Below are 282666 nucleotides of genomic sequence, written 5' to 3'. Positions count from 1 at the left end.
TACATCTCAGAGGTGATGGTAGACACTTTTATTCATCACTTAAGGTCATAATTTAAAAGGCCTCCTTCTTCAGTACAGTGAAGCTGACATAAAGCACTAAAGACAGCTTGAAAACTACACTTTATGTGATCATCTGAAGGAGAGGATTTTATATCAACTCAAGTAAAACTCCACAGAACACCTAGTTTTTATATTCTCTAATTCTCATCTATATCAGATCTCCATTAAAACTGCATAACATTAATTTATCAGGAAAGCTTAATAGTCTTCTATTGGAAGTTTTGTCCATTAAGTTGATATTAATGTCACTTTGTGCAAGGCCTGAACAGATGTCCTTTTTTTCCTACAAGGGCTATTATTTAAAGATATGCTCACAGAGGGAATTTCTTACAATAAAAATGCCTGGAAATAAATGTTCCCTGAGATACAGCATCACATCTTTTTATCTTCTGACTGGCGAAACAATGGCAAAACTGTATTGTTCATTTTAAAGGACATTTAAGGACTCATTCATGAAAGACATTATAGTGGTAGAGATATATCAAGGAAGAGCAGTGAGTCAGACTCTCAGCAGCTACATCAGCTGGAAGAAGCCACTGAGAACCAGACTCCACAAGAACTCCCTCTACAATTCTACTCTGCCTATTTTTAGCACTGAAAAATACTTTTACTCTCTTGGGTGAAATGCAGATGGCAAGATTCAAAGGGACTTAAACTAAACTGTCTTGGGATTACAGCAATAGGCAGCAAAACCTTTACTAGGGGTGCCCTCCAAATGGGTTGAAGAAAAGGATGAGCTGAGCTAGAGAACAAAAGTGGAATTAATCCACTAATCAGCCAGCATCCTGCAAGCAGGGACTGGGCATGAAAACAACTCCACTGCCAGAATTAAATGGGGAATGGATATTTATTCTCACTGTCCCCTTCATCTGTCACTGCCTCTCAACCTGGGCACTGGAGAATGGCACCTTCTCCTTGTCAGTTCAATGTCAGCTCAGTTCAATGAGGGCTTTTCCTGAGCAGCGGTGAAAATACTGAGTTCCTTAAAGTGCTCCGTGTAGGGCTTTTTACTACATTCACTGCCACAGGGCACAGGGATAAGACATAGAGGGGTCCCTTGTGGCTTGGATGGACAGTGCTACTGCTGCATCCTCAGTTTTTCTTTAGGATCCCCTGTTCTCTGGGTAAAACCTAACCCTCTCTCTTCTTAGTCTGTGCTGGTGCTGGAGACCATGCAGGAAAAGCTGCACAGAGGGTAAATCCCACTATACTTAAGTCATCAGTAAAGCAAATACTCTGTAATGTAAGGCTGCCATGATCAGCAAGGCATTGTAAAAACTTGGATTGTGACAATCTGGTTCCCCGAGGCTTGTGGGCTAAACAACGAGTTAGAGAAAGGGAGCTGCACAGCAAACAGGGAAAAGCATCTGACAAAAGCCTCATTAGCCTTCCCTTTCCTTCATCCACAGCATATGTTTGCTTTGCCTGTTAGCAGCACTTCTGCAGGTCTGTATGCTCAGTACTTATCCTAAGTATCCAGCAGTGAGAAAAAAAGGCTGCATAGTCCTCTCTGTTATTGTGTTAAAACTTGGCTTTTCTAATCACTATGATGTGAAAATTCAGGTGCCTGAGAAAAAGACATCTAGACTAGAGCAGAGATGACTAAGAAAAAGAGTCCTACCACTTAATTGCATTTGTACCAAAATATTACCTCTTGATGTGTAAACATCAAATTAGCAATATTCTCAGGGCAAGCAGTAATACAGCAATCAAGCAACTCCTTCCAGCTACATGGCAACAACTGTGTGCTTTCCTGTCCTACCACATTTTCCTCAATATTTGTCACACTGTGCATTGAATATACTTAAAACTACCCCTGTGCTGTAGACTATTAAATTCCAGTTATTCTATCCCTTTGTACTAACATCAGAACTTTGAAGCTTATCAGAATTTCTGTTTCCATTTTGTAGAGAGAACCCTTTGCCAGGGCTGGCAGCAACATGAGGAGCCAGCAAGCCAAAATGATACTTCAAGCCCTGCATTTATACACTGATGGCTCTCCCATATTCCACTGGAATCTGCAATTGAAATTCAGCATTATCCAAACCAAATTCAAAATAATCCCGGTATTTCTTAGCATTAAAAAAGTAACTTTTAAATAAAACAATTTTGGTTTTGTACCCATACTTCTACTTTAATCAGATCTGTTTCTGCAATATTACTGTCCTGTTGCTACTTGGCACATTATTCTTCACATTCTTCAGCAGTTTAGACATTGTCTAGGGATCTTAATCCCCAGTGCAAAGAGGAAACTCCTGACACTTTAGAACTGTGAGCATGGCACAAGTCCATTCAGTAAATTGTCTTGGGTTACTCTATGACTCCAATATGCCTCTGATGCTGAAAAGGCAAGTGATGGAAGTGACAATGAGAGCAGTTTCCAGTCTCATCCCATAGCTCTGTCCTGAGGTGTCCTGAGGTGTTCCAGCTATTGCACTTCAAAATTAGGGTTAGGGAGTACCGTGAGGGAAGATCATTCCTAAGGATCAGTTCTTGCAGGATGAATGAAGTTTTTTCTCCCTCCAGCCTTTGCAATCCTCTGACATTACCCACCATGGATTACATTCTCCACCACTCCTGGCATTCTCCTCATGCCACATTTCAGACCATAAAACATGTGATACAATCTCCTCATGTGCAGTGTTCTCTCAGGAAAACACAATCTTTTTGGAACTTCCCATTTAGACCATCTCGTTTTCAATTCAAAACAAGCTTGCAATATTATCCACAGCTCATTTCCTACTTCCCCCAGAACAACAGATCTATACATTTATCCACTTTCTATGGTGTATAAATTTATCTCACTGTGCAAATATGCAGAGCAGTGCTTGAATGCATATTTAGAAAGAAAATATTGCTTCAGGGAGCACGAGGGATGTGTTATTCCCTGTTCTCTGAGTTCAGTCAGCAAAATCTCCTTGATGGATGTCAACAGTCAGTCACAATTTTCATCTGTAAAAATAGGAGAAGGATCTGACAGCCATAAAAATTACATCTGTTCCACTGCAACCATCTGTAATTCAATCTGCAAAATATTAATCAAGTTTATTTGACATGATTTTTCCTCTATCATCAGCTCATGATGCTTATTGCTTCTTGGTCTGTTACAATTATACACAAGACTTTTACTGTCCTTAATATTTATTCCTTTACTTTCAGAGAGATTGGACAATGCTTTTTAAGATCAATACCACATTCATTACCTTCTTTTAATCATTCTATACATATCATGTCTTTGCTATATGACTCTCCATGGTCTGGCCTTTCTTTGCACTGCTAACCTAGCATGGTATGTTTAGGTTTCACGGGACATTTCAATGTTATAACTCCCTAAACACTCAGAGATTAGCAGGTCAAACACCTTCTTGCATTTTATGAAAATTTCTTAGTTTCATTTTACTATCCTGAGTTCTCAGACCTTGCTCTGATGTCAGGATACATTTCATTTTTCCCAACAATGACAAGGGAAGAGTACTTCCCTCACCTCCCTCCTTTAAGCTAAACACACATTCACAAATCAGGTCAAATTCCAGTATCCTAGAAGTCAGGCTTAGAGTTAAATATTTTCTTAGTTTGTAGAAAGATCTAAACACTAGAGTGAAACTCAGTGGGGGAAACTGGGCAACAAGGAACACACTTAAACACAAACAAATCCACTGCATAAAAACATGGACAACAACTTGCTCTGCAAATGTTCTACTGGAGAACACTTGGAAATTATTGTAGATCACAAGATGAAAATAATGGATCCCCAGCACTTTAGAAAGGAAAGAACAGACTGTACAGAGATGCACAAACAAAATCCTGAAGGAATTCCCCTCAGACCATGAGAGATTCACAAGGCTGCAGGTAAATACAGCTCCCTGATGTTCCACATCTGAGGAGGGAAGGAGGCAATACACAGTTCCAGCTCCTCACCCCAGCCAAACAACACTCTGCCAGTACAGGTTTTTTTATTAAAATGCGACATCTGAATACTTTTTTTCACAAAGATGGAAGAGATTCTGACTCAGAATCTGAGTCTTCATATAAAGCAAAGCACCTCTCAAAGATCCCCACTATGTCTTATGATTCTTTGTTTAAACTTAAAATTTCATTTTTAGATTTTATAAACTTGTCAGTTTCAGGAAAAAAAATTAAACATGGGCTAAATGTTAAACATGAATATTAATCTTAAACACGGCTGTTAAAATCTGAATGTTTGTGATAAATAAAGCAGTCTCTCTATCAGGTGCTTATTCTTTTTGTCATTCTCCAAATGAGATTTCAAATTAGAAAGGTTTGACCTACTCATCCCCTGATACAGTTACCAAGGAAGTCATAACAGACAAGAAGAGAGCTGTTTCTACCTAGCATTTCCAAGCAAAAGTCAAGAATCATAAATTAAACTTACCTCAAAGTATCCAAAGCACTATCAGTGTAAATGCTGGATTCTAATAAAATCTCTGTAAATGTTTTCTACCTCTGGTACTGCAGCTCAAGAGGACATAAATTGCTGTTTCATTCACAGAGGGACATTTAGCCTTCTTTTTAAATGAATTCTAAAACCTTGTGAAATCTGCACATTTAGCCACTGGTCTGCAAATATTAGGAGTGCCTAAATTCTAAAATATTTTTAAGCATGTCAATTTAACATACAGCCAGATGTAAATTGTCTACTTTCAGCCTGATTCTTTGGCCCAGCTTTTTGCTAATTAAATCTAAATAATGTCAGGTAATGTTAGGGAAACTGAACTAATTTCAATAGCAGGAAGTTGTATAAAAATACATTTCCTAAAAAAAGGACACATTTACAAGGTTTTGTTTTATCTGATACATTGTCTAAAATCCTAGCTGGAACCCGTTGCTTTCTGCAAAAGCTTGAGTTTGACCCTTAGACAATATTGCTACTTTCAGATACAAAAAAATCCTAATGACAAAACTGATTTAAAAATTCTATTTTGAAAACATTAAAATTGAATTCCAATTTTACTCATCTACTCTAAAGTTTAGTCCATCCCATTTCCCAAATTAACAGAGTTATCACAAGATCTAGAGACATGTAGGAAGTAGGAAATATGCTGAAATTCATTCCTCCCTTCCTCCCTGCCTGGCTGCCAAGTATTGCATGACTGGCAATCCTAACAATCAGAATTAAAAAGACAGAGTGCTCAAATCCATGATTTAGCTAAGCTGTTGCTCCTTCCCTTTCCCCTTGTTTATAACAGCATTTATTCCCTCATATTGAGTAGCAAGGATGAAGAAATTAGGTAATTTCTTCAGGTCTGCATGGCCTCTTGCTGACCTGCCTGCTGCTCAGTACAGGAGGCATCTGAAGCCCATTTTGACACAACATGAGCTCCTACTTTGGCTTTTTTGATGGAAAGAAGAGAAGACACTTTAAAATTGCACTGAGGAGGGATAATTACAGAAGGCACTCTCTCTAGCTGCTGCCAGCTTTGCAGAATTGGCTTAGTAAAAGAAAGACAAGTGCCTGAAACATTTCATCATTTAGCCATCCTGCCTTTTTCTTATCAGTAATTAGCATGAGTAGCAGAATGTGTGCACTTCCTCAATGGAAGTAATTACTGTGTAGAACTCCAGAAGTTTTCAAACCAAAGCTTAAAAGATATGTAAATGACATACACCTTCTGCAGGATTTCTAGAGGGACATTTTTTCCTCTCTGTCCTTCAAAAAAAAAAAAAAGAGAAAATAAACTATATTTTTCTTACCACAGAGATAAAAATATAGCTTACTAGTGACTAGGCATGCTTCAAGGCTGGATAAATTTTTTCCTGTACTATCATGATGAGCAATCAGAGAAACAACAGATATCTAGTGCTGTTGCCCTGATCTTAAAGCAATATTTCTGCCATTGATGAGTTAGGCTTTCCAAGTCAACTTTACTCCTATTTTTCATAAATTAGCTTTTGTTTTCAACCAGAAAACACTGCAGTCTCTGGTAGGAAAAAAATAAGAGATTTGTAATGAGGAAAGGAATTGAAAACACCTCTAAATTTAGGTAAAACTCTCCCATTTCTGTCATCTACACCCTGCCTCTTCCCAATTAAATACAATAACTCTGTGTTCTCTCAGCAGACCTGCTTCTTCAAGACAGACACACACACACACTCTTCAGTCTGAGGCAGAAGAGATCACTGAGGCCATTGGGAGGCAAGGGTTGCCTTTCAGGGGACTGTAGAACACAATGAAGTGCACCAAACAGTCCTGTTTGTCACTTATTTGTGAGAGGAGACCAGAAATGTTTTCAGTGGAAACAGTTCATGACATTCAAGGTTGGGCAGAAGGAAAACAAAAGCACAGAGTGAAAATAATGTGTGAAGGAGGGAACTGAAAAAGGTAAAAGTGATGAAGGTAGAGGGACAAAAAATGCACTGCAGAAAATTACATCTACATAAAAAGAGGTTTTACTCTTGGTTCCTACAGGACTGGTCTGCAAGTATAGGCTGAAAGGCATAACATTGAAGAGAGCAATTATTACTGGTAAATATGGGAGAATGTCATACTGCCATAACTATGAATAGATGTTCCCTCCTCAGGAACTGGAAAAGTGCAGCTAGATGTTTAAGAGAGATGCAAGTTTCCAAGCCCCAGACAGCAGCGTGGGAGGCCCCAGTGCCATCCCAGCAGGTAAGTGTCAGTGCTATTCTGGAAACCATCTTCAGCATGTACCCAAATTAACAGCACCATGGAGAACACATTTCCTGTACAGGCTTCTAGGGAAGTTTCAGAGACAGATGACAACATGATAGCAAAATGAAGCCAAAAGTATCTTATTTTTAAAAAAGATAGACTGTCTTAAAATAGTTGAAGACTAAAGAGTCTCCTTAAAGCCATAGAAATAGTTGTTCAACAGCATGTGCCAGAGAAACATGCTAATAAATTCAGAATTTCACCTGTGACTCAGGATCACAGATTTGGTTGTTGGAAAACTTTGTTTTTGATAATGTGTTTTGTATTCAGCAAGGAATGTTAAAGCAAGAGAGCTTGAGACTCAGCCTTGAAGGCACTGGGATGTGTTCTGTCCCTGGAGTATGAGTGCTACATGGTGAAGAGAGCCTCAGATACAAGGTCTATCAATATTGTCACTGCACAAAACTCACTGATTTCATCTTGCTGGTGGTCTCTATCACAATAAAAAAATTAAAAGCATTTTTGAAAAGGGTCAGAAAAAGCTAGGCACTTTATTTCCATGAGGTCTTTGGGGAAAGTATCTAAGTATTACTGAAAAAAAAAGATCATATTAAGATCATATTAAAATGAATGAGAATTTTCCTGTATTTGTAAGTGGGAGTAGCTTTTAGAGTAAAACATTATTGAACAATCTGGCAGGTTTGTGGGTCTGGCTCTTCTGTCTTCAGAATGCAGTTAATTTATAAATATAATTTGAGACATAGGCCAGTTGCAAAAATTACTCATCTACCTCCTCTTGGATGACCAGGCAATTATGGTTTTACTTTATTCTCTGTAATTAAATTGGTTAACTGAAAACTGAGTGACTCATACTTTCTACAGAAAATTTTATCATATTTTTTGCTGCTAATATTTCCCCCCCATTCCCCTTCAAAGGGTTTGACATGGCTGGACTTGGTGGATCCTTTGCCTTTTAGTTCAGTTCACAGAAAAATAGTACAGGGATCAGATCTCCTGTTCAATCACCCAACACATTCTATTGGTATTTCCCAGGTAACATCAACAGTTCCATGAATTCTTAGCCTTTCTGTACCTCTGTGCAATGCCAAACTGAGCACAAACTGGAAATGGCTCCTTGCCTCCATTCATCCTCTGGAAGGGGCTTATTCCATTAATCACACAGACAAATGGGCTCACATTTTGTACTATTATCCTACCTGACACTGCTTTCTTTGGCTTTCATAGCAAGACATTTGTTATTGCTAATGTTCAGGGCATAGCTGGACTTGTGTAGCATCCAAGTGTCTGCTTGAAAAATAGCAGGGTCCTGAAAGAATCTCTGTCTGCTCTACAAGTGCCTTCCCTGAGATCCTTCCAGCCTTTTTCTTCCTGCTTATGTCTGGAAAGAAATTAAATTAAGGTTGTGAGTATCTTACCACATCATTTCTGAAAATGATTCTGCCTGAAGGAGCTGCGTGTTTGCAGCACTTATTAGCATGTACTGCATAAATGTGGGTATAGCCTCAACCCTGTGTCTCAATCAACCCAAGTTTTGCTGCCTCAGAAAATGACATTTAACTTCCACTGGAGAATCTGGGGACTCCAAAGGTGTAATATGCAAGTACAATTTAGGGCAGGTCTGACAGAGATCTGACAGAAGCTTAATTAACTATGAAGTCTAGGATAGCATATTTCTCTGCTCCCCAGCTCTCATCCAAGTTTTTGTAGAGACCCAAACTATGTACTGTTGTTCAAAAATGGTTGTTTTAAGATTGTTTAAAGAACTCTCATATCATAATGTGGCCTGGTCGGGAGTGGGGAGGGGGATGAACCCGCATACTCTTTCAAAAAATAAAAATAAATAAAAGAAGTGAGAAAAAGCAATTACTTCATTGTTAGGAAAGCCAGGTATCTACCCCTGGGAGGAATTAATTCAGTAATTCATTTGCTAACTGTCATGTTTGTGAGGACTCAAACAGTAAATAACATGAGCATATGGAGAGATGTCTCTTGGTGGAGCCTCTAGGAGTGGCACACCCAGTATGAGCTTAGCTCAGAAGCGAGGAGCTGCAAACAAACATACACTGTTAACTTTTAATTGAAATGAATGTTTTTTAAGTCAAAGTTGCTTCATAGCCAGCCCTTTCAATTTTAAATATTAATACTTTTACCACCACACTCCTTCCACTCCCAGAATCATAGACTACAAATTGTCTCAGTTTGTGGGGGTATATTTGTAGGTGGTGGAAGTTTCCAAGATTCCAAGCACACAGAAGCTGTTCCTTCAGCAAGACCTTATCAAAGAGCTTTACCTTGCCATATGACATGCTGCAGGAGATTGCCTATACTGCTTTTTAAAGACACACTGTCCTTCCTGAATGGGCAAAGAGTTCCCTCCTAAGAGAGCAAAACCAGCTGAGAGGAAATAAGATTACTCTACAAATAAGATTGCCAAACTTGCAAAAGACTGGTTGCAAAGACACAGAGATATCAGGAAAATCCAGGGACCGACCTTGAGAATAGAATTTTTAAAGTCCTATTCAGACTCACCTTTTAAAATCCTTCAGACTCACCTATGATGCATGAGTTTTACAGTATCCCATAAAAAATGTTCTTCCTTTCAATGAGAAGTTTATAGGAAAAGAGCATATCTTTTATTAGAGCAATGCAGATAAACTCTGCATACTCTTGAAAATCTCAACTCAAGGTAGTGACTTCCTGTCTTCAGACTAAATATAGGGTCCTTCTCTCAGTTCCTTCTGTCCCCATTCTCTTTGCTTAGTGGTGCACACAAACTCCCATGTGTGCCAGGCACAGCTCCTGCCTGGTGTCCCTGCTGTAAGCTGTGACCCAGAATTATTCTGTTGGGAACCACAGTGGGGGCCATGGTGGCATTCCATTGCTCCTAATGGCACATCAGAGCAGAGCACACCATAACTGATCCCCTTGCAAGAGAACACAGAGGCAAGCTTTCCTGTCAGAGGAAACCCCAGCTAGCTGATCACAGGAGGGCAGCAGCCTGTGACATCCTTCACAGCACTGATATCACACAAATGACAGAGAGCAGCATCCTCAGCGCCATCTGTTTTGACTGACTGTTCCACTCTTGTGTGCTGAATTACAGAAGCAGACAGAGCCCAAGGGAACTAATTAGTTCCCTCCAGAAGAGAGCTGGGAAGTGAATTAACATATCCACAAGCATGTGCAAGCAGAGAACTAACAGCCAGGTCAGGAAGCTGTGTTATATGACAGCAGTTAGACCCTTTGTCATCTCTTTTTGCAATGATATCCACAGTCCTGTAAGGAAACAGAAACTTACACCGTTAGTAACATCAAGGTGACACCACTTGCTTAAAAGAACAGATACTATGCTATAATCTCTTTTTCTTATCTACCCCTCCTACCTGAATAAAAGAGATATAAAAATTTAGTCAGATCTCTGATTGCTAAGAGTGGAATAAAAAGGCACAAGCAATAAGACATGGGGATATGACCTCAAATTGTGCCAGGGAAGGTTTATGTTGGTTATTATGAGAAATTTCTTCTCTGTAAGAATTGACAACACTAGAACTGGCTACCCAGGGAAGTGGTTGAGACAGCATCTGTGGGGGTATTTAAAAGCTAGCTAGTTGAGGAACTTGGAGACATCCTTTAGTGCTGAAGTTGGCAGCATTGGGTTAATTGTTGGACTCAATCTTTTCAAATCTAAATGATTCCATGATTCTAAGTGATAAGCAGTGAAGGATGAGCAAAGCATTAAAGGTGTGGGATTTCTTAGGAAAAAATGTTACAAGTAGGAAAAACAGTTTTACTTAGCTCCTTCCATGAGAAGAGCATTTAAACTCTGCTGTTGACTGATTTTGTAAGTTGGAAGCAAAATACACAGTAAAAATGGTGAGCCCAAACATGGTGGGAGCTGAAGAATAAGAAACCATCAGGAAAGTTCCATGAGTTCTCATTGTGTTGCAACTGGAAATCTGGTGAGCAAGCCTGTGAAGAAAAAATTACTAATCCCATATTGAATTCACCTTTTTTCATTTAATCTGGTAAAATACCAGTGTATAATCAAAACAGCATTTTTGAGCATTTTTGATACCTGTCCATCTGATGTACAGGTCCAAGAAGAGAGGTCAAAAAACACCTTCCCTACAAGCTTTTTCTGCCCTGGATCTTCAGAGAATCAGGTTTACAATGGTCCTCTGTCTCTGTCTTACAACTAGTGTTATAAGAAAAAAATAGAGTTGTGTATTAACATTTTTACTATGCAAGAGTGCTGTATTGACCCAGATTAACTTTTTCTGCATTTTCACTACTGATTAAAAGGTTTAAAAACTTTATACCCATGTGGTTGCTGCTTTCACCACTATACCAAAGTTTATTTTACAACACACAGAGAAATATAATTTATAGAGAGTTAGCATCAGAAAGTAGTTTCTTATATTTTTACAATTGAGAGTTGGTGAGAGCACTCCTTCTCTAGAAAAACACTGTATCTGTCTCCCCCAAGTCTCATTTTGTTCATGAAGGACATTTATCACACCCTTACATTTTTTATATACTTAGCTTTCTAGAAAGAGATGTCTGTAATCCACAAGCTGTAAAAGCTTGTTATGAACATAAAGACTTTTGGGAGATAAATTACAATAATGAATAGCCCTCAGTATAAACACATACATCCCCCCCCCCCCGCACCTCCTCGAATAATAACTGTAAATTATATTGAAGTATGAACTGAATTAGTTAAATATAATTATCAAATATACGACAGGCAGGGACAGTCTTGTCATGTATTCTTAGAAAAGAGAGAAAATTTCTACCCCTTAGGCCAAAGAGGAAACTGGCTTCTGAATATGATGTGTTTCCAAGTAAAAGGGATTTATTTTTTCCCCTACCAGGCATTGAAAGTCTTTTTTAGATGTAGCCCTACTTCTTGATGAAATCCCATCTCACAAACACAAAATAAGCCTTCTGAGAGGAAAGTTAACTAAACAATTAGATACTTGGAAGTCTCTGTTTGATAGATACTTCAAGTTATTTTATAATCCTGAATTATTTAATGAAATATGGGGAGAAGCAAAGGAATCATTTTGTTGACACAGAATGGCAGGCATTCTTATGAACTATTTACACCAAATTTTGAGCAAAATTAGTGGGAGTTAAAGACTCCCTTCAGCTCCCAGAAAAGCTCAGGATCTTGCAGTAAACCATAAATGAGCAAGAGGATAAAATATCTTCATTATACTGTATTTCAGTGCTTTTAGAACAGTTAAATATAGGCATATTGGCTAGATAGAATAAGAAATGCATGTTACCTCTGCCAGTGGAATGAAGACTGTCAGTTTGGCAGCTTCCAAGGGTATAATTTTGTACATGAACTTTTATCAAGAAAGTTTCCTATCCTAGATCAAAAGTGGAAACAGTACACAGAAATACATCCAGCATCTCTGTACTTTCTTATCTGTGTGACTCATCTCTTAAAATAGAAGATATTTTATGCCTCTGAGATCCTTGGGCTTTCTACTCTGAATTTTCAGTTTGGATGTCAAATACAATTAATGTCAAACATATGATGGCTGTTTCTGAGACCATGAAGGTCCAGTCAACTGATCACTAACTTTTAGCCATTTTTTTTCATTGGAGTTGGTGGGCCTTTTACATCTTTCCTGAGCAGATAAAGCTGTTGTCAGTTTGTGCAACAGAAGGGTGGTCAGGACCCTCAAAGAGGTAACATAATTTATAGGGTACCTCTATAGAAATAGATGTGAAGGCATGACTGTAGCAACCAACAATTTCCAAATCTAGGACCCTAATTTTCCTCTCTATCTTTGCATGAGGCATAGCTCCTCCCTCTGGAGCTGACAATTTATTTGTTCCTGTAAGGTACTACATGTAATACACACTAGTATATGAAAATGGCAATCATAGAGGAAAAAAATGTTTGTAAGAAATGTAAGAAAATGCATTGATTTTCTATCCATTTCCTTATTGTCATGGTTTAACACCAATCAGCAATTAAGCACCACTCAGTTGCTTGCTCACTTCCCCCTGGTGAAATGGGGAAGAGATTTGGAAAGGTGAGCAAGTTACAGGTTGAGATAAAGACAATTTAATAGGTAAAAGAAATAACGACAGTTTAATAGGTAGAGCAAAAGCCCCATATGCAAGCAAAGCAAAATGAGGAATGAATTCACCACTTCCCCCGGGCAGGCAGCTGCTCAGCCATCTCCAGGAAATCAGGGCTCCATCAGTACAGTGGTTACTTGGGAAGCCAAAATGCCACCACCCTGAACATCTCCCTTTCCTTCTGCTTCCCCCAGCTTTATATGCCGAGCACGATGTCTCATGGAATGTCCCCTGGGTCAGCTGGGGACAGCTGTGCTGGTGTGTCCCCTCCCAGCTCCTCGGTGATGGGGCGAGGAGCAGAACAGGCCTTGGCTCTGTGAGCAATGGAAACATCCCTGTGGTATCGACACTGTCTTTGGCACGAATCCAAAACACTCCATACTGGCTACTGTGAGCAAAACTAACTCTATCCCCATCAAACCCAGCAGAAATACATTTAAATTATCATAAATATCCACCCATTATTATGTGTCTGCAGCTCCTCAGACAAATCATGGTGGGAAGGTTGGTTTCCAAGTGGTCAAATTCTTAGGATTTTTTTAATACACAATTAACCCTCAAACTACAATTTCATTTTAAAACCCTGCAAGTATTGAACTGTTTATTTTTCTTTTCTGTTAATTAAAGTATGATCTCATTTTTTACCCTGCCTCTTTCATACTCTTAATAAACTCATGCCCTGTGGTGCTAGTGACTTTTACAAATCAGCTTCTCAACTATCCATCAATCTTTACACAGAGAATTAATGTTTTATTGTTCTTGTTCTGCTAGTAATGATTTTTCACTTCCTCTGCTGATTTTTTTTTATCAAAAGTAATTTACAGCACTCTTCATCAAGATGAGCCTTTGCCAATTCTACATACAACATATGTGTGTTCTCTGCCACTTGGCCAATTCAGAAATTTTACTTATATGCTTTGCTGGTTTTCAATCAAGCCATATTAGGTAATAAATTTAAACTGCCCTGTAGGAATTTCCTTAAGCATTTTTATATAATGAAAAATATTATTTAGGCCCCTTAAAATTCTGGAGGGTTTTCTGTAAAATGTTTTTGTAGGTGATTTTTTTTAAGTACAACTGCATGAAAGCATCTTATAAAATATCTTATAATTCTATGATCTGAAGTGTTTAAATTTAAAAAACAACCAAAAGGGTTTATTAATGCATCCATATGATTTGTCACTATAAAACAGTCACTTTGAAATTACTAAGCTCATTATGAATAGCTAAAAAGCTGTTCAGAATCAGTATGGATCAATACAAACACTTACCTGTCTTTTCATTTATTATCTATTCTACAAGAAGCAAGAAGAGGTCTCTGAAACCTCACTTAACAGGTGATCAGCTTTGCCAAACATTTACCAAATTACTGGCATAGACATCACTTTCAATTCCTTGCTGTGCAATAGAGGTGAGACTGTTTCCTTTCTAACACATTAGTTTGTGTCTAATAAGATCCTTGGATAGCTTTTTATATAGGTATTGTATTTTGTTTTTTGATTAGGAATGATAGTAAAATTAAAAGAAAAATAAATATTAGCTCTTTCCAGAAGCAATTTATAACTATTTTCTACATGCTCAGAGAGTAATTTATGTGGTTTTTTTTTTTATATTACAGCACCCAAAATGTCATCTGGTTACACCCATCTGTGAATCTGAATGTTCTTTATAACATTTTTAATGCTTAAACATGCAATCAAGTATTCGTTAACTTTTCTAAACTTAATATTTAAATTTGAATGTAGTTGAAATATTGTGTATTTTGGAAGTTTTTCAGAGCTAAAAGCTCTCATCTCTTGGCAGAGACATTGTAAAAATGCCTTGTTCTGTCCATCTCCCTGCTGTTTGAGAAATAGGCTGAGGAGATCACAGTCAGTGATTCTTCCTTCAGACCCTCTTGCCAAAAAGCTTCAGTCTACAGAAGAGAGTTTCTTCTGGCAGTGTCTAATCCTTGAATTTTGAACAAGCTTGACATTTATACTATATCATTAGGAGTAGCAGCTATGTTGCTATGCTGCTTTCCCATATGCTCCAAAAATCCAGCATCAGAGACTGAAAGTTCATGACACCACGATACATTCAATATTCCACCTTCTCTGAAATACAATATTCCCTTCTCCTTTGTGCTAGACAATTATCCATTTTTATTGCAGGGAACGCTGCCAGATGGAGCAATGCTGGAGTGCAAAGGTGTGTGGGAGAGGAGCTGGTGCAGGGGTGTTATCAGCTCCCAAGGTGCAGCATGAGGACACAGATTGGGCACACCACCAAAAACTATGTTTGAAAAAGAAAAAACGAAGCCATTTGACAGAGAACAAACAAACAAACAAACAAAAGCTTGCCTACACTGTAGCTGTGCACTCTTTCTCTGAACCTTGGGCCTCTTAAAGTGTTTTATTTGACAGAAATGGAAAGCAAAGCTGCAGCTTCGACCTACAAAGACCTACAGAAATATATGCCGCTTCAAGCAGCAGTTGAAACCAAACCAGTTTCAATCAGAAATCAGAAGAAAAGGAAATAAAGCTCCCATATCATTAAAAATAACCCTAAAAAACATTTGAAAGAATCTGCATGAAACCACACAACTTATCCACTAGCTTACTCTGTTGTTCATCAGAATGTATTTCTTGAATTCAAAACTGCACAGATTTGTTATGAGAATGGTTATACATAATACAAATATGCAAATCTCCACTACTTCATCCAAACATGCTAAACCTTACACTGTGAAGACAATGTTGGATATCTATTAAGCAAAAGTTTCATGGGGTATAAATCCTAGGGGAAGAGATAGGAATGAAAATTATCTTGTTCAAAAAGAGTCTCAATTATTCTTTAAAAAAGAATAAATTAAGTCCATGGCCAGTTCTGTTAAAAAAAATTGCTGCTCTCAAAGTATTACACAAAGGTCACAATTCAGATAACCTCAGCTTTCTAATACTCCCTGAATGCAAAATACATCATTCAGGCATAACCTTGATGTGCAGAAAATGCATTTCTCATGAGCCCTTTTGCCTGCATACAATCCACTTATCAAAAATATGATAAAAAAAACTAAAACATTTTTCACCAGAAAATAGAGAGTTCAGGGTATATTTGTAAAATTCAGATTATTTCACTTTTACTACTTACAACAGTATTTTTATACTACTTTTATAAAGTGAGTAAACACAATTTTTATTAAAAGTGAGATTACTCACTTTTACCACTACAATAGTATTTTTTCATTTTATAGCACTGAAGAAGCTCAGCTCCTTTAGAATGGCATTAACTGGAATTTGATTTGAAGGACCTAAAGGTTTTTCACATATTCAGGACTTGAAGTGAAAAAAAAAAAGTAATTTAAAAGCTGAGATAGATGGATTTTATTAACTTCAGCTGCCCTTTTTTATGGCATGCAAGGGAAAAGAGTAGGACTATGTTAAAGGCAAAATAATTAATCTAGCTTCCTTTAATAGTCCCAAAGCACTAACAGGATCTTCAATGATATAAAATGTTAGGGGAAATATATGTTTTAGAGCCTGACTGTGTATAAAAAAATTGCTTTATTCACACCTCTGAGTATTGATGCAATCACAGCTCTATTGTAGACTAATTACAAGATGAGAAGCAAATTGAATTATACCAGTGCAATTTCATTCAAATAACGTTTCACCGGGAATAACTGAGTTAGAGGAGAAGCTTTAAAAATCATACCCAGGAAAACCTTTTGTGCCAGGAGAAAAACTGTGTGCAGACCAAACCTTCAGTACATGGGACTAAGAAAGTCTCATTAGTGTTTATTACACCTTTTTTTCTTTTAGAAGAATTCATAGGAGTAAACGCACATGAATGGAGATTTTAGTCCTGGAATTCACCCTCATCCTTGAGAAAGCCATCTTCAGGTCTCACTGCTGTATGAAGATACTATTAAAGGAGGATAATTATTTTTATTAAGTCATATTATGTCATGTGCTGCCAGTATCAGGACGGTTACAAGACTGTTACAAATACTGTGCATCTCTCAGTATTTGGCAGCTTCATGCTGAAGCACATCCTCAGAGTCTGCTGATATCCCTAGGGACAAGGTAGCACAGCTAAATACATAAATAAATAATTAAGGACACTGAAATGGTGGTGCTGAGCTTTCTGAGGCTGATGCAGGGGTAACTAAAAAGTGACTGGTACCTGATAAGTGATGAGAATGCAGACTTGGGGACACCCTAGAGTTTTCTATAATATACAGGGCCAGGAATGTCACACAGATCCAGATCCTTCAGAGATCCTCAGGAAGCCTTTGTGCAGAGGAAAAAAAAAAATGCAGGCCTCAGTAGGATGCAAAACCCTGTGGCCAAGTGCTGGCAAAGTTCTTGAGCCCTAAGGACCACTCTGTTTTCTGAGAATTCCAGATACCTGCCTATGCCTCACTTTTGTTTCTCCCTCCCCCAAAAAGGGGGAAAAGGGAATATTACACTTTGTCTAGTGGCAATTGTGTGATACTCTGGTAGGAAAGAGCCCTTAAAAAGAAAACACCTGTCAAATCTTTTACACTGGTTAATGCTCAAAGTCTCACAGGGCAGAAGAAATTGAGAAGTCTGCATCAGTCAACATCTAACTTACAAAGGGGAGCTGGGAAAATGGATGGAATTATGGGTGGAATGAATAGCAATCAGTGAGCCAGCAGTTAGAAAAGCACATTACACTGCTCTCACCACAGTGGTCTGAGGAGGGACTGACCACAGAAGTGCTGAAATGATCAGAAGGGGTCCAGTCCCTTCACCAACAAGGTAAATGAGAAAGAAAACACACAATTGTTTCTCTCTGAGCACCTGAAGAAAACAAAGTACAGTGGAGCAGCAGGGAAAAATAAAAAGCTGCAGAATTGCCTTTGAAAGCCGTGATGATCTCACAGAAATCTCTGCTTAGTCTCAGAGAGCAGCTGCTGTGTGAATTGCTTGGGCTTTTATTAAAACTTTAATTAATGTAAACAGTTGTAATAATGGAACAAAAACGGAAAAATCGTTCTATACAGCCAATTCACAGTCCAATAATCCTGTTTCTTTTCTCAAGCAAAAACCTAATATAAACAACAGTCTGCTTGGAAAGGAGGGACTGAGGGTGTAGCAAAGTGAAATAGGATGTGCAGGTGGTCAATCTCTGCATTTGGAGGTTGTGAGAGGCTCCAGCAGCCTCCAAACCCATGTACAGTCTTAAATCATACACGTGGCCAAAAAGCCACCTCTCCCTCTGAGGCAATTTGCTGTTGAAATGCAGCTGAACACAGCTGTGTGTCCTATGCTCCTGTGGTATCTCACTGCCACAAGAGCATATTATATATATATAATATATATATATTCTATATTCGGTGCATTTTGGCACCAGGTACAGATGTCCCAAACTGCAGCAAAGGCCCAACCTCTTCTGGCAGGTCTTAAACAGAAAAGGCAGGCAATGCCTCTCCACATTCATTCACATCCCTGAATTTCTCTCCTTCTCTAGAGATATTCAGCTGAGAAAGTTCTTCCTGCAATAAGCTCTTCCTTTGTGGTCTCCTGCAAATAAAGCTTTGAAACAGGACATCAGAGGAGGCGTAAATGTCAGAGGAAACTGTGTCACAGGCTAAAGAACTTGGGATGAAAAACCCTCCAATCCCTAAAGCTCTAAGGAAAACATAAGCTACTCTCTGCCATCTCCATAAAATACATGCAAACAAATTATTTGAGACCTAACCTAAGTTTACTCATCAGCGCAGGAGGACAAAACCCAGCTAACCAGCTAGACACATCAGACATTTAGCATATTGTGTTGTCCAGCAGAAGAAGGTGATCAAAAGAAAAATCTGCAAAAATTTCAAGCAATCCATAACATGTTTGGGGTTTTTTGTTAAGTTTTTTTCCCAAAAATATAAATATTAGGTGTTGGTTGCAAAGCCTAGTTATCAGAAAAACCTTTATCTTTCCAATTCATCAACTGAACAAATTAATTCAAGGCAGGGAAGTAATTAAAATGCAAAATTAAAACAGAAACAATATTCTTTGTGTTCACACTCCCCAGTGTGGTTTGGAGTTAAGTTCACATGGGCCTATGCTGGCATGATCAAAAGAAAAAAAAAATGTAATTAAAAGCGTGTATCAAATCATAAAGCTCACACAACTGGGAACAGCACTACTCAATTTGTATGTTGCTCCAAATAAAATATTCAATAGAAAACATGATCAGAATTCAGCCACACCATAAAAGTGGAAGATATAAGTGTTATTTTTACATCTCACTGTGGCTTCTGCCCCAATTCATTAGGTCCTGTAATTAAGAACAAAACCAAACAAAAACAAACAAACAAAACCAGTTTCAGTATCTTTCATAACCACATAATGAAATTGGAGCATAAATTCATTTTTTCCATTTAGCAGACAAGCAGACTCATGAAGCTGTCTCCCCAGTACCTCCACTGGCAATCCTGCGGGCAGTTTTTGGAGAAATTCAGGATGAACTTCATGCTGCTTGGCAGTGGCAGCCTTTCCAGAGCCCAGGAAGGCAGGACAGCTTCCTCAGGGCCTTGCTGCAGACCAAGGGTGCTGCTTCTTGCTTCAGAGGGTTCTCAGAATAGGGAAGAAAAGGTCATCTCTCTGTCTTCCCCCACATCCAGGCATATACTGAGATGAAGAAAAGAAAACATAAGAGCCCAAACCCACTGGATTATCATGTGCATTCTATGATATTTATATTTTTACTGTTTAATCCCTGTATGTGTTACAACTTTGCAACACATGTTAAAACTTAAGAAAAGCCACTTAGATCAGTGTCACCCCATCTCTCTCTCACAGCCAAACACATTTCAACTAAGAAGACAATTTGACATTCAAGAACTTTCACTGGGATTTATGTGCCCAAAATTAATCATATTGATGGTGACACATGGGCCATTTTGTAACTTCCTGTGTTGATTACAAAATTAGCTGGTTTTTAAATGGCTTAACACTTGCTCTTCCCAACACTCCAGGATAATATATTTCTTCACCACTCCTTCTAAGTCAGCAATATTGGAAGAAGAAAAAATATTAAGAATATCTTAGGGCAACAATGCTACTAAATACTCTGAGTGTCACCCCATAAATGTATTTCAATATTTCATAAATGCACGTATGCACGCTTCTGCAATGACTGACTAAAACCATTAAGGATTTAATTTTGTGTCTAAACTTTTCCCAAGATGAATTTTAGATGGTTAAGGAGTAAATATAAATATCAGCTGAGTCCAATTCTGAAGTTTCTGTTGCATTTTTACATCCAGGACCTTGGCTTGTCAATCATACATTTCAGTTGGATTGTAAATGTGCCTAATCTAGCCTGATGTTAAACAAAGAAAGATGTGAGTAAATTGGAGAAAGGTTTTTTTTAAAATATCTTTAAGAAATCTTATGTAAGCTGTAACGTTCCTGCATGAATGGAATTTACAAAGTGCTATGGTAATTATTGCTGTACCGAAAATATAAGGAGACAAAAACCAGTTCAAAGAAAGTCAGAACTGGTGCAGGTGAAACCATCCTGTTAAACTTCATAAACCTTTACAGGATGATCCAAAGCTGGATGATGAGCAAACATCTTCTGCAACAGCTCTGAAATTTGCCATGAAAGACAAATGCTGCTCTACATTTTGGACCTGGATTATGCTAAGAAACCATCCAGTCTAATCCTTCTGTTGATGTTTTGTCAAATAGAATGCTGTTAGCTCCAACTTACTGCAATTTCCTTTTGCTGAATCTCAAAAATGTCTCACGAATTAAATCCATATAGGAACACTGAGCTCCAGCTGGGCCCTGCACAACAAAGATCACAGACTACTCCCCATAGTGAAGAAATCTCTGGATTCTCAGAAATCAGAAATCTCTGACCCTTGCCTTTCACAGCTGTTAAACTACAAAGCTGGAGGTTCCAAACCTACAAAACCATAGAAAAGTCCTATAAAGGTGAAGTCATAATTTTCTTACTCCCTTCTTCATAACAGAGGTCTTAATTCACATTATATGACAAAAATCAACCTGCCAATTTTTTTTTTTTTTAATTTCCAAGTCATCTGTTTCTATTCAAGAATTTCTTCTGGCTTTCCAACAGCTGCGATATATAATCATGAAAAAAAGAGCTCTTCACATCACAGATGAAATTAAGAGAAATACTGTGATAAGTTCTTTGAAAATGAAGAATGCTTTTTCTTATCTTTTCTGCAATTGTAGAAAAAAAGGATATTCCAGGAGACAACATACTTGAAATTAATGTACAAGAACACATTATTTTACAAGGGACAGACATCCCTGTAAGACTCAATTCTCCTAGGCAGCTTCAGCTTCCTTAGGAAGCTAGACTGCCTCTAGAACTTAAGGTCATGCCCCCTGCCCATAGTTACATTGAACCACTTGGAGATAAGAACATATCCATGCAAAAGGTGCCTGCTACTGTGAGAAACAAAGAATAAAGTGAGCAGTTCAGAAAGGTTCCCAGGGAAGCAAATACTTAAATAGGGAAACAAAATAAGTTTAATCAGCAAAAATTTTAAAATACATTGCAACACTAAATATTTTGTCTCAAGGAATGGCCTGGTACACCTTGTGAGAGAGTGCAAGGAGTCTTTCTCTCTTACCTGGCTTCTTAGCTACAGAGCTCCTCCCTCTGATGCAGCTGGTGGTGCTACTTGTAGAAAGAACAGGAACAGAAACCTGTGAGGTTTAGTGTACTCCAAAGCAAGCCATATGACTAAATGCTTTGCCAAATGGCTCTCCTGGACTCTCAAATGACTATCCTCTACTCATTGACAACAAACATTGAGCTATAAATGTAGTACCTCAAATAAAGAGAACCACTTGATGTTGGGCCAGTTCTCACTGGATGAGGCTGAATGAAAATAAGAGCAAGATTCATTGTTTTATTGCACCTGTGTTTTTGTTAGAGACCTAAAAACAGTACAGCCAGGTTTCACATTCTATGGCAATGCTTTATTGAACTAATTAATCATTAGTTTCTTCTCTTAACAGTTTAAGGAGGTCTGTCATACTTAGTGTGATTTGTAATTTGCATGCAAACATGTCACATCTTGAAACTTCACTGCACTTCCTCTACAGCTCACTTCACAGACTCTTGGCTAGAAAACAGCTGAATTTACCAATTGATTGGGACCAAAAACAAGGACAATGATGATGAATCCAGGAAAATCTCCAGTATGGCAGCAACAATTGAATAGACAAGTGGATGTTACAGAGTTTTGATAATTCTTGACCTTGTGCTTGGCAGTGGGACTGCTTTGCACATCTCTTGTGCTTTTATAGGAACAGCTAGAGATCAAACACCATACACCTCTTCAACAGAATTGCTGCTGATTTCTTACTCTGTCTGTCATTTCATGTGCAGCACAACCAGGAAAGAGAACTTTGGATTTCCAAATAACTTCTCTGTAGTTTTAATCAGTTCCCATTGCCTCTGAACAGAACCGGGCGTTTCACTTTTCCTGCTGTCATCACATTACATTGGTTATTTATAGTGGTTCATCTGCACCAGCAATTGAATGAAGTATCAATACTCTGAACCTTCATGTCACTGCCACAAAAGTTTTTCATTATGATAAATCTTGTCAAAATTACATACCTAGCCAATAAGATGATGTATGGCATAAAACTTTGTTCTGGGGTTCTTTCCTGCTTTTAAAATGATGTTTTCTTTGGTATTTTCTGCATCACCTTCAAACTGAAGCTGCTTTCTGAAAGGAACACAATCCAAAGAAATATAAAGTACTAACAGGCATTTTCTTTGTTCATTATTACACACATTGCCTGCTTCTTCTTTTCATTCTGACTAGCACTGGAGGAAGCATTACAAATACTTGGTATTGCAATCTTTTCTTCCATGCTTCAAGTACCTTTACATACCTAAATAATGTGCCTGAACATTATGAATTACTTTTAAAGGGTTCATAAATGGACAAAAAAAAAAAAAAAAAGGAAAATAAAGCTACACCTATTTAGAGAATCACCTGTAAAAGAAGAAAATGTGGGTTCAGCAAGAAATGTAAAACAAAGACTGCAGTCTCTCAAAGTATTAATACTATGACAGTAGAACCATTTCAGAAATGTGCTTGCATCCTTGATGCAAAAATTATTCCTAAATTTTAATTTACTAAATTAAAAAGGTGTTTTGGGGTTTTGGATACAATACAGCAGCATGGATACATATGTCATTTGTGTACAATACAGCATCATGGCCCAGCTGTTCAGAAAAAAAGGAGGATGAGGGAATCCTTGCTTAGCACTTATAGTCCTTTCCCAGCAGATGAAACATTGTGCAGGTGATGTCAGAATGCTGAATTGGCTCCATTTAATTTTATATGTGTTCAGCTAATGCTTTGCTTGATTTTCTTTGACGTTAATGTCTCAGATAAAACCTAAGTTGCCCAGACTTGGAGTCTAGTCAGCACAAACAACGCTGTGGTCACTAAAGAGAGTCAGCAGCACATCCAGAGGGTGGTAGATACCGTGGAGAAGTGGACCTGTCTCCTCAGACTGCTTCTCTCCACCTAATCATTGCAGAGGAGGTCTAGCATGACTCAATTCCTGACACAGAGACCTCAGCTAAATTGCTGATGGTAGGTAGGGTGAACAGGAGTGTAAATGTCATTGCCTCTGAATCTCAATCTCAGAGGGAGTCAGGTTTCATTTAACAGGAGTGGGAAAATCTTTTTAGAAGAGTGAAGCACTAGAAAAAAATAAAAATCTGGTCAGTGCACCACTATAAGTACAGGAAGTCCATCCAATTGTCTCTGTCCCAAACAACTATTTAATCTTTCTTTGACAAATCCAGATGCAGAAAACTAGCAGGAAACTAAATCTGTCTCTCAGAAAGCCAATAGAAATGTTGCAATTATCATCAATTAATTCAGAATTTCATTTAGGAAAAAAAAAATATGAGATGAAAACCAAGGTATCATTAATAGGTTTTGAGCAGCACTTTCAATAAAGATGCAGTGTTGAACAGGGCTTTAAGCAACCTGGTCTAGTGGAAGGTGCCCCTGCCCATGGCAGAGAGTTGGAACTGGATGGTCTTTGAGATCCCTGCAAACCAAACCATTCTATGGTTCTGTGCTTGACAAACAAAATGAAAGGGTGGTTGAAGCAGAGAACATGTATTAAAAGATGCAATGAGTTATGAAGCAGAAGACAGAATGATAAAGCACAAGCATATGTGAACAGATGAGCACTGGCAGAAAAAAGAGGAGGAGTGGTTTGAAGTCAAGGGATCACTCCAGGCTGACACTCAAATACCAAAATCAGAAACTGTCTTCTTATTTTGCCTTGGTAACCATAAAAGCAAAAGAAAATCAGGTTTCTACAACTTGATTATCACAACCCAGAATCAAGTCAAGCTTCTTAATCCAAATACACCACACTTTAGTGTAGAATGAGCAGTGCACAAACTCTTTGTTGAATAACAGATTGTGAGAAGTGAGGCCTGAGTCCATTGCTTCCATTATTACCTAATCTCTAGAAAACAGCTAAATAGCAAGACCAGTTTCTCTAAGTAAGTATATATCACACTGTGTGTTCTTATCTTTGAATCATGCAGAAAAAATGTGGGAGTACATGTTTATTGGTATCACTAGGAGATCTAGCTCAGGTTTCACAGGATTTTCCTAGAGCAGAATTTCAGTTCCATTAGCATTGATTAACCTGGTATTAACTCAGTATTTACCTGTCATGAAATGAAAATTCTCATATGCTTCATTTAAAGATCACATCATCTAAATTTTTCGTATGGCTGAACTCTTTTTGCCTTCTTAAAGATTAGATATCATGTGTCATCCCTTGCTTTAGTGACAGTCAACATTGCAAATTCAATGGAGCAATGTAATATTGTATCAGTATATTATATATTATGTCATGTTATATCAGTATATATATTTATATATTATGTATTATATATATTATATATTATATATTATATGTTATATCAGTATATATATTTGGCCAATGTTAAGAGTAATTTAAAATTTCTAAGCTGTCATAGAGCAGGCAATAATTGTGCAGCTCAAAGCACTACCACAAAACCCACCAACAATAGGGGAAAAATAATTAACTTCACCTGCTTGTTCTCAATCTAAATAAATGTACTTAATGGCTGGGAATGGTAAGAAAAGCTTCAAATTTCAATATATTCTTCAAACAGTCATGGAAAAATAATTTAACTCCGCTTTTTTATTTCTTTTTTCTTTTTTAAATAAGGATTTCTGCCTCAAGGGGCTGCTGTAAAATTAGTACCTTGATAGACTTCAAAAAGTGGTAGCAGATCACCATTAATTGTTATTAGAGAGTCTTACTGTGGATATATTCAGAATTATCATACAGCTCCAATTTTAGTTTAAGAATTCCAGAAGGAAAGGATATGTCATATTGCTACAAAAGGCTAATCTGGTCTTCTTTTCACTGAATAAAATCTGTGTTAGGCTGGTATCAAAGTCAAACCCAATGCCTTAAAGGGAGAATCTTTTTAAATATCATAATTAAAGCACCTTAGGGTTTTATGGCAAATTTCATTCCCTGCACTTGTTCAGAGCCATACCTGAGCTCCTTATGTGGAATGGGCCCCTTCCTTTCTGTATAAAGCAATGTAATATGAAATTCCCTCTCATGGCATTTTTGGTAGCCAGACACTGGACAGAGAGAATCAAGCACTGCTTATATTTGCTGTTATTTTCTGTGCTACAGAGATGCATGAAGTTAACCAAAGAACAACAGATGACATGAAATCCCCTGATATTTCAGATGTTTTAAACAATTAAGAGGGACCAGAATTTGCAGCAAAGGCAAACCTCCAGAGAGAAACAGCCTCAGCATCTGAGATGATAGATTTAGAGCCAAATAGCATTTTCCAGCTCCTGAGCCTGACTGCATGTGAGCCGGTGGCATCTGGACTCCTTGTCATCCCGAGATTCAGATGTATATTTGAGTTGTAGGGAAAAGGAACACCAGGCAATGTGACAGTGCTAAGCTCAACTTATTGAGGGAACCAAGCAAGGGATGAGCTTTGGCTGAAAAAGCCCTTCAGCCATGCACACACAAACCAAGACTCACCCCAGTTACCACCTAAGCAGGTTGGCTCAGTCTTGCCTGGAGGCAGCAGAACACCCCACTGCATCCAGACCCAGGGTCAGGCTCTGTCTGGGGGCTCAGAACCGAGCTTCACTCTGTGTCCTCCTCCTCCTCATCTACTCCTCATCCAGTGCTGGATGTCTGCATAGCAATGCTTCCCTTGATCTCACCCGAGGGTTTTATAGCCACTATTTGGCACAGGCTGCCAGTCAGTACCAAGCAATATCCCTGTCCAACTTCCCAGCAGTTTCAAATAATGCACTTGTATAAAATGTTGATCCATGACCTGTGCCAAGGCTCAATACACTCTGTTCCCGTTTGCACTTTCTTGTCAGCTATTACTTGTTATACTCAGCTGTGAAACTGAACACGGTCATGAAGGCACAGCAGCAACCAGCTTTGCCCCTTTTTCCTCTTGATCTTCCCTTTAACAGTTCCTCTTCTGCATGGCAGAATCATTCATAGAAGCAAACCAGAAAATCAGAACAAAGATGTTCCTGCAACAGGCTCCAGACACAAGTCAATTTATCTTGTCCAGATATAACCTTAAACATCCAGGCTCAGAATGCCTGTGCAAACAATCAAAAAGCAGATGCTCTACCTATTCTAAAGCAAGCTCCTGTGTGAACCCCACCAGACAATGTCCCAAGAAAGTTTTCTAATTTGTCCTTGCTTTGTGTGTGGATTTGACCAGATGTCCTCCAGAGGGCCTTTCTATTTTATAAGGTCCTTTCCAAACTGTTTTGCTATGATCCTCTGACATGATCTCTCTTCTACACAAGCTGTTTGGTGATTATATTCTTTCAATAGCAAAACCCTGAAGCAGGCCCAAGGCAAATTGCATGTACCAAGACAGACAAATCCACAGCTGGAACAGTCATCAGAAGAGTTTGCAGCATCTCTTCAAAGTACATGGTAAGAAACAATCTTTTGGAAAATATGTTTTCAGGGCACCTATTTATTGTAATAATTGAAGGTGTCACTGATAATGAATTATTGTTCTTGCTACTGGCCTAACAACCCTTTTTATCTTTGGGGTTGCATTCAGCAGCTGTAACATGTTGATTCAATGCTGCAACATACTGAAAATAAAAGCAGTGTTGATGCAATGCAAAAGCAATCTATTCATCATCCTGACACCCAACAAATAACTTTTCCTCTTTAATCTGGAAATTGTGCTGTTGCATGTGTTGCTAAATCATGGTATTGCTATTCTGCAGAGGGTCCTTACTGTTCAACTTTAAGTTTTAGAGTTTTTTCTTTTCCACTGCTACATATTCCAACTTTCTCCTTTCATGTGCTATGGTAACATGTCCTTTACAGGGGAACATGAGCCACAAGAGCTACTTACTCTGTGTAGCTCACACATTTATTAGTATCTACAGTTCTCATGAACTGCACCCGACAGAAAAAAAAAAAGATTGTTCTCCTCAAATACTAGCCAGGATAAAACCAGCATGACATCAAGTCAGAGCTGGAAATCCTGCTGGGATAAGAAACCAGTACCTAATGATTTCAACAGACTGTCTTTCATCTGACTGCTGGTACTCCTCATCAATACCAGTGAGATGTTACATTGATTGAAGCACTTAACAATTTTCCCTTCATGCAAATGATCTATGTGCAGATTCTCGATTAACTACTAACTTGCTGCTTTTGTGAGATATGAAGAAAAGACTTCTAGGAACATAAATCAGACCAGAGATTCCTTGCTAAGTATTTGTCATATCATTTCACTAAGCATTCATTGTTTATGCTTATTGCAGCTGTGAAGCTTCCACAGGATCTAATTCACATACCTTGCTCAGCAAAGCCCAAACATTTTCCATAGGGCATTCAGTTTGGTGAGCAAAACCACAGCACCTTTCCATCTCTCATTACTAGGTTTCTTTCACCTATGGAAGAAAGGACCAAGGAAAATGCTCAGCATACTCATCTGAAGCTGAAGTTCATGTTCACAACAATTCAGTCATTAAATGCAATTTCCAAGCCCATTGGAACTGGAATGACCATAGGCTACTTACCATTAGAAAAATAAATATTTGCCAAGAGTTGCCAATGCAACAGTGTGAGAACATTATCACCAAAGATATTCAATTAGCTTCTAACTAGAAATATGATTTGTTTTACCACCCTTTTTTTTTTGTTTCCTTTTTAAAACATCCATATGTTTGACATTTTGTTAATAAGAGTATGAACAGAAATGAACAGAAATTAATTCTGGGTCCGTGGCTTAGATACATAAGGAGATACATTTTTTTTTTGTTGTTGTTTCAAGTGTAAGACATTTTAAAAGCTTCATTTGTCAAGTAAAAATCAGTAATGTACATTCATAATATAGCCTGCCACACAGCTTCATTTTTAGTAACTAATGCTAAATATCTGACTAAAGAAACTGGTAGAAAATACTTTTGCCAGAAAAATTCTATAAAATTTTTTAAAAAGTGAAAAATTACTGCAGAACAAAATATTCCACTTCAGAAACATTGCCAAATGGGAGACCAAGAGGAAGTATACTTCTAATATTTCTTATTACTAATCTCCCTTGCAGATTTATCTTTTAGATTGCACATTGTGTCACTGTTGCAACATAATCTTTAGCATCATGGAGAAGCCAGGTATATCATTGAATTCTCTGGTCAGAACACATCAAGAGCAATTCATTGGAGCTTGAAATCTCAGTAATATCATCTAAGAAAAGACAACCATGATTCCCATTATGCACTGTAGCAGAACTTTTTAATTAAATGTCTTATTATCAGTCAGATACTGGCCTATTCAACCATTTCTATTTTTGAAGGAAAATAAAATAATTAATCCAAGTGAGATACTTGTGAAAACAATTTTTGTCAAAACCCAAATTTTTTTCTACAAAATAACAATATTGACTATAAAAAAACCCCATACTCAGACTATTTGGAGCAAATGGAAGGAAATACAAATAGCCACATTGGTTAGGGAAATTATCTACATATTTAACTTTTCCTTTGAGGTCCTCAACTATTCTATTTCTCTTGTCAAGGCTGGATTTCATGGCAGCATATTGTCCCAGCAGCACAGTGGCAGAAAAAGTTGGGCTACAGCCTTTGACACTGTGCAGGCAGAATGAGCGACACAAACAGTGAATTTTAAAGTAAATATTGTTTAGAAGCCTTTGAAATATAGAACCAAGATGAAGCAGGGAACTTTATTAAATGGAATTTACCTTCTTGAGAAATACCTTTTAGTCTCACATTTCTGCAAACAATTTCATTGATTTCTGTGGGATTAACTGCGTACATCTGGTTTGCAAGAACCTCTGGCAGACAACCTATGAGTTGAAAAAGAAAAAAATAGCTGGCTGATCTGCATTTGAAGCAAGTTATGTCTCTGCTTGCCATCTGCTATAATTATTATTGTTTCTTCTAAATGTTCATTGTATTTAAAATGTGTCTGAACAGCTTTGTTCTTACTAGTTATAAAATGATCCTAATAATGAGTTTACCAAATTATTGACTCAAAGCTTTTTCATAAGTCAGCCACAGAAAAAAACGTGTTCCATAAATAATGCATTTTGCAGAGTAGTAGGGAGGAAAATTAACTAGAAAAAAATTAGTTTTCCTTTCTTCCTTTATGTGACTTCCTCACCTCATTTCTCTTAACTGTTGATTCAAAACTATGACATTCCAATGCAAGAAGAATATATCTGCTTACTGTCAATTCTCATATCTTGAGTACTACAGTGACTGAATTTTTGATGCCCAAGTTCCCAGAGTCCTGAGATTATATTAAAAATTTAACAAACTTTTTGAGATAAATGGAGAGAGTGGAGAGGCTTGAGAATAAGCCTTGCACATTTCCTCATGTTTCAGAGAGCTGAAATTCTTTTTGAAAAAGAATTAATGATTTTTACTGACCCTGGAGGGCTTTTTAGAAGTGTAAGTCCATTCTGACAGCTTTTTTTATTACAGGAGTTTGATTAGCAGTTCTTCACAAAAAAGCAGTCAGCTATTTAGAGTGGGTCTCTAATGCAGTTCAGAACCCAGCTCTCATGGCATTATGTCCTGGAAAGGCACTTTTTCCATTCCAGACAAAGGAATGAAATTCTCTGCATTACAGAACATTCTGCTGAAGCAACAACCTCTCCTTGACTGCTTTGTAATGGACTTAGGAGGGTGATTTGTCATGGGCCAGGATGCAGGGCAGGCATAAAGTGCTGCCCACTTCCATTAGCAGCCCACTGGGTCTGTGAGAGCTACCTTGGGCAGCAACAGCCAGGACAAAACTCTCCCAGTGATGGAAAGTGCATCAGCTTTTCAAAGGTTTTAGGAAGCAGGAGGCCAGGAAGGGCTACCTGGGTGTTGAGACTCCCACTGTAAATAACATCACTGCAGTGCACCCAGGAGTCACCCATCCCTCTGCAGCTCTGGGCGTTGCTGCAGCCTTGGTTCCCCTGCTTCTCCCTGGGCAACGTTAGAGCCAGCAGCCATCCTGAGTGACCCACCTGAGCCCTGCTCCTCCACAGCAGCTCCCCTGGAGCCTGCTCAGGGCTCCCTGCTCTCACAGCTACTCCCAGCTGGAAGCCAGGGCCTGGCAGAGTGCTGAGAATCCGCATTTCCTGCTTCCATCCCTTTCCGTTTTGGTGAGCTGGCACACCCAGCATGTTCCAGCAGACATGGCAGCCTGGACCCAGGTTGTTGCCCTGGTTCTTAAGATTTTCTAAAGCCTTCTGAGTTTACATTCTTGTAGAGAACTTTCTCACACAACTTTCTGTAAACAATCTATTGTTTTGCATTCCTTCATAGAGGCGGAGAAACTTGATGTACTGGTAGTTTGTCCAATGTCATTGGAGAGGTGGCACCTTCACCCTCCAATCTGCTGTCACCTTTGGAAAAGTATAAATGCTAGAGTCAGAAAATAAACTTCCTCTTTTTCACCTTTGCAATAGCAGCAGCTCACGTCATGTTTTCACGTGTCCTCTAGTGACGCTCAGGTTATCAGCTCTGAGTGCTCCCAGGTTCCTCAGCACGTGAAGAATTCAGTAAGGCCCAGCTCTTACCAAACCCTGCATCTCTTCCAGCAATAGATGCTTTCATGATCAATACCTTTAGATTGCTCACCTGAAGCTGTGGTTGGTTATTTCAGGGTACAGGAATTGATTTGCATAAATATCTGCAGATCATAAAAACACTGAATTATTTGGATTGGAAGGGTCCCTAAAGATCATCTAATTCCAGCCCTTCCTTCCCTGGGCAGGACACCTTTCACTGGACCAGGTTATTCAAGCCTCAAGGCTACATCCAGGAGCCAGGGCAGCATATTCTTCTGAAAATCAACAGCATTTCACCAATAAGGCAGCTGTAAGTATTCTCACAACAAAGTAGACTTCGAGTGGAAGGGAGCTTTATTCTACTTTTATATATATGACTTTGAATAATTTAAAATTTTAGAGCTATCACAGGATAATTCAGGTTGAAAAGTGCTTCAGACAAAACTATAACGACCTGCTCAGGGATTTGAATTTTATTTTGCAACTGTAGTGAATATAAAAAAAAAGTTCTATTTTTCCGAGTCTGTGTCTCTAAAATTTTTGTTTACTTGAAATAAAGTAGGAGACATATGTAGAAGCTTAAAAAAAGTAATGCACCACACTGGGAGAGAAGCCTGTGGGTGCAAGCCAGCACTTTGCTAGAACAAGCCATTCCTCACTTGGCAAATTAACTCTGTTGAAGAAAAGGTGTCTTTAAATAAGACTCCTGGAATTTAGCAAAGAGATTTTGCTATGCTATCCATTGTCTACAGACATGGCAAACACAAGGCATTAATTTTCAAAGGGGGAAATAGTCCAACTGTGGCAGAACCATTCCCATGCCTTCACTGTCACTACATGAAATAATTGATTTGGACAGATATAAACACATGGTGTGGGGTCAGAAGACCTCTAGCACAGAAGAGAGTTGCCTCAGAGTAGCAGCAGTTACACAGGACAGACCTGCAGCAGAGCAGCAGAACATGCTATAGATAAGCAAGACTAAACAACCTTGAAAACCAGCACAAGTGAATTATAACTTCTTCTTTGGCAACGGGGCAGAAAGACAGAGACTTTCTACAATCTTGGAATCATCAATATCACAGATTCTGACATACCTTATTGGTGGAAAACTGTTTCCAGTGGTTAAAATGGAAATATTTATTGGTACTTACATTAATAATAAACATTATCAGCATGGCTTCAAATATTTTACCTTCAAGGTAATTAATGAATATTTGTTTTCAGTGACTTAAAGTGTTTTTTAAAAGTGCTTAACAATTTTACTGAAACAAATAATAGAGGAAACAAAGAGTTTGTTACCCTAGTGCAAAGATATTCACATAGTTGTTACTTAATAAAAATTCTGCAAGAAAATGGGTGGATTGTTGTTGTTATATGCATTTAATACTACCATGGGTCTTTAAAGAAGGCTTTAAAAAGCCATTTTTGCAAAAAAAGCTTTGCCTCAAGGACTTTGTAGTCTTAATCAACCAACTTAATTATATTCCTTTTATATCTAAAGATGGGAATTAGATATTCAAGTATGAGAATCTAAGCGTATGAAATGAGGCGCTTCCATCCACTTTGAGATGTGCGGCATTTTCACGGACTAAGTTTATGACCAAATAAGATCATTGGATTAAAACTTTAGGAATGCAGAAAATTTTACAGAACTATTTAATTTAATATTTTTCACTCATTAGTTTTTGTCTGTTTTCATGTTTTGAGGCAAAATAGCAATAAGAGATTATGAGATTCTGCATATTGTGATGAGTATATTTCTAAGGAATTTCTTGAGATCAAGCTTGTCATCTCCTGCAAAAAATTTACTGTCATAAAAATATCTAAAGTTATACTTTAACCAACAGAATCTTAGTGTTTGGTGCAAGTTACTCACATTGAAAACATTTTTAATTTGAATTTTAAAACAAGATTTTTGCCATTTCCCAAAATTTCAGTCAATTCCTTTCTTTCCTCCCTGTGACTGGGCTTTGTTTTGGAAGCTGATTCTTTCATATTTGTGACACAAAAGTCTTCTGAAATCAAGAAATAATTGGGGTTGGTTGCACATAACAGGGAAAATGGCTGAACACCTCTAGGAAAGCTTAGCCTAATCCTGACTCTTTCCTTCTAATTTTCCCTTCCAAGGTGAAGGAAATGGAGAAGGAGATGCCAAGCAGCTTGACAATCACCATGTGTTGTATCCTTGAAGTTACATAAGGATAGTTTCTTGCTGAAGGTGATTTCCAGAGAGCCTAGTAATTAATTAATTTCTGTACTACCTCAGGTGCTGACAAGGAAAGAGTTTTTAATTTTTTTTTTCTGATGTGGGTTGTACACTGCCTATTAACATCTTTGTTTCTTTCTTCTTAGACTTCTGTTGTATTATTTTCTAAAAAAAATAAACTCCAAATTTAATTTTAAAATAGCAATCCAAATCACTTGCAGCAAATTCAATGGCAGTGACAAATGTAGCACACAGTCTTGAGCATAATTATCCAACTTTTTGTGCTCACCCTAATGTCTTTTTTTGCTCCTGAGATGTCATAGAAAAAATGTCCATTTAAACATTACATTTTATGATTAATATAATAAATATATATAAACCTAAGACACAAAGTTAAACAGTGTCATGTCTGCTATGGTCTGGAGGTGACAGAAAAAAAAAACAAAACCCAGAGAGGTGTCAACAGGCAATAATTCTGAAGGCAGGACATTTTATAATGGAGATTCCACTTTTTTTTTTTTTATCATTTAAAAATCTGATTTTTTAAAAATTCAATAAGCTACTTCAAAGTAACTTGCTAGAATAGGAATGCAATAAAATGCAGCTCTAATAAAGCAAATAACCCAGAGCAAAAGTTAAACCCAGGAGAAAACTGCCATCACTATAATTAACTAGAAATACAGATCACAATCCAGATGGGAAAGTCTGTTAATAAATCCTTGATCTGATCATCAGCTGATGAATAGGAAACAACATTGAAATGAAAAAAAGATGTATTGATTTACAGCTGCTGAGAGTCAGCTGTGGATCTGACATGATAGACAAGTCTGATGGTGTAAAATTGAGTCAGAGCTCAGTGGTGACAAATCTACAGAGACAGGAGTTGTTTTAAGTAGCAAAACCCAGGCTGATTGTACCTAGCTCATGACAAAAGACCTAAGGATTGGATCATTTAAAACTGGACCAGGACATTATCTACTGAAACATGGTAGCCATTTAGTCCTGCCTGTTTTTTTTTTTTTAACTTTTGTTTATAGAAGCATTCTTTTAAGGAGACATATTCTTCGTAGAATATCATGAGTATGGATACCTTACTGTAGATTCTAGAGAAACCCCATTCTTAAGAAATAGCCCAGAGTGAATCACAAAATCAGAGAATATATTAAGTTGGAAGGGCTCCATCAGGATCATCAAATCCAGCTCCTGGCCCTGCACAGCACCATCCCTAAGAGTCACATCAGGGAAGTACTTTCAATCTACTTGTCATTGACAAGTACCTTATAGAGACAAGGAAACACATGTTCCTGTTCCCCACTGTAATCTCTGGGAGTTTTGCCTGGATCAGGGGTTACGAGCGGTGTAGGCTGGAGACATGAATTAAATGACCCTGCAAACTCCAAAGACAAGCAGACCAAGGCAGGTGACTGTGTGGGAGTGTTCTTGCATGTCTTTCTCTGCCAGCTGATTATCTCCAGCAACTCTCTTCTCTTTTTTGCATCCAGACCAGAAACCACCCTTAATGCCTGAGGCATGCTATTTTATGAGTTCCATTGAATTAATAGATAAAGGATCACATGAGGAAAACGTGCCCTGGCATAAGGACAATTCCTAGTTTCCCTGCTGCCAAGTGAAGTAATGCAAAGTTCAAGCAAAACAGTCACTGCATCACAGTAGCTTCTGCTGAAGGAACAACTCAACTGTTGATGCAGCAGATGCTGAATCACCACTTTTAGTCCAAAATATTTAGGAGAATGGGTACTACAGTCAAATTATTTTCATATGCTGGGTTTTAAATTGTGGTGGTTCAGCAGAAGTATTCAGACAGTAAACATGCTCTCTGAAGCAAACTACTTAGGCCATCCCAGGCTACAGTTGTGTCTGATAAAGGAGAAGGATCTTAAAGCATACACTGAAGATCTCTAGATAAGGCTGCACTAGTCTGAAATGTCCTGAGAAGCCTGCTGGCAGGGAAGTTGCTATAAGGCACAATTCCACTGAGTTACAGAATAGCTGATGGCAAAGCCTCTAAAAAAGAAAAATGAGCAATACATATATTTAAAGATTTCTATTTTCTGTTACCTCACTGATATGTAAGGTCATTACCATGGGAATAACACATAAAGACCAATAAATTGTATAGGTCACATAAAAGTCCAGACCCAAAGAGGGATATGATTAACAACATCTAATCCAATTGCTCCTGAAAGCACAATATACAATAGACCTCTATGGAAAAAAATAGCAGTTAAAATTTTTCATAAAGGATGCTCTTCAACATAAACACAAGCAAATATTAGTCTATTTCTCATTTGGTCCTAATTTTCCTGTTCAGAGTAATTTTATAAACTCTGTCTGTTAAACTAGGCTATTCTCCTAAAACTGGCTGTTTCATTTTTATAAGATCAACAAGATTTTAAGTATTCCTAGGAGCTGTTTTCAGGAGTTAGTTATAGGGTGAGAAAATGGGAACATGCAGGTGTGTGGCCTTCACACCTGGACAAAAAGTATTCACTTGTGAGCAAAAATAAACACTCAAAGATTTGAGATCCCTGGATTTGCAAAGAAAATTATAAATAAAGCAAAACACCACCCAAAAGTGCAGGTAATCCCCTTGCTCAGTCAGACATTCCATCTTCCTTCACCAGATGTCAACAAATAATGACCATCTGGTAAGATGGGAATTCAGTGAGCTCATCTTACTCATTACCTTCACAAGTGGTGTTCCACTAGCACATTGACAGGTGACTGGGTCAGGGAATAGGACCAGTTGCTACTTTTTTCAGAGAATGAAATGACAGGAAAACAGCAACTTTTTGAAAGAATTATACTGTACCTGTCAGGATACCTCTTCCAAAGCTTTTTCAGTTTTCATAGGAACTTGGTGTGCTGGTGTTCAGACTTCACTGGCACCAGACCAGCAGCTCTCCTCTTCATTCATGTCTTAAAATATGAACAGCTAATTCTTCAACATCAAGCCTGTGACAAACACAGCCCCTCTTGAACTGTGAGCTCTGTCATATTAACTCTAGCTGGCCTCAGACTGCAATTCTGGCTCCTCAGATGCCCCTTTCTCATCCCATGTGCTATGACTGTCCAAGCTGCTTCACTATCCATTAGATTGCATTTTTTAAAGCAATTCCTGGAGGGAATGAAGCTCAAAGCAGATTTGTAGCAAACTTATCAGCCTTCAAGTATTACAAAACTACTGTTGAAGAAGAAAGGCCTTAAGTCAAATTCAAAGTGGTTTAAAAACACTGTTGTTCTAGAAAGAAAGAATAGACATCTCTGCTTGCAAATACTCCATTGAACAATCCTATCCAAAACTACAATTTTGATGAAAAGGCAAAATGGCAAACCTCTTAAACTATGTTTAAATGATAAAGCCAAATCCTCTGTGAGATAGTGAAATCCTGCATGGACAGTAAAGCACAAACAGGAAGCAGTTCTTTTCCATGCTAAAAGCTTTGCCAGCTGGCTGTGCAAGGAACATTAAAACACCTAAACTAAACTTTCCAGAAATTACACAAAGAAATGGAGAACCACTGAAGCAGAGCTTTCTAAGAGACAGCACCACCAAATTCTCTGTGTTGTGTGGTTCAGGCGAGCAAACCTATTCCAGTAGTGCTAGAACCACATGCTTAATTCTTAGCTTGGTGTGATTTTTCTATGCTGCATACCAGAGAGCAACAACTCCACCTGAACTTTGATAAGATTGGAATGGGAATCATGCCTTAGTGATAGAGGAGACTGCAAGTCTTTTGATTTGTTGCGGGGCAGGAGGGGGAGGAAGGTTGAAGACTTATACTTTCACAGTCCTTATAAATCACTTTGCTGCTTCTCTCTTCAACACTGTTCCACTTAAGGGAAAATAAGCAGTTCCTGTCCCTTTTCAAGAGCCTGACAAACACATTTGTGTGTGCCTTTGTAATCAGTTTAAAAATTCAGATCAGACACAACATCTGGTTTGTGGCAAGATTTCCCTTTCCAAAAGAAAAACAGAATTAGTCTATTATGAATCATTCAACAATATTGATATTACAATTTGAGCAGAAATAAATGTCATAAAACTACCCGACAGCAAACATTAATAACAGTAGGGGATCTAACTTCAAAATAATTTTATCATTATTTTCATGAATGTTTGGCATTCTCAGTTTTCTGCCATATCTTTTGAACATACACTGAGGCACTCCTTTCTTTCTATCCTAGTCTATTTTCCATTTGGCATTTCACTCTTGGAATGCAACAAATGGCTAGAAAGGGAAAACTCCCTCTGCATTTAGAGGCTGCCCAAAACTGCAGAGTCTTAGCATAATCCAAAGAAAAATTGTTCTGGGTGGAGAAGGTAATCCCACCAGAAGATCCCCCTAAAACCAGAGTTTACTAATGTGTTCCCTAGATCATAGGGCTCACGAGTCTCTCACATACACAAGGTGATGAGCAGTTTTCAACCCCGGTCTGCAATGGGGTGACTTACCACAATGCAGCTGCTATCACTTAGTATATGAACAATTCATTTTGAGAATTCATTTGATATGTGGCTTTTGTGAAAATCTGCAGTTTGTGTTGCACTAGAGACCCTGTGCCTAGGTCACAAGTCAGCAAATGATAGGTCAAGTTCAAATGTTTCATCCATTTAAAAATTTCATCATTTAGTTTCATCATAAAGTTTCATCATTTGAAAATTACAGCTATTGATCTGAATTATTTCAGAACTGAAATTGAACTGAATTATTTCAGTTTAGAGCCAGGCCTCATAGAAATGTTATAGGAGCAAGGAGCTCTTAAGTTTGCCAGAGCACAACTGGCCAGGGATGTCTATTCCCAGAGACTTGTTTCAACTGAGAAAGAGAAATGCCTCAAATGAGTTTAGTCCCTTGTCTTAGTATTAACAAGAAAACTTGATTCTCTGGGTATAGTTCTACCAGTTTTGGTTTTCATTTCTGGGATTAAAACAATACTAGTTTTTATGCCTAAGCAGTCTTCCCCCAACCCCCCCCCCCCCCAAAAAAAAATAATGGCAGCAAAAAATCAGTAGATGCTCAAGCTGAAAGTTTTAAAAATCTTGGTAATGTTCCCTTCCTTTACCTCCCACTTCCCAAAAAATCTCTAATTTGATGCACAAATCATAAGATTTTTAAGAAAAATCTAATGGTAGGTATTGATCTCCTCTGATTTTAAAACTACTCAGAAGCACTCACGGGAGCCAGAGATCCTTCCCTTATCACAGGAACTCCTGCAGCAAGGGGCAGAGCTGTGACTGCTGATGGAGCAATGACTGATGGGTGAGTAACGCTCCTCCAGCAGCAGCTCTTAATCTTGTTATATGGGGGAATGTGAGGTGATTAGAAAAAGAGCAGAGTTACTGTCAGAGGGACTTTCCACTATAGGTGCAAAGCAAATGTATTGCAAAGAGCAGTGTGAACTTAGCAAAGGCAGTGACAAGCTGGGCTGCCCCCAGAACACACCAGGGGCACAGGCTGCACCAAGCAGTGCTAGCAGGAAAAATTAAAGCACACTGAACTTTTCATAAATGCACTCACTCTGATGCAGGCATGCAGGAAAGTCTCATCTCTGATTCAGACATTCAAAGCCTGATAGATCTAGAGAATATCTGCCAAGATCTATTTAGCTGAAAGCCAAGGGTTTGGTGGAGCAGACAGTATCAGCTTTCAGCAGCGTGCAGGACTCTGCATTTATATTTGCATGACTATACAAATATGTGTTTGCATTTAGAAAAAAATAAAACAAACCAGTTGTCTGGGTTTTTTTTTAATCTGCTTGCCAATAAATAAACTTATTTTTGTGCATTTCATTTCTTGCATTTATTTTAAGTGCAAGCAAGTGTTTAAGTGAAGCACAAATTAAATGGAGGAGTGGGCTCCCAAGAATGTCACTTGAAGCTTGATTTACTGAAAGTTAGCAGGATGTAAGCTCTGATGTGCTTTTTTTTCCTTTTGACATTGAAAATATGCCACCACTTCCACTCCGAAGTGCCATAATGATCTGGCCTTGAATTTACTTTTTAGATTATTTTTATCATGCACACTAGATGGTGCTCAAGTTAAAAAATGAATGGCAACTTCAATAAATTTTTCATGAGATTAGTAAAATACATTAACATACTTATATCTAGAAATCAGGGAAAACTGACTACTCACCTGAGCCTCTTCCTGACTGCTGATCATTTTACTAAAACTGTCCTTTTGCTGACTCTGTTCACAATCACTCCTGATTTTTAGTTGCATATTTATGAAACTTTTGCTGAGATTTATAGCATCCTGCATTAGTGAAACTGGAACAAATTACCTGAATATGTGTACACATCTCCAAACTCCATGGAAATACACTTCACCAGCCATCAGAAATTCAGTATCTGTGTTCATGACAATACTGAGTTTGTGGAAACATTTGAAAACAGAATTATTTCTTTCTCAGTGATCATATTGGATTAACCTATTAGCTTGTGGAAAAGTTATCATATTTCTTGACATTTCAAGTAAACTGTACCAAGTATACCAAGTCACTGACCTTTATCCTAACTGCAGTCTGAGTTTTGAGAAAATCAGGCTCTTTTCAAGTAGTGATGACAGAAAGGACTCAGCAATTCAGAGTCTGACACTTCAATAGGTGTTCAGCCTCCTGAACCAGCAAGGATGGAACAAAAGTGATCACAGACACAGGTGAGGACACAAAGCTGGTGAGCAGCAGACTGACAGCAATGCTGAACCTGTCCCAGGCATGCAGAAAACAAATTAGTCAGAAATATACAGATGCTTGAATCTGGCTAATGATATTGCATTGATTAATTTGAGATATTTTCTACTTTTTCAATACCTTAATAGCTCTTCATGGAATGTTGTTTATTTGTGCAGGGTTGATAACTTGGACAAACCCAGAGGCTGACTTGGGCTGCAGACAGATGGCCACTTGCAGATCTGGCTGTGCAGCTGCAAATGCTTCTGACCTAAGCTATTTTTCTTTCATGGCCATCAGAGATTCTTCCCTACTCCCTTCTCTCATTGGTAGTTGATTTACTTTAATCCTCCTTCTCTCACTTCAGAACCACAGAGTTAAGCCTGATTTTCAATCTAACTTTGAAGCAAACAGCAGTCCATCTATTCTCTCTGCTGAGAGAGGGCAGAAACTTTCAGCAGTGATCTCGTAGCAAGCAGCTGTGTCAGGGTGACATCTTCAGCCAGCATGGCAGTTTGCAAAGTGAACACCAAGCCCAGCAACACCAACTGGGCTAAAAGGCTTAGCCCAGACCAGATGCCAGCTCTACTTTTAGAAAAATCATGACAAATTATTCCAAAATTGCAAATCAATGGTCCAGGAGAAGTGACATAGGAAGCAAAACTAATTGAATTTTACAGTACTTTTCAAATCCCCCTAAATATTTGATCACAAAACCTAAAAGTGATCTTGATTCCTTTTATCCAACACCTGCCGTGCTGTCACAGATCAACATTAAAAAACAAATGACTCCAATCTGCTGGAAATAACAAAAGGTAAAAGAGTGTCAAGTGCTGTTTGCACAAAGAGGACTATGCAATAAAGAAGTTCATAAAATCATGAGCAAAGTTCACCTTTATCCTCTACAAATAACATTTCAACTTCCCTGTGTGTATATAATGAAAAAAGCAATGTTTCATCACATACAACCACCCTGTATTTACAGTGTATTATCCCATCTTTTTTTTTTGCCATGAAACCAAAAGCATTTAACAAATTGTGAACAGAAATCACCATGGATTTAAATGTGGAGAGACCATTTGGAACCCTCACCCAGCCCTTTATTCAGAGGAAAAAAATACATCTTTTTCTTCTTCACATCAGATAACAGCACACATACTCTGTAGAAACAGACTCTGTATATACTACCAGCTCCTCAATAGTCTTTTGTTTTTTCACCTCAGACATTGCCATGAGGCTATAAATCTAAAAAGCATTTTTAAATAATTACAGGAGGATAGTAGCCTGTACCTAAAGAGCTTACAGCTTAGCCTACAATCCTTCTTCAGGATTCTTTACTGCTGTCCAAGGGATTTGCACAGATGCAGCAGTTTGACCAGAAGGCCATTCCTAGAAGTCCACATGACTTCAGAGAGATTAATTCTGCAGTTCCTATGGTGAATGTGGGATTGCACCAGAGCATCCCCAGGCAGAATAAACTCATCTGCTCAGGAAACCATTTCTGTGACCAGGCAACTCCACAGTTTGAGGTACTATTGCAACATCTGAACACACAGAGAACTGAGTGGATAAGGAGGAGATTTTTCTATAATCACTCTGATTCTCTTTCAGGCAAACAGAATTAATTGCAAAGTAAAGCCCCTTCTCTCACTGAGGATTTCAGCAATAAGAAAACAGAGATTTGGAGTACACTTTTGCAGACAGTGCTTTCCTGGGTTGTTAGGCAAGGTGTCTGACTTTGGTCATGTGCACCAGTGAGTTTAGGCACTGGATTTTGAACAGTACATGTAGGTTGGCCCAGATGGGCAGGAGGCTGAAATCAAATCAGCAAAATGAAAAGAGCTAGTGAATCAGATTTTCTCAAATTAACTGCTATTTAAAAATAATAAGCAACTGCAATTGATTCTCGTTAGTGCATCAAGGGAAGATGGAGAAAATCCAGAGCTAGGCAGTCACTTCATTTATATTCTTCTATTGAAATCTTGCACATTTAATTCATATGAGCAGTAAACAGAAGAAAGCTACTCAGCATTTAAGCAGTCAGTCTAATTACAGGCTGCCAAGGAATGTGCAATAGGTGCAGTTGAGCCAAACCCTAGAGCAGAACTCCTCTAAAAAAAAAAAAGAAAATCAGACATCTTGAGATTTCAAGTCTGAAGCAAGCCCCCATTTTTGGAAGGGGAAGATAAAAAACCACTAGATCCAATTAGGCAAGAAACTAAGCAGATTTTACATATTTATCTGGATTTGAGTTCTGACAACTTGGCCAGTACACTGCCTAGGCTTATTGAGCTATAAACCTCCATCAGATGCTTGCTGTCCTCACTCCAATAGGCAAAAATATTTTAATTTGAAGACTATATAATTTCAAATAAGGTCTGATGATTTTTTATCAGTAAATGAAAGACCAAGGGAAAGAAAGGTGAAAAGGAAGGCATAATGGAAAAAAAAAATAGCCTTAAATTGAAAAATGAAGGGGTGAGGGAGCAAAAATTTCTAGATGTTTATAGCATCTTCATTATAACCTTCTTTCACATCATCTGAAATGTGAGTTAAAATCCACAGTGATTAGGGTTCAACAAAGCAAAGAAGACATAATATGGCATGCTTAGGGTGTCTGAGCATCGATGAAGCAACTTCATGGGGAGTAGAGGGGGAGCAACTTCAGGGGAGTGGATCCAAATATACCATTGGGATCTAAATATACAATTAAATAAGAGGGCTGGCAGTGTATTCCAGTTATGCAGCAGTGGAATGGGAGCATCTCCAGAGGGCTCAGCCACTCTGAACCATTTGTTATATGCTCCAAAGAGCAGCAGTGCCATGGAGCTTTCTTTAGCCACAGAGTAAGACACTCTCCTCCTATATGTGACAGCAGCACCAGCCTGCCAGGCTGTCCCCACACTTAGAGCTCCAGAGGAAGGAGAATCAGAGTGGTCTGTAGTGCCCAGGACAGACTGTGCAAAGAGACACCCAACAGTGATCCAAACTTTCCTTCTCCCAGGCACTCAGCAGCAACTGAGCCAAACCCACACACCCTGGGAAGGGGAGCATCAAAAAGCTTTCCTTTCTTCTGAACATGTACAAGAAACAGGAAAGCAAGCAGAGACCATAAAAAAGGAGAAAATACTTAACCATGCCTGAACTGTGCATACAAATGGCAGGATGGAGCCTGGTCTGCTTGGAAAAGCTAATCAATACTGGACTTACTATCACTAATACAGAAAATAAACAATGAAATAGGATTATCCAACAGCTGGGATTGAGTCAGGCTCCTGCAAGCAGACTGTGCAACATAACTATCTTACTATAGAATAAATGCATATCCTAAGGATCACAGGCATTCACTGTAACTTTTCTTAGATTCACCGCCTGATAAAAAGATTAAAATTCCAATGGAAATCAAACTGAAGGAAAGTAAACAAATATAGAGCAATTAATCAATATTATAGTCTTTAAATTTTCATTGCATCTGCCCCAGTAACTTATGTTACTGAAAAGTTAAAGTATGAGAAGTTAATTTTGCCAGAGTGATGACTGGGCAGAACAGACAGCACAATAGAGGAGTTTGATGAATACAGGAAAAGCAAATGCAGTGTGCACAGAACAGTAACAAAAAGGACACTTTGAAAGGATGATCCTTCAGTCATGAACAGTTGTATCCATGTAACAAAAGAAAATCACATTCAGTGTCCTACTCTGCTATATCCTGCTAGTTTAACGTTATATAATCTATACCTAATTCTTAGTTTCCCACAAATACCTGTGAAAATGTATATTTTTTTGTTATTATTAAACAAAATGGATTTTTATGTGCCTAAGCAACTAGGGAAAGAGCCACTTTTAACCCAAAGGTCATATGAACTGCCTCCTCCACATTAATAAAACTATTGATCCAGATTACTGAGGAGAAAAACTCCTAAGTAATAATATAGCTAGCCAGGAGGGGAAAAATCCATACAAATAAATTATAGAGTTGCCATGTTCCTCCAGACTCACTGGGACTTAGTTTTGGTGAGGAAATTCTGTAGTCATGAACTGACAACTTGGTAAGGAAGAGAATCAGCATCAAAACCTGGCTCTAAACCTTTTCCTCCTATTATATTACCCAAAGCAGTACAGATCAAGATTTATTTCCTGAAGATCCTTCTCTTCTTTAAAAAACTCCATTAAGCCATTTAAAAAAAATGTTCTTTGAACATCAGGAACAATTTTAATGCTTAAGGAGCATCCCAGCTATACAAAGTGGACTTTGATTTGAGTGTGAATTCTAAATATTATTGGCCACCGACAGTTCTTTGGCCTGGCATCTAGGTTTCATCATCATTTAAATAAGTAATAATGAGTTTTAATTTCCAAAAAGATCTCTCAGTTTATAAGGCGCACACTTCAGTGTGTACACAAATAATGTATATTTGAAGAACCTTTGGTCTTGCCACAGTGTTAATGAGTGGCTGTAATGTAACAGGGCTCTAAAGCTCATGTAGGATTTTTATGCTACTTAAGTAACACTCATGCATCAACTACTTACCTGTTTTATAAAGCAACCATCATGCATCTGACTTCATGGAAAAGTGTCACAATGGCAGACCAGCCCCACAGAAAAGCTTTCTGTATTTACAGTGGTTTATGAAAGTTCTTCATATACCACAGACCAAAACAAAACTCAGCAAAATGTCCTCTCCAGTAATTTCTGCTTTCAAGTAGACAGCAGAGCCATGGAATTTTTGTTTCATTGGCTGTTGGTTTTTGGGTTTGGTTTGTTTGGTTGTTTTTGCTTGGTTGTTTTTTATTGTGGGGGTATTTTTTAATATATATTTTTTTCTTTTATTCTGACTGCTAGTGCAAAGGAAAGAAGAAATGTTTTATGTCCTTTCATTGCTGAGGCCTTGCATGTGTGATCAATACTTTACAATGAACCAAAAACTGAGAGACTGAAGTTATCCCTTAGGTACCTATTTCAGCTAGACATGGGAAAGGCTTTACAGTCATACTTTCAAAGCAATGAGTCCCTTTTTTTACTGTGATTCCTTGTAAGCCTGTCCAAGCCTAGATGAAGAGATTCCCACCTCCTCAGTTCTGCCAGCAAAGGACTGCTTCCAGAGATTTTCCCCTCCATGATACCCTTGCTTCACACACAGAAGGACTAGTAAATACAATTCATCTTGCCAATTAAATCCAAACACCACAGAAGAACTCAAGCTCTTCTACTTGGATCTACACAGGTGTCTTTGGGGGAGGAGATGGAGGGAAGGGAAGGAGAAAAATATAATCCATTCTAAAACAAACATTTGAAACAATATTTAGCCTGTGGACCAAGCATCCTGCATTCCCCAAGACAGACTGGGGAATTAGGGAATGGAAATAGTTGCTTTGAACAAACCTGTGAGGCAGCAGTCCTTACTTCTGTTCAGAAGACCTTTATATGATTCTCCTCTGAAAAAAAATCCAATTAATTTGCAGAAATTAGCTTAGATATCATTTAAGAAGAGTATTCAGATAATGTTCTATATTTACATAGAAGCCACCAGTTCCAGGTGCTACCAAACGAAGAAACAAAGTTTTTGATACTAATACCAACCTGAGAAGTTTAGATGGGCCAGTTCACTGGAAACTGCAATCCACTGTAGCTTCTAGTATTGATTTTGTGGATTATGAGTCCTCTTGCCTATATTTCAATTCAATCCTAAGCAATTCTGGTGTTCCAGTGCAAGGACCAATAATTCATGTCTCCCCAACTTCTGAGTCTTCTTATCCCCTTGTTACCTACTTGTATTTAAACTTTCCTGTAGTTCACTAATCTTCAGTCTTTTGACTATTCAATAGCCTACTGTAAAATAGGATGACAGTACCAATGTCAGAGATTTAGTTTCCTGCACAAAGGGCCAAGAGTCACAGAGTTTGTACACAAAGACACTTTAATGCAAATCAAATAGTACTCTTTCATTCTAAGGTGCTCCACATTCTCAAACATCCAACACTGAGCTTCCCAGTTTTACCATCCCATTGAGAAATTTACTGTTATTCTAAACAGCAGAAATTGTAAAAGACAACTCTTTAATGTTTGGGGTTTTTTTATTTAATCAATACAGTATTTCAATACCAACTGTTAAATCATCATGAGCAACAGGAGCATATTCTGCAAATTTGTTGATCACTATATAGTACATCCTCAAAACTCTTATCCAAAACCCATGTATTCCAAAATTAAGGTTCCTCCCTCAACATGCAACATTTGAATAAAAAAAGTCCTGAACTTACTCCAAAAAAATCCACTATGCAGTTATATAAACTCAGTTCTTTTGACAATCCCTCTGGCTTATGAAGACACAGGTTTATATAAAGAAGCTTCAAAAGAAAATGAAAAATTAATATTATTTTGCTGCAATTTCCAAAGGATTCTAACAATTCCATTACCATAGCAGTACATATACATGAAGACACTGTGTCCAGTAGTATAGTATTTCTGAAGGACTATAATTGTTCTCTGCAAAAGGCTGTGACATGTTACACTGTGACTATATCAGAAACTACTGTGCAGCCGTTCCATTTTATTTAAGCCTTCTTAATTAGGAAAGTATCTCTGTTGAAATTATATTTATTAATAAAAATAAATCTTACTTTAGATTACTAAAAAGTGCACATTCTGTAAGTGCAGGCTCCATTTCACCATTTCTACTCCTTGTTGGTTCTACATTTCAGTTCCAATTCCCAGTTTTTCATAATATGCTGTAAGATTTGGACTGCAGAAACAAAGGCTATATTTGCCTTTAATCAAAACACTGTTTTTAAAGATGTTTTCGTATGACCAACACATTTCAGGCAATCTCAAGTATTTCAAAACATTCTTTACCATCCTACAGAATCAAAACCTCCACCACTAAGTTGGGGCCTTTAAAAAATAATCTGAAAACAGTATGCACAATATTTAAAGAGAGCAGAGCAGCTATATAGTTGAAAATGGCAATGCAGACATTTTAAACATTAAAACAATCTTTCTACTTTCTGCATGAGGCCTCTGGACACAAAGAGGTTGTGCATTTTGCATGGTTTTTAAGCCTCATATTTGTAAGTGGAGAGGCAAATTTTCAGAAGGATTTCTTATTTAGCTAACAAAAAATAAATCACATTGCAAATGCAGTGCTGTTGCTGCCTTGATTCTCTCACATCATGGTAAGTACCAAACTTCTTGTCCTTGCTTACAAGGTTCATGTTTATACTCAGTGTCATTGTTGATGACTGATATATGTTGGCTGGTTTTAAAGTAAGTAACTTGGGAAGATCAATAAAAAAGTACAGAACTCTGATTTGTTGTGGACATACTGTTTCAGTTTACAGAGGAATGTGTCATCTTTGCTCACAGCCAGTGAAAAATACTTTGACTCAACAGAAAGTGTGGAATTATGTGATATTGCGATGAGGAGTTTCACAATTCCTACAAAAATTTAAATCATCATGCCCAAACCCAGCAGGAGGGACACAACTTGAGCAAATCTTCCATCCACGCTCTCAGTCGAAATTCACAGATAAATCCTGCATCCATCTCTGGAGAACATCTTGAGGAACAAATGAAGATGAAGAGAGAGCAGGGAAAAACTAAGGTGCAACGCATGGTGTGCAGTTTGTCTGTGCACTGTGTGCAGTGTAGGAGAGAGGATGTCTCCCTGCAGCTGCGTGCAGGACAGTCGAAGGACTTCACATCGGACTATTACTATAATAATACTTTTGGCAAAAGCAGGAACACACAGAGATTTTACAAAATACTGTCTAGATACTGGAGCACACTGACTAAAAGAAATCATTTGAGTACAAGCTTAATAAGGTAGGGTAAAAAAAAATCTACCACCTTACAGCTAACAACACTTTGAAAATGAGTCTGCTGTGTGTGATTTCACTGATGTCTGAGGGAGACAAAGCTCATTATGTTCATGTTTTTCATACTTTCAGTCAAACAGATTGCTGAATAATCATGTTTTCTTTATTTTAATGGGTGAAGAAGCTATTATACAGAAGGTGTTTCCATATGTTGAAGTTAATAAAGGCAATTCTTAATAATAAGAGTAGGTTGTCTCCACTCAGCTATCTGATAAAAAACCCTCCTGTTTAGAGGAAAATGCAGATCCGGTGCCCAGAAGACTCCTAGGGCTGCACATTTCACTGGCTACTGGAAAGTACTGTAGGTAGATGAATTCCAGGTCTTCTCCAACTGAGTGTGAATCAATGACATTCGCTAAAATGTTCAGGGCACTAGGAGCAAGCACTTCATGTCATCAACCTCTCTTCGTATCCACCCTTTTCTTGCTGGTGAAGGACAGTGGACAAAACCTGGATTCATCATTATGGAAATCATCAGCAAGTCCCTTCAAGAGGTCAGAGTGCTTTCTTCTTTAAAGAAGCATCTAGGTCACTGTCTTAGGAGCTCAGAATTCTATGTGGGGAGTATGGCTAGTTTTAGGCCGAGATCACAGATGCTCTTTCAGACTGAAACAATAAAATGCACAGGGGGAAATCATTTTGGAGGGATCACCCAGAAGTATGAGATGTTACTTAGATCCCTGTCTTTCTAACCACAACTGGATGAAAACCTCACATCTGTGCCATGCTGTTAGAGCTACCTAGTAAAGGGAGACAAAAAAAGGTCTTGAAGCTCATCTCAGACATGTTCAGTGTCTGACTATATCTTTAAAAGCCATATGGAATCCAAACCTATTGAAGGACAACTTGCCTCAGATGATTGATTTATTCCAACTAGGTTAACACAGCAGTGCTCCACACTGGATTTCTCTGGATTTCAAAGTTGGGCAGAGATTGTTCACCTGTAAGTACCTGAGTAGAAAAAAAGACCTGCCTCTGTTGCCATTCCCACCTTCAGGGAGACTGACAGTTTCCTACAAGTAGTTTCAAAAGGCACATCATCTCTCCAGGGTAAGTATCCATCTGTAGCCTTACATTTATGAATTCAAAGCATTCTGCAAGACTTCTTTATCCAGACATATAAAAATGTAGAAATTATTTTGTGGAGAGACATTACTAATAGGAAATAATCTGTTTCTTCATGTATTCTGGGAATGGTGTTATGCTGGTTTTCACTGTTCAGAATAGGCTTCAAGAGAGGTAAAAAATACCCAAAGAAACAGAAAGATGCTTTCAAATACAGACAATGAGACCAGCTCCTACACATGCAACTAGTCCAGCTGGATATTTACTATCACACACAATTCTCTCCAGGATTTTAAACAGAGCTAATATGACAAACATTTTCAAAATTGGACACTAATTATGGGCATTTCCTAATTCAGTCTAAGTTTCAGAACTGCTGAACAATACCTTGTCCTTGTGGACATTCAGTATAGAAAATCAAATCCAAGGTGATACTCAAGCCAATACTGAAAAATATGAACACTCCAAGTTTGCAGGTCTGTTTGAAAATGCAACACCTCAAGGCTAAATCCCATTTTAATGACACTGCAATAGTTTTGAAAGCTGCATATTTTTGTTGAGCCACTAGAAGGCATAGACAAATGTGATGGGTGGACTCTGCATCAATTCAGTGGACCAGTGCAAACAGCCCCTCCCTGACCAGCCAACACTGTTGTCTGGGAACAGAGGGAATCTGGGATAGGCCTGTGCAATGAACCAGAAGTAGCCCTTGCAAAGATCAGGGAAAACAAGGGCTGCTGTTGGAACCTGCCCAGAACACAGAACCCGGCCACAATATGCCCACAAAACATTTCTGTCTCACAGATGTGGGAAGTCCCGTTATGTCCGCATTCACAATTAAACATGATTTTGACATTATTATGGTGCTGATGGTGTTATATCTTCAGTGTATGATGGATCCTGGCTCTGTTCGGGCCTGCCTATTGTTCATGAGAGACTTTGTCTTTGCAATGATCGGAGAACAAGGTGTTCTGGAAGCTCTTTTCAGCTGTGACCTGGTGAACTTCTTACGGATTTTTCTGTAAGGAGGGAAGGAGGAAAGGAGGGAAAGAGAGAGACAACAGAAGAGATAAATCTCAGTCTCTAACAGAACACTGCACAAGAGCCAATAACAAACATAACAAATACTCTTACCAGAGCAGGAAGGCTAGTTCATGGAAAAGAGACTTGCAGTCAACAAGAGTCAGCCCTTCAGCCCTGTCCATCAATTGATGATTCAGAGTTGTCTGATAATGGTTCATCGAAAAGTGAATTTGTGTTAGATAATACTTAAATAATAATATTTAATCACATGAAATCTTGGGCCAGAAGACCCAGGTAGTGAATCCTCACATGTGATATCAATACTGAAATGAAGCATCACAGAAGAAAGGACTGTGTTAGCACCCAACGAATATGCTACCTCTGTGAAAGTGGAAGTAATTGTTGTTACTTACACTGTGTCTCTTCTGCAGATAACACATGACCCAGAGCTCAGGGCATTTTTACTGGGGCCATTCAGGTGCAGTAAATTCATTTTCATTTTTGACTTTCAGCTGATAAATGAAACAATAATATTAACTCCAGATGGCCATATTGTTTGTATTGTAATCCTAAATATCCAAGGATAGTTAATTTTGAAGCATAAATACTTGCTATGCTTCAACTGCTCTGTCTCTTTACTATTATAAATCAATAACCACAATGCTGAGGGTACCCAGGGAATGGTATCAGAAAACACAGAAAAGGTAGAGGCAGAGTATGCCAAGAACCATATTCATTAGCAGAGACCTGAACATTAGATGCTGCTGGAAAATGACCTATTTTCTGAATTTACTCAAGAATCCCAGCCTTCTTTTAGGAAGTTTTATAAATTATAGGGATTTTGAGCTTATGGAAATGAATTAAAGCAAATTGGGGCCTCTAATACTTAATGAGACCAGACTTTCTAATTCAGACTTTTTGACTTGAAAATGTGACCTACAAACTGCAGGGTGATGAGGTGCCTACCTGCATCAAGGTTCTGAGATGGTAACTCAAGGAGTGGTTTTTCCCTTTCATCTAAGGGGGCTGTTACCTCTGAAACTGAAAAATGGTGGCACATGACGTTGAACATACATGATCAGCTGTAAATAAATTCTATTGAATTCTAAAATATCAACTTGCATATTAAATTTCAAACACTAGTTTGTTACTAGTTAGTTACAGATTGAGTGCTCCCCAGGGATGTAAACTTCCACGTTAACTAACTGGGCCACAGAAGAGTACATAAGGGAAAAAAAAACACCAAACATGCAAAAAGTAGAAGAATATACTCTACTATTAGAAATTAAAGGGAGCCTGAAAAATACATTTATTTTGGTTAATATATTTTAAAGGTTCAGAGATATATTCCCTTTTGAAAGAAGGATGTCTTCATGTCATGGAATACCAAATTAGGGTTTAGCACCATTCAGAAATAAGCACAACAAAAGAAAAGGAATCACCAGAAAGTTTGGTTTCAGCTTTTCACACAATCCCACTAAGAAAAATAAAAACTTACTGCTTGAGTATTCACTTTATATGGCCGTCTTATATTAGGCCAAAAAAAAATATTAAATTTATTCAAAGATATTGCATACCTTCCAGAATGGTAAAAGCATAGAAATGTAATCTCAGACTGGCAGAAATATGTGTATCTTAAATACTGGGACAGTCAGGCTTTATAAATTCATGTGAATAGACAATAGCTATTACCCACACCAATGAGGATCATGTCCACAGAACCTTACAGAACTGGATCCTTTTTGTTGTCTTTGTTTGCAAAACATTCTATTTAGTTACAGGAGGAACGTGGTCATTAATCATTTGACAAGCCCAAGGTTCAAATAATATCAAATCATTGTTTACACTTCTGAATTTTTAATAAGGCAACTTTATAAACTGCCTAGAGGTTCCTGCTTATGAAAGCAATTTTCAGCTGACACCACATTTAAGGACAGTAAAAGGATTTGAGATTATAATTTGTCATTATTTTGTATGGATGGTAAAGTAAAAGATAGTTATTCCCATTAAACATTGGTTCAAAACCAAGACAAAGACAGGCAGAACAAAAAGGTCATCACATTATTATATCAAGCAAGCCACAGAGTCCACTCCTCACTGAGTATAAACGAAACTAGCTCTATATACTCTGTCAGAAAAAAAATAATCTGGTAGGCACTCTTAAAAGGCAATCCAGCACTTCTGCTTAAAGAGGATTGTGAAAATGCTTCCAGAAATTAGCTTTCTGGGATACAGCCTTTCAGAATTAAAACTGGAAGAATGGAAATTTCCACTGACTACATTACATGTTATATTTAAACAATCATTTCTCTAAAAGCCCAAACTGTTCTTTTTACTGCAAAAATTATAGAAGGTGGAGGGACTGGCTTCTTTACACTGAAGGCTTTAGCATCTAAATACAGTCTAGCTTTTTGAGAGGCATTCATCAGGTTTCATAATTCTTCAAAGCCTTTTTAACACTTAAAACATGCAGGTTGCAATAATAGCTGACAAAAGACAGGATATTCAAAGATAAGATTGTTGTCACCCTTTCACTCATACCACTTTGCCCTTCCCAAAGATACACTGAACTAAGGGCAGAGTCAATTTTAATGCTCAATTTCCTGTCTGTCTTTCAGTTAATACCAGCCATATGTTTTAATTACATAAAGCTTTTATCTGGCAATGGCAATAAATGGCTTTAATATCTGTATCGTTGGTAACATCCTTTGCAGTTGTTAGGACAGATTAATTGCCATTTTCCCTGTTTTTTTTTCCTTTGACTTTTGTACTCCTTCTTGGAGCATGATGCATTACAGGCTTGAAGTGAAAATTCAAAAGTATTTTAAAGCCTCTGCATTGAATTTCCAGCCTTCTTAAGACCAAGACATAAGAATGAACTAAATATTTAATAGAGCATCTGTATATAAAGCCCACTGTGCTCATTTTTAAGTTAAATGTGATGCACTGGTAATGTAGGAATAATACACATTCTTTATGTCTGCATGACTCTTCAATTAGTAAGTGCAGATAAAGGTACACAAGACCCTTGGCACATAGTCAGGGAAATATGGAAACGTACATAAGTCTTACTAAAGGTCCAGATGAAGACCTAATGTCTCTGTTCAAGTTTCATACACAGACTGGAACCTTGGGTAGAAATAATAGGCTGTACAGGGCATTTAGGTCATGCTTAAATTTAATCAGGCGAATCATTATAATTAACCAACCTTTTCTCAGGATCCAAGAGTATTCCATGTAACTCACCATCTGCTGAAGTTAAGCACAATCCTATATAATCTATTCTGTCCAGATTTCTCAGGAATAGGATAACTGGGAGCGAAATTTCACATATGCAAAAGCTGACTCAAAGTTCCCTTCTCTAATTCTGCCATACACTAAAACAGCATAAATTTTTAAACTTGAATAGAATAAAGAGAGGCCTCCAACTGGTGTTATTCAAGAATGTGTTTCCAAGCCTTTTCTAGTAGGACTGGAAAGGCATTGCCTGCTTTAAGTTTGTTGATATAGTGTTACTGTGCTATATATAAACTGCTGTGCATCCATGTTGCCTCCTCTGCATTGGACTCGGAGTTGTGATGACTACACTTACTGTGGTCTTATCAGCTGTACCAACAGTACTTAAGAAGCTATATTAAAGAAATACAAGTTATGCAAAAAGATTTTGCAGTGAAAGAAATTAATTGCATGCAAAATCCTGCTGATATTTCGGCAGATGACAAACCTTGTTTTGAAAGAAACCTTTTCCTAGGAAGAGGAATCGCCTTCAACATACATGCACTTGTGAGATGCCCATAACTCTTCCTAAATACCAAGGTCCAGAATTGCTTTTGGTGCTCTGTTTCCACTAAAAAAATGCTAATGATCTAATACAAACCTGGCTGCAGAGTTTGAAGCTCAAGGACACAGTTTTGTTTTCCTCACTCTCCCTAAATTATAGTTTGATATTTTTGCCTGAGCCTTTCTTAGACTGATACTATTTGAACATCCTCATATGTAAGAGCTGGTGCTGTGAAAATGCATTGTTATCCAATTGCTGGTAGCACAAGGAACACTCCCAGGTCAGCAGCAGGCATAAGAAAGCTGATTTCCTGCACAATCATTGAAATTCCTATAATCTCTCCATTGGGGTGAAGCATTCTGCTATGACTTTCCAAGTGTAAACAGCAACATAAATGTGCTAGATGCATAAATACTGCCAGCACTGGCAGAATTTTGTGTTCTGGCACAAGTTATGTGTGAAACTTGCAATCAATCTAACCACAGAGCCATTCAGAAAGAAAACAAGGCTAAAAAATAAGAAAAAAATGTATTCTAGAGAAATGTTTGTTAAGCTGCTACAGCTCCAGGGCAATAAATTTTGTGCAATGTAAATTTTCAGTGCAGATCAAGGCCAGTTAGAAAAAACAACAATTTAAAGTATAACCATAATTCCTTGGTGTTTATTAGATTAAATAATCACTTATTTCTCTGAGGGCTTCTTTTATCCAGAGCTATATTTTAATGGTTCAGTGGATTAAATTACTGGAGGGGGTACTATCTTAGAAAGCTGGTAGGCTTTTTATTAATTTCAACAGGTTTCAAACAGAGTGAAAGGCCAAAATGTGTGCAGTGCTGCTTGCTGAAAGAGAATTTAAATGGGATGAAGCTGTAGGCACAGATCCTTTGAAAGCTGATATGTTACTGACTGAAGGACTCACAGCACTTCCCGCATTTCTACCTGTGTGCAAATGAGAAGTATTTTATTTAACTATTTGGCTTTCTGATTTAGACTTTTTTTCCCCCCTCATACTTCTCAGGCTTAAGCTTTCCCATATTGCATTAAAATTTTAATCTAACCTCAACATGACAGAAACTAGTTAAAAATAGTTTTGGAAGGCAGGAGTGGGTTGACACTGATACACCTTTTAAAAATACAGGCCTTAGGAAATGTTAATTTATAAAAACAAAATGGAAGACTTTAATAAGCATGGGATTATTGGAAAGCTGTTTCCATGAGCCACATAGCTGCATTATAAAACCCATGCAGATGGCAGATAGAGTGATATAACCTTTATGAGATTAAAGAGGTGCTGCTGTAGGCACGCCAACATTATTTAAATGTTTTAAGAGCTTATCTTATTTTTCTCCTCCTAGCAAGGAAATGTTTTCCTTTGCTAGTGTTGATCTTCCAATATTTTATCAATATTTATGGAGCAAGACTGTTCTCTATGAACAATAACTTTTAGACACATCAGTTACCAATTACAGCATCAGATCTTCCTAAGCAGCTTAAGATAATGTATTTTTTCAAGTACTGCATTACCTTGAGGGCTTCTCTGATGTTTTGTGTTTCAAAGAAACAGTTTGTAGCTACTATGCATATATACAAGGACATTAATAATAGTGTTAAAACAGTTTCCTTATTGGAAGGAAAAATCCCAGGTTAAAGGTTTAAAGCACAGACTTCTATGACTGTGTCATGCCTGACCTATTGTATGGCAAAAGCCCCTTCTGTCTCTTTCTGCCTGCTGCTGATTGAAATTAAAATCACCTTGGAGCAGAAACCATCTCTTTATGTGCATTTCTAGTGTGCCTAGAACAACAGGTTGATCTAATATTGAAATATCTACTACTGAAATTATTTCTATACAGTTTAACAGCAAACAACTGCCATGGTTTTTTGAATAATCAACTAGTTCGATAGATTTTTCCATATTTTCATTTCCCCTGAAAATATTTCATTAATATTCTAAAGTGGTTTAGTAGAGAAGGAATTAAAGAAACACAAAGTCCTATTCTCAGCACCACTACTCATTTTTCAGTTGAATGTTGGAACTGAAAAAACTTCTAAAAAACGTAATAAAGAGATGCTGCCATACACTGGTTATCACATGATGAATAAATCTAAATCCCAACAATCAGCAGTGAGATTGACCTCACAGCTCTTCTGTGAGCTTGGTATTTAGCACCAAGAGCCTAAGGTTACCTACTGCTGAGACAACAAATGACACATCAGTCTGGGTGCAAGGCTGACTTCTCACAAAAGCCAGAAGCAAAGAGGCACTACCAGAGGTAGAAGGAGTTAGAAAACTCAAGAAAGGGAGAAAAGCCTGTCTTTGAATTCATGGCATTTTACCAGTATCCAACTTTGTAGAGTGGAATAGAACTACTAAGTCCTAACAAAGAAAGCTTGATGAAATGGGTACAAAAGTAAATTATTCATACTCCTTCAAATAAAACAATGGCTCAGGCTTCAACAGACTTGTAATCTGAGCTACAGGACAGCTACTCTGCACTTGATCTGAAATTCATTAGCCTCCCCTTAGTTACCTTACCCTGCAGAGGCTGCAAGGCAGGAAGCCTGCTTTATCCAGTAAAGGGCTGCTTAACCTCTCCTCCCTGGGAAGGGACACACAAGATCACTGCATATGTGTCAATACACCAGCACTATGGGAATCCAGGGAGCCAGAAATCCTTCCAACAGCTCACAGGCACAAACATCAGCAGATTTCAAAGCAACTCCTTTATTCTTCCTAACTATATCAGCAGGGTGAAGGTGAATTCCCAGTCTACCAAGAGGAATTTCCAAAACCATCTATTTATTCTGCAGCAGGATGGCCATTCTGTATATTGATTAAACATCACCTGCTATGAGATTCAAAAATTACCCACATGGAAGCATATAATTTTTCTTGAGACAAGCAAGAAACTAAAGAGAAGGTGCATCAGAACGAACTGGAACACAATGTTGTTTACAACTACTCCCCAAACACCTTGCATATTAATTCACAATTCCAGCATTATCCCAGATCTAAGGTGACAAAAAGGTACAGAGCATACAACTTCTGTTTCTGGCCTTGAGCTATAAACATTAAGTGCCATTTCTCCAGCAACATTAAATACTGCATTGAAAATTTTCAAAAATGTTGTGTCAATTAAAAATGCTTATTTGAGTTCAAGATAATAGAAAACTCCCTATTATATTTTGCATAGGGAAAAAAGAGATACTATACTTCAACAATATTATTAGTATTTTTCTGTCTTTCTTTTCTTAACTTGCTTATTTCATTCAGTTTTTTGGCCTGAACACTGTGCTTTACAATATAACAACTTATAATATTACCTGAGGCTCAAAAAGATTGACAATATGCTTCCATTTTATCAATTATGCATATACTTTTCCTGGAATAACATATGTATCAATAGGGTATATTTGGAGGAGGTTCTTGGCATCCTGGATACTTGCTATTAAGCAAGGGCTGAAAAAAAAAGTTATTCAGTCTTACCAGAAACAGTTGGAAAGCCAAAGTTCCCTCACAAGCACATCCCCTGGGGCATTGCTTCACACCATCAATCTCTTGTATAATCAGCATTTCTCTACATACAGAAGCTCCAGTGCAGAATATGGACTAGAATGATTTGATGTTAATTTCTAAGGTCATTTTCATGTCAAAGGTTGAAGATTTTTTCAATTTTCTAAAAATATTATGTGACCAAAGGTTTATTCAAGTTCATTTTCTGCCACTGATCCTGCTCTCCACATTTATGGCCAGCACTTTTCACATCAGCATCTCATAGTTCTTGTTGGACTGGCTAATTAAAAACTGCACAGCATCCTGAAGAGTAGGTGTACACCAATATGACTCAAGCTTACAGACAAAACGGTGGAATTAGAGAAAGGCTGAATTAAATTACTTGTCTGGTGTCTCACATCAAACAAGAGGCAACCTCAGAATTTTTAAGTTTGGATCTGTATTTTCTTCACAAGAAAAACACTTGAATAGTATTTTGTCAAGTAAATGCTTTAGCCTCTACTCATAGCACAAGTTACAAAAACAGCCAGTCAAGTCTCCTTAGATGTTTGACAAGAGCTGTTAGTTATCTCTGTGATTGACTTTCACAGTCACAGTCAATATGTTCTCCATGGTATTTTATATTTAAAATGCCTGTGTAGTTACTTATGCAAGCTTTTTTCACAAAAAGAGACTCACTAACACTTGTTTTTCCACAGCCTTACCTACATTTATGCCAGAGGGTCATGAGTTTAAAAAACACCCAAATTATCAGGGAAAGTATTGAGAATGAACGATTAAATACATGCAATGAAATGTGGAGTAATTCAGAATTAAATCCTCTATCTGTAATTTGAAATGAAGAGTCTGATAGAGGACAACTAGAAATTAAATTTAGTGGGCAATACTATGTGAATTTTAAGACTGTGAGGATCACTGACACCATATTTTTGAACATATTCACCACAGTACAATTTTTTTTTTTTTGCTATTTAGCAACAATGTTTTCACCACAAGACTTACATAGTTTCCCTGCCTACATGTACATTATTGCTGTGTATTTCTCTGCCTTCAGATGAAATAATTCTTAACTCCATGTCCAGCTTCCATGAGTTATTACTCACATAGCACAGAAATCATAAAAAGTGAAAAATATCTCTGAACAGTGATATTAAACAGTATTTGAGGATTAAAATCATCAATATCTAAGATCTAATGTGAGAAACTACCATGGTTTATGCATAGAAATGGTGAGAGAGGACTAATTTTAGCCCTAAGCTGATATTACCCTAGCCTCACTATAGGTAACAGTTGTATAATTAATGTTTCTCTTTGATTTTAAATATGTTGGTCTGACAAGTTTGCATTTTTATTTTGCTTTGATTGTTTCCAGGGTTTTGACAGAGAAATTGGCTTCCCATACAAAGATGCTTATTTATAGAAAAATTTATTCCTTGTTCAAAACCAAATTGTTTTTAACTCCCACAATAGAAGATGGCCAAATATTACAAGATGACACATTCCCACTGGGTATGTGGATTTAAGAAAAAGCTAAGCAGCAAGCTAACAAAAAGCTAAGCCCTAAGACTTTCAGTTAAAACATTTGATAAGGAGGATTGGGTTCAGCAACATCAAATCCTCTGTGTAAACACAAAAAATAGCTTCTGAAAAAACAAACTTTTGCAATGGCCAACCATACTGCAGAAAACTCTAAATTTGTCAAGAACCATAAGAAAACAGGTTAAAAGAGCTACATGGCATCCCAATCTAACCTCAGACATATAGGGTGTACTGGAGACTATGTGAAGTACTCTAGCAATTGGACTGAGCTCAGGAATGGATTTAAGGGCTTTGCTGAATTGGGTCTGGAAGGTCCAGCAAAGAAAACAAGGTTTTTGGAAAAGTCAAGTGCTCATCTAGGAGCTTCTCCACCAACATCTGTGTTTAAGACAATGCATTTATCATCCCCGTATTTCATATAAGTTGTTGAGGTTTTCTTTCCCTCCCAAGTTTCCCCAAGACAGCAAAATTTTACAAAACGGCTCATTTTGGAATTTGTATTTCCCTTCCCAAATATAAAATTTTCTGGCTATTTCTGCACCTACTGTCTGAATGTGAGAGAACAGTTGTCAACAGCAGTGGAGAAGATTGCAAGTGGCTGAGTGACCCTTGTAAACGTGCCTTTGTTTTTTAGCTGAGCCATCTGAATTAACCACATTCAAGCTCTGACCTAAAATGCAATTACAAAGCAAACTTTGGTATCTAAGTCCCCCTGGAGAGGCAGCATATTTGAATTTCTGCTCACAACAGGGCAGGATCATTTCACAAGAGCCAAAGGTGTGACTTTTCAGGCTGCAGTAACTAGGTCATTTACAGCCATCTGTTCCTAGTCTCAGCCTCCCTGCAGTCATCTCCAAAGCTGTGTGCTAATTAATTTTCACCTGCTAATCAGTGGAGACAGTTCTGAAACTAACAAATCATCCAGTTTCAGTCAATAGCTTCTGGACTCTTGTAGGTAGCATTTCCATGAGACTTTATGACCAATAAAGGTAAAGAGTTTTCTATGAAAGATCCCCTCTAAGGCTTCTGACCTGCTCCTGGTGGAGCAGAGCTCTGGAAGAATGAGAAGGCTTTGTCTGATTCTTCAGGCCTCCAAATCTTCAAGCAAGCATTTAGGCACCTTCTTAGTTTTGTGTCTGAGGAGTTAGGTATATAAATGCTTGAAGATATAGGAGTTAAAAGACCTGCTTGACATGTCATGGGAGATCTGGGAGGAAGCAGGGAACTGGATCGTGGTTTTCCCGGTCCTTGGCAAGCACTCCAAACTCTGCAACACCCTTCTACTGCCATGTGGCTTTAAACAGGAAAGTAGCTAGCTGCAGTGCCACTGAAACTCCATTTTAAACTGTGAGAAGATTAATCCATAGTTCCAAACCAGCATGATTGTATTCCATTTGCTCTGAAGACTGATAAAGCAAACCCCATAACAGTATGTGTTTTTCAAACCTCCCAGCTCTATCCAATGGCAGTTTACACTGAGCTCTGAAGGGTTTTGTTTTTTCTTTTTTAATGTTTTCCTTGTATATAGCTATGATTCCCTAAGTTAAAAAAAAATATTCACATTCTTCAAATGAGTTGTTTTAGTTCCATGGAATGAGCCTGCTTTTAAAAACAAACATGTGCATTATCACAATAGTGCTACTTTGATTTAGTAGGTACTTTAAAGCATCCAACAGGAGAAAATCATGTAAGCAAATACTGAAAGAAAAAAATGTCTTTAGGCCCATGAAAGCTGCTCAATGAGACATGAATGGTAAGAGATTATGATCTAGTTTCTATACTGCTGCTTGTGATTCTATATCACAGTACCTCAGCTAGGGCTCAGAAAAGTATGGTTTATAAGATGCGTGCAGCATTCGTGAGTAGACCACATGAAATAAGGTCAAAACAACATCTCACAGAAACTATTATGCTCTCTCATGAGCATATAACAGCATTGAATGGAAGTTAACCAAGTAGGATGACTCCTAAACTGTAGCACAGACAATTCCTCCCCGAATTCTTCACACACAGTATTGTCATGGTGACTGGAGAGAGCTGTCAGTTTACCTGGACTCAGACATGGCCAATCAATAAGATATTTGCAATCCTATCAGTAGGGATTAAACAGATTTCTAAGGGATATATTCTGTAATCCCTGCTTTTCAAGATGTATGACAACTGTATAATACAACAGAAGTAAAGGAGCTGGAAAATTACATTCTTAAAGGCTGATGTGTTTTTTTGTTAGAGAGGTGGTGCATCACATAGTCAGGCTTGCAGCTGATGCTCCAAGAGTGCAGCCAGGCAACTTCTTGCAGCTGGTTACAGGACTGGGGTCTAAAGGCCATGGTGCCATGCAAGTAAGAAATGAAAATACACTATTCCCAGGATCCAAGTGTGGTGTAGTTCAAAACCAGGATCCCAATTCCAATCAAAATGGCTCACCTTTACAAAAAGCAGAGGTCAAAAATACCTTTTTTTATTTTGGCACACAACTTTTTTTTGCGCAGTTGGGGCCAACTGGAAAACAAAGAGTAAACATAGCCATGGACATTTGCATGATGGGAATTGCACGTGTGAAGAGGAAGAAGGAGCAGAGCAGTTAGCACTGGAACTGTGGCTTGGACATAGACCAGCCACTCTGCACTGTGAATCAGACCCCAGGCACCAAAGCCTTACTCCTCCAGTGTTCCCTTTTCTCCTGGCAGCGTGCTGCAGCTCAGGCACTGCGCATGACCTTGCCTCAGCCTCGATTAAAACAGGGAGAGAGAAGGGACAGAGGCAGGTCACCCACACCTCTTAACTCAGGCTTTGGTTCTGCAGGTTTTCACTTTGTGTTTCGAGGTACAGGTTGGGCTTTCCATGGACAAAGCTGCACTGCAGAGAGGGTCAGCAGCATGTGCAGGAGCACGAAGGGTGATGGGCACTAGCACGGCTCTCCCCCACTTCTGCGTGAGAAGCAGACCACTGACAGCACAGCAAGACTCAACATTCTGCAGAAGCTGGTTGTCAGCCTCACATTCTCTTCTTTCTCAACATGCAACTTTGGATTTTAAGCTTTTTTTGTATGTGCTATGAGACATGCATAAATAAAAATGAGTGGTACCAGGTAATTATCACAGCAATTGTGATATCCTTATGTAGCACCTCAACAAATCAAGGGAAGATTTTGCCTTTTGGAGACAGAAAATGAAGTGAGGGATAAGAAAATTGCCTATATAATGCTGGCACAGGGATGCCTCTCAAATCATTTTATCAGCAAAAAAGGAAGCCATGTCTGCTGGTAGCAGCTAAAGATCACGTTCTAATTTTAGCAGTTGCAGTTAACTCATTCCCAATGGAGTTGCACTTACCGTGAGAAGGTTTCTAACTGCTTCAGCACTGAAAGGAAACAAGCATTGAGTCATTCAACTGCAGATCTATATGCAAATATGCTTTTTGGCCCATGAAGGGAAAGCACTTAGAATCCACTGCTATAGTGCAGTCAGCCAAACATTTCCACACATTTCTTATAATGCAAATGCTGGAAAAAAAAAATTCATTTACCAACCAGTGTTTTAGCTGTCCCTACACAAGTCTGATCATTGGCATGCACATGCACTCTGTTAGGGACAGAGCGTGTGTATAGGAAATAGAGGCACACTGCATACCTAAAATTAGTGAGAAAAGTTTTTATCAACAGATATATTCCCCTTGACAGCAAATGGTTCAACAGTAATATTATTCATTTTACTCAAAGGTTATGTTTATATCTTCTATAACTCAAGATATATTAAGCCAATATATTACATTTTATTAAAGTTCTGAAGACCATAATGAACTGTTCAATTTTTTTTCAATTATTAACTCCCAGAACAGAAATTCTTTATAAAGAATTTAGTTCCTTATATGGTAATTTTCTCTGTTGACCTCTATTGGGCCTACAATAGAATTCACATGACCCAAAAAAATTCCTTATAGCAAAGCTGATTTAGTACAAAGAAATTAATAAAATGCTTTTATAATTAGGAGACTTCTGGCTTATCCTAAAGCATGCATGCAGTGCTAGGAAAATCCCAGCAACTAATATATAAGGGTATTAAAAAAAGGTAACGACACTCTTCTGGTGAGCGGTGATAACCCTGAGGTTCTTTAAAGAGCGAATTTTTTTTTTCAATTAATTGTGTAAACAGATTTGCACTTCAGAATAAAATCTTGAGCAAGTTATTTCACAGTAGGGAATGAGAATTTCTTTTTCATTTGAAGAGGATACAAATAAAGAAAAATACAAAAACATTAAATCCAGTAAAGGTCAATAAAATTACAATGTAATGCCAAAAGATAAGTGTTCTTGAACTGCCATGTGGTTTTCTACCTAGATTAATCCCTGTTGTTTGCCTGTGACTGATCAGAGGCAGGGAAATTCCATGAGAGCTGCTCAGGCATCAGGGAGAGTTTGGAATGAAGGGTGCAGATTGTCACTAGAGATGAAACAGCAGAACTGGGGACCTCTCTATTCAATGGCAAAATTCACTGAGCATGCTGACAGTATTCAGCAGGACATCCACATCCATCCACACATACCAAAATTCCTGAGGGTGATCCCTTCAAGGCACTGACATGCAGACAGATGGAAAAAACTCTGTCTCTTCCCCAAGAAGAGACTGTGGGCTGCAATGAATGGGGCTCGGCACCATGTTAATGTGCAGCCAGCTCTGCAGAGGCAATCAGGCTGGGAAAAAGGGAAACTAATGGGAGTTCTGCTGCCATTTTCCCCCAGATGTGCAGATACTGATAAACGGCAGGGGAGGAAATGGTTTTCAAATAGCTACAGCTTAAAACAAAGGCAAACCTGAAATGTAGGAGGATGTGCATTACAACTGATATAAAATACATTCCTGTTCTACTCAGAAGGGCAGATTAGAACCTAAAAATGCTTTCAACTTCAGATGTAAACTCCAGTCCTTGTGTTTCCATGATACACAAGCTCACACTAATTTTTAAGAATATCTGCAGGCATTGTTGAACTGTGGCTTGAGGGTAGAGAGGAAAGCACTGCCCTAAAATTCTAGGGTAACTCCAAGGGTTACCATGGAATAGCTCAGATGATATATGTCCCATAGTAATTTTCACTGCTCTTAATATTTTGCATCCATGGCTACAAATATCTCAAATATGTGAGCAATTAGATACAGAAGAGTGAACTTTACAGAAATAATACTGCTGCTTAAATTCAGAGAGGAAAGGGTGATTATTAAAAATTAATATTACTAAAATTTCTTCTAAAAATTAGTAGTAAATACATATATTCACCTTATTTATTGATGAATAATAACATTGAGAATGCTCATGTGCATTTTGGGTTTGATTAGCATGACATGTACTGGTACCTCTTTTATTCTGGGAGCAATATTATTACTCTTTTTTTTTCTCCACAAATATCAACTATCTATTACAGTATAGGATTTTAAAGCTAAATTTCTGTGAAAATTTATCCTCTAGACTCCCTACTTGATGTTTTATAGAAATATGCATCTTAAGCATTAATTCACTAGACAAAAAAATATGTTTTAGGACAGAGAAATGAAAATTGTTGTGGGCTGTTGCAAATGATACTGAAAAATATTTCCTTTCTTTCAAGCTTCAATTACACTGAAAAATATTTTTCCTTTTGCTATAATTAGCATGTGTCTCTCTCATATGTATTTTTAATGAACAAATTCACATGATAAAACAGATTGATCCTGATGGAGCACAAAAAAGTTGCCTAAAGAACCAGCTGAGACCTTAGATGGGGTGATTATTTCTGAGCTGAGTGTTCAGAACATGTTCAGAACCTAATGGCTGCTCCCCAGCATCTCATTCTTATTTGTTGCTTTTTTTTTTCATTCTGTGTCAGGACTGGGTAAATTGTGTGCTGCTTTTTCAAACATTTCCTCCCTAGTCATCTCTTCCCATTGGAATTTTATTGCATTCAACTTGGTTTTTCAGCTTTGTGCTGGCAGTGCTAAGCTGTGTGATCTCCTGTCACAGCCAGGCTGCCTGTCAGGGGCTGCTGTCTGTCTCCAGCTGCACTCAAAGAACAGAGCATTGAATTGTTGTCTTGGACATTAGGGCATTCCTGCAGCAGAACCAGGCAGTGCTTTCCACTTGGAGTTCCAAAGGCTGGAGACTTTCAGAACCCAGAGGAGAACAAGCTACCACAGCTCTAAATAATCTCAGAGTAAAGGTGAAAGGAATCAAAGGAAAAAATTAAAAAGGAGACAGCACATGTGAAGGAAGGAGTCAAAGGGGAAGGTATGAAGACAGGAAAGTACCAAAAAAAAAAGAAAAAAAATGGGAAATCTCTGTGAAAGACAAAGAATAGATATCATGTGAAATAGAATTTCAAAGGATAAAAAGCATTCCCTGCTGTGCTGCTCCAGCACCTGCCAGAGTGATGCAACAGCACATGTTCAGGCACCTCCTTGTTTGAGGAGTGTCAGTGAGGTCCAACTTCCCTGTGTTCCCCATATCAGGAGGTTTCTAATGTTACCTTAAACTGTTCATTATTTGGAGAGAAGGAGCAGACACAGACTCCTGAGCACTAAGACCCTTGCTTGTTCCCCACCCTGGCTGCAGAAAACAGAAACAGCTCTGCTTTCTCCCTGGTCTGGGTATGGGATCTGCAGCCATGGGAGTGGGGAGGGGGATTTCCAAGGATGAGAACAAGCAGAGCTGTCACAGATGAGTGATTTGCAAAGCCATTTAAATATCTAGTCCATGTAAGTTGTCTGGGCTGCCTCCCAGATCAGTGGAGAGGTCACTGCCCATGTAAGACTCTTCTCATCCTTTGATAGGCACTTCTCTATAACATTGGGAAAAATTAATTTGAAAATTTAAAATATAGAAAAGTAATCAGTCTCACTTTCAGGATCAATTGCTAGGGATTAGTCTGATATGACTAAAGTCTTTGTATCAAACAACTCTCAAAATGCCAGCAATCTGGGCTGGAATCAGAAACCTAAGAGCTCATCAGCTCAGTAGCCTCTTACCACTCTCTCTGACTTGTTGCATTCCTCATTAAAAAAAAAACAAAAAAAAAAAAACAAGAAGTACCATAATAAATTACATCAAAACAACCACCAGATTATCATGTGCTAGTATGTTAACCTTCCTAGCTGAATCTGCCATTAATGGGATTAAATGTCCACATTTTCCCATTTTCCATGCTTATCTCTATATTGCATATGTTCTTTCTCTTCCCTCTTTTTCTTATTTACATTTTTCTTCAACTACCAGATTTTCTAGGCTTGTGAAATAATCACAGAAGTGAGGAACAATCTGATGTTACTTGCTGTAATTAAGCAAGATATTAAAGGGTTTTTAGAAACAGACTCTAAAAAAAAAACAACAGACTGTAACTTCTTATCTTAGTCTGAATTAAATCAAGGAAGGGCCAGACAGGGGAAGACAAGAACAGAATAGAGGAACCTCCAGAAAAATAATGACTTTTCCATGATATCAAGCACTTCTGGGGAAAGCAAAAGCTCGTTAAACTTTACCAAATAATCTGTATATGAAAGGTTGAAGGAGATTATAATCTCAGTTGCTTTTAAAGGAAATCAACTTCTAGCCTGGAAAAGATGCCATCAGCTCTATATTTCTCTGCTGTACACTATTTTTCAAGTTCTGAAAATTTTAGAGGATAACCTACACTGTAGACACATTTATATTTTGCTGGATGATCAGAGGTGCCCTAAACCTCATTGTATACAAACCAAAATAAGTGAAATTTAAAAGTTCTTATCTTTGCCACACAGAAGCAGCACTTAGTCTTATTAATGAAATGCTGATAATATTAGTAGATAGAAGATGCAAGGTTTGGCATATGCCAAACATGGCTCTTTGCTGTAATGCAACCTCAGATAATAATGTCAAAAACTGTTATTGAGATAGTGGATCAGTAACATGTATGCAGTAAGCCTCATTCCCTGCTAAGATTTCATTTTTTTCTTACCTGGTCTCTTCTGTAGCTATAAAGAAACCATCATCTGAAGCATCAAGCCAATTTTGCCTCTGTCTCTTGATGACTGGAATGGTGCTTGTCTTAATGGCACTTGCACTGGCTTGCAAGGCCCTACCATTAGTCATATGGATGTGGGGAGCAGCATGCTGAAATCATAATAAAAGGGAAAGGTGTTTGTCTGAGAATAACCATAATTCCATTAACGAATTCTGCTGTAAAGGGCAGCCTACACACAGTCTCAAAACCCTGCTCATCTGCCTCAATCAGCACCTGGGGGTAAGATAACAACCAATCTGTGCCCATTGACATGTTTTATGCATAGGTTTTAAAGCTCTTTAAAAACTAAATTAACTATTGCTAATGCCATTTTATACAAAAAGCTATTGAGGCATGAGTCAATGCTATGAACTAAGCAATTCAGAAACAGAAACCCATTGATTTTAGGAGAGAATTAACATTTTCTGAGCAAAAAAACGAACATTCCAAGAGCTATTTTTTTTCATCCAAGTATGGCACTAAACTAATTTCAAAAGATGCATACTTCTCACTTTGCCGATTCTTACTCTGCCTGTGTTAGTTTTTTAATAGAAGTCACTGAATAAAACAAGCAGTTTGGTCCTGCTGCTAACCTGAACTGAAGGAGAAAAAAAAAAAAAACCAAAGGTTTATATCATGCTGTTGTCATGTTCATGTTGTCATGTTTTAACCATGCCAGTGCCATGATTCTTAGGTTTACTCACAGGTCTTTACCTAGTTACAGCTACCTGGAATACATCTGAATTCATTTCAGAGCTGATAACATCAAACTGAAAATGATGTATCGATTTTCCACTACACCTTTACCTGGAGTAACTGTGCAATGAGAGTAAGTACTCAGATTGAACAAGAGAAGCTGCCTTCTTACACATGAGGAGAGAGTGAAAATGTTTTCTGTATCATCTATACGTAATGTTTTGGAAGAAAACACCATGACAGAAATATTAATCTTGGAAATCTTAATCTTGTTTCCCACATAATCAATTAGCAGCAGGACTAACTAACACCAATTGGGTAAATCCAGTTACAATAGAAGACATTATACAAACACTAAAATCTGCTTACTTTATCTCACATGGATTCAACATTATTTTTCCTTAGGAAAAAGTACTATTTTCTTGGTGATATAATATCAGTATTCCACATTACTGATAGCATTTTTGTAACATTCCTAAAAAGCATCCAGTGCTGCACATTCATGGGAGTAGCCCCTAATTAGGGGATGAACATCACAGTCTCTGAGTAAGGAAGGGGATTGTACCACCCAAAAAACCAGCAGAACAGAGCACAGAACCAGTCTCTTAAATCTTGTCATAAAAACATAAAAGCCAGAAGAGATAAACAAGAGCATAGTTTTTTCTGAACAATTCTTACACTCACATTCAAAGCATTATATTCAAGTCATAACAAAACTTTCACCACACCCCAATCCACACCATTTACTCTCTCCAGTAGGACAAATTTTATGCATTGGCTGGAATATTTCCATCTATTCATTATGCTACTGTGAACAACCAAGCCATCTCCTGTGTGATTCCTTAGATCTCATATAACAAAACCAAACAAGGAGAGGAGAAACAAAACATCATATTTGAGTGAGTCACATATAAATATTTTTCTTAGAGTTAAACTATTTTCCTTTGTCTTAAAAACAAAGAAGATTTAGAGTGAATTTAATCATTGTTGCACATAGGGTAATTAATCTATCTTTGTAGCCCTTTGAAATATTTACTTAATTTTTTTTCCATTTTTTTTTCAATCAGTGTCTAGACTACAGTTTGGCTTTCACATATTTTTTCATATTGGCTTTGGTGGGGAAAAAGTCCTCAAAGGCATGCAACTAGAAGTAATTCAGCTCTTATTCAGAATAAATTCAGGATCATGTACATAGGTGCTGTGAAATTAGAAATTCATTAATGTTTTTAACTGCTGATCTCTTCTTGTACATAGTGGGTGGTGCTCAAAAAGAGAGTAAGGAGTCATGCATGGAAAACATTGCCACACATCAGATTTCCCATTCAATATTTGTATCTGGCAATTTCCTGTTTCATACACTACAGAGGAACATTCAAGGGCTCCAATGGTATATTTTTATTGTGTTTCCCTATTCAATAATGGGTTTAAGGTATCTCATGTAATGATTCAGATCTTTCCCAGGCTACTTTCTAATGCACCACTGAATGTTTCCTTTAGTCAAGATAACAAGTGCAGGTAAAAAATGTTCAGAAAATGTACAAGGTACAAAAAGTGTCTTTCCTGTGGCATAAACTCTGAAAAACAATGAAGCCTGATGGAAAAAGTACTTGTCTTTTCATGACATTTTTTGGCCTGGCAGAGCCAGATACTGCAACTAATTCTGAACTTCTGTTTTTTCTACTTTTATTAGCCCCTAATCCTCATTCCAGGCCAGAGATAACATTATAGAAAATGACACAAGCCTTACAATATAATCTCATTTCTTTTGCATCAAATTGGTTAGAATTTTCTCTTTTATTTCCCTTCTACCCCAGCCCTTTCAAGCTATTTGAAAAAATTAATTACATTTCACAGAAGGACAAGAGAAAATACGACCATTGTTCTCCAGTCTGTGCTAGGGACCACATTAATTTCAAGTTAATAAAAACAATTGAAGCTATTGACCAGGAAATCAGTTCATTAGTTCCTCTCAAAAAATATATTCACCAATGCATATGCAAATGAACATTCAATGCCACACTAATATCAACATCAAGAGCAAAATGAACTTTCATACAAAGTACTCGTTAAATGCTTTTCATTTATGATGATGATGAACTCAAATTTTCCCTCCTAGCACACAGTTATGCCAGAAAGGTTATGAAAGCCTCAAGAATACTCTCCCTGTGCTACCACAGAAGTCCTTTTCATTTAAAACTCTGCTTGCAAAAGCTTCAGCAATTTCCTCCCAACACCACTGTGTGCAATCAGCTGCTGCTGCTTTGATTTGAACTGTGTACATCACTAATAAGCTGTGCTCTGAGTCTGCAACAGAGCCACTGGTGTTAAGGGTCTGCATGCCAGGGGCACATCAGAGCAGCACCTGAGCATCAGGAGTTTGCTTTTTGGCCAAATCTTCCTCCTTTCTCCCAAGTTCTTCATCTCAATCTGAGCACATTCACTGAGATCTCTTGTTCCTCTTGGACAAAACTGTTCCAGCCTCAAAAGACATCAGGAGAAAAAACTTTGAGTGCACTTGAAAGAAAAATTTCTCTAGACAAAGGGAGTTCTGATTCAGGCAACGTTACATCCCTTAAAGAACACAAAAATTTAAGTCATCATGGGGTTATCTCTGGGAAGAATCTCACCTGTCAAACAGGTGGTGTCCAAGCTGCAGAGTGAATGCACCCTCAGAGACCAAAGGCAATCTTTTCACGGTCTTCAGCAAGGAGGACTTTACATAAAGACTGTGCAGCTTCACCTGCCCCCTGCTGATCCATTTCTCTGCTGCTTGCAAGTGCTGCTCATCAAAACTCACCTGGCAGGGGCATGAATTTCCCATCTGCATTCATTTCACAGTGGGCAACTGAGACTCTTCCAACTTCCAAGGAACACTTGTGATCCCTTCACAAAGAAGCTACATCTCTTTGTCCCTGTCAAATCTTCTGGGAGCAGCAGCACTGACTTACAACTGTAAATCAGGTCTTTCAACACAAAATGCAGCTGGTGTAAGGCTTTGCTGTGGCAAGGAAACCAATGAAATGACTGTACAGGATCACTATACACGTGATATCTGCTCTAGTGGTGGCTATGAGTCCAATGAAGGCTGGATACCATCCCAAAAACACCTTAAAGTGGCAACTTAATATAGTTGCCATTTTATTATTAAGAGTACATCTCCTGTTCTCACTGGCTCCCAGAGAAGCACAAGCACACTGAGATGCATGATGGTAAGACAAGAGAGGAATCCTGCACAAATTCAGAAATGGGACCCAGATCCTAAATTCCAGCCAAGGTTACTGCCTATAAGTTGCCTAGTTTGTAGTGCCATATAAGTGGTCGAACATTTATTCATTGAGATCCACTAAAAACTCTAAAAAGACACTCAGGTCTGAAGATATTCAGCTTTGAAATAAAATACGTAACACTCACAGTAATTCAAAGTACAAAAATTAACAGTGAACATTTGTACTATGGCTGAAGGAATGTTTAACTGGACTACCATACATTCCTAAGCAGATTTAAATTTATGATTTCTTATGTTTTCCCCCATTGTTTCTAAAAGGAAAACATTCCCATTGCCTTAAATTAACAGTTTAAATGTTTTTTGTTGCATCTTTAAACAAACAAACAAACAAAAAAAAAAAACAATTGAAAGCAAGCAGAGCAAAAGAATCCCTCTACAAGGAGAAAAACATCACTAGAAGAAATCAGCTATGCTCACATGACTGGCAATAACCCATATTAATTGGTTCCATATATTTTGCATCGACCTAATTATACAATACATCATTTAAAAGGAGTTTAGAATTACCTTCAGTTTAAATCAAGTATTGATTCTCTTTTGCCACACCTGAAGTATTCCTATTTCCAAAGGCATTATACCTTTAATAAGCATCAAGGCTTTGGGCCTGGCTTACTTGCTCATACAAATGTGAGATGAATGCAAAAATTAATACTCAAAATCTCTACACAGCAGGAAGTTGCAAATGTTGATAATAGTATGCAGGCACACAATCACTTTGGGTATAGAATTTCATTTAAAAACCCAAAGGCTATTAAAACATAATTATTTTCAAACAACAGATCATATATAAAAAATAAGCAAGTTTCAACACAAGTGTAACTTTGGAACCTCTGGATTTACTACCAAACCTTTCACAACACCTACAATAGTTGTAATGCTGGAAATCTAAGTCCATCACTTTTCTGTGCAAGAGAAACAAACCCACCAAAACACCCCAAAAATAAATTACCCTCCTAAAAGATGACAGCTGTCTTGCCAAAGCATCTGGGATAAAATAGTGTAATGTTTATAGTCCCTGTTTGTCATATATTGCAAACAAGCCATATTACCTCTAAATAAATAATGTCTTACAAGGTATCATTTTGATGTAAATAGTTGTTTATGGAAATCAGTAAATTAGCAATGAAAGATTAAGCTAGGCAACTATGCACAGAATAAAAAGAAATTTATTTTATAGTCAAAACAGAGCAGGCTCTCCATCTCCCCCTATCACACGGATACTTAAAATATTTCCGGGGTTTTTATTTTTATGAACAAGAATCTAAACCAAAAAAGGGCAGCTATCATCGCATTTGAATACAGAATAAAAATCCTTGTAATTTTCACAGAAAAACTGGACTTTGACTTTTTAGCAGAACATTCAATACCTTGCTGGCTTTGACTTCAGCATAAATCTGAATCTTCAGAGACAAGACCAGATTTAATGCCTTACATTATTTCAACACCTATAAATGCAAATTTAAAGAAGTTCAAAAACTTCATCTTGGTAAGACAAAATTCTTTTACATCAAAGCAGCCAAGGCGGTAAGACAAATTTGCTCTCACATTCTGATAACTACAGGTCATGCTTTAACATTTTATGTTACAATATAACCATAATCAGTCAGAAAAAGGGGACTTAATTTCAAAGTATTTATTGCAGTAGCATTTTACATTGGCTCTCAGCAGCATTGCTTTACTACATCTGTATTGAATGTATCATCTCATATTGTTTCTATGCAAGGAATATCATATTTCCTGGTTTTACTGACAGCTTCTACTTACTGGGGAGTAAGAAATTTTTCTTTGCACATTCAGTTTTGCTTTAGTTGTAGAGTAGAGCAGACATTTCTATAACAATTTCTCACTAAGCAGAATACTTACTTTAATTTCTACCTTTATTTACATAAGTTCAATGAATAATTACTGCACACACTGCAGGATATTCATTTGAGGTCTGAGCCATCTGAGCTGTCAGCAGAGAGGTCTGGAGAGGTTCAAAAGACAGGGACCTCAAGAACTCAAGCTATTTAAAAACTTCTTCCTTCTCTCTTTAAAAGTTAGGATATGTTTTGGTGTGAGAAAAAAAAATATGGGAAAAATTCTCACTCTTTTGGCTCAGTTTTTAGAACTGTTCTGATACATTAATGGAAAAGAGTGACTGAGTATCTTCAGAGTACAATTAATAGGACAAAAAAGAGTAAAGGTAAAGCACAATGAAGGGTTCACCAGCTTCAACACAATTGCCCTGCTGTTTTCCCAAAACCAATGTAGCATGGAAAAAACATTGAAAAGTTTTTCAATCCCTTCGAAAATTTTATAACAGAGGAATACACCTGAATAATTAGACATCATCTTTTGAAATGGATGTATTTAAAACAAGTTCACGACCAAGAAGGAATACATCATATCCAGTAGGAAACAGAAACATCACTTTTCCAGACATCTCTACTATTTTGAATTGTTGTGATTCCTTACCTATTTAAAATTCATTTGCACTGGTTTATTAATGGCTATTGATGATAAAGGCAATAAACTACTTTAACCCTTTATCCCCTGCAGAATGAAGAGATCCATGGGGGAATTTACATGTCCCATAAATGCCATACATAAAGAAGAGATAAATAAACTTTGAAGATGCACCCTAAAAACTGTAGGAATGGCAATAAACAAGCTCATGCCATGATTTGCTGGGCCTTACTCTAAAATTTTGACACTCGCCTCAAAAACTGGTATTTTCCAAAAGCAGAAAGCACTCTCCTCAAACACCCACAGGACAGGCATCAATCATTTCCTGCCAGTGAAAGGTTTTCTCTATGTGAATTGCTGTTCAGCCCTTGCCTAACTTTATTGTGAGTTTGAAAAAGAAAGAAACCAACATTTCTCACCCTATAAAAATGCAAGATAGACATTGTGTGTGACTTTTTTTACATAAACTTTCTAATCTCATTTTTGAAAGTATATCTATCCACTTAAACTTTTCCCTATTTCTGGAACCCAAATTATCAAACTCAAGGTAAAGACAGAAACTGGCCTCTGAGGAATGTTATGCAAAAAATTACTCAGCTATTTTTCTGAAATTTAAATGTGCTCTGCCCCATGTGATATAGATAGAATGCAAGAAATTTTATCAACATGAATTTGACATAATCAAAAATCACTTAAACATAGAACATAGAATTGTAGTTTAATTTTTCAGCTATTCAAAATGAGAGCACTGTTACCTGTTAAGCTCTTTAATCTCTGACTTTTTTTCCCTATGATTTCTCATTAAATAAAGACTGACTCATTTTATGCCTAGAATGATATTGGACTTTGTAAAAAAAAAAAGCCAATGGTTTAGGATACTACTATATCTACTTCGTTTTAGAGGAAAAAATCATAGCTATAGGCAGATCAATACCTACAATCTCCTCTATACTTACCATGATTGTTCTTGTTGTATGGCTGGGTGATTCTGGAAAATAAAAGAACCACAGCATATTAGAATGTTTTCCTTACCCACAAAACCCCTATGTTCTGATGCTCACCCTGAAGGCTAAGATGCCACTGCTCAGCTACAACAATGAATACATCAAAAATGCAGAGACTGGAAAGATTCTTCATGAAATGAGCATGAGACTATCATTGGTCCTGAATTTACATGTCATGCTATAATATGCTGCTAACTGCACTCGTTCTCTTTCCGTAATTATCCTCTTCTGCAAGAAAATATAAAAACTGAACTAATTCATAATTCATGTTTGAAGAAGTGAGGGTTTTTTCATTTTGCTTTCAACATATGGCATCATGAAGTGCTCTCTCTGCAGACAAAAATACAGATAGTATCAACATAATTCCATTACTCTTCCCATTTCAAAAAAAAAAGTGTTATAAAACTAGACAACCCTTTTTCAGATAATTTTGAGGTGGATGCTCAGTTTGAAATTGACAAAGCTTATTGAGAAATGCAACATGCACAAAACTATTCTTCCATATGATAAATCAGGAGTCAATCAGCTGAGCTCATAGTTATATTTATATAAATTGCAGAGCAATCACTACTAGGCCAATAATTAACATAGATTTCACCTTGCTGTTTAACTCAGATTGCATTTGCATTTTACTTTCCCCAAGAATAGAAATCACACTCTCTTTGGCTTTAAAATGTTACAGTTCACATATCAGAGACCTTGTTCTTTTTCAAAGCAGTGCAACTTCAGCAACAAAACATAAAGAGTTAAAAAACCTGCAAGGAACCTCACTGCTGGTCTCTAAGATGCAAGATGATATTCAGCAGTCTCACAGACTTGCTCAAAAATCTGGATAGGACACCTTGTTGTCTATAGAGAGTTCTTAAGGAAGGGACTTTTATCAAAACTATATGTTTTTATAAAATGTACACAATTCTGAATGAATTGAATCAACAGAGTTCTGCAAGCAAGATAAATGCTAAATAATTACTTTCTTTTTTTTTTTTTGTCTTTGTTCCAAATTGCAACTTACAGGGTTTCCAATTAGTATCACTTACACAAAGAATTCATGAGGGATTTTATTATTGTTAAAAATTGTATTAAAGAGATTAAAGGGTCATGAGAACAGCTGCATATTTCTCTCTCTCAAAAAACAAAAAGTAATTACACTCTTAAAGTGGCATTTCCCTTTCATTTTGAGGAGTCACCTTAAGCAGTCTGAAGGTATAGTTCAATGACCGATAGAAAAAAGGTAAGCCATTTTAAACATCTCAAACTATTTTTCAACTCCAACATTCAACAGAAATTCCAATATCTAGTTTACATTTATATTTGTACAAGTCTTCATCCTTAATAAGTTTTAAGTAAGAAATATTTATATCCCTAAGGTCACATTGACAGAGGTACTATAATGTGAATATCTGCCTAAAGCCAGCAGTATCTTAGTTGTGAGCTCCTCTACCAGCCCTCTTTTCCTCTCTTTTTTCATGTAAAAGTTATCATATATAAATATATATTTAGGTCACCAGTCCTCCAGGCAATTTTTAAACTCTTAGTATAAGAACTAAATATTGTGACAGTCTACTGCTTCCAGATACTTGAACATAGCTGGCATTCTTATAGAGTAAGAGAAGATCACAGTAGAGTGAAAAACTCTGTAATCTGTTAAATTTTTATCTTCACAGTAATTTTTGTTATTAGAACTTTTTCTTTTTTGACACCCCAGTAAAATAACATTTCAGGAACTGAATATTCCTGGGAAAACACAAAGACTGCATTAATGAAATAATAAGTAATTGAGCCAAAGATTCATTCCTTTTATAAATATCCAGAAAAAAACCCAACCACCTTATCTCCAAGAGCACAATATTTTCTGAAGAATTTCGAATATAAGCAGAATTATCCACAAAGTTAAACACAAAGAATGGGGCTTCTTGTCTCTTGAAATACAGAAGGATTGATTACAGAGTGCTTTCAGTCACTTCCAAAATGATCAAAGCCCAGAAACAAAAATCCACATTTTTTATACTGAGATATTTGAAACCTTCCCTCTTACTCAGAGGTGCTGTGCTTTTGGCATAGCTCTATATGCCAAATCTATAAAAACTGTGCTTAGCCATGATTGTCCCAAAATACACAGACATGCTCTCACTCAGTTGTCTGTGAAACTGAGAAGATTTCCCTAAAATGAGCTGAGGAACAACTGAATTTTCCTGGAAATTGTTAAACAGTGTATTTTTGAAAAGAACCTGACAGACACTGTTAATGCAGTTCCAGCAGCTGTTATCTCCAGGATATTACCATATTGATAATCTAATAATAAAATCCAGACAAGAAGTGAAAAAAGATGTTATATTTGTAAATATCCCTGTTATATCATGCAATAGAATCATTCTCTTTTTTTTCCCATGCATTTTTCTTGCTGTAGATACTGAAATATCATCTAAGTTGCCAAACATCAGAGACCTGAGTATATCCATAAATACAAAGGTAGGAAAAGAACTGTTTAATAAGTAGATATAGTCAAAAGATTCTAAGATCTAGCCAAGACTACTAATTAAGGTGCCATTGTTGCACAATTTAAACTCTTACATACTCCAATACACAAGTATTCAGACTTTAAAACAGGGGAGACACTGATTTCTTCCAGAAAATAATTACACCCTGACTTGGGAGGTTCCGAGAAACACTTATGCATGGACACACCAACCAATTTTGTGGAAAACATTTGACTAAGGCAAGTAAGGTAGAAAGCCCTTGCTTAAAAAGGTAGTCACACAGCATAAGAAACCTTTACAAAGGGTCTGCACATCAATGCAAAATCCAGTGCAGCTTAAGGATATCAGATATTAGTTAGAAACCACAAAATTCTTGGTATTGAACAGAACAGAAGACAGAACTTTGGGTTTTCATTTTTATCTGCCATGTTCTACAATGCCTTAGGGAATTGATATAATCTGGCTTGAATTTTAGTGAAACTGGCACCAGTGAACACTTGGTTTATAAGTGAGTTCTCACAAAGGATTTTGTGTGAGACAGTGATCTGTACCTGCACCCCTTCAGGAGGAAGGGAACTCCAGGATGGAGACTGATTCTGCCCTTAGGGCCATTGAAGTGCCATGGAAGTGGATTGCTCCATTTTAAGCAGAAGTGACCAGACATCATCACCACTAACAAGGGTTTGTAGTGCAGTGAGGCAGGGGAGTTTCAGTAAATGCAGCTTCAGTGCTGACAAGATGTTTATAAGTTTATTATTGTGGAGAAATTGATGCACCAGCAATAGAAAATGCCTAAGATGCTCCTGTGCCCTTTCTACAACATATTTATTCAAACTCAAATAGAAATGAGAAAGCTGTAGAAGACATTTCCTCACACTAGAATGTGCTTTACCAACCACATTGATCAATCAAGCATTTCTCCCTGTTTCCAGGCAGTAGAACACCATAAAATTTCCCACTGTAAAACCATTTAAGGCTAAATCAGAAAAAGCTCACTGCTTAGGGATGGTGTCAGCTACAAAATTATTTCAATTTTTAAAAATTTTTATTACATATCAGAACACAATTATTTTTTATTACACATCAGAACTGTTTTCCAGCTGTTTGTGTATTATTTGTATATGTGATATTCTTTATTTCTGTTGCTAGAAAAGAGAGTTATGTGGTATCACTTTTTTCTGTAATGGGATCATTGACAGTACTAATGGGTGAAACATGTCCTACTTCTAAAACTTCCAGAATAAATATGATTGAAGATAATGTGATTTTGACAGGTAGAAAATAAAGTCACAGTGGTAATAGCAGAGCTATTTAATTTTAACAACATCTCAGCTTATGATGGTGCATTGCATAAGACTTTAAAGGTTAATCTCACTCAGGGTGGACCACCTTATGAAAAAATCTAAGAAAGGAAGGTTGCTTCATTATTTCTCCTCCATTTGGGTTATGAATGTTTTGAGTAACCAAACATAATTGTTTTTTTCCTCTCAGTCTGCAGCAACTGAACAAATGACATTTTTAATTCAAAAGTATTACTAAAATGATATAAATACATATGTGTGTCTGATAGTAAGAATGATTTTTGAGGAAGACCATTATTTTCCCAAGACAGAAATTTTAAACACTGTAGAAAGAATATACAGATGGGGGAAAAAAAAAAAAAACACACAAAAACGCCCCAAAACAAAAACTAAAACAAAACCAAATCCCAAAACAAAAACAGACAAAAAAAAAAACCAAACAAAAAAAAAAAAAAAAAAAAAAAAACACAAAAAACCCCAAACAAACAAACAAAAAAAAATACACCAAAAACCACACAAAATTGTCACAGACCAGACACAGGATCTTTCCAGTTCCACTGCGTAAGCACTTTGTAAAGGTACCTTCCTATTACAATTGTATTAAGTACTAAAATTGTTAGGAACTATTGCTCTGCAATCACAGCTTACAAAAAAAAAAATCAACCTACTTGATAGTAATCATACACAGAAGTACTTTGAGTATGAACTCCAGATCTTGAATCCAGAACACATAATTCAGGAGGTAATATGCTGCTAATCCTTTTATAAAACAAACAGGATTCTCTTTCTGCAACTGTAATTCTATGAAATAATACTAGGGGAAAGTAGTGATTCTAGGAATTTAGCTCTGGCTATCTGCATTGTGGCTTAAATGTTAACTTAATTACAGTGCTGTTTCCTGTTTGAAGAACTGATTCATTCTGCCAATTAGAAAAGCCAAGGTTACTGCAGTTTCATGTCTACACACTACCTGTATATTAAAACAAGAAACACTGATTCAACAGCAGAAATAGGGCACGTTTCCATGAGGTGCCCTTCCCTGGGGATCCTACCTGGGATCCCCTTTGCTTTGCTCCTTCTCATCCCTGCTGTCACCAGTGGTACCAGAGCCATCTGCTGCACTGGCGAGTTCAGGAATGCAACACACCAATTTTTCATAAGCATTCATTTCCTTGGCACAGCAAAAGCAGAGTGATCCATGGCACACTCGAAGTAGTGCTTTAAAGCATGAATGTGACTCTAGATTTTTTGCTTTTCTTGTGAATCAATTGTAGGAAAAGAAGCCTTACAAAACCAAAGACAGGTTTTTGAAAGAAACAAATAAACGCCAAAGGAATCAATAATAGTCCCTTATTCAATTTCTAATGTACTTTCACCCTGGGAAATAATTCACATTTCTCAAGATACAGTAAACCTGAGCATTTCAGTTGAATGGAAATTGTATTTCGACTTTGGCATAACAAAAGTAATCTCTGTCTGTATTTAAAAAAATACAACATGCTTAGGAACAGTTCTTTCTCAGAGGAAATCCAAGGAAACCTGGGTTTGTAGAAATGCTTTTCCTCCTCCCAAGCACTCCTGTGGCCAAATTACACTGCTTACCTTTTCTCAATGAAAAATACCCTGCAGTTTAAGCAGTCACCAGACAGAGAATGGAAGACTGTCCTTTTATTTGTAATCAAAGGAGCTCAAATACTTGGAAGATAACTGTAATGTAAATTCAATATACACATTTATCATTGTGAGATAGTAAGTAATTTTCTCCATTTTAAGAAATTATAGGGGGAAAAGATATTTCTCTTCTATTTTTTTTGACAAACGTATTTTCCTCCTACTTGGTTATTTTTCATGTTAAGTCACAATATCATTTCCATTACTGGTTTGGAGAAACGAAGCATGAAGAGGGAAGTGGGGAATCATCAACTCACTCTTTTATAACACAGAAATTGAAAAAAAAATTACTTGATACTTGCAAACATTAGATGCAGAAGCTTAGTTCTACAAATGATTGACAATGTCAGCAGTAACATCCTGGGATAATTAAGGCCCATGTCACTTTCCAGGCACTTTATTTGGGCTCTGGAAGTTGTCAGTAGTTCATCATCTTCAATATCATCATTTGTACTTCTGCAAAAACAAGTGAATTTACTAACCACAGAAATGTAAGCTTTAGAGCATTTTAGTTTCCTAATAAATATTTAAAATTATTGCTTCCAATGACTGCACAGTGAAAATAGAGAGAAATTGGCTACTCTTGTGCAAGTTGCAAAATTTAAATGTAAAAAGATTGTTAGATCAATCTCTTGAGGGTCAGAGAAGGTTTTAATGACTCTGTATAGAAAGGCAGGACTAAGCTCTTAAGTATTTCCTATAATGATATAAGCATAAAAGCAATATATTTCGGGAAGTAACTAAGAGCCATAAACACCTTTTCATATTCCTTTGCTTTCCTCAGTAAATGACAGTAACACAGAATCTTTTTTTCCCTGAGAAATCTATTTTCTGTGTTCACATTTCCATCAATATCATTGCACACATTTGGCTGAGAAATCTGTAGCTGAATATTTTAATGTTTTCTGGCTATACCAAAGACCAAAGCTAGACCACACATCCTAAACAAATTTCAGAGGGAAAACTGACTGTGGAGCAATATATAGTTTTTGTCTCTCACTTTTGGGAAGAGTGAGTATACACAATCCAGCATTAATCATACCTTGTGTTTTAGCATGGAAGACATGGCAAATTTTCACATAGCAGCTTGTTTGCCACAACTCATCTCTTTCAGTTGGGAATTTCTGGTATGTTAAATGGGGTTTATAACAACTTTGGTAGGTTTACAGTTTATTAATATGAGAAATAGAAAATTTAGGGTTTTCTTTTTAAAGTAACAGAGCACCAGATATTTTGTGATGTACAATCCATGCTGCTCCTCTGCCACCATAGCAGAGCATCTCAGCCTCTACCAAAACATAGTATTGTGATAACAATCAGACACCTTTGAGAAAAAACAACTCACTCACTGCTGAAAAATTCCATCCTAGAGTGAAACCTCCTTCCCTTTAAAGTATTGTCACATAATGTTATGTGAACTTAATTTTAATACATGCTTCATTTTAATTATATCCTCTGTTTCATGAAGATTTGGGACAGGAAAGGTTTTACTTTCCCTTCGTGTCAGTCAGGCTGCTTATGTTTTCATCTGTTTGTCATAAATTCCCCATGGAAAACTAGGAGTGAAAATTAAGGCTTTCTACCTTGCTCATCTCCTGAACACCCAACAGTATCAGTCATAAGCATAGAGAGAAGGATTGACCAAAAAAGTATTGAAGAAAGAAGGTACATCTTTTTGAGGTTTTTCTCTATTTGCCAGTTTCTCATGTCACCTTCTCATCCTGCCAGGCCAGAGATGTGTGGGTACCTAGGCAAACAGACCCAAAAATTGTTGCCTTATTCCTAGATACTCCATGCATCTGCTGCACAGTGCAGTATATTCCAGAACAGAAATTTGACTGTTGAAAGAATCCTCTTGAAGACAGCAGGACATCTCAGACTGAAATACAGCACTAAAGGTATGGCAGGGAAGAAAGGAGGATCAGAGCTGTTGATTCAAGTCTCTTCAGCTATGAAAAGCTGGTTCTTTTATTTTTGTCCACATTATGAAAATGGTATCAACCAGCACTGACAGATTTCTGTACCTCATTAGTGACGCTGATGCCTTGGACACCCTGTGGGTATTCTGGTTCTCATGCATAAAAGGTAAGGAAATGTGTGCCAGATGACAGAGATTATTCTTGTGTAAAATACCTCTACCTGATGTTTCCAAATACTATAAGCAAAATTATCATTACTCACCCTGCCAAAACAATAGGCTGACGTAAAATTTGACTACTCGGATGCACTGTTGTTCGCAGTTAAGCAGCTTGTGGGAGAAAGTAATTGCTTGGAATAATTTCAGACACTGTAATTTAAAGATCAGATTCAAAATATCTAAAGCACTTTACAGTCACACCTAAATCTTCCCATCGTCAACTCCAGTAACAAAATTGGGTACATGTAACCTTCTGCAACATCGTGATTTTCTGAAGATGGAATTTTCCCACTTGAAAGAGGCTATCTTCATGGCAGAGAACCACTTAAATATCTTATGCTGACTTTAATTTCAGCAGCAATTTAAATGCTGCATCTCAGAGCAGTTAAAAGCTCCAGCATGTATATTATACAAAAACTTCTCAAAGTACTGTGAGGTTTCCAGAACAGCAAAATGTCAGTTCACTGGCATTTCTTACAGAATGCAAGATTTGCTGTTGTTTGAAAATAAAATAAAAACCATTTTTCTAAGACCATCCAGCAAAACTCTTCCTCTTAATATGGGACACAAAAACCAACAAGATTCTCTCTCTAGCTACAATACACAGTGCTTAAGCAAAGCAATTTCACTCCTGGCCATGACTGACAATAACAAGATAAAAGGGGACAACATTCCCAAATATAAATGAGAGACCTCATTTATCAATTGCACCAAAACTTTTCTGGAGGTGCATCCATGGAAAACAAAGGGAATCTTGTGCTGCATTGGCTAAAAGCAGAACTCAAGACAATGTAAGACTTGTATAAGAAAAGCTCATCATATTCTTGTCTATTACTCTTAAAAGCATTTAACTAAATATTAATGATGTTTCTCATAATCTTCCCCCACTTCCCCAAAGAGGCATAAACATGTGGCATTTCCATAATGTACTGCTATATTCAAAGCAAGTAATTATTAATTTGCTTAAAAAGAAATTCTGCCAAAATAAGGCACTCATCTAGGGCAGTAAGATTGACTTAAATTATGCTAATCTAAATATATATTTGCACAAGCCTAAGCAACATTTATTTAAATGCTGTGAAATATTGTGTATCTTAAGTAAATTTATTTATGTGGCTTTCTCACAACAAATATCTAATACTATTGGAAAAAAAAGTAAACTTGAAAATGCAGATATTTACATATCAATAATATTAAGATTATGAAAATGGCAAATGAGATTTAATATAAATTCCCCATGCTCCTTTTTGTTTGCTCATTTCACCAAAGCATGCACTGAAAGGCAGAGTCTGTCATCATCTCCATATCAAATCTTCTGGATATTCTTAATTGATACAACACAATCAAACCTGCAATCTATAGTATTTTGGAATCAAAAAAGCTTTTTAGTGTATTTATAGTAACACAAAAACTCTGGGGGCTGGCAAAATCTTTCACTGCACAAATAGTACACTGTGGTCAGGGAAATGACATGGAAACCACCACCGCCCAAGCTGATCTGGTATTGAAGAGAAACTAGATAAAACACAAAAAAAATTACCTTTACCAATAACCTGAGGAGGAGGTGGTAAATGGTGAACACTGAAGGCAGTTTTAAGTCAGAAGAAATGTAACCTGTGCTGTTGATTATCATTACTACTGGTTTGTTATTTTTTTATTGCATTTTATTTACACTTCTCCACATTTTAATTAGAGTGTCAAGAATAATAACCAAAGTAGCCATTTTTAACACTAAGATAGTCATTTTTGCACTAAAAAGTACAGATTTCACTTATTTAGGATATATGCTTTCCAGTATGCTGTTTTCACAGGAAACAGAGAAGCAGAGATATCTCCTAAAGCAATGACTTGCAGTTCTCAATATTACTTTTTCAAATTAGATGTTATTTTGTGCAAATTGCCTTAACATAGCTGACTGTTTGATACACACTAATTGGTGTAACTAATGACTGCTTTTACACACGTTTTACTTTGAGGAGAACATCCGTACTAAGTAAAAGGAAAATTTTACAGGTTTCCAAGCATGCCTCCTTACAGAGACATAAGGAGGGGCTTAATCATAATAATTACCTTGAGCTTACTGCTACAGCCTTCTCTGCTGGAGAAATGTGCAGGTTGCAGCAAGATGGGGGTCAGTCTCTTCTCGCAGATGAGAAGTGATAGAACAAGAGGAAGCAGATTCAAGTGATTCCAGGGAAGGTTTAGGTTGGATATTAGGGAAAACCACTGAAAGCATTGGAACAGGCTGCCCAGGGAAGTGGTTGAGTCACCACCATCCCTGGAGGGATTTAACACTTGGGGCATGTTGGGTTTAGGGCTTAGCAGTGCTGAGTTAAAGGCTGGACTTGATCTTTGAGGTATTTTCCAACTGAAAGCATTCAATGATCATCTTTACATCCAAGGGAAACTAATTATCACTCAGAGCTTCCATGGAGAGTCCAGTCTAAGGACCAGCATTGGTGGAGGGGGAGGCCTTTGTTCACATTCTCATGCAGCAACTACTAAACCATCCATGCAGAATTCCACCTTCAAACGTTGCAGGGGAAAGTCAGCATTTATGGCTCTGCCTACTAATGCAGATATCATATTTTCTTCTAGCTGCAATATTTTCTCCCATGGTGTCACCTTGGTCCCCTGAAGAGCCTGTGTTGCCATGAACGTTGTTTGTCTGTGGTGTAATAGCTGCATGCTGAGCAGAAGAGCAAGCAATCCTCTCTTCTGTGTATCTCAGTAACAATTTCTTGTCAAAGGATGTCATGATTCCTATCTAGGTGTTATTAAATGTACAGTAGCTACAGTAGCTTTTATCACTGCAGTATACAAGTCGTGTTTGCAGTGACAGAAAAACACGATTATGGGGAAGATGATGGGTAATGAATCAAGTTTTTCTCCCTTTATTTGGAATACTATTTCTATGAGCTTCTTTAAAGGCAATTCCTCTCCTTTCTGCCTCAACCTATTCTGCGAAGCATGAAAGTACAGTCACCTCTTTTGTGAATGTCATCTCCTGAACAGTCTATTTGAGAGCCCAATGTCTGACAGATTTCTACCCTCAATAACCTTGTTCAATTACAGAACAAATAACCTAATGGCTTACAGAAGTTACATCTCACTGAGATATCAGGAATGAATGCATGCATTTTCTTTTAGTGTAAACATTATATTCTGCTGGATTCTCTTATTTGGACAAGGTAAAACTGTTTGCAGTTAGAGTTGAAAAAATCTTTCTGTTTGGTAAAGTGAAAAAATATCATCAATCATGTACAGTCACTTTTCAGGGTGAAGATAAAGATTATTTGAGAAAAGTTAGCCTTACCCAAAAATTTCCATTCTTTTTTTTTTGTTTGGGTTTTTTCATGCAGATTCATTTCTACTCTCAGCTTGCACCAAGGTGTAATGAAGTGGCTGAATACACCAGGCCTAAAAGTCACCTCTGGCACTGCACAGTGTACAGAAAAAGCCTCTCCTACACCTCTGTCTCACACCTTTTGCTTCCTCCTCTGCAAGGACAGTGGTTTTCTAAGGTGCAATGCAAAAGGCCAAAATAAAACATGTTGCATCTCTGCCTTCACCAAATTTGTTTTATTCTTTTCTTGTCCTTTTTTGGTAAATTAAGATCAGTAGGAAAAGTGGTAGGTAAATGGAGTTTTTGTAAGAGGTGATATTAATATATCTTTATCCAATGAATAGGCACCATTATTCATTGCACTGATGCTATAAACATGCCATCCATTTCTTACATTTTTCTAAGTCTGTGCCCTCTCATTTAATGTTACCTCAGGATCACAGAAAGTTTTTCAATTCAGAGAGTTAAAGAATATTTAATTTATATTCCTTCACATACCATCAAGCCCGTTATGATGGCTGTAGTTTCTTTTCCCCAAAATACTTAATGAAGAGTGGTTGGAGGGTGCAAGCAGTCGTTTTGCACTTGGACTTTGAAGGCTTGGTGTTGACCTGATTACACTGGGTTTCACGGCAGGATGTATCTCTGTTTGAGACAAAAGAGAGAGAGAAATTATATCTACTAGATTTTAAGATAAATAAAACAATCTATTCCACATATTAAGTTTACTTTTGATTTTCAGTGAAAAGAAAGTTCCTTCTGCACTTGTGTGTTTACAAGACCTTGAACAACACAAGTCCTACACACAGGTCCTCCAAATAAGAGGACTTAATGTCTTGCTTTTTTCTTACTTTATGTTACCCAAGTTCAATTCCACAGTGCAGATATGTAAGGATTTGAGGGTGAAGAGCTAACAAATACAAAACAGTCTGAAATGGGTGTGTTTATATTCTTACACCCTTTTGAGATTTGTATTGGAGCTACACAACCACAGGTTTTGGCATGCACATAAAAGCAACTTACTGTAGTGAAACCACCTCAGTACCTCAAGCTATTCAGTATTTCCTGTCACAATAACAAGCTTGAGGGGATCTTCCCACACACAGGTCACAAGGTGCAGGAGTCAGGGGTCCAGACACTGTAGGGCTCTGCAGCTAAAACTACCCCAAAACTGCAGTGGGAACACTTCCGTATTTTCCCTTACTGGGGAGCTTCAAACATCCCAGAGTATCTGTTTCACAGAGCAAGATGATTTTGGAGAAAGAGGAATAAAGGGGTTTAAGAGGCGGTGCAGCACATCTGACCAGCACATTTCAGGGTGGCACCTGCTGTGTCTACCAGGAGCTGACACAGATGCATGGAAATTTCTGTTATCTGCCAGATAAAAGTGGCAAAAGGAAGCCTTGGCTGAGTCTGCTGGTCCCTCAGCAGGAATTTGCTGAAGCAATTAACTAATTCCCATCACACCTTTGGGTTCAAAATGCCACCATCGTGTTCAGCCTTGGATGAACACAGACTTGTGTGCAGCTGTCCGAGGGCAGGTCCCGTCCCTCTGACACAGCTGCAGGGCAGCAGCTGCCAGCACTGTGCAGGTTATTGAGGCATCTGCAGCCCAGTTCCAGCAGCCCTCTGATGACCCCAGGCAGAAGAGGCTGAGAAGGTGAGAGCAGAAGGGCTGGGAGCCAGATCAGCAGAGTCAGCTGCCCATGGCAAGTGAGATCAGAATACAAAAATTAAGTACTTGCAGCCCAAGTTTACACCTCCTGAAAAGTGCTTCTTTCTGCTTTTCTGTTTATAAAATGGAGCACAGAAGTTGGGAAGATGCACAATCTACAGTGAGGCCATATATCCAAGGAGGAGCCTCTCCAGTCTCTGCCATCTATGGCTATCATTCAGGAGAAAGAGAAACCACTGCATAAATCAAAGCCCACTGCAATAGCATGTTTTTCCTCCTTCAGGAATGCCCAAGGTCTGATACCCAAGCTTCTGCCCTGCCTGGAACTCTTGGCCTCATGGCTTTGGCCAGGCTGTAATGGAACAGCGTGCCAGGAGGAAACAACACCAACAATTTTCACACTTAATTGTTCACTACTGCTTTGGTTGGGACTTGCCATTACACTCTCCAAGCAGGAACACACAAGAAGCTACAAGAGGGCCAGGTAAGAAACAGTAGGGCAGAGAAATACCCAGGCAAGTATTAGAACAGCAGAGAGGGAAGGCACAAATAACCAGCCACTTCAGGGCAGAGCTGTAGATTTGATGTCACCAAAGTTCCCACCACTTAATTAGATAAGAGCTCTTTACAGCCAGCCATTCACTGCAGAATTCATCTGCTTTTCATACAGAAAAGATTTCATGGCATGTCCTGTTTTTCTTGCTATGGGGAAAAAGCATCTCATATTTTGCTTTTTTACTAAAATGGGAACAGAGGCATGCTTAATATTATGAACACCACTGACTGCTAAGGCAAAACTCTAAACTGAAATAGATACGCTTGCGCCGTTTGCTGAAGGTAATTGGAATTTGCATTCTAAGATGCTCATTTAGCAATCTTTTCCAGTTTTCTGAAGGAAATGGCAGATTCCAAGGGCTAAAAACACTAAAATATTATTTGGTTTGCCAAAGAGCTCCAGTAGCTACCACAATAATCCCAGCAGCTGCACCAATATATGAGAACTCCATCTCCTTTCATCAGCAACCTATAGGAGAAGCAATTTTATATCTTCAGGGTGAGCAAACAATTGAGGAAGGAAACATTTCCTTCCTTTGACTTGTATTCAGTTCATTAATCTTCCATTAGTTTACCAAAAGGCTGTCTTTTCTCTTTCTGCAGTAGAGGAAGGTAGCAAGACCAATCTCTACATTTAAGTTCTAGAAAGGAACTCAGTTAAACAGCCAGGACCACTTCCCAATGGACTGAGTCCTTCCTGTGCAGACCTTTACACCTTACTTCACTTCTACTCTACATATAGATTTGCTTCAAATATTTTCATGCTTTAGATCAGCACTTTATAACCAGCTGACTCACCACACCCAAGCAGAGTAACGAGGTATTTCAGGAGTTTTGCCTATTATCCATTCATATAATTGTATTATGGAATAATAGTTAAAATTTTTTAATTCCTGCTGCTCTTATCCTTGTTCTATTGCATAGCACTTCACTGAAAATCTCCTAGCCAGCTGCCCCTTGTTCTAACTCAGAGAACTGACTATAGCATTCAATTTATCTCATGACCAGTAACAAATAACCAATCAGCCACATTCTGAAATAAAAATAAATAGGAGTAAGAAATAACATGTCAAAAACATATTAGTAACCCATTTTATAGGACCAGATTTCAGCCTCAAGCAAGTAAATAACAATAACAACATAAAAAACTTCTCCCTATTCCACGATGTCAGTAGGGTAAAAAATAAAAAACCCAAGATAAACAAAGATAGGCTAAAGTCTTCTACCAATCACCTCAATAAACATTCTGGATTCCAGAGGGGCTTAGGCAGCCTTTCTGTCACCTCATCTCCTCAACATGTATCCCAGCTGAGGTGTTAGCCTGGTTTCCTCTTAACTAGGAGGCAATATAGGACATTTAATTAGCCAGGGGTTCACCAGAGCAGTTTGTTTTAGGGAGCACAGTGATGGCTGATGAGATTGCAGGGGATTAGCCCCAGCTATTGAGAGGACAAGGCCTAATTTTAATGCTTGTCCTACCTCACCTGTGGAACCCACTGCCATGATGCAGAACAAGGGTAAAGGGAAGTGATGACCCAGGATGTGCAGGACACTGAAATCCTCCCTGCCTTACCAAAAAGGTTGAAAACAGTAGTGTCCTGGCACACAACATATGCCAACAAATTTCTGAGAGAATGGCACAGCATGAATTTTAAAAAGAAAACAAGTGCCTCCTATATAAGTTATGACATGATATATAATAATAATTTTTATGAGAAAAATAATGCAAGATTTATTTGCTTTACTGAAACCGCAAAAATCCCAAATAAACTACAAACACCACAAACTAAACTAAAGTAATTTCACAAAGCTACATGGCAAACAAAAAGCCATTTTTTAGCCATCCCTTATAAAGCAAATTCAGGTGAATGTAATCAACTGCACTGGGTTCACTTCATATCCCCATAACACACATTGTTTTCCTCAGCTGCAGTGAGACACCATTAATTCCCATACAGTCAAATTCTAAGCAGACTCTACAGACACCTGGCATATTTTAGCACTGTTAATATTCTACCAGACCTTCATGTAAGTTCACAAAATGCTGCCTGACACTACTTGCTCCATTTACTATTCATCTATTTACTCAGATTCCCAGAGGGGTCAAGACAACTCCTTAAAGGCTATATAACTTGGCAGTAAAAACATGTGGTGTCTTCTAAGTTTCCACATTACAATTTCCTCTTTAGGTGCAGACAGGTCAGCTGGATGAACCAGCCCCTGTTCAGCTTCCCCCCTCACAACCACAACCCCACCAAGTCAACCAAAGTAGTCCTTTCAACACACATAACACACAGAGCTGGGATGTCTTCAGGGAATTATCCCTGGCTTTTTTCTTAAACTCCAGGGCAGGAGGAATCAAAATTCAGTGAGAATGCATTAATTCCTCATTACCCACATTCTTGGAGTTAGTATTTTGACAAAACTGATGTCTTGGAAGAACAGTTGTAACTAGATTAATAGCTGATTTGTATTTCAGTAAGGCAAGTGACTTACTGTTTACTTTGATCTGGTACAAAAAAAACCTCCTGGTGACTGAAATTATGAGCAAAACATCTAAACTAAGATCTACACTTGGCTGTAGAGCTCACTTCTCTAGAACAGGATTAATACACAGTAGAATTATTCACTCCTTCTCTGATCAACACATGGATTTCTGTATTCATTTGAGGATTAACAGCCTCTTGGTTACCACAATTCTTATGTGACTGTGTAAATATTTAACATTCACTGATGGCCCATTGCAAGGAATCACTATTACTAGAATTTTTCCTCTCCCCATTTACTTATGGGTTCATTGTCCTCTTGGTTGTGAACTCAGTACACATTTCATTGCCCCTTTTAAACTTAAGTCATCAAATTACAAGGTATGTGCCTTAGTGTGGCTGAGGTCCTCTGCTTTTGAGTAAAAACAGCATTGAAAATGGATACAAAGGGCACAGTAGAGCAGCCCTGAGCATACTGAGAATCTCTCCCCTTTGAGCAGTTATTATTTTATTTAGAGAGCCAGACAATTTTTCACATTCCAAATTACATCAGGTTTCACTCTGACACTTCTGCCTATATCCTGCAAGTTAAACCATGCAGTTTTGAAACTCATAGTGGACCAGCATTATCATTAATTTATTAACTTCAGAATTTTTTCATGTTACTAAGAGCATAAATCTCTCTGTGCATACCAGATGGTGAAGGTTCAGTACATACTGAATGTTCATTTGGTTTGTTATTCTCCGGAGGCAGATACGCACCTAAATAGCCAATGATACATGACAGTGGTTTTCTGGTGCTTTTTATCTTCAGAGGATTCCCAGCAAGTTCACAATGTCGATCTGCATCTGAGAATTTTAAAGAATAAATCTCAGTTTGAATATTTTACTATTACAAACAGATTTAGGACACACCAACCAGTTTCTGACTTGCATTTTTAACACCACTTTCTTTTTTTCTTTTAGCCTACCTTTTATAGTCTCTTTTTTATCATCAATACTTCTAATAATGAATATTTAAAGGCAGGACATGTCCTCTTTCATGCAAGTGATGCTATGAGTTTTGTTTTTTTAAGTTAATGTAACTTTTAACATCAGTTAGATTGTAGTTTTTGCTCACAAAGTATTTCTGGAGATAGTCAGCCAGGCAAATGGAACACAGATTAAAATATGAATACTAAAAAAATGCAGTTTTGGCTATTAAAAGTGATTTACATTGAATTTTTTTTTTTTGTTTTCTACAAGCTTCTCTGTCTCTAAATGGGACAATACAGAGTTAAGGATTTAAAGCTGGAACTACTGATTTTCGTCATACAACTCTTCACTGTAAACTTTTCAACAAAATGGTCAGTCATAACCAAGTATTACAGAGCTCAAAGGTCTGAAAGATTGTAACTTTCTGCTAAGTACATGAAAACCAACAGCACAGCAACTGCCTTAAACTTCCTGCTGCTACTGTGAACACACAAACAGAGATTCCATCCACATGTCCAAAACACAAAGTGTTAATATAAAGAGGCTCATGCTTAGACAATGAAGTCAGTCAACTTAAGGCAAAAATTTGCAAGGCACCAGCTTTCAGTAAATAATTTCAAGACAACTGGAAATAGACCATGTCTTTTTTTTCTTTTTAATTATTGAGAATGATATATCTGTCTTATCTGTCTTCCAAGAGCACATAAAACCCCCCATAGAGAGCTTCCAGTATCCCAAGAATACAGATATTCTGTTCTCGACAAAATTGCATTCATATAGTGATAATATAGATTAGGATTTCTCTCAAATGGAATAACTTCCCACAAATACCTACCTACAAGTTTTACAGAAGGGACACGTTATAAATAGGTTATAATTGCAACTTCTCCCTGTGTTTCACCAAACTCTTCCTGTTTGCTTCATTCCAGCACATGAGACAGAGTAAACAGTAACAGGAAGAGGATAAGACACCATGTAGAGGAATTTACAATCCCTTTATTGATTCTAATCTAGATCTGTGCAAAAATCATGAAGATCATGAATGCACAGAAATGACTGGAAGTATTTCAGATGTTCAAGAAGATGTTTTCAGTGCAGCAGACAAAGCACAACTTACTTTAATAAATTAAGGAACCTACCTAAAATTCTGGAAATGCCAATGGGTTTTCAAATGTTCCAGAACCCTAATGCCAAGTACATTAAGTATTTTGTCATTTTTTCTTAATCACAAAACATACCGTGCTTAGGGGAAAAAAAAAAAAAAAAAAAACAAACACAAAAAGCACAACCCTGGTGCCTGGAATATTTTTAACATTGCAAAACACCTGAAATATTTTAAGTGGTGGAGTAGAATTATGTTACTCCACTGACTCCCTCAGTAAAATAAACAGAGGCTATACAGTATTTTATAGCTACTTCGAGAACAGCAAAGCATCACCTAAGAAATAATTAGCAAGAAAATTTTCCATCTATGTGTCTTCACTGTAAAAAAAATATCTTGAACCATGTTGTGGTATTTATATGCTGACTGGGAATACATACTGCAAGGAGAGCACAATTTTCATGCTGGAGATAGAGCACCATACTCATCAAAGGTGAGTATTCCAAAGCACACCTATCTATTGAAACAGTAAAGTATGTTTAACAGCAGCAAATTTTGATCCACAATAAGGGGCTCCCATAAAAAGTATAATAAAGTTTATGATCTTTATGCAGACTACAGAGAAAAACACAAAAGTTGTATTGTTCATCATTCTCAAGTGTAAAACTGGGGAATAAAATTTGGGTAGGAAGTTATCAAAATTCCCCAAATTAAAAGCAAGTCCTAAGATCAAATATGATCTTTTATATGAGCAATAAAAATCTTAGTAAGATCAGTGAAATAGTGGAAACTATGAAAAAAAATACATTTATAACAAGAAGGAATCTAATATTTTTTAGTACATTTTTCAAACATAGCAAAAGCAGAAAGTGTGCTGGTGTCTGTAGCAATAGATTATGAAGGTGTGAGGAAAATACACAAGAAACATAAAGGCCCAGCAGAAAAGCCAAATGCATTCCTTGTATCACTGTTCATTGCAGAAGCACTTAAAGAAGCGCACTTCCAAAATACTTTTATGAGGAATGTATGAGCTGTGTCATATTGAAGCATCCATAGGAAGTATTTCAAAACAAACTGGTTAACCAGTAGAACCAAGTTACCAGGACCAAGTGGAATTCATCCAAAGTGTTGAGCAGACATGCTGCTGGTGTTTAATGAACGCTTAAATGTTCTCGGTTCAAGAGAACAAAACCAGGGCAAATGTGGAAACATTCTCCAGTAAGTAGGTCTGCAGAGTGGCAGAAGGTTGCATTATTAATAGAGGCACATGGTTAAATTTGGAAATGTCAAGGGAGCCAACAAAGACCTTGGAAGGGAGAACAAGTTTAGTGTGTTCTCATGACTCGGTGGTGTGTCCTTGCAGCAGGAAGGACGATGGCGTGCTGGGTCTCGTGAGCGCAGGCACGGCGGCAGGGCCGGGGAGGGAGGGAGGTCACCCCTCAGCCCACAGCAAACCACCCAGAGCTCTGGCTCCCCGCCACAGGAGAGATACAGGCACACAGCAGCAGGGCCAGCTGGTGGATTGGGTGTCTGGGCACAGGACACCCTGGGTCTGGGCAGCCTTGAGACGGGAAGGACAAGGGGACACCTGGATGGCACCTGCAGCCTCCCAGCAGCAGAGCACGGGGACACTGAGCCCAGAGGAACAGTGACAGGATAACACACTGCTCCTGTCTGGCAGCAGCCCGGCTGGGGGGCAGCAGATTGTTAGAGTCAAGGATAAGATTGTTTACTCCGAGCATGATCAAACACCGGAGCAGGTGCCCAGAGAAGTCGTGCAGTCTCCATCTGTGGAGATACAAAAAGCTCACCTGGCCTAAAGGCCCATGAGCACAGGAACCTTATGCCAAGAGGTGGGATTAGAGACCTCCCGGGTCCCTTCCTACTTACATGTCCTAAAAACCAGTCAGTGCCAGTCTCACAGACCTGCAAGAACCCTCTGAGGGGACCGTGACCTGCTCACATGCAGCTGATCTGGCATCCAGTTTGGCATTTCAGAGAGCTTTTACCAAACTGCACCACCAAAGACCTCTGCTGTCCAGCTGTTACAGGGTAAAAGAGGTTTTTCAGGAATTAAAACCTCATTAAAATTTATTATCTTTGCTGTTCAACATATAAAAGGGCAGCAAAAGCGGTGATTAGGGGGTTAAAACTTCCTGATAAGAAATTTCTGAACATAATCAAAGCTAAAACTGATAGCAAAGGACAGGAGCAGCATCAAGCAATGCATGTAAATGAATTCTGAAGAGGTAAAATCACTGTAATATATAGATATAATGATAGCTCCTAAACTATCACAAAGCAGAAGAGTATTCATGATGTCAGCATCAACAGCTTTCTAAAAATATCTGGACAATACTAAAAAGAAATCAAAATCAGAATGTTAGAAATCATGATGATAGGAAAATAGAAAACATAGCTTTTTAAAATTATGGGAAATATGCATCTTGATGTGCACATAATTTGGGGCACCAGAACCCTAAAGAGGACATAGAACAACTAGAAAAATTCTAGGAAATAACATTACAAACCAGAGTGTGAAACAGATTTTTTATGAGACTTTAAAGCTGCCAAGCATGATGACTGATGAGGGCATTACAGAGGTGAATAAAATCAGTAATGCCAAGATGATGATAACAAATGAGGATGTGCTTTTAGAAATGAAAGTATTTTCTTATTATTTACTTTTTAAAAAAATTAGATTTGTAGGTCTTTTAAGCTTAGAGAGACTCTCATTAGCAAGTTATTTCTCTTTGACATTCCATCATATCTCTGTGAAAAAGCAGATCATCTAATGAATGTACTGTATTCTCTGAACTGTATTCTTAGAAACTTTGGAAAAAAATAATATGCTCTGTCAATTTTTTTGCTGGCTATTAAAATCTGGCAAAAATTGCCTTCAAAGAAAACAACTGAGAAAATATTTTCATCTTAGATAAAGCTAAAAGCTCTTCCATAGCTATCAAAATCAAGGATGCAAAACAGTTTGCGAACCAATACCCATAAATGTTATTCAATTCAGATGAATGGGTAGCTGTATGTCAGTAAAATATAAGCTTTATGGTTACAAAGACAAATCAGTAATATGTTACATATTCTACTGTTTTCACTTGTCTTTGTTTCATCAAACTAGATCACTAGCATGTACTACGTACCACATTTGTTAATAAATCTGAAGATTTAAATGTATAACAAATTTTCATCATGATCCGTACACCCATTTCCAGATAACTATACATATATTACACAGATAATATATTACCATGCACTGAAAACATTTTGACAATCATGTCTACACAGACAGCATGTGGTTATCCAGATCTAAATTACTATAATTAATATATATAGTTATAGTAATAAAGCTATATCCAAGCAATGAAAAAAAATCCCTGTGCTGAAGCAATGTTTACAGGCACATGGCTCACTGCCAGGCATTTATCGACCTGCCTGTGAGCTGCAAACAGATCCAGGCTTGTCAGTGACTGCTGAGAAGAATGCTCACTTTGCCTTTCTCTAATTAAGAGACCTTCCCCAGACAGGATGGTCTTGCTTAACTTTCTAAACACACCATGCAATATATTCAAACTAAAAAGGAGGTAGTGCATGAGATTTAGACCACGACAATTTCATCTTACCAAAGCAGTTCACCAATTCTAATTATTCCTGAAGAACCATCAGACAAGTTTATTGTCACCAACCACAGTGAGTCTATTAAGTTCAGACAGAACAAAGTTTGAGCTTTCCATGATGTGCTGTGCTCCTAGCAGGAGGTGCTGTGTCTTTTCAACCTCCTGGTGGCCATCCCAAGATTGAGCTGGGATGTAAATGCCTCCTCTCCACTACCTCATGCTGGCATCTGAGCAGGGGTCATGCTACAGGCTTCATTAGTGGGGAAAGTTTAATTCTCTGCACTGTCTGAAGGAACAAAGAACACAGAATAGGACCTTGTTTTCTGCCAGTGGATATAATGGGCTGAGTTAGAGGATGTGGGTGGACATTCAATAAGAGAAAATCTGTCAAAAACTGGTTTTCATCTGAAAGATGCTTGGGCCTTAGCTTATCATTCCCAGAAGCTTCCATCCTCCTCCAAGACATGAGAAGTACCTGCAGATGCATTCTGGTACACAGGTGGAATGCAAAAACCAATTTATTTTATGACTGAGCTGTGACACACTTGTTCAGACAGTCTTTCTCAGATCTGGGAATCAGTTTCATTTACAACCTGGCACTTCAACAAATTGCACAAGATTAGGCGGGCATAAAACCTGGTATGCAGCTGGGATAAGTGCCCCACCAACCCTTTTGTATTCAAATTTTATGGTTTCTGAGTGTTGTTATGGTGCCTAATGCAATATAGTTGGGAAATGCAGTTGTATTTTCAAGAACTGGTTTGGCACACAGAGAGTCAGGTGAGTCTGACAAAGCATCTAAGCAGCCATTAGATTCAAGTTGCAGCAAACCAATACAGAAAACAAATTCTAGATCAGTTCTTGGGCCTTGTAACCATCTCATGACATATCATGAGTGACCTTGTACTCTGGCCAGGTTATTAGCTAAGCATGAGTGTAACATTTCTAACACCAACAGAGATATTCATTCAATACTGTAATTACTCAGTGGATCCAGCATAGGAAATCATTACTGCTAATTAAAGATCTTATTTAAAAACCCAAAAATCCAAAAATTCAAGATAACCTTAGACAAAGATTCAGGACATTCACAGGAAAAGAGAGACTATTTAGTTATAACATTAAAATCTACAGAGTGCACTGAGAACAGGTCACCAGATGATAGTACAGGAATAAAACTAGAAAATATTTTTTCTTTACTTTTTTGGCTTTACTAGAGCAAGAACATGACAATGACAATGCAGGTAAGAGCAGTGTAATGATTCCACAGAAAGAGAGATTGCCAGATACAGAACATGGATTCTGGATATGTGCGTGTATACCAAGAAATGTAACTTAAATTAGTTGGAGTATAATTAGGTTTCCACTGTTAGAACATTATTATAATGCTATGTTCAAAAACCATTAACAATTATGACTTTTTTATCTTCAACCCATGTTAGATCTAATCAGGAAGCATCAGAATTCAAAGGCAAAATCACAAGGTCCAAAATTTGCTTAAGCAGAAAGAATCATGAAAGACAGACACTACAGGGGGAAAAAAAGTCTTTCTACTCCTGCTGTTAATCTGATGTAGAACTCTTTCACTCAAAGAAGCAAAGAGAATACACAGCACCGCCAGTTGAAGCAAGAATGACTATTTCCTGCTGAAAAGCTCAGCATTTGATGCCTCTCTTTAAAGGCTGAACACATGTCCTAGTATAACAATTAACAGTTGGATGAAATTTTTTTCTTCTGTTTTTTCTTCTCCTTAAACAAAAGTTTTATCTTTTGAATTTATTTTTTACTGCAGTGAGTGAGAAAAAAACGTGGATATGGATAAAAAGATATAAGTTAGTTCAAGTGAACTTCTGAATTTTCCTCCATGATTCAGCAGAAACAGTACAATACCTTTCTCTCAGAAAGTAACCTTTATTTTGGATTGAAGATTAAAAATATAATCTTAATCCATCTTTAGATATACTTCTTCCATGAAGAACAACTCATTTTATTCACACAGTTGACACATGGTTTCCTGAAATCTGAAAGTTTTTCCTGACTTGCATAGATTTAAAAGAAGAAAAAACAATTTAAAAAATTAGACAAAGACAATGAACAGAAATATTCAGCCAATTCTGGAGTACTGCAGAAGTAGGTGGAGAGTTTGCATATGCGTAATGGCTGGTCTTGAAGTACATAAAGGGAAAATAATTGCTCGAAATCAGATTTTAAGCCTCCGTGGAGTAAATTTCTTATAAACAGTGCAGACATCATCTGCATCCCAGATAAGTATGCTGGGAAAACATTCAGTGTTAATGTAATGAACATGCTTATAAACCCTACATCTAATGATCTTAAAAGTTCTCTTCAATTCTAATACAACTGACAGTACAATGAGCCAGCATGCCTCATCCTGGAATACCAAGCACCTGCTCCAAGAACTGTATCTATGGAAGACTGGGAATCATAGCCAGACAGTGTGAGCAGTACAACAATGTGCAGATACAAAAGCTGTTGAAATATTCAGTGACTTTGCAGCAGAATTTACACACATATGCAGGTGAAGAGACTTACTGTTGCTACCTACAAAACTCATAGCTTTTTGTCATACTACTAGAAATTCATCAGGTCTTTCTATTTTGACTATAAAAAAACAAGCATAATGCAGAATTTCATTTGGAATTAAAATTTAAAACTGGAACAGAAAAAACCAAAATGATGCAACTATGATGAATAAATGTGGCTATCACCACCATCTGATTGTCACAATGACAAAGGACTCTATTGCACACCACATTTAAATTATTATGAAACCCCAGCTCCTGATTCTTTCTATCTCATTGAAAAAAGTACGACATGCATAGATCTGTAGGTTCTGCTCAGCAAGGAGTAAAAAACAACAGAAAAGAACATTTCTTTCATTCTGCCTAGTAGTAAGAATGTATGTTGTGGCACTGATTTTCTCTTCCTGCTCCCCATTTTTGCTAATGTCAATTTTTAAAAGTGAATGAGGTTATAGTTATCCCCTTTTTAATTAACTTGAAATGTTCCCACAGCCTAAGATCTGTTCAAGGCAACTGGACTTTATCCAATGTGTCAATAATATGCTGGACAAATGAAAAAAAAAAATGAAAAGCAAAAGCGTATAGACAAGAAATGTTTATTGAAAAAGAAAATAAAATTAAAAGACAAAAATGGGTGGGAAGCACAGCACACAGAACTAAGAATTAAAAAAACATCTTACATTCTGCCTTAATGGCAGCACAGTTAATAGGGACAAAGGGACGTCGTGCTGCCTGCCGCAGCCGGAGGGTATTTTTGCAGACCTGACGGGCCAGTTTTGTCCAACAGGTGGTGTGCAGAAAGAAAGCCTGCCGTGTTTTCACCGCCGACTTGGGACTGCCCGTGTTACGCACCGGGGTGCCCTGCGTGGCCTGCCGGGACAGGTGGGTTCGGACATGCGACTCCTGCGGGAGGGAACACAGAGAGCCAACAAACATCTGAGCTAAAGCACCCAAACATCCCAGAGAGTATCACACACATCTGAGCCACAGCACCCAAACATCCCAGAGAGCGTCACACACATCTGAGACAAAGCACCCAAACATCCCAGAGAGCGTCACACACATCTGAGCCACAGCACCCAAACACCTGAGCCACAGCACCCAAACATCCCAGAGAGCGTCACACACATCTGAGCCACAGCACCCAAATACTTGAGCCACAGCACCCAAACATCCCAGAGAACATCACACACATCTGAGCCACAGCACCCAAACATCCCAGAGAGCGTCACACACATCTGAGCCACAGCACCCAAATACTTGAGCCACAGCACCCAAACATCCCAGAGAACATCACACACATCTGAGCCACAGCACCCAAACATCTGAGCCACAGCACCCAAACATCCCAGAGAACATCACACACATCTGAGCCACAGCACCCAAACATCCCAGAGAGCATCACACACATCTGAGCCACAGCACCCAAACATCTGAGCCACAGCACCCAAACATCCCAGAGAGCATCACACACATCTGAGCCACAGCACCCAAACATCCCAGAGAGAGTAACACACACATCTGAGCCACAGCACCCAAACACCTGAGCCACAGCACCCAAACATCCCAGAGAGCGTCACACACATCTGAGCCACAGCACCCAAACATCTGAGCCACAGCACCCAAACATCCCAGAGAGCATCACACACATCTGAGCCACAGCACCCAAACATCCCAGAGAGCGTCACACACATCTGAGCCACAGCACCCAAACATCTGAGCCACAGCACCCAAACATCCCAGAGAGTAACACACACATCTGAGACTCAGCACCCAAACATCCCAGAGAGCATCACACACACCTGAGCCACAGTACCCAAACATCCCAGAGAGCGTCACACACATCTGAGCCACAGCACCCAAACATCTGAGCCACAGCACCCAAACATCCCCAGCTGCACAAACTCACAGGAATACGTGAGTAACATGGCTAAGCACCGTACAAAAAGCAGGCCTATGCAGGAAGCCATAAGCCACAGAGCAGACAACTCTGTTGAGAATGGATATATAATTCCATCCTATATGAGATAATTTATAGTAGATTTAACATTTCAGAGATAACCCACCATTTGACAGACAAAATTACCTGTGTACACAAAAATTGCAGGAAGCACATGCTTGTTTATACAAGAAGTAGTCAAATAAAGAAATGCAAGGCCTGAGCACTGTACAGTTCTACTTAACATAGAAGAAGGATTACTAAACTGATTTTTGTAATACCAAAGTTGAATATATACATAAAAAATATCCATTAAATAATCAAATCACAGCAGTCTTTGGAAAGCACCATATTTTGTTTTAGAAAAGTTTGTCTACACAATCCTACCTCTGTAGGTTGGCTGGAAGACAGCTTATCTTCATCTGTCTGTGTGGGCATTTTCAAGCCACCATATTTCTTCCAATAAATCCAGCAAGATGCACATAACCTACATTGCATATTAGGAGGGCCCCAAGAATACCATTGGTGAGACTGCGGAGCTAAGGAGGAGAAAGCAGCACAGGTGAACTGGTGCATGCTATATTCACTACAATCAATCCAAATGCTGTAATAGATGACTATATAATGGAAATAACACATGGCAATAGCAGAGCATTGTATGGATAAATATTTAATATATCTGACACAAAGTATGAAATTGAATTGTTCGTTGCTTTTTATTTTTACAAAAGCACCAGAGAGGTGAACTCCAAATAGAAATTTTGGAAATGCTTTTATAATGAATTTCAAACCAGGGACTTTGTATTGCTGAGATTTTCTCCCAGAGGACTACCAGAAAAAAACCAACAAACCCAATGCTTCTAATCTCACCCTGGAAGACAGGCTAATTAAGTTGGATTTTATATCTGCTCTCATATAACCTCTGTTAAGGACTGCTATTTCAAGAAGTCCAACAAAAATTATCAGAAACACACAAAAATACTAGAAAAAAACTATAGTTCTCTCCATGTTCCCCAACAACAGCGGAGGGGTAAAAAACACCCCAAAGCCATGCAAAGAAAAAAAAAAAAAGTTCAAAACCCCTGCAGCCTTAAAGAAAAACCAAAAATAAATTTGAATCAGCTTTGTGAAGGTTACAAAATAATAGATCAATGACATTATATTATACTACTTAAACTTTCTGTACTCTATGAATTGTTAAAAAATAAATCATGAAGATATTTGAATATTTTAATTAATATACTGAAGGCAGCTTTACCTTGAAGATATTTCTGCCGTAAGAGCAATTGCAAATTATCCTCTGTCACATGCTAACAAAAGTATATACCTTTTTTCTAACAGCACATATTAAGGTTCACCCAAACTCTTGAGTCATTAAAAATATATATTTACTTACTATAGCAGCTTTCACAAGCCCGACCTATTACTGTGGCTTGTGCCTGGTAAGAGGCTCCCATTGCTCCGTTGACTGCAGCAGGTTTCCCATTGTTGCTGGATATTTGATTGGGATTTGGTTTATTGCTTTAAATAATTTTTTTTAAAGTTGAAAAAAAAAAAAAAAGGTGGTTTTATTAACTGGTTAGTCAACATGAAGACAAACAATCTAATTCTGGAATTCTGATGTGTGTTGACAACATCTATAAAATTTTCTCTAAACAGCAAAAGTAACTTTTCTACTCCTCTATTATTTTCAGCATTGTCAGACACTTGCTATATTGAGAGCTGCTCTGATGCTCCAATTTGTAGCTTTTAGTGTGCTCATACGGCAAGCTAATAAAAGACCAACTCTCAGGTCAAAGCATTAACAACAGTCTGACACAGCGTGGAATTTTAGAAGGTGGTTCTAGTCAATAGATAAGGTATACAAGTCGAGGATGGACTTTGGGTGAAGTATAACAAGAGGAGCAACTGCCTGTAATACTACCAGGTTGTTGATCCCAGGAAAGGGTCAAACAGCCTCCTGTCTGAAAAAGAAGTGCCCACATAGTACAAATGTCTTATATCTATGGCAAAACTCACCCATATATCAGGCTGTTCTGTCACAGTTCTCTTCTAAATTACTTCCTTTCTAAGAAGGGTAACTGTTTTTTTGATATTTATGTTTGGCTTTTAAATATTATTATTATACTATATGATTCTCGTAATTATTGTAACTTCTAATACTTCAGTGAAGTAGGACTTTACAGGTCAATTAATTCAGAGAGCATTAATATAATTCCTCACTAGATTAAGTGCAATATTTCCAGAGTTTCAACTTTATGAGTCTTAATTATTCTCAATACAATTCAAGGCTGGATACATTGATTCCTAAGATAATTATTTGTTATTTTAGGTAGCATAAAATATATTCAAGAAAAGTTGAAATGAAAATTGAAGAAACCTTTTCTGTATCAAGTCTCTCTTTCAAATGCCAACAAGTCTGTCTCCTGCCTTCTCCTTTTTCACTGCATCAGCAAGAGACAATTTTACAATTTCCACATACTCTTTATCCTGGGCTCAGGGTACAGGAGAAGAGCTTGAAAGATGATTAAGTCTTCTACATTATGATCTGTTGCTTAGTTACCTTTCAGAAATGCCATGAATTGAAAGGGACTCTCTAGAATTAAGGACAGAACCTTGCAATTACAGGAAACACCTAATGATCAAGTTCAAAAAGGTGCTCAGCTTTGAGAATCAATTCTACTCAGATTTCAAATGTAATAAATGAGTCTTGAAGCAGAGCAGTTAGCAATCCCATGCCCACCACAGATATCAAATCCATGATAAATCCTACCATCCTCCTACTGTTGACTAGGGATTTTGTCTTGAAATGGAGGCAAAAGACAGGCAGTAAGATAAAAGTGCAAAAACTCCACATTTGGAAACACATTTTGCCACCCAACACAGCTGGTCCCTACTGTGAACATACTGAAAATCCATAACTGTCCACATGGAATGAGGAAATTAAATTGAAAAAGCATAATGTAAAGACTGAGCACCTTATGGTTTTCCTAAAGCTTAACCACTCATCTGAAAAGGTTAGGGAACACTCATACTAGAGTTTTTAGCTTTTTTTTTAAACAGCGTGACTTATTAGAGATGTGAGCATCAAAACTCACAAAATTTGTTCTGAGATAAGACTAAAATAATTAATTTAACAGTCTGCTGCTTTCATTGTTACATCTGTTTAAGAGAGAAATGAAACTCTATTGTATGTAATTTATACAAAACCTCAAAAATATTTGTAAAGTACTTCCTTTGTTATTACATTCTTCTGTTATACAAACACTCACAACAGTGGGAAGTTCATATATAAGTAAACAGAATATAGCCCAGAAAGCTTAGAAAAAAGTGATTTGGAAACCTTTCTCTTGTCATAATATTGAGGAAATTATGAATATGAAGGAGGAATTTTATCTTTTTTTCTGCAAACCACGTTAACAGAAGCAGATACAGCATCCAGTTTAAATATAAAAGAAATACAGATCAAAAACCCCTCAAGAAGAAAACAAGACTGCATTAACACAACATGGTCAAAGACAGAAGATCTGGGGCTGTGCGCTACCTTTAATTTAGAACCTGAACATCTCTTGTCTTTAGATGAATTTTAATCAGTCAGATAAAACTGTAATGGGAAAGTATCTAATTTTTTTTTTTTTTTTAATGTAACTACATTATCAACTGCTTCTACTTTGAAATATTGCACTTATGCAAATATGAAGTGTTGTGCTACAGAGATTTGGAAGGCTTTATTTTGAAAAAACTGCTTTTTAAATTAATAGGCTCTTCTTGCATATGAACAGTCCACAGGCAGTACTTGATGAGCCTTTGTAAAACTTCTTATTCTACACAAAAAGGCTGCAGGTCAAAAACAAAGATCAGTAAAGTAAGAAGGTTTCACTTAAGACAAGAGTTTCTGGCGTATTCTAATTATATCTCTGCATATAATAAATCCTGTGAAAGCAACCATTAGAGAGATGACTAGGAAAATACCAGGCATGCAACTGCATGTTACTGTTTCAATTTTACCTGTATATTACTCAAAAAATGACTTTGTTGTTATACTCACTAGGTGGGGATGTATACTTGTTTCAATTTACTTTCTGCTTCAGCTGCTTTCAGACGTTTCTAGTTGAAAAATTAAAACATTAAAATATTTTATTACATTAAGGTATGATATTTCATAAAACTGTACACAATACATCCTTAAATTATTTGTATTTTATGATTTCAGAAGAGCTTCCAAAACAAGCATGGATATCTACACAATAAAAATCATGAAAAACAAGATCTAGAATTTTAGTATTAGTTTGAAATCCTAATATGCTGTCCTTCCCAGTGAAACTCACAGGCCTCACATAGGACAACAAAACTGTAAGAAGGACAATGACAGTTTACATAAATCACATTCATATAAACCTGCATGACACTGTGGCTACCCCTCAGTGGAGAATTAAGTAGAAACTAAATGAATGTAATTGTGTTCCTCATCAGTCATATAACAAAACTTCTTGCCTGCTCTGTCCAACTGAGCCTGAGCTTTTATAACCCAGTACTAGTAACAATAAAGTCCACTGAGTCTTAGAAATACCTAAACACTTACTAGCATTAAATGCCATCAAAACTGTGGCTCAGAAACATAACAGGACAGCTATACTACTGTCAAGATAGTCTGTGAATTTATTAAATCATTACTTTCTTCATACTTGCTACAAATTCACACCATTTTGCATTTCTATAATGTTGACAAGTTTTAGTTATTGCCATATATTATACAAGTAACTGAGACAACAGTTTTTTCAGCAGTGGCACAAGAAATACTAAGTTCAGGTGTCTACAGGTTTTCCAAAACATTTGTATGTAAAAGATGAAGAAAAAGCATTCTTTCCCTGTACTTTCTGTACTCAAGACATTGCTTCTGTTCACTTGAGAGAAAAAAAGAAAAAGCAAGAAAGAAAAGGATCTGAATTATGGTCTATTTCATTACAGAGGATAAAAAAGAGGAGGGGACACATTTATAGCCAGCAATAATAAATCAGTACTACCTGTCTTCATCAAGTGATTAAAATTCAGTCCTTCATTTCACCTGCAATAGCCACTTCTCCTCTCTGCTGTACTCCTATTTTTTGATATCCAACTTTTGCCCAGTTTATAATCCAGGAAAATATTTCCCACCTTGAGAAAACTATCATTAGATGACACTGCTCTGAGGGTCCCTTGCCTGAGCCATGAGGTGAGTTACAGGGTTATTCAGCTTTACTGGCCCAGCAGTCTGACTAAACCTCCTGGTGTAAGCTGCCGTTCTTCTCCATTTCATTAAGCTGCCTCTGTGTTGTCCATTTATAAAATTGCAACTTTAAGGAGTAATATGCAACAAATAGACTTCTAATCAGTCCATGCCACCATTAATTAATTCCTGTGCAATGAGAGCTCTTTTCCATTTATCTCCAAAACAGGTTTTTTTTAACCCTTACAGCTCTCTGCTGCTCACAGATGCCCAGCTGTTGGAGCTACAGAAGTGAGCCCCATTGACACTGCTGGTACAGTTGCAATCTTTCCCCAGTGCCAGGCTTGACAACACTGCTCTTCCCTCAGCAGGCCCATAGGAAAATGCAAACATGGCCTGCTCTGCCTGCTTGGGTCACTTTTTACAAGAGCAAGGAGAAAGAACAGCAGCAGCACCATGATCCAAGTCTCATAAATTGGTAGTTTTAAATCTGAGAACATTTCATAGCCCCAGCAGAGAAGCTCCCAATGGTGAACTCCCTCTGCTTAACAGCAGGACACAGGTTTTCCACAACTGTCTCTTGTTTGTTCTCATATTATTTCCAACAATACAGGACTTGTTTGCAGCCTGAAAGAAGCATGTGCTACTGCCAGGCAACGGGTTGCCACACATTCCTCAGAGCTTCCTAACAAACTGGTCCATTCTACAAAAAAGAATAAATCTTACACCTAACACAAGCGAAAGAGAAAATACAATAAAGGACCAAAAAGGATGAAAGTAGCCCTGAAGCACTGTCAGAATGTAAAGGCATGTGTAGGAAGCTGTATTAAGCCCTGATGGCAGTGTCAACAAGAAGTGACTATATACACACAGATTAAATTTTATCATACTTTTAGTACTGGCATGGGGGTTGTAAGAAATGCAATTTAACAATTGCTTTTCTCTTTTATTTACTAAAGGGAATTATATACTGCCTTCTAAAAAAAAATCATTCAATGGCATTTCTGTATAAGCTATATTTTTATACATTAAAACTATGGCTAATATTGGTCTTTAAAAGCAACAGAACATGTCACAGCTTGAATTCTCACTGACATACCAACTTCTAAGTACCAAGAGAGAGAAAAGGATGCAGAAAGAAAACTACCAATAGTTGCAGAGGTTTCTGAGATTAAGGCCCTGTCTGTTGAAATCTAGAGACAGAACTGGCAAAAGCTGAAGGTTGAAACTGAAAATATTCAGATAATAAACAAAGCAGTTTGTAACAAATCCCTGGGGCAATGTAATAAATTACTGGAGCAATGTAACAAAGAGAGTTGATGCTTTACCTGGAAAAAAAAATGTACATCTTAAACAGTATTTCGAACAGGTCTTACAGACTGCATTGCAGGGGAGGTCAGACTATATTAATCCAGATTTTCACCTGGGGTCTACTGCTTTCAATGAATTAGCATTTAAAATGAATGTTTATGGGTTTTAAGAAATTTTGTTAAGACTATCAACTCACAAATATCCCAAGAAATAACCACTGCCCTAAATTTGTACTGTTTTCAACAGTGGAAATAAATAAATGAGAGCCAAATGTAATGTATTGCTGCAGTAGAGCAATTTAGCTACCATTTAATGTGTTCACTCTTTTCCTCTTACACAGTCTCAATAAAATCTTTTCCCATTGAATCAGACATTCAAGGAGAACACCACAAATAAATTTTCATTCAGTAGAATCAATCAGTTAATCAAACCTGGCCTTCCTCAAACACCATATATAACACAGTGGTCACAAGAAGTGCCCTCTCACCAGGAATGTTTACCCAAGGCTGAATTAGTTTTGGTAGACAAGTTCAGAGAACTTTAAGATATCTTCCTTTCACTTTGACTTGAAGGGAAGATGTTGTCAAAGCAAGGTGGTAGCAGCACCTCCACTGCCATTAAATTCCCACATTTAAAACTTAGCAAGAATAACATTAGGTAACAATTATGATAAAGAAACCTTTCTTATGCCTGACACAACACATCCAATTCACAGAAAGAAATAAAGGTAATTAAGATTAATTTTTCATGTTAAAACCAATCTAGAACTCAGAGATTGCATTTTAAGATTCAAGTATGTGCACTGACCTTTTTCATTTTTCCATTCCCACCAGTCCCCCCCTGCCCCTCAACATGAGATTTAGAGAATGACTGAAATTTCCACTTTATTACTGAATACATTTTCTCCCTGAACTACATTCAATTATCATTGTTTGTTCTTTTTGGGAAAAAAACCCATACAGATATTGATTTGACTGAACTGTATCAATTTTTACCATTCCAAAAAATCTAAACAAGGGCATGATGAAGTCCTGATCCCTTCTTAGGAAGAATTATAGAAATGCTAACCAGGTTAAAGTTAGGCATTTGGCCTACATGGTTTTATTACTGGCGATCACATACGTGACCCTGAAAGAACATGTCTAAAGAATTCCATCCTGAGTGTATTGCCATGTTCTGAGCAGGACGTTGGAAGTTTATTTAGTTACAAGTAAAACACAGGCATTTATTTACCAGAGCATTCAAGCTGCAGATAACCATAAAGCCTATGTAATTTTCCTGTAACAACCCTAATCCTACAAAAGGATATTCAATGTTAACACACACACACCTTAATTTTTGTAGCAATAGAATCATAACAGAGCTCTAGAGAAATTTACAAAAGGAATCTTAGTCTTTCACCAACTACTCCTGAGCAATTATTTCAGGAAAAAGTCACATTTTATCTGATTCTTAAAGATAATATTCTGCCCAGCCATTAAGAGCTGACAAGATGCACAGCAAATCTGTTGACAGAGCCCTTCTAGGATAAAAATCAACAATGGGAAAGGGGTTAAAAGTGAAATGAATGGTGGTAAACCTAGAAAAATATGTCTTTAAATTGAGCATATTATATACCATTCGTATTATCCATAGAACTAAATGTCCTAGTGATACTCCATGACTCTACCATGCAGTTAAAGACCTTTCCCTTAATTTCCATGCCCTAACAAGATGATGTAGAAATAATTTCAAATAAATGAGAACAACCTGAAGTAACCATCCCTGATACATTTAATTTGAAACAAGTCCAAAGATCCATCTAAGAGTACAGCTGTAGTTATTACAGCATAAAAATTATTTTCAATACACTGTCCATAACATCACTATCAATTATACAGCAAATAAAGGAGCTACTAGCTTAAACATTAAATCGGAAATTAAAACGGAGCCGTTTAAAGTATTTTATGGTCCAAACCAAGGAGTAAATATATAAAGAGTACAATATATAAAAAGTATCAATACTGACATTTTGCCTAAGCCTGCTAAAAATATCCCAGTATTGGTACCCAATGTAATCTTAACATGTTTTTGTTCAACCCAAACAGTTGAAGACTCAATCAAAAGGATGAACAAACACACTGTGTGCAGAATGGTCTCAATTTTGAAATGCTGGTAATGCCAAAGTAATGCTTTGTCCAGAAGTACCAATAAAAGGTTCATCACACCAGCAGCCACTGTAACACAATGTATTTTTGTGCTTCCTTCGGTCCCATGGCAGAGCTTCACAGCCTAAAGCATTTGCTCTGCAGGCCATTTCCATCTGATCCCCTACTGAGGGAGGAACCAGGAATCCCATTGCTTCAAACCAGCATAGAATACAAATAGCTTTAAAAGCTCTTCACAGTCATGGGATGTACAGCAGGCACCAGAGGATTCACCAATGCAGCATGTAACAGCACTGGTCTATACCTGAAAATATTACCTTAGGCTTTCCATAGTATATCATTTCAAGAACACAAACAGATTTTTATGGTTTAACAACAGCACTTTCTTAAAGAATGTCTCAAACTGGTTCATTCTGAAATAGTCATTGAATTACCTGCTGCACATATCTGTCAGTGGTTTTCCACATGTAGTAATATTCAGTGATGCTAGTCAGAGACTTCCAAGGGAGCTGAAAAACATTTTTTACAAATTAAAGTGGTTCCAAGAAATTGCAATGTCAACTTCTTATAAAACACATGTTAAAATCAAGTACAGTTGAGACAAATACTAAAACCTGAATGTGTTAAATAACTGCATTAGAATCCATATGCAAACAAGCACATATTGCAATTAGTAATACACAACCTTTCCTTACAGTTAATAAGTATGCTGAATTGTGGTATCACACATCCAAATCTACATGTAATTTATTCTGTTTATGCCATATAGTTAAACAAAATGATCGAAACATAATGCAGATTTCCATTAGGAAACACAGAAGGTAATATCTCTTTTAAAAAGTGTGTCCATTGGAGAAAACATTAGGACTAAAAGAAATCAACTTGGCAAGACTGTGCTCGAGTCTCATGATAATTTTACTCTTAAAAAATACAAAGGATACCATACATCGTTCAGATTCTTCATGTCCCATAACAACTCAGCTGCTCATACATTACCACTAGTTTTGCATAAACTCCCACATGCTCTCAACTATTAACAAGAAACAAAAGGATGCGAGGGACAAATGTTACCCTGAGCAACACAAGTGATACTGACGATAAATATTTCACAAAAATCTCTGTACAAACAAGGTACCTTTGATAATGACAATTATTTTGGGTGCCCACGTTCATCAGTAAAAAAAAAAATGTGTTAACCTAAGTGTAGGGGAGAAAATTAGGCAATCACTTTTAATTATCACCAAATAATCTATTTAACTCAAGGTTTTTCTATAATTTAAATTAGGATGTCTTACCCAAAATTTATGCAATTTTTCTTCATGAGCTGGAAACATTACTTATTTGTGTGTTATATTTTCTAGAGGCATGCATTAATACAAATATTATCTGCTTTCTAGAAATGAGGATGATCTTTAGGAGGTTCCAGTACATACAGGTGTGGAAACTAATCTTTCCAGCCTTACTGACCCAACTAGGCAGATTTCTGCATGTTTTAAGCAAAAAAAAAAAAATTTCCTGCACTTTTATTTACATCCTAAAACACCAGAGGAACGCCTTCTAAAACTGCCTCTCCCTGTATGCAGGAGTTCACTAGTTTTTCAAGCTGCTTGATTGCTTGATTCAGGTTCAGAGTCAGAATAATTCAGAAGTGTGTGAATCCCTGAACACTTATATTTGATCCAAAAGTAGCAGTATTTGAAATGTTTATACTGATGTCTCAATAAGTAGTAACTAAATTCAGGTTCCTAAAATCCTTTTGTTTTCTCAGGTAAATTATGCCTTGAGATAAATCTTCCCTCAAAAAGGCCAGTGACAAGAAGATGTGTTTGATGTGAGGTGATAGATAAAATTATTCTAAGTCTTCAGGTCCACATTCCCCCTGGCATCCAGGTGAAATGCTGTCACCCCAACCACTTGCCATTGTCAATTAGTACATTTTAGCATATCCATATTCCTTTTCCTTCCTGAATATTTATTAGCACATTCACACCACAAATGCTTGCCATTTCTCCAGAAAATACTTTGATCTGCTTTAACTATGGCTGTGACACCAGTATGTTAATTTACTCACTAGGTATCTACAATTAAAGGAAGGTAATTAAGATGCTTGGACCAAATAACTGTAATCCTTTTATACTTTGATTCAAAACTTGGAAAAGCTGTTTGACAGACTGAGCACAGATAACCTGTATTCCATTTATCTATGCACTTAAAGCTCTGAACTGCCAGTGAAGCTGTGAGCAGCCATAGATTAATACATTACCAACTTCTGTTCTTGAAAGAAGTAAATATGCTCATCTGCACAACATTTTTGAAAGAGAAAATTAGCAAAAGCTATCAGCTCTACAAAAACAGACAGAGGGGAATTTTAGGTTTCTTTAGTTTCTCCAGGCTAAAAATAGACCAATCAAATCAGCACGAAAAGTTTAGGACTGTAAAGCAGCCTAAAATGAACATGGTAATTTTAAGCCATGTTTTCACAATTCTCTAAAACTGGAAAACAGTTGCTCCTGCTTTCTATAAACAGTCCCTACTCTTGATTACCGAGGTCCTTCCTGCCATATCTGAGGGGTAATAGTTATACATTTGTGAAAACTGTTGATAATGAAAAACTAAGAATTAACAAGTATAACATCTTTGTCCTACTGTTAGGAAAATAGTTACATTTGGAGAACATAAAATATCCATTCTCTTCCCATTCTACTACTCTGGGATGTGAAATGATTCAAGAACATCAAGTAAATTGAATTATCTTATAAGGTTTAGTTTGATTAGGATTCACACAGAGTCTTAAAGACAGAAGAACCTCTCCTACAAGAGTCAATGAGTCAACAATTGATGAAAATTATTATTCAAAAGCTAGATTGGTAGCGATTACAAATGAGCATCTCCTATCTATGAAAAAAAGGTAGAGACCTTTACACCATTTAATTTATAACAATCTTGTTTACTAACAGTTAGTGTTTGTAGCGTAATACTTGAACTGCACATTGAAAATCAAACAGCTGCAATTCCCAGTAACTGCTGGAAAAGTAAATGAATCTGCATTTTACACAACTGTCATGTAAGGGCTGCATAGCAGCTGTGCCTTGCAAATCTGGGCTGACACAGAAAAGGCAACTCCTCTGGGATGTAATGACCCAGGCAGGTATTGTATCACCCTTCTGCTACCAACCTCTTTCTGCCATGCAGCTTGACTTTCTTGCCTGTCCTGTGGCACCACTGCATGAATGCTGAGGTTGGAGTTTAATCTCAGTAGGATTTTATCATTACATCCTATGTGGAGATGCAAAAAAGTTCACAGGTAAACTATCAGTTCATTATCTTCTTTGCCCTTGCTCTTACAGCACATCTAAGAGTACTTAGATACTTATCAGCAGTAAACTTATCAATGGCTTGCCACTGAAGAGAGAGATGATAACAGATGAAAGTATCATCGTGGAAAATCACTGTTTACGTGCTACGCATTTATACCTACCTCACCTTGCAGAAACGTTTCCCATATCTGTGATCTATATCTCAATGGACTATTTTGGGTGATTACTTAAAAAGTAAATGTGTGTTTTCAAATCCCTGCACTTTTAGAATGCTACATAGGAAGTGAGAACACATAAATTTTACACTAGAGAAATTAAGATATCCAAAGACTACACAATGACTAACATAATTGAAAGACTTCAAATTACGTAGAATTAAATAAAGACTGTGCACTGTTTTTAGTACCATATAAATTGAGATATAAAATAGATGTTCTTCTGAGGATGTTTTTAAAATGACATTTTTCCAAAGATTAAAAAAAAAGTGACTAAGAATAGATAATATCCCTGTTCTAACTAAAATAAGCTATAATTAATTAGTGCCCCACATCCATTGTGCTGCACTCTGACTCATGGTTAAGGTGCCCTCAGTAGGCTATGCAATGCTATCACCAGATCTGTGTGTGTCTCCTGCTCTGGGAGGAGACGAGGGCAAAATAGCTGCACTTTGGGAAGGAAGATTTAGTGAAAGAGGGAGGGTACTGGGACAAAACTCTATCAGAGTATCAAGACAAAATTTTAATATTGTAAACAACTTCTAGTAAAGTAATTCAAATATCTAGCATTTGAATATTACAAATCAGAAGAAATTCTTGTGACATGTTACTATATTGCATCACTTCAATACAGTAGTAGGTAAAACAGAAATTTTACAGAAAACAAAAATACCACACAAATACCAGAGAAAAGCCTTCTGCATGCTTGCTCACAAATTGTGTTAGGACACAACTTGTAAACAGCCAATAAAAGATGTTATATGCTTAAAGCATTTTCAAAAGCCAAATATTATATATATTATATATTAGGAACCATTTAATTGGAAGACATTGCTCCTGAACTATTGTACAGTTACAAATGAGGACCATTTGTCTGTATAAGAAATAATAAAAAATGTAGTTTACCTTAAGATTTCTGTTCTAAAAGATCTATAAATATTGGTTTTCAATAATATTTTCTTGAACTTAAAAGAGCTGTTTCAGCCATGATGCAACTTTCAACTTTATGTCATCAATGTAATGAACATTTTCTCTCCTAGGAATCTCAAAATTAAGCATGCAGATATAATACACCTATTAAAATGTCAGTTCCTTAGAAAAACAATAGCCTTTGCTTCCCACCTTCATCCAATTACCTGTTCCATTTCAAATCTTTGAAAATGAAGGAAAGACAGCTCATTGCTAAGCCTCCTCCCACTGTCCTGCAGTCTATCTTGTAAGGACTTCTACATTTACCATACAGTACCTTTTCCTCCCCCCTCACAAAGACTATTAATAAATTTCTGCAAAGAAAATTTAGAAATCTGAGTTCTCAGAGTCATGCAGAATGAGATTAATGTGGAAATGTTTCAATTGACTTCAGTCTTAAATAATGGAATGCCTTTGCTTCAAATCTTAACTTTTTCGTGAAGCCCAACTTGAACATGACACAACAGAGAAAATATTTTTCCTTGAAAGAAAAAGGCTCTCCACAAAATGTGAAAAAAATTGCAGCAAATTACTAGCATTTCTAGCAATCAGTGTGAGAATCCATTTAATTTCATTGCTTTGCATTAGAATTAGTAAATTAAAAGTTTACTGCCCTATAGTCTGATACTTCAGTACAAAAATGATTGTAGTTAGATCATACTGGGAAACATTTCTTTTACTTTTCAGAACTGCCAAAACATTTACTATGTCAAAACAACTCCCTGTAGTACATTTTAAAACCTATCTGAATACCAATTTCTCTCTGCTAACCATAGTAGAAAACCCCAGCTTTCCAAAAACACCCAGGGGAGTCAGCCAAGTAGCTGCTAATGAATTTCACTGGAAATTGTGGAAATACTCTGCAAAGTTCCTGGATGTTTTTCAGATGATTTTAAGATCCTCAGCATGAGACGTCCTACCAGATATAAAACCACTAAACAGATTATCTTCTGTCACCATCTTTCCAAACAATAGCATTGAACAAGAAAGCATATTGACTTTCAGCCAGATAAAATGTATAGCTATGTTAATCACACTGGTCAGCTACACAGATTTCTCCCCTAGCTAAACCTCCCAAACCTACAGAAAACAGCCATGTTCAACAATGGCAAAACATAGCTACAGGAAAGGGCACTACTTTCATACTTACAAAGTCTTGTCGAATGTCATTGAAGTCCTTGCCATACTTTTCCAAAGCCTCTTCAAATAAACTAGCTTCTGATGCTGACCACTCCTCCATTTCATCTCTACACAAGACAGGCCCTCCCAGTGGCACCAGAACACCGATGGCACTGCTCAGATCATAGTTGTGTTTATGCAGTGTGTCCATTGCGTGAAACTGGCACGGACAAGGAGACAAAAAAGATGTGTTTAAATAGACAGCAGTCTGTCTCAGTTAATGCAAATTCAATATATTATTCTCTATAAACCAAGCAAGGAGCCTCTGTTAATGCTATGTTTAGAATCTATCTTGATATCATAGTTTTCTGCTGTGGAATATGTGGAAAATAAATAGTTTATTACTTCATCTCGGAAAGGAAATACCTTGATAAAATGTTTACCAAAAATGACAGTTTATTAGTTCCTGAAAATTACTAGCAAACATTTCTAAAGAATCTCTTGTTGGTAGAAATTAGTTCCAAGAAACCCAATAAAGACAGTGGCATATATTGACTGTGGGGCCATTTTCAACTAACAGAAACTCTAAATAAAAACTAAACAGTTGCTCAGACCTCTATGAGCTCAATACACTCATTGCTGGAGAAGGAAGACATTTATTGTTTTCATTATCATCGTACTGAAATAGTAGCAAGATTTTTGTCCCTTGCTAAACACTGTTATCACAGACCAGTAAATAAGGTTTCTTTGGTAGATTCCCTTTCTATTATAAAAAAGACAAAACAAACAAATTAGAACAATCTTCACACTGTAGGTAGCACTGAATGCTTCCATTGCTAACCAAGGATGGAGAAAATAAAAAGTAAACAAATTCGCCCATCAGGAAAACGAGCAGCACACAAGAAGCATTTCTGACTCCTCATCCCAAAAGACCCCATCAACACAATCCAAGTGGCCGTGCTGAAGGAGATATCAGAGTTATACGTGTGATAATGTCTGTGACTGTGTCACACAATTTGTCCCACCAGGTTGCTGAGCTCCAAGTGTAGCGTGCAAATTCTCACAAGGCACAAACCCAGCTATGAGAAAACCTTGCAAGGAAGGAGCATTCCTGCATTAAGTGTCAGTACAGCAATTCCAGCTGAGCTTCTGCATACAAATCTACTGCAAACAATGGATTTTTTTTTTTTTTTTTTTTTTTTTGCCATCTTCTATCAATGACTATTGTCTTTCTCCAGTGTTTACTGTAAGTCTTTGAGTGCTATCAAGCACAAGATACTGGAACTGTTTTGTCTGCAAGAAGCAATGTCACTATTATCCTGCAATGCATCATTTTACTTATGGTTCCATCATATTCACCAGCCTGGAGAAAAGCCATTGTTAAAATAAAGTATTCTAATAGGAAAGTATGCAACATATTGCCTAAAATTCATCAGCCTCATATTAGGGAATGTACATCAAAATCACTGATTTATTGTTTACTATTCAGGCAATGAGTAAACCAGGTCTAAAGACTGAACTCTTACAGTAGGTGTGCTACTGAGGTTTAAATCTTTGTTTAAATTGCAGTCCTCATAGAAAAGCAGTACACACAGAGTGTTTTCCAAGCAGCTGCTAAATCCAGATCTATTCAGTGATACCAACTTTCATAAAAATGAGAAGTGAATACATCAGAATCTTGCTCTTGCTTTATGTTCATTTTTCATCTATAATAAACACTTGACTCCACAATGGTTTTTTTTTTGATATTGCTAAAGAAAAGATTTATACTGAACTCAGCGGAACTAAGTGCTGCCTTCGCTGAGCTGTCCTGTGACGGAAGACCACTGACAAGTTATTTGATAACAACTCTGCCTTCTACAGGTTTGTCAGCCCTGACCTACATCAAATTTCCACACTGCAATGCAAATTGTGGTAGCAAAAGCATGACAAGCCTGAAGGCATTAGTAGAGGCTGAGAGTAAAAGTCCTGGAATGCCTTCTTTTGATCTGCTTTACCTGAACAATCAGGTAGAGAGATGTGGCATTGCCTCTCACAAACAGGAGCCTGAAGGACAGAAGAAGAACCAAAGAGCCCTTGCCCAGAACATGCTGTCCAGCAGAGACACAGGGGCACATCAGAGGAAAAGTGTTAGCCATGCAGCTAAGTGGCAATTTCAAGCCCAAATATGAGCAGACAGAGGAAGAAACTCTCCACCAAAAGCTAAGGAAGGGCTGCATGGAGCTGCAAGAAAGGGCATCCTGCAACCAGCCACACAACACAGCTCCCATTCCAGACTGAGCTGCCTCAAAGAAAGAACTCAAACTGGAAACTGAGCAATTCATACTTTAAATGTGTTTACCTTAGGAGCCACATATAAGGAAGTCTAATAAAAATCATTAAGACACCATCCAAAATGAAAAGGAAAAGACTGTTCATACTTTTCATTTTGAAGAGACATCCAATATCAGATTTAGGTCCTTACAATAAGGTCACATAAGCTCTTCTGAACAAACCCACCACAAGGAGCAAGTGTTGCCATCAGCCTGCTTTGCTTTACATGGCTTTCATGGTCAGTATAAGCACTATAAAGCATTTAGGAATCTGAAACAGAAGGTCTTCCAAGTGTCTTTCTCTTCTTAGAGATCAGTTTTCATTATAAAATAAAGTACTGCCTTTGAAAAGGCCAGAAATGCAAATTTTAGTTGGTTGTCTCACAAGTCTTTACCAGTGTAAGAGAAGCATATTAGCATCTAAGAAGGTAAACACACATTGTTTCATGTCTTCTTTAGGGTTTTCTAAAAGCAGGGGGTTTCCTATCTTATCTCATTACCTTCCATATGTTTTCAAAATAAAGGAGCTTGAAAGCAGCTTCTCAGTGTTATTCATCTGCAAGAAATGTGTACATCAACCCTGAATTTATCTGTGTTCATCATCTAGGCTTTTTTTTTTTTTAATATCAGTTTGTTTACCGTTATCTCTGATTAAAACTAAATAAGATTAAAACTTAATTAGGAATACTGGAAAGCCACAGGTGTGGCACACTGAAATCCTATTAATATCACCTCAGATACAAGGGCTATCTTCCTTGCATTAAGAAGATAGATGGTATAATTTTCTTAGTGTTATGCACCTACATGCAAAGTATAAAAGAAATATACCACAAGTTCTGCAAATGTCTCTACTAACTTTAACTGCTGCTGAAAATATGCTCTCAATTAGCATGGAAATGTCTGAAAAAGTAACTATTATAATGACAAATATGTCTTTTCTTTATTTAGAAGGAAGTACGTTGCCAAAAAGCTAAAAAGTAGGGTTTTAAAAAGCTGAGGGAGTAGGAAAATGAGAAGAGACAGACACAATAATTAAGGCTAGGGTGGCTCCTTTGATGCCTCATTATAAGATATGCCTTTCATTAAGTGTAATGGAACTTAATGGATCATTTGCAATGGAGAAGCATTAACGTGGCACTCAAAGTATCCCTTTATTAGCAGCATTGCACATGTACTTTCAAATGAGAAATTGCCATAAGGATAAATCCAATCTATTGAATACTGAATAGAGGATGCAAATAAAGAAGGGATATGCAATATGTGAAATTGATTAGAAATTCTTAATCCAACAAAATATTAATAAAAAGAAAAATGTTAAAGAACTCTTTTGATGAACAAAATAAAGTACTTAATGTGAACAGAATTGTGCTGGTAAAAGTCATATTAGCAACTGTGAAACAGAAAATTCATTTTGAGTATTACTGAAAACATTACATTTTGCCCCTACCCTTATGATGCTATGGTAGTCCAGACTAAATCAGTTTCCTGTTCAACAGTCTACACTGCAAAAGTGTACTTAAAAAATAAATATTTTTCTCACCATAATAAAAAACTTATTTTATCTGAAATGCAAGAATTGTCCCACTCAATCAGACCACCCTTTTAACTAAGCACTGTGTCTCTTACAGTAGCACCAAGGAATATTAGATAAAACATTCAAGTCTAATCACAGTCTAAAGTAAATTCCCATTTCATTGACCAGCATGTACAAAGTTTCAGAATAAGGACATTTGGAAGGTATACCTTTCCCTATTCTCCTCAGTAGCAATTTATGACCTATATGGTTACATAATTTTTCTAACCTTTTTTTAACCTGCTGGTACTGCTCATTCCCACAAAATTTTGTGAAACTGAATTCAAGTGGCTTTCTATTCACTTTGTAAGCAGTGCCTTATCTATTTTGAACTAATCTCTTAGTTTTATTGAGTTTCCTCTCATTTTAATACTCCAGTATCTTGTAAATAGCAGGTCTTCTTTAGCCTAAACTGTGATGGTGTTTAGGTACAAAAATACCTAAAATAATAAAACAACAGTTGATTTCTTTGGAAATCTAAGTCAAACTTGATTATCTGAAACAGTAATATTTTTGGTCTCACAGTGTTTCTGGCATACTTTATTTACTGTAGCACACCTTCTCAGCTAGTATGATTATACAGAAACAAACCTGCAATCAATATATTTTCACTTTCTCTAAAAGATGCCGGTGCTTACATTAACAGTGAACAGTACACTAAGAAAGCATTGTAGGAATATGCTAATTGAAATGTTCTTTAAAAAAATGCTTACAAAGTCAGACTGCTTATCCTTTATAAAATATGATGACATATACATCTAGTAAGTACAAAGTATTGTCCACACAATATTCAGTCATCTTTATTACCAATTACTTGAAATGACACTGCCCTGAATCAATCCCTACACAATGTGTATTATCCACTCTGCTGTGGGTTATCCACAACTAAAGCCAAGTGTTGCACTGTGTGATTACAAGGGCAGCACTGAGAATCTTAAAGGAAACACACAGGATTTTCTAACATACACACATACCCCTTGCTTGCAGGTAACTAAGGACAACAGGCGGATAATGGGGACTTTGGAGTATCAGATAGCATTGAATTAATGGATATAGAAGTGTAGGATGTTTAAGAAGCCACCTACCAGTGTGATGTCTCGGGAAGCTGCAGCTGCACTCATGTGTAAACTGGGTTGCCTGACAGAACTACTGCAGTCCAAGGCTCGAGCAAACGTGCCCACCGCGCTGCAACAGAGGAACAGGAGCAACAGTAAATACACAGAAAGATGAAATCTCAAATATCAGACTGAGCCATATTTACAAAAGTGTCCTTTTACACATGGGAGTCACATACTGTCATGTTACTGTTAAGTTTTCCGATTTTTGCTAACAAAGAACAACTTGATAAAGACAAATCTCTAAACACTGCAGCAAAAGCTTTGACCTTCCCCCAAAAGTAACAATGTACAAATAACAGCAGCAGCTCAGAAACAAAAAATACTCAGAATTCTGATGTACCAGCCTCTTAATGTATAGAATTTTCAATTAATTATGAAGTCAAAGGTTCTCCACAGTTTGACGTTTACAATCAGTACTATTATTTCTAAAATTATAATGCTATAATAGTGCTTCAAAATTATAATTCAAATTAAAATGGGGGTTCACCATGTCCCCATGAGGAAATTAAAAACATTTCATTCACTTCACTAGTATATGTCTACTACTTCCATTAGTGAGCCAAAAAAAGCATATTAGCTAAGGTACCCCCAAAATTCCTGATGCTGACACAGGTTTCAAGCAATAATGAAATAAATTGATCTCTCAACCTACTTAATTAAAGCATTATTGATTAATCTGTTATTGAAATGGACATATTTTTCCAAAGCTTTACTTTCTTTTCCACTTTTGTTGATGAATTGTAAATGGCATCTATTACACTTAGACTGTTCTAAACTGTAAATATTTCTTGGAGAATGGTAAAACATTTCTCGGAAGTACATCTACATATCATGCACAGTGAAGGAAAAGAGAATTTAACTGGGCCTAGTATATCATATAAGAAATGAGCAAAGATGCAGTGACACAAAAGATTATCAATAAACAGATCAGAAGTGTCTCCAGTACCTGGATTTGTATAATGACTCTTGAGGTGCATTCAGAAAAAAACCTGTTTATTGCAGTTATGACATAACCCCTTGTAGATGCAAAGACCCAGTTACAGCTGTAATGCAGTGCAATCCTCTGGTGTAGGGACTCAAGCAATTATATCCCACACAACTTACAAGCACAGAATTATACCAATGGTGAATGTCACTGACAAATAAACACACTTCACTGTATCCTCTAAATCTGATATTCAACAGTAAAACAGTGTGCATTAAAACTTTAACTCACTGAAGTTATAAATGATCTTGGAGAAACTGATAAACTACACTACCACAATTTTATCTTGAATCTCAAAAAATGTATTACTGAATAAATGTTTCAGTACTTGCGGCCACAGTCTTACAAGAAAAGATTTAACAGCAGTGATTCAGTATTAACAGCTTTTCTAAAGGCTGTGGAATAAATAAGTCTTATTCAAATGTTTTTCCATAACCTTTTCTCCCTCTTTGTGGAGAAGGCAAATATAAGATGAGAAAACACACACACACATTCTATTTTTTTTCCAAACCTTGGCAGTACATGAAACAGTATTTGTCCACAAATTACTCCCAAGAATAAGGCTCTGTTATGAACACATTTCCTGATAGTCTGTCAACCTCTTTCAACATGTTGGCATTGATAAGGGCTGTAGCTAAGCAGCCTTTCCTGTGATCCTTCTGTTCCTCCTGCTCAAACCAGTGAATGTGGCATGCCTGCATTTCCCTTCTGCTGCTACCTGCTAGCTTCTTATCGTCCTTTTGCATAATTAAAATTTGTTTGTTTTCACCACATTTCTAAAATAAAGTCTGAGTATGCTATGAACACTACAAAGAATGTTCTCACAGTCATTCTCTGGCAGATCAAACTTTTGAGGCTGACTTCAGAGCCCAAGAGTATTTTGTTGCTCAGAATGTAAAGTCAAAATTAAGATAAAATATAAATAATAACATAATTATTATTATATTATTAATAATAATATTAATTTTGAATAGAGAGGTAAGAACTGATGCATCAGTGGACATGGCTTCCAGTGCTGCACTGAATAGGAGAAGTTTGCAACCATCAGAAGAATGCTGTGTGGAATTTTGGAGTACATGGGTGCAAAACAAATCAATAATAAATGAAACACACAAAGACAAAATAAAATAATGAAAACGGTAGAATAAAAGATAATAATAAAGATGGCATCAAACATAATGGAACAAATATGATAATAACAATAAGAAAAAAACAAATAAATAACACATAATAAAATACAGGCAGGGTCCCATTTGGGGTGTCAATGGTGACAGGACAGGGGGTGGGGATGGTACAGGACACATACTGGGGAGTCTGGAGGTGTGAGGTGTGCTCATGTCTGTGGGCTCCCTTGAAATCAAACTAACTTCTAGTTCTCCTTTCCATAGAAACTTGTTAAAAACAGTGAATTTCCAAGTAAGTGTAGAAATTCTAGAGCATTTTGCTGTTAAACAGTAACTAGATTCAAAATTAAATAGTGATATACAGTGTTTTATATAATCTAGCTATGCAATTCACATCCAAATTCAATATTAATTTTAGAAACACTGAAATACCCTATCTTTGGTGTTTTTCAATTAAAAGTACAGATATGAGGTATATATTGATGCAAATGTCAAAATCTACCTTTGTCATTTTTCCTTGCATGATTTCTTTCTAATTCCACTATTCAATTGTTTTAGAAAAGGAACAAAATAAATAACTAACCAATGCCATTTCCAGAAGACACAGTATTGTCTTCATCTACCTAAAATAAAACTCAGTATTAAGTCAACACAAGATAAAGAGTCACTAACCACTCAGTTTTCTTAACAAACTTTCAATATCAATGTCTTGTTATGCTTGTAGAATTCAAAGAATAATTGTAAACAGATAACTGAAATTATATTTAATTCAATAATAACTATAATAAACTGACAACCCAAAAAAGTGTGCTCAGCAAGCTACTTATGAATTATTCAATGTGTAATTAAAATACTTGGACTTCAAACAGAAACAAACACTCCCCATCATTTTCCAAAATAAGCTAAAGCCAAAAGTCACACAGACAGTGAATTACACAGGTGGCAGAGAGATGGACAACAAAAACAATTGGAATTATCAGCAGGGAGAGCACTCTCTGCACTAGCAAGCAGCTATAAGAGCTTTAAGGGTTAGACCAAATGATCCAGTGTTACTTTAATTTGGTTTTCTGTTTTCTTTGGTTTAATTATCTTAAAGAGCAGAAGCAAGAAGGTTTATAACAGATTGCAGATGACAACCATACAAACAAAACAAATGCATAGAGTCCAGTGCCAGTATCTAAGATTATGGAATAAATCCACAAATTCAGCAAAACTCAACAAGGTCTATGTCCAAAAATCTGAGAGATGGCTGCACTTGCTATGTCTCTGTGCCCTATATTTAGGCAAAATTTCAGACTAGATTTTGAACACAGAAGATGCATTGCTCCAAATTACTTATAGCTCAAGTCTAAGACATTAAAGGAAATAATTATTCAAATTTTTGCGTAAGATAAAATAGTAGTAGTCAAAGAAATTAAGCAACAAACACAAGAGACTGTCCTAACAAGCTTCAAAAGGTTTGGTGGCTCATCAGTAACTAGTTCTGAAAAGGGGTATTTTTTATCAAAGAAAATCTGAAACCACTGCAATTGCACATCAGGATAAAAATAGCCTCTGTTTCTCCCAGTAACAACAGCAATCCAGCATCAAATCAGGTCCAGAAAGTTCTGGATGCAGGCAAGTAACTCTCAATTTCCTTCTACCTTGCATTGAAAATCCAGTTGAGACATACATTCTTCTATATCTGAGGATGTTTATTTCAAAACAGTTCACTTGTTTTTTAATATTGCTTGTCTGTTTCACAAGTAGTGGGTATACTCTGGACAAAGCTGTTGGAAGTGAGCCACGTCTGTGCATACACGAATCTGCAAAACCACAATTCTCCACAGACTAATCAATGAGACCTATGCCTCACCTCTGAGCTAATATTTTTGAGGAAAACAATTAAGTGATCTTTGGTGGTTTTCTATATATTAAGAAAGGAAACCTTTCTTAATATATAGGATATAGGATGCTATATATATATATAAAATATACTATATATTATATAATTTATATATATATTATATTATTGTTATTATATAGTATATATATTTTATATATATAATTTTTATATATATTATATATTATAATATATATAAATACAAGGATGCTTTGTATTCCTTGTCTTTACTCCAATGTTTCTCTTCACACTGAACTGTAAATGGTCCTAAAAAAATGACCTCTTAGACTGGTCTGAACTTAAAAACCAGCAAATTAATAACTGACTGCTCTTTAAGAGAATATAATGATATTTAAAATATTGGAAAGAAAAAAAAAGACATCTTCAGTGGAGACACAAGCAAGCAACAAAACAGTAATTTAAAACTGAAAATACAGGTGAGATTTTTACTACTCCGTTCTGAGTAGTAAAAGTCTGACTTGCAGAATATATTCAAAGTAAAAAGATTCTGTTAAAAAAGATGTTTTCTTTGCATTTCTAAGCAACTGCCTGTACAGTGCTATGCTTCATTGTATCACTTCAGATATTTACAGCACAAAGGGAGATGGCATGATAAACATGAAAAGTCACCCGCCACTATTCTTTTGCTGAAAGACGTTCAAAGTTAGAGTAAGTGTAGCATGATATATAAATGTATGATATGATCAACCTTCACTTTCATTGCTATATAAATAGAAATGAAACATATGTGAAGTCTTTCTTATTCAACAGAAATAGAATCTGAAGGTAAAAGTAGTTTAATTCACAGGATGTTATTTAATGCATCATCTCTATGCTATCCTGCCATTTCATAGTCACAGAGGAGGAGATGTACAGCCCCCTAAAAGCAGATCCATGAAAACTCTGCTAGGGAAATTTATTCTTTATACTGCCATAGATCAAGGATCATTAAAAAAAAAAAATACAAAAAGAAATTCAGCTCCAAGTCTGAATTAGTTCTTTTTAAATGAATTTAGGTCAAGAAGTACAGTAATACCAATACACAAAGGAATAAACATATACTAGCCAGGCATGACAGACAGGCAGAAACACAGTATTTTTGATATGCCTGGTAAACTTGATGCAAACATATTTTTCCTTTTCACTGCCAAACCATCTGGCTACCATTAGATGCTGTAATTCACCTTGCTAGGAAACATCCAGTTTTGTGAGCGAAGCATTGGCATTGAGATTTTTCACCATTTCTGCTGCATAATTTTATGTTGCAATTCTGCCATTAAATTTAATTACCTCTTTAATGAACTTCAATTCCTTTTACTTCTCAGCACCTCCAGAGAATCCAGAAGCACTGTAAAACTGAAGACTGCAAACCAATGTCTTTTGTGTTTGTTTTCATTTATGAGCTTTGGGAATTTTGGTCTACTGCCACTGATTACAATGAATTATTTCACAAGAACACAGCACTGCTTTTTGATCACACCTGTAAATGTTTTTACTCATGGTTCTCAGTTAATGAATGCATTATTTTCCTCTGTATAATGAAAGACACCTTGCCAGTTGAAGCTGCATTGTGTTCCCTTCCCCACTGTAAGATAAATTAATATAGCAATCATAGAACATCTCCAAATACACCAACATATTGTGAGCACTCATAACTTAGTAGTCAACAGAAAATGAATATAATCAATGTCCTGGAGCAAATGGAAAAGTGGGAACAACACAGGAAGGATCAAGCTCTAATTTAATATGGCTAACAAGTAATTTTCCATTCTTCTATGGTTTTACATCAAAAAATAAGCAGGCATTCAAATTAAGAGAAATATGTCAGATAGAGATATGTAATGCCATTTTAATATCACAGAAATCAAAGTACAAAAATTTAAGGTAGAAATGGCTATTATAATTAGATTTCAAAATTCTGGTTTAGTTGGGAATAAGCTGGGAACACAAATGTCTGTAAAATATCTTCATTTAGAAATATATTCCTTTCAGAAGGCCATGTCGATAATTTAAGTTAGCTGAAGCAGAATAAAGAACTACATTCTTAATGGTTTCACTGAATAATAAAACACAGAAATGGAACTGAAGCATACCAAAAATGTATCATTCAATGAATTGTAGACCAAATTAGCAGATTGAAAAAAAATTTTAGGAAATCAAAAAAAGTGTCATTTCTTCAGCTCTCAGCATCTGTCCAGACCAGAGCCCACACCTCCTATTGCATTTGAGACTGGGAAGGATATTTTTTTACTCTGAAATACCAAAAAAGATAGGACTATTATGTTATAGAGACAATAAGAATGCTTCTATTCCATAACACTGTGCAACTTGGGACAGAATTAGAAAAGAACGTAAGATCTGGCAATGAAATGAAGTACTCCTTGTATATTAAAAATTATAAGAGACTGATGACTGGAGAAAACAGAGTTTATTTAAATCAGTTCAAATTAGGAATGCTATCCCCAGCATTTTTACCTACTTCATTTTAACCAACAACAACAAAAAAAAGTATCTCATAGCATACAAACTGGGTTCCTGTTAGAAGCAGTTCCACACACTCACAGATATTTAGTCCACAGGACTTGATTAGAGTTATGACTAAAAAAATCTGCTCAAAACTCAGCACCAAACATTTCAATCCTACAAATCCATTTCTACTATACTGAACTATTTACTAATGTGGGCAGATCCAAGTGGCTGTTGCAGCTTCTCAAACTCCTGCCCTTTGAAGCTGGCAGACACAAAACATGGCCAATGTATAGGACAGAAGGAAAACTGGCTGGTGCAGTTGTATCTTATTTGAATGTGGTAGAAAATGCTGTTAGACTTTTCATTATCACAGCACAAACATTACCCAATAGACAACTAAAACCCAGAATACATTAGTCTGAGGCCTCAAGCTTCTCCTAACAGATGCTTTTGCTAGTTCAAGCAAGAGTCTTTACCCAAATTATGCTTCAAAGATACTTTCAGGATTTGTGTGTCAGGCAAGACTACTTGGGGAGGCCAAATTTATGGATCCTTTTTTCCAAATCTCCACCATTTTTTGGCACTGTTTCCTCTAATTTCTGCACAGGATACGCATTATTCTTCTTCCTTTCTACCCAGGAAATTATTGAATAGTAGGGCTTAGTGAGAGGTCCAGACTGATCAGGCATGTAAACCTAGGCCTCTCATTCCCAAGACAGTAAGATAGGCAAAGCTACATGTACAAGGTAAAAATATAAATATACTTGTTAATGGTTAACACAAATAAAAAGAGTATTTAAACAACTTCTGAAAAAACAACAAAGCTGTCTGTGAGATTAAAAAAAGCTTAAGCATTTAAGGACAAAAGAAACTCTTATTTCAACCAGATCAGACTGGGAAAAAAAAAAAAAGATAATAAATACTCAATTCCTTCAATACAGCATCTGAAAAGGATCACTTGAAAATTCTTTTAAAATATAAAACACAATAGCATACACATCCTCAATGAAAATCACACCCGGGAAGGTATTTAAGAAAAAGTTATTCTTGTCATATTTTCAAATTTGCAGATCTAAATATAACCAGAGAAAGATCATTCCAACTGGAAATCCAGCAGCTAACACCTAGCGAACCACAGTTAGGCTGCAGCAGAGCTGTCTGTAAGCACTGTTCACATCATAATACCAGCTCTCCACTGCTTCTCAAGCATCTTTTAATGGTCCTGTATAATGGCTGAATATAAATCCTGTAACCACACAACACACTGAATTGAAAGCTGCCACCAAATCATCACAGAACTGTTTCTCCAGAAATTCAGAAAAATCTGCCTCAGAAGCCACTTAGAGCATCCTGTGAAAACAAGTATACAGGAGTTTGGAAACTATTTCTGTCAGTTGAAAAACAACTTCTAAAGATGAATGGAGTTCTGTGCAAGAACATCCACAAAGCTGCACTGAGTAATAGCTGATTACAGATGGCCATCCAAGTACCACAAGACCTTGGATAGTAACAACTAATCAGGCATGATCCACTATAACAGAAACCATCTTTACAGGAATTTGTTGACTTTAAAATAAATGCAGTCTTAGTCAGGGCATAGCATTGCAAAGGATGTCTTAAATAACAGGAGGAGAGAAGGATATTATTTTTATGTATTTAATTATTCTCTGTTACTTCCCAGCAGGCTGCTTACTGCTACATTCCTCTGGAAACATTTTCAGCTCCACAGAATACTACTTCAGCTCCCCAGAGCTGCTGATAAACAGTGAGTACAGGAATTTAAAAGCAATGAATTAACTCTTCCAAAATTCAGTCTTCATGCAGATGTTTATTTAGGGCACACCATAATAATCTGGCCATACATTTCCAGGTATTATACTGCTGGTGAAAAAGCAGTTCAGATTCCTGGTTTCTATGGAACATCTACCAGACACTGTGACTTTCTGAACACCTGTTAACACCTAAACCCCTCTGTCTTGATTGAAAATTCATCAAAAACAGGTAAAAAAAAAGTCTTTGTACTTTATAGAAAGGATACAACATTCCAACTGGGAGAATAAGGAATAAAACCAAGTGGATCAGCATGTGAACTGTAAATTAATAAATCAGCATCCCATACCATTATACACATAAGCTGAAAAATATAGAACAACTTTTTTTTCTTTTTTCCTTCCTGAAATGTTTTTCTCAAAAGGGAGAAAGAAAAAAAAACCCAAAAACTAGAACCCATGTAAAAGGATTATTTGCCTAAAAAGATTTGAGATCACACTCTGCAAGCAGGTTACAAAAAATACAGGAGATGGATTTTTTCAGGATAAAATCCATATGTGAAGTGTGTTCTCAGCTATCATTAGAGCAGTACCTTTGTAACTATGAATTAGAGAAAAGGCAAAACCTGCTGTATCCTATGAATGTAGAATTGCCCTTCAGTAAGAAATCCACAAAATTTGAAGGGATTTTTTTAGGTAGAGAAATAATTTCTAAAATTATTTATTAATTCAAAGCACTTTGATGTCTTCATAAGTCTGCATAATCATGTTAATTTATTAAATTGAGCTGACTTGACTTTTTTCACTAATGAAACACATGTCTTCAAAACTTTATTTCAATATTCATCCAAAATAATTATTCAGCTTACATGCATACGTGGCAAGTTCTGCACCATTTAATTTGTTAATATTTTCTATATTTCTACTCCTAACCTCTATTTTACACCACGAAATTCCAAGTACTGTAAAACACAAGACTGTATTATTATTAGCACTGAAATAATTTACTCTGAGGAGAAAGCAAACAGATAACTACATTCAAAGTATCAAATTCTACTGTAACCTGAAATACAGGGAGTGTATCATTATTCCAAAACTCTCTTTTTCTGTCTCCTGTATTGGTAGCTTCAATAAATATACAAAGGGTCATGGTCTGATTTTCTCTTTTAGCTAACTGTGGGAAAGAGAAGGGCTCACAAAATGGCAAACAGGATGAATAACACAATATAGGGGAATAAATAGTAGAAAAATGAAAAGGATTTTTTATGAGAGGATTTTAATCTTACCGTGCTACAACTAAAAACTGGTCAATCTGACGGTCAGTAAGGGGGCTATCTGGATCCCATACTTTAACTTCCAGCTTTGCCTGTTCTCTGTCATCTAATTGTCCTGTCAAAAGGTAGATGGGACAAAACACTTATTACTCACAAGGTTTTCCTTTGTGTAGTTCTTGCACAACGTTTAAAAGAGACATTGTATATTTTTAAATATATACACATACACACACACATGGAGTACTTAACAATCGCCAGCAGTTATCCAGTTAAATTCCATAATGCAGCATCACCAAAATAAATACCTTCCCTTAACATCAGCATTTCAATCTAAGGAGAAATTCTTAGGAGGTGCAATACAAATGAACCGTAATAAAATGTTATTATAAAGTTGAAAACATAACTTAAGTAACCAATGACTTCTTTAAATTGCTTGTTCTACTTAATCCATACTAAAATTAATTTTACACTTAATCAACTTTAGCCACTAAACTCTAATTTGTATTCTATGCCCCAAAAAATAAATCATTATGCAAAAATGCTGTCTACTGTATTTAAGCATTTTTTACCTCTTCAGCCACTACATTATCTGTATTGTTAAAAACAAGAAAGTTACTATATACTGCATCCTCATTTCCCAAATTCATTTATGTGAACAGAACAATTTGTGTACATGCACATGGCTGAAACAGAGGAGGTGGTTTCCAAAATTTATTTTGCCCTGTATTCATTGTAACCAGAGTATGACATTTGTACTGCATGGAAGAACAGTGAAGTGTGAATTTGGTACAAGGATTCACATTCATAAGACACTCTTCACCTTGTCTTGCCTATTACACCAATAACTTTTCCTGTAAAATAAGAAATATTTCGGAGGCTGATGGAGGAAGCACCACTTTTGCTAGCAGTACAAGGAGATTTCCCTGTGGGATGTTGCCAACACATTTGTGGCCACAAGAGATGACAACAGTCAAGTCAGAATCACTGTCTTTCCCTGTTGTTTTAGAACAGGAGTGTGTTCTTCCCTCAGCCAACATGTGAAAACCCCTAATGTTTAGCTGGTTGCCAGTACTTGTCTGTGACTTTTACAATTTACTACAAGAATGAAAACCTGTTGTCACATCCAGCCACTCCACTCCCCATGAAAACATAAGCTGTGTAGATACCTCTGATCACACAGAAGATCACTTTTGCCTGTGCTATTTATCTGACTTAATGAAAACAGCCAGTCTAAACATGCTCAGTACCATCAAGACATGAAATAACCTGTACACTTAAGAGACTGGAAGCAGACTGCAAACCAAGCACTAGCTCTTCTGAAATCACATCATATATGATGACTTCTAGCAGATTGATTCTGGAAATAAATTAAAACATGGTATATATCCCTAGCAAACACACAAGTTAGAACTGCACCATGCTGTCTGGGTAATGTTTCAGGAACAAATTTCATAGTCACATTCTCAGAAAAACACAGTAAATTACTTTCTTCCAATACACAGGCAACAAAGCATTGGCTGCCTAATGGGACTTCAGCTTCTGTTCAAGCTAATTCACATCCAATACTGAAGACAAACTGTTAATTTCTGGCATCTTGGAAAGGATTTTAATCTATAAACTTATTCTATCGATTGTACACCTGTCAATACATTCATTTCTTCCATCTGTGACAGACACATTGTGGGTGATGTTCTACATTTTATAAATATTCTCTGAGCACTTCATTTCAATCTGTTAATATTTCATTTTTAAATACCTTAAATTTTAATTAACCATTTCAGGACATCATAGTCTGGGGATTAAACATTACTCAGGTAGATTATATTTCTCATAAAGAGAAAACATCATACAAACATAGCACCAGTATTAAAACAAAACGTGTCACTCTTCTGAATGAAGTTTGCAAAAAAGAATTTTAAAACTTTGCAATATTACAGATCTTCCTTCAACTAGAGGAAATTAAACAGTTGCTACTATAAAGTGTTGTAACTCTTGATAAAGAGGAATCTGAAATATTGCTAAGCAGCATTTTATAATGGCAGGAGACATAATAAGGATACAGGCAATGAAATATCTATACCACAATAATCTAAACACATGCAATAATTGCAATATTAAATATCACTATAACAACAGTAGACAGAGGTTTCCAGAAAATGGGTGGAGTCTGCCAAGCTTCACTTTAAAAAGCTACTTAATTCCCAATTTTCTGCTTACATGGCACGATATAAACAGGGAAAGTAACTTAAACAGAACAAACCATGGAGGCAGTCAAACAGTGCTGTAGAAACCCTAGAAAAGTTCATTTTGGAAATAAGTATTTTGCTAAATTCCTTTGCCTGTGCTGAAAACATCAGTATAGAAGGATCACCTAAGATAAACAGGTCTTTCAAAACAATGATTATCAACCCTCTGTGTTCTACTTGAGCTGTCAATCCTTAGCTGATCATGCCTGTACCACATCCTATAGTATTTTTAACTTAGCAAACCACTTTAAGATGCAATTTCTCTGCTAGCACATCAACATTTATCTTCTACATTGTTGAATTTGACACCAGATAAGACATTCAAATGGAACAGATGATAAAGTTGTCATAGTATTAATTTGTTATATTGCAAAACCCAGCTCACAAAGGAATGGGGGAGTTTTACTTTCACCATTTTCAGTGCATCTGAGAAGCTCAGTTTTAAAAGTACCACCTTCCCTTACCACCAGCAGCATACCAATTACAGCTTCTGAGAAGTACCAGGCAATTTTTCTGAATAACTGATATTCCATACCAGTATATCCAACTTATTCTAGTCACTGCTTATAATTTTATTACAGCCTGTCTAACCCCGATGACTAATTTTATTGGAAAACATTAGTAGATTGTCAGAAATACAACTGGTTTACTCTTCATCAATCATTCAACTCCTTATTTCTCATGGGGGTCTACTAGTAAAAAGTAAGATTTTTCTTCAAAAAAAAAAGTTTAAAAGTTTTGTATTTCAGTCAGTCATTTTAGACTAATGAAAGCATGATGTGCCCCTCTAAAAAAAAAAAGGAAGAAAAAATTTACAAAACAAATGTAAACCAAATGTATTTAAAATGAGCTACAAGAAATTAAAAATCTACTTAGTCTCTTAGATTTCATTTCCTGCAGATGAATACCCCAAAGATAACTAGTACATCAGATTCAGCATGATTCTATGTTCTTCTTGAATCCAACTAAAAGAAAATAACTTTCCATATAAACTCTAAACAGCTTCTTAGAGTGAAATTCTTTGAATTTAAACATAACAATAATGCAATATAATATATTATTAAGAAACTGAAATATGAATCTCTAAGTTATGTTTTATTTTTAAAATGGTTGTCAATGAAAAAATACAAATTTAATTTTTAATGAAAAAAAATGATGAGGTATCTGATTTTAAAGACATCTCTGATCTATAAAGTTTTATTTTTGTATTTTGCACAATTTTTCAAAAAACCTTTTTATTCTCCTTCTCAAAAAGTAATTCAGCTGTGAATTCAATTCCAACATGCAAACTACACACCTGGAATGCTCAGTTTTCTGTATAAATTCAGCTTTCAGGATATGCAAAACAGCGGTGCCAGCTGCTGAATCCCGAATTCCATGGGACAGAAAATCTGTAGCTGTGGGGTTTCAGTGATAGTAAGGCAGTAGATCTATCCATGGACAGAACTGGACACCAGACCAAGAGTTTCAACCACAGAGTTCCTCCTAGTTAGAAAATTCATTTATTCATACAACCTCCTGAAATGAGCCAGTTTTGATGTGTCAATTCCTCAGACTCACCAGACACCTAAGCAGATAAATGTGGAGGCATTTGTAAAAGCTCATGTTCTTAATGCTTAGCACATATATAAGAAGTTAACCCAATGTCTTCATCTCTGTGTTTTAGTTTTGTACTTGTGGAACAGGAATATCTCTCAGTTAACATTGCAAGGATGAGGAAGAGAGGTATTTACTTGTTCTTATCCTCCCTAGATGATTTCAGCATGCAACACAAAATTTCTTTCACTGAAATATGGATTTAGCAGATAAAGCATTTAGCAGGTTGTTGGCAGAACTCTTTGGGAGTATATTACCTGCAGGTAATCCTAAATGCTTTTTTAAACATAGTTTCATGCACTGTTTGTGCACCATTGTTGTAAAAATAGGCAAATAATCAGTGAAAATGAAGTTTCAGTTCATTAATCACATTCTCATGTTGATATTTAGACAGTATGCAAATATTTTCTCTAAGTTCCAGAGGAGAAAAACAGAATCCCATTGAATTTTCTTGTGCTGTATATGAACAAAGTTCCAGACATTAAACCTGTCTGTCTAATGTAAAATCCGAGCTTTCTCCTTGGATGAAAAGTACATTAGTTCCTCACTAAAACAGTCAGCATATTCATCCTGCATAAAATTCTTATTACTCATTTTTATTTTATTTTTTTTTTATGATTTGCAATTCTCACCAGTACAGATAAAGAAATTCAGAAGGAAAGTTCAAAAATTTACAGTAAACTCTTCAAAAAATATAATGGAGTCATGACTTCTCTGATCAAAATAACATGAAAAAGCTTAGATGAAAAGCATATGCAAAAGAAAAATTATTTGTTTACCTCTGAATTCCAAAACAATCTCCTCTCTGCCTTGCCTGACAGAGGTATATTCAAATTAGGAGTTATATGTTTACATAAACCTCATGGTAAAAATTCATGAATGAGAATATGTATAACATATTATAACATGTATACATGTATGACATGTATAAGGACTAGAAATTAAAGCCAGGCTATGTAGAAAAACTATAAATGAAATATATCATATGATAAAGGCCTGTTACTTGCCTACAAGCATTTAAACTGCTATTGGGCATTTTTAAAGCAAATAAATCATGCATAGTCCCATTGCCACTTATCCTCTAGAGCTTGAATTTATGAAAAGATTTAATCATTCTGCACTTGAAAAATCCCTTTCAAAATAGAACTGCCTCCTATGACCTTAAAATTCTCTCAGTGTTCAGCTTTACAGTACTTATAATTTAATCACTGATGATCAAAAGACAAGCACTCACAAAACACTCCAGGTTTAATTCATCATGTTCTAAATTCCTAGAAATTAACAGAAAGGATTACACTTGAGCTCAGAATAAACTGAACTGCAACCAGACATCAATGACCAACTTCTACATAAAGCAGCATCAAGGATGGCTGGTTATGGAAATGCCCAGTGCTGTAAGGAAGGAAAGAAGGAATGAAGAAATGAGGCTGCCTCCTTCTCAAAACCCTGCAGAACTGTTTTCTGTTTTGCTGAAGTTCCTGAAATAACACGAGGTAACACTTTTCAGAAAAAGCAAAGCATGGTGAAAACGATTCTGAGTGTAAATAAAAGAAAGTAGAATACTACGTATGAATATTAATTGCATTTTAAATAAGTGCTTTTGAAAAAGGGATACTACAAGGCAGAGACATTGCATTCTCAAAAAAAAAAAAAAAAAAAGCCAAAACCAAAACAAAATCCAAAACAAACTCCAAAACAAATCAAAGAAAAATACTCCATCAAAGAAAAAAAAAGCAACCAAACAAACAAAACCATGCTGAAACCAGACCCTAAGTTAAAATTAAATCTGTGGTCCTGCAATTTTGGCTTGTGTTTTTTTTTAAAAAAAAAAAAAAACTAACATTAAAAATATGCAAATTCCCTGTTACCTAAGCATTCTATAGAAAAAAACTTTTTGTGTGAATAGTTATGAACAAAACAATTTATACAAGAACTTTTTGTTTAGGATTAAATGTATTTTGACCTATTAAAGTGTAAAAAACCAACATTTTACCTGCATCTGCTATTTCTTTTTTCATCTTCTACAGAATGAACTTAGAAGAAAAATCAGACTTGCAATAAAACAGCAAAGAAACAAACATCTGAACTTACCATGAGTCCTTTTAGGTGAAGTTACTGAGGTAGAAAATACCAGCAAAATACTTGTACTCAATTAAACACTAAGACGTTGCTGCTTGAAAAGTGATCGGAGTGCTCATGGGGATAATAAGCACATACACAGCACACAATAAATAACTGCATCCTTCATAAGGCAGACTACCTGACAGAACTCATGTAGCATTTGAACAGTCTCAAATGCTCTCCAGCCATTATGAGCAACACTGACTTTCTGACACAACCCGCCACACCAGCACGCAGCGCGCGCCATTCGTGCTGCACTGCGACCACAGGGACACTTCAACCATTTCCTCCAACCTGCAGAGAAATAGGAGCTTCACAGCAAACAGAACACTAATAACAGAAGCTTAAGACTCCTCAAGGAGCTAATGACAGCTCTTTTTAAACAAAGACCAAAATTTCTACTGACCTCAAGCATAAATCAAACTTAAAAAGGCAGACCTACTTTTTGACTCAGGGCAACCAATGAACAAGAAAACAAACAATAACAGGAAAAAAACACCCCAATTATCCCTAAGCTGGACAACCCACATTACTCACCTCAACTTTTGAGCAGCTTCTGTAAAATTTAATTGATAAACAGCACAATTTCCAACTCTTCTGTCTTGCCCTCGACTGCTAACATGGAAGCTGTGAATGATCTGAGAACTGAAGCTCTGAAACTTCCATGACCACATTTGGTCTGATCAAAATTTTACACGCACTTAATACCTCAAGAAATTGGACTAGAAGGCAACAAGTATTTTCAAATAAGATCACTGAAAACACTTCACAAAACAACATGGTTTATGCAAAGCTTCAAATACCTAATTGAGCTTCTGTAGTACATGTGGCCGCAGCCCTAAACTATAGATTTTTCCTTGCAAATGCATCATTAGTCTGAAGCAAAGTCTTTCCTGAAAACAGGCATCAAGAGGCCATTTACATGTGTTTTGTTTGATTTCTAATAAAACTGATAAAATTCTATCAACGTGCTTTTAATTGTCCAGCACAAAAATCAATAACTCAGCTCCCTAGAAGTGAGATTGGCAAAAGCGATGTAAAGGATATAATAATCCTATTCAAATTTGACATTAACAACATTGTAAAGTGTATTTTACTGTTTGTGATAATCAAGCATTTGACAGTTAATTCTGCAATATTTACTGTATGAGCTTAATAACAAAAAAAATCTTCAAATCTGACAAGGGACTACCATGTTTAAATTGGCTAACCCTCAAGTAACAACTCCTACTTTTAGAAGGTATTATAGAAAAAAAAATTCATGTTAACTCAGTCAAAAGTGCAACCAACAGAAAGCCCATTTGAGAAAAAAATATATTTGAGCATATATAACAAGAAATTTTATTATTTGTTGAGGTTCATCTCATCTAAATATCTGATCTATTTTAAATATCCTTTTTCAGCTGAGATGAATCAAATCTCAGCAACAATTTTTTCTCCTATTCTGTGCATAAAGGTGAGTCTTACAGGGTTAGCACCATCACACCTGTTATGTTTGGTGTTCAATTCAAGCTTCCACAAATAGAACTCTTAAATATTCTTATATCTTTTGTTCCATGCATTCCTTCTGAAAAATGTATTGAAATAAAAAGCCATGATCTTATAGTCGAACCAAGATTCTAGCCAAAATTTCGAACTTATCATTTATTTTGCTGCTGATTTACCAGATTTTCAATCAAATATAAAAGTTCAATGCATTTCACACTGAACTTGGTGAAATCAGTTTCTACAAGATTCCTAGGCATTTAGAAGCAAACCTGAGTTAGGCAGGCATAACCATTTCCTTTTGTATTTGCCCCTAAAGGTATTTTTTTATTTCAGACTTTGAGCTTTACTTTCTGCTCTGTGGATCCCATAAAGTCATCTTCAATTGACAAGAAGCCTGGTTTTAGACACTGGCTGTGAACTCCCAATTTGCTGTATGTAGAGCAAGGGAGGTATGCAAGCAAGTAAACGCACTAGTTCCTCAAGCCCATCCAAAAATAACTTTATGGTTGACAGCTTTTTCCACAAAAACCTTTCCCTCACACTGCTGATGGAAAGCCTAAAGGTGCTGCTGTTGTCACCTTCTGTGTATGTACAAGAAAAGCAGCTCTTCCTTTGACCATACCTAAGCAAATGGGTTTACTCTAATTCTACTTATTTATTCTTGTAACAGCACTTTGTTTCTCTCACAAAGGAAACACTAACATGGACTCAAAATTATGAGGCCTCATGATTTTTTAAAGCCAGTTAAATACAAAAGGTTAGACAGATAATAATTGTGAAACACTGAACTCAGGAAAAAAGGCAATATTTTCCGAATTTTATTTTTAATAATTACTTACTGTATTAATGTGTCCCGTTAATACCCAGCAACTGTCAAAAAAGCAATCACTTAGCACAAATTACAGACCATATTTTCTGGAAATCAATAGGACACAAAGACACAATATTTGTTTCTCCTGCCAGATATTTCTCACAGACACACATTATCTGTCTCCAGAGTATCTGACTGTCCAATTTTTAACTGAAATATTTAAATACAGAAACTTCTAAAAGTATTTCATATAAATGGTTTTTTAAAAAGACTGATTATTATCTTCTCAAAACAGAATTAAATCATTGCAACTATATCAACACTAACAGAAATAAGCCAGCACACAGATTTTGACAAGAGAATCAGATGCACCATTCATATGACTGCTGCAGGTCTCTGGCTGTATGAGTGACTTTTAAACTCAGCAGTGGTTCAGATAACAAATGGGAAAATTATGTACCACAAAGTAAAAACACAGATCCCTCCTCATGAGATAATAGTTGAGCTTCACTATTCTAAGATATATTTTTCATCAAATAAATAAATAAATAAATAAATATTTATACAGAGAGCATTACTAGAACTAGACAACACAATACACCAAATATAAGCAATACTGAGCTTTCATAATATTAAAAATCCAAACAGACCATGAGTTTCTCATCTGCCTCTTTTAATCTTGTTTAAACTTAAAATTCTGAAATTGCAGTATTCCCAAACATGAAAAGGCTTGAACTCTGAGTTTTATAGTTTCCATTTGGTATGTCTGGTGTATTAAAAACAACATACTCTTACAATGGAGTTGCAGTAAAAAACACAAAAGCAGTGGAGACTTTAGAAATATAAAAATAATTTTATTCTTTTTTGAAACAGAAAAGTTTTAGAAACTTTGAATAGTTTCTCTGCTTGTCATCCAAAATTTGCAGCTTAAATTTGTCCAACTGCTCCCCTTCCTCCTATTAAGCACTCAATTAATTGAACTGCATTAATTCTAAAATGCCTTGGCTTCAAAGATTAAATCAGCTGCACAGCAAGTGCTAATTTTAGGCACTCATTCGGTATTTTCAGGTGTGCAAGAGATACTCCAGCATTTAGTTTACACTTTTATTTACTAGAAAAAAAAAAAAAAAGCCTTGAACAGAACATCTTTCCTACAGGCTGCCTCTTCCATTTCAGAGACTCTCTAATTCCTCTTCTGTACATCTTAGTAGGGGGCACTCCTCTTCCTTGCCCAGTCCACACTCTTTGTGTTGCTTTAAATGGCCAGAGAGAGCCCCATTGTGTCAGATCCCATAAAGAATTCCCTAAGGTCTCCTTTGGAGCCCAGCTGCAAGAGATAAGCAGCAGGGCAGGGAAGAGGGCAGCAGCTGGCAGGGGACCATTAGCATGGGAGTGCCAGCTCGCCCCTCCAGGCTGTTGAACAGGGGCTGGCAAGCAGCCCGCGCTGGGCACTCGGGAGCAGCAGCCAGCTCGGAGAAACCTTGGAGCAGCACCGTTCCACGTCACACTTCTTGCCAACGCCTTGCCGCTTGTCTCCTTCCACAAACCTAGCACGGAGGCTGAACGCTCATTTCCCAAATCAAGGCTAACCCATCCTGCATCCATCATCCCGTGTCCCTCTGCGCCACGGCTCCACTGTGCCCGGGGCCGCCCGGCTCTGCCTGACCTGCTGCGCACTCCAAAGGAGCTGCACTTCCAGCAGACACTTCCCTGTCTGCTAGAAATGCAGGTTTTTTTAATTTTCAACTTTCTGTATTAACAGACACTGAGCCCCAACAAAATACCACATTTAACCTGAAAGCTTCCAAAAACGGAATGATAAAACAGATTATGAGTGCGTAGTTTGAATAGAAGTGTGCAATATCACATAGTAAAAAACTTTTTTAAAGTTTTAAGATATAGTAATATATATAAAAGAAGATAGAAGCTTTAAAGCAGAAGCCAATCCTTCTTCATCCTCTTGAGAATGAGTTTAAGTAGTATTGTATAATGAAATAAAAAATCCACATTATAAGTCACAAATAGGTAGTTACCAAGTTAAAAATAATTTAAGTATCATTTCTTAATTAAATACTTTATCCCTAAAAAACCTTATAAAAAGAGAAATACAACTCCATTATATAATTTATTAATAAAATAGTACAGAACTCACAATTTCTAAGAATATAATATAAATAAAAACTAATAAACATCTAAGACCAAACACATTTAATCCCAACCTTAACAAAAAAAAAAAAAAAAAAAATCCAAAATTAGTTGTGGATTGACGTACAATTACAAAAAATATAACCAAACTCAAAATTTAAAAAAAAAATTTGTTAAATAATCTGTTTAGTTAACTAAACACTATTATAAAAAAACCTCATACTATTACAAAAAAAACTTTTAAAAATAAACACTTCCCCTGCTCAGACAATGGTGTGCACACGGCTGCTGGGGATGCTGCCCAGGGGAACACAAGACCCCACTGCTGGCTGACATCCCCTCACTGCCTGCCAGCACCACAGGGCTCTCCCACAGAGCTGCCCCTCCCAGCCCCTTCATTCCCAAATAAATTTCATATATTTATGAAAAATATGAGCAAGGGTACTTTCATACATTGTAATTTTCCCTCCAGCTAGAAAAAAAGTAGAGACATTTCACATTATAGAGGGAGAAAGCTGTCCTTGTCATTGAGGCACATTACTAGATGTGGGGTTAATTCTTTTCATGTCATTTTTCTTTTATCCTATTTGCTGCAACATTGCCTGAATTTAATGCCCTACATTTAATTTAGGGCATTAAAAGGACTAAAGTCTTCTCAGACGTTCAATAGAGTCAAAAGGTCTATAAAGTACCAAAGAGTACAAGACATTGACAATGTTATCTATTTAAAAAGGAAGCAAATAAAAGAAAATCAAATAAATTTTGGGAAGAGAAATCAGTTTTCTGCATTTGTGATGACTGGACAGAAGTGGAAAGGTTCATGTACATCACAAAAAATCAAAAACTTCACCTTAAAATAATACACCTATTGGAGAGGTTATAAAACAATTATATTGTTTTCTATGAACACTAACAAGCTACTTGAGTTTGGACAAGAATTCTCTCCAGATTTCTACAGGATCTCAGGAATACAACAGCTACTAATCAAGATACATGGGCTCAAACCAAGTTCTGTTACACCTAGGGTGTGAAGAGGGAATGTGAGCTAAAATAAAAATGTGAGCAACTAAGTATAGGCAAGGTTCACAGCTATGCTAGCCAAATTAATCAAAATTGCAACCAAGACACAGTGGTCAACAGGCTTTTTATAAAGAAAAATCCTGAAGTACTGAAAAAGGATCACAGAGGTTTATGAGAAAACTCAAGGTGACAACCTATTGGATTTCTAATAGGCCTTAAACAATTTTTAAGAAAATTAAGAGATCCCAAATGACAAGATCTCCTGCAGGGATAAACAGCTGATGGTCTGATTCACAGCAAGGTCCTTCCTACACCTGTGGGCTGGTTTTTTGAAAATCCTGATTTCAACACTTAAATATCTTAGATTGCCTAGCATCACACTGTTCTACCAAATGCTGGTACATAAAATCAAATGCAACATCAGAAAATTTGTTTTGATAAATTACTTTTAAAAACAAATGATAGAAAGCTGTTATTTTAAATTACAATAATTTTCTCAAAAATACAATTGTTTGGGATATTTTTTGCCAGAGAATTACTGCAGACAGTTTCACTAGACTTACATATCGTGGCCAGAATGCAGTTCATGACAAATTTTTATAAAGTTTGTTTAGAAAATACCCTTTGCTTTGGAAGTTTTAATAGAGATTTGACAGACAGAAGACCTTTTTTTGACTTGGTTGCAGTCTTTCCACTTGATTCACAACACCATGAATGAATGAAAGTAAGCATTACTTAAGAAATACTGATTTGGCCAATGAGATTACTGTAAACAATTGGCTTTCCTGTTTGAAATGTGACTGCACTTGTAATTGTTTAGCTAAGCTGTCACACATTTAAATTTAGTGCAAATGCATTTAAATTGCATGACAGCTGCAGTTAGGCCTATGATGGCATGCATGAAATAGAGAGAGCAGCATAGGCATGTGACAGGAAAAACAATACATTAGATGAACTCCTACAGAGCAAAAAAATTTTCCATTTCTCCCATTCTTAAGCATTATCCTACTTCATAAACTATATCCCCAATGCCATGCTATCACTTCTCTCTCACTCTCTGCTTTTTTAGCCAACCATGTAAAGCAACCTGTCACTGCATCAGTTATTCCACTGCATGAGACATTGGTTGAAATGCCAGAATTTTAAAAAACATTTGGATTTTAAAGCTGTGAGACAAGTAAGAATCAATGTTATATAAAAGTCTACCAAGAATCTAAACTAGCCTGCCTGGGTGTGATCTCCCTGTACACAAAACATAACTAAAAATCTGCTAGTTAAAGGTGACAACAATTTGATCATATTCAGAACAATTTCTAAAAGTATGCCTTGTAACCAAGTAACAATAATTATAATGATTAGCCTAAACCAACACTGTGGAGGGTTTTGTTCTTGCTTGTTAAGGGCTTTTAGCTTTGTTCATTGAAGTTAAGAGTCACAGATTTTATAAGTTATTGATCAACTACTGTAGGTGAGTGCACCACACAGCAGCTTCTGGCCATCACATTGAGAGAACCAGATACCTTGCTCCTGTATTAAGGAGTAGGGATGCTCCACAGAAACAAGATACTTCTTGCCCAAATTCATGCTCTAGATTCTCATAGATAAACCTTTTTATTCTTGCTTTGTACAGAGGAGAAGAATGTTACCCCACACTGGAAGCAGATGTGAAAACAAGCTGCCACATCCACAGAGTAAGCCACTGGAGAATGTGTTGTTAAAACAGAGAAAGGACATTCTTCCTTATCCTGCTTGCCAGAATTTGAGTCAATGCTGTACAACAATCTCCTCTCCTCCTGTATATTTAAAGCAAATAAAAAAAACCTCTAAAAATCCTCAAACTAGAGTATAGACAGACTGTAACACTTGGCACTGGGGGGGGTGAAAGATTTCACACAACCATAAGATCATTCAAATCTGACAACTTTTACTCCCAAAAATGGTGACAACAAAAGCCAGAATAGACTGTGGATTGAAATCTGCTCTGGTCTTTCTCCAAAGTTACAGTCTTCACTAAATGTGTGATCCAAGTGATTTAGCTACACCATTACAAACAAAAGTGGCATGGATTTACAAGGCTTATGTATTTTCAACCAAATATAAAATTTGTTTACATTTGTTTACAGCAACTGTGTAAAGGATTTATGTTTCAACGTATCCTAAAGTGGAAAAACAGAAAACAGTTGAATCTGGAAGACTTTACCATGCATCTTGATTGTAATAAACCCTTTAAAGTTTAAGGTTTTTGAAAGTAGATGTTCTTTTTGTTTCAAAAATTAAAGAGCAGGGAAAAGCAGGTATGCTGCATTATCCAAAGTTTGACCTAATTACCTGGGTTTGCAGTACTTTTTACTCAAGGATGCAAAAATGGCAGCATCAGTGTCAGGAAAAAAATCTATTCCTACAAAAACCACACACAGTTGCCCAATACACACACACACACCCACACACAAAATCAAAACAAAAACACCATAGTCTATTCAGATAAAGCATACATTATCAGCGTATGGAGAAAGCTCAAGGAATTTGGATTTTTAATCTACTAGAATTCATCACTATATTTACAATGAACTAATTTCACGTTTGTAGAACTTCTTTTTCTTTTCAGCCATGTTGTGACTGGCCTTCTGAAAGCTAATCTAAACTGTCTTTGGTCATTTGAATTGGATTTATATGCCAGTAACTTTGAAAATAAAACAGCTGATGTTGTGTGAATCCTTGATTTGTTTATAGTTTTGTTTGTTTGCTTTGGGATTTTCTGTAAATATAAAATATGCCTACCAGACACCTTCAAAAAGTTATTCTTCATTTAGATTACAGAACAAGTTTTATGTGTGAAATTCAGGAATGCTTTTTATTTTATCATCTAATAATTTATTTTTGTCATCTAATAATACCATTACTAGATGATATAAAATCTGATTTTTCCAAACTGACAAGATGTTGCCTAAATTCTCTCTTTTAATTTCAGGTGATGGGTCTACATTTTTAAAGTGTTACACATTAGAGCATAACAATTTGGAGAAACAGATCACTAGTCACTTTTATCATTACAGGCTGAAAAATGTACATAAAGACAAAAAAATCTTCACAGAATCCCATAGTGTCCAAATATAACTTTTCTAATCTATTGATTTTAAACATTGCTTGGATTTGTTTTTATGAAAGAAAAGGCTTGACAGGGAATGGATTAACTTCCAGGCTATCAGCTTACATAAAGACACAACTACAGCTGAATCATCTTTTGTTTTTCCTTGGAGGTCAGAGGGCTATGGAAATATTTAGGAAAAAAAAAAAGGCAGTCCAAATTACCATAATTCAGATATTTTTATCCTCCCAAACCAAACTCTTTTTTCCACCAGTGATTTGAAATAAATGCAGATTAATCCAGCCAAACCTCTCAAGTGCTCTATGTACCAACAGATCCTTGGTTTGTGGGCAGCTTGATGCTTCTCAGCTCTGATGGATTATTATTTCCTACTAAAGGCAGCAAGAAGACTGCACCACTTATTGCATTTTGGGGGTTAGTGGGGCATGAGGAAAAGAAGACAGTAACACACAGTGAATTCCAACCTTCATTATGTATGAGAGAGATTTTCTACTCATTTTAACTCAACCAAGGACTAAAAACATTAAGCTTCAGAAGAACTTCGTAACTTTAGCTTAAATTCATATGGATTTTAACTTTAGAAAAAAACAAATAAGTAAAATTTGAACAGGAAAAAATCTCCTTTATATGTGGTATTCACTATTTCATAATTAGGCTGTCTTTAGTAATTTAATAAGAAGAATTCAGTAGAATGAGACTTCCTGCCTGGCAGCCAACCCTAGCTTGTCCCAAAAACCCTAAGTTCAACCAGGTACTTGGGAATCAGATCAATACTTCCCAGTTGCCTCTCACACACACATTGAGAAAGCCATTTTCACATTAGCCCTGTGGCAAGGTTTCCTCCTGAGCATATGCACATCTACAGGTGTTTTTTCCATATGGCAGGTACATTTTACAGCAAGAATAGCAGTGGATCATGATCTATTCATAAACATGTTCTGAAACAAGCCCGTACATTTTATAAACAAACCTGAAGTGACTTTCTATAGTGGAAGTCACTTCAGGTTATTTCTGGTTATTAAAAGAAAAGTCAGAATAATAAGGCAGGTGATCTATTAAACAGCAGTCATTGTAAAATAATCTGCCACTTGCCAGAAATCAAATTATTCTTGTTTTATACATTTATTAAATAAGGTCTGTAGAAATTGGAAATAATGGGTCATTCAAGTAAAAGTATAGCAGCAAAAAAAATGTAGATCATGATTAATAGAAAATACAATATTTAAGGTTACAAATATATATATTTGGGGCATTCAGAACTTCTTGGATTTACTGCAAGTGATGTTCTTCTCACATAATCCTTTCTTTTTAATGAATAAATACCATGACTCTTGAAAACAGTATCTAAATCTAGATACTTACAAAGAAACTTTTTTTAAATTTAATTAGTAAATAGTTGTAAACATAACAAGACACAGTTACTCATGCTTCTTAAATATGATCCAAACATTAAATAATTATTTTACTTGAAATTTTGCTTAAAATAATAGTTCTATGTAGTAAAAGACTGAGGTGTAAGTAATTGTGCTAGGTTATAAATAAGTAAAATAAAATTTTAAAAATATCAGTGATTTTAAAGCTATGCCAAGGCTACAAAGAGTTTTTTCAACCTGCTACAAAACATATAAGATGCTTTAAAGAAAGACAATATTTTGAAATAAGGAGACGCAAAGACCTGAATTCTCTATGCATTTTTTGCTTTAAAACGGAAAGAAGAAATATCTTTTTCACTCATTTTACTACAGTGCTGATATTTTGCAAATGGGTTGGTCTTTATCATCTTTTCTCAATGAAGCGTATATTAAAATAACTAAGCAGACCATATAATTAAATAAACAAATAGCAAATGCCTATGTACAGACTGGAAATGAACATATTTTCAACCGTTATTCAAGTACCCTTTCTTTTTCCATTATTTCTACTGGTGTTCATAAATTTTCTCAGACCTACCATCTTACTTTATATGCCTCTATATATATATATATATATATATATATATATATATATATATATATATATATATACATCAGAAAGTCAGCATGAGCAATAATGCAATACAAGGACTTTTTTTTCACTAATCAAAGATCAAGTATTTACCTTCCACAAGCATGTCTGGCACATCTGCTTGATATCTAGGACCCACTCTGATTTCTCCCTTGTCTGCTAGAAGTGTTTTCAATGATGGATCATACACCAATGAATAAAAAAAAGTATCCTAAAAAAAAGAGACATATTTGCAACAGCATAATAATAATTTTTAAAATTAGGTTTGCAAACTTGTAACATGTTCCATTTGGAAATTTGCATACTTTACAGAACACAGATTTGGTACATAAATATTTATTTTACATAATACAGATGTTTCATGAGTGCATTTAAAGGGCTAATTAAGACCTCTCTCATTGTTAGAACTTACTTCAGAACAGAGTAATAATTAAAAGATTTGCACACACAAATATATCAATGGATTTGAAGAGAATTAATGTTAACTGCTTACTGAATTTAACAAGTTTGCACTCATAAGCATCTCAACCATACTGACTTTTCATTATAAATTAATCTCAAAAAAAAAAAAAAAAAATTACCACTGTCTGTGTAAAAACTTCTCGGGCACTAAAACAGTATTGGCAAATGTGGTAGATTCACATAAGTATAGGCCAAGTCCTGTTTTCAAAAAGCTTTTTACTGATTATCAGTGGTTTGGTGTAGAAATTTAAAAATAAAGACATGCTAATTTCAGTTAGAAAACACGGCCTTCCTGATGTTATATTAAGACATTCCAAAGAAAAATATGTTTATTTTAAAGGCATTTTACAATCTTTCAAATTCTTGGGAAATTCTCTTCTTCTCTGGTAAAGTTAAGCATCCAAAGTATCTTCCAGAGGAAGATTAGAAGATACTTTCCACACAATAAATGAAGAAAGAGGAAAAAATAAGGACGAAAAAAAAGCATAATGAGAATTCTCCCTTCACTATCTGCTACAGGAAACATCTCTATATTTTCATCTGTAAGATGCCATATTAATTACTTATAATTAATTCCTTTCTAAATACAGATTCATAATAAACCTATCATTTAAGCGTGTCAATTAAATTTTTATCCAATAATATTGCTCAAATCAGTGTTGTGAACAACGTAAGTTTTCTAACCTATCATCCAAGATATGATTTTCAGAATATTGTTTACCCATTTGTTAAAATTACAGAAAGAAAAATAAACCTTTCCCAATATTTACTTGAATAGAAGTCACAATTACCTCTTTCTCCAGATATGACAGCACAGATTCTGTCTCATTCAGAAGTGCAACGCTGCATTTTCCCCTACACAAACATAGGCAAGAATAGTTACTTTGCAAAAAATTCAAAATTCAAGAGTTACTTGCAAGAGAACAATCTAGATATACTTTAAACTTCTACACTAAAAGTATAAAAGCATTAAAATATATAAAAATCAACATTGCTATACTTTATTAATACCAAACTTAACATAAAAGCAACAAAACAAATGGCTGTACAGATCCGAGCATTCAAATCCATTGGAGTTCCATCAAACTGGGAAATAATTTCAGTAATGGAAAGATAAAACAAGAGAAGAGGTACAATGGCAAACAATAAATATGCACACAATTAATAAAAAGGCCTGGATTAAAGAAGCATCACCTCCAAGTGACTTATCTGCAGCAAGTTCAGTGTATAATTTGAAAACAACCTAAACTGGAAAGAATATAAAGCTTTACTTTTAAGGCTGTAAAAACAAAGCATTTTTCTCTTTTGAATGGAAGTATTTTTAATAATGAATCATGGATCTATTCGTTTCTTCTATGCCCACATTAAAATGCTAATGACCACATTTCCATGGAGGTTCTTGTTGCCCAGTAGTGGTACAGACCTGCCCATGTGAAACATAAGTAGTCAATGCAATGGGACTTGGATCCCACCACCCTCCTCCCCTTCTCATCCCATCTCCCCCAGCATTGCCTTGCCTAAATGTCTCCATCTCCTCTGCAAATAACCTGTAGAATTATTTTTAACAAATGGTATTTTAAAGAAACACTCATGGATGTGGATTAAAAATGTTAAGTGTGCTGAATCACCTTGCTAGCAACTTAGGTTTTTATGTTATAATTTACAACTTAACTACCATTTTCTATATTTATGTTTGTATATATATATGAAGATATATTTATTACCCCTTACATACAGCACCTTGTATTTCATGCACCAAAGTTGTACTCAGTTTAGCTGGCATTTGCCAGGAGGTTCCTGTGGCCTTATACATCCAACTCCAGGAAATATGCCCTGAACACCCATCTCTATCTTCCCTCATGGCATAGACCAGAACACAAATAGAGAAAGAACACGTTTGCAGAGACCTTCTTGATTTTAAGATAAATGGGTGTTGTAAAAATATCCATTTTGTCAGGCCGTGCTGACTCTAAGCTTAACCAGAGGCATTAGAAGCCAGTTGCTAATGGCTGATCATACCCAGCTGATGTGCTATTCATACCTGTCAGGAGAGCCACACTACCAAAGAAAAACAGGAAGAGGGGGAAGGAAAATCTGACCCCAATACACAACCGCAGCAGAAAATCCTCCTGCAGCAGAGAAGTAGGAAGCCTTCTAGATACATACCCCATCATGCCTTTCTTTGAAGGTTTTCTTTAAGCTTTTGGCCTTGATAATTCCAGAGCATTCACTTCTAAAAATTAATTGTGTTGTAGCATGAAGTCAGTTTTCCAACTTTATTTTTGTTTTACTGTTTTGGGGGTTTTTTTAGTGTAAAAGGCTAACCAGGAGTTTATCTTTCCAGTCTGGTTCTATTCCTATAATTCAAGTGTGCCCACTCTCTCCACTACAGCCTACCCTTATTTAACTTCAATTACCACAGAGGAATTCATTGCTCCACTGCCATCATGATTGCAAAAGTATTTTATAGATCAACCTCATCTTTTATTGCTGGTCCGCTAAAAAATTCATTTTATTTCATTAAGATACAAGATTAGTCCCTGCAGCATGTCTTCTAAGTGAGTGAGTTTCTATTTGATGCTAGATATCTTTGTACAGCACTTTAACCATCTAATGGCTGGAGTCACACAGAGGTAACATTTTGTATGTATATATGACCTCTTGTCATTGTGTCTTAATGGAGACAGCAGTAGACCTAAAGTAGACATTAAGATAAAAATAAAAAAAACAACAAAACTCAACAAACAAAACTTTGAAAACAGGTAAATTACAGAAGTCTTTCTACTTTTGATTCTCTATACTACAGTTTTTGTAATCTAGAAACCTACAATACTTAATAAAAGTGATTTAGAACCTTTAACTCCTCCTCTCTTTCTTTCCCATCAGAGGAAAAGCTTCTCTGTATAGTTGCAAATGTTCTGCTGGACTGAGCCAGGCATCTAGTTCACTGTAGCATGAACACTGAGCACCCCTCAATCATGGATGCAAAGGTAATAACTTGAGTGAATATCAATTTGCAGTAACATGCCTCTTAATATTCTCCAACAGCCACTGTACTTTTCACCCGTTCTTCAATACTAATAATCAAAAGCCCTAGAGAAAAAGTGAATGTAATTTAAATCACATTACAATGTGACTTGGAAGTTTGTTTTTTAAGGGATGTATCTGAGAACCCATAGCTTCTCTGGATTTAAAAATAATATTTTCCTCCTTACAATGTTCTGGAGCTTTATTCCTTAATGCTTTAAAATTATTTAAGATGATTGGGAAAGATAGAGCTATATCAACTAAAAAATCAATACAACAGCATAAAGTCTAATTGCTCCAAAGAGAAAAAAGAAAGGGGGAGCTAGCTACCTACAAAAAAAAAAAAAAAATAAGAGTATGCTGCATTTAGCAGAGTATAAAATCAGTTACATACCAAAATAAAATTATACTCTCTTCTTTCAGAAATCCTACTGTATTTACATTTAGAGTATTATTTAGATTAGTGGCATACAATGCCACAGGTTCATTGTTCCGTTGGAGTCTCCTGCCTGAAATGCATCATTAAATTGAACTCAGGAAAAAATTACAAATAATTGCCCAGTTTTAAAAAAATTACATAAATAAATAAAAAATAAAAATAAATGAATTGTTGTCTATTTTTCTATATATGAAAACTTCTTCCTCTTATGTAGTAACTCTGATTCTCTGATTCAAGCTGTATTCCTCCAACAAGCAGCATTCTTGACTTAACTGGCATCATCAAGGTGAATTATTAGTTAATAGCATCAGAAAGTCTCAATGTTAAGATGACACATCTGATTTTGACCTTTTTCTCAAATTAAAAATATTCAGAAACTTCCTTTTTTTTCTTCCTACATAATTAGGCAAAATTTATCTTGTAGTAATGTTGAGGGAAAGTTTAAGCAACCTCAACAGTGCAGAAATAACAGTAACCAAAAAGTAAGTCAGCTTTTATGTCTTCATTACAACCTAATTTTGATGAGATTAAGTTGTGCTTTCAGAATCCTTTCTGCTCCTAGATGTACTTCATATTTAAACTGGTCACAAATAAAGAGTTGTTCCATTGAGCTGACAACAGTGTCAACAAAACTTATTATATAATTAAATCAGACAGCAACAAAAAGTAATTTAGAGGTCTTGCAGTAAAAGGAGACAACAAAACTCGCCTATAAATATTTGCTCATGGTATTGCCAGCTTCTATCATATAAACCTCTTAGGATTCAATTTCTTCTCCTGTCATAGTAATCAGAGCCACAACTCATAACATTTTTCTTTAAAGCATTAACATGTGAAAGCTCTTTTCACATGCTACACCTTCCTTCACTCTCATTTGTTAGAAGCTTTTGTCTGCTTGTATATTTATTTTGTATGTTCCAGGTGACTTCACCAGTGAGTTGACAATTCCTGATCATTTACACCCAATCAGCTAAGGGATGCCTGACAAGCCATTTTTCCACGCCTTCAGCCTACTTCCATACCTCAGGCAAGCCCTTCTGTTACAATACAAAAATGAGACTCGCACTCTTTCCAGAAAAAAACCCAAAACTTTAGTTCTAAATTGCCTTAATGGTTTTGTAGGAAAGGATTTCTTCAACAGCCCTAGCAGAAACCTAGGACCATAAAGTCCCAAAACCAAAACTCTAACCATCTACAGCCAAAACCTCAAACCACAGAGACAATAATGAGGATTAAAAGAAAATGGTAAGAAACACTAGTTATCAAGGTAGATAGATGCCTCACTGCAGGGAACATAAGGATTTGCTCCCCATCCCATCCTAGTTATCAAGGTAGATAGATGCCTCACTGCAGGGAACATAAGGATTTGCTCCCCATCCCATCCCCCCCACCCTTGTTTTACAGAACTATTTTTCCTGGGATGGGTGGGAGGCTGTTTACTGTGGAGTAAAGAAAAAGAGAATTAAATTCTAAAAAATAGGTGACAGCTTTGTGAGACTCATAGGTCAGACTATCTTGGACAACTCCATAGGGAGCTCATGAAAATCAACACTCAACATGAGATGCCAGTTACCACCCAGTCCTGAAGGACAGATTTCACAGAGAGCAAGCTGAGCTAAAACCTAAAAGATCTTGGAAACTAAGATAAAAATGTGCCATGTTTCAGTGAGACCCAACAGAGGAATGAAAAACGTGGGAACTTACTTCAGACAAGAATGTGACAACAATCAGTATCTAGATGAGGCAAGGACAAGACTGCCCTTACTAATCTGTTACAATGAAGGCAAAAGATGATGATAACCACCAGCTCAAGAGTTTAAGTAGCATGAAAAAAAATTGTACCAAGGTTATTATACCAGACAATGTTATCAAAATATTTCAATAATCTGGTTAAACAACCTAGACTAAAACACCAAATTGCCCAGAAGACAGCATGAAATGCCTTCTTGTTTGCACTCTCTAGGCAATTGCACTTTAACGAGCTTTTTCTTAAAGTAATCAAAACTATAGATTAAAATCATTATGAAAATTTTAAAAAGCTGATGCAAACACTTATATTTTAAAGCTGTCAAAATTAATCAAAATCAACACAGCTGCCTCATATTTTACAGTGCCTGCTCATTTCAGCCCTAACTTTTGTACCACTGGAAGTCTCTATGATTCTGGTTCTGCTGTTCTTGCAGGCTATTTCTTCACATTCTCACCAGATGAGTAAGACAGCCCATGAGATACAATTTTTTTTAAATAAGGATTTCTTGGAAAAGGAGGTATGAAGAAAAAAAAATACAGAAAGAAATTACAAGAAATAAAATGTCTGCTGCCTTTTAACTAGTATGAATTATAAGATTGCAAAAAGCACCTTCATTGGTTCAGTACCACATGAACAAAATCTCCTATTGGAAAACAGATGTAGCCTGGGTGAGAATGATGCAGTGCAAGAACCCTCAGAACTCATTGCTCTGGATTCCCACCAAGTCAATGAACCTTTATATGTACTGATAATTCAGATACAAGCTGAAGAAAGAAAAATACATGTGCAGGCATGACCCCAGAGACTTGGAAATAACAATTATCAATTGCCCTTCTGAAAACAACAGAATTGCATTGGATAATTTTGTACAGATATATACCAATTGTATCTTGATGATCTGCATCAAGAAATGTTAGTGTCTTAGCACACATTTGGAACACAGAAGCATGAGTCACTAGCTAGACAGTCTGAGAATAAAATAACAGGAAAGAATATTAGGAAATATTATGCTTGTGAGAAAAATCTGATTTGATTTTAACATATGCTGTTACTTCAATGACAGAGATTAAACTCAAATAAAAGTCCATAATGAAGAGGGATAAAAAGGAGCAGGTGCAGGAGTAGAACTCCAGAGCAATCTTTCACACATCCAGTATAAAGGGAGAAAAGTAGGGGGAAAAGATACAGATATTGAGTAAAAGGAAGAGAGAGCTACCTGAAATAACACCACCTTTGTCCCTGACCTTAAATGAAAAAGTGTTTTGAAGATTTCTAACCAAACACCCACTTTGAGCCAAGTCTTGATCCCTTACAAGCAGCCTACACTGCAGTGATGACCACCAAACCACAGAGTGGGAACTTCAGATTTCAAAGAGCTTCTACTAATTATATGAAATGGATTCCCAGTCACAGCAAGCCAGTACTAAAAGTACTTGTGTATTTTACTTTGAAGCACAATTTAAGGGGCACAGAATGATGCTGACAAACACATACCAATGTCTTTATAGCAAATTTCAAGTTCTCAATACTGCAAAGTGATTAACTGGGGAATTATTGCATAACACTAAAAAAAAAAGAAACCAAAAAAATCATCATAGTGATTTAAACCTATAATAGATCCATAACTACAATCTGCCTTTTAAAATATTCACTCAATATCAAGAATTGACCCAAAAAAATCTGCATTGTATTGATTCATAATTAATTGGCTCAAGTTTGTCTCTGTTTATTTACAGAACCATCTCAAACATGAGGAAGAAAAACCCAAGCAACAAACAAAAAATATTTGATAGGTGACTACTACTAGGATCTGTGCCTCTGACAAAATAATAACAACCTTCTAAAGAGTACAAGATTGTGTATCTGTGGCCAAAAGATAAATCAATAAACTTGGTATTATCTGATAGCACACACTTGATCAAATAAAATCAAACACAGAATGCACAGCAAACTAATTTCTGCACATCTAAACGAACTAGTAAATGTGTGGCATCTAAACATGTACATAGACCATATATTCATATATGATGGATATATTCTGGGATGGCCCAGAATTTTGATACTGCTCTTAGTCAAAAACTTCAGAGTTTTAATTTTAATTAGAGCTGGAGTGCTAATTTTTTCTACTCTAAATTGGTTAGATTTACAAACAGTCTCCTGAAGCAATTGTGCCTGACATGTATTTAAAAATAATTAAAAAGTAAATGTTTTCTCAATGTGGCCACAATAAAACTATATATATATTGATATCTCAAAACAAGCATAACTGTAGATGTATTTTCTGTAAACTGGAAACTGCATTGTTGCAAACTCAAATCACTGATATTTTTTTCTCTAGGGATTAATTCAAGCTAAAATGTAAATGAATTGCTGCCTTGTAGCACAGCAGCAGTGATGCACATGAACTGAACAAAACCACAGGAAGCTGGTTATGAATGATTTTCCATGCATTCATTAAACCATTTAGGTTGCAAAACACCTTTAAGATCATCAAGTCTATTACAAGCTGCCCAGCTCAGAAGCAACACACATCACGCTAACCAAAACTAAAAGTTTTGTACCCTATGAAAGTCTCCTACTTTGTAATTATGTCACTACAGGGAAATGTGTACTGATTTTCAGATATTTAAGTGACAGTTTTCCACTGATAAATACACCTTTTCTAACACTGTTACAAGTACTGGCTATTGACCACACACAAAAGTAAGATTCTGTCCTGAATTGAATTTCCATTTTAATTCAAGTAAGAAAAACTTGAATTCTATTGGAAAAGGAAAAAAAAAAAAAGTTAGACACGCTTCAAAAATTCCTTTGCTCCAAATAAACTCGGTCCAGAAGGGAAGAAGACCTTGCTTAGCAATCGAGATGATTAAGTAAGCACATGCCTATGCAAAAAAAATTCACTCCTTATCCAGTCTGATTTACACCAGAAAATAATAAGGCTTATAAGGATCATAGTAAGCTTTAAAAAAGTAGCTAAAATTTGTACACATACTCACATACTTTGTATGCAGAAACTTCTAGTTTGCCAGAAATGCCAAAACTGGAAATCCCGAGGTAATGTCACTAAATTCTAAAGATTGAGAAATCTTGAGAAGTAAAACATAAAATGACCTGCTGTATCTGCCTTGAGCTTCAGACCATTCATTGTTTTGAGTGAAGGAATCCCACATTCAGAAAAAAATTCTCTCCACCTTAGCTTTATCACACAACTTTTTTGCTGTTCTTCCTTCTTCATGATCTCATCAGGACTCACTAATATAGTTCAAACAACTGAGTCATTTATAACACATCTAAAGAGCACCACACAGTTACAGTTTGTAAGCATGACATGCTCCTGCAAACTGAACATTCTTAAGATACTTTTTCTTCTGTCGACAAAGTGGTACCAAAGTTTCTTTAGTCTACCTAAAACCAAGGGTACCATTTAAAAACTAAAATTACAACCACCAAAAAAACACCATCATCAAAAACAATTAAAAATGAACAAAACACCAAACAGAAAAAAAAATGCTGTCTTCTGAATTCCATTAATGATCAGAATAAAGTCAAAAGAGAATGAGATCCTTATAGGCTGATACTTTAAAAGTTTAAATACACCTTTTTATACATTTATATGTTAAAATATGCAGAGGATACAAATTGCTTAATAAAAACTGAAGAACTCTTCTCATTATCTGACTCTTTGGATGCTTTTTAACGTCACATATGCACAGGCATTCTGCAAAATTACTCACATTCTCCCCAGTCATATTAATCAGCTTTTAATAAAACTATCTCATGAAATCACAATTTTTAAAAGGCTTGTGAAGTCCTTTGTGTGCTGGAACAGAAGTAATAAAGTAAGCCATTATGACCTTAAGATAGTTTTGAGGGTTCTTTTCTTGGTTTTGCCTTTTGTTTGTCAGTTTTTAAAATAAAGGGTATGTGTAAGAATATTTCAGAATCAATGCTCAAAGTTTTTCTTCCATAGGTGCATAGAAAACCTGAATTTGCTGTTTATGTCAAGCAACAAATAGAATCCTCTAAAAAACATAACTTAGTTTATCCAACTGCAGATTGAATAAACACTCTGCATTAAAGATTAGGGTGCAAATTTACTACAGTTATTTAAACAAACTGCATCATGACAAATATCTGTATAACATACAGATATCCTACATATGTAAAATGAAATTCAAGAAAAGGAATATCATTTTCCTTTTTTTTTTCCCTGAAGGGGGTGGAAGTTTTTATTGCTGTATAAAGCAGCCCAAAAGATTCACACCTGCTTTTATTACGATATCTGCGAATGCTCAGCTTATGTATACTTTCCAAACACTTAAAACATAATCATCATCATCATCTTACATAAAACCCCCCCAACCTCAAGACTGGAACACCAAATAAGCAAACAAGAAATAAGCAAAGATATTGAAATGGTAAAATTAACCTTGATATATAAATAAATTCTTCTACACAATTTGTAAGAAACATTTAACTTTAGAGCAATTACAAATGAACTTAGACACTAATGCATCTTTTACATCAATCTAAGTATGTTTAATACCTATTAACACTTGAGAGCTTAAGAATGAAAAATAAAGCTAAAGCCCAAATCAGAAGTTAAATAACCCAATGCATCTACAACAAGATAACCATTTGCAGATTTTTATACAAGAACCCACTTTTACCACATGCTAAGTTTTATGGTGAATTTTGCAACACTGGCAGATAATTTCAACCTTCTGACACCTTCCACCATTCTTCCCCCCGCAACATTTCATGCCTTTCCAAAATGCTGCATTTGGTAATGCTCAAACCTCTGAGTGCCCAAGTAAGCAGCACTGGCTCAACTCAGCCCCTCTCTGGGGTGACACCACTCACAGGAGCCTGCACCAACCCTGGGTGACATTAATGAAGGAGAGTGGCTCAGGGAGCCCAGCGGGCAGGACAACTGTGACAAGGACATGTGGGATTACAGAGCCTGGCAAAATGCATCTGCATCATGCTGGGATTAGGAAGGAAGGAGATAATCCACTGGAGGGGTTTTACTGACTGCACACATTTGAGCAGACAGGGGAGGCAACAATTTTATTTGTAACTTGGCAAGTAGGTAGGAAGGTAACAAGCCTTGTCTTTGATCCCCAGACCAATACATGAGCTTGTTCTGTGCCACACATCAGGACTCCAGCACAAGCTAGGTAATTCCACCTTCTGAAACACATCCCACTGCAAGAACTCTGTCCACAAGGCACCATTGCCACATTTAATTACTACACTACCCACTGGTAATTATTTTCTAAATCTGGCTCTCCAGATTTTTATGGTTTTTATGCCAAAACTGTTGCTGCTCCCTAAAACTACTGAAACGGCATAGTGACATCTAATTTAAAGGGTAGACAAGATGAAGTCTAAAAAAATCCCAGCATTTCAAACAAAACAAGTTACATATCGAAACAGTTACATATAATGCATATATAAAAAACCAAAATTATCAGAATGAGGAATGAAACTGTATTTCAGTAATACAAGAGCAAACAGATTACATCAGAATTATTCAAAACCTAGAGTTGCAGACCAAAAAGCTCCAGAATTAGACATGCACATTAAAGAAATCTAACCTACTAAAATTACTGCGTGGTATTACTCTGGAGCTTCAACTAAGAAGTAACAGCAACAGTGTATAAATGAGACATCATTGTATTTGGAATTGTCAACTAGAACAAAAGTAACCTTAGTGATAGGGGTCTTTTGGAGGGAAAGAGGTGTAATTTCCTCTACCATTCAGTTTGAAAAACTTAAAAAGGGTAAAATTAAAAAAAATAAGAAAGATAAAACAAAAGCAGTAAAACGTTATAAGCAAAACCTAATAAAACCATGCTAGGCAAATTTTTTTTACTCCTTCAATTTCAACAAAAAAGGCAGTTAGATACTTTTCTTGGCTGAGGACGTCAGGAAAAGGTCAAGATCTGTAGTTGTCAAAAACCTCCTCCATCCTCTTAAAATCAACTTGAACTTTCTCCTCTTCCTTCCAGAGGAGTTGAGTTTTTGTTCTTACTCTGGAGAGAGCTGATTTCCAACCTCCAGTCTCCACTCTATACCATTGTACCATTTACTCCTGTAAATCCAGTTTTTCCTAAGGGCTAAAACTGCAGGTGCTTAGAGCAAAGGTCCACATCATAGAGCTACCCTGGCTTTTATTGCACAAATATCCCCTACCTTTCTATATGGAGGCAACTGATTTGGCAGACCAGTGACAGCAGAGAACATCATTGAACCTGACTTCAGCAAGGCCTGAAGTGCTCCAGTGTCCTTCAAGCAGATTGGAAACATACAGACACAGACCAGACAAGTAGACAATGAGCTTGGAAAAAAACCACCAGACTGGAAAGGCTGTGGTGAGTGACACAAAGTCCAGCAGGCAGCTGGTTACTGGGGGTATCCCCCAATTACTGACACAGGCAAAAAATACACTTCCAATATGTCTTCAGATGATATTAAACTGGATTTGTTCACTTTTAAGGTATGACAACTAAAGGGAGAAATTCTACTGCTTTGTTCAATTAGCTAATGAAAAGATAGATAGCTAAGATGGCACCAGGCTCCTTGCAGTGATAGGGCACAAGGTAGTAGACAAAGTTCCAATAAGTAAAATCCCAAATAGATGACAGGGGAAAAAAAAATCACCACAACAGACATCAAACACCAAAACAGACACCCAGAGAAGCTGTGATATCTGCATCCTTGAGTATTCTGGAGTACTAATGGAAGAAAGCTAGAGGACTGCCACCTTCTCAAAATTTCTATCCTCTTTAGAGGACAAGCTAATTAATAAAACTTAAGAAAACTACTGAAAATCACAGAATGTGAATACTAGTAAGTTAAAGACCTAAGTTAAGAATACCTTATAGTGTATTTGCCTTCTTGTTTCTTTTTAAAACAGAGTTTTAAAATGTTGAAACATCAAGCTTGTTCCAGAATTTGTCTGCTAAAGGTCTTAGTAACACATGACAGCACAGTCCTACAACATTCATCTGTTCTGAAAAGTAGATGCAAGTCATCACTCTGCTTTTGCCTGCTGTGCTGTGTGGCATGTACTATGAATTCACGTGTTTTTCTGCCTTCTTTGTGAACTATGTATTGGAGAACCTCTATTGTATTTGCTGAGGTGAGAATTGTGAGGTGAGAAGACATTTACAATACTTCTTCTATGTAATCTTCCCTCTGCAAGGAGAATACCTTATTTCAATATCTAAATGTCAAAGTAAAAGAAACTGCACAGGATTATTATCTCCATGCTATAGTTGGAGCAGCAGAAAATTGACAGTTAAATGACTTTCTCAAAGTCAGAACAAGTAGCTGAATAAAACACAAGAAATTAATACAATATTTCCAATTTCCAGTTTTTCTGTTGTCAGCAAGAGAGATAAGTAACCTCTCGTCTTCATGGTGCTCAGTGACAGAACACAAAGGAATGGCCTGAATTGTGGCAAGAGAGGTTTAAATTGGATATTAGACAAAGGTTTTTTACCCAGAAGGTGGCTGGGAACTGAGACAGGCTCCCCAGGGAAGTGCTCACAGCACCAAGCCTGACAGAGTTCAAGAAGTGTTTGGAAAATGCTCTTGGGCACATGGTGTGATTCTTGGAGAAGGTGCTGTGCAGGGCCAGGAGCTGGACTCAGTGATGTTTGTGGGGTCCCTTCCAACACAGAATATTCCAAGATTGTCATTGGCCAATAAGAGAGAAAATAAATATACACATACAATGTGCTTCTCCTTTTATTTGGCAGCTTCTAGACACTTATGGTCTGAAATAGCTGGGGACAGCTAGATACAATAAGAAAATGAAAGCTGCTTAAGAATGCAATGTAAGAATGCATTGTTTCACACTAAATTAGACTTTCCCCCATCACTGTGCTACTTCTTTTCCATTTCTAGATTCATCGTCCCGTCATTCCAACACAAAAAAAAGTTTTCCTGATTGCTAAGTAGAAGATGACATGAGCACCTACGTCACTTACAGAAAGAAGTCAACAAACACTTTTTGAGCTTTATCAAGTTTCTTCCTACATTAGCATTAAAGGCAATTTAAAACAATATTTGAAATGCTTATGGAACATTTAGCCAAACTCAGTCATGAATTCCTCACATTTAGTGAAGTTGGGGTAATTTTAATTTTACATGCATGCAGCCCTAAACTGCAGATCTGACCAATGAGTCACGGCCTCCTTTCCAAACCCATCTGCTGTTTTGCAGGCCAGACAAAGTGGTCAAGCTTCCTTTGGCCAGCAGAATAACTAAGAAAAAATGAGCTCTTCCAAAGTGGTAACAGACTGACTTTCCACCAAATTATCAACTGATAATCAATTGGCTATCAATTGGCAAGCAAGAGCTCTGAGACTCTTGTCCCTTCTAAAGTTCAAACACCAAGTAACAGAAGGAAAAAACCAAAGGTGCTTCCAAAGCAGTTCATGGGACATCCTGGCCCAGCTCAGCTAAGATCAGTGACACCCTTTTGCAAGGCTGAAGCAGTCCAATAGCTGGGCTACTGGCAGGCAATCCACCCAGCAGAACACACAGATAAATTGCACTTACTCCTCCTTACCTGATATGCGTTGCTGGTAGGGACTCATACTGGCGAGAAAGGAAAAGCTCTCTGTGCTTCAACTGATGTTTCTGTTTATCAGTCAAATCAACCTCAATTGTAGTTTCAGACTCTTCTTCAACTTCTTCTGCAGAGAAGCAGAGCGTAGGTCGAAATTAACTGTGTTGCATAACATCATTGCAGCCATTTCATTTGACATCCCCCCACCCCTTAGCAACCTCCTTTAGTATTTCAAAGAAAAGATGAGTTTAACAAGACTACAGTTTATGTAACTTGACAGAATGTTAAGTATTTTGAATTATAAACTTCTACTTCAACCCTTTAAAAAAATTATGCTCTTCTTCTCTGTACTACGCATTGATGTCTTTCACACAATTTAAGAACAATCCTGTCAACATTACTCATTCTTTTTTCATCTTCATTCCTCTGCTTTTTTCTTTTGCTTAGTGACCAGTCTTGGGTTTGACTTTCTTTTGCCAATATTACTACTACTAAAACTTTTACAGAAGTCCTGGAAAAAGCAGACTTTCTATGAACTGAAATTTACTAAGCATAATTGAAGTCCAAGACTGCAAAATCAGTCTAAGAAAACTGAAAAAGTCTAGTGTCTTCCACCTTCTTCAATACTGACAACAAATGCAGTGAATTTGCATATTTAAATAAGATTTGAAGTTGTTTCTATTTCAAGCAAGATGGGAAGAAATAAAAGCAGACTAGAGTCTTCTATAGAATTGAAGGGCAATGTTCCCAGTGCTTGCTAACATGTCACACAATGCCAGGCTCTCCAAAAGAGCTATCCTGGGATCTTGAACTTCTAATTCTTCTTCTAGAATTTTTGGGAAATGTGGAACTTGAATCTCTACTTCCTCTAGCTTCCCAAAAAGGGCAAAAAGTCTCTCTGAACAATGGATGCAAAAATACAGACCCTTTAAAAACTTCTTTAAGATTTGGCAACTTTCTACCTGGTAAATTATCCATTATCTGCAGAACCAAGTGTAGTTTACAAAATGTTTCTCAGAAAGTCAACAACAGAACCTCAGCATGAGATAGTATTTCATGTAACTACCTACCACAGAGGACCTCACCCGCTCTACTAATAATAACCATTTTTACAACCAACCTACAAAGACTATTTCAAATTGAAGCCTGCCTGCATCCTCATAGCAACCAGAGTTCTCTCCCCAAATGCAACACTACTACTTTTTTAAATTATGCCTGTGTGTAGTTCATTCCTCTTCTAATAGCTCTTTTCACAAAAGTGATGTAACAACATACCCTGATATAACCAACTTCTTAAGCCAAATTCCACTTCAGGTATTGCTGTAGACACCCCCATCCCCTTCCCTGTTTTGGCATGTTTTGAGGAGAAAGAGAGTAAGAAAACAAAAGAAAACAAAAATGAAAACAAGAATTTCACCCATCTCACCTGAGAATACACAGCCTCACTGGGTATGTGTACAGATTCAAGTCAAACTATAACTCGATTCAGAATTATTTTAGCATCTATAATACTGACAATAAATAAATCTTAAAAGAAATCTATGTCAAGGTGAAGCATTTTTTAATTAGGCAAATAGTTAATTAAAAAATAGAAATTCATGTTAAAAGGTTTATCTTTGTGCTGTGTTTTGGATTTGTGCTGGGAACAGTGCTGATAACACAGGGATGTTTTTGTTATTGCTGAGCACAGCTTGCCAAGCCAAGGCCATTGCTGCTCCTCATAACAGCCCATCAACAAGGAGGCTGGGGGGGCACAAGGAGCTGGGAGGGGACACAACCAGGACAGCTGACCCCAAGTGATACCACATGGCATCATGATCAGCAGATAAAGCTGGAGGACAGAAGAGGGAAGTGGGGACATTTGCAGTGATGATGTTTTGCCTTCCCAAGTCACTGTGGTGTGTAACAGACCCTGGCTGTCCTGCGGATGGATGAACACCTGCCTGCCCATGGGAAGCAGTGAATTAATTCCTTGCTTTGCTTTGTTTGTTAATTCCAATTCACTCCCCCATCCCACCTGGGGTAGTGAGCCAACAGCTGTGTGGTGGTTTTTGCTAGTTGGGGTTATACCATACCAATGTTTCCAGCAATTAATTTCTACAACTGTTTATTACAGTAAGTGACCACTACAAGCCTCATTTTGATTGTCAGATTCAAACACTAGTATTTCTTCTAGCTACCTTGGGTTTAGGGCTTCTTTCCTAAGTAATTTAGGCATCCAAACAGAAGTTTTGTCAACATATAAAAAACATCTGACTGCAGATAAGGCACAAAACACTGAACAATATTGGCTATTTTAAAATTGTTCCAGGAAGCCAGAGATGATATTCCAGAGTTTAAAATGGCTTTAGACATCTATGCTTATCTCAATATCTTCCTCAATTAAGAACTTAAATTTAAAAAATTAAGAAGAAAACCCACCATCTTTAAACAAATTTATTTCACTCATCTTACATAAGACATGAAAATGTTGATCCAAGAGCCAGAAGCTGAAACCAAATGTCTCTTAGACCTACCTCTTAAAACACTGTAAACATGAAACAAGGTAAATTTTTCTGTTGTATTTTTAGAAATAAAGTAGATGTTTTACACAGGATGGGCAATAAGTAGAACAAACCATTGCCAGACACAGAACAGTTCCATCCACTCAATACAACTTACCATTGGGAAAATGTTACCATTTCCTGCTTCAGCAATAAAATATAAAACCAATGTTAACAGTAGGATTTAGTCAAACAAGTAATAATTTGTCCCAGCAATCATACAAAGCTGTACTAGGGAAGGAAACTGGATAGCAAAAAGAAGGGAGGAAGCTAAGCTTGCCTGATGGCAACACAAAGAATTCTGCATCTGAAGAAACCTCCAGTGAGCTGCTTTTGAAGCAGGTTTTTGCAATTATCTAGCCTTAATACCCATTAAAAGGAAAGTGGTAACAATCTTGCAGAACTTTTAAAGATTTCCTCACATCTTTGACTTGATTTACAGCACATGTGAATTTCATTTGCCATTCAAGGAGAGATTATTTCTACCAAAAGGAGTGAAACAGAAGGTACCTACAGGAACTCATAAAGTAGCACCAAGCTAAGCACATTTCAGCACTCAGGAAGGGAAGAAAAGCAATAGCTCAGAGTGAGCAAATATTCTTATGTAGCAATATGGTGATGACATACAGAGACCTCATTGTTCCATGACAAAAGGGACAAAAAAGTCAATTTAAAATTAATAGGTATGACTCCAAAGACGAGTACCTCATATATACATATAATCACATTTTGAAAATTACACACTCCTTTAGGCCTTGGGCAAAATTTAAGATAATGCTGTTTTGTAGCACTTTTCCCAGTTTACAATAAATATTTCATTATTTAAAGAAAAAACGCTAGTGAGAAAAAGCAGACATCACCAGTGAGCTTTTAAAACTTGTGGGCTATTTATTATATGTAGGCTCTCTAATCATCAGTGGTAAATAATTACTGTGACCCTGAAAATCAGAGGGATCTGGTGATACTTTCAGGGACAGCACTGCAACTTTCCCATCTGATATGAGACTTGACTGACTCAGTTAAGCAATGGATACTGGAAAGAAACTGTAACCCTCACTCATTTTAGATATGCATCACCACTTTTAAATATGATGCACATTCTTTTTTCCCTCTTCCATTTAATTTGTGGGATTTGCCATTAGAAAATGGTGGTGTTAGAGAGCCTGAGAAGAAGACAAAACTGTCTGTGCCACCTAAACTTAGTATACAGTATCTCTGTTTTATGTGATGAGTCAAGCTTGCTATGAAGAATTGCTTGCTTCTGCAACTAAAATGAAAATAAACTGAGGAAAAGTCTCTAGAAATACAATACTCCTATTTAATAAAAAATTATTTTAAATTTTTTTTTTTAAGTCCTGAAAGACATTTAAAGGTTTAAGTGCAGCTCCAACAACTGTATAGTTAATCATCAGCTAGCAAAACAAGGTCAATTCCTTGGACATACTACTCTCCCTTAACTAAATCAAAATAACCCCCCATGTGTTCCCCTTGTGTACTGCAACAGAGTAGGAGAGATTAGTTTAAACATTGAAGACTATCTTCAGAGAGAAGAAGTAAATCTTCAGTATTAAAAGAAAGAAGAAAGTTCTCCCTCTATTGCCACCAAAATGCTGACAGTATTCTTTCCAGCTAGAGTTGGAATCTGGAAATTCAACCAAAAACAATGGAAACAGAGTAATTCAGGATGGAAGAGGCCTCAGGAGGTCCCTTGCAAAAATTATACTTCAAAATAGGCTCCACTGTGAGGTCAAGTCCCTGGTACTCAGTAACTGAAAATCTCTGAAGACAAACACATAACCTCTCCATCCCCCAGTAATGGAGAAAAACTTCTACATCTATATAATCTGAATCACTTTCATTTCAATTTAGTCACTGCTGAGAGTTCAATTCCATCTTCTGGTTTATAACCTCCATAGGCACTGGGAGTCCACCTGTTCTCCATATTGAGAAAGGTAATTCCAGCTGACTCTCCTAGAAAGGCAAGTTCCCATCATGATGGTTTTTTGCTGAATGCATTCCAATTTATCAGCATCTTTCCTTTTATCAGGAACCTAAAAACTGGATGCAATATAATTCCATGTAATGCAATGGGTTCTGAATAATCAGGGAGGATAATCTCTTGCCTTGATCTACTGGCTATGTGCCTGGCCATACAGCCCAGGATGCTCTTGACCAACTCCCTTCCTTGTCAGGGAGTTGTTTGTGGGCAGCCTCAGGGCCCTTCCTGAAGAGCTGCCCCCCCAAGCCCCCCTGTTCTCAGCTTGTGCTCCTCCCAGGAGCTCTTCCCTCCCAGGTGCAAGACTTGGCATTTGAACATCTTCATGTTCTTGACATAGCACTCCTCCTGCTTTCTAGGAATCCCTGAACACCAGCCCCTCCCTCAAGCCATCATCTGGTCACCCCTTCATTCTTGTGTCACCTGCAAACACGGTAAGAGTGCACCACATTGCCTGCTCCACATGTCCTGCTAAAGACAGGTCCCCATGGAGATTCCCACGAGACTCCACACACCGTGTGAACACTTAACCACCATGCTCTGACTCAGCCCGTGCAATTAGTTTTTTATTCACCTAGCTGTCTCTTAATCCCAGTCAATTCCAATTGCTTGGCCTGCTACAAAGAAAACAAAAAATAAAGAAAAAGAGAAAGAGAAAAAAGCAGAAATGGGAGACTGGGAAGACATAATGGGGAAACACAAGACTCCTTTCAACAGCAGCACAGACCGATTCTGGATGAAAACAGCAGAGTGCCCAAATATACAGTGCATTAACTTCCTACCTTAATTGCTTGAAATCATACCTCAGCTTAGCTGCATCTGGCTTATGCCAGCCTTCAAATCACCACCACCAACATTTGTGGAGTTACAGCCATTTCACTGTTTGTTAAAATACTTTTAAATTTGTATTAGATCAGTATGAGATCAGAATTTCATGTTCAAAGAAAGTCTCACTTTCAGAAAACTTTCCAAACTGTCTTCCTTTCCTGTACACCTTTTTCTTCAATACTCATCTTAAAAAATATGTACATTGCAGGTATCAACAACATAATTTCAAACCTACAGATAAAAAGCTGGGAATGCTGAAGGGCAGTAAGCTTACCACACACATAAAGGAAAGGTGGCTCTGCTAAGTCTCTTTAAGCTTAGATGATTGTGGCAAAAACTTCAAATGCACATTTGGTAGTTAAATGCTACAGCAGTAACAATTATAAATATAGACTTTGGGGGAGAGAGAGTAAATCTAATCACTGCCAGATTTCATACAAAGAAAAACAGTAAGTCTAACCATCTGAAAGCTTTATTCAGACTGTGAATGAAGAGCTTTCTTAGGTTAGCAGTTGGCCAATCTGCTCATCTGCATGAGGCTTCTTGCCACGTTTCACTGTACTTAGTCGTGATATTTAATCCCCTAAAGCTGTAGTAAGGCAGTTTAATCAACTTTGTGAGCTAGACTATGCATGGTTACACTTTCAATTTGAGTGAGGAAGCATTTCCCAAAGCTGAATTAATTAGCTTTACTTACACCACGTCTGTTGCAATGTTCAGATGACTTAGAATGTCTAACATCAATTTGATATTTGCTGTTACTTTCAGATAGGCTAAGAAATCCAAAGAACAGTTTGTATGCATTACAAGTCATGTAAATAACATATTGGTATCTAAAGCATGAATCTGAGCAATTTTGCAGGTAAGAAAAAAAAAGACCACTTACAGGGAACAGGTCTACTTTTAATTCCTGCTGGATAGCATGGATATACATGTGGCCTCTAAGGGATTATCCAGGTGATCCTCCCACACTACCTCATCATTATTTTTCTAAAGAAGGTCACAAAACAAAGAAATAGCTACAGCATAGCCATTAAGAACTAATATGCCACACCTACTGTCCAATAACAAAAATTATTTCCAAAAGAATGCAAAATGTTTTTTTGGGTACTTCCAAGTAGCATGCTATGATAATAACAATTTCCAGGACAATAGTCAGTCCTAATCAATTGGACAACCATATCACATTTATCACAGGCCTGTAGTGAAAATATTTTATGGAAACCATCACACCTTTCATTAGCAGAAAAGTTCACCTTCCCAAACTTGATGGGTGGGGGTTATTTGATAGCTGGTTCTGGAGATTTTTGAGAGCTAGAAGCTTGTGGGTGGAAAGCAAGGATTACCTCCATAAGTACTATGAATCATGATGTGCTACATTAATAAATAGATTCTAATAAATTAACTATAACCTGAATGAATGCAAAAGCAAGCACAATAGTTCTTTAACCATTTTTCAGCACTGCAAGCTATTTTATAATAACATTACAGAACAGAAGGGTCCCACAGAAGCATGAGAACAATAACACGCAGGCAGTAGTGAAAAAGCTGGCTTATATATCATAAACCTCAACTAGATTTTCCCCTTTTACCTAATTTCTGTATCACCTATTCAAATGCAAATTCTCCCAAACACAAAAAATATCCTGTAACAGGGCTCAGGTTGTGTTTGGTGATGTGTACATCTGTACACATGCAAGCTGCTGCAGGAAGCAGCAGTGAGAAGCAGCAGTCCTGGGAGGTATTTCTTCAAGCAGCTCATTAGGAGCAGCAAGAAGCAGACTCAAAACTGTACCATGGACAACTGTTATTTGCAACATGATGAACATCCAATTACTGGTTACATCCAGCTCATCAGCTGAATCAAAAGTCAATTAGTGTTTTTTCCAAAGTGTACATATGTTTAGAGTTTTGTGGGAAAGAAAGAAAATTTTAGTTCTGCTCTCAAATCCAGACTGGCAGACCACTATGAGCAACAGTGTACATGGTTAATCTGACAGCGTCCAAGAAATAATTTTTTGATCCATCATCTGGCTCAAGAAATACAAAGGCTACGTGCAGCACTGCCATGTAACCTGCTTGAATAATTATTACACCTGATTTTAAGAAAAGGGAGATTCGTATATTCCGTTTCCCTGAGGCAGCCGCTATTAATAATTTTTCCCATCATTGAGATTTTCACCATTTTTCTGTAAAATTCCTGCTCATATTTTGTTTTAACAAGATTTTATTTCCTTTACCATAAGCAAAGGTTTTTTTGATCCAGTTGGTTAACAAGCTGCATGGTTGTCTCTCCTTAAGAAAATGCAGTGTTAATATATAAGAAAATAATAAATGTAACATGAGAAGAACTAAGTACACAAAAAATGTGCTTTTATGTTTTCTGTTAGAATTCAAAGTCCATGTTCAAGATCTACACTGGCATTTTCTTGCACTGTGTGACAATAACCACAGAGTTTCAGAGACATAACTGCTTTTCTAACATTCAGTTCACATCCTCAAAAGCCGATAAACAACTTTTCAAAATTTGTTGGCAGAGATGAAAAGGCACAGATTGTACAAGAACTCTCCTACCCCTACTCAGAATGGCATATGATTCTGCTTATAAAACACAAATTATTTATCTTCTACAGTAACTCCTCACAGAAAGGCTGAATTTTGTTGGATTTTCTGCAGGAAGAAAAGAAGAAGTAGGAGAAAATAAAAAGAAAGAAAAGGGAAAAAAAGAGAAAGAAAATAAAAGGACTTGTATATCCTGTTATTGGGTAAATTCAATTGAGATACATTAAGGCTCTAGGTGTGGGATTAGGAAATAAGAATATTATCCAAGAGAATGCCTGTTCGATGCCAACATGGTAATTTATGTCTATAGACCTGCGAAGACAACCAGGAAGAGGAGCTCATTCACTCTGATGGTCTGTATAAGACCCAAAGGATGATTTTTTTTCTATCAACTATGTTAGAGATTTACCTTTCAGGATACATTATTTCCTTAATGTCTGTACAGAGATAATGAGATCATAATTTACAGGAACTATACATATGAACTGAGAAAAGTGTAAAGAGATATGAAATACATGTATTACTTTAAATTATTAAAGCCTTTTAATTTATTCATTCAGAAGCCAGGAGGAAAAATAAACAAAGAAACAAAAAAAAAAAAACAGTGTAGGAATAACATCACCTTGTGTTAGCTATTCAAATTTTAATACATATGCCATTCCCAAGTAAACCAACCTAGTTTTTCTTCCCTCAGTACTTTGTTTTGTAGACAACATTTTGAAATACCATTTTTGTTGTAGCAGGTAAAATATGAAAAATCTTCACTTATTCATCACATACATGGTAAATCTCCAGTATTCTGATTCTGTTTTTTTTTCCTCTTATTAAAAACAAAAATTAAAAATTAAAAGAAAGGAGAGATCATTATGAAGGTAGATAAAGCTAGCCCCCATTTGAAGGCAAATGTAAATATAAAAGCTGTCCATATATCAAAACCTTTTTTCTTGTATAATACTTGGCAACTGAGACCTTGGCCTCTTGAGGGCCTACTGAGAATAGCTGCATCAGGATTTCACTCCTGAGAGCAGCATCAGTCAAAGAACCTGCCTAAAGGAATTGCCACACAGCAACGGGCCACAGTACCCTGTAGGGTCTAGGTTACAGGTCACTGACTCTGCCAACACTATTTCTACTCTGGTTTAAGCTAAAACAAGTCTGCACTTTTAATACAGAAAACTGAAACATGACTCCATCATTGCATATCACTGTCACAATCCCACACAAAAACAAGAACAAATTAATTCTATAATTCAGCATATCAAAACCAGGAAAATAGCTAATTTAGTTGTGCTGGTTTTGGATAGATGTTTAACCTGTTGTACAAGTATAAAAGACACATGAACTCACATAACCCCTGGATATATGCATATATAGTGCTCTATGCATAGCCCAGCAACTCTGCAACCTGCACAGAGACATTCTATGTACTGTGATAAATCCTCAAACAGGTTTTGGATTCAGGCAGTAGGTGACAGTCAAAATGAACTACCTAGCTCCCTGAAGTCTTTTAGGAATTTGATAATGTAGAACAGGCTCTTACTGAAATAAATTGCGCTTTTTGCCACTCCAACTTGTTTTGCTCAAGGGAGTGACGTATTCTACATCAGTACAAAACAATCTCTCTGCAAGGATCACATAATCATTTGTTGCATATCAAAACCAGAAGCAAAGCAGATTCACACTACAAGTCTTCACTTGATCAGAGAGGGTTACAAACAGTAGCCGAGACGAAAACCAAAATATTGATCAAACAGATAAACTGCACTGTGAAATAGCACAGTCATTCTGGCCATCCACTCCATGTGGTTTGGGGCATGACAAACTCAACATATTTACTAACTTTGAGTCCTGTTAGTTGTGCAGACTACCTTTAGCAGAAAGAGTTTAGAGACAAATCACACAGCTACTTTACACATCCATTTTATCTGTTACTTCTACCTAGTCCATAATACCTCATACCATATACATACATATACACACATAGCAGTGCATGAATCAACTTGGGTAGGAAGCACTAGACTCATTCTCACACAGAGCCTTGCCCAAGCTGAAAAGCTCCACCATCATGTGTGCAGTTACAGGCATGCATGAGAATTACCAAGGGCAACTATTGCACACTTCATTCCACTGCAGAATACAGACATTCAAGAATTACTGCTGGTAAGCATTTAAATCATCAGACCTGATTCCCACATCACACATTTAATTGCCACTGCATGATGGGAAAGTCTTTCTATAGTAATAGTGAGTTTACATCATTCAAATTTATAAATTATATAAACTGCTGATTCAATTAGACTATCAGAGAACTCTTTGAAGATGTGAAATGCATCTCTAATTGGAGCTTTAAAGATAGAGATAACCTAGCAATATTTTTGTAGTCTAAAATTTATGCCTCAGGTACTTTGGTACAGTGTGGGTGCACTGGGAAGAAAGTGGGGAAAGTCACTTAAAATTAGGAGCCAAGGGAAAACAAAAAGAAGCAGAACCATTTGAGATTATGGAAATCTACTTATCTTCATGAGACAAAAAAGTTATGATAAATAATATGAATTTAAATACTACAAGTATTTTAAGGGTACCAAGAAAACAGTGTAGGATCACTTGCATGCACAATTAAGAAACAAGAAAGAGGCAGGAAAGCAGCAGAGAGAAAACAGGTACATATTTTCCACAACTCAAAAGAAACCCTGAACAAGTACAGTAACAATGGCACATGTATTTAAACTTGACCATGAGGAAATTAATCCTAAGGAATACAGGGAAACAGGGGAATGCACAATGCTTTGGCAATTTTCTGTGAATACTCTCTCCTTCTAAAGACTCAAATGTGAAAAATTTATTTTGGGAGTAGAGCTCAAAAAAGTGACACCTTTGTACCCTACTGAGTTCTTTACCAAGGAAACTTACTAAATAAATACTTCTGGTATTTTTGTAATAAAAATAAAAACTGAGCTTCATATATCTTATAAACAGGTTTAAGCACAAACATGAACTGATATTTTACAGCTTTCCACTCTTTACAGCAAACTCACAGAATTAATCCAGGTTTTAGCTTTAGTTTGTTTTTACATTCAGAGAAATTGGCAGCAATGTATTCAAGCCTCTTAAATTCTGTGTTCGGAAAATAAGATTGTTGAGTTTGAAAGAAAATGAACATACACACACTTGCCCAAAATTATAAGTTTATACTTTGGAGGTCTAGAGTTGAAGCTAGCAGTTACTAGCTAGCAAAAATTCAGTCCATGCAAAAATTCAGATATAGTTATACAAATTGTACAGAGCAGACAATTTTTTATATGTGAAGAAGCCATGCATGATCCAGATGCAGATCACACATACACAGGTGAAAAAAAAGGTATTTATGCAAGTTTTCCATAAGAGCTAAGAACTCCTAAAATTATTAACTTAGTCATAAATCCATTCATCCATTAGGAGAGGGTCATTAACATTCACAATCTAACAAGCCATTCTGCACCAAAGGAGGAGCCTGAACAGACACAGAATAATTCTACAAGATACTTGGGGATGACAGTAAACTTGTTAATGAGACAATATAACTACTAATTCTAAATGCCAGTCACAAAAAGAATACTCAGATATTGTCAGAAGCAAGACGCTCCTCATTACTGCTTCTTTATTGCTTTCCCTGTTGAGGAGAGAAAACATTCACAAGTCTTGAACAAAAATCAAATGAAGAAAACACATAATTTATGATACTACCCAAAGCACCCTTGAAAAGAATAATTGGGACCCTTGAGACAGGTTTTTCCTTGGTGACAAGGAAGTAGATTTCAACAAGGTTTGCTGTATTTCAGAAAGTTTTGAATCTTCTCCACTCTCTTCAAATAAATTACAACTGATGGTATTCTCTTGGGTAAATGAAGGAAAATTGGATGTTCCCTTGTCTCAGAAGATCAAAGAGATCCTGTCTTCCTCACAAAAAAACCCAAGCTCATTTTCAGTGAAAATGATAGTTAGACTAATATAAGTGCCTTAGCATAAAAGCTATTCTGCCACTGATTAAAGAATCTGTTATCTGTATCATCCTTAAATGGTATTCCTAGGGCGTGCCTCTCCCACATCACAGCCTTCAGGATTTCCAGAAGCAAACCAATATAACTGAATTTGCTACTGCTTCGTTTACATGTCTCTATCAGATGACTGTAAATAGTATTAACATGTAAAATTCCAATGAAAGCAATATTGGAACCTATAGACCTCAATTTCCTGGCTTACCATATTTGGTTTTGTCTGTTCACCACTCCATCTTCAAAACAAACCCAAGAGCCTTCTGATGGAGGGACAGGGACTTCTGAAAAATGCCTTGTCCTCAAAGACAAGAGGGCAATTATGTGAGATCAAAACTATTTTTCTCCTAATTCTTTGTGTGTGGACAGGGATGACAGAGCCAGGGACACTGAGCTGCAAACAAAACACTAATTTATATTTACAAAAGCCTTGAGATTAGCAAGGCAGTATCTCACTGAACCAGTTACACGAGTCTGCTCACCCACTCCTCAGACATATCTAGCAGCCAAGACTTCTTCCTTACATACAATTCAAGAGACTCTCCTACCTTTGATTCCCAGCTCTGTCTTTCCAGGTCTTAGCTCCTTTTTCTCCTATCCAACTGAAAAAATAGTGTCTTTCATCACAGGGTGATAGCAGCAGATCTCTTTTCTTAACAGCAAGCAAGAGAGGTCTTCTCACCAAGTGCAATTGAAAAAAATCAACTGTAACCTAATAAAAAACTTTCCAAAAGCCACAAAATTCCATTGAAGTGTTACTTACACAACTGTAACAGACACAAATCAATTGAGCTCTTAAGCACTAAAGACTTACTTTGTTTTGGTTCTTTTCACCAACATGACCATAAGCAAGACCAAAAAATTATTCACCATGGGGTTGATTTTTGTTGTTTGGTGACTTTTTTTAAAGAAACTATGAATTATTTCAACATTTAAAATTATCAAGACAGAGAAAATGGATTGCATGCAGTAGAATAATTAATATTTGTCTCTTGGGTTCATTTCACCAAAGGTGCTTCTAACTAAATATAGGCTGCAAAGACAACAGGTATCTAGGGAATTAGTGAAACCAAAAAAAAAAGGCAATTTAAGATTTCAAATAAAATCTCCAGTCAAAACATACATTTTATTCTAAGACATTATGTGACTTGAATTAGGTAACAGGAAAAGTCATCTTAAAATGATTTTTCAGGAAAGGGATTGTGGTTAAAGAGATGTACCTTTTACGAATAACTGTTTAGTTTGATGCACAAGAACTACTACAATGAAAAAGAACCAGACCACAGAAGAAAAAAATCCACCAATTTTCTGGTTGTGTTACAATCTGACTGGACAAAAATAATGCAGCTTTAGTATTTTATAAATGTTTTGAATTATACCGAGTCAAATATGTGACTAAGATAACAGAAAACTGAAGAACACAAGGTGTTTTAGATATTTTACTCTGGAGCCCTCTCCTCAACCCTAAGGTCTCCACATCCATATCTTTTTTCATACAACTTTACAATTTTTTTTTTAATTGTTGTAAAGGGCAGGAAAAATTCTTGTGTTTCTCCACTATGCAACAGCAACCATATGTTGACACATGAAAAATACACGTTTCAGTTTTGTTTATCTTTGGGAACATCAGTGAGTAATCTGCTAAACACTACTGCTCAAGTTAAACTCATTTTCTTAACATCTCTAATTATACCTGCTTGCCTGCTGCTCTACTGAAATAAAATGCTTCTCAAAAATCAGATGGGATATTAACAGCTTCATTCTCTCAGATGCATCTGGAATATCAGCAGTTAATATAGACAATATGAAAATATTCCTCCCTTCAAATACAAAGTACCTTTAAGAAGGCTCAGCAGCAGCTAAACTGCTCTGCAAGATCAAGCCATTTCCATGAATGCTGGAGCATTCTTGATATTATATAGAATATAAATTATTAGTGTTTGTAAGGTGCTTTGAGATCTTTTAATGGCAACTATAAAAACATATTGGCATATTAAATATTTTTACCAACTTTAATAAGAACTAATAGGAGCATTGCTTTACAGGCAAAAAACTGAAGTACAGAGAGAATACTGGATTTGTTTCTGATTGCAACACATGAAAGTCACACAAAAGTAAGAATTGAGTACAGACTCCAAAATTTGATGATAAAGTTCAGTGGGCATGGCAGTGTTCAGTCAAAGACTGGATCTTGGAGGTCTTTCCCAGCCCTAATGATTGTCTAACCAGGAATCACTAGCAAGAATCCTCTCCTCCGAGATATCTATCATATACAAAAATTCTGCAGCAGAAACACCATTGTACAAAGCAATGTGACATGAAACATGACTGATTGAGAGCAAAAGAATAAAATTTTTAAAAATGTGCAACAAGAAGCAAAGCCAGTAAGTGATCTCTAAAAAGAACAACTGAGATTGAATATGATTTTTTGTCAGCTTCTGTAATCTAGACAAATTTCATTTTACCTTTCATCTCAATCAATGAAACAAATATCTCTGAGCTTTTTTTTTAATTGAGTACTATCTCATTCACAAAGAATATCAATTCTGTTAATGAGAAAAAAATACATTCTGCATGGGCTTTATCACAAGCCCAGAAATATTCTTGGCATTTAGTCAGCATCTCAGCACACCTAAATGAAACAAACCCTCTTTAATAAATCAGAAGATGAAGGACTCCAACAACAGTAATTTTTTTTATATCCTCACCAGATGGTTGACTAGGCAAAAGTTGGCTGAGGAGTTGCAATAAGAGAATGACTTCAGACATAGTATTACATGATAACACATTATCAGATAAAGAACTTAAAGTGCAAAGAACTGCAAAAAATGGCATCATGCACTCAGGTCACCCCACTCAGCTTCAAGTAGTAGTGAATAACCTCAAATATGGTATGATTCTTAGAATGGTCCCTGTGCAGGGCCAGGAGTTGGATCCAATTATCTTCATGTGTCCCTTGTGATACAGGATATTCTATGATTCTTTGCAATCTATTGCAAAATGAGGAAATAAGAACTTGAGCCCTTCACTGTAACCCAAAACCAGTGCTGGTACAAAGCTGACACAGCCTCCTCTCCACAGCTATTAAAACCTTGCCCTAAAATACATTAATTTTACTGAAGATAAAGAATCATCTACATTTTATAGATTCAGCTACAGCTGGCAATTTCTCAATCACACCACGTAGTTAGGAAACATCTCTATGCCACCCCTTTGTGTTTGCTTCACCCATTTTAATGAGCTGAGTGTTTCTATCCCACCTCTCCAAGTTCAGTTGCTTACGCACTCGGGTACCTGTTGCAACATCTGTCTCTTGTGCTGCCTGCCATCCTCTCCTCATCTCTTCACAGTAAGCCTTACTCTGCTGCTGGTCAATTCTTTCATGCCAAGAAAGGAAAATTCCCCTCACAGTGACCCTGTGGTGATGACTACAACCTAAGTGAGTTAACACCCCAACAACAACAACAACCTGGTGCATGTTAACACCCCAAAAGAACTCTCCTACTAAGCTCAGGAGGCTGCACAGGATCAAGAAGTTGATCCTGGACAGTATTTTGGCTTGTATTTCAAGCTGACCTTATCATAAACTCTATTTTGTAGTAACATAAATCAACAGTGAAAAAACATAAAGTCCTCAAGTGCCCATAAAACATTCCTAATCCCCAGATTTAACTGGCTACAATTAGCTCTAGAACTATTCCCAGACCTAAGCTGGTGTCATACCTGATGCTGGTAGACAAATAAAAATGTCCTTAATTAAATTCCACCAGAAACACCAGGGAAAGAAAGAAGGCAATACAATTTCTGCACAGATTAGTGACATTCTTTGAAAACAAGGGAACTAACTACTCTGTACCTGAGTATTTTAGAATGGCCTAAGGAAAATTTGATTTTCCTCCCTCAATTTGTTACAATATCTTGAAACATTCTGGAAGACAACTTAAAAAGCAAATAAACTAAAAATTCCCAACCAAATTTAAAAACCCAAACAAGCAAACAAAACCCAAACAAAAACCTAACAACAACAAAAAACACCCTATGAAAACAATATACAAACTCCTTACCAGTGATTAAGTCACAGATCAACTTTATTTCATGTTCCCCAAATGCTCTTTAGAATAATTCTGAAACTTTTTCAAGTTACTAAAAATTTCTTTTTGAACTTCCAAAATATTTTCTTACAAAGATGCTTTTTTCTTTTAGTAAATGGGAGCATATCTACATCTCAAAATGTAACCTTCAGATATTGATGTGTTAATCAGAAAAACCCCAACCCCCATGTGCTGAAATCTTGAGAAATGCATAACTCAAGCCAGTTTTCTCAGCCACAAAAAAAAAAAAAAAAAACAAACAAAAAAAACCCAAAAAAACCCACTAGCAATACAAAATATCATTAGAAAAGATAAAGCAGACCTTATACTTAGAAGACTTCTCCAAACAGGCACACAGGAGAAATCAGTGGCTGAACTGCAGTTTCCATTCCTTAAGAAACTTTTATCTTTTAACACTTACTTTATACCAAACCAGGTAGAAGTGTTGATGTGTCAACATGTTTAGCTATATAAAACATTTCCAAAACATTCAGTCCATAAATATACAAATATTTTGTTTACACGCACCATATTTTTAAACAGAACACTGTGTTATTCCAGAATGAAAGCCTCTGAATTGATTTGACATTTAACTACATCTGCTCTAAGAGTTATAGGAAGCTCTAGGCAAGCAATCCTTCACTATTTGTTGTCCCCTGTAGCTGTAACAAACATCTCCTAAGAGAGCTTGGCATTACAGACTCCACAGATTGGTCAGAACACAGACCTTGTGTCCAGACAAAATGCTCATAGAGAAACTTATTTCATAAGAGCACTGGGTTAGAAGGCTTGCAACATGTGAGACACAGGCGTTCTAAAGATGTTCATTGAACCAGCTGGAAATCACATTTCTGTTTTCTCACTACAAAACCACAAGAGAATCCCGATGGAGAAAACATGATGGAAGATTCCACGGCACTCCTAGTGACACCAACAAACCCCTAGTATGCTATAGGAGAAGAGCAACAGACCATCAAGTCCTTTTCATCAAAGTGCTGACAAAGTGGCAATCTAAAACTCACAAAGCAAATAGAAAAAACTTACTTTTCCAGATTGAATGATACCCACAGAACTAACATACCCTTTTCTAAAAAATAACCCAACAAAAAAATAAATTTACAAGCCTCATGTTTTAAAAATCAAATTTAAAAAAAAAAAAAAGTATTTCCAGGATAGTTGTTATCATTTTCATATTATCTCGCCCCCTCCATTAGAAAAGGAAAACAAAAAAAAAAAAAAAGTACTAGAAGGTTTAGTGAGGCTCACCTAAAGTTCTATATTTCTATACATTTCATCTGGAAGAACTCAAAATATTGTGGGGGCTGATGAATATGATCATAAATTTTGATTATAATTTTGATCATCCACACCTGGATGAGCAAAATTACCAGAGTTGGACATTGCAGGGTATTTTTAAAGGACCTAATTACACCATCATATATCTGCATTAAAAAGTTAGCATTATCTAATATCTTTCAAGTTATTCATCCCAAAAAATTTGAGATTTATAACTCCTACATAATATATTCACAGATTCATTTTGAAAACTCAAGCATCATATACAATACAAATGGTATTTAATAGCATGTGGCAAGAAATTGACAGGATGTTGACACACTTTAAATTTCAGTTATTTACAAATATGACAAGTATTTTGCAAATTACTATTTTAATCTCAGATTTTTAAGTTCTGAATTATATTTTCAGAATTGCATTTTTTCTCTTCAGAATTTTATTTTTCATCAAAATGTTATCATTATGATATTTCACTTGCATACCAGATGGCAGATACAAAAAAAGTTTATGTTCATGTTGAAAAGTGGGGCTTTTTTCACCTATTACCACTTGTTGTTTTTCTGGAAAAAAAAATAAATATAAAAACCCTAACCCCCTATTTTTTGACTAATATCTACATTTAGTGTAAATGCACATAACAGCTCTTTTACAATCTCTTTTACATCTGCCCAATGATGCATTTCATTCTTTACATTAAGGAATACATGTTTATGTCTAATTCAAAAAAGTCACATCAAATAATTACAAGTGCTCTTAAGCTTAAATTGACTTGCAACCAATAATTACTTTTACTTTTGACTTAAAAAAAAAAATGCATCTGTATCTTCCAGATGAAAAGATACATTCTTTTTTTTTTTCCAGATGCACAGTCTCAATCATATGGATACAGGTAACTCAATTCTCAGAAGCAACTAATAGGAGCAGGAGAGAATCAGATAATACTAAGCAACTAACTAGATATTAATAAATGCCTAACATAAATATATATTTCACATGCCAGAAAACCCCACAATTTTAAGCAGTTGCAGAAATTGAGCAGGCTGTGTTAGTAAGGAAAAATGCCCTACACCATCTACTTACTAGCATGCTTATCTGCAAGCATTATAAGGCTGTTAGAAATATCTCTTCGCCTGTAAAAACACACCACTTTCGCTTCCACGTTCCCATTGGCAGTCTACAAAAGAAAGAGAAAATCAAGTCAGGATGTATCCCTCCTCAGCTGAGAAATACAAATTAAACACTCTCTGCTTGGAGTGTTCCCTCATATCAGTATTTCTCACATGATTAGTCAAGCTGAAATCAACAGAACTACTTCAATATACTCAAATATAAAATCTTCTTGAGAGAGGCCAGTACCAATTTCAGAGCAGACAAGAGGATTAACTACAATTATTGAGTCCTCAGAATTTATATTTTGTTCAGGTCTTCAGAGGTGCAATGCATTCTAAAGTAAGAATCCTTCAGAAATGTTAGAATCTTGTGAACATTTCTTTACAATCCTGCTTTGGACAGAAATGTATATTTCAAAGTACTCGGGCATTTTTTCAGAATCTCATTTAATATAACATTTATTGAAAAAGTCTTTTGAAAGATTTATTTGAGAAAGTCACAACAGCTCCTAAAATAAAAGAGCAGTTTAGTTCACTGTTTTAATTACTCATTATGAGGACCACAATCTTCTATAAAGAATTTACTAATATTTGAAGAACTTTATCCTTCTCCTTTAAGGGTACAAAAGTAGTTTTTTACCTTGAGTTACTTACTTAATACTAAAAAGTATAATGTTTTGATTAAGCTTCTTACAAAAAAAATATTGTCCCTATTAGAACAATAATCAAAGCATTTTATTACATATTTACATAATATCTTCACATTTGCTCAATACCTTTAACATATGAAAGCAAACCATTCACATTCAAGATGTGTGGACTACAACCTCCAGCCTCCCTTTAAGGAAAAAAAATGAATACATGACTCTCTTCTACCCTGCATAAGCAAGATTAAATTATAGCAATGCAGTTTAAAGATAATAAACATTACATTCAATATATGATTGGAATCATGTCAATTACTGTGAATAAAAAAATTTTCTTCTCCAATAAAAGTCAAAAATTATTTGCCATGCACAAGTTCAGTGGATGTTGCATTGGACAGCACTAACAGCTAATGTGGTTGATGTCTGCTATGGCATATTGTTATGTTTCATTAATAAGAAGAAAACCACTTGCAAGTCACCAATTTTTTAATTTACTTTCTAACCACTGGGGAGAAATATCTTAATCATTACTTACATCATGATGAGCATTTTAACAATTAACTTTTGATGTAGTGCATCAGTAAGTTTTAATACTGCTTGAGGGAAAAGTAAAAAAAAAATACAAAAATATTAAAAATAATTTTAAAACCCATAGAAACACCACACTATTCTTAGTAGTGTCAGAGTGAAGAAAAATAATCATGCTTTCCCCAAAATGACTGTCAACAGAGCCTCCATTTTTCAGGAAAATACACTCATGATAAAGACAGAGGACACAGTTTGTACTTTATTCAAAAGCCCATTCTTCATTCACAGCTGCCAATAGGCAGAGCAATAAAGCCACAGAAGTCACACATTGTGTTACTCGATCAAAGTCTCGCTGGTACCTGCCAGCTCTTCAGATGTCTATCTAAAAGCAGACTCGTTACATGATGGCTTCACAGTGTCAGATTCCAGATGGATTCACAGTGTCATCGTCAGCCAGAGAATGAAATTTATTCATTTCTCCAAGAATTCATAGAATTCGTTAGAAAATTTTTGCAGCAGAGTAATCCTGTTCACCAGGGATGAACAACTGGGTGCTTCCTTAGGTAACAGGGTCGAGTAAGAGGATATCACATAGCAAGTTTTCAGTAACCCTCATAAATCCCTCCTACAGTAGAAATCTTATGGGATAGAAATAATTCTCAGGTTTTAACAAGAACCCTGACTTTTGCCAAAGGCTAAGAAAGAATCTTAGATATTTGTACCTTGTTAAGTTCTTCAATTCTCCTAATGAGATATGGATTGCTGGAAGAATTTTCAAAATAAACATAATCTGAAAGGAAAAAAGGGAAAGTCACTGAAATACCAAAAATTATGTAAAGACATATCACTATTAGTGCAAAAGTTTTCTTCTAAAACAAGAAGTTTTGAAAGGGCTGAGATTTCTTCATAAATGTTGGGACCGTGATGTATTTCTACACTGAGATTTAATATAATTTGTTCCTCAATTCTGGTTTTAACTGCACTACACCTGCTTTAACAACCATGCTGGGAAAAAGTTAAAGGCTTTGTGTTGAAATTTACACCGTAATCTAGTAATCCATACACCTCATTAATCTTGATAGGGAAGGAGCAACTTCTCACAATCAATTAGGGAAGATTTAAGAACTGAGCACTTTAGTGACTTTCCATATTACCGAGATTTACATTTCTGTAAGAGACGACACGTCACATTTATTATCAGGTGTTGTGGCAGTACAGTTGTCCCAATGAGTAATGTATGTTTTATGATACTTGCTCTTGTAATCTCTGTCCACTAAAATGCAAACTATATTAAGCAGGAATTGTCATGAAATTAGCAAGGATCTTGTAGGAAGTCTCTTTCAACATCATTAATATAAAAATATCTTAATAAAGTGAATGGAAATTTACTCATATCCTGAAAGCTGCTCCCATGTAACATACAAAGAATTGACAAGTGTGTTTCCTTCATAGTTTTCTGAAAACTTGTTTTTGTCCAATGAAGAACTACCCACCAAATGTCAACCACACTTTAAAGTTGATGTTGGACTTCTGTACCATGCCCCTTGCACACTTTGTTTCTAAAAATCGGATGAGGAACTATAACAATGTATAAAAGCCTTCTGCAACAGTTTGACACTACGGTACAATGAAAAAGAACTTCAGGTAGTTCTAATGAAAGAATAAGATCTCTGGATAGTGCTCACAATTGTTTATTATGACTACAACGAAAAAAAAAAATAATAATTGGTGACCCATGAGGTAAACCCTCTGTGCTACCTGCTCAGAGAAGGATTACTTTCATGAGTAAATCTAAGTGCTCTAATGAGACAGCATTCAGATGGAAGATTTGTGGCTCCATCAGTGTATCTCAAAGCATTCAAACTATTGTCACCTCTCATTTCCACACATCTTTCCTCTCGGTTCTGGATTTTGAGAGAGCAAGAGGATGGAGCGATTTTTGAGCACCCAGTACTACATACCTAACTTGAGCAGTGCACCTGAGCCACAGCACTGGGCACACTGCCACGTTCGTTCCCTCCGTGAGCGAGCCAAAGTTATCCGTGTCATTTTCGACAGGCTCGGGGTGGGAAGACAAACGTTTGCCGTGTTTTTCACCGCCTAAACGCCCTCTCCCCACCGCCAAGCAGTCACGAATCAGGGCGCTGCTCAGGGGTCACGGCGGCGAGCAAGGGAAGCTGACAGAAATCCCCCGGTTACGCAGCCAGATTAATTATTTATCCCCAGCAGACCAAGGAAGGCGCGGAGAAACTCCGCCGTGAGAGCGAGGGAGGGCGCGGGGGCAGGGAAGCGGCGCGGAGGGAAGCGGCCCCGGGGTGGGCTCGGGCTGTCCGTGCGCAGCGCCCCGCGCCGCCCCGCACCGCCCCGCGCCGCCAGGGCCCGCCAGGCCGCGGCGGGGCGGGCGCGGCCCGGGGGCGCACGGCCGGGCGGGCGGCCCCTGCTCGCCCCGCGGGGCCCGGCGCTCGGCCCCTCCGCCGCTCTGCGGGGAGGAGGCGAGGCGCAAAGGGCGGCCGTGCCCGGCCCGAGGCGCGGCGCGGGGCTGGCAGCCGGCGGCGCCGCTCCCCGCTTTCCCGCGGAGGGCGGCGCTGCCCTTCTCCTCCTCGGCGGCGGGGGCCGGGCTCCCACCCGGCGCGCGGGGCTGGCGGGGGAGGAACCTGCGTCCTCCGCCCCGCGGAGGGCCCGGCGACCCTTCGCCGGACCGGCTGCCTCCTCTCGCCGCCCGCCCGGGCCCGGCCGCCCCGCTCGGGACCGCGCCCGCCGGGGGCCGGGGCGCCGCTCTTCGCCCCGGCGCGGCGCGCACGGCCCGCGGCCCGGCGGGACCCCCGGGCGGGCGCGGGGGGCTCCGGGCGGGCGCTGCCGCGTCCCCACATACCTCCCACTCGGTACATGTTGGCCGCCATGTCTGCGCTCTGCGCCGCCCTCCTCCTCCTCCTCCTCCTCCTGCCGCCTCTGCCGGGCCGGGCTGGGCAAGGAGGGAGCGGCTCCCGCCGCCGCCCCCCCCGCGCCGCGCCGCCACCCCTCGCCGCCCGGCCGCAGGACACAGCGCCCCACGGGGCCGCCGCCGCTTCCGGAGCCGCCGGCGGGGAAGGGGTTAAACCGGCGCCCCGCCGCTCCCCCCGCGCACCGGCCCCGGGGCGGGTCCGGGCCGGGCCCGGCCGCAGGTGGGGTGGGGCGGTCCGGCCGGGCGGCGCCGGGGGAGGTGCGGGTGCGCGGACACGCTCCCCGCCCTGCCCGAGGCACGCCACGTTCTGCGGGCTCCCGCCGCTTTGTTCCGACCCTTTCGGAACTTGGGGGTTTTTTGGTGTTTGCCTCTTCCCCGGAGCGGCTGAGGGATCTCTCTCCTTTGGCAGCTCTGAGTAGTATCTCAGGAAAAGTTTGTTTCTTGCGCAGCACCTGTTGGTGATGGGTTTGGCGGCCCCTTTGTTCGCCTCCGTAGCGCGGTCCCGCGGGCGGCTCCGGCGCCCCCAGCCCGCCGCGGGCACGGTGCCTCTCGGAGCTCTCCGCCGTCCGCAGGATGCAGCTTGCTCGCAACAGGCAGCAGAAAACATCTACGACAGAATAAAGATAAATCTAGCAGCTCATCTCGGAGGCAGGAAGCGTCGAAAGAGATGCTTACAAATCATCCGATGAGAGAGATGCTTAAAAAACATCAATACTGATGTAACATGAAGCCATTTCCCCCTGTTTATACAAAGTTTACACCATAAGCAACAATCCATACACTTTACAAACAAATTGATCCTGCTGTGGCATGCTTTCTTGGAAAATAAATGCTTGTTATTATCTTCCTGCAACGAAGGGGATGATTTATTATTGGTTTTATGTCCTGGATATTTATGTGTGCAGCTTGAGCGTTACCAAGTTAAAATTTCACTTCATCCTGAGCTGCAGGAAGATGCGTTGATTAGAAGGAGGGTGATCATCCTTGGTGTTTCAAACGATTATATCCTGTCTTTCTTTTCTCCTCTAAGCAAATCTGGGACTATAAAGTTTTGTCTACTTCCAGGACACTTTTAATTTCTCAAGTGACTACAACTTTGTATCAAAACGCCAACTGAGAAGCAACTTTCTGAAACACATGTAACAGGCACATGATACAGTAATTTATTTTTCTTTTAAAAACAGCAGCACATTCAAGCAGTGAAAGGAAAAATGGGGAATTTTCCTCTGTTGAACATCTGTGGGAACTGAAAACAAGTCAGCAGAAGCTCCTTGGGAAGTACCAACTCTGTCCAGCTGGGTATTTCCAAAGGCACAATAACATGACCTTAGCAGAGACCTGAGGTGTTACTTTTACTCTCCTGTTTTACTGCTTGGGCAAATGAAAGAGGTTAAACTTTTTAGGCAAGAGAAGTTAATTCGAACATTTGGTTTGGCACAGACATTTCCAATTAAACAGAATGCCTCCAAGCTCTTTTCCTCATTTTAAGTCTGCACTTGGACATTAGGGGGACTGCCCTCACTAGGAAGTTTACGATGTCCCCTCATCCAGCAAGGAGTAGATTTGGACAGACACAGACCATTGCTTCCATCAGCTGAAGGCATGGCCTGTGGAAGAGAAAAGCAACTCCTGGAGATACAGAAGGTGAGAGAGCAGCCCAGGGAAGCCCATGGTCCCAGCCTGTCCTTTCAGGTGGACAGCCTGAAAATAGTTAGAAAACCACCCTTACTTACAGCTGCCAGACTGAGGCTGCATCGCAGACCAGATAAATAGAGAAATAATGACATTTATATACCTCAGTACTGAATCACTGGGCCCTCTTGTTCGCAGTAACACGGCTCGCACAGCAGCAGCACAGCCCGAGGTGCTCAGTACATCCATAGCTCAAGGTCACTGCTTTGGGAGTGGGCACAGCCAGCTAGTGGATACAGAGTTGCAGGACTGGCAGTACATTTTACTTTGGTGTAACATACACAAAAGCCTGGATACAGTTTATATTCAGTGCTCTCTCAGTGTACAGAATGGGAAAAATTAAAGTTATGTAAACACCTTCATTCTTCTAGATTAAATAGAATGGAAAACTTTTGTTTCAACTACAAAACTGTTAAGAAAAAAACCCCAAAAACAGATAAGAGCTTTGTCTTAACCTGGTATATGAACTATGTTTAGCTATAGACTGATATCACTTGTGCTGTTCAAAAGAAACCACATTTCTGTGGCAACCTAATTCAAGACACAAGAGAGATTATTCCTGATAGAGACATGGGTTACCTGAGAGCTTCATTTTACAATTTTCTTTGTTGTGCCACCGTGAGCAGTCCATCATTCCTCTTCACGGTCCTCCAAAGAAAAGCCAAAAAAGAAAGAATGGAGTGTTAAAAGGATCATTTTAAAACACAGACTAGTTCCATGGTCCAGGCTGGCCAGCTGCCCCCATGGTGAGCAAGATCAGCAGTCCTGAAAGAGATGGACATCAGACACTGAGAGAAGAGATGACCAAGGACCTTTCACAGTATCTCCCACAGAGTGTCTATTGATTTATCCAGGCTGCACCCTCTTTTTTGGCTTTTTCTCTTTAGCTTCATCAGATGCACCTAAATCATGTCTATTACATGCCTATAAGGTCAACTGGAGCTATACAATTTTCTTAATGTATTTAAAAGAACACTACTATGAAATAATTTTTTTCCATTAGAGATAGTACAAAAAGTTTCACCTTTTATTTATAGGCAATTTCAGGCTTCTTTCTTGCATGTGGAATTATATAGACAAAGGTAATGGGAATCTACTATCAGACAATTTTATTCCTGAATTTTCATTTTTCAAATTGAATTTTCTCATTTTCCATTATTGCAGAGTGAAGACGAAAGTTTTAAAAAGTTCTGACAATTTTATCATTTTGTGAAGTCATAGAATAAGAGAACTTCCATTGCAGCTGTCATGCAGCATCCTATTTTGTGTCCATAGAATTTAATTTCAAAGTTTCCCAATTTCAGAAGTTCCTTAATTACAAAAAGCCTGAATCTAAACAACGCCAACCTCGCCATCAAAACACGTCCAACCTATAAGCTTCCTCACAAAAGATACCAGAACTGAAGACAAATCTTTGTCAATTACTTGATTGATAATGATTATACTGAAAGTCAAGAGGAATAAAGTAAAATATATTGATAGAGGTGTGTATTTCAGATTGATATACTTCAGGATCTTACAGGTAGGAACATCTTAGTGAAATTGATAAAAACACTGAAGAAGGAGTTACTTGAACCTTTATAAAAAATGTTCATCTTCCTGTAGACCTTTCACAGATGCTCACCCTTGTGTTCATGCAATATAAAGGAAAAGGCATTTCCCATCCTTGGCCCATACCTATGGGATCCTAGAGGGTTTGTTGGTTTGTTTTATTTGCACATGGAATTTTGAAGCAGGGGCAACATTCAGCTGTTCAAGTATATGAGTTTACACCAAGGAAAAGCAGCTCCCTTGCTAGTAAAACTTTACAACAAATGAACTGTCTGCATACACATAATCCATGCAAAGAGTTAAACAAATTACAAGGGACTTCACCAATAACAATTTCTTATCATCTTAAACTGCTACACTGAGAGTAAATCACCACCACTGAGGACTTGGGTAGTTTATGGACTTGTGCTGTAGCTCAAAAATAAAATGTAGCCTGTACAAAGTCACTTTGCTCTCATGTGAACAAACAAGCCAGCTAACACAGTCACACATTGATCAGACTGACTTACAGGCAACTAACAGTATACAGGTGCTTTTTTTTTTTATCAACACAAATACACACCATAGCTTGCGAAACCTCATTAATGAATTTGTAGCAGAGACAGAATTTATATTGCTGTTACTTAATTAGTCACAAAACAAAAGTATTTTTTCCATATCAATACTCATTATTATATTTATATAAAAAACCCTTATATAACTACCATTTTGTAACAATCATTATATAAGGTGGGGTTGTGGGTTTTTTTGTTTACAGAAATACAAAATTCAGTGTTTGTTATCACAAGCAATAGAAACTTTTAGCTGCCTCTACAAAGCAGAAACTAGGTGCAATCTGTAAGAGATGCTTTCACACCAACTTCTATATAACACCCCAAATCTCTCACAAGAAAAAAATCATCTGCTCTTGGTGTCAGAAATAATGTTGGCTTTTTTATTGAGTCTGAGTCAGATCTCTTAAGAGACTCTTAGTTAAATTTGTCACTATTTTCATTAAATATGATTTAAACAATAGCTTAAAGCTAATTGCTGAATTACTAGTACTCTGCAGATTTAGATGTTGAATCCAAATCCTAAAGTCGTAAGAATTCTGCTAAATCAATGTGCAGATAAAAATGGTGCTTATGGTGAGCAACAAGTTATTTATTGAGAGGGGAGTTAAAAACAGGTCTCAGGTAATTGTTTTTCAATAAGTATCATAGTGTATAGATTGGTGCAATAGCCTACCAAATGGCATTTCTTTGACACTACACATAATTTCATTTCCCATAAATCATACAATTAAATCAAGGTTTAGTCTTTTTTTTTTTTTTTGGGGTTTTTTTTTTTTTTTGGTGCAAAATAAGTCAGATCCAGACCCATATGTACCTGTCTTCTTGTTTTTACTGAATTTGCTTTAATGAAAACCAGTCCCTTGCAATGGAAAAATTGCTTTAGCTTTGAGGAAGGGATGGTAAAGTAGGGGTTATCATTAATCTTCTATTAAAGGCTAGATGTATTTCTTCCACTCCAGAGGCATAACTCTCCATTTTTTAATAATAAAATCAATAACAAAGTAAATATCTTCTATTTCTAATCGGATTAGAAAAAAAAAAAAAAAAAAAAAGATTTACCAATCTAGAGCTTTTGTTAGACCTAACAATTTACTTTCCAGTCCCCATCTTAATGGAGAAAAAGCCTGCAACTCTAGGATTCAGTTTTTTACCCCATTCTGTTTGCCAGTTTTAGACGACCCTTAGGTTTATGTCTAGTTTTTGTTCAAGTCCATGCAAATTTTGTGGTTGACTCCAGTGGAGCTAAAGCAATACCATTACATAGCTTTTTTCTCTTTGACAAAAGCAAGACTGCAAATGAGAGCAGTTGGAAGCACACTGCACACATCTGCAGCACTCTAAAGTGAAGCCATTTTGGGCTTTGGATAGATACTAAACACTCTACAGCAAATTTACTCTTTATCTCTCCCTTTCTTTCAACTGATCTATTTTTTGTGCTTAACACCTGCTAAAAAGCTGTGAAAGGTGCTTAATGACACCTATTTAAGTACAGTGCAGTACATTCATCTGAGCAGAATTAATTTAAGTCAAGGACTCCACATCTGTTCAGTTCAGTTTTTCTGGAGCTTGAATGATCTCAGGCAAGCAACACCGAAGTGCAACTTATTGAAATGTACCCTCAGTGCCTTCCTGTGTCTCTAAAGACTGCCTGGTGTATCCATTACAGATGCATTTGACCTGAAATTTCCAGTTATCAGTTCTACCTCTAGCTTTGAAAACCAGAACAATTTCCTTATGCAGACATTCTCAGTTCAGTCAGAGAGATATGAAGGTTTCTAACCAGGCAGAAGCCTGGGAAACAGTTGGGAAAGAATATAAATAATTCTTTATCTCTTTTGTTGTTCACTTTGTTTATAGATAAGTTCTGCCACTGTGAGTCATTCACTGCACACCAATGGATCTACTCTAGGACCAATAGAGTGGGTCTAGACGATACTCTTTATAAAAGAGATATATTTTAAATACATCAGAGTTCTATTCTCTCGCCTTCTGTAGTGATTTCACACTGTCCTGCCTCAATGGTGTCATCCTTATGCAGGTCTCCAGCTCAGCGCAGTGAGAAAACCATCACTCATTGTTCTGTTGGTAGGAGGAACTTCACTTCTGAATTCAGGCTGGATGACTCTTAGGGACACATTTATCAGTGCTGTAATGCACACACCTTCCTTCCTCTTAAATCAAGGGCATCATGCCTGCTTACACACAGTGAATTTAACTTTGTGTGCCAGTGACCTTTATTTCTTACAACAGGTGGTGTGACAGAGGAGGTCAGCTTGTGATGAACCTATGTGATGAGCAGGTGTCTGACTAGATGATTTACTTCCAAAAACCACTCTGGGGAGTGGTGACAAAGAGCAGCAGCATTCAGCAACACAGCAATGCTGCTGGTATTTCACAAAGTATTGGTGCTGTATTTAAGTCTTTTACCTAAAAGACTTTTTGATTGTCTCTCTTTGACAGAAACAATCAATTGTCTCAAATACCTGTCTCAAGCTATGAAGTACCTTCTCAGGATGAGTGGAAAGAACAAGGAACATACGTCTAGATGGATAGACTTAGTATACCAGGCAATAGGTGCTAACACAAGAAATCCTGCAAGAACTAGAGGATACCTAGTTGCAAAACTGGCATGGTTTTTATTGTCATTTGGAATTATTTTGTTTGTTTTAAATCAGCTATGTTTTGCTTGGCAAGAAGAAACAAACAGCTTGAGACCCCCCTTGCTCACAGTACACAATGGGCTGAGTACACACTTGTGCACTCAGAATACTCTGAGTATTCCCCCAATACAAAAGGAGGAGATTTTACATACTTCCAATAGCAATAACCCTAACTGATAGGTACTGCAAGTAAGTTCTTTAATAATGGCTATTGCAGCCAAATTTGATTGCTTGTGCCAAACAGGCACAAACAAACAAACAAACCCCAAAACCAAAAAAAACAAACTCAAAATCAAATCTGAACGTATTATCTCTGCTTCTGAAATATCCACATTCAGTAGAAATCCCCCCACCATTGCAATTGAAATATATTTTTTTGTCAGAAAGGCTAATGCCAATTCTACTATCTGAAGTTCTGTCATTTGCATGCCCAGTCTGACAAGTTTTACCTTCTCTCTGGCAGACTGAAGATTTTTGACTCTACAGTCCTTACACCGATTTATCAGATGAGACTTTCACTGTTTTATAACCTCTGACACTAAGCCCTTTTGCAGTTACAGCTAGGAATGAAAACCTGTAAAATCTGGATACCCAAGATTAACAGTCTGAAAGTACCTGAGTTTTAATATTCTAAAATATTTTCTAGAACACAAAAGAATATTGTACATCCTTGCAAGCAAGTTTGTTGTATCATTCATATTTCAATATGAACAAAAAGCAGGGTGCATCAGCTCTCTTTTCCTTATGAAATTCCTTTGGGATGCAAGGGTAAAACACACAGCTGAGACTAACAAAGAGCCAAAAGTTAATGTTTTCATTCCTCTGTCTTCCTCAAACCTATCCAAGCAACCACTCTGATATAAGAAATCAGCAATGGGGAGAACTGTTAGAGGAAAACACAAATTCCTGCTCTTCAAGATGAGTGTGACTAAAGAAGCATCTTCTAGAGTATGACCTTTTTAAAAAAATTAGATTATTTCATCCAGTAGTTCTGCCATACAACTCTGAAAATATTTCAGGGTCCATCCTGCAAGTTCTGCTTTGGGACAAAACTCAAAAATTCCTGAAATGAGACATGTGATGGCAGGAAGAAATCATGGACTCCCGTGCATACAGTATGCTTGGTTTTCTTTTCTTCTAAACAAAAGGATTATCTGTACTGGAATAACCCCTTTTTATACTGTTACAGCTACTTCTCCTTTAGGGATCTGTAAAAGTTGTTAAACTAATCAATATGTGCAGGAACAACAAAAACCAAACCACAGAACCCTCAAAAAACCAACCAACCAACCAACCAACCAACCAACCAACCAACCAACCAACCAACCCACCACATCCAAAAAAAACTACAACCAAAAAAACCCACCCCAATATTAGTCAGCAAGATATCCAGGACTATTTTCACTGAAACCAGTTCCTGAATTTCACCAGAATAACTCCCAGCAACCAAATAGAAGTACAAACATATGGGTATGTGAAATCCCAGAAGGCATCACAGAGAAAATAAACACAGCTCATACTGCTAAATCACAAATACACTGGGACAGAAGCAGCCTGTTCACCCATGTTTCTCAGATCTGCTTTCAGGAGTTCTGGACTTCTTTCCAAATGGATACTCGCATCCCTTTGAGGCCTGGCTGGGTCCATAAATAAATCATGGTCAACATCCAAGCCCAAGCCTGGAGAGCACAGTTCTAACATATACTGAATGGCATTTGCTTTCACAGATATCAATCAAATGACACAGAACAGACAATACAGGTAGAAGCCCCTCCAACTTTTCTATGCTGGAGAATAGTCACACAGGAAGTATTCACACTGTGTAAGATTGCCTAATAATTATCCTTAACATCAATTCTATAGGGTCTGCTTCCTTAAACCAGTTGAAAATAGTACACCATGACAGGGAGGGGAAAGTTGCAATACAAATATCCCAGCCACAGTGACTGTCAAGCCTTTCCAGATACAACATTTTTAATGAATATTTTAAGAAAATTTCATGTTGTGATTGGAGTCTTCTTCAGCAGCTGCCAAACATTTTGGGATGAGAAAGGTTATTTATGATTGATTGAGGACTATCTTCTGAACACGAGTTAATGCATGTTTTGCTGTGATTGTGTTTTGTTTAGAAAAGAAAATAATAAATGACTGAATATAGCGCAATGATCTGTTGTGCTGGGGGAAGCAGGAGGAGAAGGTGTCTGGGAAGGGGCATAGTGTTGCCTTGTGTAGGATGGAATCCATGGGCCTTGCACTACTTAATGTGATGTTTTACCTGAGCTCTTACCTTGCTCTTTAGCAAGTCTGATGTAATCTAGAAAGCACTGAATATATTAAAATCATTTTAGTTCTATCTTTAAAATTTGAAGAGGCACACCACAAGAGGATTACCGTAGTAATCATGACTTAAAAGGGACCAGTCTTTTGGAAGTCCTTTTGCACATTTCCTCATATATCAAAATGTAAAAATCAAAGTGTCAACTTGTAGTTTAAGTCTCTCTTTTTCTTTATAGAACAAACTCTGCTGCTGAATATCATTCTTATTCACCTACAGATTTCTCTGGTGAAAGCATCACAAGGACTGAAAGCAATATTTGCTACATTAATCCTTAACAAATTCAAAGGCTTTTCTGAATGGAATTCACAGTTCAAAAACTTTGCTGTTCAGGGATGAGCCATTCCCTACAAACACTTGAAAACATTGTTACTCTTACATCAGAATTTTTTCCCCAAAGAGGACAAAAGTAAATATAGTTCTTCATGATCTTTCTGGAATTGTGTATTCACTTTCTGTTAGAGTCTGCTGTTCTAAACAGCAAAAGGCAATGCTGCTTTTCCAGACACACCAATCTTGCAATCCCCACAAGTGCAAAATTTCAAGGCACAAAGAGTCCATCATATCACCATTCACAACTCTAAAATATTCTCCATCGCTATTTCCATTACCAGCCCCTGTTCCAAGGTCTACAACTCAGCAGTAGAAATTCATGCTAGGCTGAAATTTGTCCTGTGAGGTTTAAGGAACCCAAGAGATATTTCATTTTTTTACTACAGAATGACTTCTCTATTGTAGGAGACAGAGAAGATTGCTTTTACATCAGGAAAATAGAGAATCTAATGCCTGCATTTTTATCAAGAAATTTGTCCATGAGAAAGAATTATATATCTGTCTCTTGAGCCAGTTGACCTAAATGGTCACAATTTGTGTAACACAGATTTCTTTCAATGGAATTTATTTCCTAAATTCATTAAATACACCAAATACTGGCATACTAGACAGACCATCACTATTAGCAATGCAACTGTATTACTATATTTGCCTACAGACAGTCAGAAATACTGATCCATTATTAACTCTGTCACACCTCTGTAAATTCAGAATAACTCTATTGGTATGGTTGAGTTCATCCACAGCAATCACACTCTTGGGGAAGGCAAAAGCTTTTGGTTACATAATTGCAAAATTCAGCAATAGGTTGAAACTTTTAAGACCCAACCCCATGAAAGGGAGACTGTGCATCTCTTTCTGCCCTAGTATGGGATAGGAAACCATAAGATTCAGATTGGTTACTGGTCTGCCAGACCTCTCTGGCACACTGGGAGGAGGAATACAGGGATACTTCAACATACTCCCTCCCACAAAGGCATGAGAAGTGCAGGGGTAGAAATCACAGCTCCACAGGCTTGTCCTCCTCTCGGCTGTCAAGGATTGCTCCTCAGGAAACAACAGAAGCGTAAGAAACTGCAAAAATCAGCTGTGTGAGCACACAGTCCAATTACACATTTGTCTGAGTATTTTTCATGTTCTATGAAGACATTGAAATGCTGAATTTGAGAAATTCCTCAAGGTTTCAAGGAATATTTTCCAAATAATCTCTGCAAATAATGAGAGCATCAAGCTCTGATACATTCTTAATTTCTGCTGGGAACCAGGCCACAGCAACTGCACACACTTTAGAATGGGTAACCACAGCCCATGCTGAGTGGGGAGCTGCTCACCACCCTCTTTTTAGAAAAAGATGCTTGGTGCTAAGAAGAGAGAAGGAGAGAGGATGAATGCATGACTTAATGAGAAGGACACTCACAGATAGTACCTGATACAGCTCCTGGAAGACAGAAGCACAGGATTTCAGTCCAGTGTTTTTATCAGTGTTTGGGGGTTTTAATTGGTTGTTTTGTTTTGGTTTTGTTTTTATCTTGGTTTTTTGGAGTTTTTTGTTTGTTTGTTTGTTTGTTTGTGTTTTTGGGGGTTTTTTTGTTTTTTTTTTTTTTTGTCTTTTATCTTTTTTTATTTTTAGTTCTATTCTGTGTTTTGGTTTTGTTAAGAGCTTATTTTCCCTATTCTTCTCTTCTGAAGGAAAAAATAGTTTTTAATATATGAAACACAAAATTAGGAAAAAGACACAGAAAATCAGCAATATAAAAGGGTGAACTAAAGACAGATCTCCAAATTAAAGGTATAGCGATAGGAAAAAAGCAAACAAACAAACTGCAGTGCAAACATGAGATGTCAGGTCCCAGTTTAAAGTCTGCTTTACAGAACAAATGTTTAAACAGATGAAATTTCTAAAAAAGAGAGAAGATAAACAGTCATATTTAGATGTGCTGAAGGAAAAATGTGTTAATGATTTGATAACAATAATTTTCAGAAAAATAAGAAAACAACATGATCTTAAGACTATGTTTTGAAGTATTCAGCATAATATCAAAATGCAACATAATAAATAAGCAGTCAAAACCTCCAAACAGAAAGAAGTTCTTACAGCTGAATGCTGCAGTCTCAGGGCAGAGACTGATAAGGGGTTGGAGTCTTCTGAAACAAGCTTCTGTACTATTTACTATAATTTCCCACTTTTGAGAGTCATATTCACTGAAGTGCAACACAGAGCAGTACATCTCATTAAATCATGCTAAGCTTTTCTAAAGAGACATCTACAAATTTTTCCTTGCTATGATTATAAGATTACTGATGTCTCCTTCCTTATTTGTGCAATAGTTAAATAAAAAATAAAATAAGAAGAAACACAAAACAAACTCACATGGATCAAAGGAAACCACAATTAAGAATCTGCAATGAGCAACCTATTTTATTCTGGCTCCTGCAAAGGCACATCTATAAACCTGCCTGGGCAGCTTAACATGAAAGAAACCAAATGTACCAAAAATTTTTATCAGAATAAGTTTGCATGGCTCTGCAGACAATATTACCAATTTGTTTCCTAGCCATCATTTCCAGAAAAGATCTGTTTTGTCATCACTGTTGTGATGTTTAGTTGTTTCCCCTCTCTCAAGGCTAGAGTCAGCCCTATGTGGATGGCAAAGATGTGCCAAAGTCCCTCCAGCCTCAGCAGCTCAGTTTCTCAGTTTATGGCCAGGGGAAGCAGGGAAATGAGAGGCTGACTAAATTGCTAATGCGGGTTGATTGGCTTTACATCCTGCAGGTACATCGGCAGCTCAGTCAGAGGTGGTGGCCATTACAGCAGTGCAGGTGGCCCACTTGCCGTTCACTTCCAGCCTGACACAACTGGACTGGAGCACTGCAGAGCCCACCAGCAGCACTTCCCAACACACCATGTGATAGCTCTTTTTCAGCTGCAATTTCATTATAAATTTGGCATGTATAATAGAGGGATACCACAAGCAAACTGCTCCTTCTCCAAATCCCACTTCTCTCTCCTCAAAGAGAGGGTGTGGAATTTACCTTCCCCTCCTGTAATTAGCAGGAAAAGAACAATTAGTCAACATACTGCAGCTTTCCACAAAACGACTAAGAATCTGTGACTTTAGTGGTACTTGACCTAAAATGTGGAGTCAGGTCTGCATTGTAGGTAGGATCTGCAGTTCCCAGCAGAGAAATGAAAGTACATTGAAATAGGCAAAAATACATGTTAAAATACATGTCAGGTACTTGCCCAAAACAAAGCTGCAGTAACTTATGCCAGGGAACAATGCAGCATAAAAACTGTACACAAATGAATATTTTCACAGTGCAAAATAAATAAAAATATGTTCTCATGCAGTTGTTTTCATCTTGAGAGTCAGATTCTCAGATATTTCAGTATCTATTCTGTCTAAATAGTGCTCAGTCTACCAGATCATTCTGGTGGATTTTGTTGCAAGGATTTGTACCTGATCCAGACCATTAGTGGTTATATCTTGAAGTCATAACTGAAAAACACACACCCTTATGAGGGACACTATTTCTTCCTAAAATAAAGGCAGAAAAAAAAAAAAGACTGATTCTGGCTATGAGATATTTCTAGCTGTGTACTGGAGATAATGGTGTGCTCACTTTAGCTTCCAACTCTGGGACATAATTGAGTCTTTTGCATCATTTAGGAAAGAATCACTTGATGCAAATGCTGAGACATTACTGCTCCTGAAAGCAGATACTAACTTGCATCAGTGAACTTGGGGAGCATCTATGTAATTTGCTCAGATGTTGGCAGTGATTATGTCAGCATGCTGGGAGACCTGTCTACAATTGCCTACCTGCAACCCAGTTTTGAAACCTATTTGCTGCAAGAGTCCTCTCAATATTTTGCAGAGAAGTTACAGAAAGTAGTGAGGGATCTTTAGCTTATTTCTGCCAGCCACGAGGAGCAAGCTGCCATTTAATGTCCTGTGCTGTGAGCTCAGGACAGAGCAGCTTTATTGGCTCTCCTGGAACTGTAATTGAGCCATGCTCCACTTGTTCCTGAAGCTCTGATAACAGGAAGGTTTTGACACCTCACTGCACTGCAGAGCCAGGTCTGCCTGTGTCCTGAAAAAAAGTAACAGCCCCTTCCACTCCCTCTAATGCTCCAGAAGGCTCAGGAAAAAAACATATTTTGTAAAGACATCTGATCTCATTTTCTCTAATAATCAAAGAATTTACACTAAGATTGCTAATTTTAAGTGGATGAGTATTTGGCTGCAGATTTTGTATTTTAAGAACCTGAGCATCTTTGAATTCTAAATAGCAAACCAAATATTTATCTACGTTATCAAGCTTGATCATCTTCATAAACTATTACAATCAACAGGAAGAGTTTCTGGGACCTCTGAAAAAACAGGTATGATAAAAAACCGGAATCATTCTTTTTAGAAATAAATATCTCCATGTAAGGGTTAAAACCCTTGCTAAATAATACAAGAGACTGGATTATGTCCCAAAATTGTAGTTATACTGATCACATCGTTCTATCCATTGCAAAGCTAGAAATACTGAATTTTGTATGCCCGAGTATAGATAAGACCTATATGTAGGTAAGACCTATATTCATACCTATGAATATAATCACATTATATTATAATCAGGTAAGACCTAATTCTGTATCACTTATTGTAGTTTGGTACAATCAAGTGGACAGTAGTTAACAACGCTGCATGTGTGAAGAGCAGGAGAAGGAAATAATTTTCCTATTAATAATGTAAAAAAAAGGAAACTGTTTTCAAAAATGCTTTATTTAACTTATTTCCGCTGAAGTTGAAGTTTAGAACAGCATAATAGCAAGACAGTTTCTAACTCTCCTGTCCTTCCCCCTAGAACTTTCAATACCCAAAATAAAGAATTATAGCATTTCTCACGAAGAAATAAAATAAATTAACCAGCATTTCCAGAAACTTCATTTGAGAATATTTTTTCCACAGATCCAGTAAAACCCTACTTGTGAGACACTAACTCACTGTGATTACATCTCACCTAATTAGACCTCCAGCTAATCACCTCCTTTAAACAAGCAGTCAGAGCAATGTCTGCTGTTTTCAGTGGCTCTGCACAAATCTTCAGCAATGGGATTTTGGTGTTCCAGCTGCCTGAATTCCCTTCCCAAAGCCCATGAGTGACTCACCAAGGCACTTGACCTGAAACCCAACCAACACAACTTCCAAGCTTCTAATCCTGTGCTTCCAAGAGGCCTAACAGATGCTGAGGGCTGCATTCAGTTCCCTAACTGCAGCATAAAGTGTCCCCAGAATGGCATGCTGGACATACACGGGGCTGCTGGACAGGACAAAAAGGCTCATGCACTACTGGAGCAGCAGGTTGAGAATAGGTGTGTAAATTCCACACAGAATCATGGAATCACTTGGTTTTGAAAGATCTCCTAGGTGATTGAGCGTAACTATTACCCCAGCACTGCCAAGTCCACCACTAAACCATGTCCCCAAGTGATGCATCTATTCCTCTTTTCAATACCTCCAGGGATGGTGATTCAGCCACTTCCCTGGCAGTCTTTCCAACACCTAGCATCCGTTCTGGTGAATAAATGTATCCCAATATCCAACCTAAACCTTCCCTGGTTTTAGGGGACAATGCTGGGGACATTTTTTCTTGCTCTATAGCTAACTAGGGAGAAAATGGAGGGCACCTCAAATGGCATTAACTCCTGTATGTTTAGGTAACTGAACTGAACTCGTGGCCTTTGCTGAGGATACAAGTGGAAAAATATCCCAAACTACCAAAAAAAAAAAAAAAAAAAAAAAGAGGCACAACAGTAGGTATTTATGTCAGCTAGTGAAAAAAAAAAAAAAAAAAAAAAAGAGGGTAAGATTGTGACAAATTAATGCTTACATTTAGCTGGACCTATTCTTCCTACTCTGAGAGCACACTTAGGATTCACCCACATACAGCTTCTTCAAGTCCCATTATTTTTCTCCATCTTCTCTTCAGGCTGTTTCTCTTCTCCTTGGTAGGAATTTAGAAAAGAATCTCTCTGGTGTGAAAACACATTCCCATGTTGTACTCTCCTATGAGGATATGTTCATGCCTTTGAAATATCCATTAGCAAGTCTCCTCCTAATCACCTTCCTCAGGCGAGAAATGTCCTCTCTGGGCTTTGCATCTGCCTGCCTGAAGTTCAGATGTAACAAACTGGTTTATTCTCCTAGTTAGTATCCATCTCTGCCCAAAGGGCTTTGTTTGATTCAATGACCATAGAAAATGTAATAGTTTTCATAATTAGCCCAAGATCAGGGACAAGAAGTTTTGCTGGGAGTTTCTCAATATGGAGGTGAAGGAAAGTAAAGATGGCAGTTGTCTCTCATATTAAAACACTTCACAGTCTGACCCACAAATACAGCAAATCTCCAGGATCAAATCTTAATTGTTCATAGCCAAATTTCCCAAACAGTTATCACGTTTCACAAAGTAAGTTAGCCTCATTATAAATGTCAACTCCAGATTGTATTCTGAGCACATGTATATATATGTGAATACCCAGTTCCCTACTAAATGTCATTCATCCATTTTTAGAAACACTTATATTCAAAATTATTCAGATTTTTATAAGTGCCTCAGTGACAAGGGAACTTGTGCTCTTATGTCAGGTGCCACTGACAATCCTGCATCTGTCATTAGATGGTTTGTTTGGTAATTATATGTGGCAGTAGGCTCATCTCCTGAAAGGTTTTCTACATAGCCCACAAACCAGATAGAAGTAGAGGGGCTTTGGTAGAGAGAAGTGAGATTAAAAATAAAAAAATTAAAAAGTCATCTATTTGAAGCCAGTTTTTCCCAAGCCCTAAATGAAAGATAAATGCAAACCATAGTCCATCTGTGCATGCAGAACCTTTTGAAGCATTTGTTCTGTTCTTTATATGTTCCCTTTCCAAATAATTAAGAGAGAGATGGCTAAATGTGGCAATATGTTTATTACCAAAAAGATTGGGGTTTTCCCCCCACAATTTTACATTATATATACTATATGCTCTCTAGCCAGGAAGATTTTTTGTTCTGTGTTTACAAGTCTATCATCATGGCAACCTGCTCCACAACTAGAGTTGCTACATGTTGTAGTCATAAAAATAATCAAGATTCCTGACAAGACAGCCCACTAAAAGCCAATTTTGCTTGCATTGAAGTCAACAGCATTCAGTTGCTACCTCAGTATGAACAGAATCTCATCCAAAGTTATGAAAAATGCCTGCCATCAAAATATACCACTTTGTTCACATAAAAAATGCAAGTAAAGGCTCTCTTCTCTAAAAGCAAGCTTAGAGCTGCACTCAGAACACAGAGCAATGGTCTCAGCATGGAGCCAGAAGGATTTAGAATCTGTAGAAAATATTTCAAGTTCATTAAATACCCCTAGGATGCAATAGCACAGTGCAAGGCACGAAAATAAATGTTGACACAAAGAAAGCTAGTTTTACATAATTACTATTAATTGTGAAGTTCCTCCTGGGCAGCAAAGGATAACAACTGTACCACCAGGAAAGACTTAATTGCTTTGATTCAGCATCCCAGCAGTATATCCAGAACCTAAAAATTCAAACCAAACCAAAAACAAACCAACACTACAAGCACCTGAACACATCTACTTAAAAGAGGTCTTTATTATATTTTAAATCATTAGTCTGCTATGTCCTTCTAAAGTTTGCCTCTATGCCCCATACTTTTTTAACATATAGGGTAAATACTCTTTACTAATTTCTATGCTGACCTCAGTTAATTTATTTGCTCACCTGAGTTTTTCCTCACCAATTATGTATCATTTTTCAAATCAGATGGAACTTCCAAACACCATTTTTGTTACCAGAATTGCCTTTAAAAATACCTTTCTCTTAATATATTACTAAATGTTTTGCTTATGGTCACACAAAGCCTTCAGTGTTTTGGGTCTCCATCCTATTTCTTCAAATTGCTTGACACATTCAGTTGCAAAATTAAACACCACCACAAAAAACCAGTTTACACTCAATGAAGTCTCCTCAAAATGAGGCAGCTCTAGTACAACAACAAATCTGCTATTTCACAACTCCAAAGGGTTACCCAATCTCAAATTCAAGAAATAGGAACTCAAGTTTTCTTTACTCAAAACCTGCATATTCTCTCTAAAATCTGAGGTTTTGTTCCTGATAAATTGCTGCTCCTGCTCTGAGAAGATATACTTTACAGTTGTTGACACCAGCTGACTAAAACAAATCTCCTCAATTGGAAGTCAGCAGTTATAAGTAAAATAACTAGTGAACATGTCAAACTACAGAGGAAAAGAAAATATCACTGTTTCCAGGTAAGCTTTGCTATATTGAATATTTGACAGTGTAATTCTGAAGGAAGAAATAATTATATTCTATATTTAAAATAAACTGAAAACTAGAAATAGGAATAGGCATTAATCAACTCACAATGCCTCATCAAGCACTTTAAAGTCAAAGTCTTGTCAGGCCAGCACTTTACCTGTTCTGCCAGACAGCTTCTTAAACAGCACACAAAGCTTTGTTTCTCCTGAAATAATTTCTAGAACATACACTGTAACCAATATTTCAATAGAGTTAGTAAATATATGTCTTCAAGCTGTGTTATTTGTACTCTGCTCTCTTCCTCTGCAAGCTCTCTGTGAGGGATGGTTAGAACATATGGAGCAGAAAGCCTGACAAATTGCAAAGTCAAAAGCACCTGGGTAACTCATTAGCACTGTCAGACTTCTAGTCATGTTTTGCTATTTAATTTTTTAAGCAGATTTTCTAGTGATTGTTCCTGAAAGAAGCAAAGACAGAAGGTATACATCAAAGAAGGGAGAAGAAATTTAGTGTTTGATTCTTATAAAATTAACAAATAGAAAAATACACTGACTGTACCAGGGAAATGGTTGAGTCACCATCCCTGGAGGCATTTAAAATATGTGTAGATGTGGTGCTTAGGGAAATGTTTAGCGGTGGACTTGGCAGCGTGGGGTTAATGGTTCGACTCGATGGTCTTAAAGGTCTTTTTCAAGCGAAATTATTTGATGGTTCTATGAACGCAGCTGCTGGAATGAAAAACCTTTCCAGCTATATGAAAACAAACACCAGCATGACCAAGCAGACATCAGAAATGACCCTACGGTGGCAGAACACGCTGGTGAGTGTAACTTGGCAGCGTTTTGGAGCGCGGGTGGGTTTCTCGTGAACACCGGGAAACAAACAGGGAACAACGACTCACCGCGCCCTCTGGTGGTCGCGCTGCGCAACAGCCAGGGACCGCGGGATTCTCCCGCTGGGAACGGGGACATTTATTGGAGTCGCTCTGGAAGTGTATTTTAGAAGATGACAAATAGACTTAAAAATAGTAGCGCTTAATATCATTCTCAATTTTAAAAAAATCTCAATTTTTACTACACAATTAGACGACTATTCATTTATTTTGATACGCCTAAATGCGCCTTAGAAATCTCAGCTGATAAAGTAACTTGGCAGCACGAACAACCCATAAAGTGCATACATTTAGAGTGACAAAGAACGGGGATGGGAAAACACTGGTTTAACCTGGGTGTCTTTTTAAAGACACAGCACCTGAGTGACAAATCTTGGCATTGGTTTGGAAAAGACATACTTACCTGCCCTTTCTCCTGATAACTTAGAAAGATCTAATGTAAGGGAGACTTGTGACTTCCCTGCTTTTAGCCCAAGACATTCCAGATGTTAGTGAGCCTAGAAAATACCTCAGTTTGGAGAACTGTCATATTCGGATAAAAATTAAATTAAAAAACCATCAGTAGTGGAAATTAACTCCCTGTACGTGATGGAGCCAAATGAAATCGAAGCTTTAGAGTGCAAACAGGGTCGCAGCAGCTAATAATTGCTTTAATCTTGAGAACAGATGCAGGACACAGGCACACAGGAAGCTGCGGGAGCAGAGACCTGAGACCAAAATGGGCAGAAGCAGGGAAGAAGACTGCCTATTGCACCTGGCTCTTGCTGGTGTCTCTGCACTATCTGAGGAGGAAAAAGACAAGTCTCCCTATCCAGATGCGCACGGCGAAGGGCCGGGGCGGACGGGCTGTGACAAGAACCCTTGCCAGCGCTGCTCTTGCCGGGCTCCGGGACCGCCCGGCGCCCCGGCAGGCAAACAAACGAGCTAGGAAAGACAAGCGCTGCCGCGAAAAAAGAAGCGAGCTGCATCGGGCTCAGACATTTCACTTCGAGCTTCTTTTGGGGGGGGGGGGGGGGGAAACGCCCACAAAGTGTTACTTGCGTTTAGTGGACAACTTGGAGCGAGCGCCGCTCCGCGGGGCGGGCAGCGGGGCTGGCGGGGCCCCGCGCAGCGCCCGAGCCCTGCACCGGGAGGGGAGCCCGGGGGGCGGGGGGCAGCGGGAGTCCCGCTCCGCTCCATGTGCGCGGGCGGCGGAGGAGGCGTGTCCCCACCCCGCCGCCGCCGCGCCGCCCCTCGCTCGCCTGCCAGCCGGCACCGGCGGAGCGGAGCGCGGCGGCGCCGGGCGCGGAGCTCCCCGGCCCCGCCATGCCCGCGGCCGCGCCCCCGCTCCCGCCCCGGCGGGGCCCCGCGGAGGCGCCCGCCCGCCGGCGCTGAGCCGCGCCCGCACCTGCGAGCGGCATCGCCCCGCTCCGCTCCTGCGCGGCCGCCGGGGCGCCCGCGGCCGCGTCTCTCCGCTGGCCCTCCCCCCCTGCCTCCCTCCCCGCCCGCCGCCCGCCCCGTCGCCGAGCGGGAGCCGCCAGCGGTGCGCGCAGAGCCGGAGCCGGGGCAGCCGCTGCCGCCCGCGCTGCCCCTGCCTCGCCGCCCTGCCCTGCCCTGCCCTGCCCGCCGTTCCCCTCTTCCGTCCCGCCCAAGCCATGAACTTTGGCCGCGGTCCCTCGGTGGTGTTGAACGTCGGGGGCACCCGGTACTCCTTCTCCCGGGAGGTGCTGAAGGATTTCCCGCTGCGCCGGGTGAGCCGCCTGCACGGCTGCCTCTCGGAGCAGGACGTTCTGGAGGTGTGCGACGACTACGACCGGGAGCGGAACGAGTACTTCTTCGACAGGCACTCGGAGGCCTTCGGCTTCATCATGCTGTACGTCCGGCACGGCCACCTGCGCTTCGTGCCGCACATGTGCGAGCTCTCCTTCTACAACGAGATGATCTACTGGGGGCTGGAGGGCTCCCACCTCGACTACTGCTGCCAGCGCCGCCTCGACGACCGCATGTCCGAGACGTGCACCTACTACGCGGCGGAGGAGCCGAATGGCGGCCCCGAGGGCAAGGGCCGGCGGCCACCGGGAGCCGAGGGCAGAAAGTGGCTCGAGAGGATGAGGAGAACTTTTGAGGAGCCCACGTCTTCCGTGGCCGCCCAGGTCCTGGCCACCGTCTCCATCCTCTTCGTCATTGTGTCCATGGTGGTGCTGTGCGCCAGCACCCTGCCCGAGTGGCGGGCGCCGGAGAATCGCAGCGTGGAGGAGCAGAGCAGGTACACAGCAGAGTCAGTGAGGGAGCCCTCAGGGTAGGAGGATCCTTTATTTTCCCGCTGTCCGGTCCCCGTGTGTCCCGTCCAGTGTGTCCTTCCCGCCCCTTGTCTTGACGCTGCCTGGCTGTAGCCTCCGCCGGAGGTGATCGTCTGCACGCCTTGAAACCCCGGCCCGAGCTGGGGCCCGGGGAGGGATGTCGGGGTGTCGGGGGAGTGGCGCTGCTCCGCAGCTCCGGCTCCCAGCGGGCTCTGCCGGGCACCCGTGGCCCCGAGCGCGGGGGACGGGCGGGGGACGCCCGGAGCGGCCGCGCTGCAGGCGGGCTGGGGCCGGCGGCAAGCTCGGGTTTGGGCAGGCTGACAGCGGAGCGGGGCCACCGGGATACAGATGGGGTACGGGATACAGAATAGGATACGGCTCCTATTCGCAGTGAGGGTGCCTCCCTCCGTGAAGGTTCTTGGAGCTCTTATTGCCCCCTTTAAGGAGACGCGGGACCACACAGAGTAACTTCAGGCACTCCAGAAATCAATTTATGCCTTACAATTATGGGAAAAAAAAAAGAAAATTACCTCCCAAAAGAATGCAATTCCTTTGGGAAAAGACAAATCCTGTAAGTACTCTGCATGTACTCGTACAGGTCCTTCTGCAAGAGAAGATGCAGTGCCTGTTACGATAATGATCTGTTAAAATCCTATATGTGGGGAATAGTCTTACCCGCTCTCCACCCTTTACATATCAGATTCTCTGTGGGGAACACAGGAGATGATCAAACTGCACATCAAGCTCTTGCAAATTCATCATTCAAGCACCCCAGTGTAGTTTAAGTTTCCTTTAAGCATAATAAACATTGCAAAACAGTTGCAGAAAACAGGCATGGGGTATAAGGTTCAATCTTGAGCCTTACTGGTAAGAACAAATCCTTTTCCACCTTCTTGTGACCTCAGCTTAGGGTTACATTGATGCAACTCTTGCACTCACTCTTCTGTTCCCTCTCTCTCCCCTTCCTCTTCTGCGTTCCCTAGAGAACAAAACTGAGACCAGTCTAGTAGAATTTCTCCCATAAATAAGACTGACATATAAAAAAAGAAGTAAACATTTCTGGTATTTGCTAGCTTCTCCCTTTTTTAAAAATAGACAGGATATTCAACAAAAAGTTTTCAGCTTCTGCTCTTCTAAAAGAGCACTACAGTGAAATTGCAGCCTTGTCATTATGAAATCATCATCTTTTACCATAGAGTTAATTGGAATGTGATATATTATATCTTAGTAGCCAGATTAATTCCTTGGAAAGTATTTTCATAGTTTCCATTAGCTTAATGGAAAACTGCACCTGTATTTCTCATTGTAGTTGAGCCAAAGAATTAATTGTATGAACAAAAAGAAAGCAGATGCAGTGTGAAAAGCTGTTGATTCCTGCTTTGATTCAAATATGTCAAAAGAAGGTTCTAAAGGTTTTTCCAGTTAAAAAGTTTAGCAAGGTTATTTCAAGGTGTAGACACTGTGGGTGACCTCTGTATGGTAGCAAATTGCTGAGATATTCCCAAGAGGCATGGGAAAATAGATGCAACACTATAATAGCATTTAACAACATCGGTCATGTCTTTGTTCATGTCTTTGTTCATGTCTTCATGGTGTGGGAATCAATCACAAGTTTTCTCTTGCAAGAAAGAGTTTAGATTGCAGAGGAACACGGCATAGGATGTGAAATTTTCCTTTCATAGTGCCTTTGTTTTCAAGATCCTAATTTTACTCTTCTGAACAATTGCATATTGTATACCAAGTGCTAGAATGATAAGGTCCTAAGTACTTATAAGGTGCAGTATAACCAAACAGTTCCCAGGGCAGTGAAGGCTCCTTTTAGAACCAGAAGGACAACTACCAATGGTGGAGTGAATTCTTCTGTACCAGCTGTAGTACTCCATGTTATTGCAACAAATAACAGAAAAGTTTTTACCAATGTTACAAAAGCCTTTCACATATAAGCACCAATACAGACTGGGTCATGTAACCCACACACTCTGCACAGGAACTGATCCCAATCTGATAGCAAACATGGAAAACAAACACAAATGTGTGCCTCTCTGTCCACAGGTGACCACCAAGGTGGAGCCACTCCTCTCTTTTGCACATGCTGCTTCATTGCTAAAAAGTCTGTTATAGCTGGAAAAGAGCATGTTAGCTACTTAGCTAACTTTTGAGTGAGCTGTCCAGTGTAGTTATCACTACTCACATGTGCCATAGGATTGGACCTAACATGCCCAGTTGTCATCTGACTTTATTTGCCTTTATGTGTTTATGATTTCTTTACTTTGTAGTTATTTCATTTAAAAAATGTTTGGGTTTGCAAAACTTAAGTAGCTACATGGTTTATTTGAAAGCCTGACCACAGAAATCCCAAGTTTCTGGGATTGCATACTCTGGCAATACAGTCCCTCTTAGGGGAGAAGGCTTTAAAAAATCTGTCCCCTTGTTTCTGATACATTTAAAAGCTTGAAACCAAATTCTGTCATTCATTTGTTAAACAGCATTCCTTCTCAAAATAAAGGAATTCTATCTAACATAGTAATACAAAAATTTAAATTTTTTCCCAAGATAAATTGTTACATTAATGCTGTACACAAGTGAGTTGTGACTCACATGGCACTGTAATTACCAGTATGAAAATTGCACATTATTTCAAAAATGTATGTTGAGATGTTTTAGGAGTGAAAATTGGTGAAATGGACTAATCTAGAAATCCTTAGTCTGTAGATTTGGATGTTGTCGTTTATTGAGCTCAGCATAAGCCACGGAGGTGACAGCACCTCAGGAAACCCAGCAACTCTGATATTTTTGGTCTCTCAAAATAAGCCCCTCTGCCCTTGCCTCAGTGTGTTATGCCAGAAAGGTGCCACATGGACATTTTCTGTGGCTGACTCCCATGGTAACCATGCCCAGTGTATTCAGCTTACCTGGACATGATCTCAGCAAATGAGGGGTCACTAATTCTGACATCTACAAAAAATGTGGTTTGCAGTGAGGGCTACTGGGGCTGCCGGCTAAAACCTGATGTATTTGTTTTCCATGTATGAACATCCCTTCAGCAGCAGAGGAATTAAATCCACCAAACTTTTTTCACAAACCATTATGTTGTTATGCCTTTTCATGGTGACCATGCTCTCAAAGGATGAACAGCCCGTGGCTATTTCTGATCCTTTGGGATAACATGCTCTAAAAGGCAACAGAGAACTCCAGGAGTAAGCTTTATTCAAGGAGAGAGGGATAGGAAATCTCACCTCCAAATTTCACAGGTACTAAAGACACTGAAATACAATTCCCTGATTGCAGAGGAATTGCCTTTCCCAGGTCTGTTCTCAGGATGAGGGATGAGTTATTAAAACAATTTCATTCTAAGATTTTTGCTTTGTTCCCTGCCTTGGCAAGTTCCACTTATCAGAGCTAAAGATTTGCATTAGATTTGCAGAGTTTAGGAGCAGACAGCAGGAATGCCTTCTGTTGCTTCTGGCAATTTCAAGTCATCTTTGCTGTCCTCTGAACTGTGCCAACAGATGCATACTGTGAGTCTCTGCTCAGGGACCTGTCCATGCACTGATTGGGAGCGTAATCTTCTGGGGAGAGCTTCTCAAGCCTGTAATAGGAAATCATTTGAAGCTGCTTGATTTACTGCCAGCACAGTTCTATCTACCTGCCTTAAAATATTTTTCTAATACTGAGTACGAGTAGCTTGTTAGCACTAAGAAGAGATAGTTGTTCCCTTTCCACTTAATAGTCATTATTAGGTTTGTACTGAAATAATCACTGACTTATTAAGCCTACATGATTTCTGTGTTCTTAAGCAAAAGCAAATAAACACGATAGTTTCTCCAAACAGCATCTCTCATCAAGAGCCAGTGGGCTTTTTTTAGTGTTTGCAAAATATCAGCCTAAAAAATTGCATTTGAATTTTAGACATGCAAAAAATATTATTCCTTTATAGTGCTGGAATTTCAGAACACCTGAATGTTTGTGTTCAACATATTTTCAAAAAACAGTAAGAACTCCTTTCCTGGACAAGATCTAATTTGAATATCACATTTTTGCTAGTTAAAACAGTGGTCTGAAGGTAGAGAATAGAACCAAAAACCTAGGTTAAAAACACAGGCATGGACTGTTCTATTGAATTTACCAGTTCTTTGAAAAACAGAGGTGAAACAAAGAACAGATGTATATCACTGCCTGGGCACTGCCAAGCCTTAAACTCACCAGGACTAGGTGCCAGTCATGTTCAATATATAGAGTAAAAATGCTGAGGATCTCAGGGCTCAAGATATTTGTATCCAGGTCTCCTCTTGGAGATGAGAAAGGGATTTGCCCCTTCCCTGAGGAGTGATGGGTCATTACAGCCTCCCACACAAAGCTCTAGAGTTTAATGCATGACAACATAATTTCTATCGAAGCAGGGGCAGAATGGAAAAAAGCCAGCAGGGTTTTTAATTCAGGGAAACTAGCTGTTCTGTGGCCTTTAGTCCACAGTTTCTAGTGAGAAGGAAGCCCTTGATTTCAAAAGGATTAAAAAGCCCCCAACATTTGCTGAAATCACTTAGGAGTTTCCCTGAGCAGGAATTTGATCATTCTAGCTACTGCTTGGACATTTTTCCGGTTTAATGTGCTTTACATGGAAATAGGCTTTAGCAACAATTTAACAAATCGGTGCTGACAGTCTTTAATCCTGTCATATACTGTCTTTAATCATATCATCTGTTTTCCTCATGTTTCCTGTTGCTGTGTATGTTTTATTTACAAGCTTAATAGATAATAGTGTCACTAAGGAATATTTTGGCTAGATTTCAACCAACTCACCAGGGGATATTGAAAGTATCCTAATTGGCAAGCCGAGGCAAAGAATATTGCTAAGTTGAAACAATTTAAGATAGTTAAACATAGTTTTCTTTTTTAGTAATAACAAAGTAAACTTGTTAGTGATTAAAAAAAATTATTTCTGAAATTGTTTAACTCATTGTATATAAAGTAGCTTATTCTGAGAGAAAGTTATTTTGTGGAACAGAAAACTGAACAGTGATGGGATTACAGTAGGAATGAGGCTTACAAAGGCTTGATTTTCTGTTTATGGACAAAAGATTCATTAGAGCAATCTTGAAAGACTGCTAAGTACCAAGCAGCTTAAAATGTTGTGAGAAAAACTCTCTTTTATGTGCTTCAGTCTGGGACAATGAACAGTAGGGACAGCATGTGACTGAATAAAAATTAGGACTTAATATTTTCTGTGATTTTTCATAAAACTTATGGGGAATCTTCAAGGAAATACTTAATGGTTTTGTTTTTAATTACCCCTCTCCTTTTTGGATACCACCTATTTTAAAACTGAAAAAACCCAACCAACCAAAAACTGTGACGGAAGTTTATAATGTAGGTACTACATTTTTACCAAATAAAGGCACTATTATATAGTTATAGATTTTAATACAGCATTACTCCAAACATAAGCAATAAAATCAGTCTGTCCTGTGAATATGCAGAAAATATTTTAAGAATTGATTATGAAAAATACAGGTACTTTAGTCTTCTAAATATATGCCTTTTATTTGGCTTTAACTTCATACTCTGTTAAGTTTTCTTAAGGACTAACTGTTAAAACTGCTTTCCTTATTAGATGTTATCTATCCACTGATAAGGCTAACTATAAAGATAAGTCACTGCAAGGAGAGGGAGACTTGATGTGAAAGTGGAAATGTAGAATTTAGCACTCCAGATTTCCCAACATGCCAGAGGTTTCTAGTTTTTCTCACCAAAGCACTCATTTTTGTATGAATCACCAGTACTGCCAAAATCCATCTACACAGGCAAAAAAGGAGTGACAAGAAAGGAAAAATGAAAAATGTTTCACTGATGGCTGAAAAGTAAGTATAGGAAGGAAAAAAATAAGGGACACCCTTCCTCATTATCTTCTTCCTTGCCAAGGGAAAGAAAGATGGATGCAAAATGGAGAAGTGGAAGTGCAAGTTAAAATGGAATGGCATTAATGTATCCCCCACTGCCTTGATCTGGGGCTTTGTCATTTTTGCATCAATGATATTCCTTACCTTACTTCAGATCTATTCTACAAGAAAATATTTCTTCAGTCCTTCTTACTGAAGTATAACTGATATACAATATTTCTTGTCCCAGGAACTGCCGGAGTAAAACAATGGATTGATCATGTTTCATGGACTTTTACTTACACAACTATTCCCCAAAGTTATATGACCACTGAATCAGTGTTGATTCATTAAGAAAATTTCTACTGTATCACTACTAACTTCCTTGAATCTCAACCCAGAGATAACCTGTCTAAGGGGTAACAAAATGGAAGAGTATGTTCCTGACATTATCAGGGCATCAGGAGGAAATAACAAGCGAAAAAGCTTTAAATTGTATAATCATAAATTTCTTTTTCATTTAAATGCTTCATGTCATAGGAGACAGACAACACTACCAGAGAAATCTCATTAAATGTAAAGAAATAGTCTGTTGGAATTGTTGAATATTCCCGGCTGCAACTTTCTATCCTCTTTTAATGGTTACATGAGATCTCAACTAGCCAATATATAAGTACATTCAGACATCATCAGTTTGTCCATTACCATGATCTTGCTGTTTGATTATACTGGGGAAATCTTAAGTATTTCCCCATCATAAGTAAAAAGGATTTAAGTAAACTTACCCATTAAGCTTTTCTTCTTGATTTTTTTTTTCCAAACATAAAGGAAGTTTCAAAGAGCACAGGAAGTTTTTAAGAGCACACCTAATTCTTAAGAGCAAGCTGGTTTTGAATTTCAAAAGTCTTCCCATCAAAAGGTGTGAACATGAACTAGTGTTCTACAAGCCCTTTATTAAGAAAGACCACTTGCTTACAGAGCTTTCATTGTTATTTGTAAAAAAGAAAAACATGGTCCAATTTTATGTGACTAGATATTTAAGTAATTAATTTATGTTAATTTAAATTTACTGTGGCTAGAATTACAATGTACCTTATGACTTTACACCAAGTGACTGTTACTATTTCTTCCAATTTTAGCTTAAAACTGAAGTGAATTAATTAAAAAAAAATTAATGAAAAATAAATAAAATTTTAGTGTGTAAAATTTCTATGGAAAAGTTAGTTTAAAGTGTCTATAATTACATCAGTTAAAGAAGAATATTTCTAACAGGCCACTATCTTATTAATACAAATAGATTTCAGAACTGGTAAGAAATTATGCAGATGTGTTAGAGAAAAAAATTTTAGATTTGAAATGATAGTTGGATTTTCACTTGCAAATCACTATGTTTCAACAAACACTACCTTAGAGTCCTTGCAGTAGGAAAAAACTCTGGTTGTATCTTCTGGCAGTATTTTTGAATCTCTGCTCTCTCACCAGTTTGGTTTCAGAGCTGTTGATAAGAGAAGGCATCAGTAATGAGCTTTTTCTTTGCTTAAACTGTTTGCTAAAAGGCTGAATGGAGAAATGAGGGGAAGTTGAGCTTCTATGCCCTCATGTATTAAAAAAGTGAGCACAGTCTAAAATCTTAGGGAGATTTGTGACCACGTGCACTACAGTTACTAAATAATCTTTGAGCAACATTTTTATCTTCTGTTTCTACCTTCCACCGGTTTCAAGTTGAGATATTCTCAAGTCTCATTGAAAATATTTAACATACTGAAATCCCCTTTCAGGATTTCTTCTGCATTTGGCAAGAAGAAGATCTTGCCTATTGCCTTAACATCTATTTACCTTGACATTTTTGCTGCAATGTAGTTTAGGTGAACTTACATTTACAGCAAGAGAAAATTCAGTAATGCAGAGCACAGTGGTAAATGGGAGGACACAAGCTTAGTACTTTATGGATTCAACACTGAAAAATAAAATACCATCTGTATTTCGTGGTACTACCTACATAGGTATGAATGTAGGTAAGCCCCTGTTTGGGGTGCAGATCAGATAGACTGGTTTAGGTTGGTTCCTAAAGAAAGAATATGCATGAATCATCCATTATTTCTGCCTACTCCATCTGCACTTCCATTTTAGTTTAGCAGTCTGGTTCTATACATTGCTGCTCATAACCAGACAGTTCACTGATCTACAACCCTTGGCATTCTCAAGTGGATCAGGCCTCACAGAATTAGAAAAACTTAAAAAAAAAATCCCCCAAAACTCAATCAACAACAACAACAAAAAGACCCAACCCAAACTCAGCTGTTCTTGATAAGGTTCTACATTTGCATTGATGTCCTATCATTTCCAGCAGGATTCCAGATTTTGGGGGCATATTTGCCAAGTACTATGACTGGCAGCAATCTGTAATTCAAAGAAAATGATCAGTAAATGAGTTCTTAGCAATTATCAGTTTAAACTCTCACTAGATCCTCAGGTTAATTGCTGAAATCCAGTGCCAGGTGCAGGATAAGGATGGCATGGCTTTCTGTTTGTTGTCTGTGAAAGTCTAAGTGTCACTTTGGCAATATCTGTGATCAAACTAAATATCCCCTGAAGACTTTGCACAGAGCATAAATGCTGTCCTTTGTTTCTTTTGGCAGGATAATTGAAGCTATCTGCATAGGCTGGTTCACTGCAGAATGCATTGTGAGGTTCATCGTCTCCAAAAACAAGTGTGAGTTTGTCAGAAGACCTCTCAACATCATAGATTTGCTGGCAATTACTCCTTACTACATCTCTGTTCTAATGACAGTTTTCACAGGGGAAAATTCACAGCTTCAGAGGGCTGGAGTCACCTTGAGAGTCTTAAGAATGATGAGAATCTTTTGGGTGATTAAACTGGCCCGTCATTTCATTGGCCTTCAAACACTTGGTCTGACTCTGAAGCGTTGTTACAGAGAGATGGTGATGCTACTTGTCTTTATCTGTGTTGCTATGGCAATTTTCAGTGCACTTTCACAGCTTCTTGAAAATGGGCTGGACTTGGGAACAAAGAATAAGGATTATGCCAGCATTCCTGCTGCTTGTTGGTGGGTGATCATCTCGATGACCACAGTTGGTTATGGTGACATGTGTCCCATCACTGTACCGGGAAGGATTCTTGGAGGAATTTGTGTGGTTAGTGGCATCGTTTTATTAGCTCTGCCAATCACTTTCATTTATCACAGCTTTGTGCAATGCTACCATGAGCTCAAGTTCCGATCTGCTAGGTACAGTAGAAGCCTCTCTGCTGAATTCTTAAATTGATCCAACTTGCATTCTGTTGTACTTACTTGCTAAGCTTTGTCTTAGAAGAGAACGGTGGAAGGTCCCTTCACGTGTCCTCCTTGACTGGATGGTCCTGTGGAACAACATTCTCACCAGCCCGGAGAAAGCCCGTCACCATTCAGACAGGAAGGATGTCCATCTGCCTTGAGCACCTTGCAAGGAGAGGGAGTGATGTTTCAAATTTGAGAGAACAAAATTAACAAAAGAGGATTCAGAAGTCCTCAACCAGACCAGTTTGGTGTTCAGTTTGCCTTCCCACAAAAAAAGCAGAACAAAAAATGGGTGTAACATTGTGATCTGTCATTTCTGTAATTATATCCTAAACCATTCTAAGCAATGTGTAGCAGAAGTTTTTCAAAGATTCCAATATCTAAATGCTTCACAGAGGCATTAATAGCTTCTTGCCTGAAGTATCTCCGCTTTTAAATCAGATAACCAAATTATATGCTGAAGGAGAATCACTGCTACTTTTGTGCTTTGCAACAAAGTAGAGCTGGTTCTGTGACTCAGGAAAGAAGAAGAATATAGGTCTGTAGGACAAAAAAAAATCTTGAGGCCTGATTCTGATCTTTGAGGAAGCACACAAATCTTTTGTAAACCCAGTGAAGTCGGTGGCATTTCTCTGACTTTGAGAGTTCACAAAGAAGTGCAAGAAGTGAACCTCTGAATGTTGTAAGCAAGGACTTCTTTAGGTCACAGTTAATTTATTCTCTGGAACCAAACTGTAAGTAGAAGCAAGTATTGTATTTTACAAAGATCAGCATAAGAAATCAGGGATCGATATATATATATTTCCTGGTAGGTTAGTGGGGGAGCTGTCCAAATTTTATACACATTCAGCTCAACTCCATCCACCTGAAGTTACAGTCTCATAAGCACAGACTTTTCCCTCCCTGAACTCCTCCCTACCCCACATATCTTAAAGGTAGATATATATCATAATGAGAGTTCTCTTAAGACAAATTGTAAGATTCCATCATTTGAAGTGGCCTGGAGCAAGCACTGGAAAACAAGAGTACCTGCTCCCTGTCAGATGGGACTCTTCATCATCTTAAATTCTGCAATCCTTATTGAAGGATATACCTCAATGGAAGTTTTAAAAACAACTGTAAAAAGGCCAGAACATACCAAAGAAAGTAAAATATAGAAGTGTGAGTTGCACTTGGCAAAATGGTGTATTCTCCAATGTTACTAGAAAATGAAAATGAATCACGTTAGGTTCTGAAATATTGTTCACTACATTTCTTGTGTAGTACTGCTTAATAGCATTGTTCAATGTAATTCTGGAAGGCTGCTACATAGAAATGTGCAATTAGATACTAAAACACATCAAGGTACAGCTTTATATATTTAGGTACCAATAAACATCAACAGGGAGCTTTCATGCTAATATGAAAGTTCAGAGTCATCAGCACAGCTGAAATTTGTGTGCTTGCCTGAAAATACTGCGTTTACTCTTACTGTGCTGTAGAGGCATCTTTTATCTTTTATATATGTAACTGTGAAAGGCTTTAGAAGTGAAATGAGTACCACCTAGAAAACATATTCCTGGAATTGCTTACTCAAATAAACATGCCACATTGATCACTAACCAGTATATTGAAGGCTCTTCCCTGAGACCTCAAAGTGTCTTTATTATTTTAAGTGGTCTTAGTCTTAAGTAGTCTTAAAGAAATAAATTGCAATCACAATTTTTCTGAAGATCTGGAAAGAATTTTAGTAGCCTTCCTAAAGACAAGCTTGACTTTCCCTTCAAGACTCCATTGTTGAGTGCTGTTACAGCCATACCTCTGTTTCTTGCCACTAGTGTGTTCAAAAGTTAGCTCTGTAGCTCCCTACACTATTATATATTTATGCCTTTTCTGTCAAAATCATGTTGCTCAGAAACCTGCTCCAGCATTCCACAGAGAGGTGAATATGAGATCAGCAAAAATTTCTTTCTTAGGTGAGATTCACAGCTGATGTTAGTTAGGCAAGTTGTGACTTCAGAGACACTTAGATGTTTTACAGCCGTGGAGATGCTGGCTCTGTATTCCTGCATGTGTACCTATATATATCCTGCATATATTATATATTATAGTCAGTTGAAATGTTTGGGGTTTTTTTATTCCTCGCAAAAAATTTCCTCCCTGACAAAATTAAAATTTCAGACTTTAATCCAAACATAGACATTGAAGAAAATTACATTTTCATCTTCTAATGAAAAGTTATTTTGACAATATCAAAACCATTTCTAAGTATAAAATTGCTATTTCTTTTTCTATTTTGCTCCAATTCTAATTTTTTTTTGTTTCTTAGCTAAAATAGGTTAAGGACCCCACGTAAGAACTTAGCCCTACAGATTTTCATGTGCTGATTTGAATGCTTGGGAAAAATACTGTTTGTCACAAAACTTAAAACTTTGTCTTTGTCCACGTATTGTATTTAAGCAAACCAATACTCTAAGATACAACCTTCCTCCACAAAACACCCAAACAATCATCATGATGACAACCTAAAATCCATACAGAATGGATTGTATGTATGTTGCAATCTTGATTTCAAGACAAAATAAAATGTTTCAGCACCACCTATAAATCTAATCTTTAAATGCCTGTACAAAGGAAAAACATAAATTAATGCACATAATAACTTGTGAATACCAATTTGCACCATGAATCATTTTTGCATAAGCAATTAAGGACAGGAAGTTTTCAACGATCCAGGCTATATATGGTATACAAACAAAATGTTTCCTCCTTTATGAAGTGTTTTTCAGATGAAGAATCCTTTCCAAATGTAAAAACATAAATCTTATGAAAATAACTGTGTAAAGGAATAAGTCTGTGGAGATAATCTTAAATCATACTATGTTTTTTTGAGCAATTTGTGTTCAATTTTTATATGGAAAAAATGTGAACAGAATGACCTAATGTTCTTTTTTAATTTGAGTTATAATAAAATATTTTCAAACTGCTGTATGTAAGCCCACAAAGGAGAGATCCTGCAGTGGGTTTTTTGGTGGTGTGGTTGTTTGTTTGTTTGTGGGATTAGGTTTTTTTTTTCTTTCTCTTTTTATTATTGTATGGTTATCAGCATGTAGACTTTATTTTCCTTACAAACCAAGTTGAAATAAAGTAATCTTCATGGTAGCCTTAAACCAGAATTTTCTAGGGTAATTAGGATGCTTGACTTCTAGTAATATATGGTTACTGGTCAACAGAGTAGAGTTTCTTTTAGTGAAACTTGAAAAAATATGAATTATATGTATAGTCAAAAATGAGCATATTTTAAAAAGTTGGAACTGTTTTATAAAATTTTATGGAGACATGTTCATGCAGACATGGGGCGCAGCACTCTATTTCAAAGCAGAGCATTTCAAAGCCAAAAGGCAAGTGAAGGCAAGCTGGCTCATCGCTAATCATGGCCAGTTTGAGCCCTATACAATAAAAGACTTGATGGGCAGTTTCTCTTGGAAACATTCACATCTGGAACAAATTAAATGAAATACAAATAGAATAAAACTGAAGAAAAATGAAGACAGCTTGTACAATTGTGATCCAGCATTTTGGTTCATCTAGAATGGAAAGCAATGTCAATGACTTTTGAACTGCCAAGGTTAATCATACATTACATACTAGGTTCAAACCCTAGGACTTATTTATTGGAAACTATATATTGGCTATAATCCTTCAAGGTACTGCATGTAATTTAAAAGTACTTGATCATTAATGAAGTCCCTGAAATGGAAAGCTCTGTAGGGTATTTTCCTTCTAAAGTTCTACATAAAGCATCATCCCAAATATCACAATGAATGGAAGATTATCCTTTCCCTTGATGTAAAGCTTGAAAACAATATTGTCTTGATGAGTACCCACTGAAAAAAAAATAGTTTGGTTGACTGATGATATTAAACAGTCTTAACAGCATAGGGATGAGCCATATATAAATGTGATATTAATTCTTATTGTACAGTGGCTTATACTGGTGTGCATAGGAGCAAGTTTGAGAAAGATTAAAATCCTGGTAATGTAAGGTTCCTATCTTGATATCCGTGTGTTTAAAAGAAAAGGCATAGCTTTTTTATATAATGTATGCAATTCATGCCTGCAAAGGAATTGTTCCTATTCCAAAGTAAAACTGAAGTCCTCATGTGTTCAAAACACTTGTCTCTTCCCTTTTGGGTAACAACTACAAAAATCTTATCATATCTGAACACCTTCCAGGAAGTGGACATATGCACACACCAGCCAGCTAAATTCAGCAGCCAAACCCTGTCACTTTCCTGGGAACCAGCACTATGAACAAAGTCTGCTATGCTCTGAATTTTATCTCGTCTAAAAGGTTCAGGATCACGTGAAGATTTTAGAATTAGTATTTCAGATGAGATACTATGGAGATACTTGCTGGAAAGTTTAAAAAGCTATGCATAGAAAAAAAAAATACTGCTTTATAAAAAAGTTTTCACTGATTAAAAAAAAAAGGAAACTGGCTCTCATTTTCTGTTCTTTGTTTGTAAAAGCAAATATGCAGGTGAGCATATGTGATGATAATTAAAATTACTACATAAAACAGATTCCTGTTTAAAATACAAAGACTTAGTATGAAAAGTCTTCCAGCTTTACTAGAGCTGTAACAGCTTCCAGTAGCTGAAAAGATGCCCCAGCCCACACAGAGGAACAACAAAACACTGGTTTCATTTTAAAAAAGTGCAACGCAAATTAGGGAGTGTGTTTCATACAAGAGACAGGTTAAGCATCACCAAGCTGCAGTGAGCAACCAAGACTGACAATTTGCTTGACAACAAATGTTAAGAGGCACAGAAGAAGAAGAATATAAATCTTTGGTGAAATTAATAATATACAAATGTTTGCAGCTACACATTTTAGAGTCCTTTATTCTTTACAAATGCAAAGGTTTATCATTTCATAGATCCTTAATTTTATATATTATCTGATTATCTGTAAGGAAAAATGTACTTTATCATTTGAAAAAGGAATAAATATGGGGGGGTTTATGCGAATACAGAATTAATTAGATAAAATAAGGTAATAAAATTTGCTAGTCTTGTTGCCCTATTTCATGGACTAGTGGTCAAAACACAAGTGTTCATAAAATGTGTTCATTTAAACAAGTTAGTTCTATGCTATTCATACTGGTCTGTACCTCTGCAAAAACTTTTTCATTAACAATTTTTGGCTACTGAGAAGTTTGCTATTTAGAACCCAGGAGTTTTAATCAATATAAAATTTCAATATTTGACCCAGAAGTAAGTCTGAAGCAAAAAGTTAAACATCCAGAGAGTTATTCTCTGGCAACCGAAGATCTATCATAATTATGGACTGTCAAAACAAAATTAAAAGCAGCCATGCAATGCACATATTATTCCTCAGGGATTATTTTTAAAAATGAATCTGAAAAAAATTTATTTACTTTGGCTTCAAGTTCACATAATTTTTTTATATCAAAAAAAAACCCAAAGAAACAACAAACCCAAACCAACCCCAAACATCAACACGGTATTCAGTCTGGAATGTCAACACAATCAGAAATTTCAGCAGTGCAATCCTTGCATTAGTGTGAATGGATCTGAGATACTCTGTTGATGCTTTAAATGCAGCCATTTCAAAAGTACTCCCCCCAAAAAAAGTACTTCACAACTAATGTTCGTGTAAAAAAAAAAAAAAGTTGAATATTTTAAGAGATCACTGAATTACAAACTATTTTGTTATCAATCCTCTGCATTATTATGAGAATGAACAGACTTTTCATTTGGAAATCATTAGCATTTTTAGTTCTGTTATTTGTAAATTTTAAATATTTTACATAAAATTAGACAGAGAAGAAACAGAAGAAATAAAGCAGATATACACATAGTCATAGAAGTCTTTTTTAAGTGTTTTTCCTAAAAGGATTTCTAAAATATTTGGAAGCAGAAGGGTGTTTTTAATGTTTAAACACAGTTACTGTTTTGCATATATGCTCAGCACTTGCACTTTCCATCAATTTGAGATACAACTGTAAATGGATAAAATCCTCCAAAAGAAGATTGATTCTTTCTGCCTTGAGGAACATTTTATCCAATTCTTTATTGTAAGAATTAAAAAAAAAAAAAAAATGAAATGCTAAAGATCATTAAAATCTAGGAAATCTAGAACTTTGATATTGGAATTCTTTCCCATGCACTCCAGAAATCCACCACTTCTGTTTTCTATTTTTTTTTTTGCACTGCTCTTTTACCAATATTGTAGCAACTAGGAACCACAGAGAGGACCGGGTTTCTGTGATACTAACTCAACAGCTACAGATCAGAAATTACAGTGCTGCTCCCAAAAACCCTACAATTCAATACTGTAACACGAATCAAAGCACAAAGCACAAGCAAGCAAGATGGCATTTCTTTGTAGCACAAGAGTAGCTTATCTACTGAGCCTGATACACTGTTAAGTACTAAGCGTTGACATACATTCTTTTCTCCTCAATTTAGAGAGCTTCACAGAGAACACAGCACTTAGAAGACAGTGCTTGCTTTCTCTCTAGCCTCTCATTCTTTCTCTTTAGCCTCTGACAAGGCTAAAGGCCTTGTCAGCTGCACTGGCTGTGCCAAGACAGCACAGTGCTTAATGAGGATTTCTGTCATTAGAGTTTAATATTTGAACTTGATGACATTTGATGGGATGTTATGAATTAGTAAAATTGGGGCCATTTATTAAGATAGCATCTTAAATCCTCGATGCTATAAAAGGATTCTACTGTACACATGTCATTAAAGATTAAAAGAGAAAAACAACCCCAACAATGTATTCACTAAGTACAGTCATGCAGAGGCTAACTGAAAAGAAAGGCATCACTAACAAAATTACTTAAAATAAATGCAAATCTGGCCTCCTGCCAAAGATTCTTGCTTATAGTCCTCAAACTTATATGGATTGCTTGAGTTTCTCTGCTTTTGGGTGCAGTGTCTTTAAGCACTACTTCTTTGGTTCTGATAGAAACTCAGTCTATAGGCCACAGCAGCCTTTAATTCTCCATTGACTCAAGAGGCTTAAAAATCAGGTATGTCTGAAAGGAAAAATCTTCTTCAATGAAGCCAGGTAACCAGCAGTGAATGAATTTTAGCTAAGATGAATTTTGTTTTATTTTAGAAAACCTATTTGTAATCTGGGTTAGAAAAGACAAAGTCTTAATATAAAATACCAAGTTCTCATCAACACAAGACCAAGGACCATGAACTCATCTGCTCCCCTCTTTATAGCAGACTTCATCTTCAGCATCTCTATCTTGCTTTCTTAGACCTTTCTTTTTCTGCTTTCACCTAATCCTCGCTCAAGAAGCATTAAGGTTAAACATTAACACCCACAGGCTGAAGCTGCTGTTATCTTTGCCTTCTCTTTATACAGACTGTCCCATTCACATTTGAAATGCATTTCAGATTAGATAGCTTAGAATAAATATCCACACATTTCTCTGTGTCAGTGCAGGATAAAAAGCTCTCTCGCCCTCCACAATAAATGTCATATATAGTGGGAAAAAACCGTAATGCAAAGCAAAGCTTTTACAAAGCAATACAAAATAGTCTAAATCATCCTCATTCCATCCTTGGTCCAGAGTCTTATCCTGGTGCTTCACATCCCCCAGGCCATTCAAATCTCTTTTCAACTCTGCAGTAATGATCACCTATCAGCCTTTGGCCACCTGCTTCTGCCAACGGGATGGCCTTGAGAGCTGCATTACCAGTAGGATGTTGCAGTTGCAGGTCTGTACTTTGCTTTTTTTGTTGATTACTCTAAACTGCTGTTTCTACCAAGAAGCTGTAAAACAAACTGGCCAGGCCTGGACAGAACACTTTCAGTGGCTGATCCACTTCCACCAGCGTGTAATAGCCATGCTCAAAGCAACTGCCAGCCTTGGAAACTGTTAGGCTTTCACTGCTGTATTGAAGAAACCAGTATTGGTAAGAGGACTTAATAGATTTATGTTCCCTGTTTGGAGACTTATAATTATTAAGAGTTCAGGATTGTCATGCAAACTACAGGAATATTATGGAAGACTAATAAAAAAAGGAAATAAAGCAGATGGATAGGGAGAAGTTAAAAATATTAAACCAAACAATGCAAAAAAAAAACATTCTACACAATGAAGTCCTTTCTAAGTGACTCACTTTCCATCCCTTTTTCTTCACCTTTTGGTTTTTACCCTTTTCCTAGATGCCCCATTTTTTTTTCTGCTGCAGGCATCATTACAAAAGCACAGTGCCAGCACATGTGTCTGCCATTCCATTCTGCCTGTTCTTTGCTCTCCTACCTTCATTTCTATAAGTATATTCTTACTGAAGTTGAGCATCCTGTCCCTCAAGGACCTATACTAAAAAGCAGTTCACCAGACCACTCACACGTGGCAAGTGTAAACCAACTAATACCTGCCTCATTTGTTAAGGAAAAATATTTCACCTATTTCTTTGGATTACACCCTGTGACAACAATTTGTATCACCAACAGTTATGATTTACTATTTCCATTTAAATGTTTTATGAATGTGTCTCCGTGCAGATGCAGTCTCTCAGATCAGAACAATGAGAGTGGCATTGTCTTGTGGCACTCAGAAGCTGCCTCAGTTTCTGTGGAGTGCTAATGACTACCAGAAAGCATGAGGCATCCACACTAAGGGGCCCCAGGGACTGAATTCTGCAGGCAACAATTCAAAATACACAAAATATTCAACAGAAGGCTTTCCCTTAAAACCTCCCCAAAAATCACATTCTTTCCTTTCAGAGATGACCACTGGTAACTCCCATGAAAGTGAGCCATCTCAGCATGGAGAGTCCCCACATTGCCTTTTGTCATGATAGCTGCTACTACCCTAAACATAATGTTTTGCTGCTGACACAGACTGAAGTTGTGGCCAGCACCACTCCTCACTCTCCAAGGCTATCAGTAACATATGCAGCAAGTGGTCCTGTGCTCAAATATGTAATGTGTCTTCCAAAATGACATTTTTATTAATTATCTCCTATTATTTTAAAGAAGATTTTACTACAAACAAAACTGATTATTTTGCGTTTCAAAAACAGTATGAAACAAAAGCTCAGCTAAAACAACATAAATTTTCTGGGAGACTGGAGCAAGAAGATAAGCACTAGTGTTTTCTCTGCTCAAATTAGATACAGTTCTCCTGAATCAAAAGATATTCAGCTTAAATGTTACAGTTCAGAGTACAAATTAATCCATTGGAGAAACCTGCACTGATTTACCAGTAGTCATCAGTAATCCATAAACTCTCTTCCAGGTCTTTTGTTTCCTCTTTATATATGAAATGTGCAAATCATATTTTATGGTTTCTTTTTTTTTTTTTAATCCATTTTAAGAAAGTTTTTTAAACTTTAAGACTGCAGTCATCCAAAAAGCAACAAAAGGGAACACACATAGGTATTGTCCTAAAGATAAAACTGGTTTATGTTTGAATCAATGTCAGCTCTTAGATTACACTGAAAGTATATGGGATCTTAAATAAAGAACTTTTAATAGCATTTGGAGGCTGTTTCCTTTGTCTCTACCCATGAAACTTTCCTGTAAGGCAAAGATGTAGATCTCATTACTTATTACCAAATCACAGAATATACTGAGTTGGAAGGGACCCACATGGATCATAAAGTCCAACTCCTAAATGAATGGTCAGCACAGAAATGAAACCCACAATCTTGGTTATTAACATCATGCTCCAAATAGCTGAGCTCATCTCAGTTCATTTCTCCCTAACATGGTCCCATTAGTTTAATAATCTGGAAAGCAAAGAGAGAACTTGTAGCAATTGGGTTCTTATTATGTTAGTGTAATCTTGGCATTACAAGGCAAATGTTTAGCAAGCGTTAAGGAGCTTGAGTTTGTACGTTCAAATTATAATAATCTGACACCCTCTGTTTGGTGGCAAATGAATCTAGGACAAGCAATTTAATGGAGTCAAAATGGTGCCTCCAGCAATTCTGAGGATGCATAGAAGCATTTCCCTTCTGCCTTTGAACAGTGAGCAACAAGCACTGTAGCCTAAAGGAGATGGGGAATCCTTCAGAAAAGCATAATCACATCAGATCCACACTGCAAAATCTGCAAAAGAGAACTGTCAGAAGGGGAAACAATCAAGAGTATGTAAAGCAAAAAGCATGTAAAATCATGGTGCCAAATCTCTATTTCTACACCTCCTCACCGCTCCTTTTCAGCTCCCTCGGGCTGTAGAACTGGATACAGCACTCTAAAAAGAACATGCCTGCCCCACCAATGGTACTGCAAGCTCTGATATTCTCTGTGAAAACAGAACTAAGATTTTCCCATTTTAAAAGCCTAGGCTGCTACATTTTGAGCCAAATGAAACTCTCCATGAGCAATTGCCATCACAGAACCTACGCAAGACAAGGGAGCCAGATATGGTTCAGCAAAATTTACTGTGAAAAATCTTTAGGAAAGAGGATATTGTCAAAAGACATATTTCCAACAAAATTTTCACTCAGATGTTGTGTGGTCACCAAGTGCTTCCATCCACCTACAGACACCTGCATTCACACAGGTCATGTCTTCCTTGGGAGGAATCTATAAATAGAGATGCAAAGCACAGTACGAAGAACCCAAATCTATCTATAGGCTCTGTAAGGCTGTGTGTGTTCTGCCAAAGAAAAGTTCCTGCACAATGCAGAGGCAGATGTTGCTAGCAGCATTTACTTGGAGGGCTCCCTATTTCTGCAACCCTTTAATGTGTGTAAGGACTTGGCTCAGGAACAGTTCCTTTCAGCTTTCCCTGCTGTTACTCTACTCACTCCAGCACACTTCAGTCCTCTTCCCAGCAGAGCTGTTACTGAGCTTCCCTCTTCACCTCACGGGGGACTTCACCAGTGTTCTGCCATGCTGTAACCTAATCTTCTGAACTTCTTTCTCCTATGCAGGGAAATGCTGTGATAAGGAGCTAGATACTTCTTTCATCTGCTTGTACTCCCGGTTTTACAGTATCCTTCTGCTGATGGCAGTAAGAAAGCACAGACAGGTATACAACAGCAGACAGAGTATTTATAAAGGAAAGCCATCACTGATCATGTGGCAAGGCAAAGGGGAGACACATCAAAACACCTTCAAGTCTTCCTGAAACAGGAGTTACACTACCATCTGAAGAGACTGATCCATAAATGGAACATGCTCACAGAATGTCAGTGAGACTACAGGATGCTGCAGGAAATATAAATAGGAGACTGTTAGATGAAAGATATCATGGAGTAAAGGTTCCTGCTGCTGGCAGAATACAACCCTCAAAACTAAACGTAGCGAAAACCATGCATTATTTTAAATGCAGGAGACACTGATCTCATGGCAGAAATATTTTTTTATGTTTATATCTGACATGTTAAATGATTCATAAATAAAAAATGTTTCCTATAAAAAAGTTTCCTCAAGTAACCAGAAAAGTGGCATTGGTATTACTCATGGATTCTTTGTTTGTTTGGTTAGTTGGTTTTTTGATGAATAGTCAAATAGAAACACCTAAGAATACAGCCTGCTGACAAACAAGATGGACCTTTTGCCTGAGTAAAGTGATAGCTCAGCCAGCTCTGAATGGCTTTACCCCACAGCAGTACTTGGAAGAAGAGCTCATAGGTAGCAGCTGTGAAGGGAATTCTAGGCAGGTATTCAGATCTAGAAAATTCATCCTCACATCCCATCTTCCACAATTTACCAGGCTGTATTAACAGGAGTAAATATACTCCAAAAATACTCCAGGAAGGAGTGGACAGAAGAGAAGTGATGTGCAGAATGAAAGAGATGATGGAGAGAATCTGAAACCCACACCATCTGGTGCACATTGTGTTACTTAAGAGTATCTCACTGTCAAACATGAAGCCTGGATTGATCCAAAATGCCATCCCATTTGTGAGCTCCAAGCCTCCTCAGGAATGCAAACCTAAGAAGGTTTGTATAGGTACAACTTGGAGGTACACTCCAAAAGCATATTTCTGATTAAAGCTTCTCTGCTGAATACATATGAGAAAATATCTGGTTTTGCTCCTTATATTTCCATTTCTCCTAACACACTGGACAACTTTTGTTTTACATTTATTGATCCATAGAACTGCAGACATTTCACCAGAGCTGCAGGCCCAGACTTTTCTTGACTATATCTTGTCTGAGTGGCCATGGCAGACACACTGTAAGGTCCTGATTTCCCATTCACTCAGTTGAGAGACTGAGCCAAAGGCTTTAAGAGTTTCCTTGCCATAGAAAACTGTGTCCAGGAGCAACCCAGGAGAAGACTCTTTGGTTCTGCATCTTAGACACATACTGAGCTAAAACACAACCAAAAGACTTTACAAGATGTGTCTAGTGCTTTCACAAGGATGCTTAGGTGTAAAGCACTGCCACTTGAATGCACCAGCTGGTGAATTAGTAGGAAACAGGGATCCTCTGGTGGAAAAACTTCTATTATTCCTGCTTCTTCCTGACAGCATAATTAATTGCATTCTATCAGAGTGCCTCAGCACATACCCAGATCACTCTGCCCTAATTTGAGGGTGGAACTCCAACAGTTTATATCTTCAGCACATTACAACACAGAAGTTTCTAACTTTTAACATTTATTACTTATGAAAATTGTTACTAAAACTCACTACTTTCATCTACGCATGTTCCTTATAGCCTGAGGCATGACAGAGAAGTGGTAAAACGTGACATGTACTAAAATATTAATAAACTGAGACATTTTTAAACCCAGTCTCATGATTTTTGAGCAGCTGGTGTTGGCAATCCTACATGTTCATTGATTATTGCCTTCACAGAATTGCTAGAGTAAATACAGTGCAGTGTTGTTGCTGGGAAAGGATAGATTAAATCCAAATTTAGCTGTATAGAATGTTCTGAAATGTGTCTGATAACAACTGAAATTAAGTATGACTGACAAGTGGGCACTGGGCCAAGAAAACAATAGACTTAGGTATAAAAGTCAAGCCCCCTGGCATAAATTGTCCTGTTCAATTCCAATACAATTGTAATTTAGTTGTTAATACTGAGAAACACTGCATGGCATTGTTTTCCAGTCCATCACACCTTACTATTGATCTTTTTCAAATGAGACATTTGTACAGAACATTTCCTATAACACAACTGCAAGGGTGGTTTTTGGTGGTCTGGGTTTTTTGTTGATAACATAATCTTGCCTTATTCAGGAAAGTTTGTTATAATACTGCATTGAGGATGTGGCTGTCTCTGGACTCCAGTCTGTGAATTTGCACATGAAAATGCTGAAAAGAAGAAATTAAATACAAGGAAAATGCATCTTCCTCTAGGATCTATAACATATCTGAGAAAAAGAAACTTCTGCTGTGGACTATAGATTATTTGAGAGACAAATGCTTACAGTCCAGGGAGGGAAAGGGAAGAGGTGAAAGAAGACTGGTAGCATTGTGAAAACAGAAAACCTTGAAGATGCATTTTACCTCTCAATGTCTAAGGATTCATTTTATTTGGGAACCTATTTCCCTGCATATACAGTGTTTAAAGGAAAAGTTCAGGAACAGTAAGGTACTGAAATAATGAGATTTCACTTCTGGTTATAAACAATGAAAATATGTTGCAGCAGAAAGCATAGAAAGCATGCACACAGAAACTCTGGACTCTGGTTATCCATCTCAAAGTCAGCAGCCAGAGGCAAAATATCCAACTTTACAGTGCAGCAGTTCAAAACTGAAAAGTGTTACAAGCCATAGAGATAGGGCCTGAAGATTTTGGAATTACTCTCTCAAAAGTAGAATGAACAGGGCTTTTATGTGATTATTATTTTACTGACAGCCAACATTAATGCCTCAATCAGATGAAAAAATTACTTTGCTTCTGCAATTCTGAAAATCAAGAGGGAAAATGAAGCAATGACCACAAAGCTGAAAGATAGTGAAAGCAGTATTTACTGTGGGTTCCTCTAATGCTTTCCACATCTAGAAACTGAAGCACAAAAGAATATACAATAAAAGAATTGCTCTCCTGGAATAAATCATTGTTTTCAAATTTCCATTCTGCTTTTATTCAGGTAATACACAATTGCAAAGAAATGGTCTATGAAAACCATAACCTACTGCCCCAGAAGTGTTATTCAGTCTTTAGGCTTTACAATAATGACATCATAAAGTTTTCAATTCCTTCATTTACTTCCTCAGACAAGTTCTGCATGGGAACCTGAAAAGAATATTATATATGTGTAACAAAAGGTAGATATCTCCAGATAAGATTCAACACCTTAAAATTGATTCCTGATTCCCATCATACAACAGTGAACACAATGCCTTTATTGCCAAAATTGCTAGTAATTAATTATTGCTATGAAGTATTTCAAATGTAGAAGCCTTATCTCAAGACAAAATGCCCAGGAAACAGAAGTCAAATACAGAATTATTTCTAAATTTATAAAGAAGATATAAATAGCTGCCTCCCTAATACCATCTCCTTAAAAAAAAAAACCCAAAAAAAACAAAAAAAAAAAACCACCAACAACAAAATATTTCTGTTATGAGCAAGTAACACATTAAAAACTTAGGTTAAAATTATATTAATATTTTAAATCTATTACTATTTTAGAACTCTATAATTTTTATTAATTTTCAGTATTGACAGATCTATAAAAGAGAAATCTCTTAGTTGTCAATAGAAGCCTATTTCTATGTCATCTCTGCTGTATGGAGTACATATGGGTGAAAAAGCACCAATAAATTCAGGTACAAGTTTTAGAGGTAACTACCACTTTAGTGCAAGTATAGACTTAATTTATTTCTTTCAGCTGATAAATTAAATGGAATGTGTTTACAATATCAGCCTCTTGCACTAAAAGAGTTTGTCTTGGTGATCATCTCCTAGTTTGGGGGTTTGTAAATATTATGTATACACACACACAAAGCAAATATTAAGCAAATCTAATCTAGTACTCCTAAAAATGAGTACTGCATAAACAAAATATAAATGCACATGGCAATTTTATGTTCTACATCCACCCACATGGTTGTTCTCAGCAATTCAATAACAGCGTTGCATGGGCAGATTGACAGAATTTGAGTTACAGACATCTGTGCTGAAATAATGATCAGCATATGATGGTTTTGTTCATTAAGAAACTGATTATGGTCTTTTTTTTTTATTTATTTTATCCTCAAAATTAAAATAAATACAATAATCACAGCAGCAACAACAAAACAGAATAAACTCAAGGTACTCTGCTTCCTTCATTCTATCCCAGAGATCTACTCATCTTGAAAGATAATCTTAGTGCTATTCTGGGAATAAACCATGATAAAGAAACTTGCATGTATGAAAACAGTGATCTTAAAAATCTGGGGAAAAATGAAATAAACTGCAGGATCCTATTTTCCTTAGCTGCTGCCAATACCACAGAGATCCCTAGCAGACCAGATGTCCAACTGCCAGTCCCCATGAATTGCTTGACTCAGTGTCTAAAAGTGAGACCTCAGGTTAAGTACAAAGCAGGAAGTCTTTTCCTTCCAGGACATTTTGTTATGTTAACTGTACAAAGTTTTATGGTCTTCCAAAATGACCAGTCTTTCTTTGAACCCTTCTAGGGTGAGTGACCTCATTTTGCCTCAGTAACTTCCTATGGCAGCAAGTTTCACAGTCTGATTATCCGCTATGTCAGCAAGCCTGATAAGCAAAGCAGTCTTGGCAAAAGTCTAGAGACTAAAGCAAGTGATGAACCACAAGTCTAAGACAAAACCAAGTTTCTTCCTTTAAAGGAAAGACGTTATGCTTTTTTTTATTTTTTTTTTTTTTTTCCCGTGGAATGTTCTCATGTTCCTGTGGTCCACAAACAACATCAAAACTTCAATTTGTAACTGCAATTTTATTAATGTCATCCTCCCATGCCTCTCTCTTGCAAGGTAAACAATTCCCCATCTTCAATTTTGTGAGCTAAAACAAGAGAGAGATCACACCTAGGTTTTGTTCCAACAGCTTGCAGCAGCAAAGTTTCACAGCTTACTTTTAAGCATCAAGACTTAAATTGATTAACTGAAAAAGGGGATAAATCTGTACCTTTTTCACAGCTTCCTCGGAGCTCCAGGGCACGAACCTTTTCTTTCTCTTCCTTTCAGTCAATACTGAATGACTTTTCAAGAGCGTGATTCAAGAGCAACAATGAAGCAAGAAGTAGTTATAAAATGGTGTTATTTCAAGGTGTGACCTGCCCCAAAACCTGTGTTCATGTGGTACTGCAGCATGCATTCCTACTGGAACAAAAGGCAGAAGAGCAAAATACAATACAACTTTAGGTTGGCACACCTATTTCTTCTGGCAAATGCTGGAAGAACTGAAATGGAGGAACCTGCAGACAAATATATCCAGAATCATTATAATACAAGCTAGATCCCATGGATTTCAAAAATTCAGGATTATTACCACACAAATCTATCTATGATCAATATCATTCTACTAAAAGAATATGCGTACCACACCTCCAAGGTCTTCTGTTCCATTCCAGACAGACTTATAATCAAACCAATTTTAGTTTATTTTTCTCAGGAATAAATAGAATCCTGATCAGCAAATTCTTTTTCAACCATAAATTATGCAGCACATCTTCCAATTCTTTAATACTGCCTAGCCTTGAAAGCTACAGGGATTTCACAATTCTTCCTGTAACATTTACAAAATATTTCCATAAATTTCCTACTTACTGAGCAAATAACATATCCTCTCCAGTTAATGTTCCTGACACAGTCAGAACATCCACTCAGGGTATTACACATGGAGAACCCAGCTGGTTCTCTCAATAGGAGAACAGCATAGACAGAGTTTGTGGGCTTGAAATTTCCCCAGGAAGAAAACCTGCCTTCAGGGCAACAGGCACAGGTAAGAACTGGCACAGCAAAGACCCCGGGTTCTGGTGCATAGCCTTGCTCTCACAAGTGGATGGATGTGCAGGACTCCCAAGGGCTTCCCCTGTTACTGAGCAGTGATTATTCTGTATAGGATGTCTGTTCAAAAGGGGATAAATCCAAGACAACTCAAGGCTCCCTTTTGCCACCATCAAACTCAAATTCTAAAATCTAAGTAGAAGGCGTTACACGGGTGGGTAAAGAAATTATATCACACATTTTATATGGGTATTTTACTTTCTAAAATATCTCCTATGAATAGATCTTCCCCCAGTTTATAAGCAAAGCACATTTTAATAGTTTTCACTCAGTGCATGACCATAGATATTTTTATAGCAAACATATCTTCAAAACGGCATGTGGGACTCTCAGTGAGCAATAATCTAACTGGTAGAGGCCACTAATGATTAAACATTACCAACAAATGATCCTTTTCAGACAGGCCTCAGTATGCTTAATCTCAGCCAACCCACAGCATGAACTCCAGCCATGAATTCATGCTGTTAGGCCTGTCTCAGCGGGGTGCTCGGGGTCACTAACAGCATGCCAGCTGGCACCTGCCTGCGATCCACAGCGGGCATGGAGTGATGGAGGAATACCACAGGCCCATGAGCTCTGTGCAGGGCAAGGCTGTGCCATGTCCTATGGCAGATGAGGGGCTGCTGACTTCCCAGGAACACTAACTTCACAAACAGAAGCAGCATCGTATCACAGGCCCCTGGTTTAGGATGCTGACTTTATTTAGCAAAAGCCCTATTTCATGCAACAAATTAAACATTTCTGATGTTTTTGGAAGGTGGCAAGAGAGAAGGGAATCCCTTGATAAAAGACATGTGAATCACTTGTTAGAGTGGAGACACAGTGATTTAGTTCCAGAAAACAAAACCACAGTTGTATCTGTTGCAAAATGTGAAATATGTAAAAATTTTCTTATGAAAGGATGCTGTTTGATCTTTGTATATATTCCAGCCTAATCAAAAAGAAAGGAGAATTAATCTGTGAAACAGAGAGCAGCTGACAAGCAAGCTCTCAGTGGTGTCTACGGGTTATATAGACAAATTTCTCGTTGGTAGAATTGCCTTGTTAAACCTTATTAAGATTTAGGTCTTGACATGATTCAGTGGTCTCCGACCTAGTGGGAGGTTAACAAAGGTTTAGCATGTAGGAAGAAAGATGTACCAATGATAGTGGACACAAAGAATTTACAGGCCACAAAGACATTTGATGGAACTCCCAAGATAAGGAAGACAACTTTGCAAGTGTGCTGAACCAGCTCTGACTGGATAAAAGGTAATCCTGGGAGAGGGAGGTGGCAACCACTGACTCAGACCATCAACTCAAGAAACCCACAGAATCAAGAGAAGAGGAAGACTGAGCTTGTGGACTAATTAGTATGGGAAACGAGGAAATCATTGACAAATAGAAGATAGAATACAAAGTAATAAGAGAACTAGGTAACTTCTAGCCAATTACCATTAACGCAGCTGTTTGCTAAAATACACACAAAGTAAAACGTTTTGGTAGTTGCTGTGCATGACTTCTGGAACACCACTGAGGACTCAGGTTTGTGTGAATCTGAAATAAATATTCAGTGTCTTTCTCGAGTGTGCCTGTATCAGCAGTAGTGTGACCAGCAGGATCAGGGAAGTGATAATTCCCCTGCACTGGGGAGGCCACACATCAAGTCCTGTGTCCAGCTCTGGGGCCCCCAGTTCAGGAAAGCCATGGAGGTGCTGGATCGTGTCCAGAGAAGGGCAATGGAGCTGGGGAAGGGTCCGGAGCACAAGTCCTGTGAGAGCAGCTGTGGGAGCTGAGGGTGTTTAGGGAGAAAAAAGGGGTGACCTTGTCACTCCACAATTCCCTGAGCGGGGCTGTAGCCAGGCGGGGGTCAGCCGCCTGTGCCAGGCAACCAGCAGCAGGATGGGAGGAAATGACCTCAAACTTCCCCTGGGGAGGTTTAGGTGTAGGAATTTTTTCACAGAAAGAGCGCTTGGGCCCTGAAATGCTCTGCCCGGGGGATGCTGGAGTCACCGTCCCTGGAGGCGTGTAGGGAGAGCCTGCACGTACCCTCAGCGCCCTGCTCTCGTTACACGGTGGCGATCGCTCATAGCTGGGACACGGTGCTCTCGGAGTCTTTCCCAGCCTCAGTGATTCCGTGACTACCGGAATCACTCGCTGCACAGCGGCTGCCCACGGCCCGGCCGAGCAGCGCCCCCGGCCCACGCCGCCCTCACCCCGCGGGCCGGGCGGGGCGGTGTGTGGGACACAGCCGGGCGTGGGCGGAGCCTCGCCTCCCGCCCGCGCCGATTGGCTGACGCGAACCACGCCCCCGTCCCGCCCGCGCCGATTGGCTGATGCTAACCACGCCCCGTCCCGCCCGCCCCGGGCTCGCGTCCCGCCCCCGCCGTCCCTGCCGCCGCCGCCCCGCCGCGGCGGGGGCTCAGCCTCTCTGCCTGACTGGAAATTGCCGCCGGCCGTGCTCGGCAGAGGCGAGCTCGCACCGCTTTGGTGCAGGCTACTGTGCTTTTTAATTTTTTTCCTTTTTTTCAGTCTCGTTCTTTCCGCGCCTTCCCGCGCCGGCGTCCCTGCGAGCCGGCGGGGCCCTTGAACGTTAGGGCGCCGCAAAGAAGCGGGCGGGGGCGGGGCGGGTCCTTTGGGCCCAGCGGTCGCAGCCGGTGCCCGCCCCGGCCCGCCATGTACTACAGGTTCAGCGGCTTCACGCAGCGCCTGGTCGGGGCCACGGCGGCCGCCGCCTATTCCCCACAGGTAACAGCGGGAGCGGTGCCGGGCGGGGGCTGCGGCGCCGCGGGCCCCGGCACAGCCGGGAGGGATCGGCCGCCCCGCGGGCGCCGAGCGCGGCCGGCCCCTCGCGTGACCTTGGGCCGGGCGGGAGCGCGCCCCGCGCTGCAGCGCTCGGGGCAGCGTCGGGATGGGCTGCGGGTTACAGCGAGAAGTTAACGCGCTTCCATCGCACAGGACTGCTCCAGAGTGAGCGGTGCCTGGCGGGGTTTTGAAGTCACCGACTCACGGAATCAGTTAGGTTGAAAAGACCGAGTGCAGCCTGTGACCGAACACCTCCGTGTCAACCGGACCATGGCACCGAGTGCCACGTCCAGGCTTTCCTTAAACACCTCCGGGGACAGCGACTCCATCACCTTTTCTCTTTGTTTTTTTTTCGTTTTGCGGGTTAGGGTTTAGAGTTACGGTTTGGGATTAGGTAGAGCCTCTGCATTGTTGTGGGGCTGGTGGCAGCAGGTTTGTGGTGTTGCTCCGGAGGTACTGCGAGGCAGGAGGGCAGCAGCTCCAAAGCAGCACTGTTCCCTACTCAGCACTTACATCGAGGTGCTGTGTCCAGCTGTGGGCTTCCCGCTCTGGGAATGGCAACTGGAGCAAGTTCAGCAGAGGTCAGCAGCTAGCTGAGCTTAGCAGAATGGAGCCAGGCTTTGCGCAGTGGTCCATGGTGGGAAGGCAAAAGACACCAGGAATAAACTGCAAGAAGAGAGGTTCAAGCTGGACAAGAAGGAAAGACATGCTTTCAAGAAGGAAAGACATGTTCATGGTGGGAAGAGTCAGGCAGTGGAGCTGCTGCCCAGACAGGGAGGCTGTGCACTGTACTCAGAGGCTTGCCAGGCCAGACAAAACCCACAGCAACCTGGAGTCACCTCGCTCTGGACTAAAGAGGATTAGAGGGCCCTTCCATCCTGAATTACCCTAGGATCTTAAATAAACACTGAGGTAACAGAGAGTTTCTGATATGGCAGTTTCTGTCCCAAGAAAGGTTTTTCGTCCTTGTCTTTCCCCATCTCTTTGGAAGGCTTCCTGGATAGCTGTTGGGGGTCAGGGGTACAAGAAATGGAAGAGAGCAGAATAAATAATATTCTAGTATGTACAGCACTTATACAGTAGCAATATATCCAACACTAATGCAGGGGCACTTCTTACCTCTCTAGACAAAGTTATGGTCAGAGAATAAGCATTGATACTTCATTTACATAGTGTAGGTCAAAGGCTTGGGGGAGGAATGGGGAAAGGCTTCAAGCCTAAACAGTAAATAACCTCCTACATTTTTAAAAGTTACTTTCAGTCCCTTTTTATAATGTTATTAGGCCAGCTTTTTTGTAGAATTTCCTTTTTTTTCCCTAAGCTTGACTGAATTCCCAGGTCACACATTTGGATACATCAGTCTGCTAAAGAAGTTTTCAATAAACAGCAGTTGAAATATAAGGGTAATCCCATGAGTGTTAAGGTGTTAAGTTCAAAAAAAAGTAAATTTTTTCCTATTGATTTAATTGCTCCATTTATTAGACGTATAGTTCAGCATGTAAAGTGGTTTGCTTTTTATGCTTCTGTTTATTTTGATGTTTCTTGAAAAAGAGGATGAAGACATCCTGCCATTCAAATTCTCCTTGGTAAAATAGGAAGTATATTAATTCTCTGTGTTCTGTACTGTTACATTCTGGTGCTTCCCAATAGAATACTGTTTTGCTGCAGGATTAAGCTTACCACGGGCTTGCAAAATATCAGTCTAAACGGATTTCAGAAATTATTTTGCTGACAGTAACATAACTAACAGCTTATACTAACAAAAACAGTCTCTTGAGTTTGAAATCCATCCTGTTCTTTCCATCTCAAACTTACCATGCTTAGAAGACTTAATTTTGCATTTAACAAAGTTGTATAAAGTAGTCTGAACAATTTATGTTTGAATACATGGGAACTTCTGTAGCTAGTTGAAGAGTAAAATAGTTTCAAAATTACTCCTCATATTTAGGAGGATAATGACTGCCATAACCATAACAAATTCAATAAAAATATTAATTGAAAGAGTTAGCTTATGTTTAAAGTACAATCACTGGGACCAGTTTCAAATGGTGTCAGATGAGGACAAGTACATGAACTTTTCCCTATTTCTTCTACTGAACATGATCCTAGCAGGAATTTACTTGTACTACAGTATCTTCACTTCATACAACTTATTTTGCTTGTAGCTATTTAAAGCCCCCATGAGCCACAGATATTCTGATTTTAGCCAATATGAATTGCTTAGAGTTTGTTGAGAATCTATAATAATAAAATAATCTATAATAATACATAACCTTTTATGCCCTTGATAATATATACACAAAATCACTGTCACTGGATCATCATCCCTGTACAAAGATTCAAGTGGTTTTAGCTAAGAGCCTCACAATGAATGCAAGTGAAATTTTACATTGGTGAAGAACCCTAATTAATGCAGTGTCTGGGTTAAGCAAACTGAACTGTCTCCTTTCTGCAGCATGTGTTTTGTTGTCCTCTTTCCTGAAGCCAGTGAACAACATTAATGTGTTTTATTTAAATTGCTAAATGATGTTCTTAAGTGGCACCATGCTGATTTGGAAGTAATTTACAGTACATTGATGATTATGTGAGTTTTCTGAATTGGTTCCATTTGATTTCATAGTGAAGTTTGTCACTTTCGTAAGGCTGAAAAAATATGCAATAACCTAGAGTTGCTGATTTACTAACTGTTGAAGTTATTAGTTAGCACTGCTCCTGAAAGCATTGGGCTCTCCAGAAAGCAGAAGGGAGATTCAGAACTGGAAACTTTAAGGCACAGAAAAGATGTGCATTTTCACATTTCCTGCAATACTAACAATCAAGAAGGCAACAAAAAGTTTGGAGAAGAAATCGCCTGCACATTTAGTATAAACATCTGTTCTAGTTATTTCTGTCAAATCACCAACTTTTTAAAGAAAAATCTAGTGCAGTACTTAAAAGTCCTATAGACAAAAATAGTTGTCCAAAATTGCTTGCTTCAAGGCCTCTGATGTAGCTGGTATGTAACCTTGAATACATAGTTAGTAACTTCTCCCAGCTAATAATAGTTCCTTAGATGCTTCCTGTGATGCTTCCTTAGATGCTTAGATGCACTGTAGCCAGAACTGGTCACTGGTCTTAAATAATTCAGTCAGTGCTTGCCTTCTGTGCTAGTCTGCTCTGGAGGAAGGCATTAGTTACTGAATTTGCCAAGAAATTCAGTTTTGCTGAAACCAGAATTTCAGCGCAGTCTTAACTTGACCCATGGCTGCTTCTGTTTGTAATAAAAACCTGTTGCATTAAACTAACTGTACAATGCTTTTAATTTCTGTGGCAAGTTAGGAAAAAGCTCTCAATTTAGGGAAAAACTCAAAGTTTTTTGAGAGCTACAATGTAAAACATCACTTCTGTGTTTCTAGACAGCTTAAATTTAACTATAGTAATAAAGACAAGGAGGACACCTCATATTGGCTTTGACTTTGTGCCCTTAATCACAGAACTGAATTATGGAGTTTCTAGGTAATGCAAATGTAGAGTACAACCTTCTGAACAGAAAGGAATTTGAGCTGTGCTGCTCATGGGGAGTATATTGGAGTGTGGGAAGCTGCAGCAACATTTCAACTATAAGGTGTAACTACATAACACCTGCACAAAATTTCTACTATATCAGTGTCTCTGAAGGGCCTTGAGCACCGCATACAATTTCTGTATGACCCAAATTATCCTCATACTTTTTTTAATCCCCAAACTATACATCCAAATTAAGGCCCAGTTATTTATGGCTATTGCTTGCAGCGCTCAGGAGGTAGAGCTCATTCCTCACTCTGACCTTAGCATCAGAGATCCTTGATCCTAATCCTACTGCTCAGAGAGTCCTAGATAGGCTGTGTGCAAAACAGAAGCAGTAATTTGGACTAAGTACCCGCACAGAAAAATAACAGCTATAAATTCATGGCATGAGGAGATTGGAAAGGAGGCTGCTCTTTTCCTTGCTAAGCTCTGACCCCAGGTTGTCACTGAGATATCAGTGGGCCAACAATGTATTTATCACAAGTCTTCATATCAGATAAATACTCCGTGATGTATCCTTGTAAGGGCTGGCAGTGTACCTGCCTAATGTAACAATTGGTACATTTGCAAGTGTGATATACCTTGATATTTTAATCTTTATTTATGCAGGGACTCAAACCATTAGTTCCCACCATTGAATCCCCAGATCTGATTTTTGGGACAAGTAAACCTGCTCCAGGTTTACCAGCAGCTGATCCTTTCTTGAGTACAAACAAGGTGCCAGACCTACAGAAAGTTTTTCAGGTAATGACAACTTTGAGAGTAATTTAAAGAAAACTGGAGAATGGGACATACCTGTCCTTATTTTAACATAGCTAACTACTTTTGCCATTCTACAATACCTAAATTCTGTAAAGTCTAGTCAAGAAACTGTCATCTACAGTATAACCTGTGTACCTGTACTATATACTATAAAGTATATACTACTTGTACTGTATACAAGTATATACTACTTGTACTATATACTATAAAGTATATAATATGCCTTGTATAGTAGATAAATACAGAAAGTGGATAAATGCAGTAACATTGTATTTTTGCTAAAGTTGGTTGTTGTATTGTTTGACTATTGGAAGCACTTTTCTCTCACTTTACGCCATGTGTGTGCCTTAAAGCAGATGTAGAAGAGCAAAGCAAATCTGGTTTGTGTATAATAATTTGAATGTTGCTGAAGCTGTTTATAGTGCAGTATAAGAGCAGCACAGTAAAGTTTTCAAAGCCAGTTTGTTAGCTATGGAATTTCTAAATGTAGGACTTTCCTTAAAACAAATTAGTTAAGCTTTTCTTTAAGCGTCAAGAATGTGCTTTATATAATATTCCCTTTTCTCTCTTACATGCCACTTCCATTTGGAATGTGTCAGTCTGACTTGGTGAATATTTTTTTATACATATCTTTTCACATTCTGTTGTTCATGACACTTCTCCATCCAGGTCCTCTTGAGAAACATTTCAAGATACATTCTTTCTGCTTGCACTTAACAGCTTTGGCTAACAAAAGTAACTTGCCTTTGCATTTGTCTTGCTAGACAAAATACACTTGGTTGTAGCGAGCCTATTTGTCAGGAGGTTTCCTTCTCTGAAGTCTCTTAATTTACCCAAGGTAGCTTATTCCTTAATGACCTCAGTGTGGTTGTTAATTTCTTTTTTGCTTGTTTTCTCCTTGAACTCTTCCCACAGAGATCAGATGGACTGCCAATACACCTGAAGCTAGGATATCCAGACAGGATGCTCTATCGGACCACGATGGCTCTGACAATAGGAGGAACTATCTACTGTCTGGTAGCATTGTTCTTTGCCTCACGGCCAAAGAAAGAAAAATAAATGAAACCACACCTCATGGGACTCTCAGCACTCCTCTGAAGGATCTCCTGCATGTGCCACTTTGCACTTAAGTCTGTTCCCTGTGATGACATAGGGTTCATTATTCAGATCGGATTTCTTGGAGAAAATGTTTTTAAATCGGTTGCCTTATGTATTCTAAAACACCAATATAAACAGAGAAATACAATATTTTAACATATGGTTGTAGCTTTTCTTGTCTTGCAAGAGTTCATAAACAGTTGGAGAAAGTTAAGCTTTTCCTTCCATCTCTCACCCAACTTAAACAATATTAGAGAGAGGACAGGACAAATAATTTGTGAGCTATGCACCACATTCCTTAGTGGATGCTACTAGTTTCCAAAATACTAAAAGCAAAAAAAATTAATTATAGCATACTGGGAACCTGTTTCTGTCCTATACTTTTCCAAATCCTGGTATATTAGTAAATACTATACCACCTCTCGTGGTAGGACAAAGGGCTTGTCTCCCTGGAGCATTTAAAGTGGATTTATTCCATAACTGTAGCATCAATGTATGCAGCAGAGTGCACCATTATTGTAGCATCAGTTACACCCGTTTTTGGACTTTTTTTGTTAAACTGTATTATCATGCAATAAAGATAGCTACATGAATACTCAAAGAGGCAAGTCTCAAAAGTTTCAGAGCATTTCAGCACGCCTGGTGGTAAAATAAACATATTGGTACATATATAGGTTCAACTTGAAGATCTCAAATAATACAGTTGATTCAGCTACCTTGCTGTCATCTTTTTGAGATGGAAAATCTCTTAAAACCTCTCCCAGACTGCACTGTGTGTTTAACTATAATTTTTGGTGAAACAGGTTGCTGTCAAAATTCAGCTACTTATTATTTCCAGTGCCTGCAGATAGCTGTTTATGTACACTCATTTCTGTGGATGGGAGAGAGATAAGCCAGTACAACCCTTTATATTACCCTTGTAATAACATAGCCTTGAACTGTAAGCTTCATACAAGTCTTCACAAAATGCATCTTCTGTAATTTCATAGTTCCTCCTCTGCCCCTGAACATTGATTTTCTGGCCTCTGTAAAGACCCATCTGACTCAGAACTGTGCAGAAACAACCTTCAAAGTTAATAAGAAAAATAGTTGATAAAGGAAACTAAAACTGCCTTTGTTCAATCTTTACTAAAAAAAATATCTGATTTTTTTCCACTTAAGTTACATCAAAGCCTTATTACTGCTTTATAGGAAAGAAAAAAGCTGCTTGTACTGTGATCTCAGGTTTCTGTCAATGTTGGTATTTTGGGATGGGAGAGATTTAAGTAAATGAAAAATAGTTTTGTAAGGACAGCAAGAGTCAAAGAATAGCATAGAATAAATTGTGCAGGAGCTGACAGTTTTGTTGCCTGTACTGATAAAATATATTCTCCTCAGTAGCCCATGCTTCCATGGTACTCAGTTTTGGGCTGTAGGCTGTTAAATACTCCAGTAAAGAAAAGAAATAAGAAAAAAAGAGAAAGAGCACAGTAGGTTGTTGTCTGTCTTCCCTATATACCATCTATCAAGGACTGCCTACAAAAATTTTCTAATAAAAGATATTGTGCACGTAAACTTGACAGATAGATTTCCATGAAGCTGAACTCTGTTCTGAGTATTTCCATGCTTGTAATTTTCTGATTTGGTTTGGGTTTTATTGGAGGGGTGGGTTAGGGATTTTCTTTTTTTGTTTGTTTTTGTGATAGTACTGGGGTTTTTTTGGTTTAAACTGACTATTTTTAGTGCTCATCTAGTGGGTAACAAGTTTCTGCTTGTTTCTAAAGCAGATTTGGTAAAATAACCAAGCTGTTATCCCACAGCTCATTAGCCTGTGCGAATACTTTCGTGGAAGGAATGACAGCCTTAGCACTCAGGCCCAGCTTGCTTAAAGTAACTCAGCTAGGACATTGGGTTCGTGTCTTGCAGTTAGAGGTCATGGCTAGAGCCATTCTACTGTCAGAATTACCATGGGCCTCCCTTTTCCCAGCTCTTTTTCAGCAGCTAAGAACACATGCCAAAGGCACAAAAACCACCCATCAGATTTTGCAAATAAACAAAGATGACATAATCCATTCCACCTTTCCCCCCCTTCTTGCCCCCAGTGTGTGGAGTTTGAAGAACTTCATTCACTTTGCCCTTCTTGCAAAAACTGACCCAGTTGAAGCAGGATGAGAGCTCTGCTTCAGCTTGTGAGATCACACTCATGGTTCAGTTGGGGGTTAAAGAACAGAGGTTTGTCTGCAGCCATTGAGTACTGCTCCAGGTCTGAGAGAAAGGGCAGACTGCATTTCTGCCTCATTAAAGTACTCTGAAAACCCAGAAGGTTTCCAAGCTGTAACTGCATTAGTCTGCAGCAGCAAAATCTTGCCCCTTTCCTCAATTAGTTTTGAGATCATCATGAAGAGATTGCAACATGGTAAGTCCTTTTTCTCCCTAGATAAAACAACTCTTAAATATATCCATTTTAAAATACTGATGCCACTCCTGTGAGGATTCAAGAGGGTCTAAGTGTTTTCAGTTATTTGTGACACAGAGACCTAATCAGCATCTTAAGCCTTCAAGAACACCCTTACCTCTAAAAGGAGTAGTCTGACTCTGGCCCGATTGTTAAAGAATTAAATAAGGAGAACCAGGGGTGACTTACAGCATCAAGGCTACTTCAATATTTGAATTGTCATCCCCAGAAGTAAGAATCTGATGGGAACTGCAACTTCATTATAGTGTTCTTGTTTTATAAAGACCTTCTCAAGTTGTCTTAGAAAATATGCAACTTACTGACACAGAGGACTGGAGGGTGGGGAAAAAGCCTTTTTTAAATGATAGCTTATACTCTAGTGTTTTGGTTTGAATGTATATTAGAGAATAAATTACAATAAGCTCTTATACCCCAAGGTGCTGAGTTTGGAAGGGAATGCAGCTGAGATTCAGAATACACTGGAACAAAATTATCTCATGGGTAATCATCCATCCCCCATGGCATTATCTCATTGTTGAGAGACAGTGGTTTTCCTTAAATGATTTCTGTGGCAACCTGGATTCAATAGTTATATCTTTGTAATGGTTTTTAAATACGATCTCCTCCCCTACCTTTTGCGTGGGGGTAGTAGAATAAATGCATTTGAGAAGACATTGATAGTATGCACATATGTCTTACAGCTGCTTTGAAAATCAAAGTATGTTAAGGAGAGGATTGTTCCACAGTATTGTAGTGTGACCATACAGTCTCAACAGCATTTTGCCTTAACATTTGAAATTGTCAACAGACTGATTATTTCCATACTGAGACATTTAACTGTTTGATCTTGCCTTAAAGCAAAGCTTTCAAATTAAAAGGCACTGTAAGGAATGAAAACATGAGAAACTTGAAAATTTGGAATCTAATCTTACAGACCTAAAAAAAGTCAAAATAAGTGTTTAAGAACAGTTTCTTTGCATACATATACACTGTACTTATTCTGCCTTCCAAGAAGCTTTAAGAATCTCAGATTGGATGGGGGATTTTTGGTGACTTCTCTCACAAACCATACCCCTGCAGATCCTAAAATTTGAACAATTCAGATACTTTTTTACAAAGAGAAAAATGGGCATGCATTGGCTAAGTTGTGTGTAAAATAATGCTAAACTGTTCAGAAAAAGGTGCAAGATATCTACATTTTATGACATATTTTTCCCTCTTCCTGCTCTTCACCTCATCACCTCAGTGAAGAGTTCCACTGGGAAGCCAAAGCTTGATCTCTGTTTTAAAATGGACAGTGGGAAGAATTTGTCTGTATTCTAAGCATTAATGTCAAGCAGTAGGCACAACACACAACCTTTTAAGCATTTTGCATATTCAGTACTAATTGCATCTTCATTTATAAAAGATCATTAATTTGAAACAATTCCAGTTAGCTGCAGTGCAAATGATGCACAGATTGCTAAGAGATAGAAGCATATTTGCTGTGAGAGGGAGTGAAGGTATTCCTGTGGATCAGGAAATAAGGTATATGCTGTCAAGCATCAGTGTGGTATCTCACTAACACCAGGTCTTATCTTCTGGTGCTTCTCACGTGATCCCAGACTGCTTTTGGATATGGCACTAGACAGAAGGAACTACTTTTTTTTTGTATATTAATTATCTCAAAATGCAAGAAAGTACATACACCCCCCAGTCTATTGCAGGCAGCCCAGACCTACAAGCCCAGGGGCTACGAGAAGGCAGTGGTCATCCTCTGACTCCAAAGAAACATGATAATCCCTGATAAATTTTTTCCTGCATAATTTTGCCCAGTGGATCCAGTACTGCAAAACTGGGGAGATGGGAGAGAGGGGGAAGTATTTTTCCTCATTTCATCAGCTGCATACCACTCTTGCTTTTCCCCCTTCCTCACTCCCACATTTTTATTCTGAAGACCATGACATTTTTTCTAGCACTTCCTTTTTTACATCATTTCTTAAATATTCTGTCCCACAAAAGAAATGGTTTCTAAGGGCTTCAGAAGAAATGCTGAAATATTCATATCATATTCATATAATTTGTCACATGTATTTTTTCTCTGCAAGCTGGAGCAAGCCCTGGAAGTCTTTGCAAAGTGCACAATCCTGCCAACCCACTAAAAGTCTTACTCTAGTGAGAAGTCTTTGAAAAAGCTGTTCTACAGGTATGAAAACATAGGGGCATCAAATTACTGCTCACAAGCACCAGACTGTATTTCAAAGAAAGAGAGGAAATACTTCTTCCCTGCAATGTTCTTACACTTCAAGCCATGTTACCTCAAATGCATTTTTCTATCCTTTTTCATATCTTCCTTACAATTCAGTCACACATATTCATTTTACTATAAGTGCTTTATCTATTTATGGTGTGGTGCTACCTCAAATATCTTGGATACTTTTCACCACCGAGCCCTAATTTTGCACATCCAAAATTGGAAATTTAGGCACCAGCTATAGTGTGTGTCTATTACAAAGCTCTCACTTGAGGCATGAAGAGAGCTGACAGCATCCCATTCATTATGCCCTGCCTGGGTTAGCCAGATGTTCTTCCAACCACAGGGAGTCATACTTTTGAAAGGTTCTTGTTGCAGGTGAGGAAGATCACCTCTGTAATTTTTAGTTGCTTACCTATACTCACAAGAGAAGGCTGTACATTGTCTAATCCACAATACTGCACAAATGCAAATTGTGTCTTCCCTTAAAGTAAAAACAGAACAGCACTATGGATGAAAACAAAGGGAACATGTTTGGTGGAGAGGAGAGCTTGTAAATGTCAGTTCCACCAACTTGATTCTGACTTGCAGCAAGACTAATGAAATGCAGATTTTCTAGCATAAAGAACAAGTGCTACATATTAAAGCTTGTTCTTGCATAAGCTTAAGGAAAATTTATTAGTCTTCTAATTGGAACTGATTAAGCAATTCTGCTCATATGCAAAACAAAACCCACACTTCATCATATTCATTGTCAGCAGCATAACTCTGCAGAAGTCACAAGAGGCAAGACTTTAGGCTCTTACAAAACAACAGCAGCTACAGGAAAACCCTATTCTGCAGTCAAGCAGGTTGGAGTCCACATAAGGTTCACAAGGTGGAGGCACCAAGCAGTTTGTAGAATTGTATCCTTACACTGTGTTTTCAGAGATGCATATTTTCAAAACAAACCAAAATAGGAATTTTTTGATTTTTCACTTTCAGAGGCTTGCAGGATCCACTTGGAACCCTTCCTGAAACTCTGCAACAGCTTTCCATGGCCACTGAAGAACAGCTCACTAAACAAAGGGCCAAGTTTTCACTTTGACACATTCCAAGCAATGCAAAACCTTACAGAAAATGCCTGTGTAGCCTGCCCACAGAGAAGCTGTGTATTTGATCTCTCTGTACTGCAATATGTATAAAATGTAAACATAATACAGTATCCAAATATGACGGTATTAAAATACTAGAATAACTCCAAAACACACATGCTCTTCAGGAAATTTATCAAGTGTGTGGCATATCTTTACTTTCATGACTAACAGCTTGCAATAAAAAATTGTGGTATGGATTTCCTGGACTCAAATCCCATCTTCTTAATTTAAATTATGTTGGAAAAACCAAACTAAGGGAAATCAGAATCTGTCAGTCTCAGTATTAACTAGAGTCATCCCTTCTTCCAGTTTTGAATATTGTAAACTCAAATGACCACTTGATACATACATTTTATCAGGATCACTGATCTGTGTTTATCCTTTAATCTTTTTAAATTTTAACTGGCTGCATAAGAGTCTTCAAATGCTCAATCAAGACCAAACTGCTCTTAAGGTTCCTTGCTTTTATAACTATTTCTGCTAAAGATCACTATTGTATCTTATCTTGTATTAGCATTCTGATCCTGATAACTGAGCTTTAAAGTTACTGAACTCAGTGCATGAATGAAGAATTATGTGCTTTTTTTCTCAGAACTAACACACAGATATGCATACACAGTGCCTGCAAGGATAATTCTGGTTTTCAGTTGTACTTCAGGAAAAATATATTTCCAGGAAGAGGAATAAATAAGTAAATGGAATCTAGTACTCTAACATTTTGCCTGTAACAAACAGGTTGAACCACTGACTTGAAAAAAATTAAAGTTATGTGAAACCCAACAAAATATGTCTTCATGAAAGGGAAAGTTTAAAAAACAGTTTTATCCAGCATGTTGAAATCCACTCTAAACAATTTGGAGTTTAACTATTATCACACTGTCAAACTACGTATTTTAACATTAATTAGGCAAAAATGCACTAAAAATGCCTTGCTACTCCTTTTCTCATTAAATAATTGTTTCAGTTTTACATTGTGAGGAGGTGCATGACTGCTCTCATAGAACTGCAAATGCTGGAGGCACAATGGTCTCTAAATGAGCTTGTGGTCTCAAACAAGTGGTTTTCTATTAATGCATTTTTGTGTGGCAAAATTGCAAAGATCCTATATGCTATAATTTTTAGAGTCAGCTTTGCTAGTACACACAGTGTCAGCACTAGAAGAGCCCGGCCAAGTTACTATAAATGGGACGTATTCCATCTCCTGAGGCTCAATCAGAACAAGTCTTGTTTCTAGCAAGGTATAAACTCATTTTTAGATTGTCTTTCCAAATTCTTCACTATTTTATCAGCACAACTTGTAGGTTGCATAGCAAACTGCCCAAGTTTAATTCTTACTGGCAAAATCCAGACCAAAGTGGAAGTGGTAGTAGTCAAAGAACAAAGTTCTTTATGTTTGGTTTGCAATGATCTGTTACACAAACATTCAAAGTTAGGGTGAAGAGCAGCAGAGGAAAAAAGAAACAAACGCCAAACCATAAAACCAAGACACCTGGCAGAGTTTCTATCAATTTTTACAGATTTTGACAGGGAATGCCTAGAGATTCTTCCCCTCTCAAGATTCCTTACATATTTCATCTCTCCCAGTCAGAAAGATCAAATAGCAGAGAGCAATTTCTTTTCCATGAAGCTCTTTGTAATAGGCCACATCTCTGCATGCCAGACACAGAACTTGTGCAAGATGCCAATGAAAGTGCCAACTGTGAATTTGTGCCAGTACGTGTGACCCATCGTGATGCTCTTTCAGGACAGTAAAGTTGACGGAGTGTGAAGTACAGATCAAACTATAGAGCAATTATAATAAATTTGTCCTTTTACCATCTGAGGTATCCACATAAATCTGTGTTGTCATACCAGCCTGGTGAGATCACCTGCAGAGATAATATAACATAGAGGCTGCAAGATGGGTGACAGTGCTGGGATTTAGATCTCCCCCTTGTTTCTTGGGATGAGACCAGAGCATTTAGTAAAAACACTATATACGGTAGACTCACAATCAATCACCCACTAAACACTGTTACAATGACCAAAAGGTTTGGGTTTTTTTTGTTTTTAATTTGAGAAGAGTTACCAAATTTTTCACTGAGTACCGCATACTTTATAGACCCCAGATGCTGATTTGACTCTCCCTACAAGGAAAAATATGCTTTGCCTGAATCTAGTTCTACCACTTTGTGCTAATTTGTTTTATTTTTCAGACTTGAAATAAAGAGTACAAGAGTGGTATGAAAAATCTATTTTTGTTTAGGAGTGCAGAGTAAGCAAGAACTAGTCTTTTATAATTAAGATTGAAAGTACCTCAGTCATTTTATAATGTATTTCTATAGATACAAGATCCTTGGAGATTTAATGTTATATTTTTATATACCATTTAGAATTTCTGATTTTGATGTAAGTCCTTTTGATTTACTCACAGCACTAATTGCAGTACACCCAGCTATGAGTGAAGCCAAATATTACAGTCCATGTGAATCTTGGCTGGAGTTTCACCTGAGAGATATATGAAAGGGGTGCAGAAACCAATGTAGAAGTAATGGTGTATTTGCTAGAATGTTTTTGCAACAAATAATAATTGATGGCCAGACACATGGGAATTAATCTTAAGTACATGTAATATATATCTTAGATTCACTCTGAAACCACCTTTATCTCATACAAGGTCAGTTATCTGTTCTAAGATAAAGCAGCATTTTTTAGTAGCGATGGCACTGACAACTATGAGCAACTTCAGAGCTGTGTTTGTGGAGAGCAGCTGGGTTCTGCAAGCCAGAACGGTCCATTGGATCTGGCAGCTTGAATGGCCTTGCAGCATCATCTTATCACTATAAATTTTATTTTTGTAGAATTTAGAACAAGCTCTATTATTACTTGCAACAGCTCCATTTTTAAAATAGCAAATTGGTCCTTTATTTGTGGATATTTGTATCATTTTGGTTACATATCAAATGTGATTTACTCTATTAATCCTTAATTAATAACATTTTCTTAGAAATTAACTATAGGATTTTCATTTCAATCCTGTAACAAAAGGTTTGAAATCTATTTCATGACTTGCACAAGAGGAATTGGGGAAAGAAAAACCAGAGGTGTGGTTCTCAATTTATCTGCTGCAATTGTTATATCTGCTCAAAGTAAATTTAGGATAATGGCATTTTAATTCAATGTTAAGAAAAATTCTGGGGCATTTCTACTTCAAGTTGATCTTAAAGGAGTCCATTTGCTTTGAAACAAAATGTACTAATCTCAGGTCATCTAGCCTTGAAAAGTTGTCACCTTTAGAACAAAATAAAGTAAATAATGTTTCTGAACCTTTGAATGACAGTCCACTCCCCTCACCCCCTCAGAAACCGACCCACCAAGCAAAACAACAACAAAAAGCCTCCGCCCCTCTCCAAAACACAGGAGGAAACCCAAACCCACTCTAGAAGCCATTGTACAGAAGCACATGCACAAGTTCTTATAGGTCTCTTTCTCCTTGTGCAGATTAGACTGTTCACTGAATTTAAGCCAATCTTACATAGTTTGTATTCCATGGGAACTGATTGCCTTGACAGAAGGTTTTTAAGAAAACAAACTAAAACTAAATTCATCTGGCTCTCAGTGTAAATGGTTTGATGGTGTTCTTACAAGCACATTTGCCTTTCACAGAGATGAGTGAGTGGAGTTAGCACCCTAGACTAGAATGTACAATAAAAAAAAAAAAAAAAATAAAGGGAAGTTAGGATAGAGACTAATTTTAAGGCTAATTAAGGATAATGGAGACTTAAAAAAAAGTACAGAGGAAAAAATCTGAATGAGGTTTTACAGTGAACTACTACAGATTTTAATAAATTTAGACCAGTACACATGACATGAAACCCTGAGTCTGCAAAAAGCAAAACTAGAAATGGCATCCAAAAGACAGGAATTATATAAATTATGACACTGAATCTCCCTGCAGTGGTTCCCTAGAATGCCCAAACTACTACGCAAATGAACATCCAAATAGTTTTAATTTTTACCATTACATGGGTGCTAACTACTTTTCCAAGGGAGATATTGCTCTAGGAGTGGACAGGAAAGGCAGATCTTCCATTACAGACCATTAAGAGTTCTGCCTGAGCAAAGCCTAATCCTCTCAGAAGGCAACAAGGGTAGTCAAACATCTCCGTAAAGAGTTTGTTTATAAGTGTTTCTCAGACAAATATATGCTAAGAACATAAGCATCAAGGTGAAGAGGTCTGGGGATGAACACTTGAAAATTATTTAATTTCTATCATTTAGTGGAACTTTGATTATGTAAAACACTCCACAGTTTAATAACACAACATAAAGCAGTCTGGTGCTTAAAACTCAATTATTAAAGTTACTATACTGCTTATTCTAACTGGAATGATTTGAAAACAGTTTCAAATCACTGACCTTTGTGTTTAACCCCAGATATTAAATTTGGATGGTGCAATGTTTCATGTGAATATACTTCTCTTTTCCTTGATGATGACTTGTCCTTCTCCTTTCCAAAAATATGGAAAAGTTAAGAAAATCATATCTTCAAAATACCTTCATTTGAATTTGGTAAGTGTCAAAAATTGGTGCAGCATAAGATTATGCCAAAACTGACCCCCACTTTGAAAGGAACACATGGCATTGGGGAAAAACACATTTCTGATCACCCAAAGGTGACCTGAGGCTTTAAGGACAAGCAGAACTCAAAATCTGTTTTATACAGGGACATATGAAAAGGAAACAAAAATGTCTGGTGAGATGCAGTATTTTCCTTGTCTTTCTGCTGTGCAAACATTTTCATTTCTATAATAGGAGCTTTGCTGAGAATCTGCAATATTTTATTTCACTATGAGCTGATGTTTTTCCCTTAACTAAAATTCAATTATTGCAAAACAAGGACAGAACCCTAGCCAACTCTTAGTTTTTTGTCCCAGTGAAGGACTGTGGCTCTTACTAGAATATGAATACTTGCAGTTCAGCTTTGCAACGGGGACAGTGAACATTCAGCACTTGCCAGGGTAGCAGCATGGTGGCCACCACAATTACATTGCCCAAGGCTGACCTTGGGAAGTTTTCTTGTTAGCGAAACATGGAGGGAGGACAGGAAATTAGCTCAGTGTCTGTTTTGAACAGGCAGAATGCAAAAGTTAAAGACCATCTGTGGAAGATGGACCTTTGAATAACAATGCTTTGATCTTCAAACTGTAGGAATGGATTTGTTTCAACACAGTTGTATGGATGTTGATGACCTATCTTAGGAGCTCACTGGTCACAGTGGCTAGTTTTGCCAGGGTTATTTTTGTCAGAGTCAAATCCATGTTATATATTTGAATAAATGTCTATTAAGTAGCTAATTAGAAGTAGATATTTCTAGCAAAAACTGAGAGGACACTCCACATTCATGGGAAGTGTGAAAGGATGCTGGTAAGACAAGATAAACTTCTCTGTGTGCAGCAGAACAGTTCATGCCTGCTCTCCTGTGGTAGTCACTCTTGGTCTGTCAAACCTCCTCCCTTCAAGGTAACACTTGTCCTGGATCCTCTTTAATATTTTAATCAGGTAACAGACAACATAGAAATAATCTGGCACTACCAACAATCTGACAGACAAGATTACAGGTAGCAATTTAGCCCCAACAAATCACAGACAGCAGGTGCATTCTGCTGCTTTTTCTGATACTAAGAGCACAAATTTCTCAGCTTCCTACTCTGTCACAGCATCAGTTTCAGGATGTTTCCAGAAATTTAATTTTCTCTATTGTGAAGGAGATCAACATTTAAATCATTATCAAAGAGGGATCTATAGACAGAGAGTAGATTAAATCACATATTGCATAACTGACCTCTATATTTCAGTAAGCCCTATTCCTTAATAAGTAAAACAGAGCTGAAGATGAGTCCTTTGGGCAAAGCAAAGGGGAGCAATTTCACTGCATCAGACACTAATACCCTGTAGGAGTGAAAGGATAACTTGGAATGGCCCATAGGACCAAAACACCATGGCCAAGTTGGTTTGAGACCATGACTGTCCTCTTTGAGGTTCTCTGACTGCATCACTGCTGTCATCTGTCAGAGCACTGTGATTCAGCTGTATCTGCCACCAGGCACAGCAGTACTACAAGGTCTGCATTATTTTTTTAAAAATGAGGCATTGTGGCATTCTATATTGCACTGAAAAGATGCATTTCTGGTAAAAACATCAATTGCACATATGAAAAGAAGAAAATCTACAAACGTGAAAATCAGTATTTGCCCCAGATAAATATGGAAATCCTGAGTAGCAAGCAGTATAAAAAGGGAGGAAGAAATGAACTTTTCCATAAATTCTTTTCGGGTAAATTCCATCTTTTTAAGCAAAGGTATAAGGAAGTGCACAATTTCTAAAGATATGTAGCAATTTAGTGGCACATAACTGTCAGAACATTGGAAAACCCTACTCACTGTATGCTACTACACCTGGAGCACTGTCATCAGAAACCAATATCGAAAATAGTCATGCTGCAGTAAAATGCTGTTTAATAAGCCACTTCATCAGGACCAGTAATGTGAACAAACACTGCAAACTGCATCCAAATTTGTGGGTCATCAAAGAGTTTTTGTGATCAATAAAATAAAAAGATTTAGCAAGTTGCCAACATGCCTTAGGCATATCCTACTACACAGAATTAACCATGTGTCAGGCAGCACCATTCCCTAGCAACATCAAGTGTTATTATTAGCAACCTGAGACCCAAGGTTATTAGTGAGCTCTGAACTCACAATATTCAGAAGACAAAAACCTCTAATACTTTTATTGCTCTCATTCACCAGTTGGTGTTTTAAGCATAATATGTTGTCTCATTAAAAATCATTACATTAATTCTGTGCATGATTAGAATCCACAAAGCCTTTAAAATGAGGAAAGGTCAGCTTCCTTTAGTCTCAGAGAGCATTTAGGTTTATGTTAAAACCTTTTTTAAGGAAAGGGAAAAAGGAATAGTGGTACATATAAGTGTTTCCCCCTAAGGCAGAAATAAAGCCCAAGAAACCAAAGGTCTAAGCTATTAAAGTGTGTTGTATGCTGAAACTGGCTTTGTACAGTTGCAGATGGAAGGCAGGTAAGATTGTCTAAATTTTAGCTTTAGCCACCAGGCTCTGAGCTCCCAGCTCAGTGCACCATTTTTGCCCCATTTCCCCCAGTGCAGCAGTGTCTCAGACTTATTCTCTGAAATGCTTCATGCTTGGCTGATATTTGCTATGTTGGACCCACATGCCCACTAGGAAGTTTTGAAAAGTTCATTAATTATATAAAAAAATAGTAAGAGCATTGCTGTAGAATAAAATCCTCCAGTTGCTGGAAAAGCAATTGGGAACTGCACCCATCTGCTCCACAAGCACATGGGGCAAAGAGACACCTTGTGCTCTATCTTTGGCTGCATCAGATACAATGTGGATGGTCTGACAATCGATACTGGGTCCTTCAGCCTTCAAAAGGAAGCACCACATCTTCCTCCCAAAACCCTGAACAGAATAATGTGGCAAATAAGAGTGCTTCAAGTATCAGGTCAGGCAGGCAGTGGAAGCAGCCTTGACTCAATCCATCTTGGAACATTTTGCTTTGACAGACCAGTTAGTGCACGATGAGTCTCAGCCCTGCCGTCCCACCACCGTGCATGGTCCTGCTCCAGGGACAAGCAGTAGCTGTCAGACTGATATATGACCAGGCTCAGACATCCACACAAACTCCCCCTGGCTGACATAGACCAAATAGCTGGAATTCTACATCATAGTTTTCCCAGATCCCTGCCAAAACAATATCATCAAGCAGTATGAATGGTATTTGTTTGCATTTAAAGACATTCTGAATCTTACCAGCCCAAACCACAGCATTTCTCACTACTAAGTGTTCCTGTCCACTCCTGGTGTTTAACATTTTCATTTTGTCTTCTTGGTGTAGCAAAAGTATTCAGACTGAGATTTCTTTGGTTTTGCAGTTTTTATTTCAGAGGCTTGAATTTATAGAGCCCACAGTATGTGGATCACTGTCAATCTCTCAACACAAAATACAGGGTTATAAATTTCCCTGCAAATGGAGAATATTGTCTCCTAGGACCAAGGGAGTTCCTAGAGCCAGAGCAACAAGTGGGTCTCAATGCAATTCAGACAAATCCTGTGTTTGCAAATCATCTGAAAAAGAATGTTTTGGCTCACCCTCAATACCAGTCTCATCCTCACGTCCCTTGCTCTCTGTCATTGAGCCTTCAGCAGAAATCTTCTGGGGATGTTTCTAAATTAGCATCCTATTCAGCATGCAGCAGCTACTTTCCAATTAGCAGCTATTCTCCACTGTAGTCTACACTCTAAGAGTCATTATTCTAAATTCACCTACAGATTGAACAGCCCTCTTTCCATCTGTAATCAGGCCAGGTACCAACATGTTCTAAACCCTCTCTCATCTGATTATATTACTGCTCATTAATCTTCTTCTTTATTGTTGTTATTATTCCAGCTTCACAGTGCTGAATTGATATTGACTATTGACAGAAACAACTTCAGCTGTACAACTCAACCCCTGTATGTCTAGTCTACAGTATCACTAAAATAGGCACATTTATATTCACATTTATTTGCAATGCTTAGTCATGTTCAGAAAAGTATTATTTACCACTATGTAAGAACATCTGAGGAGAGGATTGTACAAACATTTACAGCTGAATTCCAGTTCTTAATAACATTTTCTTTTGTATTTTTCTAGCTGGAACAAAACAAATTTCTATCTGAGGCTACATTGAAGAAATAGGAGCACCAGATATCTAAGACAAGAACTAAAGACAAAAGAAGAAAACATATCTTCTTCTCACAGGAGAATATTAAAATGACAAAATCTCTACAAAGTCCAAAAATATTCTAGCATAAAATATGGTTTGAAATATGAAAAGAGACAGGCACCCAGTGGAGTAAATCTCTTGACTACATGAAAACATGTAATTTCTGAAATTTAAAGAAACTCTACCCCAGAACGTAAGAAACATTTATATCCACGATTAACAGGATCTAGATCTGCAGCCAACCTGGTTTTCTCTTTCCTAGTCCACTTTTTTTTCTGTTTGTTCAAGACAATTTGCATACACCCTTTGTGAATAGTTTGTGACTCTCCTCACTTCTCATGTTTCTGCACCAGGGCTCTGGGTGAGCAGAGGCACAAGGGTATAGCCAGAGCCAGCAGCTCCATTGGCTTTGGACACATCTTTCCCTCATGGCATCTCCATATTACCCTGCCTATGTAAACAGCAAGGGTGCAGAAAAATCCAAATGCAGCGATGAAAACCAGCATGAGCTGCACAGCTAGCCCAGGGATTCTCCCAGTTAACACCACTCTGTGGCCTCACCTCACCTTGCCAAGCATTTTTCTCTCCCTCATACTGTGTTTAAGATCTGAACTTTGAATCAAAGCCAAGCATCCAGCAAAGCCCTATCACCTGCACAAAGTCACCTCATGAAACAGAAGGTGGGTCCTTGCTATGTTCCTTGCCCAGCTTCCCCCTGGACTACAGTGCCTGGCCACCTGCAGATGATTTTAGCAAGCAGAGAAACACTCTTTATCTATGTACCATTCTCAAAGACATCAAAAACTCTTTATGAAAGTATAATTTTTCTTTCTGAAAGCTAATTAACACTGAGAATAGACACTGTACCACTCCAAGGTTTCCTCTGGCTGACAATTTTAAATAGTTTCCTTCAATCTTCATGGACTTCAAATTGAACACTTGTTTACACTTCCAGTGAAATACCATTATTTAATCTGCATTAAAATGCTTATTCTGCTTGTCATATTAAAATTTCCAGCTCTTGAACTTGGAACTATTCAATCTATTCTAGCTTTTATCTTCACACTAGCCACGCCAGGATCAATCTGTGCATATCCTAATCTTTCCCTTTCTAACACCACAATCTCCTGATCATTAATCAAAAGAGAAAAACGAAAGGCTTGAAAAGCTGTTCTGTGCTTTCTGTTCCATGTTAGCAGTTGCTAAGTCACTTGGCAAAACTAATAAGCAGCCAAGCTTTCCTGTTTTATTTGACGTTTTCTAATTGTGCTCCCTCTGTTAATCTTCCTCTGTTGTTTTATTATGCATCACAAGCTTCTTCACTTCCTAGATTAGTTCCAGTTCTTTATTACTCCTTGGCATAGCTTGCAACACCTTACCTCAGTGCCCCATTTGTGACTGGCATATGATGCTTTATTGAACTAGACCAATATAATATGAATGCAAATGATTCATTTCTAGCACTTCCTAAGATTCATGTTTTGCTTTTGGAAATGAGAGCAGTTTAGAAGAAGTCTCATTATACCAGATGGGACACTTACATGGATCAACCTTTTCTAGATAACATTAAATTAAGCCCTGTTCAGACAATGAAGCTACACTATGTGAGATACAGAGGTCCCTTCCAATATACAGCTTTCTGTGACTCTCATTCCAAACCTACTCCTTTTTTGGCTCATTCTCATGCCTTAAGTCTTTCTTTTGCTACATACATGAAGTCTTAATAGGAGTATGTGCCCACATATTATTGAGGGGCTACATTCACAGCACAGCAATTAGTGTTCAAATTTTCCCTGCCTGCAACCTGTTCTCTCCTGTTCCACAGAAATGCTTGAAATATCTGTCAGAGATTACTCAGTGGCTTGCTTTCTCTTTCTTGAAGCACTTGCATTTTTCAAAGAGTACACATCAGCAGCTGAGACAGAGGTCTACTTTCTCCCAGTTGAGTGTCCTCCCTGCCACCTTGTGCACCATGTTCTCACCCTCTGGTCTGCTCTTCATCCTCTTCCAGGGGAATATACTACATTGAAGTAGTTGAGTAATAGATCGCAGGAGAAGAGATAGTGCTGTTACCATTTCTTTGTTTTTAATGACTCACTTTAACTCTTTAATTTGAATGGTGCTTGCACACACACTGTGGTCTCTGTTTAAAGGGAAAAAATAAGCCAAGAACAAAAAATTCCTCCCTCCCATGTCTTTCTTCTAGGTTTACAGAGCAAACCAAAAACTTGTTTTCACAGCCCCAGCAGGCTACAGGCTGATCATTTCTCTTGCATGGTTCTAAGCCAGTGAAACAACACTGACAACTGGTCTTAAACCTCATTAATGCACGTGAAGAATAACACGTGAGTTATTTGCCACATAAAAATTAGCTATAAAGAATAACCTTTGCATGCAAACAGGAAAAGTTGCCACTAACGTAAAGAGGCATTTTTCCATCTATCAGAACATGCTACATAGGAATAGCAATTTCTTCTATCTAGATACTTCCTCACAGTCACTTCTGGGGAGAGAGAAGTGTGTTTCTGTCCTGCTTATTGGGTCAAGTACAATCACCAGCAAGCATGGGGAATGAAGGAGATTGTGCAAGCTTGTGGCTTCTGCTGCTGTGAGATTCACAGCTTTCAGAAGTTCAAGAGGAGCTCATAAAAAGGCAAGAGTAACACCTCTCCACCTCTGCAGATCCCACCCAACACTTATTCCACATCCTTCAGAAGAAGGGTTGTTCTGCACACAGGGTGAGACAACCATCTCCTTTGCAACCTTTGGACACTACTGCCAAAGCTGAGGTCATGGGGAGAAATAAAGCTGTGGCTGAAAAGCTTCATAGAAATATCTGAAATAAGTATTAAATACCCCCCTCCTTTTTTTTTTTTTTTTTTTTTTTTTTTTTTTTTTTCTGGTAGATTAATTTCTTTAGTACAAACAACCAGATGAAGAATTGGAAGGAATGTGCGAGAACATAAGTGGGAAGCAAATGAGTTAGCAGGGTGGTATTACCATGCCCCAAAGTGAGCGTTATCTCTGCACTATGAAAGAAGTTAAAAATGATACCTGTCAACTATGGAACATTTGCTGTTTGAAGAAATAAGAGATTAAATAGCTTCATGAAATGCCAGAAGAGATGAGTAATTATTCAGTGAAGCACCTAGACCAGATTAATTACAGCTTGGGAAGAGAAATCTTGGATAAGAATGTTTCTGTAAGGTGGCAGCACTGAAGAAAAGCCTTTATGTTCTAATAACCAACAGCATAATAATAACAATGATATAAATAAGAAAACCCATCACAGTAAGAACAACAAAACAATAAAGCAAGCAAACTCCCCCCAAACCACACATGACAGGAAACATTACTTCATGAAGAAGGATCCAAGAATTATTTATCAGTGTCTTTCTGCTCTAAGCCAGAACATCAAGCTCATATATTTTAGGATAATTTAGGGTTAGTATTTTTTAGTAGAATACTGAGTATTAATTGTGCCCATAAAATAATGTAACAAAATATATGAATAACTATGCAGAGTCTGTTACAAGAAGCTTAAATACAGAAACTGTGAAGAGAAGAAACTTGTGTGTCATCAAAGAGATATGAAGAATACAATTCCCTTGAAATTTTAAAAGAAAAGTATTTTTGTTCCTCACTACCTCCATCATCTCCTTTCCATAAGGTATAAGATGATGCTAAAAAAGTGATTTTTTTTTTTTTTTCTGTTAGGGGAAATCTGTTGTTCATAGAAATCTCTCTCTCTGGAGGCATAAGGATTATTTGGAGAAAATTACGTTAATCTCAATTGCACTGACTGACAATTGCTGCCAGAGAAGTCTTATGTCACCAAGTACTTTACAAAAAAAAACCAAAAAACCATACACTTCAAGAACAAAAGCTTATAAGACTCCTGTACTCAAAATTAAGCATGCAGTTTACAAAAGCTTTTTGGTCCTATACAAGCAACATCAAAATATGTCATGACAATTTCTTTAAGAATAACTCAACAGCCTTTTGCTTCTAATGAAAATAAATACTAAATTCAAGTAGCACACCAATTTACTGTCAATTTAACTTTTCAGCTGCACTATATCACCCAGCACAAATATCTTAAAGGCAATGCAGTTTTAATACTTTTGCTTGTAGAGATAGAAAATTTGTTTGGCTCATCCAAAAATCCTTCCCTATGCTTAGTCTGCAGACAAAATTAATCTTTTCAGTTCTCCAAGTCAAGTTGCAGTTGACTAACAAACAGAACACATTTCACTGTGATGCCTTCAGAATCGCTTGGGTCTGATCCCACATGGATGTCTTGCCCTGCCTTAGCAGGATAATTTAAAACCCTCTCCAGTTTTAAACTCTCCCTCCTGGGTGAGCACTGGCAGGCCCAGGTCCTGGGATCCCATCCTGCAGCCATATTCATATGATGGGCTCCTCTTGTGCTTCCAGGATCTGAGGTGGAGCTGGTCACCACCATCAGCCCATGGAAACTACCAAACCCAACTCAGAAGGTCTTCACATACCTCTGAAAACACACAAGCTCCTCCAGCGCTGCTGTTCCTGGAATGAGGAAGGGCTTGCAGCAGGGAACCAAACCAGGAAACATTGCCTGCAGCAGCACCAGCAGCACCAGCCCCCAGGCAGCTAATGAGGATGACACCCAGCTGATACTCTCCACCACCTGCTGATTGGGCATTTATTGCTTTGATCTCTTACCCAGACTGGTGCAATTTTCTCATTCCAGCACTGCTCTGTCCATCCTTCCACTCCTCTTCTATGGGAGAAAATCCTTGAAGTCTTACCCTACCAGCCAGAGGAAAAAGAAATCCCTCAGAAAGCCCAGTGAAATCCTTCTTTTCAAATGAAAGAAAAAAGTAATTAATTACCAGAAGAACAAGCTTACCCCTCCTGCAGTCACACTGATTCTTTTATCTGCATAATTTTCAATCCTTCCCACTCCAAGTTTTTCATTCTTTGGAAGGAAAATAACTTGTAGTTACTCTGTATTTGAAACATTTTTGGTACACGTGGGCTTGGTTCCTACTTGTCCTTAATTCCTTCATTATGATAATAAAAGTTGAACATTCAGAAATAATACAAAACCAACAGAAGACTGATTATCAGGAAACAAACCCAAAAAAAGTAGTTGTCTTAAGGTCTGTGCTGTTTCAAAAACTCTCTTCCCTATCAGTCAAACTGTGAAAATTAGACTTTGCAGCTCAGTTTTAGGTGAGAACTGCCAGTGTTGCTGAGAGCAGTCTGGCAGATAACTTAGGATGCAACACACCCGTGGTTTGCAAGAAAAGTTAAGTAAGCCTAGTTTGCTTCCTTTGGTCTGAGAAAATTTTTTACTGCTTAGAGATCTGTAAAGAAATTCAACTATTACTGTTGAACATTTTCTATCTTTTCTTCTAGTTAAAAGTCTAGCCATTGGTCCACATAAAGGTCTTTGCAGAAAATGTTTGTTATAATACCTGGTATAATTCTCTTACAGAGAAAAATCATTAATGGTTAAAAACACACAACAGAGTGTAACAGCTTCTCCAAGCAGTTTTCTTTTTATAACATTAAAAAATAATATATTTTACTAACAGAACCCCCCTCGCCCCCCATATTTATAGTAATCTTTTTATTTTAATTTGTTTTTTTCTTCAAGGATTTTCTTATTAAAATATTTTCTATTTTTTTGCCATTTCAAAATCATACTTATAGGAATGCACCATATTTTGAACCTCTCATTCCAAGACAATTCACAAAGAAGGTCTCCTTGTGGTTTTATGTCCTCCTTTGGCAGCTTTTTCTGCCTTTTCTATGCTTGTGCAGGTAGGTGCATTTTTGCCTTCAGCCACTTCAGCCTAGTGACAGCATGAGGTGGGTTCACAGCTCTGTCAGTAAATTTGACATTGAAAAAGGGACAAGGTCAAAAGTTTTTCACCAGTCACACTAATATTTTCATTAGATTAAAGAAAATTCTTATTTATAGGAATTATTAGGACAATTTTAAGAAGAAATCAAAGATCTTCAAAGCTATTGTACTGTGCTGTGGGAAATATCTTTAAGCACAAACAACTTTGGAGAATTATATAGACAGTTTCATTGCTGGTTATAGGATCTAAATTTGTTTGGTGCTCTTCAATTGTCACTTTCAGCTGAGCAGTCCAACAGGGATTTGCCTGTGCTAACCAGTCAGTGCATTTTTAACATGAAGCGGTGAGTAACACACTGAACAGCTCTGCCGGAGCTCACCCTAGGTCAGGGGTGGCTCCGTGTGGTGGAAAAATCTTTCCTCCAACCCGTGCTTCCAAAGAAAGGCTCAGAAATCTCTGTTGTCCGGTCTCAAGGTAGTTTATTGTATGTTACCTATAAGATTTCCTTCTTGAGCTGCTGTGGTTTGCTCAGCAGCTGAGGCAGAGTCACACACACACACTGACATCCTCTCTGACTCCTGACTTCTTCTTCTCTCTCCCCATCCAGGGCTGGTGCTGTCTTTTATATGGTACATTACGTGTTAAATGTTTATAGTTTTTCTCTAATGCCTATTACCTATATTAAATGATGCTTTTCTACTCTAAACCAATATGTGAGTCCCAACATCACCAAGAACATGGAGGTAAGGAAGAAGAGAGAGGGAGGACAGGGCAGGCCCAAATCTCTCCATCTTAAAACTTCTGACCCCCATGTACAAGACTTAAAACCCCCCTGTACAGCACTCAAAAATTCTTCCCTTTACTTTGTGACTACTTCTACTATAATATCTAAACTTTTGTGACTTCTTGTTCTTCCTGCAAGGTTGGTAAATCATTCCATTATTCAAATCCAAAATCACAGCTGTTTCCAGCTGCCTGCCAGGGTCTCAAATGCTTCTGACCTGGACCCGAAACATCCAAAAATATTTGTCTGAGGGACATTTTGAGTTCCAACACAGCTCCAGATAGCTCAGGCAGCTTGAGGTGCCACACTCCACACCTTCCTTTTCTCAGCCAAGAATATTTAAAAGAATTAACAATGACTAATAACATCATACAACACTTCACATTCAAGCAATGGCTGATTGACTCAGCCAGCAGGAACTGTTTGTCTTTGTTATCCTGTGCAGCTGCCTGGCCACATTGCTCTCCTGAAGTGTTGATGCTGTGTAGGCAGGTGCTAACAAACAGGAATCTACTGCAATTTCCTTTGAGTAAACTGAAAATTATTAAATGAATACAATAAGAATGAGAAATGTGTTACTGGAACAGCTATATTTGGCAATAAATCTACCCTTGATTACCTATTATTTGCTTGTACTCACTGGCTTAAGACAGTGAGCTGTATCTGCTTTGTGTTTCTAGAAAATTTCTGCCATGGTGAGGCTTCTCAATGGTACAGATTATATTAGGGCATCTTCTCCATTAGCTGTAATTCTGGTATCAAGTACAGTTTAGAAATCTATCAGACCCAAGAAGTCTGTCTTCTAATCAGAAGTTCTGATGAAAGAGTCTGGCTCATTTAAGTCCTATATGATTATTTTTGTGTAAAGAAAATGTCTTTGCAGTAAAAAAAACAAACTCCTGCAAGTGCAAATACAGCCTAGGTGTGAGCACATACTCCAAAGCCATGCTTGAATTACTAGAACTGCACTGAATCTGTGCTGCTTTTCTTGCCAGAATCTCTAGAGAAATATCTTGCTGTTACTGGTATTGCTCTAAACCACTTTGAGAGTGCTTTGTTAAAAAGACTAAAGTTCAAATCCACCTCTGGGAGACTGTGGCCAAAGCCATCTCCATTTTCATGTTTTTCAGCCCTCCATGAGGTAGAATTTAATCCATTATTTAAACCCATTTTTAAAGTAAGGTTTTTGGTTCTTATGTTTTCCGGATGATTTTCTGAAGGGTAAAATGTCCCCTAGAAGAAATATCTTCCTTTTTCTCTTTGTGGTACTAATCTGGTCCTTTTTAGTAATTTTATTTCCTTTTCTTATAAATTAAATTTATTTGCAGAGACAGGACTCTTCAAAGATATTCCCAGAAGATCTCTGGTTAGATTATACCACTACTTCAAATGATAATGAATCTCTTTCTGAAAAACAAATGTTTGTATCTTCCAAATTGTGTCTTGAGTTCCCTTGAGCTTTACAATTCAGTGAGCATTAATGTTACATAGCAAAAATAATTGGACTTTTTCGTAGAAGACAGGATGCAGCTGCTGATGCTTAATTTAAACTTATAAGGTTTGTTGTGTTGCTTTGATCTGTTGCTTTTTTTGTTTCTCCACCTTTTGAACAAAGGTTCTGTCAAAGTCTAAATGCATGCTACATGTTCATCTCAGTGAATGTCATGCATAGGACCTGTCTCTGAAACCTTTGAAAGAAAAGGACAATTCCTTCCAAGGTGAGAACACTGACATGTTTAACTGTGTTTACACTATATTTTTAGATCCTTGTTACCAATATACACAGCTTATATATTCAGATTATTTCAAGTGGGTCACAGGAACATTGTTTGTATACACAAGTAAATACCCCTGGAAGAGTACAAAAAACTTGTGGAAATGGCACTTGAAGACATGGTTTGGTGGTGAGCTCAATTGTGGTTGGACTTGATAATCTTAGAGGTCTTCTCCAACCTTAACGATTTCATATATGCCAAAAGCCATAGAACAGGTGCACATACCTATTTTAATGAACATCATTTATGCAGGAAGCCTATACAACACCATATACAATATGTAGCACCCTACAGAGTAGTGATACAGACATTGGGCAAGACAAGAATTAGTCAGAAGCAGCATAAGATGCTGCTGGAATGGGTCAGAGTCGATACTGCTTCGTGATCTATAGCAACAAGGACATAATTATTTTCATATCTACACGGGAAATGGCACAGGACAAAGATATTGTTTGGCATAATTTGAGGAAAAGAGGCTATGCTGAACCAAACCAATTCAGAAAAAAAGCAGAGAAAACTGCTGTTCTCCCTGTCCTTTCTGACATTTGCAAAAGATGGAGATGTTATGTGCATTTGAGCATGGGGCAGAACACCTCAGCTAACAAAGACCAGGGACAGGCTGACATGTATGAACTAGGGGCCGTTAGAACCAGCTTAACCTTGTCTTTGTACCTAATGGAAACTACTATATAACCATTTATTCTTCAAGATTTGTATGGATTAATGCCACTTAATTTAAGTACCAAATAGGTTACTTTTTTTCCCTATCAGATTAAAAATATTTAGGATGATACCATAAGAAGAGGACTGAAGAGCAATAGAGAAAGCTTAACCATACATACAGTGGTGTCAGTGATATGTACTGCTTAAAGCTTGTAGGATAAAAAAAGTAACTCTTCATCCATAATCATGCCAGTGAAGGTGGGGAGCATCCAGGTACTGAATGAGTGCCACTTGTACTTATTTACCAGTGGAAAACAAGACTTTTGGTGTTAGGGTCCCAGCTCACTATTATGGAGTCTTAAAGGAGTCCTTTTGTTCTCCTGAAAGAAAAATATGATGTATAAAACCAGAATTTGTGCTGCTTTTGCTGCCATCCAGAAAACAATGCTGTGGCGTGCTGTAGGGAGGAGCATAACCACGCTGCCTTTGCCACCTGAAAAGTAAATTTGGCTGCTGCTGTGTAAAAAGATGGTTGGTCATGGAAGGTGATGACTATTGCTAGAGGAGCACATGGGAGAAACACAAATGACTTTCCAGGATTCAGCTGTCTCTGACCTGCTGACAGCCATCTCCTCCCAGGGATGGCAAGATCCAGAACTACCTGTAGTACTGGCAAACCTTGAAACAGCAGCTATGAGATCAGGACAGAAATTAATTGCACCCTTTGCTCCATCTAAGCAGCTACAAGCTTCTAGAAATTAGAAGGTCATTAGCAATAAATAATGCAGAGGATGGAATTTTTAAAGAGGATATAATGTGCCTGAGTGCTGCTACCATGCTCATTACTGATTTCTGCCAAAATTGTGTGTGTCTTCATAGATGAAAGTAGTCAAACACCAAATCTTAAGATCTTGATTTGAGCTGGCATCATTTTATGTGGTATTTTCAATCTGAAAACAGCACAGATATGTTACAAATTGATGCTTGTGACTGGCAGATTTCAACAGGAGCAGAGGAACTCATTTACTCACCTCTCCATTCGGATTTATCTCAAACCTGCTATGGAGTCTGACTCTCTTCTTCTGTGTTACTTGCCATACAAGATAGATTTGATTTAACCTCTATTTCAGATAAACCTCAGAAACATTTAAGAAATATATATTTGCCATGCCTTTCTCTAAGAAGGACATTGTCCTCTACACTCCTTATTCCTCTCTGCCTTAACATCATGCTCAGAAATCAACTCTTTTGACTTAAAAAGGACAGTCCCTACTACTGTGTAATCTGCGCCACACAAAAAGAGCTGTTTGATTTATATTGAAGCATTTTAATTAAAAATTGTAAACATTGTGTTAAAGGACATGTCCTTATTCTGACACACTTTAACTCCTTATTTTAAATTCTCTATTTCTCTGCCACATAATTGTCAGCAGGTTTCTAACACACACTTTTTAAATTAAAGGTTTTATTTTTAAAATTATGGCACAAACTTGATGAGGTGGAAGGTGGCTGTGCAGTGAGGACAGCTGAACTGATGCATTATGAAAAGTATTAACATGTATGTAGAAAGATTAATCATTCTGTAGGTCAAGCCTAGAGATAGGATGCTAACTTGCTGGTGAGGTAAGCATTTAAAAAACTGAAATAATTAAAATTATTTTCTAGCACAGAGAAATAGATCTCCACCTGCAAATTGTGTATATGACAATATAACAGTCTGGGCTTTTGACTGGGAGAAGTTTTCAGAGTTAAGAAACATCTAATATTTACCTAGCAGTCTGAGCTGCTATGTCATTTTTGAAAGGTACAGATTAAAAAAAAAGAAAAAAAAAACCCTTGGACACCCAGATTTTTTTGAAACACAGTATGGAGAGACCTTGAGAATGTATAGACAGAAAATAGATTCAAGGGGTTGCATTAATCAGGAAAAATCTGTCTTCCTGCTGAATGAGGCAGACGTGCTATCTAGCAAAGCGTTTAAAAGTATTGCTTAGGGACTGCTTGTGCTATATGAAAGCTGTTCAGCTTCCTCTTTCTGCCAAAACAACTTCATTTTGATATTTTCACAGCCATGGTACTTGTTTCAATTTGTTCCTTATTCCAAACCTCCTTCAGAGCATGGTGGCTACCTTTCAGATACCTGAAGAGACACCTTCACATTTTGAGTTTCAATTTGATTACAGTGAATTGGGGGAAAAACATATCAAAACAAGTGAGCACAAGTGTTTTGGGGGTTGTATTTAAAAGAACAGGAAGACATAAGTTCCTTTATGAGACAGCTCAACCTTTTACATTGAAATTCAGTCACGTGTAGCGCATCTAAATGCACATGCCAGACCCCTTGGGAAGTTTCAAGGTGGTGTAGGGATAGAAATGTGTGGGTAGATGTTGGCATTCCTTACTCAGTTTTTCAAAGTTCTGATTGAAATCAGACAACCAGACTAACAAGATGCAACCAGGGAAGCACTCTGAAAGATTCAAGATAAGCTTCTAGAGGGCTGGTGGGCCAAGTACATAATCACAAATTGTGGTCAAAGAAACAAATCTGCTGCTGGTTTGTTTGACTGCATACAGTGAAATGAAACCTTGGACTCTCTTTTCAAAGAAATATGCTTTTATCTAAGAAGTCTCTGCTTTGTTTCCCAGAAAGAACAAAAGAAATGTTTGCTTCTGTCTTCCTGGTTAATGGTGGCAAGGGCACAATTGTTCAAGTCTTTACTTGCTGTATTACTATTTTAGTCCTCTTTAGGAAGCTCTTTATCAGAGAGTCAGTCATTTCACAAAAGAGCAAAAAACAACAAATGCTAAGTAGAAGAATACTCAATACTATTGATAAAATTCAGTATTCCAATTATTACCTTTGAATTAATAGGATTCACTTACAACCATCCTTAAGAATGTATGCTCTGTAATGATTCCTCATAATGAGGAAGGAAAAGTTCTGTTTGTCTTGTGACTTTTGGACCTGGAATTACAGATGATGATGAAACCACAAGGTTTGCAATAAAAGGCTTAGAACTGGAATCAGGAAATAACATCACCCCCTACCAAAAATAAGCAGCTGAAACATAAGTTTTACAGACCAGATCCTCAAGATTTCAGGGCTCTGTATTCAAATGACCAATGCTGCAATTAGGATTTAAGTTTTCCTAACTATTTATGCTGCTAGGTGAGGCCATGTTTTCTAAGTGTACTCATCTGCTGATACTGAGCATACCTTCAAATGATTTTAGCATTCCATGTGGTGAGGTTTTTTGGAAATATACCTTCTATATTGGTGCTGAAGTGGAAGCTGATGGCAGGTGTGTGTATATTAATATTTGGATCCTAGCAGGACAGCTTTTGCAGTAAATCTGCAATCCATGCCCATTTCTTATGCTATGCCTCACCTAGTGAAGCTGTCTTAGAGTGTACAAACCTTGCTTTTCCCAGATCCATGCTGAGCTGAAAGATGGGACCAGTGGCTGGTCTGAGCTACCCCTTCCATCTACATGAATACATGCAGTGTGGGTGTTGCACCTGCAGCACCAACTGTTTTGTTCTGCAGATCTGCTCCTATTGCACTGTCCTACTTGCTAATAGACATCTTTAGAAAAATTGCCTCTGTACTCTTGGAAATTATTTTAGCCACTGTGCAGACAGAGGAATGGGGGAGAAAAACTACTTGGAGTTGTTTCATTACTGAGAAAACTGGGAATAACGTAGCTAAAGGTTTCTCCTCCAGGAGATATAAGGCCATGCTTATCCTTGTTGCTTTGCATGACCCCAATTTCAGCTCTGACTGCTGCACCATGCCATGATCTGGCACCGAGGCGCGGCTGAGGCTCCGAGGGCTGCTCCACATGCTGCTGCTCCTCTGTCCTGAGCTGTCCTTCCTTCTGTGGATGATGGAGGGCACAGTAACTCCTAGGACCCAGCTGTGAGGTAGCCAGAGAAACAACTCTTTTTGTCTCTGGTTCCTCGTGAAGTTAACAAAGTAGCAATCATCACAGGGGTCTATTCTAGCTAAAAGAATGCTGGGGAATGTAGCATTCAAAGGGAAAGGTAGAATTTTCCAGTGGAGAAGGCAGGGGGGAATCAAGTAGAATGTAAAATGCAGAGAGAAATTAATTCAGCTTTCAGCATGCTGTATACAATGGTAGCAATTGCTACTTGTACATTGAGCTCAGGGCAATATATCACAAAATTCATTTCTCTGACCTTGTGCACATTTCTTTCTCATGAACGAGGTCTTTATGTTTGATTCATAAAAGCACAAGGGAAATGCAGAATATTCAACTATATAAAAGCAATATGTAGGACAGACTTTGCTGTCAGATGAATGATGAAATATTCACACAAAGATGAATAAATTAGTTTTGTGCAAAACAGTGGTCTAATAGTTTGAGAAAAGTATATAGGAACTATGAAGTTTCTTATTCTGGGGCTATCAGCATGCTATTTGGGAACTCTGTGGTAAATAGGACAGTTTTGGAGCTGGTAGTTGTTCTGATATTTATTCCTATGGAATCTGTGAAGTCTATAAAGAATGCATCTGCATATGTATAAAGGAGTTATTAATCCTGCATATTAGGGGTAAAACCACAGCAGAGCTGATATTTTACTCCAAGCATCAGCATTTAATGTTAATGCCTTCCTTCCTTCCTGATGAGATAATTATAATATGAATATAATTCAAAGCCAGAGGAAATCAGTGCTATTTGTCCAAATATATTAACTTTTGGCTAGATTGTGTGGCTACAACCTCTTGTTTTGTAGAATTAAAGCATTTGACAGCTAGGGCAAGTTGGTTCTTAAAGTAATACCAGGTCAGGACAGATTGGGACAATTTTTAATGCATCCTGTCATATATGAGATGGTTCCCTATCCACTCAAAGTCCTTTCCCTTTTTTTATTTATTATTATTTATTTATGCATTGCTAAAGCAACCTTGTACATCAATGCTTATACAGGTAGCCTAGATACCTGCATCATGCACTGTAGTTTTTTGTGTGACTGCATGTAGACAGATGGTTAAGGGCCTTGGAAATTCTATCCGGAACACTGTCTCTAGTCCTCGGCTTTGTTATTTTTTAAATGAAATCAGAAAACCTATTAAAAACTTGAAATGAGTACAACTTTTAAATGAAAAGAGCTGCCAAACAGCCAAGCAAGGCTCAATATGAATTTTGCATTTTAATGCACAATGAATTAGCAAACGTATGCAGATAGGTATCTAGTATCTTATTTTTTTGACATCACAGATATCTAAATCATTCAAATCCTCACTAAGGTAGTTAATGTATTAAGACAGCATATAGAAGGATATTAAAAAAACCCAAACAACAAACCCAACCATCAAGTCACACAGCAAAAGGGGAAAGCTGCAGAAAATTTACTTGAAGACAAAAGACTTATAAATCCCTTTGCTGGTTTTGATAATTTTTAAATACAATAAAAATTTTCACTCCTTTTTCCTAATTATATCTAAAATAACAATGAAAAAGGTAGCCAGCAGAATTGCCATTTTCAAATATGATGATATAGGTTAACACCTGAGTTTAATTATCTTTCAAAGTTAAAAAAGTGGCTACAAAAGAATTTAAAGATTCAGTGAAAGAAAACCAAATCTCCAAAGACACATATGCGAAAAGCGCAGCATCTAAATTAAATACTAACTTCTAAGAAAGTCTACAAAATGACTAAAAATTCAAAACAAGGAAGATGACACTTCTAGAAGATAAAGGAAAGAATTATTTTGGGCTTGGAAATGCACCAACATTGCAAACTCTACTTAAAATCCATGCAAAGGGCTAGCTCAGAACCGTTTGTTCAGCTGAGGTCCTGCAGAAGCGAGCGCTTTGCTGAGACACTGCCCACTGTCACACACAGTGCCAGATGCAAGACTGGATAGGCTTGGCAGCAATAATTCTACCTGTCAGCCCCAGGGTAGGGAATGCTGGTGCCTTTAGTGACCGTCCAGAATTTGTTCCTTTTATAGAGTGGTTTGAGTTGGAAAGGACCTCAAAGATTATCCAGTTACAACCCCCTGCCATAGGCAAGGACACCTTCCAGTAGACCAGGTTGCTCAAAGCCCCATCCAACTTGGCCTGGAACATTTCCAGGAATGGGGCATTCACCACTTCTCTGGATAAGCTGTTCCACTGCCTTCAGAATTTTTTCATTATATATAATCTACACTTATCTTTTTTCAGTTTGCTGAATGTTGCTACTCCTTTGTATCTAGAAATACAGCAATTGCAGAAAAACATGTGTGTAAGCTCACACATGGAGAATATATTACTTTAGGGAGTTCAGGGTATAGCTTAAGGAACTCTGAAGCTACCTGAAGTCATGTCAAGAGATGTGGCTGAACTGCTGGAGTTAGGGGGCTGCCTACACCCAGCTGGGAAGCCTCCATCCAGCTTGGACAGCCATGTGTGTTATACTTTGCACAGCTCAATTCTTATAATGTCTATTTTCCCTTACCCTGCCAGGTCACATCAGAGGACTTGTCTGGGAACTTTCTTTCTACTCTTACTTTACCTTGTTTTTGCCTTCATCTCAACCAGAAATTTCAATCGGAAAGGCTTTATGGCAAAGGTGGTATTATACAGCAGAACTTGGAAGGAGAATAGAGCACTCAAAGAAAGCGGTTAAGGATTGAATTATGAAAGGTTTCCATTTGCTGGCAGAGTAGGAAGTTTGTCTTGTAGCCTCACAGAGACTAGAAAGTTCAGATGATCCAGAAATAGGCAGCAGACAAAAATTTTAAAAATAATCAGTTCCAACACGCATGACCTCTTCTATACTTTACAGAGTCTCCACATTAAATATATGAAATGAGGTGCAGAGTTTCTAAAAGATGTACTTTTATTATTTTTTATGTTTTTCTAAACAGGCTTCTTCAAATAGTTTATTTTCAATATACTTTTAAAAGGGCACCACTGTGTGTTTGTCTGAGAAGGCGGAGGGTGTGTTTTGTGCGAGCCACACAACAATGGCACCAGTTATGCACAATTCATTTCCTCAACAGAAATTTGCTCCAGCCTTTAATGCAGCTTCTTTTCGGCTATGCTCTGGGAAGCACACACCATTATCCAGTGACAAAAGAGTAATAGATGTATGATAATTATGTGGAGGAAAATGATAATGTTCTGAAAACTGTGCATTTTGATTTCTTGTTTTAAATTCATTTGAAGCATTTTCAGCAGAAGATGGACTAAGATAAGCAGGCAATTCTTATGCTTTCCTTTTGTGTCATACTCAAAAGGAAGTTTCCTTTGCTCCTGTCAAGGCAAACTCCATTTGGCATAATGGTGCTGGTTTTTATTGCTTTGAACTGCTTTAGGTCACTAGTAATGATATGTGTTTTGAGCCCTACAGGTGTCTGGAACAAAGATCAACCTGTAAATCCCTGTCAAAGCTATAATCATATTTTCCCTAAGCACATGCCAGACCTAGCTTTAATTACGTTTACGTCACTATTGGTTTTCAATTATTTATTCATCTTTCTTTGGAAGCATGCCTTCTTAAGGAGCTTAACATCTTTGCACTGTACATCTTCATGAGCTACATGGATAGAAATGCAATGCAAAACCACTACAGTGGCTCTCCAATTTCACTCATGTAATTTACAGACAACTTTTCATTTACTCTACATCTGTTGCTAATGATTCATAGATTTGAACAGTATTAGTAACTTTCTGACACCTCATGTTCATCTTCTCTCTTCCAACTTGTCTTAGACTTGTCATAGAACATGATGATGTTCCAAGCAAAGGACATTTTGTGCTTTATCAGATTTCATCACTTGAATTTTAGTACAACAATGGAAAAAACACCATGACATGTCTTCCTTATGAAAGCTGTTATGCTGACATATTGAAGACCTTCTCCCCTTTACTGATGCAAAAGAGCAAAATCTTTAATTAGTCCATCATTAGTTAACTAGACAGAGCAGAATTCATCCTACCATGCTTTTATTTTATTCTATTTTATTCCTAGCTCTAAAGGTTCTGCTGGCATTTCCAAAGCATAATTGGATTATTTCTTGAAGTCTTTTTATTTGTGATTTTTATATCTGACAAACATACTGTTCCTTGTGTTAATGGTACATTATGCAATACCCTAATTTCTAGTATGTTTGAGAAATTCAGGATGGTGTGGGTTTTACCATCAGACACAGAAGTAACAATTTTTGTTAAAGAATAAAGTAAATAAGTAATTGTTCCCATTCGTTTGCTCCAGGCTCACCTCCTAACAATAAGACACACAGGTTTCTACTTTTGAATGAAAGCCAGAGCTGGTAATGAGCCACATGCAACTGTATTTACATTTTTCTTTCAGAGCAGTTGGTGGCTTACATAAAAATAGAAAACATGTTTCACGTGGAAAAAAATTCTCAATGAGATTTTCCCATTTTCTCATTTATAAATTAACAATTTCCTAATTCAGTTAATTATTTAGTCGAGTAGTCAATAATTCAGTCAAGTACAACAGATCACAATTGTTCTGCCAAAGGCATATGAGCACTTCCAGAAGATGGAAGGCAGAGGGGCAAAACTATTTCCAGAGAAGTTTGTCAATGTTGAAGGTCAATGATCAACAGAGAAAAAGAAGAGCTGAAGCTGAATGAAATTCCAAGTAAAGAGTTTAATACAAAAGAATGTGCTGACAGCACATTTACTGAGTGTAAATGTGCAGGAGAGCTGAGCCCCCAACAACCTGGACTAGGGGCAGACTGGAGTAGCACAGCGTGGTAACCCAGATTTGATCTTTGCACAGATTTCTATATTCTTCCACTTGTGTGTCAAAAAACTTCTGTATCCATGTTGGCTATTTTAGAAATAGTATTTTTCTCTACTTATAACTTGGCCTGAATGAGGAGGGGTTCATCTGGCTGTGGCATTCAATATGTCTGGGCACAAAAAGCTGTATTCAGAGCTCTAGGCCATCCTATATAGTCCCATAATGAATTAAAACACTTGCAGCTGATGTGAAAACCTCTTCTGAGCAGCAAAATATCTTCCAGTGAACAGCATTAGACAGAAAAGCTCTCTGGAATGCAGTAAAGAAGTGGGGAATACATAAAAGTCCTAAGTGTTCTGCAACAGCATTTTTATTGGGCTGACTTTTATGGGACATGACCTGATGACAGCAAAGGATTAGTTTAATGGAATATTATATGTTTTAACCTTTTTCTGCAGAAAAATAATATCTTTTCACATCCTCATTTGGGAATGCGTACCAACCATAGAAATAAGCTATGACACAATGGAAAGTTTATGTTAGGGAATAATTTAGAGTTGTCAGATACTTTATATCTATCCCCACCTTTTCCCACTTTAAAAAAAAAGGACATTTTCTTGCTGACATGGTAAGTTGTAAAAAAAGCCTGAAAACTCATGGAACTTGTTCTGATTTTTGGAAAACTTCAAGGGCATCCACACCATGGTCGTGTGATGGTCAGTGTCCTTAGCTACCTTCTACCAACAAGGGGCTTTTTCTGTTAAGTAAAATTTCAGGAGCAGTCAAGCCACATGAATCATGAAGTTTACCCAGTCCTAATCTAAGTAACACAGGGGTATCCTCTCCCTACATATAGAAGTTTAAACATTTTTTAATTACTACTGTATCTGCAGATTTAATAGCACAGATATTTCCTCCACTTTTTCCTCCAAAATGGAAATGGAGCAGCACAGCAAAGCATGGACAAGATAAAAAAATATTTGAAAATTAATTTCCTTCTGCACCACCACAAGGAACAGTGAGCTAAAAAAACAATAGTTTTAAAAGTACTGGTTGAACCTTGAATAAACTTGTTAGCTAAATGTTCTGCTTGGCAATTTTAGCAAAGAAAATATTGGAAAATAATGTGTTTGACTAATCATTATTTACAATGAAACACAAAAAAATCAGTCTAAAGTGTTCAAACATAAAATTTGTTACAACCCTCATTGTATTAGAAATAAATGAGCTGTGAAAGGTTCTGTAATTTGTTTCTTTTTTAAATTATAATTTTATTTTTGCATGGACCTGTTCTTGCATTCAGCTGCCCTCAGTCCTTTTACTGACATGCTTAGGCAGTCGCAAACATCCTTGCTCTCCAACCATGCTTCCTTTTTTCCTCTAATGAATTGCAACATTTTCTTGTGTATGAGGTGTCTAAGCAATGTGCAATGTGTGTGTATGTTCACTGCTCCTATAGTTCCAGATTCCTCATTTCTTCTAAAAATTCATCAAAGGGCCATTAAGCAGCTCTTAGGTTTTGATGATTAGGCCAGCAAGGGAAAAAGGGAAAAATCAAACACTGATGTTTAATTTATTGCCACTATTAAAATTCTCATGGAATATGAAGAACTATATTACTCCACTGAGTTTTACACATGCACATTATACTTAGGAGAAACTGTCTACAAACCAATTACATTATCTTTATAGCCCAAATTTAGTCCATATTCCTTGCAAGATACACAAAGGATGAAGATTTTAATGTGATTTACATAGTAGATGGTTTAAAAATTTCCCTACGACTTCTTTTATAAAAAAGATATGCTGATATGTGCATGCATTAGTAGGAAAGGCTTATAAAATTGACTAAAAACAATACAATCATCAGACATTGTTTTTTCCTTAATGTTTACTACATCTTATTCAAAGATTTGGATATACATCATGAAGCTTTTCTACACAAACTGCAGTTAGATTCTTTGCTCAGTTCCTTCTCTCTGCCTTTTTAAAGAAATGCTTTTCCCTAAATTCTAACCAAACTTGGAATGGGTCTGAAAAGCACTGCGATAGAAATATCTTCTTGTCCACTAGGGGGAAGTACCTCCATAATTAGGATTTGATAAGTGACCATAGGGATCAAGGAAAAAAGTGTCCTGTGTTTTTAAATTGTAAGATAACGCTTGTTTTGGACTTTAATAGTAATAATTTAACGCACGAATAAAAATCCACTTTTAGTGAAGACATTGACATATTAGGTATTAATAACCTTTTTAATTGAATTGTGTTAGGCTTGCTTTAATGCAGACTTCTGTTCAATAAAAGCTATCTTATGACTTAATAGTTTCACAGGAAACTACTGCAGAAGAACAATGAAAGAAAATGAAAGAATTGTATTTCGAGTGAAACCCGTGTGGTATTCAACTCTCATAAAATAGAAATACCATTACCCTTTTATTAAAGGACATTAAATTACTTTCAAATTGTTGTCACTCTGAGTTATAAAGAGAAACAACCTGAACAACAGTCTGTTTATTTCTGCAGTGACCTATGTAACCCATCCTTTTTTCATCTTCTGCTATTCATATGGCCCCATCAAAGAAACACTGGTTTAGGTAGAAGTGCACATCTACTGAAACATTTAAACTTATCAGTTGTTTCATAAGGAAAGAGCATGCTAGACACTTAGTCTGCCAGAACCTGAATGCTTTATTTCCCACAAAGTTTAGAAATTCACGTATGAGAGGACTAGGTTTTATACAGATACAGTATGACCACTTTACATTCTGATTTTATTCTTTTCGTATTCAGCTCTAATAGACACCCTACCATTTTTAGGACATTTTAGAAAGGCACCTGTGAAAGCAGTACTGCAATGTCTTCAAGTACTGATCACTAAAATTCTCCAACTGACTTAGCAGCTTATAAGATTTCCAATATTAAACCTTTGTGCAGTATTCTACTGAAATTGAATGAGGCTTGAGCTCCTACTTCACTGTAACTCTTCTATCACTATTTTGAATGTTCATGAACAAATAACAGTCTAAGAGAAATGTAATGGGAAATCAAGTGTAACACTGATGTAAACTCATTGCTTGTGTTTAGGTAATAGTGCAGATATCTGACCCCAGTTCCTTAATATTGTCATTTAAATGCCTCCTGAGTGAAGGGATCCTCTTTCCATTTTGTCAGAAAATTACTGTCCAATTATAAAAGGGGAAAAATAAACTAAATAAAAAAAACCCCAACAAACCAGAAACAGGTGACAAGATGCCATGACAGTGGCTTTTGTTCTTGTCTGCCAGACGTCCGCAGTCAGTTTCACACAGAATCAGCCCACCAAAATTCTCATGGCTTCAGTACTCTGGATTTCACTTGAATCTTTCATTCTCTTCAGCAAATCTTCCTATTATTTCCTCCTATCAGTTAAAACACTTCAATATATTGCCAGGAATACTATAAATATATAAAGGACAACTTCTGCTGTCTTGAATAATTTGTGGTTTAGGATAATGCTACATGGAAGTTATCAGTAAAAAATAACAATAAAACAATAATAAAGGCTTCAAGACTGTCCTAGAAACTGTCACTTCAGGTTTCCTGAGGAGAAAGCAGGGCTGCATGATCTTTTCCTTCCCTTGTGGTTGCCCCATGCCCTGGGAGGAGTCGAGGGGAGAGGCAGCTGCAGACAGTGCTGCATCCTTGTGCCTTTTGCACGTAAAGCAGAGCATCCTCGATGCTCCCCAAGCTGCCCCAGGAGCTGCTGTGGTCGGGGCAGCAGCAGGGAGGACTTTCCCTGCACAAACACAGCCAGCCAGGGGTTCACCTCCTTCCTGCACACAGAGCCCCCCTGCACAGAGCTCTGGGGGAAGGGTGGGGGGCTCTGCCTGCCTCCCTCCTGGGGGGATCGGGATCCCTCTGCGCCAGCGCAGGGCAATACCGGGGCCTCGGCCGCTGCGTTCAAAACACACCACCAAATATAAACCTGCAGCATCAAGGTTTTGACAGATCAATTCCTTGAACTACACGGTAGAAATGGTTTTTAAAAAGCAACACATTGCACTTGTGGTTTTCTTTTTTTTTTTTTAACACAAAATGACAGTTGACTAAACAGTTTTACATAAAATTTCCATTTCCATTTGAAAAGCTTACATTTGCAATAAACATCCCTTGCTGGCTCTGATCCCAAACTCAAGCTTTGCTCTGGAAAAACCCTCAAACACTGAAATAAACATTACTTCCAAACTGACTCCGCCACCTCACTTTCTCCTTCACAGCTCCATCTCTTAGATAACATTAAGAGCTTCAACTTTACAAGGTGTTTTCCACTTCACACCAACATACTGTGAAATAAATCACTCATCTGCAGAGTGAACTCTGCTTCATGAGTTTTTTTCTTTAGGTTCTGTTCTGAGCACAAACTGAAAAAAAAAAAGATGTTCACTTACCACAGAAGAGTCGCTGCTGAGTTTTGAGCAGCAGAACTGTGAATGAGTGGTGCACAGAAGAGAGCATTTAAATGACATAGCTTTCCCCTGAAAAATGGAGAATTTTGACCCAGCTTACTGAAGTCTAAAACCTATAATTAAGTGACTAGGCTGCGTAAGGCTAATGGATTGCCTATGTAGACAGCCTATCATTTTATTTAAAATATAATGGAAGCAAAACGCTCCCCCTGCAATCAGCAGGTTGTAGCAGTAGAGCAGAAATGAACACAGAGAATAGGTGGGTGTTCTTTCTCTGGGTATCAAAACCTTGTTGAAGAAAACACATTTCTTTTGTAAGACTACAATGGAGATGTAAAAAGAACAAGGAAGGATTTCAGAAATAGAGAGTGTGAACACAGTTGCACACTGAATAGGTCAGAAAGGGGTCCCTGCTGTCTGAAGACACACAGAGCTATGCCTGGATTTTTTTTTTTTCTTTGCTCCATGCTGCTTTCAGACACATACACAGGCTACCTAGTGGAGAGTGGGGTGGGTGATGTGTTAGGTTGCTCACAGCTGGCTCATCCCTTAACCCTCAGCTGTCTTGATGAGCATCCTCCTATCAAAAGATAAAATTTTGAAGTGCACTAATTTGGTGCACTTGAAGGGATTTTGTGCCTGCATCTGAAAAACTAAGTGACAAAGGGAGATGTCTGAGAATTTGGTTCCCTATTTTCCAGTGGAGACTACCCATTCCTGCATAGTTTGGAACAGCATGATATCAAACAAACCTGACTTCTCTTTTTGTTTTAATGATGTCATGCTTCACAACCTAAATCCTGTTTTCCGCACCTATTGTAGCTATATTACCTATAGGAATATCATTAACGATCTAGTTCACATAGATATTTATTTATAAAGACAAATAATATTTTTTTTAAGTCACTAAATGAAGTTAAGGTCAACTGCTAGACAGATTTTTTTAAAGGTCCATTTTTGTCAAACCTGTTCCTTGACCTTTAAAAAATAAAGGACAGCATATTCAGTTTATCTCAGGTGACTAGACATATGCAGAATGGACATCTGCTACCACTGCAGTAATTCAGGCTACATTATTTCCAATATAACTGTATTTCCCTGTTATTTTTTAGGCATTCATAACTTCCTGAAATATTAATAAGTGCTGAGATTTATTATGCACCTAGGGCTCAGCCTTGTGATGTATGTAGCTCTATGGCCCTAAGCTGGCACTAGAGCTTGTGTTCACATGCTCTTCTAGAATGAAATCAAAACAGCAGAAAATAAGGCTGGAAGGTACCTTGAGGGTTCATTGAACATCCCCTGGCATTCCTACTCTGTGGATGGACAAGCATATCTTTTTCTAATTTATTCTTAGCAACCTCCAATGACAGAGGAGGGTGCCTACATTCCCCCTGTCAAACCTCTCTAAATTCATTACTGGGACTTCTACTGAAGTTGGGCCTTTCACTGCCGACCTATTTGAGGATTTTTTACAGTCTTATGTATCTTGGTTGGAGAGTACAGCTCTCTTGGAGGGAGAGAATTGATGCTTGAACAGGACTTAACAGCAACCTTTCAATATCTATGGGGAACTTATAAAGATGGAGAAAGGCTCTTTGCTGAGGTGCTTGGCAGAAGGCAATGGTCATAAATGAAAGAGAGACAGGGACAGGGGAAGTTCTGGCTGTCTAGAAAGACAATATTTTTACGATGAGGATCATTATGGACTGAGACTCTCCCTCCTTGAAGGCTTTTGAGGTCTGACTGCTCAAAATCCTGAGCAACTTAGCCTGAATTCTCTGCCCCTGCTTTGAGGGAGAGGTTGGATTAGAAACCTCTCAAGGACCCTCTTAACCTAAATTTTTCTGTAACTCTAAGTCTGTTTCTCCTTACAGAAGACCGTTTCAATTAAACTCCTTTTACCTTTATCTAGTTTAAAAATGTATTCAGCCTCCCTTCAGCAGGTGTGTTTTCCATGAACCTGGTTGCTATTTCTCCCCTCTGGTCTGTCTCTGCATTTGTCCTGTCTCTCCTGAAGGGCACGGAGACCCTGGATTTATATGATGAGAGCACTTCTCCAAACTGAGGTCAGAGATACTATCAGAGGCAGCACAGAGACTCTCAAATGCTTCATAAAAGCTGAAGCATCATTTGAGATGGTCACATAAAAGACAACAAACCATGGAACATTATATACACAATAGTATTTTGAAGCATGTATTGTCTGTACAAAAACAGTTTGGAACTACTCCAAGTGCTCTTTACACATCCTCAGCCGTGCAAGCCTTCAAATAGGAAGACTAGTGTTACTCTGAAATTCAGCTTTGCATCCATCTCCTCCAAACTGTGAGATCATTTTTCTCCCTTGGAGTTTTTGTGCATTTTTTCCAGAGTAGATTTGAATACAGCATTTTCCTCCAGAAACCTCCAGATTGGCACCAAATGTTAACGCTGTGCCCAAAGATGAATGAGCTCAGAATATGACTCCAGAACAGAAGTGCATTTGCAGCTTTAAATAATGGGTAGTGCTTTGACAGTAGTAGTTTTTAATTTTTTGCAAACAACCGCATCCCCATAGAACTAAAAAATACCTTGCAATAAGTCCTCTTCAAGAAAACATGGAGCAAACTGTGTATTTGTTGTTTATATAAAACAAAGTGCCCAAACTGTAAATTTTCTTCCTCACTCTTTTCTTTTGAAGACTCAGAAAACCCATAAAAATGCATTTGAACAACAACCACCAGAACCCATACAGTATTTACCAGGAACCATCTAAAACTATTTCTGCAGTCTGTGTCATGCTTTCCTTCCCATAGCACTACACAGCCTCAAGGCCCAAAGCAGTGCCTTGCAGTCCCTATTTATTCCTGCTTCCCTGTGCTCTCCCCACAGACATACCCAACTTTGCCACAGTCCGCAAGGATGTTCTTTTATGCAGAGAGGTTTCCTCAGGGTCTATTTCAATACCCTCGGTGATTTTAGAACATCTAAATGTTTCTGCAGCACCATGGGTCACTTTTTCCCAGTCTGGAACAGTACCTACTGATCTTGACAGAATGGTAGTGAAGTTAAATAGACAAATGTAATTTTTACTATTTTTCTTGAGCACATTCTTTCCCCCTTTCAAGAACTAAAATAGTCAAAAGAACAGCTTGATGACACAAAGTTTGCTGGCTAATTATTTTCTTCCAAATTATGCACCGTATTACAAAGGCACATATCAATGTAAGATTGAAAAATGGCTATTTACAAGTGGTGGCCTTGTAAGAATCTTTATCTTGGCACCCACCCTTTTGATTACTTAGATGCAGCTACAAGTCATCAGACCTCAGGCAATTTGATGTCATGCTTGGATCTTAATAATGTCATTTGTCAATTTTTCCTTATGGTTTTTGAGAGGTGATAAACTGGAAAAATGCATATTTAATCTGTATTTGCTACAAGTGAAACTGCCTCTAAAGCACCGGACATTTATTTTTACAGCTGGTTCTGAATTCAAATAGACTGGATATAAATAATTTCTGAAAGTTATGTAATATTTATGCTGGAAATCTGAAACTCCAAGTCATTTTTAGAGAAATGAAGCACAGGGAGAAGAGGCTACATTTTCACTGAACCAGTTGTAGTGTCTGACACGGTACTACCAGTCCCCTACAAGAACCTGAAAGCAGCAGTTATTGTCCTGCCATCCCTGAGGAATCTGAAATTCCCCCTTGACCTGCATAAGGAATGGGCTGTAATATCTCTTCAGCCATCCCCCTCCTCCCAGCCCTTTGCAAGGCTGCTTTATGTAAAAATAAAGTGCATTTTCTCAGATCTATTCCAGTGTTTTCCTCCACAAGAGAGTGCAGAACACCAGCTGACTTTGATGTGTTGCTGTTTTGCCTGATCAATTGTTTTTTTGGAGGGAATGGTCAGGCATGTATTTATTATATCGGCTTGTTCAGTTACAGCCGTGCTCTTGTTACTCCTATATGTGTTAAATTTAACTATCCATCTTTCAGGTAAGAATTGACTTACCTGATTTTAGGAATCTCCAGTTTGGACAGCTCTGGCTGAGCTGCCTGCCCCATATAGCCAACAGAAAGAAAGAGAGACGAAATAGATAAGAAATCTATAGACGACAAAGGCTGGAAGGAAGAACATGATTGTTTTCAATTATGATTTTGAAGACCTGAGGTGAATGCAAACCTTTGTGCTGAAATGGATTTGACTGGTTGCAAAGCAGCTAGGTAGGATTGGCTGCCTATGGGCGACCCTGGATCACAAGTTGAACACGAGCCCACATTCAGTTCAATGTGATCAAGTTGTTAATAAAAGGCCTGGCAGTATTAACCTAAGAGACCCATCCCAACACTGTGTCCTGTTACAGGAACAGAAATGCCTCTTACAGTCAAGGGCAGAGTGTGTAGGGGGGTTGAATATCCCAAAGATTGTGAGGAAACACAACGTAGAAAGAAGTAGGATCATTTCTTCTAAAGAAAAAACTGACGTCTTTTCAAAGTCTCCATCTTCAGACATCCTAACTCACTTCAAAATGGAAAGGAGTGGCCTATTGTCCTTAGTTATACCAGGGAGGAAAAGAAATTATTCACTTGCAATGAATGAAGATCTAGTTGAACTTTCAAGACTTCTTCATACTAGGAATACTAAAGAACTGGAATAAATTACTTTGAAATGATCTCCTTTGCAGGAAGTCTTTAAGAGATGGTCAGGAATGTTGTGGGAAAACAGCAGACTCTCTAAGTTGCCAAACTCTTTTGCAGTTTTATTTTCCTACAGTTTTGTGCGTAAGCAGCTGATGCAGAAGGAAATTAATGCTTGTGTGGCATACCACAAGCAGTAGGTGATCCAAACACCAAATGGTTTGCAGTTTCATGGACCTCAGGTTTATCCAGACAGCCAGAACATCCCACAGCACTAAAAGCATAAGCAGCAGGCTATGTTAAATTAAGCAAGGATTTCAGGTGGTCTTATTGCAGTACTCTAAAAAGCAGCTTAAATATCAAAATTAGGCTCCAGTGAACAGAATGTTATACAATAACCATTCCTCGTAACTTAGAAGCACAAAGCTCCTCACATCATTAAAACTTGCACTCAGGTCATTTTAGAGAAGATTGTGGCCAGAAACTCTAAATGTGTTTATAGAGAAAAGAGAATATGGCAGTGAAAAAGGCTATTTTGATTCAGCACAATAAAACTGCCCCAGATGAACACTTAGGAGCAAATAATATTGCTTATGTCATGAAGTCAGAACAGAAGAGGCAGCACTTTGCTGCTGCTAAGATAATATATCATTTTAAATAAGACAGACAGCATTTATAGTCTCTCCTGCCCCTACTTTTTTTTTCCACAGCCTCCATTATAGTCACATTTGGTCCAAGCCTGATTACCTTGGAAGACTAATAGTGCTACTGAAGCAGGTCAACCTCAATTGAGCAACTAGGAGGTAGGAGTATAACAAAATCAAAGACAACCTAAAAATGAATCTCTTGGAAAAGGTGCAGTTTGGAGTTGAATGTTTAGTGCAACAATAAATAAAACAGTCTCATTAAGACAAACCAGAAACTGAAAAGATGGAGAAGAAAAATGGATTAAGGCTTTGGCTAATGCAAGGAAAACAGTTACAGAAAGCAAGGACTTTGAGGAGCTGACATGGAAAAGGGAGAGGATTGCAAATCAAATTTTGTCAAGTGACAATTATGCTACCTGACAAGGAGGGTGAATGAAAAGATTCAAAGTATGTATCTTTTTGATACAAACATTTTCTGATGGCAAGATTAGGAGAAGGAAATTCCTTTGACAATATTTGGAAGCTTCTGGAGCAGCCTGTATTTAACACACTAACCACTTAAGAATCAATGAGCTCCTTTTCTGAAAAAAGGCATTTAGAAATGACAATGTTACAAATTCTGATCTTTCAGGAGTTGCATTTTTGAAGTGCACTGTAACATGAAGAAAATTCCTGTAAAAGAAAAGACAATTCTAATTCTGGTTAGCAAAGCAAACACATGAAAGCAGGAATATACCAAAAAAGAGAGTTACAAGCCAGGGCTTAGGTAAGTGTCCAGAAACCATACAATGCCTATGTAAAAAACCCTCTATGTAACAGCTATACCCATAAGCTAATAATTTGAACCATTAAAAGACCTAAAAGCTTCAAAGCTAATCTGTACTGAGTTGTACATCAAGGTTACTCTAAATCCCTAGCTGGACACCTAGCATTCCTGTATAAGACAAGAGAAACAGGAATTCTCCAATAGTTAGGGGTACAAAAAAACCCACTGAGCAGAAAACTCAGTGGAGCTAGCCAACAGACAATATAGGGAAGACAAAACTGCATATGAGTTTCTTTTAGAGGTTTCATATTCAACCAAACAAGCTCTTTGGGAGAAATGATCATCACTCCTGTTCAATCTCAGCTGAGGCAGAGCCATTATTCTATTTCTTTTACAGCCTTTAACAAAGCAGAGCCAAGTGGGACTTTAAGCCAAACCCCAAGGGACTTTTTTAACTTCCTCCAGCAGAATCAAATTCCTTCTTACTTAAGTCCTGAATTTTATGTACTTGCCCACATGGTAACAGATTTAAGAATAAAATACAAAAATCATTAGGAGCAAAAGTTAGCCTTGCATTAGGGTATATCTGTATGAAGAGAAAAATCAAGAGACAGATGGAAGGGAACTCAACTTTCCCCTATACACAGACAAGTGTTCTTAGTAGCCACTTAGTAAACACATATACAATTATATATATGTCTCTCTTCCGGGTTAAGTAAAGGTGTCCCGTCCACCTGTCCAGATCAGAATTTGGAGCCCAAATATGGGCTAAAGACATGGTATGAAGGATGTACTGCTGCCACTCATGGACCAATTCCACTGTCCAACTACCACTGCCGGGAAGGGGCTCATTTAATTAAGAAGGTACAATTGTCCGAGCTTTACTTACAAAGATATGTACAATTTCAACAGAGGCAACAAGAACTCTGGACATCAGGGCCCAGGCAAGCCTCCCTAGCCTTGCTTTAGGGAGGCCCAAGGCCAGAAGAAATTCAGAGTTCTTATTAAACCATTTTCCCCTAGCCCCAGTAGGGAAACCTACATATACAATATCTATCGTATTAGTCAGTTCTTTTATCTGAGAATGAAGGCGTTGGTATTTTTTAGCCTTCTCTGCAGTGGCTTCCCTAAGTGAAGAGGTGTGCTCGTATATTACTGTCACATCAACCACAAATGCCTTAGTCCCTTTCACAAAGATTAAATCCGGTTTAAACAATTCATTTGTATCATCTCTCAAGTGTGGTTCATGAAATACAGTCCAATCTTCCCTCTTAGCCTCATGGCTAAGCATATCACAGATGGTATTGCGCCTTTTAATCCTGGTGTCCTGGGTGATTGAACAATTCCAAACAATATGTGCAGCAGTCTCAAAATCGGCACCACAGTGCCTACAAGTGCGAATAAAGGCCTCATGCTTACCCCTAGCCAGGAATTCCCTTGTCAGGTAGACACCGGTCCTCAATTGCAATGCAGTTATTGATTTCCTGTGAGGTATGCCCCTATATTGCCTAATCCAGGCATTACTTATGTCAACATTCTCAACGTTTTCAATACCATGGCCCTGGGCAATCAGATGTTTCCATTTTTCAAATTCCAATTTTCACCAGTTACAAGGTCTTGGGTAACTGATTTTAGGAGTGAAACTTCCCATGCTGATAAACCTTCATCACCACCACCTCCACCTTCTACCATTGGAATAGGTTCCCAAATCGACAGGATGGACTCCTTCTTCCTCCAGACCATAACCATGACTTTTCAAATAACAACTCCAGATGTTCTTCCCTCAAAAAAACCACCAAAACCTCATCCAAAGATTGTGACAATCCATGCAATCTTTGCACCTGAATGCTTGGAATAAGTGATGCTAACTTGATGATACCGAGACCACCGTCTTTATATCTCAAATACATGATGACATCACATGTACTTGGGGGGATATGAAGCCACTCCTTGACTGATTTTTGAACCAGCAGGTCAAGGGATTCTAGGAGCCCAACATTAACTTGAGTATAGTGAGCCAAATACACCAGCCTTTGGATGGTATAAGTTCTGAGTATATCGACTTTCTGAAGTGGTTTGAGAGGTGAATTCCCAATCCGGTGGAGCCAATCTTCCAGTTTCTCAGATAAACCTGAATTGACGAAGCCAGTCCATGGATCAATCCATGTGCCAAGATATTTCTCAGAGCTCCCTGGGTCAATTATATTCAGGGGAGATCCATTAATCAACCATGGGGGACAATCATTGATAGTATACGGGTCCCATGTTGGCTTAATGTAAAAACCATGGCATGTCTCACCCTGTGTCTACAGACCTGCAAGTTCACAAAAGGTCCCAAGAATTTTCATGTTACAACACATGCCTTCCCAAGAGTCATTCAACAGCACTAAGTCATTGGCAAAAGCCATGGTTGTTATTTTCAATCTACCCTGATGAAATCCATTACCCTCCGCTTCAAGTTTGCATAGAAGGGGGTCAAGTGCCGGGTTGAACAGCAAAGGTGACATAGGGTGACCCTGTTTGACACCAGAATGAATATATATGGGGTCAGTCCTCTCCTTCACAAGAGAAATGTACGTTTTAATATTCCTGCACATTTCTCTAACCAACTGAATCACATGGGGATCAACCCCTCTCTGAACTAGGCCCACAAATATATGTTGATGTCACATGGTGTCAAAGGCCTTGGCAATGTCCACAAACACCATTCCCAGATGTTTATGCTCCCGTTTAGCGTTGTTTACCACAAGCTGTAACAACTTGAGGT

At 37.7% G+C, this 282666-nt stretch overlaps 3 protein-coding genes and 1 long non-coding RNA gene across 10 annotated transcripts; 2 read left to right on the top strand and 2 right to left on the bottom strand.

The window, feature by feature from the left end:
- Nucleotides 1-45757: 45757 nt before the first annotated feature.
- MTA3 (metastasis associated 1 family member 3) lies at nucleotides 45758-182204 on the bottom strand. 4 transcript variants are annotated; one of them, XM_021546389.3, is made up of 21 exons: nucleotides 182025-182150; nucleotides 179875-179942; nucleotides 177949-178042; nucleotides 159522-159648; nucleotides 146510-146573; nucleotides 145350-145467; nucleotides 128732-128834; nucleotides 119184-119283; nucleotides 114245-114433; nucleotides 109028-109102; nucleotides 103978-104036; nucleotides 101326-101450; nucleotides 100317-100468; nucleotides 98671-98893; nucleotides 90504-90590; nucleotides 85524-85670; nucleotides 74046-74077; nucleotides 66615-66769; nucleotides 61990-62017; nucleotides 49932-50023; nucleotides 49723-49816 (listed from the first exon to the last, which is right to left on the bottom strand). In XM_021546389.3, coding segments are annotated over exons 1-21 (2067 nt in total). In that variant the 5' UTR covers nucleotides 182053-182150; the 3' UTR covers nucleotides 49723-49815. The 4 variants fall into 4 exon arrangements, with proteins under 4 accessions (XP_021402063.1, XP_031360122.1, XP_021402065.1 ...); XM_021546390.3 differs by lacking the exon at nucleotides 49932-50023 and having other exon boundaries at nucleotides 49697-49816; nucleotides 182025-182149; XM_021546388.2 differs by lacking the exons at nucleotides 49932-50023; nucleotides 61990-62017 and having other exon boundaries at nucleotides 45758-49816; nucleotides 182025-182149.
- A 380-nt stretch (nucleotides 182205-182584) lies between these two features.
- On the bottom strand, nucleotides 182585-273925 carry LOC110479267 (uncharacterized). 2 transcript variants are annotated; one of them, XR_013339646.1, is made up of 5 exons: nucleotides 273841-273919; nucleotides 256311-256397; nucleotides 211913-212059; nucleotides 184365-184433; nucleotides 182585-182700 (listed from the first exon to the last, which is right to left on the bottom strand). It is a non-coding gene; the product is annotated as an uncharacterized LOC110479267 (long non-coding RNA). The 2 variants fall into 2 exon arrangements; XR_002466901.3 differs by lacking the exon at nucleotides 256311-256397 and having other exon boundaries at nucleotides 273841-273925.
- KCNG3 (potassium voltage-gated channel modifier subfamily G member 3) lies at nucleotides 201956-214863 on the top strand. Of its 2 annotated transcripts, none has more exons than XM_021546392.3 (2): nucleotides 201956-202691; nucleotides 211241-214863. In XM_021546392.3, exons 1-2 carry the CDS (start codon nucleotides 202081-202083, stop codon nucleotides 211884-211886), a joined length of 1257 nt encoding a protein of 418 aa, XP_021402067.1. In that variant the 5' UTR covers nucleotides 201956-202080; the 3' UTR covers nucleotides 211887-214863. The 2 variants fall into 2 exon arrangements, with proteins under 2 accessions (XP_021402067.1, XP_021402066.1); XM_021546391.3 differs by having other exon boundaries at nucleotides 201956-202724.
- Nucleotides 231194-238569, top strand: COX7A2L (cytochrome c oxidase subunit 7A2 like). Of its 2 annotated transcripts, XM_021546393.2 has the most exons (3): nucleotides 231194-231552; nucleotides 235765-235899; nucleotides 236833-238569. In XM_021546393.2, the coding sequence occupies exons 1-3, from the start codon at nucleotides 231481-231483 to the stop codon at nucleotides 236974-236976; spliced, it is 351 nt and encodes a 116-aa protein (XP_021402068.1). In that variant the 5' UTR covers nucleotides 231194-231480; the 3' UTR covers nucleotides 236977-238569. The 2 variants fall into 2 exon arrangements, with proteins under 2 accessions (XP_021402068.1, XP_021402069.1); XM_021546394.3 differs by lacking the exon at nucleotides 235765-235899 and having other exon boundaries at nucleotides 231201-231552.
- Nucleotides 273926-282666: the final 8741 nt, after the last annotated feature.

The sequence above is a fragment of the Lonchura striata genome, chromosome 3 (genome assembly GCF_046129695.1).
Source record: "Lonchura striata isolate bLonStr1 chromosome 3, bLonStr1.mat, whole genome shotgun sequence".
NCBI lineage: Eukaryota > Metazoa > Chordata > Aves > Passeriformes > Estrildidae > Lonchura > Lonchura striata.
The sequence above is the reverse complement of the archived record's forward strand: the minus strand, read 5'-3'. Positions and strand labels throughout refer to the sequence as shown.

Excerpts from the sequence above, each read along its gene's own strand:
- MTA3 (XM_021546388.2), bottom strand. The coding sequence starts at position 182,052 with ATGGCGGCCAACATGTACCGAGTGGGAG. Across the intron at positions 146,574-159,521 it reads CTACCAGCAACGCATATCAG|GGGAAAATGCAGCGTTGCAC; the intron begins GTAAGGAGGAGT and ends ATGTTTGTGTAG. Across the intron at positions 145,468-146,509 it reads TGTCATATCTGGAGAAAGAG|GATACTTTTTTTTATTCATT; the intron begins GTAATTGTGACT and ends TCTTTTTTTTAG.
- KCNG3 (XM_021546391.3), top strand. The coding sequence starts at position 202,081 with ATGAACTTTGGCCGCGGTCCCTCGGTGGTGTTGAACGTCGGGGGCACC. Across the intron at positions 202,725-211,240 it reads TCAGTGAGGGAGCCCTCAGG|GATAATTGAAGCTATCTGCA; the intron begins GTAGGAGGATCC and ends TTCTTTTGGCAG.
- COX7A2L (XM_021546393.2), top strand. The coding sequence starts at position 231,481 with ATGTACTACAGGTTCAGCGGCTTCACGCAGCGCCTGGTCGGGGCCACG. Across the intron at positions 231,553-235,764 it reads CCGCCGCCTATTCCCCACAG|GGACTCAAACCATTAGTTCC; the intron begins GTAACAGCGGGA and ends TTATTTATGCAG. Across the intron at positions 235,900-236,832 it reads ACCTACAGAAAGTTTTTCAG|AGATCAGATGGACTGCCAAT; the intron begins GTAATGACAACT and ends CTCTTCCCACAG.